The sequence below is a fragment of the Myotis myotis genome, unplaced genomic scaffold, assembly GCF_014108235.1.
Source record: "Myotis myotis isolate mMyoMyo1 unplaced genomic scaffold, mMyoMyo1.p scaffold_m19_p_3, whole genome shotgun sequence".
Taxonomy (NCBI): Eukaryota; Metazoa; Chordata; class Mammalia; order Chiroptera; family Vespertilionidae; genus Myotis; species Myotis myotis.
In genome coordinates this window covers 103,820,006-104,035,281 of record NW_023416335.1, presented here as the reverse complement: position 1 = coordinate 104,035,281, position 215,276 = coordinate 103,820,006, and the positions used below count along the sequence as shown (strand labels likewise).

At 42.3% G+C, this 215,276-nt stretch overlaps 4 protein-coding genes and 3 pseudogenes across 4 annotated transcripts; 4 read left to right on the top strand and 3 right to left on the bottom strand.

Annotated features, from left to right (window-relative positions):
* The first annotated feature begins 19,799 nt into the window (after nt 1-19,799).
* On the top strand, nt 19,800-36,399 carry LOC118650050 (regulatory factor X associated protein). The gene is made up of 3 exons (XM_036297793.1): nt 19,800-20,532; nt 28,870-28,977; nt 35,024-36,399. The coding sequence occupies exons 1-3, from the start codon at nt 20,050-20,052 to the stop codon at nt 35,132-35,134; spliced, it is 702 nt and encodes a 233-aa protein (XP_036153686.1). The 5' UTR covers nt 19,800-20,049; the 3' UTR covers nt 35,135-36,399.
* On the bottom strand, nt 27,589-27,840 carry LOC118650051 (40S ribosomal protein S27-like). Its single transcript, XM_036297794.1, has one exon. It carries the CDS (start codon nt 27,838-27,840, stop codon nt 27,589-27,591), a length of 252 nt encoding a protein of 83 aa, XP_036153687.1.
* Nucleotides 36,400-79,214: 42,815 nt separating the features above from the next.
* On the top strand, nt 79,215-83,165 carry LOC118650048 (H(+)/Cl(-) exchange transporter 3-like). Its single transcript, XM_036297791.1, is given in 3 exon segments — nt 79,215-80,424; nt 80,427-80,659; nt 80,661-83,165. Coding segments are annotated over 3 exon segments (2,424 nt in total). The 5' UTR covers nt 79,215-79,778; the 3' UTR covers nt 82,206-83,165.
* Nucleotides 83,166-97,958: 14,793 nt separating this feature from the next.
* On the bottom strand, nt 97,959-196,279 carry SMAD9 (SMAD family member 9). Its single transcript, XM_036297795.1, has 6 exons — nt 196,111-196,279; nt 166,525-167,137; nt 150,284-150,541; nt 137,152-137,373; nt 111,821-112,077; nt 97,959-100,211 (listed from the first exon to the last, which is right to left on the bottom strand). Exons 2-6 carry the CDS (start codon nt 166,934-166,936, stop codon nt 100,068-100,070), a joined length of 1,293 nt encoding a protein of 430 aa, XP_036153688.1. The 5' UTR covers nt 166,937-167,137; nt 196,111-196,279; the 3' UTR covers nt 97,959-100,067.
* LOC118650052 lies at nt 102,424-104,032 on the top strand (annotated as a pseudogene).
* LOC118650049 lies at nt 141,624-142,387 on the bottom strand (annotated as a pseudogene).
* Nucleotides 172,075-177,231, top strand: LOC118650528 (annotated as a pseudogene).
* Nucleotides 196,280-215,276: the final 18,997 nt, after the last annotated feature.

The following is a 215,276-nucleotide window of genomic DNA, read 5'->3' as shown; positions in this document are numbered from 1 at the left end:
TGCCTTAGTCCTGCCAGGCATTCAGGGGAGTGTTGAACTTCCCTGCGATACACTGTCCCTCCGTCAAGTAAACCACAGACCTGATTTTAAGCCAGGTTGTATTTGTTTACCAGACTGCCTTTATTTGTGATCACAGAAAAGACAGTTTGTGGCTCTGCCTCTGGGTGGCAGTGTGTCTGGATTGACCTCTGAGGCTATAAGTCCTCTTTATCAGTAGGGTTTTTTTTTTTTCCCTCTATGGTATTTGGAACTGATTTGGGAAAGACCACTGCCCAGAGCTGGTTCTTTGTTACTGCCCGCTGTTTCCCAGGCTCCCCAAAAAGAACTTTCCCCTACAGGCTCTGCAAATGACCCCAACTGGGGAATCCCATGCACTGGGTTTAATAATCAAATGCACGGATCTAAGGGGAACTGTAACAAGAGCCTGATACGTTGTGCGAATTTGCAAGCCTCCACCTTCCAGGTCTGCACACAGTCTCCGCGCGCAGTCTCCGCGCGCCCACTCGCCCCTGGCACCAAGCAGCCAGCAGTATGGCAAAGTCCAATGCTGCTTTTTTACATCCAGTCCAGCTATGGGCTTATTTTTAGCGTTCCCTTCTGTCAGCAGCCCTGTGGGGCCCCTTCCCCACTCGCGGGTCACGCTGGTCCCAACGGCTGCGGACTCTGTGGGGCGCAGATTTTGCCCCGTGCGCAAGCTGGGTTCTCTCTCCAACCCGAATTGCAAACCGCACCTCTAGGGGATGTCTAACCTTTCAGTGAGAAGAAGCAGTGCTCTTCTGAGTTCACGCAGTCACGCTGCTTGCGATCCCTTGTTTCCAGGTTAGTAGCTGGTCTCTGGATGCCGGCAACAACCACCCAAGATGGCGCAGTCTCCGCTGCTTAGCTGGCGCACCATGAGAGGTTTCAGCCGTAGTCTCCAACCGTCCTTTTTTTCCTGGGGGTTCTCAGTCTTTCCTAGCTGCAGACAGTCTCTCAGCTGAAAATCCTCTGCCTATTCAGGCTGTATGTTACCCGTTTCAGCTGCTCACCCTTATCTGCTCCAGGACAAGGCACAGGACACGTCCGTTTATACCGCCACCATTTTCCCTCCTCCAAGGAAGGTTATTTTTATTTCCCTATACAGTAGGTCCTCAGGTTACATCGGAGATACATTCCTACTGTGCGATGTAACATGATTTTCGCCGTAAGTCGGAACCCACCTACATAAGCACCTACGTTACTCACATGGAGCACATACCCAGCAGTAATGAAGTGAAACAGTAAAAAACAATTTAAAAGAAAGATAACAATTCCTGACCTTTACTTGTGGTAAATAAATAATAAAAAACATAAAGCACATATGTACATACGTCGAAATGACGGAACTTTTTTAAAAAAAATAAATATATGGGAGATGATGATGTAACCACGAAATGACATACGTCCAGTCCGACGTAACCTGAGGACTGCCAGTAATGATTTGGTAAATTATATCTTCTTAAGCAATATGGAAGCATTTATATTTTTCTCCCTACCTGATTCCTCCAGAATTTGATAACTCTCAATGAGTGAGTATTATTTTCAGAGCAATATATTTATTTGAATAAATCCAATAAGAATCTATTTTCTTTATAAAACTAGGTTCCAATTATTAAGCAAGACTTTTACTGGAATGCCATATCTGAGAGAGACATGCCAGGACTCTGGATGTCACCAAAAGTCTTAAGGAATAAAAGGTTGACTTTAAAGCCAGTAAGAATATCTTGGAGAAATGGCTTGGTTCCTTGCTATTCACTTGATTCACAGCAATCTTTTCAGATAAGAAATGAAGTTTGCTTTTCTGGGAGATGGCAGAGAGAATCTCAAGACATTTTGGGGACCTCAATAACGAGGAATCCACCCAAACCCTTGCAGGCAAAGCCAGGTGGCAACTCTGTGACTTGCCTTCTATGCCCTGAGAGGCTGACTGAAACTCAATCTGAATATTCCTTGTAAGTAAAATTCCAGCAAAGTAAATCTGAAAAAAAGCCTATATAATCAATTACTATTCTTATTGTGTTTATCCAAATTATCAGGTCAAGTTAAAACCTAATATAGTGTCTTTAATAAAAATGGGGGTGATTTTAGGGAGAGAAATTCTGTTTCAATAAAAATCACAATGCCCAATTATAGGTATTAAACCCCAGTGTAGTTAACTGTCTTCAAACCTCAGCACCTAACAACATCACCAGAGATATTCTACCTATAGACAGTCTGTCAAATTGTCACTGCTTGCTTTCTTTCCAGCAAAAGCCTTACATTTAGAAATCTTCTCAATTGATTTATAATTTACTATATTGATTAACCTTTGTGTTCTTTCTGTTTTCATAGGATATATGCCTATGACCCTATTAAATACCTAATTACTTATTTATCTTGAGTTAAATCTATTTTTATAAGTCCCCAGAAGAACCTCATCCTGATACTCTCATAAGCCCACTGGGGACCTCAAGCTTTTCTTCAAGAAACAAAAACCAATTACATATAAGTAATGTAATAAGTAAACATTTATATAATTGTCCTACACTCCTTACAGCATAGCCACCCTCACACCACCACACTAGCCTTCAGGACTGTCCATTACAAACCCTTCTCTCTAGGTAACTTGAATGAATTCGGATTCTCAGGTGATAACCTTGAAAGCCAGCCTGAAGCAATTACAGAAGATGTACCTTTGCCCATGTTCCGCAGTTTTGAGCCCATTATTAAGAATAACATCATTGCCCAGCCAGCGTGGCTCAGTAGTTGAGCATCAATCTATGAACCAGAAGATCATGGTCCGATTGCCGGTTGGGGCACATGCCCGGGTTGTGGGCTCTAACCCAGTGTGGGATGTGCAGGAGGTGGCTGATCGATAATTCTCTCTCATCATTGATGTTTATGTCTCTCTTCCCCTTCTGAAATCAATAAAAAATATATTTAAAAAAATAATATCATGACAAATTAGAAGGGGGAAGTTGAATATATCCAAGTGTTCTGTTTTTCTTCACCACCAGGGAGTTAAAATATCTGGACCTGTTTACCCACTAGAACCTTGAAATTGAAGCCCATACTATTTGACTGAAAGTGCCTTTGCCTATGCTACTGTCAGTCTTTCTGTTCTATGCGTCTAGATTGGGGTGGATAGGATGCACTCCTCAAGACTCATGACTTCTGGGCAAAGGCCAGCATGCAAAACTCTAGGTCCCCAGTGATGTTTTTTTACTTCAGGGAGGACTTCTTTTTAGTCTCATGGGGTGTATATGAACTTATTTTAGGCAGCAAATTGTTTATTTCCAATATATCTTTTGTTAGTGATTGCTGGACTTGATGGTATTCTTTAAACGGATGGCTAGTGCTCAATTAGCCAGTGATGGGGAGGGAGGCACTAGTGGAAATGCACAAAGGAAAGGGCATATGGAAAGGAGATCATGGGTAACTAAGATCAGTTACAATGAGTCAAAGAAAGGTCTGCAGATGGACTGTATTATGAAATTTTCTGAGTCAAGTAAGTTGACTGACTGAGCCTGTAGGTCCTCTTCACCTTCCAGGGTATGTATTTGCCTGGGCTACATGATCTCACTTCTCAGTTCTCTCCTCCCCTTAACTCTGACTGGCTTTCCTGCTGAGCACCTAGATGTGTTTACTTACATCTATCAAGATATTTTTTGCATCAATTTATTTGTTACCTGTAAACATGATTGAATAGATAACTGGTGGAATGTTGACTGGTTATTAAGTAGTTTCAGCCACACACTGAAAATACATAAATATTCTCAACTGATTAATAATCATTAAATTTTTAACCTAAATGTCCTCTGGCCTCCCCCCATGTTTGACCTTCACACTGGCTGCCTTTTCCTGCCTGCATCAACAAGAATTACCTATAGGAGTATTAGGGATTTATATTTACTGCTGACACCCCATCTTTATGTTCAGTGTATGGGCTGTCATATTCAAAGACAAACCAGTTTTTTACTCCCAGGCTTGTAAGCAAAGGGTCAAAGAGGATACCAAAAGCCACAACCCCAACAGGGTATCAGCTATTGGGCTGTGATTGCTTATATAGATACTAGTGGCCTGGTGCACAAAATTCATGCATGGAGGGGGGGGGTTCCCTCAGCCCAGCCTGCACCCTCTCCAATCGGACATCCCCTTCGCAATCTGGGACTGCTGGCTCCTGACTGCTCACCTGCCTGCCTGCCTGATCGCCCCCAACTGCTCTCCCCTGCCATCCTGATCTCACCCCCAAATGTTCTCCCCTCCCAGCCTAATCTCTCCCCCAACTGCCTCTGCCTGCCTGATCACCCCTAACTGCCCTCCCCTGCTGGTCTGATCTCACCCCCAACTTCCCTCCCCTGCCAGCCAATTTGGTTCTGATTGGTCGGTTTCTATGCCAGTCAGCATCAAAAGCTCCACCTTATAGGCAGCCATTGGGTCCTTGCACTTCACCCATATTTGGTTCTGATTGGTCGGTTTCTATGCCAGTCAGTGTCTCTAGGCCTATCTCAGGGCCTTTTCAGAGAGGCGGGGCTGATCAGCAGCCCCCACGGAGGCCCGGAGAGAAACAGAGGTGCAGCTGCTGGTGAAGCCCGGATAGAAAGGAAGAGGCAACAGCTGATCAACAGCTGCCACAGAGACTATGAATCAGACTCTGCCTCTCTCTGGGCCTCTATTGGGACCTGATTCACAGCCCCTTCAGCAGTCAGTGCTGGGTCGCTATAGCAACCCAGCACTGACTGCAGGACTGACTTCTGGTTGTTATGGACCCTGGGTTTTTATATATTAGGACTAGAGGCCCTGTGCACAAAATTTGTGCGGGGGGGGGGGGGCAGGTCCCCTCAGCCCAGCCTGCACCCTCTCCAATCCAGGACCCCTGGCTCCTAACTGCTCACCTGCCTGCCTGCCTGAATGCCCCTAACTGACCCCCCTGCCAGCCTGGTCACCCCCAACTGCCCCCCCCACCCCCGCCAACCTGTTCATCCCCAACTGCTTCCCCCCTCGCCAGCCTGATTGCCCCTACCTGCCCCCCACCAGCATGGTCACCCTTTACTGACCCTCCACCCCCGCCGGCTTGGTCGCCCCTCATGGCCCCCCCCTGCTGGCCTGTAACTTCCTTTTAACATTTTCCCTTATAAACCTTCTATAATTTTCACAAACCTTTTTAAAAAACTTTTAGGAATAACTAGTTTTCAAAATGCATCTCTATGCACCATACCTTCTATTACCAAAATCATACAATTTCCAACTATTAATTCCTAGAAGCCTCAATTTCCAATAACCAAGAAAAGCAAACAACCAGCATTCCTTAGATTGACCCCTATGAACATATTTTAAACATACTTAGTTTCAAAGCACATTTTCATCAAAGCAAAAGACATCACAGCTCCAAATTCACTTTACAGACTTTTGGCAACAAAGATAAAAGCAGGCAATCTAGCAATCAAAGCTGAAATAAGTTAATCTGATCTGCGCACATGGCTAAATTTTTCCCAGAAACTTGTACTTTTAGAGATGGCCCAGACTAGAGTTTTTGACCAGGCACTTGCATTTCAAAGGTCCTAGGTACCGCAGGGAAGCACTTGTAGAAAGTGCCGAAGGGCCTCAAGCACTGTTGTAAACCCAAACCCTGCAGTGCTCCTCCATTCTATCTGGTGATCTACTGCCCTGATGTATGGAAAATGGCCTGATCTACCACCCCATCCAGCTTCAAATGCTTGCCAGCACATAGTGTGATGTGCCCAGGCAAGGGCATTCTCTCCTTGGCTCCCCTAACTTAAAATTGAAAACCAGAATCCCCACTGGTCCCCACAAGGCCACTGCAAGGAGCTGGAAGAAATCAGGTCTGTGGGGATCAGGTCCAAGGAGGCACTGAGGGGATGAGGGAATCCTCTGCTCATGCATGGCTGGGTCTGTGAGGACCCCGAAGGGGGACCCTCACTCTGTCCCACCAACCGATGGCAACCCCAATCAACCGCAGGAGACGTCACTTGATGCAAACGGCATGAGGCTTTATTCCAGCGCGCGCTGGGGCTCAACCGGTACTCACTCACGCAGGAGTAGAAGAGTTGGGCCCCCAGCAAGCGGTCTTTCAGCTATTTATATGCAAAAATCACACATCAGGGAGGGGGGTGGCATGCAGGAGGGCGAGAGGAGAACAAAGAGATTCCAAAGGGGTCTGGTTCGTGTCTTGATAGGGCATTCCTGCCTGGTGTTTTCACAACCTGTTTATCTCAAGGTTGATTGAAGCCCGGTTTACTCAGCCTGCCCTTTGTTGGGGCTATCTCCTGAAACAGCCTTAGGGAGGGCGTCATTCTCTCTGTTCCTATCTCTAGTGGGGGAAGCCTAGGGAGTTGAGATAAAACGGGCAGCTAGGCCTGGCAGCTGGGCCTGTGCAGTTTGTAACATTCTTTTATTCTTTCATTCCCCCATTTGCTTTTTGGTAAGTTCTAATCATGGAACTTCTGTCTCTAGACATTCCTTTTCGAAACTATCTCTCTGGCGGAGAGACTGGTATTGCTACCTGAGCACTAGTACCTGCACAGCACTTATTCCTTCTCTGATAAAGGTGACCAGTCGGTTTAAGATACAGGGCCCAAGAGTAAGAATTAAAAGCAATATAATAAGAGGACCCATAAGGGTGGATATGAGGGTCCACTGAGTCCTGGACTTCTCTATTTTGCCTGGGCTGTCTTAAGCCGGGTGTGATGAAGCCACGTCGGGATCCTGTCAACCTGACTGCCGTGGGGGGTGGTCCTTTCAGTCCTTGGGTGGCAAATTTCTTTACCCAAACAGTGTCACCAGGTTGGAAGGGATGAACCGGATACAGGCAGATCATCTTGGACGTGCTTCTGGTCTGCTTTCTGGGTAGACTGTAAAGCCTGAAAGAACTTGAGTAAACGGGTGAGATGAGTAGTACAGGGTCTGGAAGAGTCACTAGAATCTGTAAAGGCCCCACTGGTTTTAGGGCAGCCTCCTGGGCTGCTTTGTCTGCAGCCTAGTTCCCTCCTGCTTCTGGGGAGTCAGTGCCAGTTGGCCCATCGTCCTTGCTCTGCTCATGTCTGTCTAACTGCTTACTATATTACCTCAAGGATCCTGGCTCTGAATTATTTCAGGGAAAATGGGCGTTGAATTCTCTTCTGTAGCTGCTTCGTGCTGAGGAGGGACAGAAGTTTCTCTCAGAGCCAAGAGATCCTTGCTATCTGTCAGAGGGATGATGAGGCCTGGGCACAGAAGGAGGTGGGCTTCTGACCTGGCAGAGACAAACTGTAACAATGGTCTGGTGGGAGGGAAAGAAAACTTTGCAGTTTTAATAACCTCTGTTGAAATAGGATTTTTCTTCTTAAAACTCCTCTATGGCTATCAAAAAGCCAAATCAAGACCAATTTATCTACTGTATTCAATTTGGCCTGATGCCTGCATAAACACAACAAGAATGGTAACTGACTACCTGTGCTGTAATTTCATGATTGAATCTTAATGTGCCCCGTAGGGCCAGGAAGCCAAGCCATCCAGCTGCCATCAGGCCTGCCTGCTGTATCTGCTGCGTTAGGTGAATCCCTCACCTGTAGCTACTCCACCTGAGCCCACGCTCTAGGCTTTAAGGCCCATCTCAGTAGCCCTCCTACTCGTTGCGGCCCAGAGTGTATGGGGTTCCGCAGGGATGCAGAGGCATCCTTATTGCTCCCCTTCTACTCTTACCAACCGCCAGTGATGGTAGGGCATGGGCCTGACGCTTCAGCGCCAGCCATCTTCAGGGCTCCCAAGCAGGATACCAGGCTTTTCCTGTGGCACTTTTATTGGCTTCAAGTCTTCAGAGCTCAGACAGAACTCTTTAAAACATGATACTCCAGTCAAAGTTTTCATTAAATAAAACCACTACTGGAAACTGGTCTTATTGAATTTATGCAAAGAAATGTATTGCCATGACTTATTAAGCATTGCCAAATTTCAGAGGAATTATATAAGGAGAAAAACATACTGATCTGCTCTAAGATCTTCTTATTTTTCTTGTTACTGCTCTTTTATCATTTTCCCTAAGTACTTTGGCATAACTATTTACCCTCTGTTTAGAGAGGCAGAATGTAAATTATTTACTCTTTCTGACTTACTGGCCTGTATCATTTGATTAATTTTCTTTTAACATTTCTCTTCTCCTTCTTATCACATATACAACCTTTTTTAAATTTCATGCTTTCAAATTAGCCTTTAAACCTTCTTTCTATGTCCTTAAAAAATGCATAACCATGCCTTAGACCTTCTATTCCAAACAGGCTTTTCCCAGTTTTCTACAGTTGAGGTTTTGTGTCACCTCTGACATGGGCATGGTCACACAGGCCCACAAGATAGTATACAGGCTGCCAACTGTCAACTGTCTCTCGATAGAGACTAAAACCTGATGGGTATTCTCCTTTGCCCAGTTGGGCACCTGCCCTCTTGGCAGCTAGACACCCTTTACTTTTGGAGTTCACCCCACATAGTCCCCTTCCAGGACAGCTAACACATAGCTATAGCAATGTTCCTCAGTGTGGGAGACTGGATATTTGCCAGTTACAGCTGCATTTAAACCTGTAAGAGAATTGAAGGTTAATACAACACATTAATACAATGAAACATAATAACATAATATTGGCATCATGGCCTCTTCAGGCAGTCAAATCCTCTGCTACTAAACATGAGATATGGCAGGGCTATACAAACGTTTTAGGGAGGTGACTAAAGTCCATACTTTGACCTTTCTATATAAAGTAAAATTGTCCTTGTCTTTCTGAAGCCATGTTTATGAAGATGCAGGCATCATCTGAGTCTATTATGCAATTTTCTGCAGGTATAGTCCTTTTCAAGTTGGGGTGAGTCCTGGGGTTGTGAACTTCTTTACCCATACCGAGTCCCCAGGCTGGAAAGGATGTACAGAGTCCGAGGTGGCACTGGCAGGGCATCTCGAACAAGCTTATGGATGGCTTGCAATTTCTGTAAGAGATCACATCCAAGTAAGGGGTACAGGCATTCTGGCATGACTAGAAACGAATGAGTTACCGTGTTCTTTCTGAGGTCCACAGTCCTCTTTGATGTCCAAGGAAAAAGGCAGTTTGTCCGGTGGCTCTTAGAACTGGTGTCTTCTTAGATGTTACTGGTCCCATTGGCTCTGTCAAGACTGAATTGGCTGCTCCAGAATCACCAGAAAATTATCCAGGGGTTTTATTTATCTACAAATAATTACACCTAAGTAGACATATAAACATCAAATAAACATCCATATTTACACCTTTTCAGTGAACAAGTACTTTTACAGTCTTGGGAATTTTGGCAGATAACAGGAACACTGCCCAAGTCCCCTGATGGGGGCCTGACAAGAACAGATGTGGGGGCCTTTGGCGGGGGGGTACAAAGTCTCCATTCTTTCTCTCTCGGCACTGCTAAGGACAGGATCATTGGAGAGGTCTCTTCACCTAGGCAAGGCTGTGCTGAGTCATCTGGGGCAAAAGTGGTTTCTGCTCAGTTTACCTATTTTACTTGTCCCAGCTTACTGGTCTATTATGCATTCTATTTTATTAAAGTGTATTTTGGCACAGGAGAAGGTTGTTTGCTGCACAGAGGCAGCTAACCTCTACACAACTGGGCTCGGACATCTGCCCAGCAAACTGCAGCCTATAAGTTCAATATGCAGCCTCCGGTTTTTCTAACCCAACAAGGTTTCGGCCAGTCTGAGTCAGACTCCTCCTCCTCTCTTGGAGAATTTCAAAGTCCTGATAGCTCCCAGGTCCAGGGAGAGTGCCTTTTTTTGTTAACCCTTAGGGCCCTGCTTTTTGCCTTTTTACCAGTTCCCTTTGTGGCAGAGCAGCAACCAGGCCTCTTTCAAGGGAGCGCACTGGAAGGAGATATTAACCCCTCCTCTTCCAGCCTAGGGTCTCCCAGGGGCCCAGCCAGAGCGTCCCCCAGCAAATCCCGGAAGCCGCTGCCCTTTTGCAGTGGTATGGACTCAAGCAGGGGTTCACTGGATGTAGCCGGCAGCGAAGTGCTCACTGGCTTCTGCCTGCAGCTGCTCGCGCCCACAAGCTCTGCCCCGCAGGTGCCCGCCAGCAGCTGCTGCAGCTCCTGTAGGCTCTCCTTGACTGTGCACACGCCTCTTCTCCACCAGGGGCTTCCGGGCCTTGCGGGCAGCTCAGGCATTCAGCCCCCCCTTTCTTTGACCTGGCTCTCAGGGGCTGAGTCTACCTGGCAAACAGTTCTAAATCACCAGGGGGGGCTGTGGATTCTAGCTTTGTTCCTCCTCCGCTTTTCTAGCGGGAGTTCAGTTGTTGTTTTATTTTATTCTTAGAAACCTTAATCCTTTAATGATTACTAAAGGTGAACATTCGGCAATTTTAGATTAATATTTATGAACATATTTTAAATGTACTTTTACTCTTAAGATATATCTAGACCTTTTGTGATAAAACTAAGAACAGGTATCGGTCTGATTCAGCATTGGAGGGGTTAAAAGAATAAACCAGGGCAGAGAAAGACTGTGCTTACAGTTACTTTTTGTAACCTTGAAGTTCATTGATAAGACCTGTTAGGTTTGCAGCCAGCAGCATAACTGCCAACCCCCCCGCTTCTCTCAGCCCAGGCTGCTTTTCCTCACAGATTTTTTTTTCTTTTACTCTTTTATAAGCAATCTCAGAACTAAGCAATCTTGGAATTACAGCGATTTACAACCCAGGTAAGAGCAAAGAGCAACTGATAGACAGAAATTTATATTAACTAAGTGGGCTGATTCCTTCTGTAGTGGCGAGCAAAAGACTCTGAGAACTGCTAGAGATTCTTGCAGCCCACCGCGGGTCCAGTCCAAACGTTCAGCCAGACGAATGAACAGAAATGCAAAATAAATAAAAGTAACTTTCACTTTATACAGACTAGTAATGAGCAGCCAAAATAGATAAACACTCGTATTCACGCTCTCAGTAGACTAGCCCAGACTGAAGCTGAGCAGATAAACAAAACAATGCCCAACTCCCCAGACGGGCGTGGGGGCACTCCTGGCACCCATGTCCCAGAACAGAATTCTTGACCAACGTTTTGGTGAGAACCTACCGGAGGAGTTAAGACTGCATCCAGTCCCCCCCTTTTGGTAGCAAATTGGCTAGTTCCACACAAACAAACAGCTGTTCACTCATGCTTCCTCAGTGTTTTAGCATTCATTTTAATTTTACAATCTCTATTGTATTCCTTTAAAAAATTTTTCAACATGTAATTAAGAACAGCAGGTTTACTTTGTCCCGACCTCATGATGATTGGTGACGAGAGACAGACAAGGGAGGGGTGACCTGTTTTCACAGATTTTCACTCAGGTACCCGCCTGACCAAAGTTGTGGAGCCACACAAAGGAGAGGAGAGGGCAGGCCCCCTCCCTCCACACTCGCACACTTTCACCAGACATTCATTCAGCAAAGGCATTTAGCCACCACAACACACAGTTTTTCTCAATCAGTAACATTTTTAAGAATAACCTTCAAAAATGCAAGACATAAGTTTTTTATCATTTGAATTCAGTAAGCTTCAAGGTCCCAAGTTCTCAGCAGTTCTGGAAAACCACACCTGAGGCTGGCAAGCAGGTTTGACCCAGCCCTTGACTTTAAAACGACCATAATGCTTAAAGGAGTAGTTTGAGTCTGTCCCATAGCGTCCGTCCAGTGAGTCCACAAAATCAAACAAAAGAACACAGACACCAAACAAATAAACAAAGACACCTAAGAACAGCCTTCCGACCCCGCGAAAGAAAAACTGAGTCTGTCCCATAGTCAGTTCGTATGCCACCAAAAACACAAATAACACAGAAGTTGCAGACACGAGGACCCACTTCCCCCTCCTCGTCTGCCACAAACACGTAGCGGAATCAGACGGGCGTGATCCTGACAATCTCTGATCCAACAGCTGAACCCGATCAGTGCCCTTACTAAAGGAGACTACCAGGCGTCCCTGGCTCTCCACCACTCTTGGGGCGTCCCCCAGGGCTGCAACCTGTGGTCCTCCAGGCACGTCTACCGACCACTGTTCGGCCACTCTCACGAGTTGCCGAACGGCTGCCAAACCGAAAACGAAAGCGCGCACTCAAATCCAGACCGCTTGACAAACACAAGACAAAGACAAACAACTCGGGGCCCTCCTTACCTCCAAGGTCGGCTCCGCGGATGAGGGGTGGCCGTCTAATCCAGGACGAGCCCCCAAATGTGAGGACCCTGAAGGGGGACCCTCACTCTGTCCCACCGACCGACGGCAACCCCAATCAACCGCAGGAGACGTCACTTGATGCAAACGGCATGAGACTTTATTCCAGCGCGCGCTGGGGCTCAACCGGTACTCACTCACGCAGGAGTAGAAGAGTTGGGCCCCCAGCAAGCGGTCTTTCAGCTATTTATATGCAAAAATCACACATCAGGGAGGGGGGTGGCATGCAGGAGGGCGAGAGGAGAACAAAGAGATTCCAAAGGGGTCTGGTTCGTGTCTTGATAGGGCATTCCTGCCTGGTGTTTTCACAACCTGTTTATCTCAAGGTTGATTGAAGCCCGGTTTACTCAGCCTGCCCTTTGTTGGGGCTATCTCCTGAAACAGCCTTAGGGAGGGCGTCATTCTCTCTGTTCCTATCTCTAGTGGGGGAAGCCTAGGGAGTTGAGATAAAACGGGCAGCTAGGCCTAGCAGCTGGGCCTGTGCAGTTTGTAACATTCTTTTATTCTTTCAGGTCCATCTGTGGTAGGGGATACCAAGAACAGCAGATCAACCAGCCTGGGCCAGGATCCAAAGAACTTAGCATTCCCTCTCCCCCAACCTTGGACAGGTGGAAGAAAAAGGCAGGAGAGTTGGAGAGGATCTCCAGCAATAGAAATCCTAACGAGGGAACAGGCCAGGGTTGGGCTGTTTATAGTGTGCTGTTTGTGGAGGGAACTCCCAGAGGTGGTGAAACCGCTGGTCATTTCCCTCCTTTTATGTGCCTCAGTTTCTCTCCCCAACTATCTAAATAGCCGTGAGGACCCAGAGAGCTGAGTTACCAGCTCTTATGTGCACTCCCTGGATGGATCAGAGTTTAATTACAGCTGTATTCCGGAGTCTCTATGATGCCCCTGCATGTCTTACCGAGTTCAACCCCAGACACCTCTTTGAGGTCCTTACTCGCATCAGAATATTTGAGATTCTTGAACCAGAGGGAGGAATTTGCCTCTTTGATCTTCGGAGCCTGGGTAGGGACCCAAGCACTCATTTAGTCGTTGGTCGGATTTTTCTTGCAACTGGCAGGTAGCCTACTGCTTTCTAACCCAGTCCAACTACCAGTTTATCCTTCCATGGGAGCCTTTTTATGGGGCAGCTGCCTAATGGCTTTTGACTAGCTAACCCATGCCTGGCTTTCAATGGCCCAAAGGCCGGAGACTTTTGGAAAGTGAGAGAAAAATGATCACTGAAGATGGCAGCCTGGTAAGTGGCTGACGGGCACCCAGCAATGCCTCCAAAATTACAAAGGAAACATGAAAAGAAACAATAGGGTCCATAGACTTACCATTTGATGTGGAGAGGTTGGATACCAGACCAAGTCTCCGAAGCTGATAACTGGAATGGTAAGCCAAGCTTTTTCCCCAGGGTCCTGTCTTGGGACATCGAAGCATGAGCTCTAAGGACCAGAAGATTTAAGCAAAAGTGTGGAAAATTTATTACAAGCAGATTCAGACTCCCTGCACGAGGAGTAGGGCCCAATAATGGGCTGCTTGTGAAGCCTTGTACTCTAGGGGTATATATTTGCTACAAGCCTGCTCTATGTCTATCCATGTCATCACCTGGATTGATTCCCCCAAGTGTTCTTGCCCAGCAACAGACCTGAACTTTCCCTGCTTCTATGTGTTCTTTCTCTGTTCCTATGATGAACTTTCTTTGTTTCTATGCCTTCGTATACCTTGTTGGTGTAGGCCCTCCCTTGGTTTCCCATGCCTCCTGCTTTGAGTCCAGAAACATTTTATTATTTCTGCATGGTTGGTTCCCATGATTAGGCTTGCTCAAACTGCTGTGTCTGCCCCTGCCTATGTTTCACCGGCCTTTGTTTTACACTGGACCCCTGCCCTATCTGCCTGCATTTCAAGCTAACTTCTCTCAGTATTAAATTTAATGGTGCCATTAATTGGCCAAACCTCTCCATTGCCCACTTTATAGTGGAGGTGTTAGGGGCAGAAATAGAATATTGGGGACCAACTATAATTATAGAAATATTAATCATGCTCTGTTAACTGTGACTGTTCTGTTCTGATTAGAGAAAATACATTCTAACCTGGCTGAGAGTTCTATGCCCTGGTACATGGGAGCTAATATTGGAATGCAGTCCATCCTCCTTTCCCAAGAACTGCCTACCATTATGGAAAGGTTTACAACCTCGTGGCTGAAACAATCTAGTCCTGGAGGTGCCCATCCTTTGCAACCTCCAGCCCCTATTGCCTATAATCTGGTTCTGGGGGTGCCCAGAGGCACCCCCCTCTACAACCCCCAGCCCTCGTTGCCTGTAAGCTGTAATAATTATACCTTACCTACTTTCCTGCTGGAAGCCAATTTCAGCATGTCATAATTGCAACAGTTTCATCGAAAGGTTGATGGAACTTGGGGACTCAACAAGGGCTGAGTCACATATATTATCACCTATTGGGAATGGCTGAAGTCATTTCCCCAAACCTGAAAAGGATGCATTGAATGATTGCTTGCTGCCGGAGAGCTCAGGGCATCTTAATCTACATGTTATTGCCTCCTACTGGCCAAACACCTGAATAGCCGTAGGCAAATTCCCCCATTCTGACAATGCTTCTGTATACAAAACCTGACCCTTTGATGTATATATCTCTGCCTCGCCTCAGGACAATTTGTGTTAATAAAAAGCATGGGGTTCTGAGATGAGGAGATCTTAATTTCTTTAGCTAGGCTCCTCTGACCCCCAAATGCCTTTCAAAATTATATTTCGTCTCTGGACTCTTTATTAAGTTATGCATAACCCCTTCTCCAGATTGCTGAACCCTTCTAGATGCTGGAACAAGAACCCCGGCACTTTCCCATGCCTGTAATTCTTACTTTCACATGTAATCTTCATTCTTCTACCCAATATAAGCAGCTGGCTTATGGGGAGGGGCAGAGAAGATTTTTGTGGATGACCTGCTGCTCTCCCATACTGCTGGCATTATTGGAATAAACACTCATATATGATACAACCCTGCCTCTGCTTAATTGACTCAAGTAGTGACAGGCAGCCCAGACCCATGTGTTATTTGGTTACAGTGCCAGGCTATGTTGAAAAAGAAGCTTGAGGGACTTAGGTAAAATTTCTCTCAGTTGGCAAATATGCATCCTAAAGTGGTGTCTCAAAGGCACTGTGGACTGGTTCCCCATTTATGGAAAGACAGATAAATTTCCAGCTGAGAGTTAAGAGGCATCCTTGCTAGTCTCTGGACTATTCTGGGCTGTTGTCCTGTCATCCAAGAACCATAGTAGGGCAGGTTCCCTTTTTTCTTGGAAATATCCAGGGTATAGAGTGCATTCCCCATGCCCTGAGGCAGACTTACCAATGATCCCAAAGATGACCAGTCACAGGGAGGATGGACTCACTCTGCTCAGACAGGTGGTGTTACAGAAAAAACCAGGCCAGAACCAAACAGCGCTCTGAGAGTTTGGAGTTACACTTTATTCACCGCGGCGGGCCTAGGGAAATGAATCCAAATCTAGGCAAAGCTACAAGCAGAACTTCCCTTTTTATAGAAGAGCCAGCCCTTTGTGTGCTTGCTGGCGGCAGCCTTGAAAACTATACAGTTCTATCCAATTAAAAAATGCACCTGGCATGGCATTGGGTGTATCTAGTCTCTGGCCTACAAGGTCAGATAGCTAAGTTTATCTCCTCCACTATTCAAGCAGGCTAGAAAGCAAAGTTACTTTTTCAGAATAAGAGGCCATCCAAAGAATAGCAGAGAATTCCAAACAGTAGTTTTACAGAATAGGGGTTTTCCTTCACAGTGGGTTCCACGCCACAGGGATATCCTGCCATCCTGGTGCCACCCAGGTATAGAGTGTTACCCAGTGCCCTGAGGGAAGACTTACAAATGGTCACAATGATGACTGGGCACTGTAACAATAGACTCACTCTGCTCAGACAGGCAGACTTTATAGGAAGACAATCTCAGCAAGGAGCCCGTTGCTTCTCTGCCTCCAGCCTTACTGGAGGTCCCCCCCCTATTGTATCTGTCCATAGAAGGGGTACTTAGAAAACTCAGCCCACAATTCTCATCTTTAATAGTTGGGTTAGTGACCTGTTGCCCTGCTTTTCATGTTCCCAAAAGCCCTGGCCTTCAAAGGGAAGGGAGAGTCTCCCTGTTAAATTATCCCTGAGGCTCTCATAGAAGTTGGTTTCAGGGACCAGAGAAGATTCCTGGTGACTTGTGTATGTTAGCTGGGCCAGACAGACAGAGATGGCACCTTGGGCCCTGGGACCAAATCCTGTTGGCCTTCTCTAAGAATATTAGAAAGTGGCAGGTATCCCTTATTTTCCAAGCCAAATGAGTTTGGGCTCTTATTTATCTAGTAAAATGTTTTGTTTAGACCCTCAGAAAGCAATTCCAATTGAAAAGCCAGTTTAAAAGCAGCCATACTTTTTTTTTCTGTCCTTTTTTTCTATCTCAATTCCTATCTATAGTCTAGGGTCTCTCAACCCCTAACCCTTATCTCCACCTCAAGGATTTCAAAAGGCTCAAAGAAAGTCAGCCAGAATTTAACTCCAGACACAAAGGAAGGAAGAGAAAGGGAAGAAAAGAACATCCCTCCAGTCAATGGGCAAGGCTTCCTCTCTCTCTATTGGAACTAGTAAACTGGCAGGGAAAAGCGTCAGGGAAGGGCCTTGTGTGATTTTACAGGGTTCCTGAGTGTGTGGGCTTTGTCTTGCAGTTGACTGGTTGCCTTGCTCAAACTTCCCCTGTCCATGACCGACTTATCCTGTCATAGGAGTCTTCTAGCAGCGAGAGCCCTAAAGGTTTTCTTTTTAAAAATCTTTATTGTTGAAAGTATTATATATGCTCCCCCTTTCCCCCCTCCACTGACCTCTTCTAGCCTGACCCCGCGCTGCCCCCCTATTTTTGTCCATCAGTTTATGTTGTTCATTCCACAAATGAGTGAGATCATGTGATATTTATCTTTTCCCTTAGCATAATGCTCTCCAGTTCCATCCACGCTGTTACAAATAGTAAGAATTCCTTCCTTTTTACAGCAGCGTAGTATTCCATTGTGTTAGATGTACCACAGTTTTCTAACCCATTCATCTGTTGATGGGTACTTAGGCTGTTTCCAAATCTTAGCTATTGGAAATTGTGCTACTATGAACATAGGGGTGCATGTATCCTTTCTGATTAGTGTTTCTGTTTTCTTGGGATATATTCCTATAAGTGGGATTATTGGGTCAAATGGATTTATGCTCAATTAATATTTGACAAAGGAGGCAAGAGCATACAATGGAGTCAAGACAATCTCTTTAATAAATGGTGTTGGGAAAATTGGACAGATACATGCAAAAAAATGAAACTAGACCACCAACTTACACCATATACAAAAATAAACTCAAAATAAAGGACTTAAACATAAGATGGGAAACCATAAAAATCTTAGAAGAATCATCGGCAGCAAAAGGGCAGACACATGTCATAGCAATATCTTTACCGATACAACTTCTAGGACAATGGAAACTACGGAGAAAATAAACAAATGGGACTACATCAAAATAAAAAGCTTCTGCACAGCAAAAGAAACCATCAACAAAACAACAAGAAAACCCACTGCATGGGAGAACATATTTGCCAATGTTATCTCGAATAAGGGTTTAATCTCCAAAACTTACAGGGAACTCATACAACTAACAAAAGGAAAATAAACAATCCAATCAAAAAATGGGCAAAGGACCTAAATAGACACTTTTCGTAAGAGGACATAGAGAAGGCAGAGAGGCATATGAAAACGTGCTCAAAGTCAGTAATCATCTGAGAGATGCAAATCAAAACGACAATGAGTTACCATCTCACACTGTCCGAACGGCTATCATCAACAAATCAATAAACAAGTGCTGGCGAGGATGTGGAGAAAAAGGAACCCTCCTGCACTGCTGGTGGGAATGCAGACTGGTGCAGCCACTGTGGAAAACAGTATAAAGTTTCCTCAAAAATTAAAAATGGAACTTCCATTTGACTAAGGTGAATAATTCAAAAACAACTGTGGCTCTATTCTTATTATGTGTCATTCCCTACTATCATAAACTTTTAGGGGGGTGGGCATTGGGTGTTAGACCCATTTGTGTCAGACTGGACCTGGGTTCAGCAACCTTGGTACTTGAGTTTTAGCTAGGAAAGAATTAAGAGCCAAGACCAAATCTCTAAGAAAATATTTATTTGGCCAATCACAGAGGCAGAAAAGTAATTCCTAGAAGAAATGGGCTTAGGAAACAAGTTATAGAGGTAAAGGAAGCTTGGGAGTGAGGAAGCTAGTAGTAAGGGGGGGGGGGCAGGGAGGTTAGGGAAGGGGAGGAGGAAATGGAGGCACAGGGGTGTTCCTGGGAGGGAGAGCTCACTGGGTCTTCCTTCCTAAGAGTTTTAAGGGTGGAGCTTTGAGAGGAAGATCCAAATAGAATATTCAGCAGTTTTCCAGGTGTGCCCTTTCTGGGTTGTGGTCTCCACTGATTGATTGGCCAGCACCAGGGCAGGGTGTCATTATTCAATACAGCTGGTCCTTAAGTCAGCTGTGGCTGGTTTTATTGCTAATGTGGACCTACAGCTGAAAAAACTGAGGCCTAGATGTTAACTTTAGGGAGGAAAGGTCACTCTGGGAGTGAGGTCCCACCCTACAATTGTCCTTTGCTAGGAATCTGGGGCTTTCTATCCTGGTTACCTTCTGTACCAGGCCCATTGTCTTTGCTCTGTTCATGTCTACCACAGTATTAACAATTAAAGAAATAAGTTCCAAGGGAGAAAAACAAATTTATCAAGAGTAAATCATTTAGCCCTAGCTGGTTTGGCTCAGTGGATAGAGTGGCATCAGACTGAAGGGTCCTGGGTTCGATTCTGGTCAGGGGCATATACCTGGATTGCAGGCTCATCCCCAGTAGGAGACATGCAGGAGGCAGCCGATCAGTGATTCTCTCTTATCATTGATGCTTTTATCTCTCCCTCTCCTTTCCTCTCTGAAATCCATCAACATATGTTGTTTTTTTAAGGGGTAAATCATTTAGTCCTGGCCAGTTGCTGTGGCAGGGGAGCACATCCCCAGTGCCCAATGGTTAGAGTGTAGGCCTGCACACCAAAGCTTCGGGACTGGATTCCTGGTCAACAGCGTTGGGTTGCAGGTTTGATCCCTAGGCCTGAGACAACCAATCATGTGTCTCTCCCACATCAATGCTTCCCTCCCCCACCCTTTCTCTTTCTTTCCTCTAAAATATCAATGGAAAAAATATCCTTTGGTGAGGATTAACAAGAGTAAACCATTTAGCTCGCAACAAGTATAACTTGGACCCAGGTCTGGCCCACTCCCTCTCCACTATACCATTTTCAGATTGTCTCTGCCTTCACCCACTGCTATCTGGTAGCGCCACTTAATGACACTACTACATGCCTGGCCGCCTCCACAGGCCGCTGGACCAGCACCTGCGCAGTCAGTTCTGCCGGCAGCGCTCAGCCCCGCCCCTAAGAGACGCCCGGTCCCCTGGTGAGCCCCAGCGAAAACACCTTTACCATTGGTCTGCGCAGCCGCGCAGGCGCAGTTCGGGCACCACCGCGGGCCCCGCCCCTTTTCCTGTCGCCTGTCTTTTGAGTCTGGTTTGCGAGGTGACGTTGGAACCCGAGGGTGCGGAAAAGCTGGGTTGTGGACCCCCGCCAGGTCTCAGCACCACGGAGGTGCCGGGTGTTGCCGAGGGCGCGGGGCCGGTTGCCGCCAGTGGTGCGTTCCGCCCCGGGGCCCCAGCCCCTGCGCTGGGCCCGGCCCTGGCTCCAGCCCAAGGCCAGGCTAGGGCCTCGCAGCTCACCTTCCTGGTGATGCGTCCCTGCGGAAGGCAGGAGGAAGCTGCGGCCGACAGCGTCCTGAGGCAGGCTCCTGCCCTGGGGGGCAGTGCCGGGGCGGGCAAGCCTATTAGGTATCCTTGTGAAGCGGCGGGGGATGGAGAGGAGGAAGCAGGGGAGGACGAAGCCGACCTGCTGGACACTTCGGACCCTCCGGCGGGAGGCGAGAGCACGGCTAGTTTGGAGGACCTGGAGGACGAAGAGACCCACTCCGGGGGCGAGGGCGGCAGCAGGGGAACCCGGAGGCGGGCCAGCGGCGGGGGCAGCATGTGCAAGACCTGCACTTACGAGGGCTGCAGCGAAACCACGAGCCAGGTGGCCAAGCAACGCAAGCCGTGGATGTGCAAGAAACACCGCAACAAGATGTACAAGGACAAGTACAAAAAGAAGAAAAGTGACCAGGCCCTGAATTGCGGTGGAGCCGCCTCAGCTGGCAGTGCGGGGAACGTCAAACTGGAGGTATTATACTTTGGCTAGGGTCTTGGGGAGTGGGAGGGGGGAAAAAGCAATCCCACTCTGTGCAAACCTTATTTCCTGCCCCTGCCCACTGGCCCTGATATGGACCATGTTGCTGTGGCTGGACTTGAGGCTTGAGAGTGAGTGAGTGCTTGCCTTAAAGTTTATGCAAACGTGTGCAAAGCCTTAATAGTTCTGTTGCATCCTTTTGATAGATGAATAAATTTCAATGAAAGTGATGTTGCACATCAGAAAAGATGTAATTTCTAAGGTCTGGGATATGTACTGGAAGGACAGATAGTAAATGACTGATCCGGTTCATCACTAAAGGAGCAGGCAAAGAGACAGGAACCCAGATGAAATTGGTACTTTGGAGAAGGCAATCTCTCACTGTTTTCACTACCCTGTCTATTGTCAGTATCCTGTTTTGAGTATCAAGGTTCTTAGCACTCTGTTCCCTGTACCCCTATACCTAATACCCTATTCACAGTAAACCCATGCTTAGTCCCCTGTTCTCACTACTTTTTTTTTTTAGTACCTCTGGAGAAAAATAATTAAATAATAATGGGGTATAAGCCTCAGAAGATTTTTTGATTGTTTGAATTGAACTGTGTTGACAGTTAAAGTCAGTATGCTGAAGTTGGAATGCTGACTGCAAATCTCTATTCTATCATTTCTTGGCCATGTGCCCTTGAACAGGTTTTTAAACACTCTTAAGCTTAAGTTTCTTCATCTGTAAAATGGCTGTTAAAATAGTGCCTAGTTCATAATGTTACTGTGAATATGTGAGGTATTCCATATTGAGTGTTCACACAGTGTCCAGCAGATAGTAAAAGTCAATAAGCCTTAGCTATTATTGGTGTCACTAGAGGCCCGATGCATGAAATTCGTGCAAAAGTAGGCCTTCCTTCCCCCGGCTGCCGGCACTGGCTTCCCTCTGGCACCCGGACCCAGGCTTCCCTGGCAGCCTCGGCTTCGTCTGGAAGGACTGATGTCCGTTTAATTAGCATATTACTCTTTTATTATTATAGATTATTAGTGGTATTCTTTGAAGTTATTACAGATAAGCAGATACTTCATCCTGTGTGTTTTCCAATACTTCTTCAGTGCAGAGAAAACTTGAATTTTGTTAAAAGTGATTCAGAAAATAACTTTCAAAACTGAAAGCTGTCCTAGAATGTATTTTAAAAGTCTTTAAATTTCTTAGTTTTTGGCTGGACTTGAACAGCTGCCTCATTGCTCACATTTTAGATTTTGCAATTGTTTACAAATGTAATGTACTAAATATTTCTAATATCTGAAGTCACCAACATGTACTTAATTCACAGATTAGAGTCTTCTGACTTCTCATTCTCTTTTATTCCATTGAGTCCTTATCTGTTTAGAGTAAAAGGACTCCTTTTAGAATTTGATGAAACCTAATGCACCCTTTTCCCAGAAAAATGCACATATGTAGGTATTTAATTTTTCATACACATTCATGGAGTTCAGGATGCCTGTGTATCTTAGGTTTAAAATCTGCCCTATCCATATCCTTGTAAAATGCAATATTTTACCATGTTTTGGATTACAAGGAATTATGGAAATAAACATCTCATTTATTACAGAGTGAAAGTCAGGTAAGGGTGGTCGTTTATCTTTTTGTATATTCCAAAAGTACCCATTCACTTCATAGTTCATTACAGAGAGAGAAGATAATATACTTCTTTTCACTTTTCAAGAAAGACGTTATTTACCTGTAACTATTGTCTTTTTTTAAATGGTCCAGCATTTCCACCTACAGTTTGAGGAAAATGTATAAAAGGTAAATTGATACTGGATTACAGTCTCTCCCCTCCCCCCCCAAAAAAAAATACAACCTTAATAATGTTCCTTTTCAAAAGTAATTTGGGTGATTTGTTGATGGTAGCCATTCAACAGGTGTGAGGTGATGTTTCATTGCCATTTTAATTTGCATCTCTCTGATAATTAGTGACTTTGAGCATTTTTTCATGTTTCTTGGCCATCTGTACTAGTATGTCCACTTTAGAGAAGTGTCTGTTTAGGTTCTTTGCCCATTTTTAATTGCATTGTTTGTATTCCTTTTGTTAAGTTGTATGAGTTTCTTATATATTTTGGAAATTAACTCCTTATCAGATGTATCATTGGTAAAATACAGTGGGCTCTCTTGTTGTTTTGTTTATGGTTTCTTTTGCTGTGCAGACGCTTTTTACTTTGATGTAGTCCCATTTGTTTATTCTCTAATTGTGTCCCTTGACCTAGGAGATGTATGGACAAACATATCTATGAGAGATGTCTGAGATTTTGGTGCCTATGGTTTCCTCTAGGATTTTTATGGTTTCACAACTTACATTTAAGTCTTTTATCCATTTTGAGTTTATTCTTGTGTATGGCGTAAGTTGGTGGTCTAGTTTTATTTTTTTGCATGTACCTGTCCAATTTTCCCAACGCCATTTATTGAAGAGAGTATTTTAATTCCATTGTATGCTCTTGCCTCCTTTGTCAAATATTAATTGAGCATAATGCCTTGGGTTGATTTCTGGGTTCTTTTTCTGTTCCATTGATCTATTTGCCTGTTCAAAAGTGCTGGCAAGGATGTGGAGAAAAGGGAACCCTAATACACACTGGTGGGAATGCAGACTGGTGAAGCCAGTGTGGAAATCAGTGATCCCACTTCTGGTAATATATCCTAAGAAACCTGAAACACCAATCAGAAAGAATATATGTATCCCTATGTTCATAGCAGTGCAATTTACAATAGCGAAGATCTGGAAACAGCCCAAGTGCCTGACAGTAGATGAATGGATAAAAAAGCTGTGGTACATTTACACCATGGAATACTATGCAGCTGTAAAAAAGAGACAGCTTGGAAAGATTTGTAGAATATGATTCTAAGTGAAATAAGCCAGTCAGAGAAAGACAAGTATCACACGGTCTTACTCATATGTGGAATCTAACAAAATAAACTGCACAAAATAGGTCCAGAGACAGAAGCATGGAATAGACTGAGGAATCTCAGAGGGAAGGCAGGGGTGAGGTGTGGTGTGGGAAAAGATTAACCAAAGAACTTATATGCATATATGCATAAGCCATGGACACAGACAATAGTGTAGTGAGGGCGGGGGAGGGTGGGGAGGTGCAGGGTTTCAATGGGAAAAGAAAAGGGGTCATATGTAATACTTTCAACAATAAAGATAAATTTTTGAAAAGAAGGTAATCATAAACAGTAATAATAAAAACAAAATGGAAAAATAAACCATAAGATTAAACTTCAAAAATATTACAATTTGGGGATAATTTAGGGATGGTAATTAATTGCTATAAGCAAGAAATAATAGCATACTATACCATTTGTGTTATATTTTCAGACCCTTTACCAGTTGAGATTTCAAGAACTGTATGTCTTTATCTTTATTGAACTGAGTGTAAAGAAAATACCAGTGACAGTCTGGATAGAATAAGGGCCAACTATATAGACTGCTTTAGTAGTAGAGAGGAGGATGGATAATTGTAGGCTGAGACACTCTGGGAAGGCTTTGCAAAAAAAATGGTAGTTTAAGCCAGAAAGGGTGGCTACTTATGCTTAATCAGCTACGTTTCGTATGTGCCATACATTGCTAAGCTGTAAATGAAACCGCACAATGGGATAGGTACTGTACTAAAAGCCTAATATGTTAAGTGTCCGGTGATTCAGCCAATCAAAGCGTAATATGCTAATATGCTAAGGCCGCTCAACCGCTCGCTATGATGTGCACTGACCACCAGGGGGCAGACAGTGGACTGGTCGACCAGTCACTATGATGTGCACTGACCACCAGGGGGCAGATGCTCCGACCAGTAGGTAAGCTTGCTGCTGGGGTCTGGCCGATCAGGACTGAGCGAGACAGGCCGGACACGCTCTGGAGCCCTCCTGTGGTCCCTCACTGGCTGGCCAACCTCCCGTGTCCTTCCTTGACCCCAATTGTGCACCGATGGGGTCCCTTGGCCTGGCCTGCGCCTTCTTGCAATCCAGGACCCCTCGGATGTCAGAGAGCCGGTTTCGACCCGATCCCGCAGGCCAGGCCGAGGGACCCCACTGGTGCACGAATCCATGCACCGGGCGTCTAGTATTTTGCATATGTGGAAACAGGCACAGAGAGGTAAAGGAACATGGCTTAGATCAGCGGTCACCAAGAGTGGTCCATGGACCACTGGTGATCCGCGATATCCAAAAGGTTGGCGACTGCTGTCCTAGATGATAGACAAGTACTCAAACCCAAGTACTTGATTCTAGAGCCTTCAGTCTTAACCCATACTGCTTCCCTAGAATTTTGGTAGGTAAAAAGAAAGGCACATTTTAGTAAAGAAATGAAAGTGGGAATATGAAGACACTTTGAAACAACAGCAAGTGGATCATTATAGCTAGAGTAGGATATTTTGTGTGGAAAAATACATGAAAGATAAATGTGGGAAGAGGGTTTGAAGCCAATTTTTGTATGGTATTGAATGCCAGGCTCTAGGGTTTGGATTTGGAGTCTTTAAAGGAAGGTTTCTGTTTAGGGAGTTACTGGGATTCCTACTTTATTGGGGTGGATTAAAGTCAAAAGCCTATAGCTGTATAGACTCTTTAGGGAGATCATTATATAGGGTGTTCCAAAATTCAAGCAAGATTTGCAATTCAATTCAATTGCAAATGTTGCGTGAATTTTGGGACACCCTATAGTAGGAACTCATAGATGATAATGTGGGTCTTCTGCTGTAGTTTGAGCAGCAAGATTAGAAATTAATGTATTTAAATCAGCATTTCTTACACAAATCAAGGTTAAATAAGGAACACATCTATCTATATATCTACATATAAAAGCCTAAGTGACTGGCTGACCATTTGACCAGTCAACTGTCCAGTAGCTATGATGTGCACTGACCACCAGGGGGCAGACACTCAATGCAGGAGAGAAAACTACAGGCATGGAAACATGGAACAGACTGATGAATCTCAGAGGGAAGGGAGGAGAGGGGGAGGTTGTGAAGAGATTAATCAAAGATCTTATATGCATACTAGAGGCCCTGTGCATGGATTCATGTACCGGTGTGGTCCCTCGGCCTGGCTTGCAGGGATTGGGCTGAAACTGGCTCTCCAACATCCCCCGAGGGGTCCTGGATTGTGAGAGGGTGCAGGCCAGGCTGAGGGACCCCACCGGTGCACAAATACATGCACCGTGCCTCTAGTATTTATATATATATATATATATAATAGTTCATGTATCTAAAAATTGTGCTATGTGAGAGACACATGAACAGGGGATAAAAGAATTAACCTGTAGGCTTGTAATCATTTAATATCTGAAAGGCTATCATATCAAAGAGGCAGTAGATTTATTTTGCATAGTTCTGAAGAAACTAGGACTTAGGAGAAACTCACAAGAGTTATGTTATTTCAGTTGAACCTAAGTAAAAGCCACCTAAATGTTAGAGCTTTTCAAAACAAAATGGGTTGCCTCAAAAGTTGGTTAAGCTTCTTAGGACAAAAAGCATTCAAAATATTTGAAAAGGGAATTCCAATATTTATAAAAGTTTAGACAATTCAAGGTTATTTCCACTACAACCTTCTATGATTTTGTGATATTAACATTCTGAATTCACATAGTACTTTGTCAGGGGTTATCCAGAATACAGGATACTCTGCCATCAAATCAATTTCAGCATTCCATTTCTCGTGCATATAAAAACATGTTTCTTACCAAGAATTGTCTGACGCCACGTGGGTTTCTAAACTGATGTTCTTTGCAGATTTTTTGTGAACATTTGAATGACTTAAATGTTAAATTAGAAGGAGCTGGCAAGACACTTGATGTTATGTTTGGTTACATAAAGGCTTTTGAAAAGAAACTGGAAGTCTTTAAGAGGGATGTGGATGGTGAGAAATTTAGATATTTCCCAAACCTCAAGAGGCACATCAAAGACCTCCCCAAAGATGACAGAACAGACTGTCAAAGCCTTCAAAAGCTGTTTTTAAACATCATCGAGTCAACTGTTGAGCAGTTCTTCTCAAGATTTGTGAAATTCAGAGAACTGGAAGAGACAGCAAAATTCATGAGGTTTCCAGACAGCATGAAACTGGAGGAACTAAACTTACAAATGTTTTCATGGATAGACATGGCTGACTTTGAAATGCAGTTGATTGAATTTCAGAGTAGCTCAATTTGGAAGCAGAAATTTATTGTCCTTAGAGTTGACTTGGAAAACATTGAAAAAAAGCGATTAGAGACAGGAGTACCAGAGAGAAGTGTCGAAAACGAACTATTGAGGATTTGGAATGCCATTCCAGAAAATTTTTTCTGTTTAAAAAACTTTGCAATAGCGTTACTCTCCATGTTTTCATTCACATACGCTTGTGAATCTTTGTTCTCAGTGATGAATTTTGTTAAGTCTCGTAATAGGAGTAGCCTGACGGATGAAAGTAGTAGCTCGTGCATATCTCTAAAGGTCACGAAATATAAACCTGATATAAAATCTCTGTCATCAGTGATGCAGCAGCAAAAGTCCCCTGATAATATCAAACGGAGTCATAAAGGTTCCTGTCGGACTATCAGTGTACATGTATACATTAAAAAATAAATGTATTTTTATCATCATATACTGTGTTTTTGTCGCTCGAATGAATTTTATTATTTCTTCAAGGTTCTTCACATACGTACACCTTAAGAGATATCAAGTAGGCGTAACATGTTCTCAAAAAATTAGGGTTGGCACGCAGAAGAATTTTGAGTCAGAGATTTTGCTGGTTTTGGCACACACTCACAAAAAGGTTGCCCACCCCTGTTATATAGGATGATTAACCAATGTTTTCCCAATAAGTTTAATGAAAAAAAAATTAGTACCATAGATAAAGTTAACCCTTTAAGGAAAGAGGAAGGGAGAAGTTACTTTTGCTTTTCCTGGGTATTAGAATACTCTTTTTATAGTTATTTTTTTGTTTTTACATTTTGAAGCCTAAATTGTTTAGGGATTTAACATTTTTTAAAAATCCAGAATGTGTTCATTGGGATGGTACCCCACTCTTCTTGATTCGAGGTGCTTTTATTGCTGCTTCCTTCTGAAGGAGCATTCTTCTGTAAGCCTTGCTTTTCCTCTTGTAGGCTGACAGAGACCAGTGGAGCAACTAACACACAAAACTACTGTTTGTGTATAGCTAAAGACAGGGGTGATTTTAAAGTATCCTGGGCATTTCACATGCATGAAGTAATTATTGGGGCTCTGCACCAGGGACTTATTGTGTTTCCTCCTCTCCTCTTCTGGAAAGGGATAAAGGAGTTCATTAGTGAGAGGCATATTGTCATGGGGAGGTTGTTACCACCAGAAAAGGGGGAATTGAACATTTTAAAAACACGTTGGTAAACTTCTCATAATGAAAAAAGTAAGGGATATTCTAATAGACAATTCAGAGGCCAGTAGAGTAAAGCCCAAGAGGAAAAAACAACAACGGTTTTGATAACCTAAATGAAGAGCAAAGAGATAGGTAAACTCACAGTAAGCATGACTATACAATAAGACATTTATAGTTTTATATTTGTTTAGTCAGAATTTTTGGATGTGGTCCATACTATATCATGTATTGAGAATGTTTGAGTCAACTAGAACAATACACCGTATTTTGTTATGCCAGGAAAATTTATGTGTTTAAGATTCTATCAGATAACTATGGGTACATATTTGGTAGGAAGTGCTACTGGTTTTGTTTGGGTAATGATGTCATAATATAATTTTAGGACTCACCTATTTTGTTTATGCTAGTGTTTTCCAGTCTTTTTCAAAACCAGTTTGTCATTTTCTCCTTAAAACTTGAAAATTTTGAAAGCTTTGTCTGTCAGTTGTTGCTTTAAGCAATATTTTACTACCTCCCCCCTTATTTTTTGTTGTTATTTGGACAGAAAAGTGCCAGTTAGAACGTCTAATATGTAAGTTGCCTTTGAGTTCATATATTCAATCCAAAGGCAGGCAGACTTTGTTTTGGCCGGGATAGCTTTCTATGAAGAGAATGTTCAGTTTGTACTAGGCATTTTTTATAAGATTGACAATAGCTCACAAGTAACTCTTTGTACCCCTTCCCACCACTTCTGCCCCACTATTAATTTTAAGACCCTTAAAGATACTGAAGATCCCAGGTTTGAAATCCTAGAGGGAGAGGGAGTGAGGAGTGTTACACTAACTTAATTGTCAACATTTTGCCTATTACTTGTCCAGGGACTGGACAAAAAGGAAGAGAATCAAAGACCTGTTTACTTCATCATTGAAGTGGCTGTAATCATGAATTACTTTGGTAAATGTTAATCCTATTTCCATTTTTATAATTTATTCCAGGAAAGTGCAGATAGCATTCTCTCAATTGTTAAACAAAGAACAGGAGCTTTGGGGGATCGTCCTGCAAGACCTACACTTTTAGAGCAAGTGTTAAATCAAAAAAGATTGGTAAGTATCTGTTTTAAAGTAGTTACAAATCTATTAACAAAAGTTGTTTGTTATAAATGGAAAGTTTAGAGTTTTAAAATTGTTAGACTGTTCATCAGAATTGTGCCTCTACCTGAATGCTCATAATGCTCTCCCAAGAGTATGAGTGGGAATTTTTTTTAAGTTCTTTCATTGTTGTTTTTATTTGTTTGTTTGTTTGTTTTAGAGAGAGACAGACAAAGGAAGGGAGGTGGGGGAGAGAGAGAAAAAACATCGATTGGCCCACTCCTGTACACCCTCTACTGGGAATGGAGACTGAAATCCAGGCTTGTGTCCTGACGGAATGGAACCCACGACCTCTCAGTGCATGGCTGAGCAGGAATACTTTTAATCCTATATCTTAATTGCCTAAGCCTGGATATCTGAGCAAGCTGGGATTTTAAAATAGATTTCTTATACTGAATTCTGGGGTTTGTGGAATAATGCTTTAACGGTGTTGAAATATAATTATACCAATATTTAATAAGGATCTCTATTATAAATTTGATAGAAGATATCAGAACTCAGGGGAGATTACTCAATAAATACTGGAATAATTGGATAATAACTTGAGAACAAAAAGAAAAGACACGGTAAATGGAAATAAATTCCTGATAAAGGTTTTTTTAATTAAAAAAAAATAGAATTAGGACTTTATCTCAAAAATCCGGAATGGAAGCTCTGGCCCTTGTGGGTGTTGTCCCATGCACAGAAAGATTGCCAGTTCGATTTCCTGTTAGGGCACATGCCTGGGTTTCGGGCTCAATCCCCAGTAGGAGGCATGCAGGAGGCAGGAGGCATGCAGGAGGCAGCCTATCTATGTTCAGTTCTCACATAGATATTTCTCTCTCCCTCTCCTTTCCTCTCTCAAAAGAGACTAGTAAGGATCTGCCTTTAAATACTTATAAAAATCAATAAAAATATTTTTTAAAAATCTGGAATGGGAATTTTTTAGTTTAAAAGAGATAGACAAGAAGATTATAAATTTGACTACATAAAAAATGCTAAAGTAAAAAATGGTGATAAAAATAACAGTGCACTAAAGTAAAAAATGGTGGTAAAAATAAAAATGCATACTTAAATAAGGAAAAATATCTGTAGCAAATATAAAAAAACTATGGTTAACATTTTTGTTACGTGAAATATAAGTTGCTGAGGAAAATATTTAGCTTCAGTACATTGCAAAAGATATAACAAGGAGGAAAAAGCAGAATTTCTACCATTAACTTATATACAAAGGTATACAGCAGCGGGTCTCAACCTGTGGGTTGTGACCCCTTTGGCGGTCGAACGACCCTTTCACAGGGGTTGTCTAAAAGCATCCTGCATATCAGATATTTACATTACAATTCATAACAGTAGCAACATTACACTTATGAAGTAGCAACGAAAATAATTTTATGGTTGGGTCACAACATAAGGAACTGTATTTAAAGGGCCAGAAGGTTGAGAATTACTGGTATACAGTAATGCAATATTGATAATACAATAAACCATAACCATAAGTGGAAACAATTTAAATGATAACACAGTGATGTTGAGGGTTCCATGAAATGGGCAGTCTAATTTTGTTCTGTTGATGGCATCATATATTGGCACAATGCTTCTAGAAAGCAGTTGAACACTATGTATCAGGAGTCTTTAAAATGGGCATCCTCTTTGACTCAGAAATCATATTTACTGTAAAGACGTTCACAGAAAATAAACCCTAAATATGGATAAAGTTAAGCATAAAGATATTGCCAGAAATGTATTTATCATAAATAGTAAAATCCTATCTAATAAAAGACAAAAGGGTAATTAACCATACCTCTGCTACGCTTCCCATTGGCTAATCAGGGCAATATGCAAATTAACTGCCAACAAAGATGGTGGCCAGCAGCCATGCAGCTGAAGTGAGCAGGAGGCTTGCTTGCTCCAGTGATGGAGGAAGACAAAGTTCCCCGCCTGCCACGGTCCAGCTCTGAGCCCGAAAGCAACAATGTTTCAATTATAGAAGCTAAACAAACCCCAGATACCTGCTTTCAGCCGGCCTTGGCCTCAGAGCTGGGAGCGCCAGTGATGGCAACAATGTTTCAATTATAGAAGGTAAATAATCCCAGAAAAAAAGAAAAAGAAAAAAAGGAGAGGCTCATAGCTTCAGTCCCGGCCAGCCTGAAAACGGCTCTCAGCCACTCACCCAGACTGGCCAGGCACCCTAGTAGGGACCCCCACCCTAAAGGGGGTATGGCCAGCCTGAAAACAGCCATCAGCCCCTCATCCAGGCTGGCCAGGCACCCCAGTGTGGACCCCCACCCTGAAGGGGGTGTGACCAGCTGCAAACAGCCATCAGCCCCTCACCCATCCTGGCCAGGCACCCAAGCGGGACCCCCACCCTGATTCGGGACACCCTTAAAGGCAAACCAGCCGGCCCCCACCCGTGTACCAGGCCTCTATCCTATATAGTAAAAGGGTAATATGCAAACTGACCCTAACAGCAGAAAGACTGGGAATGACTGGTCACTATGACACACTGACCACCAGGGGGCAGACGCTCAATGCAGGAGCTGCCCTCTGGTGGTTACTCGCTCCCACATGGGGGAACTCTGCTCAGCCACAAGCCAGGCTGATGGCTGCCAGTACAGCGGTGGTGGTGGGAGCCTCTCCTGCCTCCTCAGCAGTGCTAAGGATGTCCGACTACAGCTTAGGTCTGTTCCCCGCTGACAAGTGAACATCCCACGAGGGCTGCCGGGCTGGCAGAGGGATGTCTGACTGCCATCTTATGCCCAAATCCCCAGGGAGCAGGCCTAAGCCAGCAGGTGGTCATCCCTTGAGGGGTCCCAGAGTGTGAGAAGGCACAGGCTGGGCTGAGGGACCCCCGCCCTCGAGTGCACAAATTTTTGTGCACTGGGCCTCTAGTAGTAGTATAAACAACCTAAATGCTCAACAGTTTCATAACAATTAAGAAGACTGATGTACATTTATTTAATAAAATGTTGGGTAGTTTTTACAACTAAATTTTAAATAAAACTAATAAATAGAAAATGTACTGTGCTATAATGTTACATTTTAAAATTAGTATTTAATGATAGTATTTCTATTTTATCTTTTCAGTTTATCTTTTTCAATTTATTGGAGCCAGAGTTTTATTTTTTCATCAATTTTTTTTATTATTATTAAATTAAATCTTTATTCAGATTATTACAGTTGTTCCTCTTTTTTCCCCCCCATAGCTCCCCTCCACCTGGTTCCCCTCCCACCCTCTGCCCTCACCCCCCCCCCCACTGTCCTCCTTCATAGGTGCATGATTATTGTCTAGTCTCTTCCCGCATCCCCCACACCCCTTTCCCTGCCAAGAATAGTCAGTCCACTCCCTTTCAATGCCCCTGTTTCTATTATAATCACCAGTTTATTCTGTTCATCACATTATTTATTCACTTGATATTTAGATTTGCTTGTTGATAGATGTGTATTTGTTGTTCATAATTTGTATCTTTAGGTTTTTTCTTCCTCTTCTTAAAGGATACCTTTCAGCATTTCATATAATACTGGTTTAGTGGTGATGAACTCCTTTAGCTTTTCCTTATCTGTGAAGCTCTTTATCTGACCTTCAATTCTGAATGATAGCTTTGCTGGGAAAATTAATCTTGGTTGTAGGTTCTTGGTATTCATCACTTTGAATATTTCTTGCCACTCCCTTCTGGCCTGCATAGTTTCTGTTGAGAAATCAGCTGACATTCGTATGGGTACTCCCTTGTAGGTAATTGACTGTCTTTCTCTTGCTGCTTTTAAGATTCTCTCTTTGTCTTTTGCTCTTGGCATTTTAATTATGATGTGTCTTGGTGTGGTCCTCTTTGGATTCCTTTTTTTTTTTAAAATATATTGTATTGATTTTTTACAGAGAAGAAGGGAGTCTATTCCTTTCACCAGGTAGGGGAAGTTTGCTGTCATTATTTCTCCAAATAGGTTTTCAATATCTTGCTCTCTCTCTTCTTCAGGCACCCCCATAATTCGGATGTTGGTGCGCTTGAAGCTGTCCCAGAGGCTCCTTACACTATCTTCGTATTTTCGGATTCTTTTTTCATTTTGCTTTTCTGGTTGGGTGTTTTTTGCTTCTTCATATTTCAAATCTTTGACTTGATTCTTGCGATTCTCTGGTCTGCTGTTGGGAGTCTGTATAATATTCTTTATTTCAGTAAATGTATGCTTGATTTCTATTTGGTCCTTTATCACAACGTCGAGGGTCTCACTAGATTTCTTTAGGGTCTCATTAAGTTTATCAGCGGTTTCTAGAAAATTCTTGAAAAACCTTAAAAGTGTGGTTTTGAACTCTATATCCAGTAGTTTGCTTTCCTCCGTTTCTGTCATTTGTGTCCTGTTTCTTTGTCTCGGCATTTTTTATGCTTCGCTGTGTCGATAGAGTGGCTTTCTGTGCTAAGTGTCCTATCGGGCCCAGTGGCTCAGCCTCCCCAATTACCTGAGGTAGACACTCTTGGTACACCCCCTTGTGGTCTTTGTGCAGTCTTGTTGTAGTTAAGCCTTGATTGTTGTAGGTAACACTGGGAAGGATTGACCTCCAGGCCAATTGGCTGTGAGAATCAGCTGTTTCTGCAGTGGGAGAACTGGCTCCTGGATCTCTAAGGAGGTGCTAATCTAGCCTCTGCCTGAGGCTACTCAGCAGAAGCCAGCTGTGAAGCAATGCAAGTTGCCCTGGGGCCTTGGGTCAGCTGCAGTTTGTTAAGTAATTTTCAGATTACAAAGGGCCGGGCCTTTCATATGCAAAAGCCTCTGTGCACAGCTTGGGCGGGGTGGGGTCCCAGGGGATCAACAGGCTGAAGCAGCAGTTATGGCTGCTCTCAGTCCTGCCCTCAGAGGCCCCAGCAATCCCTGTGAGCACCTCCGAGAGAAAGCTGCCCTCGAGTTCCAACCGATGCCAGACAGTCCCGTTTCTCCAATATGAGTCTGGGTCCCCAGAGACTCAGCCGGAACTGGAGCTCAGAGGTTGAGACTCCCTCCCGATTGAAAAAGACAACCATGTCCTCAGCCTCCAGCCTTCTCCGCATGCACCTCCGCACCTTTGTATTTTACTTCCGCACCCCCCCGCCTCCCGCTGGCCTGGTCACTCCTCAGGGCCTCCCCACTGGTGTGGTCGCCCCATGCAGCCTGCTGTTCAGTCGTTTGGTCATCCCTCACTAGCCCCCCTACTGGCCTTGTTGCCCCACGCAGCCTGCTGTTTGGTCGTCCGTCTGGTTGTTTCGGTTGTGATGGCCCCTGGCTTTTTATTTATTAGGATATGATTACAACTGTATTTTAAAATGAAACATGTACAAAAAGTATTGGCTGTTTTAAAGCAGTTGTATTCTTTCTTTTCAGAAATTTTGGTAATCTACCTCTCATTACACACATACCTATATTTAAACACTCACACACCAAATAAACACACATAATTTTTTATTTCTTCAGAATGACTTAGTAGGTTCATGGGAGAAATTTGAGTTCCAATACCAGTCTTAAATGTATTTGCAGTGTCATTTAACTGCCATTTTCACATGTGGCCTCTTTTCATTTTCCTTGCTCAAAACCTGGGTCAGTGCTATTGGCTATTTACTCTTACGTTTTATAGAGAATATGTATGCTGGCATCTATAATAATAAAAGAGTAATATGCAAATCGACCCAACAGCCTTCTGGACAACCTTCCAGGCAACCTTCCAGATGAAGCTGGGGCTGCGAGGGTCTACTCTTGCATGAATTTCATGCATCGGGCCTCTATATCATATAAAACATTTCTTTTGTGTACAACGTCACCAATAAGATCAAATTTTACCCAGTTTTTAGATTTTAGTATTTTGATGTATGACATCAAATTTTATTACTTTACAGTTTAAATGCAGTGTATAAGATGCAAACACTAATTTAGGCATGTTTTGTTTTCTAAGCATATTGTATCTTGTGTAGGGACCTAGCAGTAATGTCATAGCGTGTTTACAGTCTAATCCCATAAAAATAATGCTATTAATAAGTATGTTTTTTTCTTTTTTCTTTTTAAGTCATTATTAAGAAGCCCAGAAGTGGTGCAGTTTTTACAGAAACAACAACAGCTATTAAATCAGCAAGTTTTGGAGCAAAGACAACAACAGTTTTCAGGAACATCAGTGTGAGGGAATTTATTAAGAAGCTCTACATGTTTTTTTATCTTATTGTAGTAGACAAAAATATTTTTATACTAAGATAAGTGGGATAAGATATGCCAGAACATAAGCAGTTATTTTCCTGTAAATATATGTGTGCATTTGGAGATAAATAGGGATTGCACTTTATGCAACTGATCTTTTCAGATCATCATAAATTTGAAGAAATCAGCTTATCTTTTCAAAATAACATTTAATTACAATGTGTTTTTAACAAAATGTTCTTCTGTCTTTGTTACTAAAGATTTTGAAGCAGTTACTTTCTGTGAAAGTTATGAAGTTTTAATTGACATTAATCTTGGATCTAACTCAGTGGTTTTCATCAAGGGGCAGTTGGAAATGTTATGGGTATGTTTCACAGTGACTGTGAAACCTGCTGGCTTTTAGTGAATGAGCCAGGAATGCTACATGTTCTGCAGTATTTGGAATGGCCCTCTTAAGAAACACTGATAGCTACCTGTGATGAAAAAATGTGTTGGGGCACTTTTTGCAGTTAAGACTGGAGCTGTCAAAGAGGTAAGCATACTTTATATCTGTAGGGAAAGTTAAATTGTTAGATATCTGTGATATTAGGGTATATATATCTGTTTTTAGTAATGTGCTAGTGAAACCTGAGAGGGATTAACAGTACACTGGAATGAATGCACCTCCACAAGTTCGCTTCTCTTTTTCATGTTACCTGTTAGTGTTGATCTTTTTTAAAGCAGACACTGTTGTGTGTTGAATTTGTAAACAGTATAGATGTAGTTCATCCTACCAGTGCCAGGACAAAATTATTTTTTTAATACTCATGTATTTTTCAAAAAGAGATCCTGAAAATAAGAATAACATTCCAGCATTTTGTCAATGTTTTTAAAAATTGAGCTATATTTAAGACTCTGTTATTCCTAAATAATGTTCAAAGAATGACGCTAATATATATAGTTACTTTTTTCTTATATTTTTTTCCTAGGAAAACTTTTAAAAGGCAAACCTATCAATAAGAGTAACAAATTACAGTATGTCCAGTGTTAGGACAATAAATGTAGGTGTCTCAAGTTTAACTGCAAAAATGTGTTAGTTTCTTGGTTTTTAAGCTCTGAAATAGATAAGTTAAACTGAGTCATAGCTGTGCCAAGAAGTACTTAAGGAAAGAAAGAATCTTTTTGTTCATTTTTATATGCTTTAGACTTGCATATCTGTGCAAAAACACTTTTACCAATATTATTCATTAAAGTTCACTTGTTGACCTTTGAGTTGTCTGATTCACTTTATTCTGTAGTTGCTTCAGACTGGATACAGAGGAATTAATTTGCATTTGTAATTAACTGTTACTTGTTCTCTAGCTTATGGTGTTGGGAGCTTTATTGAATCCCTATAGGGCCGTGGTCGGCAAACTGCGGCTCGCGAGCCACATGCAGCTCTTTGGCCCTTTGAGTGTGGTTCTTCCTAAGCCTTAGGAGTATCCTAATTAAGTTAATAACAGTGTACCTACCTATATAGTTTAAGTTTAAAAAATTTGGCTCTCAAAAGAAATTTCAATCGTTGTACTGTTGATATTTGGCTCTGTTGACTAATGAGTTTGCCGACCACTGCATAGGGTAAGTTAACTTTTATGTGGGAAAAAAGTCAACTGTGCTTTTATAAATGGAATAGGAAGAATAGGAAAGGATGGAACAAGGCCAGTGAGAACTGAATTAAAACAAAAGGGATTTCATGTAATACTGAGAGGAGTGAGAAGCAGAATTAGGTAAATAGGGTACAGGGTGGAAGAAGGAGGAATCGTGGAGCTAGCTGAAACCACAAAATGTTTTGCAGAATAACAAGATAGCAGAAAAATAAGATGTTTTGAGACAAGGATGTTTTTCTTACAAGTGCAAAATAAAATGTTGCAAAACGGCCAGGAACTAATCAGAGAGTGGCACAGATAGACAAAGAATGGGCCTTTAGCAGATACAAGGGGAATAGCATAATGTTTTGGCGGCAACCCATTTGGATCCCCTCCCTGAGCAGGGAGCTTGTGTTTGCTTGCAATAAACTCCTGCCTTGTTTGAACTCCTCTCCTTCATGGATTCATTCTTCAATTCCGTGAAACATGACCCTGGGAAGAATTCCTGCTCTCCGGTTCTGATATCAATATCACATGATTTCACTTACACATAAAATCTAATGAACAGAATAAACTGACAAACAAAATAGGTCCAGAGACATCGATTCATGTAGCAGACTGACAGATCTCAGAGGGAAGGGGGTGGGAAGAGATTAACTAAAGAATTTGTATGCATATATACATAGCCTATGGACACAGACAGTAATGCAATGAGAACCTGAGTTGGGGTGGGCAGGGTTGGGTGGAGGAGAGGAGTTGGGAGACATCTGTAATACTGTCCACAATAAAATGTAAATTTAAAAATTTATATAGATTACCATCTTAAAGGGATTGAACTTTTATAGGTCAATGAAACAATTAGGTTTTTATTTATTTGAGTTAGATTTATTGTACTATGTTCCCAGTTTTTTATCCCTCCATATTTTCATGACTTATGCGATGTAATTTTGCTGCTTCTCCCACCAGGAGGTTGAGTTTCTTTACCTACCTCTTAAATCTGGAGGACTGAACTTGTTTTGGTTAATAGAATGCAGAGGAAATAATATAATGCCAATCTGAGTAGACTTTCTTCCAAAGGTTTTGAAAACTTCTGCTTGTTCTTTTAGAACCCTACACAACTATCATGGTAACAAGCCTAGCCTGTTGGATAATGAGACACATGGCCCAGTCACCTGTTGTACCAGCCAATAGCTGGTAAACAGCCAGACATGTGAGTGAAGCTATGCTAGATAATCTGTCCCCAGCCAGCCTGCCAGCTGACTGCAGATACATTAGATACCAACTGAAATCAGCCAAGCCTACCCTAGATTGGCAAAACCACCCAGCTGACCTATAGACTTGTGAGCAATAATAAATGCAGATGATTCTAAGCCACAGAATTTTGGAGTGGTTTGTTACGCAGCATTCTGAGACAGTAGATAACTGATACAAAATTTAGTGGCTTAAAACAATTTATTCTCACAGTTCTGAATATGACATATTATTGGTTCTGTAAATGCTTTCAAGTTTGGTGTGCTAGACTGCACTTTTCAAAGATGGCCACTACAAAATCTTCTACCCCACATGCTCCTATGCAATGTGGTCCATTAAGAACTGGATTTTAGCTCAGCTAGCGTGGCTCAGTGGTTGAGCATCTACCTATGGACCAGGAGGTCATGGTTTGATTCCCCATCAGGGCACATGCACAGGTTGTGGGCTCGATCCCGTGCGTGGGGCGTGCAGGAGGCAGCCAATCAGTGTTTCTCATAATAGATGTTTCTCTTTCCCTCTCCCTCTCTGAAATAAAAATATATTTTAAAAAAACAACAACTGCATTTTACTTTTTTACCCCCTTGAATCTGGGCAGGCCCTGTGACTCCTTTGACAGAATATGGCAGAAGTAATGCTGTGCTAATTCATTTGAGGCTAGCAGAAAGGATATATAAGTATAAATGCAGTATATTTATAGTGATAAAGGAATTCACTTGTTCCATTTTCCAGCAAAGTAATCAGCTAATATGGAGCGAGGAAGTTGATAATAAAAGGCTTTAGGAAAAAGGGAACAATTAGGAAGATAATGGAAGTCAGTGAGAGAGAGACCTGATATATTTTATCCTTTCATAGTAATAGAATTTTTGGTTGGGAACATAGTCACACAACAATATAGCTGATTCTCACATAAGATCTTACCAAAGAATCCAGAGACAAATGATTTGTGGATGATTTCATTTATATGTAGTACAGAAGTAGGTGAAACTATTATTGTTAGAACACAGGAGTGGTCACCTTTGGAAGGATATAAAGGGAGGGTTCTGCGGTTCTTATAATACTGTACTCTTTTTCTTTTCTTTTTTTTGGTCTGGATGCTGGTTATGCATTTTTGTTGTCCATGAAAGTTTGGCAAGGTATACATTTATGATTTTTGCACTCTTCAGTATATATTTTTTATTTCAATTTTAAAAAATTTTAAGACTGTCATCAGCCCTTGCAACAGGATATGGCCGTGTAAGTTATGGCCAATGGGAGAAGAGAGCCATTTCCCCTCTTCATCCTGCTGCTTGGAATATGGACAAAGCAGCAGATCACTTGTAGGACAAAGGAGGGCAATTCATTGGGGAAGGTGGAACAAGATAGAAAGATCTTGTGTCCTTGGTTGGCCTTGAGGAGCAACCACCATACTAGCCTGGGACCCCCTGTTTTTGGGCTACTAAGTAAAAGAGCGATAGAATATCTTGTGTCTGCCATAGTTATTTTAATGTGTATTACATTCAGCCAAACCTATATCCTAAATAATACTATAGTGCCGGGGTTCATGTCCCAGCATCAAGAAGGGTTCAGGAATCTGGAAAAGGGGCTACGCATAGATGACATAGGAATTCAGAGACTAATAAAGAGTCCGGAGACGAGATATAATTTTGAAAGGCATTGGGGGTCAGAGGACCTTCAGCTAAAGGAACTGAATAGAGTGCCTCCTTGTCTAGGACCTTTGCTTTTATTAACAATTTGTCCTAAGGCAAGGTGGAGATAATACACTTCATAGGGTAAGGTTTCAAAGGGTACAGAAGCATTGTCAGTTTGGGGAATAGCCTACGGCTGTTCAGGTGTTTGGCCAGTAGAAGGCAATAACATGTAGATTAAGATGCCCTTTAACTGTCTGGCAGCCACAGTTTCCTATTCAGGTTTGGGGAAATGTCTATAACCATTCCCAATAGGTGACTACATGTGTGACTCAACCCTGTTGAGTCCCCAAGTTTCATCAACCTTTTGATGAAACTCTTAAAATTATGACATGCTGGAATTGGTCTACGGCACTATAGGTAAAAGGATTGATGAGAAGCATCAAAGATTTGGCCTAGAAACCAGTAACCTATAATGGCAATCTGCAGTTATGTGACACTATTTCATAGGGCTCAACCAGCCATAGTAGCAGGAAAGAGAGATTGCAAGCTTATCTCGAATTCATTTAATGGAAGATGAATATAGGAAGCTTTAAGACAGTACTTTCAGTAATGGATGATGATGTTCTGTCTTAGCATAAAAGATACAAGGACAACATGGAATGCAGTTTTCTATGACAGTGTAGAGAAAGTGTGGGAAGAATGAGAAAAGCATGAGATATTTAAGGTAGGAAACAAATTGTACTAATTACAATGCGTTAGTGAATGACTGCCCCGATTTTTATTATACTCTGTAACATGTATATCAACAAATTAAACACTCTGAAATCCTCAGTTATAGAAGCATTCCCAGGCTTTCACTTGAAGAGCATGATGTGGAAAGAGTGAATAAATAAGCCTGTAGGATTTAATGACAGTAGAGTCACCCTCAAAGGGCTCATGTCAGGGAGAAACCCAGAGTGATTTTGCTTCAAGCTCATCAACCAGCAGCTCTAGAGTATTGCAAAAACTTGCTAAAAAGTGATAATGAAAGGGAAAGGAAAGAAATAAAAGTATAAAAGATGTTTTGCTATACGAGTAGTTCATCTAAACTACCAATGGAGAAAAATGAGACAACCAACTAGTTGGTCCTCAAATGAAGTATCCGACAAAGGCATTATTGGCCAGAAATTATAAGTGAACTGTAGATTAAGGCTTACTTATAACTAGGCAAATACAGTCAAACCTCAGTTCTTTTTTTATATATATATACTAGAGGCCCAGTGCACAAAAATTTGTGCACTCGGGGGGGGGGGGGCCTCAGCCCGGCCTGTGCCCTCTCGAAGTCTGGGACCCCTCGGGAGATAACGACCTGCTAGCTTAGGCCTGCTCCCGGGTGGCAGAGGGCAGGCCTAATCCCTAGGAGAAGCCCCTGGTTGGGCTCAGAGTAGGGCCGATTGGGGAATTGGGGCGCCGCCCCCTGTCATGCACAGAGCAGGGCGGATCAGGAGGTTGCGATGCCACCCTCAGTCATGCTCAGGGTAAGGCCGATTGGGGGGTTGGGGCACCGCCCCCTGTCACACTCAAGGCAGAGTCGATGGGGAGGTTGTGGCGCCACCCCCTGTCATGCACAGAGCAGGGCCAATCAGGGGGTTGGGGCGCTGCCCCCTGTCACGCACAGAGCAGGGCGGATCAGGGGGTTGGGGCGCCGCCCTCTATCACCCACAGAGCAGGGCCCATCAGGGGGTTGGGGCACCGCCACTGTCACACTCAGGGCAGGGCCAATGGGGAGGTTATGGCTCTACCCTGTCACACACAGAGCAGGGCCCTTGGGGGGGGGGGGGCGCCGCCCTCTATCACCCACAGAGCACGGCCGATCAGGGGGTTGGGGCGCCACCACTCTCACACTCAGGGCAGGGCCGATGGGGAGGTTATGGCTCTACCCCGTCACAGAGCAGGGCCTGTGGGGTGAGGGGGTTGGGGCGCCACACCCTGTCACACACAGAGCTGCAGGGTGATCAGGGGTTTGGGGAGCTCCCCCCTATCAGGCACAGAGCAGGGCGGATCAGGGGGTTGGGGCGCCTTCACCTGTCATGAACAGAGCAGGGCCGATAGGGAGGTTGTGGCCCCGCCCCCTGTCACACACAGAGCCACAGAGCGATCAGGGGGTTTGGGCGCTGCCCCCTGTCATGCTGATCCCGGTGCTGGGAGACCTCACGGCTCCGCTGATCCTGGTGCTGGGAGGCATATTACCCTTTTACTATATAGGATAGAGGCCTGGTGCATGGGTGGGTGCTGGCTGTTTTGCCCTGAAGGGTGTCCTGGATCAGGGTGGGGGTCCCCACTGGGGTGCCTGGCCAGCCTGGATGAGGGGATGATGGCTGTTTGCAGCTGGTCACACACTCTTCAGGGTGGGGGTCCCCACTGGGGTGCCTGGCCAGTCTGGGTGAGGGGCTGAAGGCTGTTTTCAGGCTGGGACTGAAGCTCCCAACTGTTCCTTTTTTTCTATTTTTTTTTTTTATTCTGGGCCAGCTTTAGCTCTGAGGCTCCAGCTCTTAGGCCTCCGCTCCTGAAAGCAGGTATCTGGTTTGTTTCGGTTCTACGATTGAAACTCTGTATCAACTCCAGGTCTGAGATCCCGGCTAGCTGAAAGCTGGTTTCTGGTATATTTGTTACAATGTTTGAAACTGCAGGCTCAGAGGCCTGCAGCGGCAGGCAGGGAATGTTGCGAGTCCTCCGTCACTGAAGCAAGCAAGCCTCATGTTAGTTTCAAGCTGCCTGACTGCCAGCCGCAGTCTTGGCTGACAGTTAATTTGCATATCTCGCTGATTAGCCAATGGGAAGGGTAGCAGTCGTATGCCAATTACCATGTTTCTCTTTTATATGTATAGATTAAAGGTGAGATTTCAATTTATTGGTAACTTTTGAACCTATACAAAGCTGGCACTTTAGGACCTTGACATTTGTAGGGTTGAAGGTGCTCTGTGCATCATCACACATGCTCTGCTGTCTTTTTCACCTGAGGACAAAAGAGCACTGACTGGTATCCTATATGGCACCCCTCCTCTTCACACCCCATTAGGACCTACCACACTTGCAATGGCACGTGTGTGTGTGTGTGTGTGTGTGTGTGTGTGTGTGTGTGAGAGAGAGAGAGAGAGAGAGAGAGAGAGAGAGAGAGAGAGAGAGAGAGAGGGAGGGAGAGGCGAGGTGTGGGGGAGGGAGGCGCGGTGAAGAAAACGTGTATAGTTGTAGAAATCTGACTTCACAACCATTATTTCTACCAAAATGCTTAGCCTTCTCCATATGGCACCCCCTAATCCGTTTTTTTTTTCTTGAGTTTCAGAATCTAGTATTTTATTTTAGTTTGTAATGGTCATATAGCGATTGAGATTATGTAACAAAAAGGAAAACATGAAAAGTCCCGCCTCAACCTTGGAAGCAACCTGCAACCTCTCCTCCCGGCGGAGGCCGTTAAATTTCCGCGCCGCTGGCTGGGTCAGGAAGCAGGGACCGCACAGGCTGAGCGCACCTTCCTTCCTCTCTACCACTCCCGCTCCTGCTGGTCTCTCCTGCTCTCAAGAGGCCGGGTGGCCCCGGCTTCGGTACCCCGCCCTCCCTCCTCCGCCCCACCCGCCCAACGCACAAAGCCCAGGGAGACCCGCGCGCGCCGCGGGGCCCCACGGACAGGAAAGGCGGCCATGCCGCAATGTGCTCTCCCAGGAGCAGGCCCGCGAGCGCGTCAAACCTCAGTTCTTGAGCATCTCCCATAGAGAACAATTCGTTTCTCAACCACATTCATGGAACAATGTCTCAGTTGTCGGAAAAACTGATTCTCCAGCTGACAACCCTTTCATGCTGATACCTGTATGATCAGTCACATGTCTCTCAGGTGACAAAGGACAGAATGCGCAAGTATGAGTCAGTTTACCACTACACCTCATTGTTGTTAACATCTCAGGAAATTGTGCTGTAAATATTTTCATGTTTTTTTGTTTTTGAAACCACTTATTATTAAATATGTACAGTAAGTCACCATGTGTCCTAAGAGGGTTAGTGATAGCAGCAAAGTGAAAAGGAAAGTTGTGCGAACAATGATAGAGTTTAAGAAGGAAATAATTGCAAAGTATGATAGAGGTATTTGAGTGTCTGATCTGGTTACCCAATATGGCATGGTAAAATTGATGATTAGCACAATTTTAAAATATAAAGAGGCCATCAAGAGTGTTCATGTTACTAACAGTGTGAAAGTGCTCATGAAACAACAATCACAGGCAATTCAGAAAAGTTAAAATGCAATCATTTGGGCGTCTTGAATGGATTAATTCAATTTACATTATTTCTTACTAGAGGCCCAATGCATGAAATTTGTGCACGGGGGAGGGGGGCCCTCAGCCCAGCCTGCACCCTCTCCAATCCGGGACCCCTTGGATTCCCTGTGGGATCGGGCCTAAACCAGCAGTCGGACATCCCTCTTGTAATCTGGGACCGCTGGCTCCTAACCACTCACCTGCCTGCCTACCTGATCACCCCTAGCTACTCTGCATGCCTGCCTGATTACCTCTAATGGTCTCTGCCTCAGCCCCCACCACCATGGCTTTGTCCAGAAGGACATCCGGAAAGATGTCTAGAAGACATCTGCTCTATCTGGTCTAATTAGCATATTATCCTTTTATTAGTATAGATGGGAAAAATGAATCCTTTTTCGAACAAATTGCTTCTCAAACAGACTTCTAGAACAAATTGTTAGAGAACCAAGTTTCCACTGTACAAAGAATCATAACTAATGTTACCAAAAATTATACATGAAGTACATACATGCACACATACAAAATTGGCAGTTGCTTCCATACAGGAAAATTGGGGCACTGGTGTTCTGGGTTAGGGGTATGGGGAGCTCAGTGGTTGGGAGACCATCTTTTGCAAAAATAATCCTTTGTACTCCTTAAAGTTCTATCATGCATATATGACATTTTCAAAAATGTTTACTTACTACAAACTAAAATTTTTTTAAAAATGTATTTTATTGATTTCAGAGAGGGAGAGAGAGAGAGAGACAGAAACATCAATGATGAGAGAGAATCATTGACTGGCTGCCTCCTGCGCACCCCCCACCAGGAATCGAGCCCACAACCCAGGCATGTGCCCTTGGCCAGAATCGAACTTGGGACCCTACGGTCTGCAGGCCGACGCTCTATCCATTGAGCCAAACCAGCTAGGGCTACAAACTGAAATTTTGTTACAAATTGAGAAGTGTATAGAGTTTATGCTTTTTCCTTTGCTTTCTATTTTATTTATGGGAAGAAATATGTTTTTACTAGTGAATCTTTCCATATACTGTATGTAACACTTATTTATAGTGTGATTGCCTTCCTGCCATTTATTATCATCTATTCTAAGGCCCAAAATGTATACACTACTGGAGGTGCATGAAAAAAAGCATAAGCTAAAGACAACATGACAAAATTATACCGATTTTCTAGCCCTTTATAACTTTTAAAACAGTTCTGCATACATACTTGCTCTTCACAAAATCCCATAGCCTATGCACAACAATTATTATTATACTAGAGGCCCGGTGCATGAAATTCGTGCATGGGAGGAGGGGTCCCCTGAGCCCAGCCTGCACCCTCTCCAATCCGGGACCCCTTGGAGGATGTCTGACTGCCAGTTTAGGGGATTGGGCCTAAACTGTCAGTCGGACATCCCTCTCACAATCCAGGACCACTGGCTCCTAACTGCTCACCTGCCTGCCTGCCTGCCTGATCACACCTAACTGCCCCCCCTGCTGGCCTGGTCACCCCAAACTTCCCCCCACCACCGGCCTGGTCACCCCTTACTGCCCCTCCTGCCAGCCTGGTTGACCCTAACTGCCCCCCCCCCACTGGCCTGATCACCCCACACAGCCTACTGCTCAGTTGTTTGGTCGCCCCTCACTGACCCTCCTGCCGGCCTGGTCACCCCACGCAGCCTGCTGCTTGGTCATTGGTCACCTCTCACTGACCCCCCTGCTGACCTGGTCGCCCCATGCAACCTGTTCGGTAGTCTGGTTGTGATGGTCGCTTAGGCTTTTATGTATATAGATGTATAATATACAGGGTGTCCCAAAAATGTATATAAATTTTGAATGATTATAAAGTCAGTGTTTATTAACATTTTCAAAATTTAAAAGAATCTACAGAAATGAATAAGTTTTTTGTCAATGTCTGTTTTCAAACTGATAACTGTTCTGGTCCAGGCACTGCTGATAACACGAAGCAATAGAATCACAAACATCAAGAATCATTTCCTTTGGTATTCATGCACCTTCAATTCATCAACTGTTGTTTGTTTTGTACCATATACTTTCTTTTATGTATCTCTATAAAAAAAGTCTAGTGGCATTTTAGGATAAATTTTCTTTGTTCAAAGGTTAGTCTGGCTTCACATTTTTTCAAATTAGTTAAACCTTAGAAGGAGTGAAAATTGAGTTATCAGCTGTTAAAGTGAATATACATTTTGGGGGGACACCCTATAGCTGCAAATACAGTCTTGCAGAGGTTAAATTGCTTGCTCAAGGATCACACAGTTACTGAACTTAAATTCAGGCCTTCTGATTTCAGGTTACTTATTGCACATGGTTTTAAGCCGTGTGAGTCATGTAGATAATTATGGTGAGGCCAGTACAATTTGAACGGGTACTTTGCATTTGACAGTAAATGCAACATCCTGGGGACATAAGAATAAAACCTTTGTGTATTAATCCTTGAATTTTGGAATGTTTTTAAAGACAAATTTTATTTAAACCAACCATAATTATGTTACTTTAGAAAGTTCTTTCATATGTGCTAATTCATTTGAACCACAAAATACAGCAAATATTGTCCTTAATTTGGGATAAGGAAAGATACTCAGAGATATTAAGTGACTTATAAACAAGTGTTAACTGCTAGAGGCAAAGCCAAGATTTGAACCTAAATCTTCTGTCTCCATAAATGATGCTTTTTCCACAGAAGAATGTTGCTGCCAAAGTAGCTAACACTTTTAAGAGTATAGGTTTTGAGCACAGTAGGCACTTCCATAAATGCTAACTTTTTAAAAACTTTCTGTATGCACACACATAAATAATTTTATATAAATATACCAATACTAGAGGCCCAGTGCACAAAATTCGGCACGGGTAGAGTCCCTAGCAACTGCCAGCTACTGGCCAGGGCAACTTCCTTCCCCTGGCCACCTGCTGCCACCACTGGCCCTGCCCCCTGGTCAAACTTCTGGTCGAACTCCCTGTCGAGGAGATAATTTGCATATTAGGCTTTTATGATATAGGATGATCATATTATATATACTAAAGGTTTTTTTTTGTTTAGCTTCCCTCTTTTGTTCCTTTTTTTGTTTTTTTCCACCCTCCAGGTTGTCAGCAATCCAACATGTATTCCTCCTTATTTTTTCCACACTCATGTACTTTTACATAAACACAAATATATACACATTTTGCAACTGACATTTTTATGTAAAAATGTGGGAATGTTATAACATATGTCAATATATTGCTTTTTTATACACCAGTACTGTATAGAAGCCCCTTAATCACATAAGTAATTTATTCCTAAAGGTGGTTGAAGAGCCTCTTATGATGTGAATGCATCATCCTAGTCAGTCATTCCACCGTTGATGGACATTCATTTGGTGTCCAATTCTCAGCCACTTTGTACAATACTATACAGCAAACATCCTTATTATGTGTCCTTGTGTACCAGAGTGTACTGGTGGTTCTATAGCCTATTGATAGATTCTTAGAAATGAGAATTGCTGGGTGGAGGAGGATAATATAGACATATGTTTCCTTTAAATAGACAGTTATATTCCTTTTCTCCCAAAATGCTGCACCACTTCACATGCCCATCAGCATTAAGGAAGAATTTCTTTTCCTCACGTCTTTGCCAGCAGTAGGAGTTATTGTTCTTTATAAACTCTTGCCTTTTTTGTCAGATATGTACTGCTAATTGTTACATTTATTAACACTTCCCTAAATATTGGTAAATCCGAACACCTTTTTATGTGTTTGTTGGTTATTTAGATTTGCTCTTCTGTGAATTGCCTCATTATATCTTTTGTCTACTTTTTTTTCATTAGGCTCCCATTTCTATGCAATGTGCAAAAGTCTGGTGAATATTATAAAAATTAACCCTATGTTATTTGTGTTCATTTTTTCCAAATCTAAAATTTGTCTGTTTATTTTTTTCATGGTATTTTTTGCCATACAAGCATTTAATTTTTGTATATTTTAATACCTGATGTTTCTTTTATGATTTCTGGGTTTCCAGTGTTGGTTTAAAAGGTCTCAAAGTGGGATATTTCCAGTGATTATTAACTTACTAGAGGCCCAGCACACGAAATCGTGTGCGGGTAGTGACCCTAGGCCTACCCTGTGATCAGGGCCATCTTCTGCCCCCTCACCAGTCCCCAGTCCCACTGCACCGCCACCACACACCCCAGTTCCCCGTGGTTCCCCATTCACCATTTGGCAATAGGAGCCTGCGGGCTGGAAGCGGGGGGGGGGGGGGGGGGGTGCGAGAGAATAATTTCCCATTTTTTCCCTAAAATTTGAAAATATAATACAAATATTGTCAAATAGTCCTAATTTCTTTTGTGAAATTAATTAACATGGAAAAATTCATATTCTTTTTTTTTAATCATTTACTCCTCCTTAACTTTCCTTAGCTTTAAAAATTAATATTGTAATCATGACAACAGATGCTGTTGAATTGTATAGTCATTAGGAACTGTGTTCAGATAGCAATTTTTTAAAAATGAGCTGACAGTCATTTGTTTAGCAGGCTTGCATCACTTAGAAAAAAAGTTATTCAATCCTGCTATTTTTGAGTTTAAGGTTACCAAATTGTTTTTTTTATTAAATTTTTATTTTTGAAAGTATTACATATGTCCCCCCCCCCATTGACCTCTCCCATCCTGCCCAGGCCCCCCACCCCAGGCCTTCACCACCCTATTGTCTGTGTTCATAGGTGATGCATATCTCTATATATAAAGAGCCAGGGGCCATCACATCCGAAACAACCGAACGAACGACCAAACAGGCTGAGTGGGGCGACAAGACTGGCAGGGGGTTTAGTGAGGGATGACCAAACCACTGAGCACCAGGCTGCGTGGGGCAACCAGGCCAGCGGGGGTGGGGGGGCAGTGAGGGGTGACCAGGCCGGCAGAAGGGGGCAGTGAGGGGCTTCCAGGCCGGCGGGGGAGGCAGTTGGGGGTGACCAGGTTGGCAGGGGGGAGAGTTAGGGGTGACCAGGCCAGCAGAGGGGACCAGTGAGGGACAACCAGGCTGGCAGGGGGGCAGTAAGGGGCAATCAGGCTGACAGGGGGGGCTGTTGGGGGCGACCAGGCTGGCATGGGTGGCAGTAAGGGGAAATGATGTTAGGGGGGCCAGTTAGGGGTGACCAGGCCAGCAGGGGGGCAGTTGGGAGTGACCAGGTTAGCAGGGGGGCAGTTGGGGGCAACCAGGCCAGCAGGGGGGCAGTTAGGGGCAATCAGAGGCGGTTAGAGGTGATCAGGCTGGCAGGGGGGCCAGTTAGGGGAGATCAGGCAGGCAGGCAGGTGAGCAGTTAGGAGCCAGCGGTCCTGGATTGTGAGAGAAATGTCTGACTGCCGGTTTAGGCCCGATCCTGGGGATTGGGCCTAAACCGGCAGTCGGATATCTTCCGAGGGTTCCCAAATTGGAGAGGGTGCAGGCGGGGCTGAGGGGACAACCCCCCTCCACCCCGTGCACGAATTTCGTGCACTGGGCCTCTAGTATGTATATAAAGTTTTTGATTTATCTCTTCCCCTCCTCCCTATCGTTCCCCTGTCTTCTCTCTGAGGTTGGATAGTATGTTCGATGCTTCTAAGTCTCTGGGTGTGTTTTTGTTCATAGTTTATGTTGTTCATTAGATTCCACATATGGGTGACATCATGTGATACTTATCTTTCTCAGACTAGCTTATTTCACTTAGCATAATGCTCTCCAGGTCCATCCATGCTGTTGCAAATGGTAAGAGTTCTTTCTTTTTTTGCAACTGCATAGTATTCCATTATATAGATGTACTATTGTTTTTTAATCCACTTACCTGCTAATGGGCACTTAGGCTGTTTCCAAATCTTACCTATTGTAAATTTCACTGCTATGAACATAGGAGTGCATATGTCCTTTCTGATGAGTGTTTCTGTTTTCTTATGATATATTTCTAGAAGTGGGATCACTGGGCCAAATAGGAGTTCCATTTTTAATTTTTTGAGACAACTCCACAGTGGCTGCACCAGTCTGCATTCCCATCAGCAGTGTAAAAGGGTTCCCTTTACTCCATATCCTCGCCAGCACTTGTTGTTTGTTGATTTGTTGATGATAGCCATTCGGACATGTGTGAGGTGGTACCTCATTGTTCTTTTGATTTGCATCTCTTGGATGGTTAGTGACTTTGAACACTTTTTCATAGGCCTCTTGGCCTTTTGTATGTCCCCTTTGGAGAAATGTCTATTTAGGTCATTTGCCCATTTTAATTAGATTGTTTACCTTCCTTTTGTTAGGTTGTATGAGTTCTCTATAAATTTTGGAGTTTAAACCCTTAATAGATGTATCATTGGAAAATATGTTCTCCCATACAGTGAGCTCTCCTGTTATTTTGCTGATGTTTTCTTTTGCTGTGCAGAAGCTCTTTATTTTGATATAGTCCCATTTGTTTATTTTATTCTTAATTTCCATTGTCCTAGGAGATGTAGCTATAAACATATTGCTACGAGAGATATCTAAGACTTTGCTGCCAATTATTTCTTCTAGGAGTTTTTATGGTTTTACGCCTTACATTTAAGTCTTTTATCCATTTTGAGTTTATTTTTTGTGTATGGTGTAAGTTGGTGATTTAGTTTCATTTTTTTGCGTGTAACGTTCCAATTTTCCCAACACCATTTATTGAAGAGACTGTGTTCACTCCATTGTATGTTCTTGCCTCCTCTGTTAAATATTAATTGAGCATAATGGCTTGGATTGATTTCTGGGTACTCTGGTCTGTTTCACTGGTCTACATGCCTGTTCTTGTGCCAGAACAAGGCTGTTTTGCGTACAGTGGCTTTGTACTATAACTTGGACTGTGGTATTATAATCCCTCCAACTTTGATTGCTTTTTTCTCAAGATTGCTGTGGCTATTCAGGGTCTTTTTTGATTCCATATAAATTTTTTGAATATTTGTTCTAGCTCTGTGAAATATGCCATTGATATTTTAACAGGGATTATATTGAATCTATAGATTGTTTTGAGTATTATGGCCATTTTAATCATGTTCTCCCAATCCATGAACACAGTAAATTCTTCCACTTGTGTGTATCTTCCTCTATCTCTTTTTTCAACTGTAGTTTTCAGAGAACAGGTCTTTTATTTCCTTGGATAAATTTATTCCTAAGCATCTTAATTTTTTGTTGCAATGGTAAAAGGAATTAATTTTTTAGTTTCTCTTTCTTAGAATTCATTCTTGGTGTATAAAAAAACCATGGATTTCTTGGTATTAATTTTATTTATTTTTATTTATTTATTTTTTGGTTGGTATTGATTTTATATTCTGCTATGTCGCTGAATTCATTTATTAAATCTAGTAGTTTTTTGATGCAATCTTTAGGGTTTTCTATGTACAATATCACGATGCCTACAAATAAAGACAGTTTAGCTTTCTCCTTTCCAATTTGGATGCCTTTTCTTTCTTCTTCTTGTCTGATCATTATGGCTGGCACATCCAGTACTTTGTTGAACAGGAATGGTGGAAATGAGCATCCCTGTCTTGTTCCTGTTCTTAGGGGAAATGGTTTTAATTTTTTTCACATTTCGTATGATGTTGGCTATAGTTTTGTCACATAAGGCTTTTATTATGTTGAGGTATGATCCCTCTATTCGCATTTTGCTGAGGGTTTTTATCAAAAATGGGTGTTGGATTTTGGTGAATGCCTTTTCTGCATCAGTTGATATGATCATGCTATTTTTTTATCTTTGTTTGTTTATGTGATGTATCACATTTATTGATTTGCAGATATTGTACCAGCCTTGCATCCCTGGAATAAATTTCACTTGGTGATGCTGTATGATCTTTCTAATGTATTCCTGGATCAAATTCACTAGAATTTTGTTAAGGATTTTAGTGTCTAAGTTCATACGGGATATTTGCCTGTAATTCTCTTTCTTTGTGGTGTCTTTATCTGGTTTTGGGATTAGGGCAATGCTGGCTTCATAGAAAGTGCTTGGAAGTGTTCCTTCCTCTTTAATTTTTTGGAATAGTTTGAGGAGAAAAGGTGCTAATTCTTCTATGAGTGCTTGGTAAAACACCCCTGTGAAGCCATCCGGACCAGGGCTGTTGTTTGCTGGGAGTTGTTTTTTTAATTTTTCGATATCATCAGTAGTTATTGGTCTGTTCAGGTTTTCTGATTCTTGCTGATTGAGTTTTGGAAGATTGTATTTTTCTAGGAATATGTCCATTTGGTCAAGCTTGTCTAGTTTGTTGGAATAGAGATGTTCATAGTTGTTTTTTTTTTTTTAATGATCTTTTATATCTCTTTGGGGTCAGTTGTTAGTTCACCTCTTTCATTTCTGAATTTTTAAAATTTGGGTCCTCTCTCTTTGTTTCTTGATGAGTCTAGTAAGAGGTTCATCAATCTTTTTTATCCTTTCAAAGAACTGGCCATTGGATTTATTGATCTTTTGTTTTTGTTTGTTTGTTTGTTGTTGTTGGGTTTTTGTTTTGTTTTTGTTTTTTGGTCTCTCTGTCATTTATTTCTGCTCTGATGTTTATTATTTCCTTCCTTCTACTTACTTTAGGCCTTTCTTGTTACTATCTAATTCTTTAATATGTAGGGTTAGATAACATATTAAAAGTTTTTCTTGTTTTTTGAGGGAATCCTGTAGTGCTATGAGCTTCCCTCTCAGGATTGCTTTAACTGTGTCCCATAGATTTTGAATCATTTTGTGTTTATTGTCATCTGTTTCCAGGATATTTTTTATTTCTTCTTTGATCTCTTTGGTAACCCACTCATTGTTTAATAACATGCTACTTAGCCTCCATGTGTTTTATTGTTTTTTATTATAGTTGATTTCTAGTTTTATGCCATTGTGATCTGAAAAGATGATTGGTATGATTTCTATCTTCTTGAATCTGAAGAGACTTTGCCTGTGTCCTAATATGTGGGCTATCTTTATATATGTCCTGTGTACACTTGAGAAGAATGTATATTCTGTGGCTTTGGGGTGAAATGTTCTGAAGATGTCAATTAATTCCATCTGATCTAGTGAGTCATTTAGGATTTCTGTTTCTTTTCTTTTTTTTTTTTCTTTTTTTTTTTTTTATTATTAGTTAAGGTATTACAAATGTGTCCTCATCCCCTCCATTAACCCCCAACCTCCCCCCCACACACACTCATGCTCCCATCCCCCTGTTGTCCATGTCCATTGGTATGGCTTATATACATGTATACAAGTCCTTCGGTTGATCTCTTCCCCTTACCCCCGCCCTCCCCTACTTTCCTTCTGGGGATTGATAGCCTGATTGCTGTTTCTCAGTCTTTGAGTCTGTCCCTTTTCATCAGTCTATGTTGTTCTCTATAATCCACAAATGAGTGAGATCATGTGGTATTTATCTTTCTCTGACTGGCTTATTTCACTTAGCATAATGCTCTCCAGATCCATCCATGCTGTTGCAAAAGGCAAGAGTTCCTTTTTTTTTACCGCAGCATAGTATTCCATTGTGTATATGTACCACAGTTTTCTAATCCACTCATCTGCTGATGGGCACTTAGGCTGCTTCCAAATCTTAGCTATGGTGAATTGTGCTGCTATGAACATAGGGGTGCATATATCCTTTCTGATTGGCGTTTCTGGTTTCTTGGGATATATTCCTAGTAGTGGGATCACTGGGTCAAATGGGAGTTCCATTTTTAATCTTCTGAGGTAGCTCCATACTGTTCTCCACAGTGGCTGCACCAGTCTGCATTCCCACCAGCAGTGCAGAAGGGTTCCTTTTTCTCCACATCCTCTCCAACACTTGTTGTTTGTTGATCTGTTGATGATAGCCATTCTGACAGGTGTGAGATGATAACGCATTGTCGTTTTGATTTGCATTTCTCGTATAATTAGTGACTTCAAGCAGGTTTTCATATGTCTTTCGGCCTTCTGTATGTCCTCTTTCGAAAAGTGTCTATCTAGGTCCGTTGCCCATTTTTTTATTGGATTGTTTATCTTCCTTTTGTTAAGTTTCATGAGATCCCTGTAAATGTTGGAAATTAAACCCTTATCGGTGGTATCATTGGCAAATATGTTCTCCCATGTAGTGGGTCTTCTTGTTGTTTTGTTGATGGTTTCCTTTGCTGTGCAAAAGCTTTTTATTTTGATGTAGTCCCATTTGTTTATTTTCTCTTTAGTTTCCATTGCCCTAGGAGCATTATCAGAGAAGAAATTTCTTCGGCATATGTTTGCGATTTCGCTGCCTGTGGATTCCTCTAGTATTTTTATGGTTTCCCGTCTTACGTTTAAGTCTTTTATCCATTTTGAGTTTATTTTTGTGTATGGTGTGAGTTGGTGATCTAGTTTCATCCTTTTGCATGTATCTGTCCAATTTTCCCAACACCATTTATTGAAAAGACTGTCTTGACTCCATTGTATGTTCTTGCCTCCTTTGTCGAATATTAATTGGGCATAGTGGTTTGGGTTGATTTCTGGGGTCTCTATTCTATTCCATTGATCTATATGTCTGTTCTTGTGCCAGTACCAAGCTGTTTTAAGAACAGTGGCTTTGTAATACAGTTTGATATCTGGTATTGAGATCCCACCTACTTTGTTCTTTCTGAGGATTGTTGCAGCTATTCGGGGTCTTTTTTTATTCCAGATGAATTTTTGGAACGTTCGTTCTAGATCTGTGAAATATGCTGTTGGTAATTTAATGGGGATTGCATTGAATCTATAAATTGCTTTGGGTAGTATGGACATTTTGATGATGTTGATTCTACCAATCCATGAACACGGTATATTCTTCCATCTGTTTATGTCTTCCTCTATCTCTTTTTTCAGTGTCCTGTAGTTTTCAGCATATAAGTCTTTTACCTCCTTAGTTAAGTTTATTCCTAAGTATTTTAATTTTTTTGGTGCAATGGTAAATGGGATTGCTTCTGTAGTTTCACTTTCTGTAAGTTCACTATTGGTTAAAGAAATGCCATGGATTTCTTAGCATTAATTTTGTATCCTGCTACATTGCCGAATTCATTTATTAAGTCTAATAATTTTTTGATGGAGTCTTTAGGGTTCTGTATGTACAGTATCATGTCATCTGCAAATAAGGACAGTTTTACTTCTTCTTTTCCAATCTGGATGCCTTTTATTTCTTCTTCGTGTCTGATCGCAATGGCTAGTACTTCCAGTACTATGTTGAACAGGAGTGGTGAGAGGGGGCATCCCTGTCTTGTTCCTGTTTTTAGGGGGAATGATTTTAGTTTTTGCCCATTGATTATGATGTTGGCTGTGGGTTTGTCATATATGGCTTTTATTATGTTGAGGTATGATCCCTCAATTCCTATCTTGCTGAGAGTTTTTATCAAGAAAGGGTGTTGGATTTTGTCAAATGCTTTTTCCGCATCAATTGATATGACTATGTGGTTTTTCTCTCTCAATTTGTTTATGTGATGTATCACATTTATTGATTTGCGGATATTGTACCATCCTTGCATCCCTGGGATAAATCCTACTTGGTCATGGTGTATGATCTTTTTGATGTACTGCTGGATCCGATTTGCTAGGATTTTGTTGAGGATTTTGGCATCTATGTTCATGAGGGATATTGGCCTGTAATTCTCTTTCATTGTATTGTCTTTATCTGGTTTTGGGATTAGGGTGATGTTGGCTTCATAGAATGAGCTGGGAAGTGCTCCTTCCTCTTGGATCTTTTGACATAGTCTGAGGAGGATAGGTTTTAGGTCTTCCTTGAATGTTTGGTAAAACTCCCCTGTGAAGCCATCTGGCCCTGGGCTTTTGTTTGCTGGAAGCTTTTTGATTACTGCTTCGATTTCCTCCATAGTTATTGGCCTATTGAGATTTTTAGATTCTTCCTGGTTAAGTTTTGGAAGGTTGTATTTATCTAGGAATATGTCCATTTCCTCCAGGTTGTCTAGTGTGTTGGAGTAGAGTTGTTCATAGTATTTTCTAACAATCCTTTGTATTTCTATGGGGTCTGTTGTTATTTCTCCTCTTTCATTTCTGATTTTGTTTATTTGGGTCCTCTCTCTTTGTTTCTTGGTGAGCCTGGCTAGAGGTGTATCAATCTTGTTTATCCTTTCAAAGAACCAGCTCTTGGTTTTGTTGATCTTTTGTATTGTTTTTTTGGTCTCTATGTCGTTTATCTCCGCTCTGATCTTTGTTATTTCCTTCCTTCTGCTTACGGTGGGCTTTTTTTGTTGCTCTCTTTCTAATTCTTCGAGTTGTAGAGTTAGGTCATTTATTCTCATTGTTTCTTGTTTCTTGCAGTAGGCTTGTAGAGCTATGAACTTCCCTCTCAAGACTGCTTTTGCTGTGTCCCATAGGTTTTGGATTGTTGTGTTTTCATTGTCATTTGTTGCCATGATGTTTTTTATTTCTTCTTTGATCTCACTGGTGACCCAGTCGTTGTTTAATAGCATGCTATTTAGTCTCCATGTGTTTGATTTTTTTGGATTGTTTTTGTTGTAGTTGATTTCCAGTTTTATGCCTTTGTGATCTGAGAATATACTTGATATGATTTCAATTTTCTTGAATTTGAAGAGACTTTGTCTGTGACCCAATATATGGTCTATCTTTGAAGATGACAAATGTGCACCCGAGGAGAATGTATATTCTGTGACTTTGGGGTGAAATGTTCTGAAGATGTCAATTAATTCCATCTGATTTAGTGAGTCATTTAGGATTGATGTTTCTTTGCTGAGTTTCTGTTTAGAGGATTTGTCCAGTGGAGATAATGGGGTGTTAAGATCCCCTACTATGATTGTATTGCTGTCAATCTCTCCCTTGATCTTCTCCAGAAGATTTCTTACGTATTTGGGTGCTCCTATATTGGGTGCATATATATTTACCAGAGTTATTTCTTCTTGTTGGACTGCTCCCTTTAGTATTATGAAGTGGCCTTCTTGATCTCTTTTTATGTCCTTCACTTTGAGATCTAATTTGTCAGATATAAGTATTGCTACCCCAGCTTTTTTTTCACTTCCATTGGCCTGAAAAACCTTTTTCCATCCCTTCACCATCAGTCTGTGTGCGTCTTTTTTTGTGAGGTGGGTTTCCTGTAGACAGCAGATATATGGGTCATGTTTTCTTATCCACTCATTTACCCTATGCCTTTTGACTGGGGAATTTAATCCATTTACATTTAAAGTTATTATTGATAGAAACTTGTTAGTCGCCATTTTTGTTCTTTACCGCTGCGTTCCTTCTTTGTTTCCTGTTTTTTTTTATTTACAGCAGACCCTGTAGCATTTCTTGCATTGCTGGTTTGGTTGTAATAAACTCCCGTAGACCGTTTTTGTCTGTGAAGCTCCTGATTTGACCCTCAATTTTGATTGATAGCCTCGCTGGGTATAGTATTCTTGGATTCAGACCCTTCCTTTGCATGACTTTGTATATTTCATTCCATTCCCTTCTTGCCTGATGTGTTTCTGTTGAGAAATCGGTCGCTAGTCTGATGGGGGATCCTTTGTAGGTAACTTTCTGTCTCTCTCTGGCTGCTTTTAAGATTCTTGCTTTGTCGTTGGTGTTTTCCAATTTAATTATTATGTGCCTTGGTGTCGGTCTTTTCGGGTTCATTTTGTTTGGGACTCTGTGAGCTTCTTGGATTTGTGTGAGTTTTTTCCTCCCTATATCAGGGAAATTTTCTGTTACTATTTTTTCAAACAGGTTTTCTATTCCTTGCTCAGTTTCCTCTCCTTCTGGCACCCCTATTATTCGGATGTTGTTTCGTTTAGCATTGTCCCAGAGTTCTCTTAGGCTCTCCTCCTGCTTTTTAATTTTTTTTTCTAGAAGCTGTTCTGTTTGGGTATTTTTTTCTACCTTGTCTTCTAGCTCGCTGATGCGGTCCTCTGCTTCTTCTAGTCTACTGTTGATGCTTTCTATTGAGTTCTTTATGGCAGTGATGTCGTTTTTCATTTCTTCTTGGTTTCTCTTCATTTCCTCTTGGTTCTTCTTCATTTCCTCTTGGTTCCTACACATATTGTTGAATTGGTCTTCCATTTTTTTCATCCACCTTATGACCATTACTCTGAATTCTTTCTCTGACAGGTTGCTTGCCTCCATTGCCTCCATTTCGTTTACTTCCTTTTCTGATGATGCCTGTTTTTCTCTCATATTTGGGTTGGTTCTTTTTTTCACCATGATTTCTCTTCTCAAGGTGTTTGGTTATGTAGTTCTCTCTCTGCTGCGCTGATTCAAAGGCACAAAATACAACACAACAAGGCACAACGTACAAGGCAACAAACTAAATGCATTCACGATATTAATAACCCCAAATAAAGGTGACCCCCCGAGCGAAGAGAATTAGGGGATATAGAAGAAAAAAGAGAAAAAGATTAAAGAGAAAAATAAAAAACAAAAAGGAGTGCCGAAATGAGATTGGGAAAAGGGAGAGAAGAAAAAAACCGAAAATACAAAAAAAACAAAAAAACAAAAACAAACAAAAAAAAAACAAAACAAAAACAAACAAACAAAAAAAAGTAAGAGAATGAAATAGAGGTGGGGAAGAGGCTATTTGTATGGGGAGAGCGAGGGATTGGAAATTAGATATATAAGTAGAGTGAAATTTAGACAGTGGTTAGAAAGAAGGAATAGGTAAAATCCAAAGCAGGAATAGGGTAAGAGAAACAGGACAACAAAAGGGGAAAAGTGAGGAAGAGAGTTTTGGCTTAAGGGTAAATGTGAGCTAGAGAGAAATGATGCTAAAGGAACGATGAAAATAGTGTGTATAACACTAATCCCAAAATAAAATAAAGAAAAATTAAAAAAATAATAAAAAATAAAATGACACTTGAAAAAATGGTAAAAGGATAGCAATAATACTGGTTAAAACAATGTAGTAATTAAAAAGGTAAAATCAAGTGATGAAAAAAAAAATAAAAAAAAAATAAAATAAAATAGGTTCTTAATGAAATGGTGAAAAAAGAATTTAAAAAGAAATATATATATATATATATATATATATATAAAATATTCGGAAGTGAAGGTGCTTCAGATCTTCCACTCTTCTTTTTGGCACGCCTCAGTCCTGCCAGGCATTCAGGGGAGTGTTGAACTTCCCTGCAATACACTGTCCCTCCTCCGTGCGGTAAACCACAGACCTGATTTTAAGGCAGCTTGTATTTGTTTACCAGACTGCCTTTATTTGTGATCGTAGAAGAGACAGTTCGTGGCTCTGCCTCTGGGTGGCAGTGTGTCTGGATTGACCTCCGAGGCTATAAGTCCTCTCTATCAGTAGGGTTTTTTTTTTTTTTTTTCCTCTATGGTATTGGGAACTGATTCAGGAAAGACCACTGCCCAGAGCTGGTTCCTTGCCACTGCCTGCTGTTTCCCAGGCTCCCCAAAAAGAACTTTCCCCTACAGGCTCTGTGAATGACCCCAACTGGGGAATCCCATGCACTGGGTTTAATAATCAAATGCACGGATCTAAGGGGAACTGTAACAAGAGCCTGATAGTTGTGCGAATTCGCAAGCCTCCACCTTCCAGGTCTGCGCACAGTCTCTGCGCGCAGTCTCCGCGGCGCAGTCTCCGCGCGCTCACTTGCCCCTGGCACCAAGCAGCCAGCAGATTGGCAAAGTCCAAGGCTGCTCCCTTACATCCAGTCCAGCTATGGGCTCATTTTTCGCGTTCCCTTCTGCCAGCAGCCCTGTGGGGCCCCTTCCCCACTCGCGGGTCACGCTGGTCCCAACGGCTGCAGACTCTGTGGGGCGCAGATTCCGCCCCGCGCGCGCGAGCTCGGTCCTCCCTCCAACCCGAACTTCAAACCGCACCTTTAGGGGATGTCCAACCTTTCCGTGAGAAGAAGCAGTGCTCGTCTGAGTTCAGGCAGTGACGCTGCTTGAGATCCCTTGTTTCCAGGGTAGTAGCTGGTCTCTGGATGCCGGCAACAACAACCCAAGATGGCGCAGTCTCCGCTGCTTAGCTGGCGCACCACGAGAGGCTTCAGCCGCAGTCTCCAACCGTCCTTTTTTTCCTGGGGGTTCTCGGTCTTTCCTAGCTGCAGACAGTCTCTCAGCTGAAAATCCTCTGCCTATTCGGGCTGCATGTTACCCGTTTCAGCTGCTCACCCTTATCTGCTCCAGGACAAGGCACAGGACACGTCCGTTTATACCGCCGCCATTTTTCCTCCGGATTTCTGTTTCTTTGATGATTTTTTGTTTAGAGGATTTATCCAGTGGTGTCAGTGGGGTATTAAAGTTCCCTACTGTGATTATATTACTATAGATCTCTCCCTTGATATCTTCCAGAAGTTGTTTTATGTATTTTGGTGCTTCTGTATTTGGTGCATATATGTTTATCAGAGTTACATCCTCTTGTTGAATTGCTCCCTTTAATATTATGAAGTGGCCTTCTTATCTCTTGTTATGGCCTTTACTTTGAGGTCTATTTTGTCAGATATAAGTATTACAACCCTAGCTTTTTTCTCATTTATATATGCCTGAAAAAATTTTTTCCATCCCTTCACTATCAGTCTGTGTGAATCCTTTGTTCTGAGGTGGGTCTATTGCAGACAGCAAATATATGGGTCATGCTTTCTTATCCATTCAGCTACTGAATGTCTTTTGATTGGAGCATTGAATCCATTTACATTTAATGTTATCATTCATATTGTATGTTTGTCGTCATTTTTATTCTTAATGTTTGTGTTTCTTCTTGCCTTTCTGTTTCTTCTTTTTACAGAAGTCTCTTTAGCATTTCTTGCATTGCATACTATTCTTGGATTCAGTCCCTTGCTTTGCATCACTTTGTATATTTCATTCCATTCCTTTCCGGCCTGGTGTGTTTCTGTTGAGAAATCAGTTGATATTCTAATAGGAGATCCCTTGTAGGTAACTTTCTGTCTCTCTCTGGCAGCCTTAAATTCTTACTTTGTCGTTGATGTTTGCCAACTTAATTATGATGTGTCTTGGTGTTGGCTTGGTGTTGGTCTTTTAGGGTTCATCTTGTTTGGGACTCTATGTACTTCTTGAACTTGTGTGTTTTTTTGTTGCCAGTATCATGTAAGTTTTCTGTCATTATTTCTTTTTTTAAAAATTTCTTGATTGATTAAGGTCTTACATATGTGTCCTTAGCACCCCCCTATTTCTCCCCCCCCATTCGCCCACACTCATGCCCTCACCCCCCTGTTGTCTGTGTCCATTGGTTAAGTTTATATGCATGCATACAAGTCCTTTGGTTGATCTCTCTCCCTTACCCCCACCCTCCCCATCTTCCCTCTGAAGTTTGACGATCTGATCAATGTTTCTTTGTCTCTGGATCTATTTTTGTTCATCAGTGTATGTTGTTCATTATATTCCACAAATGAGTGAGATCATGTGATATTTATCTTTCTCTGACTGGCTTATTTCGCTTAGCAAAATGCTCTCCAGTTCCATCCATGCTGTTGCAAATGGTAAGAACTCCTTTTTTTACAGCAGCACAGTATTCCATTGTGTAGATGTACCACAGTTTTTTAATCCATTCATCTGCTGATAGGCACTTAGGCTGTTTCCAAATCTTAGTGCAGTGAATTGTGCCACTATGAACATAGGGGTGCATATATCATTTCTGATTGGTGTTGCTAGTTTCTTGGGATATATTCCTAGAATGGGAATACTGGGTAAAATGGGAGTTCCATTTTTAGTTTTTTGAGGAAACTCCATACTGTTCTCCACAGTGGCTGCACCAGGCTGCATTCCCACCAGCAGTGCATGAGGGTTCCTTTTTCTCCGTATCCTTGCCAGCACTTGTTGTTTTTTGATTTGTTGATGAAGGCATTCTGACAGCTGTGAGATGTTACTGCATTGTCATTTTGATTTGCATCTCTCTGATAATTAGTGATTTTGAACATGTTTTCATATGTCTCTTGGCCTTCCTTCTGTCTTCTTTTGAAAAGTATCTATTTGTGTCCATTGCCCATTTTTTGATTGGGTTGTTTATCTTCCTTTTGTTAAGCTGTATGAGTTCCCTGTAAATGTTGGAGATTAAACCCTTATCTGTGATAACATTGGCAAATATGTTCTCCCATGCAGTGGGCTTTCTTGTTGTTTTGTTGATAGTTTTCTTTGCTATGAAAAAGCTTTTTATTTTGATGTAGTCCCATTTGTTTATTTTCTCTCTCTTTTTTTTAAAAAAAATATTTTATTGATTTTTTACAGAGAGGAAGGGAGAGGGATAGAGAGTTAGAAACATCGATGGGAGAGAAACATCGATCAGCTGCCTCCTGCACTCCTCCCCCACTGGGGATGTGACCGCCACCAAGGTACATGCCCTTGACCGGAATCGAACCTGGGACCTTTCAGTCTGCAGGCTGACTCTCTATAAACTGAGCCAAACCGGTCAGGGCTGTTTACTTTCTCTTTAGTTTCCATTGCCCTAGGAGCAGTATTAGTGAAGAAATTGCTTCAGCATATCTCTGAGATTTTGTTGCCTGTGGATTCCTCTAGTATTTTTATGGTTTACCATCTTATGTTTAAGTCCCTTATCCTTTTTGAGTTTACTTTTGTGTATGGTGTAAGTTGGTGGTCTAGTTTCATATTTTTGCATGTACCTGTCCAATTTTCCCAACACAATTTATTGAAGAGACTGTCTGGACTCCATTGTATATTTATGCCTCCTTTGTCAAATATTAATTGAACATATTGGTTTTGGTGGATTTCTGGGTTCTCTGTTCTATTCCATTAGTCTATACGTCTGTTCTTGTGCCAGTACCAGGCTGTTTTGAGAACAGTGGCTTTGTAATACAGCTTGATATCTGGTATTGAGATCCCACCTACTTTGTTCTTCTTTCTCAGGATCACTGCAGCTAATCAGGGTCATTTTTTATTCCAGATGAATTTTTGAAAAGTTTGTTCTAGGTCTGTGAAATATGCCATTGGTAGTTTAATGGGGAGTGCATTGAATCTATAGATTGCTTTGGGTAGTATGGACATTTTAATGCTGTTGATTCTACCAATTCATAAACACAGTATGTTCTTCCATGTTTTTATGTCTTCCTCTATCTCTTTTTCAGTGTCCTGTAGTTTTCTGAGTATAGGTCTTTTACCTCCATAGTTAAGTTTATTCCTAGGTATCTTAATTTTTTTGGTGTGATGGTAAATGGGATTGCTTTTTTAGTCTCTCTTTCTGTAAATTCACTACTGGTGTATAGAAATGCCATAGATTTCTTGGCGTTAATTTTGTATCCTGCTACATTGCCAAATTCATTTATTAAGTCTAATAATTTTTTGATGGAGTCTTTAGGGTTTTCTATGTACAATATTATGTCACCTGCAAATAAGGACAGTTTTACTTCTTTTCCAATTTGGATGCCTTTTATTTCTTCTTCTTTTCTAATCTCAATGGCTAGTACTTCCAGTGCTATGTCGAACAGGAGTGTGAGAGGGGGAATCTGTGTCTTGTTCCTGTTCTTAGGAGAAATGGTTATAGTTTCTGCTCATTCAGTATGATGTTGGCTGTTGGTTTGTCATATATGGCTTTTATTATGTTGAGGTATGATCCCTCTATTCCCACCATGCTGAGAGTTTTTATAAAGAAAGGGTGTTGGACTTTGTCAAATGCTTTTTTCTGCATCAATTGATATGATTATGTGATTTTTATCTCTCAATTTGTTTATGTGATGTATCACGTTTATTGGTTTGCAGATAGTGTACCATCCTTGCATCCCCGGGATAAATCCTACTTGGTCATGGTGTCTGATCTTTCTGATGTACTACTGGATCTGATTTGCTAGAATTTCGTTGAGGATTTTGGTATCTATATTCATGAGGGATATTGGCCTGTAATTCTATTACATTTTGTAGTCTTTATCTGGTTTTGGTATTCGGGTGATGCTGGCTTCATAGAATGAGGTTGGAAGTGTTCCTTCAACTTGAATTTTTCGGAATAGTCTGAGGAAGATAAGTTTTAGTTCTTCCTTGAATGTTTGGTAAAACTCCCCTGTGAAGTCATCTGGCCCCGGGCTTTTATTTGCTGGAAGCTTTTTGATGACTGTTTTAATTTCTCCCATAGTTATCAGCCTACTGAGATTTTTAGAATCTTTCTGATTGAGTTTTGGAAGGTTGTATTTTTCTAGGAATATGTCCATTTCCTCTAGGTTGTCTTGTTTGTTGGAATAGAGCTGTTCATAGAATTTTTTATCAATCCTTTGTATTTCTGTGTGGTCTGTTGTTATTTCACCTCTTTCATTTCTGATTTATTTGGGTCCTGTCTCTTTTCGTCTTGGTGAGCCTGGCTAGCCGTTCATCAATCTTTTTTATCCTTTCAAAGAACCAGCTCTTGGTTTCATTGATATTTTGTATGGTTTTTGCTTTTGTTTTTTGTCTCTATGTCATTTATTTCTGCTCTGATCTTTATTATCTCCTTCCTTCTGCTCACTCTGTGCTTTTCTTATTGCTCTCTTTCCAATTCTTTAAGTTGTAGAGTTAGATGATTTACTACCATTTTTTTTTCTTGTTTTTTGAGATAGGCCTGTAGAACTCTAAACTTCCCTCTCAGGACTGCTTTCATTGTGTCCCATAGATTTTTTTTTGTTGTGTTTTTATTGTCATCTGTTTCCAGGATGTTTTTAATTTCTTCTTTGATCTCTTTGGTAACCCAATCATTGTCTAATAGCATGCTATTTAGCTTCTAATTGTTTGAATTTTTTGGATTGTTTTTATTGTAGTTTATTTCTAATATTATGCCATTGTGGGCTGAGAAGATGCTTGATATGATTTCAATCTAGATGTAAAGTCCTGCAGGGGCTGTTCCTTGGATGTCAGTGGCTCCTTAGGCTGCGGTTGTTCCTCAGGTGGTGGTGGCAGCGGCTGCTCCTCAGTTGGCAGAAGCTCCTCTGGTGGGTGCAGTTTGCAGCACTGGTGGCTCCCCTGGCTGGTTGGGTGAGACTGCTCACACAGTTTCTGCTCCTTGGACAGGGGTGGGCTGATCACGAGGCTGTTGCTCTGTCATTATTTCTTCAAAAAGGTTTTTATATCTTGCTCTGCTTCCACTCCTTCTGGTACCCCTATTATGTGAATGTTATCTCCTTTTGTGTTGTCCCAAAGCTCCCTTAGGCTCTTCTCTTGCTTTTTAAGTTTTATTTCTAGTTGCTGCTGTGTTTGTGTGTTTTTTCCTACCTTGTCTTCTAATTCACTGTTGTGGTCCTCAGCCTCTTGTATTCTACTGTTTAAGCCTTCCATTACGTTCTTTATTGCAGCTATGTCATTCTTAATTTTCTCTTCGTTCCTTTTTATGTTGGTGACATTTCATTCGGCTCCTAATAATTCTCATTGAGTTGTTTGTATTTGTCATCCAGCTGTTTGAGCATCCTTATAACCATTACTCTGAATTCTTTCTCTGACATGTTACTTGCCTCCATTTCATTTAATTCCCTTTCTGGTGATTCCTCTTTTCCTCTCTTTTGGGGATTATTTTTTGTCTCCATTTTTTTTTTGCTATAACATTTTAATTGTTTCTGTGTCTTAGATCCAACTGCTTTGCTACCCAGGTTCTTTTGGGGTAGTGTTATGCTGTTGGTGATTTTTGGCACCAGTGTTGCGGTCTCTCATGTCTCTTGGGCTTGGTGATCTAGCGGAGCTCCCTATTTGAACTATTTGGGTTCTCTTGATGTAGTTGGATCTTGAATGTTAGTTTCTTATTTGTGGATGAAGTCTCGTCATGGATTGGCAATGTGGCTCACCCCCAGCTTTGTTGTGCAAGCTCTTTTGGATATGATCGTGGTTCCAGCTCTTGTGGAAAAGGTTGTCTGAGGTCTCTGGTATGTTCTCACTGTGTGTTCCCAGAGTCCACGGCCTGGGAGGAAGGAGTCTTGGGGCCTGAGGCTCAGGTACTGTGACTTTGACCGGTGTGGTGTGACTCTTGCTGGATTAGTGTCACTCTGTAACTCACTACGAGTGGCCTGGAGACCGTGACAGTGGGGGGTGGGTGTCTTGTAGTCTGTGGTTGAGGCAGTGGGACTCTGGCCAAAGTGATTTCCCTCTCTGAATCACGAGGCGGTTCAGGACCCAGCAGCTGCGAATGTGGGAATCTTGGGGTCTGTGGCTGAAACAATGTGACCTTGTCCAGGGAGGCAAGTCCTCGGTAACTCACCAAGCTGTCCAGAGGTATGTAGCCAGGAGGGAGATGTTGTGGATCCTACTGAGGGAGCCGTGCACCCTTGTTTGGAGAGGCACACACCCAATGGCAGCACACAGAGTGGCCCAGGAGCTGTCTGCAAGCGGTGTGCACTTGTGGGGCCCACACGCTGGATCAGAGCAATTGTTGTGTGCCACTGGCCCCATGGAGGGGGAAGTCCCAGTTTCTGCTTTGGGGGATGTGCGCTCTTGGTTGGATATGCACACTGAATGGCTGCTTACAGAGGCACCCATTAGCTGTATCCTGGGGGCAGTGGGCTCAGGGGCCCTTGTGCTGGAGTGGCGCTACCACGGGTACTGGATTACAGCGGCCAGGGTTGTGCCTTGCAGTGGCTCAGAGAAGCACCCAGGGGCCGCCTGCTGGGGAAGCAGGCTCAGGGGCCTTGTGCACTGGATCAGTTCAACTGCAGCGACCAGAGGTTGGCAGCCGAGGAGGGGGAAGTCCGAGTTTCTGCTGCCGGGGCCTTGAGCCCTTGGTTGATATAAGTGCACCTAGTGGCAGCTTACATAGGCACCCAGCAGTCACCTGCTGGGGTGGTCGCCTCAGAGGGCCTGCATGCTGAAACCATGCAACTGTAGTGTCAGTGTGTAGGCAACCGAGAAGGAGGAAGTCTGAATTCCTACTGCTGGGGCCATGAACCCTTGTTTAGATACAAGCGCGCCCAGCCAGGGCTCAAGGAGGCACCCAGGAGCCGCATATAGGAGCAGCAGGCTCAGTAGGCCTGCGTGCTGGAAAGGCACAACTGTGGTGTCTGGAGGTCAGCAGCTGGGGGGGATGTCCCAATTTTTTCTGCCTTGCGCCCTTGGTTGAAATCGCTCGTGCCCAGTGGGGGCTCACAGAGGCACCCAGGATCCATCTGTCAGGGTGGTGGGGCTCAGGAGGCCTGTGCACCAGAAAGGCATGACTGCCTTGTGCGGAGGTCAGCAGCTGTGGAGTGGAAAGACTGTTTTTACTGCTGGGGCCTTGCACCCTTGGTTAGATTCGTGTGCACCCAGCAGAAGCTCACAGAGTCACCCTGGAGCCGTTTGCCAGGTCGACACACTCAGAGGGGCCCTCACACTGAAGCCGCGTTACTGAGGTGTCTGTGGGCAGGCAGCTGGGAGTGGGGGAAGTCCTAATTTCTACTGCTGGGGGCCTTGCATCCTTGGTTGGATTCATATGCGCCCAGTGGTGGCTTACAGAGGCTCCCGTGGTCCTTTTGCCAGGGTGGTGCACTCACACATTCAGAGGGACCCTGGTGCTGAAGCCAGGAAGGGGGTAATTCAGAATTTCTACTGCTGGAGCAGTGCATCCTTGTTTGGATAAGAGCGTGCCCAGAGGGGGCTCATAGCAGCACCCAAGAGTGGCCTGGGGAGCGGTGGGCTCAGGAGGCCTGTGCGCTGGGAAAGTGCAACTGTGGCATCCAGAGGTTTGCAGCTGGGGAGTGGGGAAGTTGCACTTACTGCTGTGGGAGCCGTGCATCCATGGAGGTGAAAGTCCTAGGGTCTGCAAGTCTGCGGGTGGGGCAGCAGGATTTTGGATGGAATGGCTGAAGAGTCATGGGCAGTGTCCAAGGCCTGCCTGGGTGGTGGTGCTGATGAGTTCCTAGAAGAGGTCCACTTGATTCTTATGCATGGTGAATTTCTCACTCACATTCTTATACTTCTCATTGAATTGTGGGTATTTGTCATTCACATGTTTGAGCATCCTTATAACCATTACTCTGAATTCCTTATCTGACAAATTACTTGCCTCCATTTTATTTAGTTCCTTTTCTGGCAATTCCTCCTTTTCTTTCAATTAGAGTTGTTTCTTTGTCTCCACATTTTGTTGTCCCGTTGTATTTGTTTCTATGTCTTAGATCAAACTGCTATGCCACCCAGATTTTTTGGAGGTGGTCCTATGTAGTAAGCATTTTGTGAGTCCCAGTGGTGCATTCTGTCAGATATCCTGAGCTGGGTGTTCTAGGAAGGGCCCTTACTTGAGATATTGGGTTCTCCTGATGTAGTTGGTTCTTGAATGTTGTCCCATTCATGGATGGAGTCTCCTCACAGGTTGTCTGACTATGTGACTCACCCCCAACCTCATCGTGAAAGTTGTTGTGGATGTGTTCGGGGTCCTGGTTCCTTTGGCAAGATGTGTCTGGGGACTCACTGGTGTGGGACTCACTGCACAATCCGGCCAGAGTGGCATGCTACTCCAGGACTCACTGCAGGGTCCTAGAGTCCATGGCCGGGTGACATGTGACTCTGCGTCTCAATGCAGGGGTCCAGGGTGGTGTCCATGTCCAGTCTGGGCGTTGGTAAGCCTGTGCTCCTAATCCCAGCTGCTCTCCCCTTCAAGATGGTGTGGTTCCCGTGTCAGAGCCTTGAAGTCGAGGGAGTGCCCCCAGCAATAGCAAGGGCTCCCCATCCAGGAGAGCCTGATATGCCAGCCCCTGAGACTCCTGTGATATCTAACTGTCCCTCAGTCTCACACACAGCACACACATCCCCACACTCTTCTCTCACTTCCTTACTCATTCACTCTCTCACTCACTCCAGTCCTGCCAGTTGCTATGTTCTTGTTGATTTTTTTTTTTACCAAATTATTTAAAATATTTTAGTGAAAATATTTGGCATGTCTAATATTTAGGTTAGTTGATTTCATCTTCCAGTCAGGACATGGGCTGCTTCCCCTATTATCTTTGACATTCTATATAATAAAAGGGTAATATGCAAATTGACCCTAATGGCAGAATGACCAGTCTCTATGATGCACGCTGACCACCAGGGGGCAGACGCTTAATGCAGGAGCTGCCCCCTGGTGGTCAGTGCACTTCCACAGGAAAAGTGTTGCTCAGCCAGAACCTGGCTCATGGCTGGCCAGCACAGAGGCGTGGCAGGAGCCTCTCCCAACTCCGTGGCAATGCTAAGGATGTCCGACTATTGGCTTAGGCCCGATCCCCTGTGGAGAGTGGGCCTAAGCCATTAGTTGGACATCCCCCAAGAGCTCCCGGGCTGCCAGAGGGATGTCTGACTCCCAGCAGGCCTAAGCTGGCAGATGGACATCTTCCCGAGGGATCCTGGGCTTCCAGAGGGATCCTGGACTGCAAGAGGGCGCAGGCTGGGCTGAGGGACCCCCCCACCCCCAGTGCATGAATTTTTGTGCACTGGGCCTCTAGTACTAGTATATTACTCTACCCTCCTAATAATCATTTTTGTTATTCCAAAGCTTAGGAAATGAACTTTGTTTATCATTTACTGCAGCAATATAAATAAATGTTTCCTCTTTATAGCTTTTCCCCAGTAATATAGACATGCATGCAGCCTGTCTTAAGGTGTATTAACTAATTACAAGATACTGATTTTCATGAGCTATTTGTAGTTTGGGCTTAAGAGGACTTAAGAGTATGTGCAGCAGGAAAACAAAAATGGAGGGCTGAGGAAAATAACCAGAAGGGAAGTTATGACTAGTGATATTTTTCTGTTTCCCTCTCTAATAATTGCACCTTGTATCATTCACTGTCCTCAGATTGGAGACCACTGTCAGCACTAATAAGATTGTATACCAGTTGCCTTTGAAAATCTAATAAGAAGAAAGATATATTAATAGTATTATATTAATTATTAAACATTTGCATGAATTTATTACTATTATAGTGATATAATCATATTATAATATACATACTTGCACTTCACGATCATGTTGATTAGAATCATCTGTGGGGTGGTTGAGGATAATTGTGATAGCATTATTTTCTTTCACAAAATGAATCTTAGATCAATATTTTCCTAAGATCACAAAGAGTTTTTGCTAGGATGGAAATTCCAGTTTGCTTTAAGCAGGGTAGAGCTCAGAAACTCTTGTTTTTAGGCTCTTACTATATTTTCAAAGCCTCATGGCATGTATACCTGACTTCTGTGCTTAGTAAGTGGACTCGTATAGCCAGGAATATGGGGTCAGAGACGAGCTAGGCATTTCTCTTACCTGGGTACCATTTTCCTTATGTTATTGTGTTTCCTCTGTCTTTCCTATTTCTTGATAACTTCTTTAATGTCAGCAACTATCAAAATTGCCCTTTTCTCACTGGTCTGCAACATTTGCTACCTTTAACTGAGGCATAAAGTACATCTAACATCTCACTTTCTTGAATACTTCCTGCTTTATTAGCAATTGGAAAGTTACTACAGCCCCTGCCCATTCTGAAAGCAATGAGAACTTAAAACTGAGACACACAGAGCAACTCTCAGGCGCTCAATTTGGAGGGGGAGGACTGGGTGCCTTCTGACCAACAGAGTACCAGGTCCTGAACTATTCTCTAGCTGAAAACTGAAGGTCAGATGCTGGGATTACTTCAGTGACGGTGCCAGGAGCAGCAGTGGCTGGTCTTGGCACACCCCTCAGAGGCCTTATTGCCTTACTGCCTCCACTCTAACCTTGCTGGGAAATGTAAAAATAATAGGAGGTGAAATTGATTGTTTTATTTCTAGTAATAAAAATGGCAAGCCTTTCCACATAGGCTGGGAGAGGCAAGTAAGTATGTTGTACAGAGATCTCTTATATAGCTGACATGCTGGCAAAGTAAATTGAGTCAGGATATTAATCAAAACCAGAGTAGCAACCATATAATAAGTTGTAGGTGCTTTTTCATCCATGTGCCTGAACTTTGTGACAAGAAGCTACATGCACCAGAGGCCTCTTAATGAAAGAAAGGCAAAGTTTCATCAACATCCCAAACATGGGAATGAGGTTATGACTACTGTTTCAGTTATCTAACATCCTACCCCAAAATATAGTGGCTTAAAATGACAAACATTTTTTCCTTTTTTTTTACTCACAATTTTGTGGTTGGCTGAGCAGTTCAGGTGTTCAGGCTTGGGGTATCTCATGAGGATGCATTCACATGGGAGCATGGCTGAGATTAGAATATTCAAGATGGCCTCTCTACATCTAGAGTTAGGACTTTGAAAGCAAGCTCTGACACCACTCCCCAGACCAGATGCCAAAGGCTAAGAATCATTTTACATTTTTAGATGGTTGGGGAGAAAAAGAAAATATATATATGGTGTATCATGAAAATTATAGGAAATTCAAATTTTGGTGTCCAAAAACTTATTAGCACACAGCCATGCTCATATGCTTACATACTGTGTGTGGCTGCTTTTGCACTATAGTGGCAGAGCTGAGTAGTCGGAACAGTCAATAGAGGCCACAGAGCTTGTAAAGATGAAAATATTTACTATCTGGCTCTTCATAGAGAAAGTCTTCTGACCCCTGCTCCTGAGCCTCTCTCCACAGATATCTCTTCATTAAATATCAGTAAGTTATTTTTAGAAATTTTAAGGTTTTATTTCTTCTAAACTGATGAGATTAGAGATAAGTTAACCTGTCATTTGCTAGCATTATATGCAAACTAGAGGCCCGATGCATGAAATTCATGTGTGGGGGGGGGGAGGCTGTGTGTCCCTCTGCCAAGCCTGCACCCTCTCTAATCTGGGACCCCTCAAGGGATGTCCAACTGCCCTAAACGAAGTCAGACTGCTGGCTCCCAACCGCTCGCCTGCCTGCCTGCCTGATTGCCACTAACTGCTCCCCTGCTGGCCTGGTCCTTCCCAACTGCCCTACCCTGCTGGCCTGATCACCCACAACTGCCCTCCCCTGCTGGCCATCTTGTGGTGGCCATCTTGTGTCCACATGGGTGTGGCCATTTTGTGTGTTGGAGTGATGGTCAATTTGCATATTACTCTTTTATTAGGATAACATTGCAGTTGTGAATCATTTTTGGCTTAAAAGTCAAACTGAATGTAATTTTTATTATATTTACTCTGTTTAATATCATTTTTCAGCCCACTGGAGTAATTCTGAGGCCATGCCCAATATTTTTTTCAGATACATGCAAATAATGGGATAATTAATGATCATGCAGATAAAGTTGCAGAATTGGAGAGTTTTTTAATACTCCTTGTTAACTTGGTGTTGCAACATCATAATTCCTTATCCTTCTTATCTTTACTAAAATACATATTTTGAAAATAACTAAGTGCTTAAAATAAAACAATTTTAACTGTTTAACTGTCAAAGCTACATTTACTACTGCTGTGCAACTGCATATGTACTGTTGACCCTTCAATAACATAGGTTTGAATTGTGTGGATCCACTTACATGTGGATGTTTTTCCAATACATATGTATGTACAGGACTTAAATATATATATATACATATATATATATATATATATTAGAGACCCAGTGCACAAAATTTGTGCACTCGTGTAGGTCTCTCAGCCTGGCCTCCGGCCTACACCCTCTCCAAGTCCAGCTGCACCCTCTCCAAGTCCAGGAGTCCGACTGCTTCGGAGGTGGAAGAGGCTAAAGCCACCACCACTGCTCTTGCCAGCCGTGAGCCAGGCTTCTGGCTGAGAGGCACTCCCCCTGTGGAAGCGCACTGACCACCAGGGAGCAGCTCCCGCATTGAATGTCTGCCCCCTGGTGGCCAGTGCATATCATAGCAACCAGTCGTTCTGTTCAGTTGATTTGCATATTAGCCTTTTATTATATAGGATATGTGTGTGTGTGTGTGTGTGTGTGTGTGTGTGTGTGTGTGTGTGTGTGTGATTTATTTCAGAGAGGAAGGGAGATGGAAAGAGAGATAGAGAAACATCAATGATGAGAGAGAATCATTCATCGACTGCCTCCTGCATGCCCCCTACTGGGGATCGAGCCCACAACCCTAGCTTGTGACCTTGACTGATATCAAACCCAGGACCCTTAAGTCCAAAGGCCGACAGTCTATTCACTGAGCCAAACCAGCTAGGGCTATACAGGACTTTAAACGTATTTTCTCTTACTTAGGGTTTTTTCTTTTTTGCTTGACATAAAAAAAAATTAAATTAAATTAAATTTATTGGGATAACATTGGTTAATAATATTATATAAATTTCAGGGGCACAATTTTTACAATACAACATCTGTATACTCTATTGTATGCTCACCACTCAAAGTCTATTCTCCTTCTGTCACCATGTATTTGACTCTTTGTTTTCTCTCTATTCCCCTTCCGTCTGGTGAGCATAATTCTGTTGTTTGTATCTATGAGTTTGTTTTTGTTGTCATTTGCTTGTTAGTTTGTTGCTTTCTATTTTATATCCCACATATAAATGAAATAAAACAGTTCCTGTCATTTTCTCTGTGACTTATCTCATTTAGCATGATTCTCTGAAGATCTATTCATGTTGGCAATATTTCATATTTTTTATGGCCAAGCAGTATTCCATTGTATGTACCACGTGTTCTTTATCCAATCACCTGTCAAAGGACACTTGGATTGTTTCCATGTCTTGAGCTGTTTAAATAATGCTCCAATGAACACAAGGTACATATATCTTTACAAATAAATGTTTTCAAATTTTTTAGGTAGATACCCAGAAGAGGGATTGATGGTTCGAGTCTTAATTTTTTGAGGCAACTCCATACTGTTTTCCAATTTGTATTCCCACCAGAACTGTACTAGGGATCACTTTTCTCCATTTGCTATTTTTGTCTTATTGATAACAGCCATTCTAGTAGTTGTGAGGTGGTATCTTATTGTAGTTTTGATATGCATTTCCCTTATAACTGGTGATATTAAGCATCTTCTCATATGTCTTTGACCATCTCTATCTTTGTTGGAAAAGTGTATATAATTCAGGTCCTCTGTACATTTTTATTTTTTTATTTTATTTTATTTTTTAAAAATTCTTTATTAGTTAAGGTATTACAAATGTGTCCTCATCCCCCCTATTAAATCCCCATCCTCCCCCTGCGCCCCCCGCCGCCAACTCATGCTCTCATCCCCCTGTTGTCCATGTCCATTGGTTTGGCTTATATGCATGCATAAAAGTTCTTTGGTTGATCTCTTCCCCTTGCCCCCTCCCTCCCCTACTTTCCCTCTGGGGATTAATAATCTGAACACTGTTTCTCTGTCTTTGGATCTGTCTCCGTTCATCAGTCTATGTTGTTCTCTATATTCCACAAATGAGTGAAATCATGAGGTATTTATCTTTCTCTGACTGGCTTATTTCACTTAGCATAATTCTCTCCAGTTCCATCCATGCTGTTTCAAAAGGCAAGAGTTCCTTCTTTTTTACCGCAGTGTAGAATTCCATTGTATAGATGTACCACAGTTTTTTAATCCACTCATCTGTTGATGGACACTTAGGCTGTTTCCAAATCTTAGCTATGGTGAATTCTGCTGCTATGAACATAGGAGTGCATATATCCTTTCTGATTGGTGTTTCTGGCTTTTTGGGATATATTCCTAGAAGTGGGATCACTGGGTCAAATGGGAGTTCGATTTTTAGTTTTTTGAGGAAGCTCTATACTGTTCTCACAGTAGCTGCAACAGTCTGCATTCCCACCATCAGTGCAGAAGGGTACCTTTTTCTCCACATCCTCTCCAGCACTTGTTGTTTGTTGATTTGTTGATGACAGCCATTCTGACAGGTGTGAGATGATACCACATTGTCATTTTGATTTGCATCTCTCATATAATTAGTGACTTTGAGCATGTTTTCATATGTCTTTCGGCCTTCAGTATGTCCTCTTTTGAAAAGTGTCTATCTAGGCCTGTTGCCATTTTTTGATTGGATTAACAATCAAAAATTGGATTATCTTTCTATTGTTAAGTTGCATAAGTTCCCTGTAAATGTTAGAGATTAAACTCTTATTGGTGATATCATTGGCAAATATGTTCTCCCATGCAGTGGGTCTTCTTGTTGTTTTGTTGATGGTTTCCTTTGCTGTGCAAAAGCTTTTTATTTTGATGTAGTCCCATTTGTTTATTTTCTCTTTAGTTTCCATTGCCCTAGGAGCAGTATCAGAGAAGAAATTCCTTTGGCATATGTCTGCGATTTCGCTGCTTGTGGATTCCTCTAGTATTTTTATGTTTTCCCATCTTACGTTTAAGTCTTTTATCCATTTTGAGTTTATTTTTGTGTATGGTGTGAGTTGGTGGTCTAATTACATTCTTTTGCATGTATCTGTCCAATTTTCCCAACACCATTTATTGAAGAGACTGTCTTGACTCCATTGTATGCTCCTGCCTCCTTTGTCGAATATTAATTGGGCATAGTGGTTTGGATCAATATCTGGGTTCTCTCTTCTATTCCATTGATCTATATGTCTGTTCTTGTGCCAGTACCAAGCTGTTTTAAGTATAGTGGCTTTGTAATACAGTTTGATATCTGGTATTGAGATCCCACCCACTTTGTTCTTCTTTCTCAGGATTGCTGCAGCTATTCGAGGTCTTTTTTTATTCCAGATGAATTTTTGGAACGTTCTTTCTAGATCTGTGAAATATGCCATTGGTAGTTTAATGGGGAGTGCATTGAATCTATAGATTGCTTTGGGTAGTATGGACATTTTGATGATATTGATTCTACCAATCCATGAACATGGTATGTTCTTCCATCTGTTTAAGTCTTCCTCTATCTCTTTTTCAGTGTCCTGTAGTTTTTCGCGTATAAGTATTTTACCTCCTTAGTTGGGTTTATTCCTAGGTATCTTAATTTTTTTGATGCGATGGTAAATGGGTTTGCTTTTTTAGTCTCACTTTCTGTAAGTTCACTATTGGTGTGAAGAAATGCCATAGATTTCTAGGTATTAATTTTGTATCCTGCTACATTGCCAAATTCATTCATTAAGTCTAAAAATTTTTTGATGTAGCCTTTAGTGTTCTCTATGTACAGTATCATGTCATCTGCAAATAAGGACAGTTTTACTTCTCCTTTTCCAATTTGGATGCCTTTTATTTCTTCTTCTTGTCTGATCGCAATGGCTAGTACTTCCAGTACTATGTTGAACAGGAGAGGTGAGAGGGGGCATCCCTGTCTTGTTCCTGTTCTTAGGGGAATGGTTTTAGTTTTTGCCCATTGATTATGATGTTGGCTGTGGGTTTGTCATATATGGCTTTTATTATGTTGAGGTATGATCCTTCTATTCCTATCTTGCTGAGAATTTTTATCAAGAAAGGTTGTTGAATTTTGTCAAATGCTTTTTCTGCATCAATTGATATGAGTATGTGGTTTTTTTCTCTCAATTTGTTTATGTGATGTATTACGTTTATTGATTTGCGGATATTGTACCATCTTTGCATCCCTGGGATAAATCCAACTTGGTGATGGTGTATGATCTTTCTGATGTACTGCTGGTTCCAGTTTGCTAAGATTTTGTTGAGGATTTTGGCATCTATGTTCTTGAGGGATATTGGCCTGTAACTCTCTTTCATTTTGTTGTCTTTGTCTGATTTTGGTATTAGGGTGATGCTGGCTTCATAGAATGAGCTTGGAAGTGTTCCTTCCTCTTGAATTTTTTGGAATAGTCTGAGGAGGATAAATTTTAGTTCTTCCTTGAATGTTTGGTAAACCTCCCCTGTGAAGCTGTCTGGCCCTGGGCTTTTGTTTGCTGGGAGCTTTTTGATGACTGCTTCAATTTCTTCCATAGTTATTGGCTTATTGAGATTTTTAGATTCTTCCAGATTAAGTTTTGGAAGGTTGTATTTTTCTAGGAATATGTCCGTTTCCTCCAGGTTGTCTAGTTTGTTGGAGTAGAGTTGTTCATATTAATTTCTAACAATCCTTTGTATTTCTGTGGGGTCTGTTGTTATTTCTCCTCTTTCATGTCTGATTTTGTTTATTTGGGTCCTCTCTCTTTCTTTCTTGGTGAGCCTGGCCAGAGGTTCATCAATCTTGTTTATCCTTTCAAAGAACCAGCTCTTGGTTTTGTTGATTTTTTGTATTGTTTTTTTTGGTCTCTATGTCGTTTATCTCCACTCTTATCTATTATTTCCTTCCTTCTGTTTACACTGGGCTTTTCTTGTTGCTCTCTTTCTAACTGTTTGAGTTGTAGGGTAAGGTGATTTATTCTCATTGTTTCTTGTTTCTTGCAGTAGGCTTGTAGAGCTATGAACTTCCCTCTCAAGACTGCTTTCACTGTGTCCCATAAGTTTTGGATTGTTGTGTTTTCATTGTCATTTGTTGCCATGAAGTTTTCTATTTCTTCTTTGATCTCTTTCATAACCCAGTCATTGTTTAATAGCGTGCTATTTAGTCTCCATGTGTTTGATTTTTTTGGATTGTTCTTATTGTAGTTGATTTACAGTTTATGCCATTGTGATCTGAGAAGATGCTTGATATGATTTCAATTTTCTTGAATTTGAAGAGACTTTTCCTGTGACCCAATATATGGTCTATCTTTGAAAATGACCCATGTGCACTTGAGAATAATGTATATTCTGTGGCTTTGGGGTGAAATGTTCTGAAGATGTCAATTAATTCCATCTGATCTAGTGAGTTATTTAGGATTGATGTTTCTTTGCTGAGTTTCTGTTTAGAGGATTTGTCTAGTGGTGATAATGGGGTGTTAAGGTCCCCTACTATGATTGTATTGCTGCCAATCTCTCCCATGATCTCCTCCAAAGATTTCTTATGTATTTGGGTGCTCCTATATTGGGTGCATATATATTTACCAGAGTTATTTCTTCTTGTTGGATTGCTCCCTTTAGTATTATGAAATGGCCTTCTTTATCTCTTTTTATGTCCTTCACTTTGAGATCTAATTTGTCAGATATAAGTATTGCTACCCCGGCTTTTTTTTTCATTTCCATTCGCCTGAAAATCCTTTTTCCATCCCTTCTCTATCAGTCTGTGTGTGTCTTTTTTTCTGAGGTGGGTTTCCTGTAGACAGCAGATATACGGGTTATGTTTTCTTATCAGCTCAGTTACCCTATGTCTTTTGATTGGGGCATTTAATCCATTTACATTTAAAGTTATTATTGATAGATACTTGTTAGTCACTATTTTTATTCTTTACCCCTGTGTTCCTTCGTCGTTTCCTATTTTTTCTTTTTATACAGACCCTTTAGCATTTCTTGCATTGCTGATTTGGTGGTAATAAACCACAAAAGGACTCCCGAAGTCTGTGAAGCACCTGATTTCACCCTCAATTTTGATTGATAGCCTTGCTGGGTACAGTATTTTTGGATTCAGACCCTTCCTTTGCATGACTTTATATATTTCATTCCATTCCCTTCTTGCCTTATATGTCTGTTGAGAAATCAGTCCCTAGTCTGATGGGGGCTCCTTTTAGGTGACTTTCTGTCTCTCTCTGGCTGCTTTTAAGATTCTTTCTTTGTCATTAGTGTTTGCCAATTTAATTATAATGTGCCTTGGTGTCGGTCTTTTGGGGTTCATTTTGTTTGGGACTCTGTGAGCTTCTTGGATTTGTGTGAGTTTTTTTCTTCCCTATATCAGGGAAGTTTTCTGTCATTATTTTTTCAAATAGGTTTTCTATTCCTTGCTCAGTTTCCTCTCCTTCTGGCACCCCTATTATGCGGATGTTGTTTTGTTTCATGTTCTCCCAAAGTTCTCTCATGCTCTCCTCCTGCTTTTTAATTTTTTTTCCTAGAAGCTGATCTGCTTGGGTATTTTTTCCTACCTTGTCTTCTAGCTCACTGATGTTGTCCTCTGCTTCTTCTAGTCTACCGTTGATGCTTCCTATTGTGTTCTTTATAGCAGTGATGTCATTTTTCCTTTCCTCTTGGTTCTTACACATATTGTTGAATTTGTCTTCCATTCTTTTCATCCACCTTATGACCATTTGTCTGAATTCTTTCTCTGACAGGTTGCTTGCCTCCGTTGCCTCCATTTCATTTTCTTCCTTTTCTGGTGATGCCTGTTTTTCTTTCATATGTGGGTTGGTCCTTTCTTTCACCATGATTGCTCTTCTCCAGGTGTTTGGTTATGTAGTTCTCTCTCTGCTGTGTTGATTTAAAGGCACAAAATACAACACAACAAGGCACAACGTACAAGGCACTGAACACAAATGTATTCATGATACTAATAACCCCAAATAAAGGTGACCACCCGAGCAAAGAGAATTAGGGGATAAGGAAGAAAGAAGAGAAAAAGATAAAAGAGAAAAAGAAAAAAAGGGAGTGCAAAAATGAAATTGGGAAAAGGGAGGAAAGAAATCTAAGAGAGAAAAGAGAGAGAATGAAATATAAGAGGGGAAGAGACTATTTATATGGAGAGAAAACTCCGATAGAACTGCCACTAATCCCAATAAATTCCAGCAAGAGATCCCTGGAGATGAATACAAACTACAAACAACTAGTAGTATCAAGCGAGGCAAGGGAAAATAGAAGCACAAAAATAACCGGAAAAGGAAAAAAGAGAAAAAATAAAGAGAGAGAGAAAAAAGGAAAAAAAAACCAACAACAGAAAGATAAAAAGAAAAAGCAAAACAACCTCACAAAGAAGCATAAAAAACCCCAATATACTCAACAATCAAGCAAACAACAACAAAACAACAGAGAGAGAGAGAAAATTGGATAGTGAAGAAAGATAAGGGAGAGATGTATATGGATTTAGGGCAGGGAATTGGAAATTGGATATATAAGTAGAGTGAAATTTTGACGGGGTAAAAAGAAGGAATAGGGAAAATCTAAAGCAGGAATGGGGTAAAAGAAACAGGGCAACAAAAGGGGGAAATTGAGGTAGAGAGTTTCGGCATAAAGGTAACGTTGAGGTAGAGAAAAATGATGCTAAAGGAAAGATGAAAATAGAATGTAGAACACTAATCCCAAAATATAATAAAGAAAAAATAAAATGAGAGAGTCCCGGCGGCTGCTGCAAGCCTCGGAGAGAGGGCTGCCTTCGAGTTCTGACCGAGGCCAGACAGTCCCGCTTCTCCCGTTTGAGTCGATTGAGAGCGGCAGCCGCGCCCTCCACCGCCAGCTGCTCCGCACGCGCTCCGCACCTGAGTGTTTCACTTCAGCACTGTGCCCCCTCTGAGTCTGGGAACTCATTACACAATGACAAATGGAGGCAGCATTAACAGTTCTACACATTTACTGGATCTTTTGGATGAACCAATTCCAGGCGTTGGTACATATGATGATTTCCATACTATTGATTGGGTCCAGGAGAAATGTAAAGACAGAGAAAGGCATAGACGGATCAACAGCAAAAAGAAAGAATCAGCATGGGAAATGACGAAAAGCTTGTACGATGCGTGGTCAGGATGGCTAGTGGTAACACTGACAGGATTGGCATCCGGGGCATTGGCTGGATTAATAGACATTGCTGCTGATTGGATGACTGACCTCAAGGAAGGCATTTGCTTTAATGCTTTGTGGTACAACCATGAACAGTGTTGTTGGGGATCTATTGAAACAACATTTGAGGAGAGGGATAAATGTCCACAGTGGAAAACATGGGCAGAGTTAATTATAGGTCAAGCAGAGGGTCCTGGTTCTTACATCATGAACTACATAATGTACATCTTCTGGGCCTTGAGTTTTGCCTTTCTTGCTGTTTCTTTGATAAAGGTATTTGCTCCATATGCCTGTGGCTCTGGAATTCCAGAGATTAAAACTATTTTGAGTGGATTCATCATCAGAGGTTACTTGGGAAAATGGACTTTAATGATTAAAACCATCACATTAGTACTGGCTGTGGCACAGGATTGAGTTTAGGAAAAGAAGGTCCCCTGGTACATGTTGCCTGTTGTTGTGGAAATATTTTTTCTTACCTCTTTCCAAAGTATAGCACAAATGAAGCTAAAAAAAGGGAGGTGCTCTCAGCTGCCTCAGCTGCAGGTGTTTCTGTGGCCTTTGGTGCACCGATTGGAGGAGTTCTTTTTAGCCTGGAAGAGGTTAGCTATTATTTTCCTCTTAAAACTTTATGGAGATCATTTTTTTGCTGCTTTAGTTGCTGCATTTGTTTTGAGATCCATTAATCCATTTGGTAATAGCCGTCTGGTCCTTTTTTATGTGGAGTATCATACACCATGGTACCTTTTTGAACTGTTTCCTTTTATTCTCCTCGGGGTATTTGGAGGGCTTTGGGGAGCCTTTTTCATTAGGGCAAATATAGCTTGGTGTTGTCGACGCAAATCCACCAAATTTGGAAAGTATCCTGTCCTTGAAGTCATTATTGTTGCAGCCATCACTGCTGTGATAGCTTTCCCTAATCCATATACTAGGCTCAACACCAGTGAACTGATTAGAGAGCTTTTTACAGACTGTGGGCCCCTGGAATCCTCTTCTCTTTGTGACTACAGAAATGACATGAATGCCAGCAAAATTGTTGATGATATTCCTGATCGTCCAGCAGGCGTCGGAGTATATTCAGCTATATGGCAGTTATGCTTAGCACTCATATTTAAAATCATAATGACAGTATTCATTTTTGGTATCAAGGTTCCGTCAGGCTTGTTCATCCCCAGCATGGCCATCGGAGCGATTGCAGGGAGGATTGTGGGCATTGCAGTGGAGCAGCTTGCATATTATCACCATGACTGGTTTATCTTTAAGAAGTAGTGTGAGGTTGGGGCTGACTGCATTACTCCTGGCCTCTATGCCATGGTTGGTGCTGCCGCATGCTTAGGTGGAGTGACAAGGATGACCGTCTCCCTGGTGGTTATTGTTTTTGAGCTTACTGGAGGCCTGGGATATATTGTCCCCCTTATGGCTGCAGTAATGACCAGTAAATGGGTTGGAGACGCCTTTGGTAGGGAAGGCATTTATGAAGCGCACATTCGGTTAAATGGATACCCTTTCTTGGATGCAAAAGAAGAATTCACTCATACCACCCTGGCTGCTGATGTCATGAGACCTCGAAGGAATGATCCTCCCTTAGCTGTCCTGACACAAGATAACATGACAGTGGATGACATAGAAAACATGATTAATGAAACAAGCTACAATGGCTTTCCTGTCATAATGTCAAAAGAACCTCAGAGATTAGTAGGATTTGCCCTCAGAAGAGACCTGACAATTGCAATAGAAAGTGCCAGAAAGAAACAAGAAGGTATCGTGGGCAGCTCTCATGTGTGCTTTGCACAGCACACCCCGTCTCTGCCAGCAGAAAGTCCGCGGCCCTTGAAGCTTCGCAGCATTCTTGACATGAGCCCTTTCACAGTGATGGACCACACCCCCATGGAGATCGTGGTGGATATTTTCCGAAAGCTGGGCCTGAGGCAGTGCCTTGTAACTCACAATGGGATTGTCTTGGGGATCATCACAAAGAAGAACATATTAGAGCATCTCGAGCAACTAAAGCAGCACGTCGAACCCTTGGCGCCTCCTTGGCATTATAACAAAAAAAGATATCCTCCGTCATATGGCCCAGACGGCAAACCAAGACCCCGCTTCGGTAATGTTCAACTGAACCCCGTAGATGAGGACAGAGAGGAGGCAGAAGAGGAAGTTCATTTGTTGAATAGCACAACTCTGTAACCTGAGGGAGTCGTCTACCTATAGTTCTCCTTTAAACAAAAAAAGAAAGAAAAAGAAAATATAAAAGCCAGGGTTTTGCAACATGCTTTGCAAATAATGCTGGTGGAACAGAGGAATTGTTTGGGGGAGGGAAAGGAGAGAGAAGGAAATGAGTGAGGTATTTCCCCGTCTAAGGAGAGCAGCCAACCACCTCCTGTCATTCTGCACTGGATGCGTTCAACTGAGGATGTGCCATGAAAGTGCAGACTTGAGCCCCAAAGGAGAGGGCCCTGGAGCCCTGGAGCACCCGGCCTGTTACTCCAACATCGCAAAGACGTGTTATCAGTCCCCGTTTCTGGAGGGGTTACTTTGAATTGAGCCATCTATAAGACTGCAGGTCTTGCCCTTTTTTAATCAAAACTGTTCTGTTTAATTCATGAATTGTATAGTTAAGCATTACCTTTTTACATTCCAGAAGAGCTTCTCTCTCTTTCTCTCTCTGTAACAAAGCCTCTTTAAATTGGTGTGCCCTTTTGAAGCAATCCTTTCTCATATTGAGATGTACTGTGATTTTACTGAGGTTTCATCACAAGAAGGGAGTGTTTCTTATGCCACTAACCATGTAGTTTTTTTTACCATCACTGAATGCTTGGAGCCGACACATGCACCATAACAAAGGCCGATCAAACAGGTACAATCTTGAATGAAGCATGAATGAGATCTCTCAGCTTTGTGCTGTGTGGTTCAGGATCTTTTTGTTTTTCCCCCTCTCAGATTTTACGGATAATGTGACCTGGTCTTATGCATATTTTCTATTTCTAAAACTGCTATGAAATACAAGTACTGTTCAGCATAAGGAAGCACCGTGCTACTGCTCTGACAGTAAAGAGAAGTAACTATTCTGTTTAGCTATATCTGGAATTAACTGCATGTTTAAACACTGGAATTTTTTTCTTCTTCTTGAAATTAGATCAGTAATTTTTTTCTTTCCTCAAGATATTTATTTTACTGCTGACACTGAAGAAATGTAATTCATAACTTGCACTAATGTATATTTCTTTTTCTTAAAAATTTACCATTCTTATTTATATTTTTATGGATTAAAATTTATAAAATACAGATCAGTTAATATCTCACTTAAGTAATTTTACCTTTTTAATGTGATTTTTATAGACTAATTCTGACTTACAAATATGGAGATATGAACAAAGTTTACAATGGGAACAAGGGTTTGCGAGAGGATGTGGTTATTTATGATCTAATGTGTACATAAACCTTCTTCTGATCTTTCACTGCCATCCCCTGAATTCTATCATCTGACCTGTCCATTCTGACTCACTAATGGAAAATTGAAACACTACAAATCACTTTGAAGATTAAAATCAAACATTAAATAGTGTTTACCTTTAAAAAAATCAAATGAAATTGCAAAAATAGTTAAAATTGTAATCAGAACATAACCTTTGAATCTTCGGGTATGTCACATCCAGAGGTATTCAATGATGTTTTGACTATTCGCAGTGCATATTTTGCAGGATGAATTGAAAATGTATTGGGGTATGTTTGGGATTGTTTTTGGAAATGTCTGTCTTAATCATGGTCTTAATTCACTATCGGCAAAGGTAGTTTTCTTGAAGGACCGGCCTAAATATTCTGTGATTATGCATTTTTGGTTGGAAAGTGATTTTTTGCAGACATTTTCTGAAACAAACTGGCAATGAGCTGCTTTTTTGGAAGTGAGTCTTCACTTCCTAGTTTTTAATAGATCTGTAAGATCACATAAAATGGGTAAAATCTTGAAGACTTATAAGATCATGAAGCCATATTAGAATGACAATTGTTAAGTTGAACAAAATTTTAGAAACTCCATGAAACATTCTAGTTTTGCTATCTGCCTAAAATTGGTACTTTGTCCAAGACACTTCACCACATTGGCAGACTTCAAGTTTTCTGGCCCCTTCAAAGTTTCTTTGACCATCCAGAGTACGATCATTTCTGAACGATGGTTGTGTGTATCTTATCTCCAGCTTGTCTGAAGCGTGCAAGGCGCTGCTGGAGTGTGAGTTCCTCAGCACTGGCTACCGAACAACTTAATTGCTTATTCTCAGTTACAAGCCTTGGAAGGAGAAGCGAGTTTCTTTGCAGGTAGCTTCATCATAGTAAACTTTACATGCATTTTGTTTTTCATGTTAGGTCCTTCTTTCATTGCCTATCCTGCTTCAGAGACTGACATTTCAGGGTGAACACTCAAGGTAGATATTAATTTTCTTCTTGGTGTATTTCTCTCTCTGATGTGTCTTACAGCTGAAATATAGGAAAAGTGCCATAAAAAAAAAAGAAAAAATAAAATGACACTTTAAAAAATGGTAAAATGGTAGTAGTAATAATACTGGTTAAAAATAAAAGTGTAGTAATTAAAAGGGTAAAATCAGGTGATGAAAAAGAAAAAAAAATTGGTTTCTTAATTAAAAGGTGAAAAAATAAAAATAAAAATAAAAATAAAAATGTGCAGTAGTGAAGGTCCTTCAGTTCTTCTACTCTTTTGTCTGGCACGCATTAGTCATGCCAGGTATTCAGGAGAGTGTTGAATTTCCCTGCGATACACTGTTCCTCCATGTTGTAAACCACAGTCCTGATTTTAAAGCAGGCCGTATTTGTTTCCCAGATTGCCTTTATTTGTGTTTACAGAAGAGTCAGTTCGTGGCTCTGCCTCTGGGTGGCAGTGTGTCTGGATTGACCTCCGAGGCTATCAGTCCTCTCTATCCAGTAGTTAGGGTTTATTTTTTCTATTGTACTTAAAACTGGTTTGGGAAAGTCCACTGCCCAGAACTGGTTCTTTAATCGTTACTCCCTGCTCTGTCTCCCAGCTTCCACAAAAACAACTTTCCCCTACAGTCTCTGCGAGTGTCCCCAAGTGGGCAATCCCATGCACTGGGTTTAATAATCAAAGGCAAATATTTAAGGGGAGGAGAGAAAAACAAGAGCCTGAGAAGTTGCCAAATTCACAATATTCCACCTTCCAGCTCTGTGAGAAGTCTCCTCCCCGTGCCCTCTCTCCCCTGGCACTAAGCAGCCAGCACACTGGCAAAATCCGAGTCTGCCTTTTTGCATCCAGTCCAGGTATGGGCTTATTTTTAGTGTTCCCTTCTGCCACCAGCCCTGTGGGAGCCCTTCTACACTCGCGGATCATGCTGGCCCCAAAGGCCGTGGACTTTGTGGGGTACAGACCTCCCCGCACACGTTCCTCTCCCGAACCTGAATTGCAAACCGTACCTTCAGGCGAAGCCTGACCTTTCCGTGAGAAGAAGCAGGGCTCCACGTAGTCGCGCTGTCCCAGATCCAGTGTTTCCGGGTTAGCAGCCGATCTCTGGATGCCGGGACTTTGGATGAATACGCTTCCAGTAACAGCCACTCAAGATGGCGCAGTCTCCGCGGCTGAGCCGGCACTCTGGGAGAGATTCCAGCCACCTTCTCCAACTGTCCCCTTTCTCTGGGAGTCCTCCGCCTTTCCCAGCTGCAAACTGTCTCCCAGCTGAATATCTTCTGCTTATTTGGGCTGTATGTTACCCGCTTCAGCTGCTCACCCTTATCTGCTCCGGGACAAGGCACGGGACACGTCCGTCTATACCTCCACCATTTTTTTCCCCCTCTGTCCATTTTTAATTGGATTGTTGTTTAGTTGTATGAGCTGTATTATAATACAAATAAATAATATAAAAAATAAAATAATAAAAAATATTGAGTTGTATAGATAATAGTTGTATTATCTAGTTTGGATAATAGTCCCTTCTCAGAGGTTTCATTTGCAAATATTTTCTCCCATTTGGTTGGTCGTCTTTTTGTTTTCTTAATGGTTTCTCTTTGCTGTGCAGATGCTTTTTAGTTTACTGTAATCCCATTCATTTATTTTTGCTTTTAATTCTCTTGCCTTTACTGTCAATTTCACACACAAAAAAACCCTCTGAGACCAAGGTTCATAAGTTTAATGCCTATGTTTTCTTCTATATATTTTATTGTTTCCAGGCTTATATTCAAGTCTTTAATACATTTTGAGTTAATTTTTATATATGCTATCAGACAGCAGCCTAGTTTCATTCTTTTGCATGAGGCTTTCCAGTTTTCCCAGTACCATAGATTAGTCTTATTTCCTTTCTCAGTTTCTATTCTTGTTTCCTTCATTGGAAGTTATTTGCCTATGTATGTGTGGGTTTATTTCTGGGCTCTCAATTCCATTCCATTGGTCTTATGTCTGTTTTTTTCTGTTTATACTGGTTTTATTACTGTAGCTTTGAAATATAGTTTGAAGTCAGGAAGTGTGACACCTCAGCTTTGTTCTTTTGTCTCAGAATTGCTTTGGCTATTCCAAGTCTTTTGTAGTTCCATACAAATTGGAGGATTTTTTGTTTGTTCTATTTCTGTAAGAAATGCTACTGATATTTTGATGTGGATTGCATTAAATCTGTATATTGCTAGGTAATATGGAAATTTTAACAATGTGAATTCTTCCAATCCATGAACACTGAATATTTTTCCATTTCTTTATCTTCTTCATATCTTTCAACAATGTCTTGTAGTTTCCAGTGTATAGGTCCTTCACTTCCTTTGTTAAGTCTATTCCTACCTATTTTATTCTTTTTAATTTTTTAAAAATACGTGTTTATTGATTTTGGAGAGCGAGGAAGGGAGAAACATCAATGAATCGATCAGCTGCCTCCTGCACACCACCTACTGGGAATTGAGCCTGCAACCTGGGCATGTGCCCTGACCCACAATCAAACTGGTGATCTCTCAGTGCATGGACTGAGCCACCAACCAGTGCTGGTATTTTATTCTTTTTATTTTATTGTAAATGAGATTGTTTCCTTCATCTCTCTTTTTGATATTTGGTTGTTAGTATATAGAAATGTATCTGCTTTTTGTATTTATCGTTTCTAATATTTTTGTGGGATCTTTTTTAGGGTTTTCTCTATATAGAATCATTTCATCTGCAAATAATAACAGTTTATTTCTTCATTCCCAATTTGGATGTGGGGCATTGGGTCCCCTACTATAATTATATTTTTGTTATTTTCTCCCTTTAGGTCTATTAGTATTTTCTTTATATATGTTGGTGCTCTCAGGTTAGGTGCATATATATTGATGTTATATCTTTTTGGTGAATTATCCCCTTCATCATTATAAAATGACCATATTTGTTTCTTGTTAGTCTTGTTATCTTGAAATCCATTTTGTCAGATGAAACTACTGCTATATTTGCTTGGAGTATCATCTTCCATCCCTTCACTTTGAGCTGATGTTGCCTTTGGAGCTGAGATGAGTCTCCTGCTGACAACACATAGTTGGGTCTTCTTTTTATAATCCATCTTGCCACTCTGTGTCTTTGGACTGGTGAGTTCAGTACATTTACATTTAGCCTGATTATTGATATATGAGAACTGAATACAGGCATTTTCTTTTGTTTTCTGATAGTCTGTGTCTCCATTGTTGTTGTTTCTCCTCCTCCTCCTTCTCCTCCTTCTTCTTCTTCATTAATCCTTACTTGAGGATATTTTTTCATTGATTTTTAGAGAGAGTGGAAGAGCAGGGGAGAGACAGAGAGACACATTGATTGGTTATCTCCCACTGGTGCCCTGACCAGGGCTGGGGATCAAGCCTGCAACCGAGGTACAGCCCTTGACTAGAATCGAACCTGGGACTCTTCAGTCTGCAGGCCAATGCTCTATCCACTGAGCCAAACTGGCTCGGCCTCCATTGTTTCTTTTCCCTTGTATTTATGTCTGCTATTTTAATTTAGTGGTTTTCTATAAAATTTATTTTCATTTTCTCTTTTTGTATGTTTCATGTCTCAGGTCTGGGTTTTTGTTTTGTGGTTACCATTAGGTTTGTCAAAGATGTCTCATACAATAATAGCCCTTTTTCTTCTGATTGCCTCTTATGTACATTGATCTGTACACATTAAGTCCTTTTCCCCCTCCTTTTATGTTTTTGTTGTCACAAATTATCTGTTTTTATGTTGTGTATTTTTTAACAAAATTGCAATAGTTATAGTTATTTTTTTAAAATATTTTTATTGATTTCAGAGAGGAAGGGAGAGAAATAGAAACATCAATGATGAGATAGAATCATTGCTTGGCTGCCTCCTGCATGCCCCACACTGGGGATTAAGCCCACAGCCAGGCATGTGTCCTGACTGGGAGTGGAACTGTGACCTTCTGGTTCATATGTCGACGCTCAACCACTGAACCAGGCCGGCCGGGCTATAGTTATTTTTAATGTCTTTTCCTCCCTTTAACTTTTGTTATAATTAAGTTTTTAATGTCCTCTTATGAAGTACAGTTGCAATAATTACTTCTATCTGTCTGTTAGTCATCTTAAATGTTTTTAAATTTTTGTCTTTTTGTTTATGTTTAAAGACCTCCTTCCACATTTCTTGTAAGGCAGATCTTGTGGTGGTAAATTATCTCAGCATTTGTTTTTTGGAGAAAGCCTTTATTTTTCCTTCATATCTAATGGATAGTTTTGCTGGATATATTATCTTTGAGTAATGGTTCCTCTCTTTATATTTTTGATATTTCCTTCCACTTTCTCTTGGCTTGTAATATTTCTACTAAAAAATCTGATTATTTAATGGGTTTTCCTTTGTAGATTATGGTCTCCCCCTCCACTCGTGGATGCCTTGAGAATTCTTTCTTTGTCATTAATTTTTGACGGTTTTTTTTCTTTTTATTTAATTTTTTGGTGACATTGGTTAATAAAATTATACAGGTTTCCGATTTACCATTATATAATACATCATCTTTATAGTGTGTTGTGTGTTCACCACCCAAGTCAAATCTCCTTCCATTCCATCTGCCCTGCTCTATTTCTAATGCTCTCTAATGCATTCCTCATCTCATTTTATTAAGTTCTTCAGCTCTAGCATTTCTGTTTGGTTCTTTTTTATAGTTTTAATATCTTTGGTAAAGTACTCCTTTTGCTCACTAATTTTATTCCTGAGTCCACTGAACTGCCTTTCTCCATTTTCTTGAATCTCATTGAGTGTCTATTTTTGACAGTGTTAATAAAATGTGTTTTGGAGAAGGTCTTTTTGCATGAAGATAATTAGGTGTTTTGTTAGTTTCTCATATTCTAAAGTCCAGTTCTTTTCATAGGTTTGAGACATTCTCATCAATTTCTTTGAATAGCCTCTCCATTCCCTTTTCTTATCTTTCTGGTATATCCCCATTAGTCTTATGTTGCTCTTTCTAATATAGTCAGATAGTTCTCATAGAATTATTTCATATTCTAAACTCAGTTCTCTTCTTCCTCCTGAGTCATTTCTAGGTTTCTCTTCAAGCTCGCTAATTCTCTTTTCCATCTGCCCTGCTTTATTTCTAATGCTCTCTAATGCATTCCTCATCTCATTTTATTAAGTTCTTCAGCTCTAGCATTTGCTTGGTTCTTTTTTATAGTTTTAGTATCTTTGGTAAAGTACTCCTTTTGCTCACTAATTTTATTCCTGAGTCCACTGAACTGCCTTTCTCCATTTTCTTGACGCTCATTGAGTTTCTTCGTAACTATAAATCTAAACTGTAGGCTTCCATGACTTTAAGTTTGGTTTCTGAAAAATTTCATTTTATATATTTCCATGTTACCTTGGTTATTCATGGTACTTGATGGATTGTTTCTCTGCCTGTACATTTGAGGTAGTAAACTATTTTCTTGCTTAGATATTATTTTGCTCTTAGCAATTCAGCAGATTGATAGGTAGGATAATTTATTTTGTTTTACTGTAGATGGTGCTATAGCACAGTTTTATTTTCTCACCCATGCTATTTCTGCCTCTGGGATCATGGTGAAGTGGCTTCACATCTGTTGAGGAAAATGCCACATACTGGTGTGTTGGGTGGACCTCTAAGACCACCTTGCCTCAGACACTGGGCATCATCTCCATGGTGGGGAATGTGGAAGGTAGTATACAACCTGTTTTGTGGGCCCCCAGCACTGCCTCTTTATTGCCAATAGCCACTGGACCCACTGTGTTGTTGGAAGTGCTTTTACTACCTGTGCCGGGCTCTGCTGGGATGGGCAGAGCAAGTAAGGCAAGTTCACAATTTCATGACTCTGTCACCCTGCCACCAATGGCTGCCAGCACCACTGTACTGTTTAAAGTGTCCCACTGCTTCTACCAGGCTGGATTGCCATAGGGAGGAGAAAAGTGAGCTGCCTTTTCCCTCTGCCCCCTTTACACTCCAGGCTATAGTGTGGGGGCTTCAGACAGACTTCTCTAGTGCTACCACCCTCACTGAAGCTGTATGTGGCACCAAACTGTGACTGCATCACTGTCCCTGTCCTCCCCCTTTCCTGCTTTCCCTACTCATTCCAATAAATCCACTTTCAGATGCACAGTTGTGTGGATTTCTCAGGCACATTTATGTGTTGAGCAGGGGATCCATTGTTGTGTTATAGTTGCCCAACTTGTAAATTTAAAGGGAAAATAAAGGAATCATCTCCTTTTGCCATGATGCTGACATCACTCCCTTATGATTTTCTTAATAACAGTTTTTCTCCAGCTTACTTTTTTTTTTTGGTAAAATACAGTATATAATATGTATATCATACAAAATATATGCCAGTTGACTGTTATCAGTAAGGCTTCTGGTCAACAGTAGGTTATTAGTTAAGTTTTGGGGGAGTCAAAGGTTATATGTGTATTTTCAACTGCCTGGGGATCAGTGCCCCAACCCTGCCTGTTCCCTTAAGGGTCAACTGAATTTCCAAATTAAACCACAAGCATGCTTCTCTCATTCCCACCAGCTGCAGCATAGTCACTGGACTTGCAATTATTTTTATTTTGAAGAGAGGAATACTTGCTGATGTTTAAAAAAGGAGAATTTAAAACAAATACAATTTCTGCCTTTACAATGTGAACTCATATGCCTTTCTAAACAAACAATACCTAGAGAATGATGAGCATGAATACACAATGTTTGCCCACAAAGAGCTCCCTGCCTGGTAGAGAGATGGACAAGTAAACAATGTGGTGAAAGACTTGATAACTGATCATTGATGAGCATAATTTATGATGGGAGTACAGAGAATAGGCACCTAACCTTGTTTGGGAATGTCTAGAATGACTAAAGGAACTGATGGGAAGGAAGGCAAGTTGGATCAGCCCAGAAACCTTCCTGGGTACCCACCCAGGGCCTGATGGAGATGTCATGCCTTGGTCCCCCAGCAGCTTATCACACTGACCTTTACTGATTTACTTGTTCATTCTTCCCCACAAACTGGTAAGCTTCTTTAAGGCAGAAACTGTGTTGTCATTGTTATCCATAGTGCCTATCTAGTAGGAGCTGATGCATAAGAACCATCTGATAAGTGAAGACGTGAAAGTTTCTAGGATGATAAGAATACTCCTTCTCTAAGATGGACTAATGTTTAGAGACAGTATTTTATGTCAGCTATTGTCAACTGGTATGCCACAACATTTTAAAAATATGCAATACCTGACTATTTAGTCAGGGACACCTACCTCTTTTCCCTTAGATTGTCAAATAAAAAAATGACACTAGCCAACACAATAGCTATCTGGTGTGAATTAATCAAAATTATATCTTTTTTTATCAGATAAGCAAAAAATATATTTTTGGTGTGCCACAGAATTTTAGTAATTAATTATGTCTGCCATGAGATAAAGAAAGTTGAAAATCACTGTTTTATATGTATGCCATAATATATTAAAAATCTCTACCTCTTAGTGTTTTAAATGCCAATACCAAACACTAGATGCAAAAACAGGGTCAGGCACTCTGAGAGATGCGAAAACAAACAAGATACAATCACTGCTCTCCATAAATTTACAGCTTAAAGTGGAACTTTCTTAATCCCCACCTATATCTTCCTGACTTAGAATATGTTTCATTTGCTTAAATTTCGGAATTCCACAAAATAGTCCTTTTGAATAAAGAGCTCCATTTCTTTTTATTTCCTTTTTTTAAGAAAAAACATTTTGTTTAAAAAAGAAGTGTTCTTTTTTAAAATTTTTTATTGATTGATTTTAGAGAAAGAGAAGGAGAGAGAAAAAGACATAGATTTGTTGTTCCACTTACTGCTGCATTCATTGGTTGATTCTTGTATGTGCCTTGACCAGGGATCAATCTGAAACATTGGCATATCTAGATGATGTCTAAGCAACTGTTACCAGGCCGGGGGGCGGGAAAGAAAAAAAGAAAAGAAAAGAAAAAAAAAGAAAAGAGAAAAGAAGAAGAGAAGAGAAGAGAAGAGAAGAGAAGAGAAGAGAAGAGAAGAGAAAAACCTTGATCAAGTTTCAAGTTAATAAAAAGGGTAAGTTTTCTCAAAATAGTTACATATTTCCCTTTGTGTTAGGACTGCAAAGAAATTTAAATGGAGGGAATTGAGAATTTATATTTTTAGAGATCTTCCTGGATTTCATTGTAGTTTTTCCCCATTAGCCTTCTTTAGCATTTTTCTTATAGGTAATGTATAGCAATATATAGATATTTATAATAATATAATTGTTCATTCTTTCCTATATATTGCAGTATCACTTGATATCTGCTACTATTCAGGAAAAATGCTTCTATGCATATCCTCTCTAAAATAACAGCAAAGTATCTTCAAGATTCTATATTTAATGCCAGTCATTCCAAGATGCTTAATTTAAAATCATTATCTATAGCATATTGGACTTTAAAAACATTCCACTTTCAAAACAAGATGGTTTAAGATAATTCAAAGAACCCACATGCAGTGAATCCTGCTATGAGGTTTGCAGGGGAAAATGAGCCAGAAGACATGTAGGTACAGTATTCTTTATTATAAACAATCAAAACAGTACAGCTGTGCATTTGAAGAATAGTTGAAACGTACATATTATAATTAAAAACATGACTTAAATAGAAGTAGTGTTTTTTGTTGTGTTTTACATTAATTTGAGCTCATCCTTAACATACGCCAGGATCACCTAATCTTGAATGCTGTTAAAATACAAAATTTGGAATGCATGTTATATTTTGCTGTAATTACTAAATATACATAACAAATATTCAGGGCCCATTAAAAATTAAGCAAGTGCTTAAAGTCTAGCAAGTGATTTTTATAAAATGTTTGTGTTTTTGTTATGGGGTATTCAGTTCCTTAGAAGACAACATAAAAGGAATTTAAATGTTACATTGTATTCCAACTTTTCCAGACTTATACGGAGTATAAACAAAATAAAACATACAGTCAGTGTGTTGAACAGTGACATTGTTATAGTTCCAAAGCACAGGCAGATATTATTATTATTTTTTTAGTTATCTTCTTTATTATTACAACTGAAAATAAAGCACACTTACTTGGTATAGGACTTAAATGTTTTTAAATATGTCAAATTCTTCACTCGGCATGCTTTTATGATTGCAATGTACCCCTCAATAAAACAAGTGAAGTAGATGTGACTTCTGGTAGTCTGACATTTTGAATCTAGCTTAATATCTATTAAAATATCACCTAACACTTTTCACATCTCAATTTTTTAACAAGAAAAAAACACACCAAAAAACAAAACAAAACAAAATAGGGTTGAACAACAGGATAAACTTCCGTCTTGTGATACAGAGAATGTTATTATTCTTTATGTATAAACTTTTTCCATGGCAACGTTGAACATGCTTAGCATCAACTGATGCATTTACTGGCTTAGCATGTCCACTTTGCTACTTATCCTATAAAAGAATGCTATTACTTTTTTTGTATTGTCTACTTCAAGGAATGACTGCAATGAACACATTTGTAATCCTATATAATAAAAGCCTAATATGCTAAGTGTCCACTCAACTGGTTAGCTGCTCAACCAATCAAAGTGTAATATGCTAATGATATGCTAAGGCTGCTCAACCACTTGCTGTGATGTGCACTGACCACCAGGGGGTAGACGCTCCAACCGGTAGGTAAGCTTGCTGCTGGGGTCCAGCTGATTGGGACTGAGCTAAATGGGCCCCGATTGTGCACCAGTGGGGTCCCTCAGCCTGGCCTATGCCCTCTTGCAATCCAGGACCCCTCAGGGGATGTTGGAGAGCCGGTTTCGGCCCGATCCCACAGGCCATGCTGAGGGACCCCACTAGTGCACAAATTTGTGCACTGCGCCTCTAATTCTAAAATAAAATACTACATTATAGCTTTTGGCAACTTCTCCAGCAAAAAAATTTTAAAGAATGATTAAAATGTGTCTATGTTACAATAACTGAAGGGTTCACTTCTCATCAATTCTAAATTCTCTGAATTTCACACATATCCTAATAAAGGCTTTTAGGGAGACATGACTGATGATGATGTTTATGTACCATTTTAATTATTTATTTTCAAATAAATAATTCAGGTTGACTGGAATATTTTGTCCTAGTTTCCAAAAGTATACAAATCCAAGTTTTTTAAATGTCATTTATAAATAATCAGTTCTAATTCTGTAAAGGTATAAGATTGTCAGAGGATAATTTTTTAAATATATTTTTATTGATTTCATAGAGGAAGGGAGAGGAAGAGATAGAAACATCAATGATGAGAAAGAATCACCTACTGGGGATTGAGTCTGCAACCAGGGCATGTGCCCTTGACTGGAATTGAACCTGGGACTATTCAGTCTGAAGGCTGACACTCTAACCACTGAGCCAAACTGGCTAGGGCTCAGAGGATAATTTTGATCAAGAAAGCTATGTTTGACAGAGAAACCAAGATGGCAGCATAGGTAAACACAGGAAATTGCTGCCTCGCACAACCACTTCAAAAATACAACTAAAAGACAAAATGGACATCATCCAGAACCACAGGAAGGCTGGCTGAGTGGAAATTCTACAACTAGAAGGAAAGAGAAAAGCACACTGAGACTCAGAGGAGGTGCGGAAGTAAAGTGCAGAGGTACAGAGGTGCACGTGGAAAGGGCTGGCAACTGAGGAGGCGGTTGTCTTTTTCAATTAGGAGGGAATCGCAAACTCCAGACGGCCCTGGACTCTAGTTCCAGGTGAGTCTCTGGGGACCCAGACTCATACAGGGAGAAACTGGACTGTCTGGCAGTGGGCGGAACTCGAGGGCGGCTTCCTTTCAGTGGTGCTTGCAGTGATTACCACGGGACACTGAGACCCGGGACCTGTTAGGGCAGGACTGAGGATAAGCCATAGCTGTTTTCTCCGCCCTGTTGATTCCCTGAGACCCCGCCACACCCAAGCTGTGGCAGAGGCTTTTGCGTATGAATGACCTGGCCCTTTGCAATCTAAAATTACCTAACAAACTGCAACTGGGTCAGAGAGACCCAGAACATCCAAAAGAAGGCCCAAGGCCCCACAGCAGCTTGCATTGTTTCACAGCTGGGCCTCATCTAAGCACCTCCAAACCCCAAACAAAGAAGAGGAATCTGAAGATCTCTTCATAGCTCCTGCTGGGTAGCCTCAGGAAGAGGCTAAATTAGCACCTCCAAGTGCCACTATGCCCAGTAGTCAGAGTGGGACCATCCAGATTACAACTCCTCAGATCCATAAGGGACACACTCAGGGGGCAGATTCAGTGAGCACCAAAGCCCCACTGAAGCAAGCCTTGCCCCATAAGGGTGTCTCCAGCACAGAAGTTCTTCCACTGTAGACGCAGCTGATTCTCACAGCCAATTGGCCTGGAGGTCAATTCATCCCAGTGATACCAACAACAATCAAGGCTTAAATACAATAAGACTGTGCACAAAGCCCACAAAGGGGTGCACCAAGAGTGTCCACCTCAGGTAATTGGGGAGGCTGAGCCACTGGGCCCTATAGGACACCTAGCACAGAAAGCCACTCTAGGGAGAACCAAGATGGCGGCATAGGTTAACGCCAGAGTTTGCTGCCTTGAACAACTACTTCAAAAGTGAAACTAAAAAACAGAAGGGACATCACCCAGAACCACAGGAACGCTGGCTGAGTGGAAGTCCTACAACTAGGAGGAAAGAGAAACGCATACGGACACTCAGAGGAGGTGCAGTGCTGAAGTCAAATTCTGAGGTGCGGAGTGCGCGGAGCAGGCTGGCGGCGGAGGGCGCGGTTGGCGTTTTCAATCGGGAGGGAGTCGCAGACTCTGAGCTCCAGATATAGGCGAGTCTTCAGGGACCCAGACTCAAACGGGAGAAGCGGGACTGTCTGGCTTCGGTCAGAGTGAGTGCAGCTTTCTCTCCGAGGTTTGCAGCGGGTGCTGGGACTCAGAGAGGCAGAGCCGCTGGGGACAGGACTGAGAGCCGCCATAACTGCTCTCTCTGGCCCACCCTGTTGATCCTGTGCACCCGCCCCGCCCAAGCCCTGCACAGAGGCATTTGCCAGATAGCCTCAGGCAAAGGCTAGATTAGCACCTCCCTAGAGGACAGAAGTTCTCTCACTGCAGACACAGCTGATTCTCATAGCCACTTGGCCTGGAGGTCAAACCCTCCCTGGTATTAGCTACAACAATCAAGGTTTAACTATAAGACTGCACACAAAGACCACTAGTGGGTGCACCAAGGAAGCATAACAAAATGCGGAGACAAAGAAACAGGACAAAATAGTCAATGGAAGATATAGAGTTCAGAACCACACTTTTAAGGTCTCTCAAGAACTGTTTAGAAGCCGCCGATAAACTTAATGAGATCTACAAGAAAATTAATGAGACCCTCGATGTTATATTGGGGAACCAACTAGAAATTAAGCATACACGGACTGAAATAACGAATATTATACAGACTCCGGACAGCAGACCAGAGGAGCGCAAGAATCAAGTCAATGATTTGAAATGCGAGGAAGCAAAAAACACCCAACCGGAAAAGCAAAATGAAAAAAGAATCCAAAAATGCGAGGATAGTGTAAGGAGCCTCTGGGACAGCTTCAAGCGTACCAACATCAGAATTATAGGGGTGCCAGAAGATGAGAGAGAGCAAGATATTGAAAACCTATTTGAAGAAATAATGACAGAAAACTTCCCCCACCTGGTGAAAGAAATGGACTTACAGGTCCAAGAAGCGCGGAGAACCCCAAACAAAAGGAATCCAAAGAGGACCACACCAAGACACATCATAATTAAAATGCCAAGAGCAAAAGATAAAGAGAGAATCTTAAAAACAGCAAGAGAAAGACAGTCAGTTACCTACAAGGGAGTACCCATACGACTGTCAGCTGATTTCTCAACAGAAACTTTGCAGGCCAGAAGGGAGTGGCAAGAAATATTCAAAGTGATGAATACCAAGAACCTACAACCAAGATTACTTTACCCAGCAAAGCAATCATTCATAATTGAAGGTCAGATAAAGAGCTTCACAGATAAGGAAAAGCTAAAGGAGTTCATCACCACCAAACCAGGATTATATGAAATGCTGAAAGGTATCCTTTAAGAAGAGGAAGAGGAAGAAAAAGGTAAAGATACAAATTATGAACAACAAATATGCATCTATCAACAAGTGAATCTAAGAATCAAGTGAATAAATAATCTGATGAACAGAATGAACTGGTGATTATAATAGAATCAGGGGCATAGAAAGGGATTGGACTGACTAGTCTCAGGGGCTGGAGAGAAAGGGGTGTGGAGGGTGTGGGAAGAGACTGGACAAAAATTATACACCTATGGATGAGGACAGTGGGTGGGGGTAAGGGCAGAGGGTGGGGTGGGAACCGGGTGGAGAGGAGCTATGAGTGGAAAAAGAGGAACAACTGTAATAATGTGAACAATAAAGGTTTTTTTTTTTAAAAAAAGAAAGAAAGCTATGTTTGATCTCTGGATCAAAACCCACATAGTGTACTTGCTGTTCTCTCATGGAATGATACGCGTATGAGAAAGATTCACCAACCATATTAATGCCCTTTCCAGGGAAAAGGGGAGATGAAAAATTATTAGAAAATAGAAGGAACAGGAGGAGAAAACCTACTTTTTTAGACAGAAGAAAAATAGCATTTACCCAAGGAAGCCTTCATCCATTACCTAAATGATCAGAAGAGAAAGGAAATGATTCAAAAGAGATAATAAGAAACCAACACATTTTTTAAGCTAAGGAAGATGGTATGTTCTGTTTTGTTTTGCAAGTTCTGGATTATGAGGATGTCTACACAAACAGATATAATATTAGACTCTCAACCCAAGAGCTGGGCTTGTTTACATTTGATTCTACAGCACCTAACATTGTACCTGGCACATACAGGTGCACAATACATAGTTGATGAACAATGAACTACACTAAATGGGTTACCTAGTCTTCATGTAAAATGTAATATTTATTTTCTACTGTATATATGAAAGTTTCTATTCTATAACACTAGTCATAAGAGGTGACAGTAGTAACTCACTCATCTTTTTCACATCATTTCTACCTTGAATATAATTTAATGAGAAATAACTACTGTGTTCACTAAGCTACAAAGAGTTGAGATAGAATGTATAAATGAAGAAACCTCTTGGATTACTGAAGTACCATCTGTTACAAGCATAATTGCCTTCTTAAATTATACATTTTTAACAGGGTGTAATATATTTTTTCAAGCAATGTAGTTTTTAGTGGGTGGGACTTATATTTACATATATAAGAGTACCTAGAAATTTGGGGGATTTTCCTCTTTATTATCCAAGGGTAAATAAGAACAGGTTTTTAATATTGTGTGTTTTTTAAATGTCCTATTATTCAATACTACTGTTCCCCAGAAATTGTAGAGATTATGAAATTATTATCACTTTACTTGGGAAGTTATTTCCAGGTGTGAGAATTTAGCTTTATAAGAGCCTACCAGATTTGACCAGTAGATAATTTATTCAATAGAGACATTAAGTTAAATAGCTCATAAATTGATCTCAGTAATGTGTCTTGATTTTCTCAAAAATCTTCACCATTGTTTTAGTAACCTATAAATAGTTAATATTTGCCAACAAGTGAGGTAAATAAGGCAAAAGGAGGGCCGTCGTCCAGAGACTTTTAATGTGGGAATGTGAGAAGGTGTAAGTAAACATATGATGCTTTTGTCCAACCCTCCTGTTATTACCTGCTTCTTCTTCCTACAGGACCTACACACATGGTCTTAGAGCTCCCTGTGCAGACTCAAAAGTCTGCAGGACTGCCTGCATGAACAGCCAGCAAAACATGAGCCTCATTTCCTATGTGGAAAGCAGGAATCTCCTTGGGTGATTCTGGGACTAAATTCTGGTCTTACAGTTTGGGAATATAGCTCATTTCATGCTATTTTCATATTTATCTTGCCATATTAGACTCATTGCTTTTTTACAGTCGTAGAGTATGAGGGAACATGACTTCAGCTTCACAGTTTCTTTTCCAATCACAGTTTAAATTTGTTTAAAATGAACCCTTAATATGAGCACAATTGTCCAGGTATAAGTATTTCAACTTCAGAAATAAAGTTTATGTGTCTTATCTTACATAATTGATTATATAAACTTGATATTTTTTCTTGCCAATAGTACTAAAAGTGAAATCATTTAAATTAAATGAGTTTGATTGCTACATTTTGTCTAAAAGCGTTATTTACTCTAGTGCTGCTAGTACCCGACTTTTGCTATATAAACAGTTTTAGTATTTTTCTGGTAGGCCACACAACCTGCCTTATATTGACATGGCTGACTAAAGCTGCCTTTTATTCTGCCAACACCCTTTAAATACTATTGACAGAGTTGCCTTTCTTTGTTTCCTCCCACAAATAAAGCCGCTGCTTCTTACATCATAGGTGCAAAAAAACCTGCTTTTCTAATGGCATCAGCTTAACTAGAAAGCAGAAAACAAATGGTGATAAAATAGATGAACAGTATATATTATATTTATTTACACATATACTTAGACACTTTAGTTGCAAATCTGAAATGATATAAGCCACTGCCTGAAACAGCATCTGTTCTATAGAAATGGGGATTAAGACCTAACTATTAAGACACTGAAGAAATCGGGTTATGTGGAGAGCCCATTTGAGTCAGAACTTTGTCCAACCACTGCAATGGCCCGTGAAGATGAATCTCAATCCAGCAAGGGGTGCTCGTGACATCCTGGCGATGGTACTCAGCTCCCCAACCCTGAAAAGCAAGAGTGGAGCCAAGAGTGATTGTGTCAGACTTTGCAGTCAACCTCCAAAGGCACAAGACAGAGCTCAGTGGACACCTAACCAACACAACAGAGTAGCTCTCGAGACCTGAGAGAACATAAACTATACCTTCCTGTAAGTACAGGATAAGTTTTGCATCAACCAGACATCCTAAGATGATTCCAAATCAATGCTTTTCTTTGGGTTCACAACTAAATGCATGAACCTAGATATGGTTGGGCTCTAGTCATGTCAGAAACCCTGGCAAATCATTTTCTCTCCCATAAGGGAAGAAACTTGAACTTATGTTCACCCCGTAAGGCTGAAGACACTGTTTTGCACAAAATGGTAACTGAAGACCAATGATGGATCTGGAACTTATAAAGAAAGAACTAGAGGATGCTCTTGATTTTTCAGGATTGATTAACAAAGCTTATTCTTCCTGTTTCTCTGGCTCACTTTTGGCAATTTCCTATTTATTACCATTCATAGGAGAGGCAGCAAATCCTATCTAATAAAAGAGAAACATGGTAATTAGCGTACGACTGCTAACCTTCCCATTGGCTAATCAGGGCGATATGCAAATTAACTGCCAGCCAAGATGGCGGCGGGCAGCCAGGCAGCTTAAAGTTAACATGAGGCTTGCTTGCTTCAGTGACGGAGGACTCCAACATTCCCCACCTGCCGCTGCCGGCCTCTGAGCTGCAACTCTAAGGAACTATGTTACAAATATAGAAGCTAAACAAAACCCCAGAAACCTGCTTTAGTCCGCCCGGCTTCAGCCAGCAGGATCGCAACATTGTTTCAAATACAGAAGGTAAACAAAGGCCAGAAACCTGCTTTCAGCAGCGGAGGCCTAAGAGCTGGAGCCAAGCCTCAGAGCTAAAGCTGGCCCAGAATAAAAAAAAAAGAAAAAACGGAGAGGTTGGAAGCTTCAGTCACCCGCCAGCCTGAAAACAGCACTCAGACCCTCACCCAGACTGGCCAGGCACCCCAGTGGGGACCCCCACCCTGAAGGGTGTGTGACCAGCTGCAAACAGCCATCATCTCCTCACCCAGACTGGCAAGGCACCCCAGTGGGGATCCCCACCCTGATCCAGGACACCCTTCAGGGCAAACCAGCCGGCCCCACCCGTGCACCAGGTCTCTATCCTATATAGTAAAAGGGTAATATGCCTCCCAGCACCGGGATCAGCAGAGCCGAGAGGCCTCTGGCACCGGGATCAGTGTGACAGGGGGCAGCGTCCAAACCCCCTGATCGCCCTGCGGCTCTGTGTGTGACAGGGGGCGGGGCCACAACCTCCCTATCCGCCCTGCTCTGTTTGTGACAGGGGAAGGCGCCCCAACCCCCTAATCAGCCCTGCTCTGTGTCTGATAGGGGGAGCTCCCCAACCCCCTGATTGCCCTGCGGCTCTGTGTGTCACAGGGTGTGGCACCCCAAACCCTTGATCGGCCCTGTTCTGTGTGTAACAGGGGGCAGCGCCCCAACCCCCTGATCGGCCCTGCTCTGTGTGTGACAGGGTAGAGCCATAACCTCCCCATCGGCCCTGCCCTGAGTGTGAGAGTGGCATTGCCCCAACCCCCTGATTGGCCCTGCTCTGTGGGTGATAGAGGGCAGCGCCCCAACCCCCCCTCCACGGGCCCTGCCCTGTGTGTGATGGGGTAGAGCCATAACCTCCCCATCAGCCCTGCCCTGAGTGTGACAGTGGCGGCGCCCCAACCCCCTGATGGGCCCTGCTCTGTGCGTGACAGGGTACGGAGCCCCAACCCCCCTGATGGGCCCTGCTCTGTGCGTGACAGGGGGCAGCGCCCCAACTCCCTGATTGGCCCTGCTCTGTGCGTGACAGCGGGTGGCACCACAACCTCCCCATCGACCCTGCCTTGAGTGTGACAGGGGGCGGTGCCCCAACCCCCCAATCGGCCCTACCCTGAGCGTGACTGAGGGTGGTATCGCAACCTCCCAATCCGCCCTGCTCTATGCATGACAGGGGGTGGCGCCCCAACTCCCCAATAGGCCCTGCTCTGAGCCCGACCAGGGGCAGCACCTAGGGATTGGGCCTACCCTCTGCCACCCGGGAGCAGGCCTAAGCCAGCTGGTTGTTATCTCCCAAGGGGTCCCAAACTGCGGGAGGGCACAGGCCAGGCTGAGGGACCCCCGTCCCCCCCCGTCCCCCGAGTGCACAAATTTTTGTGCACCGGGCCTCTAGTAAGTAAGTAAATAAATAGACAAGTAAATAAATAAGTTTGTATATTTTTCTCTGTATGAAAAGTTATTTTTAAAATGACAGATTCAGTTAAGCAAATTAGTTTTGTTATTGGGAACACTGATTCTCTGTAGAGTTTTTTAAAAGTTGGATTTCAGGAGTTGGGAATTGGGATCCAAGTCCAAGTATATAGGATTTAAACCTTCTCTCAGATATGTGTAGTAGAGCTAAAGAACCAGGGGTCATCCTTCTGAAATTGAAATTGGCTCACCAATCCAGGACAAAGTTAGAGATCACAACTCAAGCATAAGTTGCCTTTTCCTAACACTGCTACAAAGATGTTTGACATTAAGGCTTGGGCTGAGTATGTTGTGGAATGGGCTGCAAAGGATCCATATGGCTTCCTTACAACAGTTATTTTTGCCCTTACTCCATTGTTTCTAGCAAGTGCTGTACTGTTCTAGAAATTGGCCAAGATGATTGAGGCCTGGGGAAAGGAGCAAAAGAAAACACAAAAATTCCAAGAAAATATTGCAAATGCTAAACAACTGAAAAAGGACTGAAGGAATGAACAGGCTCTGCAACCAGAGGAAATTCATTTGGGAAGTTATGCAGCTTTGGAAGGACCCTGTAGGGTTTCTTTTCTGGATTTATGATAGTATTTAATAAACAAAGCATGAGCATATGGAAGACGTTAGTTCTGACCGCTACTCTAGCAACTTTTGGGCTTCTGCATAGAAGTTTATTGACAGTTATTGTAAATTGGCATTTATTATGCTAAAAATTCTTTATAACTGACTTAGTCATTTTCCATTTTGCAGCTTAAAACATCCTGTGGAGAAAAAAATAAATTTGGATTATGAACTCTATTCAAATACTGGCTCAAAAAGGGGTCCTATTCCGGACAAAGGAAACTAAGAATGTAAAAATGAGAACTGTCCTGAGGTGAAAAGTGTGCTTTGGCTTAAAAAGAGATACAGCATATTAATTACATCTTTTATCATTATTGCTTATGTCTTAGAATCATTTCTGGCTTTCTCAAAGCAAAATATTATTAATCAGTGAGTACTTCACTTTCTACATTTTTCTCATTCTAGCCTTTGAGAGACTGATAATTATCAGACATTCTGCCTTTTTAAAAATCTAATTTTATAAAAAAATTCTCTCGATTGTATAGAGTACCAGCTACTAACAGTTTTGTACTTATGAACACTGCCATTTACTTGGATATGACTTGTTGAATAGAGAAACACTGTGATTTAAAGCTTGCAGTAAAAATGCCAACCCTCATAGTACTTTGGAACCAGTTTATTCTTACTCGTGCTAAGAAGAAATATGAAGTAGTTAAAATGCCTTATCTGATAATTTGCTGATAATATAAATAACACTTTTAATTTTTATTCCATTTTTTGAACTCATGTAGTGATGTCCTATAATTTCTGATCAAATAAGCTCACAATGAAAATTAAAAATTCAATTTTTTTCCTAAGGAATTCTAAAAGAGTAAGTCACATTTCATAAATGGTAAAGAAAGGCTTAACATTTGGAAAAATTTTTGTTTGGTATAATAATTGGGTGAAAAAGATAAATTATGTCAAATGAGAATGTGTTGTAATCCTATATAATAAAAGCCTAATATGCTAAATGTCCGGTCGTCCGGTCATCTGTTCAACCAATCAAAGCATAATATGCTAATGATATGCTAAGGCTGCTCAAACCACTTGCTATGACATGCACTGACCACCAGGGGCAGATGCTTCAACCAGTAGGTTAGCTTGCTGCTGGAGTCCAGCCAATCGGAACTGAGCGAGGAGCGGTCCTAAGCCATCAGTTGGACATCCCCTGAGGGCTCCCAGACTGCGAGAGGGTGCAGGCTTGGCTGCGGGACTCCCCCCACCGCCCCCCACCCTGAGTGCACGTATTTCATGCACTGGGCCTCTAGTTAGAAATAAAAAGCTAAAGGTTATTTCCTTCAGTTAAATATAATTGGACCTTTTGTTATGAAACATGGCTTTTGTAAATTCATGGTCCAATAATTTTACTCACTGTCAGTATTTAATAGCTCATTAATATTTTCCTCGTCTCTGGTAATTAATTCTAAATTACAGAAATTATCAGCTTTAATTTAAAAATGAAGGTAGATACTGATATAAAATTGGTACGTTTTTATTTTTAAAACAAAGTTGGATTTCAAACACCATGCTGCGTGATTACACTTTACATTTGTGGCTAGAAACTTCAAGTGGACCTTTGATGCCACTTGGAAATCATAGCATTCTCTCCCAGACCATTCACTCTCTCATTTCTCCTACTTTTCCACCTACTCCTCAAGCCTGCTTACAACAGATTTTCTTTTTTCCTATTTTAGTGAGAGAAATGAAGCAATCAGAAGAGAATTTCCACAGCACTGCACCCACAGACTTGACCTTTCTACCTTTTACTATAGATTATCTGTGTTTCCAAATAAGCCATCTATTTGTGCATAAGACTCACTCACCTCTGGGAACAGCATTCCAGAAACTCTCCCCATTCTTTCCTTTTTCTTTCCATCAGATCATTCCCATCAATGTACAAACATGCTGAAATGTCTTTCATCTTCAAAATACTTCTCTTGGCAATACAACCATCACAGATTACTGTCCTATGTCTTTGACTCCCTTTGTAGCAAAACCCCTCAAAAACAGGCATCTGCACTGGCTGTCTCAATTCCTCTTCTTCCACTCTTTTAAATCCATTCTAATCAACATTTCACCCAAGCCTTCAACAATATTGTTCTTATCAAGATCAAAAAGACCTTCATATTGCTCAAATTAATGATCAGCTTTCAGTCTTTGTGTCACATGGGCAGTATTTGCTTTAGTTCATCCCCTCTCCTCCTCAAAGTATTTTCTTTTTTGGCTTAGAAAGAACCTTCCTTTCTTGGTTTTACTACTATTTTGGTGGTGGCACATTCTCAGTTTTCTTTGCTGGTTCTTTCTCTTTTCCACTATCTTTTCTTTTTTTAAAAAAATCTTTATTGTTTGTCTCCTTAGGTAATGCATATATGCATATATGATCTTTGTTTAATCTCTTCCCGCTCCCTTCCCTCTGAAAATCATCAGTTTGTTCCATTTCCATGCCTCTGATTCTAATTTATTCACCAGTTTATTCTGTTCATTAAATTTCTTATTCATTTATTTTTACTTTTAGATTAAATTGTTGATAGGTATGCATTTGTTGCCATGTTGTTGTTCATATTTTATTTATCTTTTTCTTCTTCTTCTTCTTCCTCTTCTTAAAGAATGCCCTTCAACATTTCATATAATACTGGTTTGTTGGTGATGAACTCCTTTAGCTTTTTCTTGTCTGTGAAGCTCTTTCTCTGACCTTCAATTCTAAATGATAGCTTTGCTAGATAAAGTAATATTGGTTGTAGGTCCTTGCTATTCATCACTTTCAATATTTCTTGCCACTATCTTCTGACTTGCATAGTTTCTGTTGAGAAATCAGCTGACAGTCCTATGGGCATTCCCTTGTAGGTAACTAACTGCTTTTCTCTTGCTGCTTTTAAGATTCTCTCTTTGTCTTTAGCCCTTGGCATTTTAATTATGATGTGTCTTGGTTTGGTCCTCTTTGGGTTCCTCTTGTTTGGGACTCTCTGTGCTTCCTAGGCTTGTGTGTTTATTTCTTTCACAGGTACGGGAAGTTTTCTGTCATTATTTCTTCAAATAGGTTTTTAATATCTTGCTTTCTCTCTTCATCTGGCACCCCCATAATGTGAATGTTGGTACACTTGAAGTTGTCCCAGAGGCTCCTTACACTATCTTCATACTTTTGGATTCTTTTTTCTTTTTGCTCTTCTGATTGGGTGGTTTTTGCTTCCTCATATTTCAAATCATTGATTTGATTTTGAGAATCCTCTTCTCTACTGTTGAATCCCTGTATATTATTCTTTATTTCAGTTATTGTATGATTAATTCCTGACTGGTCCTTTCCATTTTTTGGAGGTTTCTAGAAGGTTCTTGAGTAATTTTATAACTGTGGTTTTGAACTCTATATCCAGTAGTTTGCTTTCTTCCATTTCTTTCATTTGTGACATGTTTCTTTGTCTCTGCATTTTGGCTGCTTCCCTGTGTTTGTTTCTATGTATTGGGTAGAGCTACTATGTCTCCTTGAGTTGGTAGAGAGCCCTTGTGTAGTAGGTGTCCTATAGGGCCCAGTGGCTCAGCCTCCCCAATCACCTGAGTTGGGAACTTTAGGTGCACCCCTTTGTGGGCTGTGAGCACAGTCTTGTTGTAGTTGAGACTTTATTGCTATTGGTGTCACTGGGAGGAATTGACCTCCAGGCCAATTGGCTATGAGAACCAGCTGTGACTACAGTGGGAGAGCTGCTGTGCAGGAGACACCCCTATGGAGCAGGACTTGCTTCAGTGGGGCTTTGGTGCTTACTGAGTCTGCTCATTGAGTGTGTTGTTTATAGATGTGTAGGGTTGTAATCTTGTATAGGCTGACACTGACCACTGGGTACACTGGCTCTTGGGTCTCCAGGGAAGTGCAAAGTCAGCCAATGTCTGGGGCTACCCAGCAGGAGCTACAGAGAGATCTGCAGATTCCTCCTCTTTGTATCAGGTTTGGAAGTGCCCAGATAAGGCCCAGCTATGATGCAAGGCAGGCTGGTGCTGGTGCCAGGTCTTAGGCCTTTTATTGATAAGTTTGGGACTCCCTGACCCAGCTGCAGCTTGTTTGAGACACTTTAGCCTGAGCAAGGACAGGCCATTCATATGCAAAATACACACACACAGCTTGGGTGGAGTTGTAAATTGGATGAGGCGGGATCTTAGGGAATCACCAGGGTAGAGCAAACAGAAATGGTTGCCAGTCAGCCCTGTGACCTGGGAGGTCCCAGCATAGGAACAATAATCCCTGTGAGCACCTCTGTCTGGGAGAATGCCACCCTGAGTTTCTGCCCTGATGCCAGACAATCCAGTTCCTCCTTGTATGTGTGTGTCCCCCAGAACCTTGCCCTGGTGCTGGCGCTCAGAGGAATCAGGATCTTGTAAGTTCATTTTGAGGTGCTGGCCTTTTAAGAGGAACAGATGGGTCTCCAGCAGCCTCTGTGTCACTGAGCCCCAATCCACACTGGTTTTTACAACCTGTAGTTCTTAATGACCACAGGGATTTCTTTTCCCAGCTCTGGGACCCTGGGCTGGGGATCTGGTGTGGTTCTGGGACCCCTTGCTCCTCCTGGCAGCCTCCACAGAGATGATCTCCCTCCCGATTAAAAAAGCGGCACACCTGGGTGCCGGACCAGCCCATTCCACGCCTCTGCACCTCCTACCAGTCTCAGTGTGCTTTCTTATTTACTTCCCTAGTTGTAGGACTTCCATTCAGCCAGCTTTCTGGTGGTTCTGGATGATGGTTGTTCTGTATTGAGCTGTAATTTTGATGTGGTTGTGGGAGGTGACGAGTACAGGCATTTACCTATGCTGCCATCTTCCCCCTGTCTCCATTCTCCACTATCTTTTGAAGTTGAAATGTCCCAGGACTCCATCCTGGAACCCCTTATCTTCTCTGTTTAAACTCAAACTGTTGGTGATATCATCCAGGCTCATGGAGTTCAACGCTGTCCATAACCTGATAATTTCTAAATTTACATTCTCAATTCAGCTTTCTCTCTCCAAGTGCAGACTAATTTGTACATCCAACTGCCTACTCAGTACTTCACTGAACGTGTGACAAACACTTCAAAGTTATTCTCACTAAAACTGAACTCTTTGTCTTGTATCCAAACCTGAGCCACCTGCATCTTCTCCATCTTGATTAAAGAAAACTTCATCTAACGCCTCTCTTTTTCTCATACCCCACATCAAGTCAGCCTTCACATTTAGATCTGTCCACTTCTCACAACTTCTATTAGAACTCTCCTACTGGGAGCAACCATCATCTTTCATCTGAATATTGCTGTAGCCTCCTAACTGGTCCCCCTACTTCCAACCCTGCCTGCATCCACACAACAGCCAGAATGATCCTTTAAAAGCCTAAGTCAGATCATGAAAATCTTCTGCTCAAATCCCTGCAATGGCTCCCCTTCTTTTTAGAGTAAAAGCCAAAACCCTTGCACTGACTTATAAAGCACTGATCTGATTCCCTGTTGCAGTTCTGATCTCACATCACCCTCACTCATTATGCCCCAGTCTCCTTGCTACTACAAATTCCTAGCCATGCTCTTGCTTCTTGTAGTTGAGCTTGCCCTTCCCTGTGTGTCTACTGCTCTTATCCCAGATATCCTTATGGCTATCTTTCTTGTGTCATTCAAGTCTTTGCTCATGTTTCACCTCTTCAATGAGGCTTCCCCTGACCACCTCGTTAAAACCTGCAATCTACCTCTTCCCCAGCACTCCAATTTCGTTTGCTCTGCATTTTATCTTTACATTCAAATTCTTTATTATAGCTGTTGTTTATTGTGTTTCTCTTTCCTATTATATTGATTTTATGAAGGCAGAGATCTTTGCATAATCATTGATGTATTCCAGTTCCTAGAATGGTGCCTAACCTGGCACATGATAGGTGCTCAAAAATATTTGTTGACTGATGAAATGAGCCCTAGAATTAGTAAGAATTAGAGCTGAAAGAGTCCTTAAAGATGATCTAGTCTATCATCCCCCAATAATAGCCACTAGTGTTTAGCCATCTATAATTTATTTCATTTGTATTTTTTAAAATCTAGTAATGTTTTAATCAATCCAATATATCCAAAATATTATATCAATATATAATCAGTATGAAATTAGTAATGAAATATTTTATGTTCTTTTAATTTGTACTGTCTCCCCCCCTCCCCAGTTTTATTGAGATATAATTGATACATAACATTGTATCAGTTTTCAGTATACAACATAACGATTTGGTATATGCATATATTGCGAAATGATTACCACTATAAGTTTAGTTAAGATCCATCACCTCCCATTGTTACACATTTCTTTAATGTGATGAGAGCTTTTAAATTTCTTTTAAACTGATCATCTGTAGTTATATTTGCTAAGAATTTTTTTAAAGTCCCTGAAATATTAGGGACTTTGTTTTCAGTGAATTGTGCAGCTTTATGATTTAAATGTTGTATATCTATTAAATACATCTGGTTGATTTTTGGGAAATCAGATTTCTATGCAAGTATATATTATAGTGAAATAATTACCTCTGAGATATTGGTATTTCATCCTAATTTTAAAAACAAAAACCTGGAAAAATAACCATACAATTCAAATGATTGTTCATTAATGGCAATTTAATCCCCTCTGCTGAGTCTAAAGCATCAGAAATTGGAAAAAATTTCCAGATATTAGTTAATTGTTTTACAATGTAAAAATGCTTTTTACAGCTTACCAGCAAAACTGAATAAAACTGCTTTGTCATCATAAAAGAGAAATAGTTTCAAGAAGTCGTTTTTAAATTGTATTTGTATTCTTGATTTTTTAAAATTACTAAAATTAAAAATACAATAAAAACATAATTTGAGTACAGAAAAACTGGACAATTATTTTTCATGGTAATTTTAAAAGACTAATAAATTTTACTTGAAAAACATCTAGAACAAGACATACTGATTGTTTGGATGGATATATATATAGAGGCCCGGTGCACAAAAATTTGTGCACTGGGGGGGGGGGTGTCCCTCAGCCCGGCCTGCACCCTCTCACAATCTGGGACCCTCGGTGAGGGGCCCTAGGCCTGGCCTGAGGGCTTTCCTTCACCTGTCTGCAAGGCAGCTGGCCCCATCCTCACCGCTGCCACTGCTTGCCATTTGTGCAGTGCTGACCCCCTCCCCTGCCACCAGTGGCCTCCCTCTGCAGGTGACAGGCTGGGGTGCGATGGCTTGGCTGGCCTGGGCCTCCCTCTTTCTTTGCTGGGGGGCAGGGCCAGTCCTGCGAGGGGCCATTTGCCTACCAGATCTCCCCTAACCGCTGGCCTGCCTACCTGATGACCCCTAACCACTTGCCTCCTACGTGATCACCCCTAACCGCTGGTCTGCCTATATGGTCACCCCTAACCACTCTGCTTGCCTGCCTGATTGCCCCTAACTGCTTGCTTGGGGGCGGGGCTAGCCCAGCGAGGGGCTGTCTGCTACTTGATCTCCCCTAACCACTGGCCTGCCTATCTGATCACCCCTAACTGTTGGTCTGCCTACCTGATCACCCCTAACTGCTTGCATGGGGGTGGGGCCAGCCCAGCAAGGGGCCGTCTGCCTACTTGATCTCCTCTAACCGCTGGTCGGACTACCTGATCACCCCTAACCACTGCCTACCTACTTGATCACCCCTAACCGCTGGTCTGCCTACCTGATCACCACTAACTACTCTGCCTGCCTCATTGCCCCTAACCACTTGCTTGGGGGTGGGGCCAGCCCAGTGAGGGGCCATATGCTTACCTGATCACCCCTAACAGCTGGCCTGCCTACCTTATCACCCTAAACCACTCTGCATGCCTGCTTGATTGCCCCTAACCACTTGATTGGGGGCGGGGCCAGCCCATGAAGGGCCATGGTGGTCTGGTCTCTGGTCATTTCAGTTGTGACACCTCTGGCCTTTTATTATATAGGATATTACCTCTTCCATTTGCCTGTATGCTGAGTTAGAGGAGTCTCTAATTTCATTCAGGCAAATTCATCAACATTTATTAAGTTACTAGAGGCCGGTGCACAAAATTTGTGCCCGCAGCCCAGCCTGCACCCTCTCCAATCCAGGACCACTGGTCCCTAATTGCTCACCTGCCTGCCTGCCTGCCTGGTCACCCCTAACTGCTGCCCCTGCCAGTCTGATCGCCCCTCACTGCCTCTGCATGCCGGCCTGGTTACCCCTAACTGGCCCTTGCTGCCAGCCAGGTTGCCCCAACGTCCCCCTGTGACTGGCTGGTCGCCCCCAACTGCCCCCCTGTGGGCCCGGTTGCCCCTCCCCCCCCCCCCCCCCACTGGCCTGGTTGCCCCACGCAGCCTGCTGTTCAGTTGTTTGATCATCCCTCACTAACCCCCCTGCTGGCCTGGTCGTAGGCAGCCATCTTGTGAGGGCATGAGGGTTAATTTGCATATCACCTCTTTATTATATAGGATAATCATGCTTGGCAATTTGAGGGTTGGAAAAATCTCTATAGCCTTGCATCTTATAAAAATATTATTGTCACTTTATCTTCTGCATTAAAAATCAGATAACTACTTAAAGTTGTTTTTCCTCCAAAAGTGTTATGCTTAAGAATTTTCTTATAATTGCTAAACAAGAGAGATCATACTCATAGAAATAAACTTCCAAAAAAAAACCCCTGCTGTCTACTAGAACTGGCTATGTAACTGCCACATCAACCAAAGAATGCCTTTTTTTTTTTTTTTTCAGTTTCCATCTTCAATGTGGAAGCAAGCACTCCTTACCTTAACAAAACTCATCCGGATAGTGCACATCTTAGTTAACTCATAGACGACTTCAAATCCATGGTGCACTGACTGAGCAAGCAGCTGAGCAAAGAGCTGGTTGCTGAAGATCTTGAGGCTACAACCACTGGGGATCTTGCAGACAGTGGCTGGGTGGAAACCGTGCTGATAGTTGCAGTTCCGGCTCTGGACAAAGATGCTGCTGTCGCTCACACACTCAGCATAGACCTCTCCCCCGACATAATATAAATGCACACCTATGAGGCAAAAACAGTCTTCAAATACCTGCACCATCTTTAGCTTAGCTGTACCACCATTCTCTTCTCATTGACCTTTGTAACCTGAAGAAATATGACTATCTACTGTGAAGTTACTTTTCATATTACCAATCACAGCTTAGTAAAATATGTGACCTAATTGCCAACTTGTTTTAATTCTAATTTGTGCTTTTTCCATGAGTCCATTTAAAATAAAAGTGGATTGCAACCCATGTTTACCATCACTGCACAGAACAAGTAAATCAGCTCTCTCCATCATTTTCTCAATCTCACATTCATTCACTCTAAAAGTAAGATCACCCAGCTGGTATGGCTCAGAGGTTGAGTGTTGACTCATGAACCAGAAGGTCACGGTTTGATTACTGGTCAGGGCACATGCCTGAGTTGCAGGCTTGATCCCCAGTAGGGGATGTGTGGGAGGCAGCTGATCGATAATGTTTCTCTCTTATTGATGTTTCTATCTCTCTATCCCTTTCGCTTCTTCTCTCTCTAAAAATCAATAAAAATATTTTTTAAAAAAATAAATAAAAGCAAGCTCATAATATTTAATACAAAATGAATACTTAAGGCAGAAAATATCAAATAGCCCTTCTAGTACATATATAAGTAAAAAAAAATTAAAACTGGACACGGTAATATGAAAAATATTACTTAAGTGTATACACTAAACCCACTTCAGAGGAAACATAAATGAAGTTTAAATTTTATTTTTACCAACAATTATAAATCCATTTCTCTTAATAAATACCTCAAAGAGACGTAATTCAACTTCTAATATAGATCATAGAAATAATGCCTATTTGTTACTTATAAACAAAGAAATTCTTGCCACATTTTCAGATATAGACAATCAAAATGTAGTTTATGTTACTTTCTCTCACATTCTTGGAATTAAAAGGCACTGCTCACACTAGTTTTTACTCCAAATTAAGTTTGTGTTATTTCCCTTCAAATTTCGGGTTTTGAAATTCAACATAAATATATAGCAAGTGACTGGGGTTAGATAAAAATGAAGAAAGTCTAGTCTGTGGATATTAAATACCAGAACAACTTTTCTCCAACCTTTTAATGGAAATAAAATTCTCTACCACTACTACATGATTGTAAACTTAATCATCCTGCGGTTACAAGATATTCCTAGAAATGAACCAGAATATACTTACAGTGATATATTTTAGGTTGCCTCAAACAAAATTTTAAAATAGAATTTATAGTGCTTCAGCGGTTCTCAGACCCAAATTTGCGTAACTTTGCATTTAGGAAACATTACTCAGATAGCTGCTGAATTTCTTTGTCAGGGTCTAAGTAGCAATTGAGGGTCTTTATATGTGAATACCTCCCAACATATCCATTGTCTCCGTTTCCCATCTTCTTTACCTTAATACAATTTTAGAAAATAATGGTTTTCAGGATTATGTATTCTAACCATATCACTCTGAAGAAACTGATCCAGGGTCATACAGATAAAGCACAGCTGTTGATATTCAGGCTAAGGTTCCCCTCTCCCTACCCAGATCAGATGGCTCCTCTCTTCTCTCAGCCTTCCTCTCCCTTTTCTTTCTCATATTCATTATTCATTCTCCCTGAAAGGCTTGGGGCCTGACACCCATGACCCAGGCCTTGAGGTGTAGGCAGAAGTATGTTCCTAATTGGCTAGGACAGTGGTCGGCAAATTAGTCAATAGAGCCAAATATCAACAGTACAACGACTGAAATTTCTTTTGAGAGCCAAATTTTTTAAACTTAAACTATATGGGTAGGTACATTGTTATTAACTTAATTAGGGTACTCCTAAACTGGCCTTTGCTAAAAACGTCCTCAAGGAGAGAAACCAAGATGGCGGCATAGATAAACACAGGAAATTGCTGCCTCGCACAACCACTTCAAAAATACAACTAAAAGACAAAATGGACATCATCCAGAACCACAGGAAGGCTGGCTGAGTGGAAATTCTACAACTATAAAAAAAGAGAAAAGCACACTGAGACTTAGAGGAGGTGCGGAAGTAAAGTACAGAGGTACAGAGGCGCATGTGGAAAGGGCTGGCAACTGAGGAGGTGGTTGTCTTTTTCAATCAGGAGGGAGTCTCAAGCTCCCAACTGCTCTGAACTCCAGTTCCTGGAGAGTCTCTGGGGACCCAGACTCATACGGGGAGAAACTGGACTGTCTGGCATCAGTTGGAACTCAAGGGCGGCTTTCTCTCAAAGGTGCTTGCAGCAATTACCGTGAAACACTGAGACCCAGGACCTCTTAGGGCAGAACTGAGGAGCAGCCATAGCTGTTTGCTCCACCCTGTTGATTCCCTGAGACCCTGCTCCACCCAAGCTATGTGCAGAGGTTTTTGCATATGAATGACCTGGCCCTTTGCAATCTACAATTACCTAACAAACTGCAGCTGCGTCAGAGAGACCCAGAACATCCAAAACAAGGCCCAAGGACCCACAGCAGCTTGCATAGCTTCACAGCTGGGCCTCATCTGGGCACCTGAAAATCCCAAACAAAGAAGAGGAATCTACAGATCTCTCCGTAGCTCCTGCTGGGTAACCTCAGGAAGAGGCTAAATTAACACCTCCTTAGAGATCCAAGAGCCAGTGTACCCAGTGGTCAGAGTGGGACCATCCAGATTACAACTCCTCAGATCCATAAGGGACACACTCAGGGGGCAGACTCAGTGAGCACCAAAGCCCCACTGAAGCAAGTCTTGCCCCATAAAGGTGTCTCCAGCACAGAAGTTCTCCCACTGCAGACACAGCTGATTCTCACAGCCAATTGGCCTGGAGGTCAAGAGTGTCCATCACAGGTAAGTGGGGAGGCTGAGCCACTGGGCTCTATAGGACACCGAGCACAGAAAGCCACTCTATCAACACAGGGAAGCATAAAAAATGCGGAGACAAAGAAATAGGTCACAAATGACAGAAATGGAGGAAATCAAACTACTGGATATAGAGTTCAAAACCAAACTTATAAGGTTTTTCAAGAATTTTCTAGAAACCGCCGATAAATTTAGTGAGACCCTCAAGAAATCTAGTGAGACCCTCAAGGATATGAAAAAGGACCAACTAGAAATTAAGCATACACTGACTGAAATAAAGAATATTATACAGAGTTCCAACAGCAGACTAGAGGATCACAAGAATCAAGTCAAAGATTTGAAATACGAAGAAGCAAAAATCACCCAACCGGAAAAACAAACAGAAAAAGAATCAAAAAATATGAAGATAGTGTAAGGAGCCACTGGGACAACTTCAAGAGTACCAAAATCCGAATTATGGGGGTGCAAGAGAGAGAGCAAGATATTGAAAACCTATTTGAAGAAATAATGACAGAAAACTTCCCCTACCTGGTGAAAGGAATAGACTTACAAGTCCAGGAAGCTCAGAGAACCCCAAACAAAAGGAATCCAAAGAGGACCACACCAAGACACATCATAATTAAAATGCCAAGAGCAAAAGACAAAGAGAGAATCTTAAAAGCAGCAAGAGAAAAATAGTTAGTTACCTACAAGGGAGTACCCATACGACTGTTAGCTGATTTCTCAACAGAAACTTTGCAGGCCAGAAGGGAGTGGCAAGAAATATTCAAAGCGATGAATAGCAAGAACCTACAACCTAGATTACTTTACCCAGCAAAGCAATCATTCAGAATTGAAGGTCAGATAAAGAGCTTCACAGATAAGAAAAAGCTAAAGGAGTTCATCACCACCAAACCAGTATTACATGAAATGCTGAAAGGTATTCTTTAAGAAGAGGAAGAAGAAGAAAAAGGTAAAGATACAAATTATGAACAACAAATACATATCTATCAACAAATAAATCTAAAAATCACGTGAATAAATAATCTGATGAACAGAATAAACTGGTGAAAATAATAGAATCAGGGGCATAGAAAAGGAGGGGACTGACTAGTCTCAGGGGCTGGGAGGAAAGGGGTGTAGGGTGTGCGGGAAGAGACTGGACAAAAATTGTACACCTATGGATAAGGACAGTGGGCTGGGGTAAGGGCAGAGGGTGGGGTGGGAACCAGGTGGAGGGGAGCTATGAGTGGAAAAAGTGGAACAACTGTAATAATCTGAACAATAAAGATTTAATTTAAAAACAAACAAACAAACAAAAAGTCCTCAATCTGAGGGGTTGACCTCAGCGAATGTACCTCCACTTCTTCTAACACCACTTCTTCAAAATAGACTCGCCCAGGCCAAGAACTGACTTCTGCGCATGGGCCACGAAGTTTCAATCGCACTGTACAAGCATGCCCGCGTGTGGTATTTTGTGGAAGAGCCACATTCAAGGGGCCAAAGAGCCGCATGTGGCTCGTAAGCCTCGGTTTGCCAACCACTGGGTTAGGACATAGTTACTTGGTTGGACTGACATGTTGGAGATTACGAAAGGACACTGCCAAACCCTGACTTTCTTGAACAACCCTGTGAACTCCAGGTGGCAGGCCTGCCTCTGGGGTGCTTGTGGTGTTTCAAAAGAGAAAGAAAGTAAGTTACTGAGAGAGGTGTTAGGTAGGAAGTTAGACATGAGCAGCTGAGGCAGGGCCTGCCCTGGGGTCCTGAACAGGGGTCAGACCACATTGCCTTCAGCTCATTTCTCTATGGGTGGCCCAGCATCCAGTAGAACACCAGTGGGCAGGTTTGGAACCAGTGGGTTCTTAGTGCAAGCTCAGAAGAAAATGACATGACCTCAATGTGACCTTACTAGGGTCCTGGACAAATTATAATAAAACTAGAGGCCTGGTGCACAAAGATTTGTGCACTGGCGGGGGGCGGGGGGCGGTGTCCCTCAGCCTGACCTGTGCCCTCTCACAGTCTGAGACCCCTCGGGAGATAACCACCTCCTGGCTTAGGCCCACTCCCTGGGTGGCAGATGGCAGGCCTGATCCTGCGGTGCCTGCCCCACTGCCCTGGGTCACACAGGGCAGGCCCAATCCCGGGGTTAGGGCGGGCAGCGGATGGTGCTGCCCCGCCCTGCCCGCCTGCAGTATGCAAATATAACGGCCATCTTTGTTGGGTTAATTTGCATACTCTTCTGATTGGTGATTGGAGTAACGAAGGTACGGTCAATTAGCATCTTTGTCTTTTATTAGTGTAGATTGGCATTGTGGTTTTGGACCCCCACCCCCAATACATTTTTCTGTATGCATTATGGGTAAGGGAATGTGCAGAAAAAATATATTTATATAACTCTTTTTTGTCAATCATCCCTGAATGCAAATGAAAGTCTCCACCCAGAAAATCCTTTATTTAAACCATATAACCCAGGAGTTCAGGGTCATGGTCTCTCTTGAGTGGCCCATTACTCATTTTTCTTCAATACACCCCACTTTGCTTTACTCTCATTTTCATTGACCTTAAAATCTTTTCTGCATTGACAAGAAGAACTGGGGTCCCAGCCGATAACCCTAATCAGTAACATCTTTTTGGCACCACAACTCGGATTTCACAAACTGTAAGTCCTCTGGCCACGAGGCTGGAGAAAAGACTACTTTACTCTTCCTTCTTGTCCAGGATTGGAAGGGCAAGGCAGTAATTCTAGTTAAAAGGGGATAACTGCCTGCCAGTGAAAAACTAAAATAACTATGAGCACTTGGAGATGAACTGGCACCAAAGATATGAGGTACATCTTCCTTCCAGTCTGTAAGCAGACACTCTCAGGTGACTGAGGGTCCTTGTGGAGGTGTGGGAGGATTTCCTGGGTGATGTGCAAGAGCCTCATAGGGACTCCACAATACAATTCTAATTAAACTTTGACCTGTATGAGGGGTGAATATAAGGTTTGGTCAGCCAGCACTCCAAGTTCTCATGGTGGTTTTAGACAGCCGTGAGAAAAACTGAGACACGTAAAAGGAGAGAGGATGACCATCAGGCTTTACTGTCTCTTGGAGTCGCCTCCAAAAGCAGCACACTCTGACCCACCACATTGATCCCCAAGAATTCCACTCACAGTCATGACTCCAACTCATCTACATTCTTGGCATATAATTCTCATCATCCATGCATTGTTAGGATGTAATACACCTTGCCTGCCCAACCAGACTCTCTTTACCTACACTCTAGCTTGCCTCTTGGCTACTACTATATCTAGGAAATCTATCTGTCCTCTTCCAGGTAGACCTATTGGGTAAATCTTTCTGTCTATAACCTAGAAAATCTCTCAGGGTTTAACAGGGTCAAGTCTCTATAGCACTTGGCGGGAAGTACCATGGTAGAATTTCTACAGTATCATGAGTTATGGCAGGCACAGCATTCTCAAAATTTGGACAATGTAAGAACTCTCAGAGTAGGGGTCCACCCTATCGAGGTGAAATCTAGATGGGTTCAGAAGAAATGGTGTAGACATCAACAAAAGAATAGGAGAGACGCAAAATATAAGATACGATGCAGAAGTCCAAGGTACAAAACAACTGAAAGGTAAAGGGCACCATAAATTTACCTCAAACTGTTAGGTAGAAAGTTAGACATGAGCAGCTGGGGTGGGGCCTACCCTGGGGTCTGTACAGGGGTTAGACCAACATTGCCTTCAGTTCATTTCTCTATGGGCAGCCCAGCATCCAGCAGACCACCAGTGGGCAGATTCAGAACCTGCCAGTTCTTGGCACAAGCTCAGAAGGAAAGGACAAGACATCAATGCAACCTTACTAGGGTCCTGGACTAATTATAATAAAATTTGCACTGTGGTTTTGACTCGACTCTCCTCCCCACCCCCCATGTGTCTTTCTGTATGCATTATGGGTAAGAGCATGTATAGAAAAATATAATTATATAACCCTTTTCTGTCAATCATCCCTGAATGCAAATTAAAGTTTCCACCCAGAAAATCCCTCATTTAAACCATATAATCCAGCAGTTTGGGGTCTCTCTCTCTCTCTCTCTCTCTCTCTCTCTCTCTCTCTCTCTCTCTCTCAACTGGTCTGCTCCTTAATTGAAGTGTATCTTCAATAAACCCCATTTTGCTTTACTTTCATTTTCGTTGACTTAAAATCTCTTCTGCTTTGATGAGAAGAACCAAAGTTTCAGCCAGTAACTCCAATCGGTAACAGAGGAAGAGTGGGCCTGCTAAGTGTTTACTACATATTTGAATTTAATGAGCTTCAAATAATAATTCTCCCAAACCCATTAAGTAGAATAGATAAGATTTGTTATCTGACTTTGGTCTTTATTTAGGAGATGTTTACAATCCTGTTTAGGTCTTATCTGAAACCACAGCCCAGTTAGCAGAATAACAAAGCAGAGAAGAGCTTGGGCAGGTAGGCAGTAGGTTAGCATACTGAGCTAGAAGAGGGAGCAGAGCCAATGAGATGGGGTGAGCATATGAAAGGCTGAGCCAGCTCTGAGCACCACAAGGATGAAATTCAAGCCCAATGTGAAGGAGGCTGGCTTTGGCTAGAGACAGCAGCATCTAAAGAAGTGCCAAGCAGACACATGATTTTATTTGCAGCCATATAATAGGCCAAAATAGTGGCTTTAAATGTGATTTTTTTTTAAACTGATTTTTTAGAGAGAGGAAGTGAGAGGGAGAGAGAAACATCGATGTAAGAGAGAAATCGGTCAGCTGCCTCTTGAACTCACCCTGACCAGGGATCGAACCCCCAACCTGGGCATGTGCCCCGACCAGGAATCAAACTAGCAACATTTTGGTGCATGGGACAAGGCTCAACCAACTGAGCCACACCAGCCAGGGGCAAAATAGTGGCTTTAAGCCACTTACATTAGATCCTGTATAATTATAGAGACCAGCAAGCAATAGGGATAAGTGCCCAAAGAAAGCGCTGAGATGACCAAGAGAACCAAGACATTGTGCTCATCAGGCGAGTTCTACCCATACTTTGAACTACATCTCTTCTTGGGGTACATCTTTCTTCATTTGAGCTTTCTATTTGTGTGTGACTGCCACTCACCTTTCATAAGATTAGGGAGCTGGGAGTCCTGTGTTTTGCTTAATTAGGACCAGAGATATATTGGGTTTGATTTGGGTTGCTGAGTCTGACTGCAAGGGTGTTTGTTCTCTTTTAGCCCTCTTCTGTAGCCTTGAATGACAGAGAAATGACAGAGGAGAAACTGGAAAATTAGGCTGATGACAGGGTTCCAAAATTCTGGAACCTACTAATAGTCAGAGGAGGAAGTCAGTGCCCCTATGTGGGAGGAATCCTCTCCTGAACAGGAAAGTGGGAAAATACCACCACATAATGTAGACCTCATTACCACACCCCCAGAGTCTGAGGCATCTCCATTCTGCTTAGGAAAAAAAAACACCCAAACTTACTTGCACAAACTCAACACCTTCCCTTGACTTGGTAATTGATCTTCCCCTTGCCTCTGTTGCCCTCTCTTATGCACAACTATTTTAAAATCTAGATCATATGGAGCTTTGCAAAAGTGCATATTTCTGAGTGTAATAATGTTTGCAATTTTCCAACATAAAAAATATTTTGATAAAAAATAATTATATAAAAGTACAGATTTCCAGATCCAAACCAAGGGTTTGGGTTAGAGGATGCAAGTACCTCCATAGGATTGTACCTGCAGGTGTGCACTGCACAACTCCAGGGTTTGCCTCACAGTCTTCCCAGATCTGCATACAAAATTATTACAAGCCTTCCCCAACAGTTGGCATAGCTTCTCTGGAGAAAAGGGCTCCTAATTAACACAAAGCAGCCCCTACCCTGGTAGCAAGGTTGATCCCCCAAATCTGTACTTAAAGACATTTAAATCTCTCTGAACAACATGATGAACAAGCAAGTTTGGGTCCAACTGAGCTACATGGAATGCCCCACTTTGCCACTCACAACTCAGTGACTCTTGCCTGCCTGGGCTGCATGCAAAGCTTCTCTCTCACTGTGGCTGCTGGGATCCTGGCACACCCTCACACACTTCCTCCCAGCCCATTCTCACCTGAACAAGAAAGCCCACTAGAGAAAATTTAGAAAATGCAGAGATACCGAAAATAAAAATCAGCCACAAATCCACAGCCCAGAAATAATAAAAGCTAAATATGTATTATATATCTTTCAGTCTTTTATGTGCATTTTAAAAAAGCAAAATTCGAATCATACTCTATAGGATTTTTCTAGCTTTTTTCATTTATTAGTATACTAGAGGCCTGGTGCACAAAATTTATGCACTGGGGAGGGGGGTCCCTCAGCCCGGCCTATGCCCTCTTGCAGTCTGGGACCTCTCAGGGGATATCCACCTGCTGGCTTAGGCCCGCTTCCCGGGGGATCAGGCCTAAGCTGGCAATTAGACAGCCCTCTGGCAGCCCAGGAGCCCTCGGGGGATGTCCACTTGCCAGCGGGGAGCAGGCCTAAGCTGCAGTCGGACATCCTTAGCGCTGTTGAGGAGGCGGGGGAGGCTCCCACCACCACCACTGTGCTGGCAGCCATCAGCCTGGCTTGTGGCTGAGCAGAGCTTCCCCTGTGGGAGCGCACTGACCACCAGGGGGCAGCTCCTGCATTGAGCGTCTGCCCCCTGGTGGTCAGTGTGTGTCATAGTGACCAGTCATTCCCAGTCATTCTGCTGCTAGGGTCAATTTGCATATTACCCTTTTATTATATATGATTGTGAACACTTTCTTATGATATTAAGTATTTTGCAACATCAAGTTTAATAACTGCAATAGTATGACATTCTATTTTTTTTTAATTGTTTTTTTTTAGGATTTTCTTTAGAATGAGAAGTCTTACCCATGTTCAAAGGCAGAATGGAAAGGGAATTTTGAGACAGGAAAACAAAGTCTATTGGAAAAAGAAGCAACCCAAAAATCACCTTGAAGTACAAATCCTCTTTCTAAGGAATTGAGAAACCAAAATCTGGCCCCAGGATAATTCCTTTCATAAAACAGAAAGAATTACTGGAATTCTACAGAACTTGAGATAAGCCAAAAAAAATAATTTTTTTTTTTCAGCAAAAGGTGAAAAACTAGCTGTAAGAACAATTCACTGATTTGGTACACATGATGATTTTCAGGAAAGTTTTGATTTGCCCCAAAAGTTCAAGAATTGGGGTTAATGCCTCAAGAATTATCATAACTATTGACTCCCTCGCCCACCCCCCACCCCCTAACTAGGGAAAGAACAAACATCTGACAGGACAAATGCAACATGTCCACATCTGCAAAAGTGAAATGTGCTTGTCTTGCTCAAGTGTCATTTTCATGCCAAGAACCTGGTACAGGCTCATTATGAAGAGTTAACTTCAGTTACAGCACAAATCCTAAATGCTCATAGATGACTGTACTATTGATTATGATTATCTTAAGTCATGCTTTCTCAGAATATATATATAACCCTACCTCAATTATCTTAAGAGCATATCTCTGCTCATGCAGTTAATTCAAAATGTGGTTTTCCTAATTATTTGGAAATAGGGGTCATCCTAAAAGCCACTGTAAAAAAGCAGGCAAGTATTATACTCCAATGACCTCGACTGGCTATTCATTCCATCATTACCAAATTGCAGAAAATGACCTTTGCTTTATTTTGGGCAGTCACATATGGGTATTGTATGTCAGTAGTTCTTTTTTCTATAAAGATCCTTATTATTCTCCCATGAGCCTCTGTGTTACCCTCAGTGCAGTACTCCTTTCCTAGAATATTTTTGAAGGAAAACATAAAATCTTCTCTAATTAACACTTTTAAAGTAAATCACTATGAAATGTAAGTGTTTATTGTTAGTAGGGCCTTATTTCAATATCTCTGAGTTGACTATGAGGTACCACTGCTGTGGCATATACCACTAGGTATTTGCATTACATATTGAAAGGTTCAGTTCTTCAAACAATGCATTATGAGGGGTATCAAGATAAAAAGGCAGGAGGGGTCCCTCCCTTCCAGAGGGCGGAGCAACTGGGCCTGGCAAAGAGAGCCAGGGGTGCAAATCCCTGGAATCACTCGTGTGACATGTGTAAGCTACTGAACTCTGAGCTTCAGTTGTCTCATCTGTGAAATGGGACTAAGAAAACCTAACATGCAGGGTTACTATAAAAATAATACATGCAAGTATTAGTAATCAGTGGGGGTAGGTATCAGTCATTTGAAAGAGTTCAAGTGGTTTGCCTAGTTTTCAGGGAAGAATATGAATAGACTTTATATTAGAATACATTGTTCTAGATTCTTCAGGGTATTGCCTCTGATATTTAATTGGTAGTCTCTGGTATGCTAGCACTAATTTGCTAATAACAATTTAAAGCACTTTGCTAGTGAGGTCAAAGTAATAGGTTCTATTCTTTTTGCACCAGCTAACTGTTGCAAGGCCATAAATAAATACTTGGTACTTGTCCTACTGTCTCACAGACTTGTCCTACTGTCTTACAGTGTGTCCTATTAGACAGAAAGCAGGGTGAAAGAGCATGGGTGAGTTAATCAGCATAGTGGTGACAGCCACTAGAGAAAACAACTCGAAGTACATGCTCTGCTGAGGGTGGTAGCATTAACATCCTTAGGAGGGTCAGCCATCTGAGCTAACTTACGTGGCAAGGAACACAGCACGGAAGTGGTCTCAAAGCTAACTGATAACTACTGAGGGAAGAAATGGCTGAGGTAGAAACCTTCTACCTTGCCCCTCTTCTACAGTTTAATATTAATATAGCACCCAGGTGATCCTTTTAAAGTGAAAACTAAGATTAGTAAACTCAATTTAAATCTATCTTCCCATTTCTCACAGAAGAAGCATTCAGAGCAGACAGGATCTGGTTCTGCTTCTTCTATGACTTCCCCACCTGCTTACTCACTCTGTTCCACTCACCCTGGCTTCCCACCTGTTTCTTTGGTATGTCAGGGCCTTTGCACCTGCTGTTCCCTTTGCTTGGAAAGCATTCCCCCAGATATTCACACTGCTAATTCCCTCTTTAGCTCCCTGCTCCAATGTCACCTTTGTAGGAAGGACTTCCCTGGCTACCCTGTTGTAAATTATAACATGCCCTCCCCTACCCACTTCCCCTCCTTTGTTTACCTCTAAACACTTATCATTGGACATATTATATATGTTATTTCTTGTCTGTCTTTCTTTAGTAATACGTGATTCATGAAGGCAAGAATTTTTCATCCTTTTTGTTTGTTAGGTTTTGGTTTGTTTCCCACTGCTGCATCCCTAGGGCTAGAATAATCTGGCTAAGAACAGATGCTCAATAAATTTTTGAGAGATGAATGCATATCTCTGAAATCTAAGTGTCTCTATTAATTAACTCACAGAACAAATTGATTTATTTTCTAATTTAGGAGTGCATTGTATTACAAACTTATTCAGGCTGGTGCTCCAGGAAGCCCTGATACTCTGAAACAAATAATCCACAGGAGTACCAAAAAAAACAGTCCCCTGACCTCATAGAAGACTGGTAACTCTTGCTTTAAAACTATTCCAAGCCAGCCCTGGCCTGTGTGGCTCAGTTGGTTGGGTGTCATCCATGCACCATGTGAGGGTGAACTGCCCTTCCATCCAAGTAAGCACTTAGTTAAGCTTTCTTAAGCTCTCTCCTATGGTTCCCTAACCCTATGGATCAGCTTTCAGCCAACAACACAGAACACCAACTCTTCATGTCCATATCAGCAGCACTTTGAATAAGCTGCTTGCAGAAAGATTCCCAGAATGCACTCAATACTCCTTCAATATTTTAACTTTATCTTTGGATCAAGTGGCATCAAGTAGAAGTCTATTATGTAGACCAACCTGAAATGTCCCTCAGCAAACAGCTCTACAATATTACATTTTAATGTTCTGCCTTTAGATTTCACTTGCAGATTCTTATAAAAAACATTTGAAAGTAAAACCATACCTGAGAAATTTGTTTAAAAATTGAGTCAAAATAAAAGTATTATTTCCTTTGAGGTACTGTTATGTTTCCCCTTTTGTAATAAAAATTACATTACAGTCTTGTCAGTGTGGCTCAACGGTTGAGTGTCAACCTATGAACCAGGAGGTCACAGTTTGATTCCTGGTCAAGGCACATGCCCAAGTTACAGGCTTGATCTCTAGTAGGTGGCAATCAAGACGCAGCCTATCCATGTTTCTCTCTCATCATTGATGTTTCTATCTCTCTCCCTTCCTCTCTGAAATTAATAAAAACCATTTTAAAAATTATATTACAGATTGAGTGTCCCTTTTCTGACCTCCCTATCAGGAAACCTATAGTGAAATTTTAATCACAATCACACCTAAGGATGACATGCTTGTATTTCTCTCTGTCCCCCTTACCCCCCATTTCTGATTTTCTATTTTTCATTTATCATTTCACTGCAAAGGTTTCTTGGAAGCCACTTCAAAGCTACATGGGAAAATACAGAAATAAACATAAAGTAATTGTCACCATTAAGAGTCAACATATGTTGGAAGCTACCCATTGTCTTCACTATCAGAAAAGTGTAAACAAGGAGCCCAGAATGCTGGTGAACCTTGAGCTCTAGCAAGGGCCAAAGCTATGCACCAATTGTTTAGATGAGACAATGGTGGCTCAAGCAATTTCCTGACCAAATAGTCTCAAAGTAAATCTTTACTCATATTTACTGACCTTTAAGACAGTCTGTCTGTTACTAGAATTGCCTGCCTGACCAAGGGCAATATGTGTATCTAAAATTGAATAAAAGGTTGGCAGGGTCTGGGCACCAGCGAAGTCCTTCCCCTAGAGTTGGACTCTCTGCCTGGCCCCCCAAATTTCCAAATTATTATTTCTTGTCTCGTCTCGTCATTTGCCCACAGCCTTTCTCCAGATCTCGAACCCTAAGCTACACAGGACGTGGCATCTCACATCTGGCACCTTGATGAGGGACATCTGGAGAAGAAGATTCGCCTAGAACAAAAAACAAAGTTTCACCGGCAAGGTGGGGAAGAAGTTCACTGGATAGGTGGGGAAGAATTCACAGGATAGGTGGGGAAATTCGCCGAGTGCAAAGCCCACAGCCAGCTGCAGAAATTGCAATCTGTAAGTAGGGTGGGAACATCTTTTTTAGCCAGGCTAATGGGGCAGAATTCGTTAAAAGGGGAGAAACTTTATTGTAGACTTTTGGTTTGCATGCTCAAGGATAAAGGAATTAAAGTGTCAGAAGGTATTCTCTTACATTTTTTGCATGTTATTATAGAACGTAATCCTTGGTTTCCTGAAAAGGTACATTAGATAGTGAATGTTGGAAAGAGTGGGTCAGAACTTGAAAAAAAGCTCAGCAGCAGGGGAAAAATTTGCCTCCAAATTGTTTTTCCTTGTGGAACATGGTATTACACTTGCTGGAGCCTTTCAAAGAGTCAAAAGAGAATAAACCTCCTCCCCTTGCACCCTCCGCTCCTAAAGAGGAGCAAAAGGAAAAATTGGAGGAATGGCCTTCAAGGCCTCCTCCACCTCCATATCCTAATCCTGAAATATTTAATTCGCTATTAATAGAATCACCTATGCAAAGAGCTATCTGAGAAGGATTGAAGGGCATGACGGTGGAGGAGAGACTTGCTTTTCCTATTACACGGGTAGCTGACCCACAGCTCCCGAATCATATAATAAGACAGCATGAAAAATTTGACTTTAAAATGATAAAGGCCTGCATGAGAGCATAGTCCAAAATGGTCCTACTGCTCCTTTTACCAGAGAAATTATGATTAACATTCCTGAAGCATTTTTAGCTGTTTATGATTGGTATTCTCTGGCTTGCGCAACTCTAGATGGAGGAGATTATTTACTATGGAAGGGAGAATTTTTGGAGAAATGTCAGGAGCAAGCCCACACAAACTACAGGCTGAATGATCAAATAACTTATGAAATGTTAGCAGGGCTGGGACAATACAGTGACGTGCAAAATCAGCTAAATTTTGCGCAACAGGCTTATGAGCAAATTAGACTTTGTGGAAGAAGAGCTTGGTGGGCTTTACCAGAAAAAGGGGACCCTGAGGGAGCTTTTAGTAAATGTATGCAGGGGCCTGCAGAGTCATTTTTTGACTTTGTGGCTCACTTCACATGAGCAATGAGATGACAGATTCAGCATGAAACAGCAGGAGACATTTTAATTTAGCAATTAGCTTATGAGAATGCCAATGCTGATTGTAAGAAATGCCTGACACCTCTGAGAAAAAATAGTACCATTACAGAAATGATTCGAGCATGTCAGAATGTAGGATCAGGCACTTTTCAAGCAAACTTACTAGCTGCTGCTGTAACAGCAGGGAATAAAAGGTGCTTTAATTGTGGAAGAACAGGACATTTAAAAAAGAATATAGACAACCAAGGAGCACACAAGGTGGTGCTCAAGGGAAAGGAGTGAGCATTCCGCCTCCCGATTCAATCAGTGCAGATTCAACCTCCTTGTGTCTTAGATGTCAGAAAGGAAACCATTGGGCCAGTCAATGTAGATCGAAGTTTCATAAAAATGGACAGCCGTTAGATCAAGACATAGGAAATTGCCAACTGCAGGGAAACGGCCAAAGGGGCTGCCCCCAGCCCCATCATCAATAGGGGATTTTTGCCCTGCAAGGCCCACAGTGGATTCCCTCATCCGAGTCACTCCAGGGAGGGCAGGCCTAGATCTTAAGAACACTATAGCGGTCACTTTGACCCCCGATATGGCTCAGCAAGCTGTTCCTACAGGAATCTGGGGACCTGTGCAACTGGGAACGTTAGGATTAATCTTAGGGATAAATGGAAACACTCTGAAAGGACTAACTGTTCTGCCTGAAGTCATAGATTCAGACTATGAGGGAGAAATCAAGGTAATACTAGAATACAATCATATTATGCAAATTACTCCAGGACAAAGAATTGCTCAGATACTACTTCTACCTTTTATTCAGCAACACGAAGCTATAAATAGGAAAAGAGGAACAACAAGGATTTGGAAGCTCAGATATCTATTGGATACATGAAATTAGCAAAACCCATCCTATGATTAATTTAAGAATAGAGATAAAACTGTTTAAATGGTTTAGTAGACACTGGAGCGGATGTCAGCATTATCAGCAAAGAATTCTGGCCTCCAAGTTGGTCCATGGTAGAAGCTATGGGCTCTATTTGGGGGGTTGGAGTTCCTGATAATACACAACGTAGTGTTGCAGTGGCAAGGTGGCAAGATGAGGAAGGACAGACAGGATGGTTTCAGCCCTAATAGTCTCTGGAATTGCAGTCAACTTATGGGGCCAGGATGTTTTAGAAGGTTTACAAGCTTGTATTATAACCGACAAAGAAATGCAGTTAATCAGATGGGATATCAGACTGGTCAAGGCTTAGGAAAAAATAATCAGAGAATTAAAGAGCCCATCCAAGCCAAAGGAAACCCAGGAAGATTAGGATTAGGATATCAAACTTTTTAGGAGTGGTCACTGCTCAGTCTCTCCACCCTCATGCTGATCTTATACAAAGGGAGGATGATAGATTTATATGAGTTAGATCAGTGGCCATTAACCATGGAGAAATTAGGTCATATTCATGAATTAATACAGGAACAAATAGAGAAGCTGGCCACATAGAGCCTTCCAATAGTCCTTGGAATCCGCCTATATTTACAATAGCTAAGAAGGCGACAGGAAAATGGCGATTGTTACATGATCATAGAATGGTTAACGCCACAATTCATACCATGGGAGCTTTACAGCCTGGACTCCCAGCACCTTCACAATCCCTCTAGATTGGTCTCTTATAGTAGTAGATCTTAAGGACTATTTTTTCACCATTTCCTTGGCACCTCAAGATAAACAAAGATTTTCATTTTCAGTGCCAGCTATTAATAATATAGAACCCATGAAAAGATATCAATGGAAAGTTTTGCCTCAAGGAATGGCCAATAGCCCCACCTTGTGACAAAAATATGTAGCTCAACCTGTTCAGCCTTTAAGGGACAAATATTCCTGATATTACATTATTCATTACATGGATGACTTGCTCTTAGTGAGTCCACAGGAAGAGCAGACTTTGGCAATGTTTTCCCAATTAGAAAAAGGAACTCCCTAAATGGGGCTTAAAATTTGCTCCAGAAAAGGTACAGAAAGAGACGCCTTTCAAATATCTGGGAACCATAAGTGAAAACCAATGTATTAGGCCTCAAAAGGTGAAAATATGAAAAGATTGCCTTAAAACTTTAAATGACCTTCAAAAATTATTAGGGGACATTAACTGGTTAAGACATTATCTGAAAATCTCTATGGGAGAAATTGCAAATTTATTTAATATAATTAGGGTGACTCTAATCTTTCCTCGCCCTGAACATTAACAGATGAAGCTAGGAAAGAGTTGCTAAGAATTGAGCAGGCAATCTCCTCAGCCCAAGTAACACAGGTACAGCCTGAATTGCCTTTATTTGGACAGATTAACCATACTGCAAATAGTCCCACTGGAGTCATCTTCCAAAATAAAAACTCTCCCGCTATTACTGAATGGGTCCACCTAGGACAGTGATGGCGAACCTATGACACGCGAACTCACTTTTTTGGTTGATTTTTCTTTGTTAAATGGCATTTAAATATATAAAATAAATATCAAAAATATAAGTCTTTGTTTTACTATGGTTGCAAATATCAAAAAATTTCTATATGTGACATGGCACCAGAGTTAAGTTAGGGTTTTTCAAAATGCTGACATGCCGAGCTCAAAAGGTTCGCCATCACTGACCGAGGACATCATTCTTCTAAAACTGCAGTTACATATACAGAACTCATGGCAGGCAGCTTAATATCTCAACTCAGAAAGCGCTGCAAGCAGCTTAGAGGAGAAGAACCCCACTGCATCTATCTTCCCCTCACAGCGAAGCAATTAGAAATGTTACCTCAAACTGATTTAAATTGGCAAATTGGATATTCAGGGGAACTTAGTTGTCCCCTATTAAAAGACAAATTACTACAATTTTTATATTATATTCCCATTATTATACCAAAAAATACTAGGCAGGAACCTATTCCTGGAGCATTAACTGTTTCTACTGATGGATCATCTAATGGTAAAGCTGCTTATCATACAATGAATTTAGGCCGAGTCATACTGACCAGTCATACTTCTGTACAAAGAACCGAATTAGAGGCTATTAAGGCTGCATTGCAGGATTTCCAAGAGCCTCTTAATATTATCCCTGACTCTGCTTACACTGCAGGCCTAGTGAATAGAATTGAAACTGCTCGATTAAAATGGCTCAGTGACCAAAGTCTATTTATACTATTTAAACAAGTTCAGCAGATTGTGCAACAGAGACAATACCCTGTCTACATCACTCATATTAGAACCCACAGCGTATTACTTGGCCCTCTAACAAAAGGAAATGCCCATGCTGATCAATTGGTTGCTTTATTAAAACAGACCACAGAATCTCATCAGCTTTTACATCAGCCTGCCAAAATGTTGTCTAAACAATTCTCAATCACTCAACAGCAGGCAAAACAGATTACCAAGGAATGTCCCACTTGCATGTTACATCTGCCTCAAGGGCCTAATACAGAAATTAACCCTCGAGGATTGATAAGGGACCAAATCTGGCAAATGGATGTGACACATTTTACTCCTTTTGGAAGCCTTGGAGCATTGCATGTCTCTGTAGACACCTTTTTAAAGGTCCTATGGGCTACTGCATCTACAGGGGAAAATGGCAAAACAGGTTACTAATCATTGCCTAGCTGCTTTTGCCATCATGGGAATTCCAAAAATTATTAAAACTGACAATGGACCCAATTACAAAAGCTGTCATATCCAAAAATTTAAATATACAATGGAGTCAAGACAGTCTCTTCAATAAATGGTGTTGGGAAAATTGGACAGATACATGCAAAGAAATGAAACTAGACCACCAACTTACACCATACACAAAAATAAACTCAAAATGGATAAAGGACTTAAATGTAAGATGGGAAACCATAAAAATACTAGAGGAATCCAAAGGCAACAAAATCGCAGACATATGCCGAAGCAATTTCTTCACTGATACTGCTCCTAGGGCTTTGGAAACTAAAGAGAAAATAAACAAATGGGACTACATCAAAATAAAAAGCTTCTGCACAGCAAAAGAAACCAACAACAAAACAACAAGAAAGCCCACTGCATGGGAGAACATATTTTCCAATGTTATCACAGATAAGGGTTTAATCTCCAACATTTATAGGGAACTCATACAACTTAACAAAAGGAAGATAAAAAATCCAATCAAAAAATGGGAAAAGGACCTAAATAGACACTTTTCAAAAGAGGACATTCAGAAAGCCAAGAAACATATTAAAACATGCTCAAAGTCACTAATCATCCGAGAGATACAAATCAAAACAACAATGAGGTATCATCTCACACCTGTCAGAATGGCTATCATCAACAAACGACAATTGGAGAGGATGCGGAGAAAAGGGAACACTGGTGCACTGCTAGTGGGAATGCAGACTGGTGCAGCCACTATGGAAGACAGTATGGAGTTTCCTCAAAAAGTTAAAAATGGAACTCCCATTTGACCCCGTGATCCCACTTCTAGGAATATATCCCAAGAAACCAGAAACACCAATCAGAAAGGATATATGCACCCCTATGTTCATAGCAGCACAATTGACCATAGCTAAGATCTGGAAACAGCCTAAGTGCCCATCAGCAGATGAATGGATTAGAAAACTGTGGTACATCTACACAATGGAATACTGTAAAAAAAGAAGGAATTCTTATCATTTGCAACAGCATGCATGGAACTGGAGAGCATTATGCTAATTGAAATAAGCCAGTCAATGAAAGAAAAATACCACATGATCTCACTCATTTATGGATAATAAAGACCATTATAAACTGATGAACAAAAATACAGAGACAGAGGAGCATTGAACAGACTGTCAAACTACAGCGGGAAGGCTGGGGAGGGTTGGGGGGTGGGAGGGGGGTTTAGAGATCAACCTAAGGACTTGTATGCATGCTTATAAGCATAACCAATGGACACAAGACACTGAGGTGTAGGGGAGGCCGGGGGAATATCAAGGGGGGGAAAAAAGAGACATATGTAATACTCTTTGTAATACTTTAAGCAATAAAACAATATTAAAAAAATGAAAAATTCAGCACATTATAGGAATACCATATAATTCACAAGGACAGGCAATTATAGAACGCCAACATCAAAGGTTAAAATCCCAACTTGAAAAACAGTAAGGAAGGATTATGGAGAAATCATCTGTAGGTAGACTACACCAAGCCTTAATTACTTTAAATGTTTTCACTTGTGATGCCGATGGCAAGACACTCATGGAAATACACTGGTGTCAGAATAAGCCAAAGGAAAATGGACTGGTTAAATGGAAAGATCCCGAGTCTGCTTTATGGAAGGGCCCCGATCCCCTATTAACATTTGGTCAAGGGTACGCTTGTATATTTCCAGAAAATTTCTTGAAGCCCGTGTGGATTCCCGCAAGAAATATTAAACTTCAACATGGATCCAAGGGAGGAACTGGCCAGGTTAATGAGGACCTTGCACCTGGAGCCATGCCTTACAGCTGCAGACAATCAGCTACCCCAGCCGCAGATAGCAGCAGGCCCAAGCAACCCACTGAAGATAAGGAATGGGAGGAGGGTGAAGCAGATGACAAACAGCCCGGAGGTCACCTGGGGGATGGTGAAGAAGACTGTCCAGAAAGCTGAGCCAATTTGTAAGGAGACCCAAATCCCAAGAATGCCTGAGAATGTCTTTCTTACCCTGCTAGCAGTCATCAGCTGTACAATAATACTACCAGGGGCAAATGGGAAAGTATTTTGGACTTATGTTCCTGACCCACCATGGGTAAGACCCCTATGTGGGCTGACCCCCTGCCTAATGTAGTCACCAATAATACCAAGCACCTTGGTCACCCAGGAGGACCATCGGTGGGACAAGGAAGTATATGGGCAAAGTATAGTTACACGGGTGTTGCCTTTTGTATGACACAGAATCAAACCACTGCTCCTTTGTGTGTAAAATTAAAGAGAGGCTTCTGGCTAGCATGGACACCAAAGGAGAGGGAAGCAAATGCCCAAATACATCTACTATTACTACTTACTCTGGGGAGAGGTACAGAAAATGTAACTTTACTAAGACACCCCACCACCACCACCACCACTAAGCCATTATGTAAAAAGTCTTATGAATGGCACCCCACTGAGGGAGAAATTAATTGGCAAGACTGTTATAGTGACTACCCCACCAGCAGCAAACTTAATAACAGTTTTTCCTTTGTGGATTGGAGCCTCTACGGATCTGCATATAGTAACAATCGCACCCTAAAATGGAAGGGGAACACACCCTATCTATATGTTGAAGCTAATCACTACATTTCATGGCATGGAGAAGGATTTGTTGGATCTCAATTACAACATGACAATTGGCCTCTACAAAATACGCAATGGAAACTAGCTGCTGCACTTGCACCTATTAAATGGTACAGTTTTAATTATAGCTCAGCTAATTCTATTCATACCCTATGGAGAACTCCCAATAAGACAGTATTTGCCACCACTTGGGTATTTGATCCATTTGTACTCCTCTCAGGCCCCATCCAGGTGACCCTTAATGCTACAAGCCATCTGTATGAGGTGTCATGCACAGGCTGCACATTATCCCATTGTATTAATTCTACATTCCAAAAAGATTCCCTCATGATTTTAAATCAGTCTGCTTTCGCTTGGGCTCCTACTAACCTAACTGAGCCTTGGGAATCTCATCAAACCTACCAACCATTACATGATCTGGTAAAAATCTTAAAACGACAAAAAAGATTTCTTGGAATGTTAATTGCAGGACTCTTTGCCCTTATAATGTTACCTACTTCTGTGAGCATTGCTGCTTCGTCCATGGTACAAACTGTTCAAACTTGTCAGTTTGTACAAGTTAAGGAAAAATGTAACTAAGACCTTGTCTATACAAAAAGGAATTGACAGCCAGTTTGAGACAGAATTTTCAGCACTAAAGTCTACAGTCTTGTGGATGGGTGATAAAATCCACAGCTTAGAGCAAAGAATATCTTTACAGTGTCATTATAATTTTTCCCAGATTTGTGTTACCCCAGTTCCCTATAATAGTACCTTACACCCTTGGGAATCAATAAAAAAATCACCTTCTTGGTGCTTGGGGTAAAGGTAACACAACCCTTGATATTTAGAATTACAACAGCATATTGTACAATTATCCCAGGCAAATTTACAAACTAATTCCTTGGATGCCTGGTAGCAATTTAAAAAAGACATGAAAGAATTTAATCCCTTCCACTGGATCTCCTTACATTTGCTTGTCTCATTGTTTTTCTTATATGTTTATTTCTAGTCTGCAGAGGCAGAATGAAGAGTCTTAAAAGGACTCAAACCCTTCAGGTGGCATTCACTTTTCAAGATTTATTAAGGAAGTGAAAAGAGGGCAATGTTGGATGCTACCCATTGTTTTCACTATCAGAAAAGTGTAAACAAGGAGCCCAGAATGCTGGTGAACCTTGAGCTCTAGCAAGGGCCAAAGCTATGCACTGATTGTTTAGACGAGACAATGGTGGCTCAAGCAATTTCCTGACCAAATAGTCTCAAAGTAAATCTTTACTCATATTTACTGACCTTTAAGACAGTCTGTCTGTTACTGGAATTGCCTGCCTGACCAAGGGCAATATGTGTATCTAAAATTGAATAAAAGGTTGGCAGGGTCTAGGCACCAGCGAAGTCCTTCTCCTAGAGGTGGACTCTCCGCCTGGCCCCCCAAATTTCCAAATTATTATTTCTTGTCTGGTCTCGTCATTTGCCCACGGCCCTTCTCCAGATCCCGAACCCTAGGCCACGCGGGACATGGCATCTCATAAACATCAATGAATGAATTCAATGAATGTTTTTAATCTATGGCTTGTACATTTACTACAACAGGAGGCACTCAGGAGGTATGTTAGGAAGAATATTAGAATGCATCACCAAATTAAATAATGAAAGAAAATGCTTATGTGGCTCCTTTCCTAACTGGTCTGAGTGCTGGATGGGAAGAGAAAAGATCAATTGGCTCTCAAGTTTCTTTACACCTGTGATTCCAGAACAGTTTGACATGATAGTGGGCAGCCAGGTAACACTCAGACACTACCAACTATCCTATCTAATAAAAGAGAAACATGGTAATTAGCGTATGACCACTACCCTTCCCATTGGCTAATCAGGGCGATATGCAAATTAACTGCCAGCCAAGATGGCGGCGGGCAGCCAGGCAGCTTGAAACTAACATGAGGCTTGCTTGCTTCAGTGACGGAGGACTCCAACGTTCCCCGCCTGCCACTGCCGGCCTCTGAGCTGCAACTCTAAGCAACTATGTTACAAATATAGAAGCTAAACAAAACCCCAGAAACCTGCTTTAGTCCGCCCGGCTTCAGCCAGCAGGATTGCAACATTGTTTCAAATACAGAAGGTAAACAAAGGCCAGAAACCTGCTTTCAGCAGCGGAGGCCTAAGAGCTGGAGCCAAGCCTCAGAGCTAAAGCTGGCCCAGAATAAAAAAGAAAAAAGAAAAAAAGGAGTGGTTGGGAGCCTCAGTCACCCGCCAGCCTGAAAACAGCACTCAGACCCTCACCCAGACTGGCCAGGCACCCCAGTGGGGACCTCCACCCTGAAGGGTGTATGACCAGCTGCAAACAGCCATCATCCCCTCATCCAAGCTGGCCAGGCACCCCAGTGGGGACCCCCACCCTGATCCAGGACACCCTTCAGGGCAAACCAGCTGGCCCCCACCCGTGCACCAGGCCTCTATCCTATATAGTAAAAGGGTAATATGCCTCCCAGCACTGGGATCAGCGTGACAGGGGGCAGCGCCCAAACCCCCTGATCGCCCTGCGGCTCTGTGTGTGACAGGGGCCGGGGCCACAACCTCCCTATCCTCCCTGCTCTGTTCGTGACAGGGGAAGGCGCCCCAACCCCCTGATCAGCCCTGCTCTGTGCCTGATAGGGGGGAGCTCTCCAACCCCCTGATCACCCTGCGGCTCTGTGTGTGACAGGCTGCGGTGCCCCAACCCCCTGATCTGCCCTGCTCTGTGTGTGACAGGGGGCGGTGCCCCAACTCCCCTATTGGCCCTACTCTGTGAGTGACAGGGGGGAGTTCCCCAACCCCCTGATCGGCCCTGCTCTGTGCATGAAACGGGGGAGCTCCCCAACCCCCTGATCGACCCTGCTCTGTGCGTGACAGGGTACGGAGCCCCGATCCCCCTGATGGGCCCTGCTCTGTGAATGACAGGAGGCAGCGCCCCAACCCCCCATTGGCCCTGCTCTGTGCGTGACAGGGGATGGCGCCGCAACCTGCTCATCGACCCTGCCTTGAGTGTGACAGGGGGCGGTGCCCCAACCCCCAAATCAGCCCTACCCTGAGCGTGACTGAGGGTGGCATCGCAACCTCCCGATCCGCCCTGCTCTGTGCATGACAGGGGTGGCGCCCCAACTCCCCAATCAGCCCTCCTCTGAGCCTGACCAGGGGCTGCACCTAGGGATTGGGCCTGCCCTCTGCCACCCGGGAGCAGGCCTAAGCCAGCAGGTCGTTATCTCCCGAGGGGTCCCAGACTGCGAGAGGGCACAGTCCGGGCTGAGGGACCCCCCCCTTTCCCCGCTAGTGCACAAATTTTTGTGCACTGGGCCTCTAGTTCTAAAATAAAAGAAAATGATTTAAAGATCTTCAACCAGGCCTGCCACTCAACCATTGACTCTGCCAATAAAGGAAGCTTCAAAAACATCATTGTCCAGACCCCAGTGAGGCTTGTGCCATGGGCTGCTGTAACAATGCCTGGACACAGGAGAGCCCCAGTCATTTCCAAAGATAAATAAGTCAGGATGTTTAACTCCCTAGCTTCTAAGTTTCCAAAGGTAACTTTACCTTATATAAATGATCAACCAGCCAGAATTATTCTTCTTCAGAAGTTATCTAACATCTTTGAGCAACTCAAAAATAATCCACAATCCTTTTATTTAATGATTTCATCCTGTACTCACATTTATCATCTTGTTTGTCTTCATAATATGCACACTATGCTACCCCGCAAAAGATGTCATGCCCATTTTATAGGCAGAGAAACCCATCCCTGTGCCATCCCAATATGTTACATGGCCAATGAATGGCTTGTTTCTGTTTCCATATTTTAGCTCAGAAGAACAGAAAAAGAAATTACATATTTCTTTTACCCTTTCCTATGTGTCTCCTGGTATTTTCTATTGTTGAGTTTCTGTTTACATTAGAAAGAAGTCCAAGACAGAATCTGTTCCTGTTATTTGAAGGGTCTGTGAATCCATCTATAAGTACACTTCGGGAGGAAGCCTGGAACGTCTCACCAATTCGATTGTTCAGTTCATAGTAAGCAACTGAGCACCAGTGCTGGGGTTCCTCATAGCAAACTGGCCGAAAGTCTGAAAGAAAACAAACCAGATAGCACATTACTACCATTATGCTTGGGCTTCCCATCTCCTGATTCCATCAGGAAATTTAGATTAATGCTGTTAAGCAGAAAGTTGGCTGCAAGACCAAGTAAGCTGCCTTACAATCATTTCAAATCTATCACTTTAATGAAAACTGTGGTGACCTTATCTGGTTAATGCATCTATGGCAGAGGCCACAGACCTAGTGACTCTCCCATAGTTACAGTATTTGTACACATATCTATGATTATTGAGGGGCCAAGCAAAGAAGAATATGAGTGGATCCATGTAAAGTTCATCAACTCTAAAGGAAACACAGCTCAAAGGAAACTGGCAGGTCACTTCATCTCCGCATGAGAAAGATAGTGTATTACTGTTACTGTATGCCACATTGAGTCCCTGTGGCAAAGAGTACCATTTCCTAACAAACTAAAGATGAACTATAATAGTTTGGATATGATAAAACCAAATCAGAAACATTGGATAGCACTTTAAATTATTTAAGAAAGAAAATAAAATTCTATCTAAATAAACTCACATTCTATTTTATGTACAAATGGAATACTTAATTACTTATGGCATAAAAAATATCTTAGCCCTGACCGGTTTGGCTCAGTGAATAGAGCATCAGCCTGTGGACTGAAGGGTCCCAGGTTTGATTCCGGTCAAGGGCATGTACCTTGGTTGCGGGTACAAATTGATGTTTCTCTCTCATCGATGTTTCTAACTCTCTATTCCTCTCCTTCTCCCTTCCTCTCTGTAAAAAATCAACCCTATATAATAAAGAGCTAATATGCAAATGGTCATCATGCTGTAATGACTCAGACACTCAACACTAGGGAGAGAGGAATGGGGACCACATAGGCACAAATGAGCTCTCCAGAGAGGAATGGGGACCAGCCAGGCTGCGGCCTGGGAGAAGGACAAGCTCCCCGTCCCACGGTCCTGGGTGCCAGTGGCTGGGGCTACGGCCAAGTACAGAGATAAGCCACCTGCCCCACAGTCCTGGGTGCCAGCGCCTGCACCTGTGGCCTGGGAGAGGGACAAGTTACACATCCTGTGGTCCTGGGTGCAGAGGCTGCGCCTGTGCCTGTGCCTGTGCCTGTGCCTGTGACCCGACTTGGGAGAGGAACAAGCCACATGCCCTGCGGTCCTGGGTGCCAGCGGCTGGGGTGGCTGCCCAGGAGAGGGACAAACTGCCCACCTTGTGGTCCCAGGCACCAGCAACTGCACCTGCAGCCTGGGAGAGGGACAATCTGTATGTCCCATGGTCCCAGCAGTCCCAGATGCCAGCGGTTGCATCTGCACCTACGATCCAGGAGAGGGACAAGCCGCCCACCCAGCGGTCCCGGGCGCCAACAGCTGCACCAGCACCTGTAGCCCAGGAGAGGTACAAGCTGCCCACCCCGTGGACCCGGGCACCGGCGGCTGCAGACTGGACAAAGCCACCTGCCCATGGCGACTGGTGGCTGTGGACAGCCCGGGCGAAGCCGGCCCGGGTTCTGGGTGCCTGTGGCCGGCCAGAGGAGGGAATCCTGGGTCCTGGGTGCAGGTCGAGGCAGAGGCAGTTAGAGGCAATCAGGCCAACAAGGGAGCAGTTAGGGGTGATCAGGCTGGTAAGGGAGCAGTTAGGGGCATTCAAGCAGGCAGGCAGAGGTGGTTAGGAGCGATCAGGCAGGCAGGCAGGCAGGCGAGCAGTTAGGAGCCAGTGGTCCCGGATTGTGAGAGGCAGTCGGACATCCCCCGAGGGGTCCTGGATTGCAGAGAGTGCAGGCTGGGCTGAGGGACTGCCCCCACACCCCCTGTGCATGAATCTCATGCACCGGGCCTCTAGTAAAATATATTAAAAAGATATTTTAAAGAGAGTTGTGTATTTCATTAGGAAATCTGTGAATGCTATGTTTTCACCCAAAATTTTTCAGTTAAGTAACCAATAAAAGTTCAGAGTTCTTTCTTTGTCACCCACACTCTTTCTCTGCCCTTCTATTAATTGTATAACCTTCCTTTTCTTTGAATATCCTTGTAATTCTTATATCTAGAGTGTGTTCCATTATGCACTAAATATACATTTTTTAAACAGATAAATTAGGGGGTTATTTGATTTACAAAAGGTTGTTAAGTTATAAAAGAATTGGAATACTTTAAGTAGTACACTCCTTTGGACCCTCCCCACTCAGTGTGGTTCATGGAACTGTAGGCCTGCATCACCTGGGAACTTGTTAGGTATGCAGATTCTTTGCCCCAACTCATATTCAGGGTATCAAAATCATACTTATACAAAATCATTACCCGCTCTATATGAACACTAAAGTAGACCAACATTTTTCTAGTCTATTGTAAGACACAACATTTTGTAAAAACCCTATTTACATCTATTTCTAAGAGCACCTCTCTAAGCCAATGAAAGACACCATTCTAAATCTATAGTAAAAACAGAAATGGGTCAAAATTGTTAACTTCTTAAATATCTAATTCCATAGTAAACATCAAGAACAACAAATGTTAGGTTAAAATAAAAGATTAATGTATTCTAGTAAACAGGATGCTAAACAAACATCCACTCTATGGTACTGAGGAATTCCAAAGTTAAAATGCCAAGAAATCCATACTACCTGCCCCTTAAAACACTTGGGAAATAGAAGGTAAGAACATTTGGTTTTGTTTGGATTTTTTTTATTTATTTTGGGGTAATAGAAAACACTCCTGGAAAATAGATATATTTAGTTGTTCATCTGTAAATTTATCTCCATTAGGCATTGATAGCACTAAATGACTATCAGCTGTGGTATCTACAGGTCAGCCATTCTGGTTCTCTGGGGTTTCTATGACATAATAAAACAGGGTGGTGTGTTGACAATAAGAAAGAAGTAAAACAAAGGAATGTTAAACTGATAAACTACACAAAGATGACCTGACCCAACCTTTTTGGCCATTAAACTCCTTGATGGACAGTGTTTTTGCTAAAGAGAGACCAGTTACATAATAAGTGATATTGTGAGTGTCCTACAGGGGAAGTGGGTTGTCCTAAACTCCTCACTAAAGGGTTGAATAGTTTTCCCTCTGACTTATGACTTATCATTGAGATTTTCAAACCGAGGAGCTAGTCTCCTAGCTTTTCTCAGTAACAGAAGAGCCTGTTATCTGGCTTTTATAACAGAGAAAGCTAACCCTTTGAAATTAGCTTAATTTTCAGCTCCTTTGTTGTCATGGACTGTACAATGGCCACAACAATGTTCTATCTCTGAGATAGTTCAAATATGCCCCCAAATACAGGACAGCTGAAACCTGATTATAACCTTGAGCCCAAGGCACAGTGAGAAGGGTTCTTCTCCCCAAATAGCAGTCCTACTAGAGGCCCAGTGCATGAATTTGTGCACAGGTGGGGTCCAGGGGGTCCAGCCAGCCTGCCCCAATGGGACCCCATTGGGCCGGGCCGGTGGGAGGAGGGGCTGCAGGCAGTTGGCCACCCAGCCCTGCCCCTGATCAGGGTGTTGGCAGCTGATCGGGGCCCGGATCAGGCTGGTTGGTTACCGCAGTGTGCATCATAGTTCCGGTCATTCCACTGTTCTGGTCGCTGGGCTTTTATATATATACTAGAGGCCTGGTGCACAACAATTTGTGTATTCGGGTGGGTCCCTCAGCCCGGCCTGTGCCCTCTCGAAATCTGGGGCCCCCTGGGGGCACCTTCCCCTGGCTGCTGGCACCAGTTTTCCTCCAGCGCCTGGAACCCAGGCCTTCACTCTTCGCCGGGAGGGGCCTGCGCAGTGGGCGAGGGGCTTAGCTCTTTTAAAAATACTTCTGAATGTTTGGTAAATAACCCTGTAGGAATCTACTTTCTGAAACATGTTGGTTGTTAAGGGCTAATTTGGGTAATCAACAAAATGTATGTTAAAATCCTAATCCCCAGAACCTCAGAATGTACCTGTATATAGAGATAAGATCTTTAAAGAGGGGATTACATTAAATTGAGGCAGTTCCAGTGGGACCCTTAGCCCACCTCACTGAAGTCCTTATAAGAAGAGGAATGTTGGGGTCCTTCCTCAGCAGGTCCAGGGGTTCCCAAAGGTGTGGATGGAGTCGGCGAAGAAGGAATGACACAGAGGCAGCGTTCAGGTGATCATCATAGCCAGGTTCTCTTTTTATTGTCCTGTTACATCTATATTTATACTATTTGATCCTATAAGCATGCCTCTATAAGCTATTTTTTTGCCAAAGAGAGCATGGGGTCCATTTATTGGGGGTCAGTCAAAGGGGGAGCTGGCTAGGGTGGGGTAGGGCAGCTACTTGTCCGGCCCCCGAGAAACCCAACTTGAGTCCAGAGCCTCCACTGCTTTGAAGCCAAAGTCTTCCTCCACCTTTATCTGCACGGGGGCCAGCTCCAGAGTCAGCGGGACTCCCGCCCGGCCCCCTTCCGGTGGCACTCGCAGGCTCTTCCAACCGCTGGGCCCCTCGCCAGGGGCCGGGCTGCTGGCTTCTGTGGGCGCTGTTGTCCTCCTGGGCGGGGACAGCCCCTCTTTCTCTGGAGGCTCGTTCTCAGCCTTGCCTGGGGTGGGGGTGTCTGTGCCCTGGCTGCCCTCATCCTCCAGTAAGATGGTGAACTGGCTGGCCCGGTAATTGTCGCCGTAGGAGTGCAGCACCTTCATGAGGAACCTCCGCTCCTGCTGGAGTCTCCGTGTTATCCTCTATATCTAATGGGGCCTGTTCAGGACCCGCTCCTTCGCCTGCTCGATCTCCCTGCAGCGCCGATCCAGCGCCTGGTACTTCCTGCGATTGAGTTCCCGTTGGCGCTGCCATTGCCGGCCTCAGGCTGCCTCCTCCTCTTCCTCTCGCTCCTGGAGGCTGGAGCTGCCCAGACCCCCAGACACGAACTCCACTTCGGTCTCAAGCTCGCTCTCCAGGATGTGACCACCTTCAGAGGAGGCAGAGCCAGCTTCCAGCCGGGAGGTGCTGAGAACTCCTCAAAGCCCATGGCTGCCATGGACCCCCCTCTCTGCTCCAGCTCCATTTATCCCCGGCTACCAGCACAGAACTTCCAACCTTGCAAGCCTCTAGTTTAAAGTGGCTTGCAAAACTACACACCCATCAGATTTCACAGCCAGGCACCCAGGCCCGGCCGCTAAGCCTCCTGGGAGTTGTAGTTCTCTATTTCTGGCTTGCCTCCCTCGCCCCACCCCCACCCCAGTCCCAACTGAAAGGCCCTGCTGGCTGGTCTAACCCTGTGCCCAGGCATCTGAGTCACCTGGGGTCTTTATTCCTGTCCCAACACCACGCCATCTGACCATGGAGACTCTCCTCTTGGGAGGCCCCTGGGTCTCCTTCTGGGTCTCCTCAGCCCAGGCACCGGATCGCGTGCCCCAGCAGCGATGCAGCCCTGGCACCTAGGTCTCCTTCTGGGTCTCCTTCTGGGGCCTGGTTGCGTCGCCCCCGGGGACCGGATCGCGTGCCCCAACTTGCAACTCAGCGCCAGCACCTGGGTCTCCTTCTGGGGCCTGGCTGCGTCACCCTCGGGGACCGGATCGCGTGCCCCAGCGGCAACACAGCCCCGGTGCCTGGGTCTCCTTCTGGGTCTCTTCCTGGGGCCTGGCTGTGTCGCCCCCAGATCGCATGCCCCAGCTGCGACACAGCCCTGGCGCCTGGGTCGCCTTCTGGGTCTCCTGCTGGGGCCTGGCTGCGTCGCCCCTGGGGTCCAGATCGTGTCCCCAGGCAGCTATGCAGCCTGGCCTCTGGCCCCACCTCTGGGTGTTCTCCTATCACTGGTAATCAGTGATCTGAGAAGCCAGGCTGGGCAGGGAAGAGGCAGACATCCACCTCTTCCCTGCCCCACTCAGCTTCTCCGATTACTGGCCCAGGGCCAGCAAAGGCGGCCAGGTTCTCCTATCACAAAAGCTGGCAAAGGCGGCCTGGTTTCTCGGAGCAAAGGCAGCTCAGTTCTCTGGCTGTTGGCTGCCACCTGGGTTTCTGATTGCAGTCAGCGGCAGGCGGCTTCTTCCCTCCTTCCCCTTTTGCCTCCCAGCATTGTGCCTACATATGCAAATTAACCACCATCTTTGTTGGCGGTTAAGGGCCATCTTGGCTGGCAGTTAATTTGCATATCGCCCTGATTAGCCAATGGGAAGGGTAGCAGATGTACGGCTAATTACCATGTTTCTCTTTTTTTAGATAGGACTAGAGGCCCGGTGCACAAAAATTTGTGCACTCAGGGGGGAGGAGGGGGGTTCCTCAGCCTGGCCTGTGCCCTCTCGCAGTCTGGGACCCCTTGGGAGATAACGACCTGCTGGCTTAGGCCTGCTCCCGGGTGGCAGAGGGCAGGCCCAATACCTAGGTGCAGCCCCTGGTCAGGATCAGAGCAGGGATGATTGGGGAGTTGGGGAGCTGCCCCCTGTCATGCACAGAGCAGGGTGGATCAGGGGGTTGGGGTGCTGCCCCGTCACTCACAGAGCAGGGACCATCAGGGGGATTGGGGCTCTGTGCCCTGTCACACACAGAGCAGGGCCGATCAGGGGGTTGGGGCTCCGTACCCTGTCACGCACAGAGCAGGGTCGATCAGGGGGTTGGGGAGCTCCCCCCTGTCATGCACAGAGCAGGGCCCATCAGGGGGTTGAGGAGCTCCCCACTGTCACTCACAGAGTAGAGCCGATAGGGGAGTTGGGGCACCGCACCCTGTCACACTCAGGGCAGGGCCGATGGGGAGGTTATGGCTCTACCCCATCACACACAGAGCAGGGCCCGTGGGGGGGGGGGGGTGAGGTTGGGGCGCCGCACCCTGTCACAAATAGAGCAGGGCCGATCAGGGGGTTGTGGTGCCACACCCTGTCACACACACAGTCGCAGGGCGATCAGGGGATTTGGGCGCTGCCTCCTGTCACGCTGATCCCGGTGCCAGGAGGCCTTGAGACTCCACTGATCCTGGTGCTGGGAGGCATACTACCCTTTTACTATATAGGATAGAGGCCTGGTGCACAGGTGGGGGCTGGCTGGTTTGCCCTGAAGGGTGTCCTGGATCAGGGTGGGGGTCCCCACTGGGGTGCCTGGCCAGCCTGGATGAGGGAATGATGGCTGTTTGCAGCTGGTCACACACCCTTCAGGGCGAGGGTCCCCACTGAGGTGCCTGGCCAGTCTGGGTGAGGGGCTGAGGGCTGTTTTCAGGCTGGAGGGTGACTGAAGCTCCCAACCGCTCCTTTTTTTCTTTTCTTTTTTTATTCTGGGCCAGCTTTAGCTCTGAGGCTTGGCTCCAGCTCTTAGGCCTTCGCTGCTGAAAGCAGGTATCTGGTTTGTTTGGGTTCTATAATCGAAACACTGTTTCAACTCCAGCTCTGAGATCCCAGCTTGTTGAAAGCAGGTTTCTGGGGTTTTGTTTAGCTTCTATATTTGTAACAATGTTTCAAACTGCAAGCTCAGAGGCCGGCAGCGGCAGGTGGGGAACGTTGGAGTCCTGGAGCAAGCAAGTCTCATGTTCGCTTCAAGCTGCCTGGCTGCCGGCCGCCATCTTGGCTGGCAGTTAATTTGCATATTGCCTTGATTAGCCAATGGGAAGGGTAGTGGACGTATGGCTAATTACCATGTTTCTCTTTTATTAGATAGGACTAGAGGTCTGGTGCACAAAAACTTGTGCACTTGGGGGGTCCCTCAGCTTGGCCTGTGCCCTCTCACAGTCTGGGACCCCTCGGGGGATGACTACCTGCTGGCTTAGGCCCGCTCCCCAGGGAGATCGGTCCTAAGCTGGCAGACAGAAATCCTTCTGGCAGCCCGGGAGCCCTCAGGGGATGTCCACTTGCCAGCGGGGAGCAGGCCTAAGCTGCAGTCAGACATCCTTAGCGCTGCTGAGGAGGCGGGAGAGGCTCCCACCACCACCACTGTACTGGCAGCCACCAGCCTGGCTTGTGGCTGAGCACAGCTCCCCCAGTGGGAGTGCACTGACCACCAAGGGGCAGCTCCTACATTGAGCATCTGCTGCCTGGTGGTCAATGTGTGTCATTCTCAGTCATTCTGCTGTTAGGACCAATTTGCATATTACCCTTTTATTATATAGGATAGAGGCCTGGTGCATGGGTGGGGGCTGGCTGGTTTGCCCTGAAGGGTGTCCTGGATCAGGGTGGGGGTCCTGCTGGGGTACCAGGCCAGCCTGGGTGAGTGGCTGATGGCTGTTTGCAGGCTGGCCACAGCCCCTTCAGGGTAGCCTGGCCAGACTGGGTGAGTGGCTGATGGCTGTTTGCGGGCTGGCCACATGCCCAGCGGGGACCCTCACCCCATGAGGGTGTGGTCATCCTGGGTGAGGGGCTGATGGCTGTGTGCAGGCTGGCCACGGCCCCCAGACACCCAAGCTCCCAGTGGAGGCTGGCTGAATGCAGGTATCTGGGATTTATTTATCTTTTATAATTAAAACTTTGTTGCCCTGAGCAGAGGCCACAGCTGGCCAGGGCAGGCGGGAAGCTTAGCTTCCTCCATCACTGGGGCAACCAAGCCTCCTGCCTGCTCCAGCTCCATGGCTTCCAGCCGCCATCTTGTTTGGGTTAACTTGCATATAGTTGCTCTGATTGGCTGGTGGTCATGGCTTGGGATGTAGCGGATGTGCAGTCAATTTGCATGTTTCTCTTTTATTAGATTAGATAGATGATTGGAATGTGATCATGGTTAATAAAATGATGTGCAATCAAGTAGATAGTATCTTATCAGAAATTAATTCATTACAAAATAAAAACTCCTGAGACAGAAGAAAAACTCTTTAAAGAGAACCTCAGAATAACTGATTCCTTCTGTATACATTCCTAATGTCAGTTTGTTATATAAGTGATAGAGTTCAACAGCTTAAAATTTTGAATCAGTCTGCCTTTGTTGAATTGTCCATTCAAAGTAGTTCTCATGCTTAAGTGTGCATGAAAATCACCAGTAAAACTTGTTAAAAATGCAGATTCTGACCTGGCCTATGTGGCTCAGTTGATTAAGGATTGTTCCATGCACCACAAGGTCGCTGTCTTGCTTCTAGGTCAGGGCACATGACCAGGGTTCGAGTTCAATCCCCAGTCAGACCATGTACAGGAGGGAGCTAATCAATGTTTCTCTCTCTCTCTCTCGCTCGCTCTCGCTCTCTCTCCCTCCCTCCCTCCCTCCCTCCCTCACTTCTTCTCAAAAATTAAAAACATATTTAAATAAATGAATGAATGAATGGGTAAATAAATGCAGGTTCTTGGCCAACCCCCCAGAAATTCTGAGTCTATAGATCAGTGGTTGAATGCAACCATGTATGTTTTAACAGGAACTGCAGGTAGTCATCTGACCATACTGAATAAGCATGAATAAGGCATTTCCCTTTGAGAAAATGAATTGTAACACTGGTGAAAAAGTTATAAAGCAAGATGACCCTTCTGCAGGTCCTGGAGTAAATCTGTCTATAAAATTAAGGGGCTTAATATAAAGTTACTGTATGACCCAGCTGTTCTACTCCTTGGTATATTCCCACAGGAATTAAAAGCAGCAACTCAAACAGATACTTGCACATCAATGTTCATAGCAGCATTATTCACAATAGCCTAAAGATGGAAAAAAATATATCCATAGATCAATAAATGAATTTTTAAAAATGTGATATACCTATATAATGAAATATTGTTCAATCACACAAATGAAGTAACTGATAAATGCTATGACACAGATGAACTTTGAAAACAGTATGCTAAATTAAATAAGCCAGACACAAAAAACAAATATGTCATGATTCCATTTATATGGGGTACCTTAGAATAGGCAAATTCAATACACAGAGACAAAAAGTAGATTAGAAGTTACCCAGGGAGGAAAGCAGGGAATGAGGAGCTACTGTTTAATGGGCACAGAGTCTCTGTTTGAGGTGATGAAATAACTTTGAAAATAGATAGTGGTGATGATTGCACAGCATTGTGAATATACTTAATGCCACTTGAACATAAACTTAAAAATGGTTAAAATGGCAAATTTTCTGTGGTATTTTATTAAACTTAAAAAATATAATACAACATATGAAAAACCATTGAATTGCACACTTTTAGTGGTTGAATTTTGTTACATTAAGAAGCTGAGCCAGTTAATCTCAATTTGCTTTGAAATTAAAAAGACTGTTCCTTTTGTAAGAAACTAGTCAGCTTGTACATACATCTTGGGGTCTGTCCTTCATTAATGGGAAGAGAAAAAACACACACCAACCTGTTAGTTTAATAAGTGCAGGAATACAAATTTAGTACAGGAAATCTTTATAGCACAATGTGTTTTATGTAAATGTACATTTGCAACATTAATTATCCTCCTGTCTCTTAAGTAGGGCTCTGTCCTCAAATGAGGTCTCTTTCTATTGTGTTCCTTTCTCAGTAAATTCAGCCACTTGCAAGACTTCAACTGCCTCCTTTTTTCTGTGCATGACTTCCAAGCCAGAGCTCAGCCTTCATCCTCACATCAAGTCCTGGTGACTCTACAATCTCAAATTAATTGCCTTCTTTCTGTCACCACATCCCTTCTTTAGTTCAAGTCCTTATCATTACTTGACTGGACTGCTAAGGCCTCTATCACATTATCACTTATTTACATAATTGTGTTCAATAGTCACTGTCTCTGGAAGGTGAGAGGCAGTGACTATTGTCATAATCAGTCATTGCATCTCTAGCACTAACACGGTGCCTGGTACTTAAGCAGGCTCAGTCATTACTTACTGACTCAATAGAATCTGGATCTATGACCCAGAAGTTCTACTCCCAAGGTGCAAATGCCTATGTAATCAACTATTGAGCAACTTCTGCATTTTAGGCTCTATGCTAAACATCCTATCTAATAATAGACAAACATGGAAATTAAACATATCTCCGCTACACTTCCCATTGGCTAATCAGGGTGATATGCAAATTAACTGCCAACCAAGATGACGGCCGGCAGCCACGCAACTGAAGCGAACATGAGGCTTGGTTGCCCCAGCGATGGAGGAAGCCAAGTTCCCCGCCTGCCTCGACCGGGCTCTAAGATACACTCTAAGCAACATTGTTTCAATTATAGAAGCTAAACAAACCCCAGATACCTGCTTTCAGCCAGCCGGCCTCAGAGCTGGAGCCGCAACAAAGTTTCAATTACAGAAGGTAAATAAATCCCAGAATAAAATTTAAAAAAAAAGGAGAGACTGGGAGCTTCAGTTGCAGGCTTGGCCTGCCTGAAAACAGCCCTCAGCCCCTCATCCAGGCTGGCCAGGCATCCCAGTGGGGACCCCCACCCTGAAGGGGGTGTGGGCAGCCTGAAAACAGCCATCAGCTCCTCACCCAGGCTGGCCAGGCACCCAAGAAGGACCCCCACCCTGATCCGGGACACCATTCAGGGCAAACCAGCCGGCCCTCACCCATGCACCAGGCCTCTATCCTATATAGTAAAAGGGTAATATGCAAACTGACCCTAACAGCAGAAAGACTGGGAATGACTGGTCACTATGACACACACTGACCACCAGGGGGCAGACGCTCAATGCAGGAGCTGCCCTCTGGTGGTCAGTGAGCTCCCACATGGAGGAGCTCTGCTCAGCCACAAGCCAGGCTGATGGCTGTCAGTACAGCGGTGGTGGTGTGAGCCTCTCCTGCCTCCTCAGCAGCGCTAAGGATGTCCGACTGCAGCTTAGGTCTGTTCCCCGCTGGCAAGTGGACATCCCCCGAGGGCTGCCGGGCTGCCAGAGGAATGTGTGATTGCCAGCTTAGGCCCAATCCCCTGGGGAGCAGGCCTCAGCCAGCAGATGGTCATCCCCTGAGGGGTCCCAGACTGTGAGAGGGCACAGGCCAGGCTGAGGGACCCCCTGCCCGAGTGCACAAATTTTTGTGCACTGGGCCTCTAGTATAAAAGATAAAATGACTGACACACAAAAATTTATATACGTTTAATAGATGTACAAGTAGTAGATGTGATGAATTTAAATGGTAGATGTATATGTAAAATAGTAGGTGTACTGCTTGAGGGAGTAAAAGGAAGAAAGGAATAACTCTAAGAGGAAGAGGCAACTTCTTTACCTTCCCACATTTTATGAATTTTTTGAGGATGGGGATAATTTTTATTAATCTTTTCATTTTACTTTTGGCACCTGAAGGCAATGCTTAAATATAGTATGGGTTCCATAAATATCTGTTAAATAAAGGACTATATGAAGAAATGAATGAGGCAGATCACAACATCTGGCACCAAATGCATTTATGCGTGCCCATAGGAACTTGTTAGCTCAGGATATTTTCTCACACTCTTGAGGTACATAAAATCTTTTTTTCATTGTCTAACTTAAACCTACTTTATAGGTGTGACAGTACATGCAATTATCACAATGGGTTTGGTTCTCCCTCTCCCTTCTACATGTTTTTTAAATTCAGCAAATATCGATTGACTAGGTCAGTGCTTCAGATGCTGTGCTTACTTCCCATAGCAAAAAGGGAGAATGCACTGTCTGGAACTGGGGCCTCACTCTGCCCTACACATCTTTTGTAGGGGAGACTCCCTTTGATTGTTGAAAGAGGCACTCATACTGCCTGCCCTCTGGCCAGCTCTTTCTGATAAGCTTAGAGAAGTCTTTATAAGCTTATTGCTACTGGCTTTAGAAAACAAAAACAAAACGAACAAACAAACAAAACACCTCAAAATTCCGAAGAATGCTGTTCAAGTCCATTTAATTTCTGACAGCGTCCAAAGGATTAGGACCAAAAACCAGAGCAAAGGCATGTTGTAGCTCCAGGATAACTGCTTCAAAATGGATATAGTACTGATCATCTTAGAGGCTGGGCAGGATCCAAGAGCACACAAGAGATTGCCATATGAACTGTAAAACTCTACATGAACATGAGTTACAGTGATTAAAAACTATGATGCTCACACCATAAATGTGTTGAATTGTATACCACATAGACCGGCAGCTTTTACTGACCTGAGTGTTGATAGGGGCTTTCTGGCTCTGAAGGGCTTCCTGGGGAGTGAGGGTAGCTGGCTGTGCACGGGGACTGTGAGAATGCTTGCCCTGATGAGGGAGGGAAGGCAGAGCATGGAGGCTGCTGGAAAGAGTCAGGATAGGTGGCGTTGTGCGGCATGAGTGGCTCACTGTGGAGGGAGGCACTGCGGAACTTGGCCAGAAGGCTCAGCTGGGGGTTATATTCGCTGTGTCTTGGCACCAATACAGGCGGCAGCACTAGCATGAGAAAGAAACCAGTGGGTTAGAATTGATCATTGGCTCATCAGCACAAAACAGAGTGGACACTTGCTGTTTTTGTCCATTTTTTTTATGATAAAGTTCTGTTTTTCCTTTGGGAAGTACTGTTTCACCATTCTTAGTGCTCATTGTGAGTTGTTAATTGTAGACCCATCTTTTCCCAAAAAGTGAGCTTGTGAATCAAGCTAAACCAATAGTTTCTCTCCTTGAAGCCTGAATCTTAAACAGAATGTAACAATTAACAAAAAGTTTAGAGGAGAATCATTGTGAGGTCAGCATTCTAAAGAGAAACTGCCTATTTATTCCTACCACAGAAATTAGCAAACCTGTTCTACTACTTGGTCTTCTGGAGATTTGATTGTTCATGTCTTCCTTCCTTTGTTTGTCTGTTTAAGGAAGAATAGGTTTTTATTGCTTGCAATAAAATAATAAGTGATGTACAAAATATTTTTCCCTCAGAGACCATATTGAATTATTTAGATGACCAACCTAAATTTTAGCTCAGTAGTGCTGCTAAAGTAAAAACATTCTACCTGGTCTTACCAGAAAGATTTAAAGGCAACTAAAAGTTCTTTTGTAAAAGATAAACAGTGAGTAATAATATAAGTGAATAAGTAAAAGGTAAGCAGCAATAGATAACTTATAAAAGGTAAGCAGCAATAGAGAACTTATAAAGCCTGTTCATTTAGCATTTCCCTTCTGGGTTACACACTTTAAAAAGAACATGAGTTTTCTTGAACATGATTCTCTACAAAAGCTTAGGCATTGATGCAATTCTCAAGGGCAAGCACTGTCCAGGCATACATGACTCCTATTGACTTCTAAAGTGTCACAATGCCCAACAGAAAAAGAAGATATTCCATAAGTGTCATTGAGGCACAACCTATGACCAATGTAAATGCAAACAGAGAAGCAGAGAAAATAGAAAAAAGAAGTGATCAAAGAAATAGCCAAAGAAAATTTTCCAGAACTATAGAAGAATCCATGTCATCAGATTGAAGAGAACCAGAGTGCATATCCCAATGGATAAAAACAAATCTAAGCCTAGTTATACCATATTGAATTTCAAACATCTAGACAAGTGGAATATTCTAAACGTTCCCAGAAGATCACCTCAAAGTCACCTACAATGAAGCTCAAACTGACTTATGACTTCCCATCACCAATGCTAGATGCTAGAAGGCAATGGACCAGGCTTTTCTAAGGGAAAATAATTATTTTTTTTCTTTTTGCTATCCAAACTTAGATTTTAATGCAAAATGTATTAGCAACAGACACAACTTCAGAGCATCTCCATCACAAAACAACATAATAATTGGGTTCCCCCAGATTACCCCCTCAGATAGGGGAAATTGTCAGCTTAACCTTTACATTCCTATCAGCCTAGGAACTTATGAGGAGAATATTTATTTATAATAACAGTGGGCTGAAGAGAGCAAAACACATTGTCTTCTCCATTATGATGAAACTGGCCATTACTAACGGTTTTCCTCCAAGGTACAAGCCAGCTTTTCTATTTGGAATTGCTATCAACATCAGCAATAATTCTTTGGAATAGCTCATTCGTTTAGGGAGTTACAATGCCACACTGAGTATGTGGCTGGTTTGAAGGAGGATGGATAGTGAGGTGCTCTGTGAATTTCAAATATAAGTCATCAGGCTTCTGGCAGCTTCTGTTGTTTAATTCCATGTTATAAAGGTGGCATGATGGACTATGATTGGTTAAAATCCTCTGTTTACTGTCTGGCTTTAGAGTGGTATCTTTTTTCTTTTTTTGTTTTTACTAGAGTCAACTTGGTAATCTATACAGGAAACATGCCCATATACTGGGAAGACTTGCTTCATGTTGTGATTATCAGCATCAGTTTTGCAAAAGCACCCAACAAAAGGCTCCATGCATATAATATCAGAGACTAGAAATTATAACTAAAAAACAAAACCAAAAATCTGGTAATTTATCAACCTACTAGAGGCCCGGTGCATGAAATTCATACATGGCAGGGAGGGGGTCCTGCACCCTCTCCAATCCGGGACCCCTCAGGGGATGTCCGACTGCCAGTTTAGGCCCAACCAGTATGGGCTTAAACTGGCAGTCGGACATCCCTCTCACAATCTGGGAACACTGACTCCTAACTGCTCACCTGCCTGCCTGCCTGATCGCCCCTAACTGCCCCCCCTGCTGGCCAGGTCACCCCCAAATGCCCCCCTGCTGGCCTAGTAGCCCCCAACTGCCCCCCCCTCGCTGGCCTGGTTGCCCCCCACTGACCTCCCCCCCCCCCCCCGCCAGCCTGGTTGCCCCACGCAGCCTTTCGGTCGTCTGTTCGGTTGCAATGGTCGATTAGGTTTTATATATATAGATGTGCATCCGACTTTTGATTACACACACACACACACACACACACACACACACACACACTGACATAACTTTCAATAAAAATAAAAGGGATGAGATCCAGTTAGAGGTCTTCCTTGAGAGAAAACACAACAAATGCATGTTCTGGATAAAGCCTCAGCAAGATTAGGTGGAAACTCAAGCATCTTGGCTTCTCCTGAGTTCTGGAGAAGCCTATCCAGGCAAACCAAGCCACTGAGGCTGGTTGGGGGCTCACAGCTCTTATCAAGCATGAGATCAGATCTGGCCAAAGGTACAAAGAAAGTAGTTTCCTAACCCACCAGCCTTACTTCAGGCAACAAGACACCAAAAGTATCCCTATTCTACTGATGCTTGGTTTGTGGGCCTTTCCAGATAAAACCGGCAGCCACTTTTAGGTAAGGAATCACTATTTAGAAGCTTTGGGAGAAGTGTGAGGGTTCTTTGTGGTCTCACTAAGACTTAGTTTTAGGAAGACTTGTGAAAATAATTCTGATCTTCAAATCCCACAATGGAAACCAATAGAATTGCCAAAAAAATAACATAACTATAAACTAAAATATAAATATTGAGAATCGAGAAGAGGGAGAAAGAAGGCAATGTAAATTAACTAAATCCTCATCTTTTATATTAGAATCAATGAAATTATCTTAAGGTGATAAATTTTGGAAACCAATGTATAAGCACAGTATATAGAGTTACCTCCATAATTTTTAGTAATAATACAGGGAAGTAGAATAAGAACTAACCAAGAATGATTAAAAGAGGTTGCTCCTGAAGATGGATGGGGTATCTCTTGTTTTTAATCACACTATCAATTTCTTACCACCTGCAAGTATTGATACAAACTTTCATGAAAAGCAAATATTTTCAAGTAAACAGACAACAATAATATCAATTACAAAATCTACCATTTACTTACCATAATACATTTATCTCTTTCTTAACAAGTAATAATTCTCACTTCTACATGCAGAATACAAACTAAAACAGGTGAATTGAAAGTTGGAAACTAAACCACAACAGGTAAGAGTAGCAGAGAAACAAATGATTCCTTCCCCCTTTAAAAGTCACATTTGTATATACTACCTATGACCTCCTATATAATAAAAGCCTAATATGCAAATTGTTTGACCAGGGGTTCAACTGCTTGCTATGATGTGCGCTGACCACCAGGGTGCAGCGAGGAACACGGTGGGCGTTGGTGACACAGTGCTGGCAGCAGGTGGCAGTGGAGGCGCTGCCAGCCCTGATGGGCCCTGATGAGAGCAAAACTGCGGCGAGATGGTAGAGCAAGTGAGCAGGCGGCACCAGGCCAAGGTGGGTGTTAGTGGGGACCAGGCCAAAGCAGGTGTGAGTGGGGGCCTGATCGCCTCACCAATCGCCCTGCAGATGGTGACCAGCAGGTGGCAGGGCTGCCACCCAGCTTCCAGGCACTGAGGGAGCCGGGAAGGCCTGGCCCCAATCAATCATCTCGCAGGCGGGATGGTGGAGCAGGTAAGGAGGCAGCACCAGGCGATGGCAGGGTGCCAGGCAGGGCTGCAGGGCTGCAAGGCTGGGAGCACAAGCTGGGGTCCAATCCCTGCAGGTTACCCCAAGGGACCCCACCTGTGCATGAATTTGTGCACCAGGCCTTAAACACTCAACATCACCATGAAAAAGTGACCTGCACAATAAGCCTCTGAATTTTCTTTTATGTATTATATGAATATACAGGAATAAAAAGATGACTTGCCTCATGAATAGTCTGAAAATGCGGGGCTGCAAAGTAATAAATGACATATGGCTTCTTTTCAATGATGCTTCTTCATCACAATGTTAACAAAGTTCAAATAAACACTCATTTTTCTTTTTTATGAAGAGGAATTTGAATAATTTCTGTGACTTCAGTTTTCATGTGAGATATCTACAGTGTATTCTTACCATCTACATTAATAAAAGAGAAACATGGTAATTGGCGTACGACTGCTACCCTTTTCATTGGCTAATCAGTGAGATATGCAAATTAACTGTCAGCCAAGATGGCGGCCGGCAGCCAGGCAGCTTGAAACTAACATGAGGCTTGGTTGCCTCAGTGACGGAGGAAACCAACGTTCCCCGCCTGCGGCTGCAGGCCTCTGAGCCTGCAGTTTGAAACATTTTAACAAATACAGCCGGACTTCAGCCAGCAGATTCGCAACATTGTATGCAAAGGCCAGAAACCTACTTTCAGGAGTGGAGGCCTAAGAGCTGGAGCCAAGCCTCAAGCTAACGCTGGCCCAGAAAAAAAAAAAAAAAAAAGGAAAAAAGGAGCGTTTTGGAGTTCAGTCACCCCCAGCCTGAAAACAGCCCTCAGCCCCTCACCCAGACTGGCCAGGCATCCCAGTGGGGACCCCCACCCTGAAGGGTGTGTGACCAGCTGCAAACAGCCATCATCCCCTCATCCAGGCTAGCCAGGCACCCCAGTGGGGACCCCCACCCTGATCCAGGACACCCTTCAGGGCAAACGAGCTGGCACCCACCCGTGCACCAGACCTCTACCCTGTATAGTAAAAGGGTAATGTGCCTCCCAGCACCGGGATCAGTGGAGCCGCGAGGCCTCCCGGCACCGGGATCAGCATGACAGGGGGCAGTGCCCAAACACCCTGATCGGCCCTGCTTTGTGTGTGACAGGGTGCGGGGCCACAACCCCCCCCCCCCCCCGCCGCCCCGGGCCCTGCTCTGTGTGTGACGGGGTAGAGCCATAACCTCCCCATCGGCCCTGCCCTGAGTGTGAGAGTGGCGGCGCCCCAACCCCCTGATCAGCCCTGCTCTGTGGGTGATAGAGGGTGGCGCCCCAACCCCCCCACCCCTCCACGGGCCCTGCTCTGTGTGTGACGGGGTAGAGCCATAACCTCCCCATCAGCCCTGCCCTGAGTGTGACAGTGGTGGCGCCCCAATCCCCTGATTGGCCCTGCTCTGTGGGTGATAGAGGGCGGCACCCCAACCCACTGATCCGCCCTGCTGTGTGTGACAGGGGACGGTGCCCCAACTCCCCTATCGGACCTACTCTGTGAGTGACAGGGGAGAGCTCCTCAACCCCCTGATGGGACCTGCTCCATGCGTGACAGGAGGGAGCTCCCCCACCCCCTGATGGGCCCTGCTCTGTGCGTGACAGGGGGTGCCACCACAACCTCCCCATCGACCCTGCCTTGAGTGTGACAGGGGGTGGTGCCCCAACCCCCCAATCGGCCCTGCTCTGAGCCCGACCAGGGGCTGCACCTAGGGATTGGGCCTGCCCTCTGCCACCCGGGAGCAGGCCTAAGCCAGCAGGTCGTTATCTACCGAGGGGTCCCAGACTGCTAGAGGGCACAGGCTGGACTGAGGGACCCCCCCCCCCTTCTCCCCGAGTGCACAAATTTTTGTGCACCGGGCCTCTAGTTAATAAATAAAATGCCTCATAGACTCCTAATGGAGATACTTCTATTCTTCATGGCATGCAGATTGAGGCATAAAAAGAAAAGAAAGAATATGTTTTTCTTTATTGAGACAAATATCTTGATAATATACTTTTACTATCTGGGTAAAACCAGAAGCAGTGAATATTGGTATAGAAAACTGATAGTATCATCCTGGTTATTTGGCCAGAGGGGCTCAGTTACCTTAGATTTGCACTGATCATATTTTTAAATACTTTTATTAAAAACTTAGCTGTCTTAGTCCATTTTTAATAAAAGTATTTACTACTTTGCAGTCCATAACAGAAATACTGCAGACTGGGTGTTTATAAACAACAGAAATTTATTTCTCACAGTTCTGGGAGCTCGGAAGTCTGAGATCAGGGTGCAGCATGGTTGGTTCCTGGTGAGAGCCCTCTTCCTGGTTGCAGAGGGCCATCTTCTCACTGTCCACACATGGTAGAAGGGGCCAGGGACCTCTCTCAAGCCTCTTTATAAGGACACTAATCCTATTCATCAGGTTCTGCCCTCATTACCTAATCACCTCCCAGAGGTTCCTCCTGTTAAAACCATCACCTTATGCATTAGGCATTGGGCTTTCAACATAAGTATTTTGAGGGAACACAAACATTCAATCCATATCAATAGCTATTCCTAAACAGCAAATTTTATTTCCACATCTCAACTGCTACTTGCAAATATGACATAGTGAATTTTCAGACATTTGTTTCAATTTTATGCCACCCTTTAAATACCACACTATCTTAATATGTGTTACATAAAGGAAAATAGTGGAAGGAATTACTGCATATATGGGGGTGAACTACGGAGCTGAAAACAGCTTTTGTATCTTTTTCGGAAATCATGTGGTTTTGAAACAGGATGAGTATTTTATGTAAAGGAGAAATTACAGGATAGATTCCAAGATGGCTGAAGAGTAGCTGGAAGCTGTGCCCACTTGCTCCCAGCCCCAAATCAGATTTATAGCTAAATTACAGAGCAACCAACCTGAAAAACCAATTGAAATATTATAACCAAGGCTTTACAGAAGAAGCCACATAGAGACAGATAAGAAGGGCGGAGAAGTGGAAAGGGAATAAAATATAGTAAAATCAGAGGCATGGAAATGGAATAGACTGACCATTTTCAGAGGGAAGGCGGTGGGGGAGCGGGAAGGGATTAAACAAAGATTTTATATGCATACTAGAGGCTCAGTGCACGAATTCATGCATGGTTGGGGTCCAGCCAGCCACTCTGATCAAGGCGATAGGGCTGGCTGGGCGGGGGAGGGGAGGAGCGACTCGGGAAGTTGGCCAGCCGGCCCTGCCCCCTGGTCGAACTCCTGGTCAAACTCCTCGTCCAGGGGACAATTTGCATATTAGCCTTTTTTTATATAGGATATACATTACCTATAGACAGACAATAGGGTGTAGAAGGTCTGGGGTGGGGCAGGGTGGGTGTAGGGGGGCAATGGAGAGAAAAAAGAGGGACATTTGTAATACTCTCAACAATAAAGGTTTTTTAAGTATAAAAAAGAAGCAGTCGGAAATAAAGAATACATCTGATATCAAGAATACACTAGAAGGAATAAAATAAAAAATAGGTTGGCCATGGCCTGTGTTGCTCAGTGATTAGGGAATTGGACTGCAGCACCAAAGGGTTGAGGGAGTGATTCCCAGTTAAGGGCACTAACTGGGTTGTGTGTTTGCTTCCCATTTCCAGTCAGGGAGAGTGCAGGAGGCAACCAATCAATGTGTCTCTCTCACATCGATGTTTCTCTCTCGCTCTCTCTCCTTCCCTTCCTCCCTTCCACTCCTTCTAAAAAGCAATGGAAAACGTATCCTCAGGTGAGGATTAACAACAACAACAATAAAAGAGTAGGTTGGATGAAGCACAGAATTGAATCAGTGATTTGGAAGATAATGTAGAAAAAAAAACAAGCAATCAGAGCATCTAAAAGAAAATGAATTTAAAAGAATGTGCATTGAGAGAACCAAGATGGCGGCGTAAGGTACAGACCTGTGTGTGCTGTCTCCCACAACAACATCGAGACTACCAACTATAAAAGAAACAGCTATCATTCAGAACCATGGGAAAGCTGGCCCAGTGGAAGCTCTACAACTGGAAGGAAAGAAAGAAGAGCTTTGAGACTGAGTAGGTTGTGCAGAGGCTCCAAGAACGGAGGTACAGAATCTCGCACCAGGCTGGCTGCAACTGGATGTGCAGTTTTTTTCAACCAGAAGGGGAGACAGACTATCAAATCCACTGAGCTTGGTTGGGGCGGGATACTAAGCTCCCAGACCCCTATGGGGAGAAGTGGGACGGCCTTGCAACGACCTGTACAGCGAGAGTGGCTGTCTCACAGAACTGCTCGCTGGCACTCAGGGGCGCAAGTCGCTGAGTTGCGGAGAGGCGAGTAGAAGCAGAGACGCCATTGCCCTTGGCCCTACCCTGGTGATTCCCGGGGACCCCGCCCTACTCAAATTACATCCTCAACCAAGCTGTGCTAGTGACACAAAGAGAACCACCGATGCTTTTGCAGCCCAGCCCAGCAGAATGCAGATTTCAACTCCTCGCATACATAAGGGACACAATAAAGAAGCAGAATCAGGTTCGGAGGAAGCCGGAGCTGGACACGGCTGGGCTGGCGACGTGGAACCGCTGTACCAGCAAACGCACAGGCAGGCCGACCAGATCCAGTATCACATGGGACGCTGAGTGACAGCAGACAGGCAGTCTGTGCACTTGGTAGAAAACGAAATCCAAACTAGAAATGGCCCCGGTGAGGTTGAATCGGCCCGGTGAGATTGAAACGGCCCTGGTGAGGCTGGGGTGGCCCTTGTGAGGCAGGGACGGCACCTGTGAGGCTAAGATGGCCCCTGTGAGACTGAGACGGCCCCTGGGAAGCTGAGAAAAATACCACATGAACTCACTCATTTATGGATAATAAGAGACATTATAGACTGATGAACAAAAATGGATAAAGAGGCAGAGCAGCATTGAGCAGAATGTCAAACTACAGTGGGAACCCTGGGGAGGGTTGGGGAGAGTAGGAGATCAACCGAAAGACTTATATGCATGCATATGAGAATAACTAATGGACACAAGACCCTGGGGGGTAGGGGAAGCCGGGGGAATGTCAAGGGGGAAGAAAAAGGAGACATTTGTAATACTCTTTGTAATACTTTAAGAAATAATAAAAAAAGAAAGACAGAGTCCTTGCCCTCAAAATAAATAAATAAATAAATAAATAAATAAATAAATAAATAAATAAAAGAATGTGCATTTTATTTTAGCTGCTCTGATTGCTTGTTTTTTTAAGGGAACTTTGGGACAATGTGAACCATAACAACATCTGAATCATAGTAGTATCAAAAAGTGAGCAAGGAAGGAATAGAGAAACCAGTTGAAGAAATAATGTCAGAAAACTGCTGAAGGAAAAACAAGATGAACCCAAAGAGGCCCACACCAAGACACATCATAATTAAAATGGCAAAGGTTACAAAGAGAGAATCTTAAAAGCAGCAAGAGAGGCACAGTTAGTTACTTACAAGGGAGTCCAAAAGGCTGTCAGCTGATTTCTCAACAGAAATAGTTCAGCCAGAAAGAACTGGATGAAGCCATGAAAAACAAGGACGTGAAACCAAGACCACTTTATTCAGCAATCCTATCATTTAAAATTGAAGGAAAATTGGGAAGGAAAATGGCGGAGGTATAAACGGACGTGTCCTTTGCCTTGTCCTGGAGCAGATAAGGGTGAGCAGCTGAAACGGGTAACATACAGCCGAATAGGCAGAGGATATTCAGCTGCGAGACAGTCTGCAGTCAGAAAAGACAGAGAACTCCCAGAAAAAAAAAAGGACGGTTGGAGACTGCGGCTGAAACCTCACCCGGTGTGCTACACTCTATTTCCATCGTTCCTTTAGCATTATTTCTCTCTATCTCACCTTTACCCTTAAGCCAAAATTCTCTTCCTCACTTTTCCCCTTTTGTTGTCCTGTTTCTCTTACCCTATTCCTGCTTTAGATTTTCCCTATTCCTTCTTTTTACCCACTGTCTAAATTTCACCCTACTTATATATCTAATTTCCAATCCCTTGCTCTAAATCCATATACACCTCTCTCTTATCTTTCTTCACTATCCAATTTTTTTCTCTCTCTCTCACTGTCGTTTTGCTAGTGTTTACTTGATTTTGAGTATATTGGGTTTTTTTTTTATGCTTGTTTGGGAGATTGTTTTGTTTTTCATTTTCATTTTTCTGGCTTGCTTATTTTTTCTTTCTCTGGTTATTTTTGTGCTTCTGTTTACCCTTGCCTCGCTTGATATTAGTGGTTGTTTGTAGTTTGCATTAATCTCCAGGGATCTGCTGCTGGAATTCATTAGGATTAGTTGCGGTTCCATTAGAGTTTTCTCCCCATACAAATAGCCTCTTCCCCACCTCTATTTCATTCTCTCTCTTACTTTTTTTTCCCATCTCTCCCTTTTCCCAATCTCATTTCGGCACTACATTTTGTTTTTTCTTTTTCTCTTTTCTCTTCTTTATCCCCTAATTCTCTTTGCTCAGGTGGTCACGTTTATTTGGGGTTATTAATATCGTGAATACATTTATGTTCAGTGCCTTGTACGTTGTGCCCTGTTGTGTTGTATTTTGTGCCTTTAAATCAATGCAGCAGAGAGAGAACTACATAACCAAACACCTGGAGAAGAGAGAACATGATGAAACAAAGAACCAACCCACATATGAAAGAAAAACAGGCATCATCAGAAAAGGAACTAAACGAAATGGAGGCAATGGACGCAAGCAACCTGTCAGAGAAAGAATTCAGAGAAATGGCCATAAGGTGGATGAAAAAAATGGAAGACAAATTCAACAATATATGTAGGAACCAAGAGGAAATGAAGAGAAACCAAGAAGAAATGAAAAATGACATCACTGCTATAAAGAACTCAATAGAAAGCATCAACAGTAGACTAGAAGAAGCAGAGGAATGCATCAGCGAGCTAGAAGACAAGGTAGGAAAAAATACCCAAACAGAACAGCTTCTAGAAAAAAAAATTAAAAAGCAGGAGGAGAGCCTAAGAGAACTCTGGACAACACTAAATGAAACAACATCCTAATAATAGGGGTTCCAGAAGGAGAGGAAACTGAGCAAGGAATAGAAAACCTGTTTGAAAAAAATAGTAACAGAAAATTTCCCTGATATAGGGAGGAAAAAACTCACACAAATCCAAGAAGCTCACAGAGTCCCAAATAAAATGAACCCGAAAAGACTGACGCCAAGGCACATAATAATTAAAGTGGCAAACACCAATGACAAAGCAAGAATCTTAAAAGCAGCCAGAGAGAGACAGAAAGTTACCTACAAAGATTCCCCCATCAGAGTAGCGACCGATTTCTCAACAGAAACACATCAGGCAAGAAGGGAATGGAATGAAATATACAAAGTCATGCAAAGGAAGGGTCTGAATCCAAGAATACAGGACCCAGCGAGGCTATCAATCAAAACTGGGGGTCAAATCAGGAGATTCACAGACAAAAATGGTCTACGGGAGTTTATTACAACCAAACCAGCAATGCAAGAAATGCTAAAGGGTCTGCTGTAAATGGAAAAAATAGGAAACAAAGAAGGAGCGCAGCAGTAAAGAACAAAAATGGAGACTAACAAGTTTCTATCAATAATAACTTTAAATATAAATGGATTAAATGCCTCAGTCAAAAGGCATAGGGTAACTGAGTGGATAAGAAAACATGACCCATATATCTGCTGTCTACAGGAAATCCACCTCAGAAAAAAAGACGCACACAGACTGATGGTGAAGGGATGGAAAAAGGTTTTTCAGGCCAATGGAAGTGTAAAAAAAGCCAGGGTAGCAATACTTATATCTGACAAATTAGATCTCAAAGTGAAGGACATAAAAAGAGATAAAGAAGGCCACTTCGTAATACTAAAGGGAGCAGTCCAACAAGAAGAAATAACTCTGGTAAATATATATGCACCCAATATAGGAGCACCCAAATACGTAAGAAATCTTCTGGAGGAGATCAAGGGAGAGATTGACAGCAATACAATCATAGTAGGGGACCTTAACACCCCATTATCACCACGAGACAAATCCTCTAAACAAAAACTCAGCAAAGAAACATCAATCCTAAATGACTCACTAAATCAGATGGAATTAATTGACATCTTCAGAACATTTCACCCCAAAGCCACAGAATATACGTTCTCCTCAAGTGCAAATTTGTCATCTTCAAAGATAGACCATATATTGGGTCACAGACAAAGTCTCTTCAAATTCAAGAAAATTGAAATCATATCAAGCATCTTCTCAGACCACAAAGGCATAAAACTGGAAATCAACTACAACAAAAACAATCCAGAAAAATCAAACACATGGAGACTAAATAGTATGCTATTAAACATTAAACAATGACTGGGTTACCAGTGAGATCAAAGAAGAAATAAAAAACATCATTGCAACGAATGACAATGAAAACACAACAATCCAAAACCTATGGGACACAGCAAAAGCAGTCTTGAGAGGGAAGTTCATAGCTCTACTGCAAGAAACAAGAAACAATGAGAATAAATGACCTAACTCTACAACTCGAAGAGTTAGAAAGAGAGCAACAAAAAAAGCCCACAGTAAGCAGAAGGAAGGAAATAACAAAGATCAGAGCGGAGATAAACGACATAGAGACCAAAAAAACAATACATAAGATCAACAAAACCAAGAGCTGGTTCTTTGAAAGGATAAACAAGATTGATACACCTCTAGCCAGGCTCACCAGGAAACAAAGAGAGAGGACCCAAATAAACAAAATCAGAAATGAAAGAGGAGAAATAACAACAGACCCCATAGAAATACAAAAGATTGTTAGAAAATACTATGAACAACTTTACTCCAACAAACTAGACAAACTTGAGGAAATGGACGTAGTCCTAGAAAAATACAACATTCCAAAACTCAATCAGGAAGAATCCAAAAATCTCAACAGGCCAATAACTATGGAGGAAATCGAAGCAGTAATCAAAAAGCTTCCAGCAAACAAAAGCCCGGGGCCAGATGGCTTCATAGGGGAGTTTTACCAAACATTCAAGGAAGACCTAAAACCTATCCTCCTCAGACTATGTCAAAAGATCCAAGAGGAAGGAACACTTCCCAGCTCATTTTATGAAGCCAACATCACCCTAATCCCAAAACCAGATAAAGACAATACAATGAAAGAGAATTATAGGCCAATATCCCTCATGAACATAGATGCCAAAATCCTCAACAAAATCCTAGCAAATCGGATCCAGCAGTACATCAAAAAGATCATACACCATAACCAAGTAGGATTTATCCCAGGGATGCAAGGATGGTACAATATCTGCAAATCAATAAATGTGATACATCACATAAACAAATTGAGAGAAAAAAACCACACAGTCATATCAATTGATGCAGAAAAAGCATTTGGCAAAATCCAACACCCTTTCTTGATAAAAACTCTCAGCAAGATAGGAATTGAGGGATCATACCTCAACATAATAAAAGCCATATATGACAAACCCACAGCCAACATCATAATCAATGGGCAAAAACTAAAACCATTCTCCCTAAAAACAGGAACAAGACAGGGATGCCCCCTCTCACCACTCCTGTTCAACATAGTACTGGAAGTACTAGCCGTTACGATCAGACAAAAAGAAGAAATAAAAGGCATCCAGATTGGAAAAGAAGATGTAAAACTGTCCTTATTTGCAGATGACATGATACTGTACATAGAGAACCCTAAAGACTCCATCAAAATATTATTAGACTTAATAAATGAATTCGGCAATGTAGCAGGATACAAAATTAATGCTAAGAAATCCATGGCATTTCTTTACACCAATAGTGAACTTACAGAAAGTGAACCTACAGAAGCAATCCATTTACCATTGCACCAAAAAAATTAAAATACCTAGGAATAAACTTAACTAAGGAGGTAAAAGACTTATATGCCAAAAACTACAGGACACTGAAAAAAGAGATAGAGGAAGACATAAACAGATGGAAGAAAATACCGTGTTCATGGATTGGTAGAATCAACATCATCAAAATGTCCATACTACCCAAAGCAATCTATAGATTCAATGCAATCCCCATTAAATTACCAACGGCATATTTCACAAATCTAGAATGAACGCTCCAAAAATTCATCTGGAATAAAAAAAGACCCCGAATAGCTGCAGCAATCCTGAGAAAGAAGAACAAAGTAGGTGGGATCTCAATACCAGATATCAAACTGTATTACAAAGCCACTGTTCTTAAAACAGCTTGGTACTGGCACAAGAACAGGCATATAGATCAATGGAATAGAATAGAGACCCCAGAAATCGACCCAAACCACTATGCCCAATTAATATTCGACAAAGAAGGCAAGAGCATACAATGGAGTCAATACAGTCTCTTCAATAAATGGTGTTGGGAAAATTGGACAGATACATGCAAAAAGATGAAACTAGACCACCAACTCACACCATACACAAAAATAAACTCAAAATGGATAAAAGACTTAAACGTAAGACGGGAAACCATAAAAATACTAGAGGAATCCACAGGCAGCGAAATTGCAAACATATTCCGAAGGAATTTCTTCTCTGATAATGCTCCTAGGGCAATGGAAACTAAAGAGAAAAAAAACAAATGGGACTACATCAAAATAAAAAGCTTTTGCACAGCAAAGGAAACCATCAACAAAACAACAAGAAGACCTACTACATGGGAGGACATATTTGCCAATGATACGACCGATAAGGGTTTAATTTCCAACATTTACAGGGATCTCATGAAACTTAACAAAAGGAACATAAACAATCCGATAAAAAAAATGGGCAACGGACCTAGATAGACACTTTTCAAAAGAGGACATACAGAAGCCTGAAAGACATATGAAAACATGCTCAAAGTCACTAATTATATGAGAGATGCAAATCAAAATGACAATGCGTTATCATCTCACACCTGTCAGAATGGCTATCATCAACAAATCAACAAACAACAAGTGTTGGAGAGGATGTGAAGAAAAAGGAACCCTTCTGCACTGCTGGTGGGAATGCAGACTGGTGCAGCCACTGTGGAGAACAGTATGGAGCTACCTCAAAAAACTAAAAATGGAACTCCCATTTGACTCAGTGATCCCACTACTAGGAATATATCCCAAGAAACCAGAAACGCCTATCAGAAAGGATATATGCACCCCTATGTTCATAGCAGCACAATTCACCATAGCTAAGATTTGGAAACAGCCTAAGTGCCCATCAGCAGATGAGTGGATTAGAAAACTGTGGTACATCTACACAATGGAATACTATGCTGCAGTAAAAAAAACAAAACAAAAAAGAACTCTTGCCTTTTGCAACAGCGTGGATGGAAATGGAGAGCATTATGCTAAGTGAAATAGTCAGAGAAAGATAAATACCATATGATCTCACTCATTTGTGGATTATAGAGAACAACAGAGACTGATGAAAAGGGACAGATCCAAAGACTGAGAAACAGTGATCAGGCTATCAATCCCCAGAAGGAAAGTAGGGGAGGGAGGGGGTAAGGGGAAGAGATCAACCGAAGGACTTGTATACATGTTAATAAGCCAAACCAATGGACATGGACAACAGGGGGATGGGATTGTGAGTTTGCGGGGCAGGGTGGGGGGATGTTGGGGGTTAATGGGGGGAATGAGGACACATTTGTAATACCTTAACTAAAATAAAATAAAATAAAATAAAATTGAAGGAAAATTAAAGAACTTCCCAGACCAAAACAAAACAAAACAAAAAACAACAACAACAAAAAGGCTAAAGGAGCTCATTATCACCAAATCAGTATTGAACAGCATTGCAAATAATGTTAAAGGAACTGCTTTAAGAAGAAGAAGAAATATATAGAGAGGAACATGATGATGATGACTCCAAAACATATAAAACTGCATTTTCAAAATCACAGAGTTGACATATATGCTGAAATGAAAATTCTAGATTTTTGTGACTACAAAACTGTGGATTAGTTCCTCAAAATTGAACCTCCCCCATCTCCTTTTTTGGTGATTGGGGTGGTCCTTGTATTGCTTATGCCCCATAACTCTCCATCAACTGGGACACACCTCTTTAACTTTTAAAATACACCATATCATGAAGAAAACTGACCTGATGTCTCCACACGGTAGTAGTGATAGGGGTTAATGCACACCTCTTTCTGCTTGGAGCCAAATGGGAACTCACAGCATTCCAGGGGCTTCAGCTCATGGTGAGATTGCAGATCAGGCCAACGCCACACTCGGCAATAAATAACGTGAGGCAAACCCTTGCGGTGGGACACCTGCAGCCGCCCGTCCAAGGATCGAGGAATGGTAACACATTTGCTGGGCTGCCCTGGACAGCTGAGAGCCCTCTCCAGCTCATCCATGGCTCCTTTCTTCTTCTTTAGCTTCTTCACTAAAGAGTCTACTGCCTTCTCTGCCCATTTTTCCTCTTCATCTCCTTGCTTCCAGCCTAGCAGTCTCTTCACTGCTGGACTGGTGAAGGAGAAGAGAGAGCTGATGGGGGTGCTGGAGTGCATAAGAGGTTGACTGCAGGTGTCCGGTGAAAACAGGAACTGGACAGACAGCCCTTCAGTGCCTGCAGGGCTTAAGGGAAGCGAGCAGCAAGTAACTCTCTGGGGATGTCATAGATCTTCCTTTTCTTCTGGTAGTCATTGTGACAAATGCAGGTTGGGAAGCATGTTGACATTCTCCTGAGCCCTAGAATGGACTGGCAAACTCTGAAAAATAAGACAAGACTTCAGTTAACTTAATAACAATAATTTTCAGAAAAGGTTAAAGTTCAACGTAAGGGAGAAATTCTCCAAATGTTTTAGACTTGAAAACTCAGTCATCTTAACTCTCTCCTCTCCTTTATTCCCTACTAGAGGCCTGTTGCACGAAATTTGCACATGGGTAGGGTCCCTAGGCCTGGCCAGCAATCAGGGCCGATCAGGGCCTTCCAGCTGCTGGCCAGGGCCTTCCTTCCCTAGATGCTGGCTGCCGGCCGGAGCCTGTGCCAGGTGGCAGCAGCAGGTGCAAGCAGCAGCTCTGGCACCAGCAATGGGTGTGAGTGGGGCCATTGCCGACAGTGGGTGTGAACAGCGGCTTTGGCACTGGCAGTGGGTGTGAGTGGTAGCTCCAGCACCGGCAGCAGGTGTGAGCACCCATCAGGACCTCGACACATGGGAGCAAAGAATTTTCAGTAACCGCTAGAGGCTCACCCTGATGACAGCGACTGGCGCCCCATCTTGGTCTGGCGCCCCTGCTCACCTGCTCCACCATCCTGCCAAGGTTGATGCCCACCATGTTCTGTGCTCTGCCACCTGCTGCCGATGCATGCCATTTCCGCACATGTCCCCTGGTGGTCATAGCAACCAGTTGTTTGGTTGTTCCATTGTTTGGTTGTTCCACCATTCTATTTGCATATTAGGGTATTATATATATAGATATTCAAGTTTTGGTATTTCTGCATTCAAAATTTCTGTGAAAAATTGTTTTTGTGGCAATGTACATTTTATTAACTCTTTTTTTCCATTTAGTATTCTATTTATTTTTTTCTTTATTAAGGTATTACATATGTGTCCTTATCCCTCTATTGCCGCCCCCCCCCGCCTTGCTCATGCCCTCAGCCCCCTAGTGTCTGTGTCCATTGCTTATGCTTATATGCATGCATACAAGTCCTTTGGTTGATCTCCCCTCCTCCCCTGCATCCTTCCCTGCTTTCCCTCTGAGTTTGACGGTCTGATAGATGCTTCTCTGTCTCTGGATCTGTTTTTGCAAATTTTGAAAATTTCTCTTCATTTACACCAATATCTGAGGCATAGCCCACCTCACTACTCACCTATATTACTGAGACAAGCTATAAAGTAGCTTTTCTCTTCTAATTCCAGCCATTTTTTCCCAAATACAATTTTTAATCCTCACCTGAGGATATGTTTATTAATTTTTAGAGAGAGGAAGGGAGAGAGAGGGAAACACACACACACACACACACACACACACACACACACACCAATGTGAGAGAGAGAAAAACATGGAGCGGCTGCCTCCCGTATGTGCCCTGACCAGGGATTGAACCTGACCTGGAATAGAACTCGCAATCTTTTGTTGTACAGGACAATGCTCCAACAACTGAGCCACCCAGCCAGGGCTAAATACAATTTTAATAGGTCATTTGCCTGCTTAAGAAATTACAGTTGCTTTTTGGTTTCCAAAATATAAACTTTTCTGCCTCGGTCTCTAGGGCCTCCAAAATCTTTCCTCAACATACTCATGCTTCTTCCTTTCTCATTTATAAATTGAACAAGTAATCCACCTCTGTTGTGGAATATATAAGTGAAAAAGGAAACAAGTAGGATCACTAATAATCTCACCACTCATATGTTCTTCCAAACTACTTTATAGGACAGTGGTTCTCAAAGTGTGACTCAAGGACCCCTTGAGTCCCAGAGTCCCTTTCATGTGAGTTACAAGGTCCTCTCTTTCTCAACTACATATCTGAGTCATTAGATTTTCTCATGTACTTCAACTCAAACAACATATCACAACAGACTGTATGCAAAAGTGAGTATGAGAATCCAAGTGTTATCCATCAAATCAGCCATTAAAGAGATTTGCAAAGATAGAAAACAATAACATTCTTCTCACTATTTTTTTCAATAAACATCATTTTTGGATAAAAAAATATGTTGATGTTACTATATGATATGATGTGAAAATAAAACTCAAAAGATACTATTTAAAATGGGTATGTTGTTGGTTGCTCAGTGACCATGCCTAAGCACTGGACAGTTAGAACCTGTGAATGATCCCTGAGTACTGCTTCTTGGTCAATGTGGCTAAGAAAAGCCTACATCACCTACCAAGCTGTACACAGCAATTAGTCCAGGAGTCAGGTAGCACTCATCCATTCTGGAAGGTCCCATTCCAGAAACATTCACCATGACAGAATATCATTGTTTCATTATTGTTTTCTTTTTAAATTTTCAACTTTATCAGTTTTGACCCTCTAATCCATGAGCAGCATAAATATACCTTGGTGTCCCTTCTTTAAGAGTTTACTAACTAAATTTAGAACTTGAACACACTTGCCAATGGAATACTTAATTTCCTTAAAAGAATACTGCTTTCTTGATGACTTTTATAACACTTTTTGTCAGCAGTAATTAATACAACAATAAGTGCTATTTAAGTGTATAAACAGATCCATCTAGAAGATAGTTGACTTATTATCAATATTGGCATATGTATATATCATGTCTTATTACTGTACTGATTTCTTAAAGAGAAACCAGGTTTAACATACACACATATAGATGTATATATTTTATTAATTTAAATTGTCCTCACTTAAAAACTAGTCTGTTATACCTATGTGTTACAAATTAGAGGTAATCACAAGCTTATATTGTAAGGTATAAATAACTACCTCATACACGTTCAAAGTTAGTGGCATGCAATTAATTGAATAAACATGGAATGGTATCATGAGTTCATATTCCGGGAAAGAGGCCTTTCTAGCTATGTTCAGAGATAACCTACAAATCTCTGAGAAGACAGTTTCCATTCACCAGTCTCCTAGTAAGTATCTTGTTAATGGTAGATATCTTCTGCCCAGAGTGCCAAAGGATGATGGTAGAGATGCATTTTTATAATAGGGGCTGTATTCAAGAGGGCCATGTGGATTTTCAGGGCCCCTATGGACCTTTGAATTGTCTGCTTATTTAGGGTGATTGTGTATATAGATTTTTCTAGGGAGAAAGGCATATGTATTTTTCTTCAAATTCTTTTTTTTCTGTTACTTTTATTTATTTTAAAATTCTCTATTGTTTAAAGTATTACATATGTCTCCTTTTCCCTCTATTGACCTTTCCCCGGCCACTCCCACCACCGCCGCCCCCCCCCCTCGCACAAGCCCTTACCCCCCTAGTGTCTGTGTCCATTGGTTATGCTTAAATGTATGCATATAAACCCTTTAATCTCTGACCACCCCCCATCCCCTGCCTTCCCTCTGAGGTTTGACGGTCTGTTTGATGCTTCTCTGTCACTGAATCTATTTTTGTTCATCAGTTTATGTTGTTCATTGTATTCCACAAATGAGTGAGATCATGTGATATTTAAATTTCTCCCATGGGCTTATTTCACTTAGCATAATGCTCTCCAGGTCTATCCAAGCTGTTCTGAATGGTAAGAGTTCTTTCTTTTTTACAGCAGGATAGTATTCCATTATGTAGATGTACCACAGTTGTTGTTTTTTTGTTTTTGTTTTGATTCTTCTCTTTTTTTTTTTAATATATTTTATTGATTTTTTACAGAGAGGAAGGGAGAGAGATAGAGAGTTAGAAACATCGATGAGAGAGAAACATCGATCAGCCTGTACCACAGTTTTTTAAACCACTCATCTGCTGATGGGCACTTAGGCTGTTTCCAAATCTTAGCTATTGTAAATTGTGCTGCTATGAACATAGAGGTGCATATATCCTTTCTGATTGGTGTTTCTGATTTCTATTCCTAGAAGTGGGATCACTAGGTCAAATGGGAGTTCCATTTTTAATTTTTTGAGGAAACTCCATACTGTCTTCCACAGTGGCTTCACCAGTCTGCATTCCCACCAGCAGTGCACGAGGGTTCCTTTTTCTTCACATCCTCTCCAGCACTTGTTGTTTGTTGATTTGTTGATGATTGCCCTTTTGACAGGTGTGAGATCGTACCTCATTGTTGTTTTGATTTAACATCTCTCAAATGATTAGTGACTTTGAGCATGTTTTCATATGCCTCTTGGCCTTCTGAATGTCCACTTTCAAAAAGTGTCTATTTAAGTCCTTTGCCCATTTTTTGATTGAATTGTTTATCTTCCTTTTGTTAAGATGTATGACTTCCCTATGAATTTGGGAGATTAGACCTTTATCAAATATAAGATTGGAAAAATATGTTCTCCCATGTAGTGAGCTTTCTTGTTGTTTCGTTGATGGTTCCTTTTGCTGTGCAGAAACTTTTTATTTTGATGTAGTCCCACTTGTTTATTTTCTCCTTGGTTTCAACTGTTCTAGGAGCATTATCAGTAAAAATATTGCTACAACAAATGTCTGATATGTTGCTGCCTGTGGATTCTTCTAAGATTTTTATGGTTTCCCATCTTACATTTAAGTCCTTTATCGATTTTGAGTTTATTTTTGTGTATGGTGTAAGTTGGTGGTCTACGTTCATTTTTTTTTTTTTTTGCTTGTACCTGTACAATTTTCCCAATACCATTTTTTGAAGAGACTGTCTTGACTCCATTGTATGCACTTGCCTCCTTTGTCAAATATTAATTGAGCATAATGGCTTGGGTCAATTTCTTTTTTTATTCCAGATGAATTTTTGGAGAGTTTGTACTAGGTCTGTGAAATATACTCACACTCTCTCCCTCACTACCATCCTGCCAGCTGCCATCTTAACCTCTCGTCAAATTCTTAAAAGAGCCTGTTAGCTCCAAAGTGTTTTTAAAACCTCACTGAATTAGAAGAAATAGGAAAAGGGTAAAGTAAAAGAGAGAAGGGGAACAAGCTGAAGAAACTAAAAGGAGTAGCTGAATATTATAACTGACTAAATTGATTGCTAGAGAACTCTAGGAAGATTGCAGAGTATAAAGCACCAGGAATGTCTCTTCCCACCTAGAAAACACAATACAGCAGTCATGCAGAAAATGAGGAGCAAAAGGTATCAGGTATACATAAAAAAAAAGTAAAATGGCAGAAGTCCCTCTTTATCATTACTTTAAGCATAAATGGATTAAACTCTCCAACCAAAATAGAGATTGGCATAGTAGATTAAAAAACAAGTGATTCAACTACATTTTTCCTACAAGTGACTCACTTTTGATCCAAAGACAGATTGAAAATGAAAGTGTACAAAAAGTTATTCCATGCAAACAGCAACCAAAAGAGAGCAGAAGTTATTATGCTAACGTCAGATAAAATAGACTTTAAATAAGAAAGGTTACAAGAAATAAAGACGACATTATGTAGTAATAAAAGCCTCAACACAGAAAGAAGTTATAATGATTATAAACATTTACACACCTAATGGTAGACTAACAAAATATATGAAGCAAAACTGACAGAACTGAAGGTAGAAAGAGACAATGCTAAAATAAGCATTGGAGTTTCAACACCCCATTGTAAATAATGTACAGAACATTCAGACAGAAGATAAGTAAGGAAACAAATATATCAAGCAACACAATAAACCAATTATTCCTAACAAACATGCACAGAACACTCTACCAAACAACAACACATTCTTCTCCAGTGCACATAGAACATTTTCTGGGGTAAACCATAAGCTACACCACAAAAGTAAGTCTCAACAGACTTAAAATGGCATATTTCATACAAAGTATTATCTCTGACCAAAATAGGATGAAGTTAGAAATCAACAACAGAAATAAAACTGGAAAATTCACAAATTTGAGGAAATTAAACATATAATCAGATCAGAAAAGAAATCACAAGGGAAATTAAAAAATCTTAGAGATGAATGAAAAAAATACAATATACCAAAACTTAAGTGATGTGGCAAAAACAGTGTTAAGGCAGAAATTTGTAGCTATAAAGACAGGTTGCCGAAACTGGTTTGGCTCAGTGGATAGAGCATTGGCCTGCGGACTGGAAGGTCCCGGGTTCGATTCTGGTCAAGGGCATGTACCTGGGTTGTGGGCACATCCCCAGTAGGAGATGTGCAGGAGGCAGCTGGTCGATGTTTCTCTCTCATCGATGTTTCTAACTCTCTATCTCTCTCCCTTCCTCTCTGTAAAAAATCAATAAAATATATTTTTTAAAAAAGACAGGTCATGTTTATATACTAGTACTATGATATTATACAGAATATCACTTTATTCAGCCTCTGTTGCATCACTGCTCTCTTCTTCATCACTATTAGTCCCAGACAAATCAATTTCTTCAACTTTTATTTTATCACTGCTGTCTTCTGAGTCACTGTCTACATATGTGAGATCATCCTCAGGTTTTCAATGGCATTGCTGATTCCACATTTCTTGAAGGACTTCACAATCACTCTCATTTGACACCATACCATGTGTTTAGGACCCAATTGCAGACCTCGGTAATGGTTGTTTTTTTCACTCTTCCTGTCAATGTCAAGTTATCATCTGCTTTTTGCATCCACTCCATTCTTCTCTCATCAGGGCTTTAAATAGCCTGTTGGTTAAAACATCTAGTGGCTGTGGCTGACCTGTAAGTCCACCAGAATAACTGCTAGGTGTGTTTGCAAAATCTGTTTGTCTTTTCTGTTAAATGTGCTCAGAACTGATCACAGACAAGTAGAGCTGGCTTCTTTAAGAGCCCCCAGGTCTTCTGGACCAAACCTTGGCACATCAAACGGCCATAATGTCTTCATTCATTCATCCCTTCTATTGAACTTGCACAATAATGCCAGGTGGTATTATTATCTCTTTAGGATATGTTTTCCTCTTAAAAATAAGCATTGGAGGCAGTTTAGTACCATCTGTACAGCATGAAAGCACAGAAGTATAGTGTGTCTTTTCATGGCCACTTGTTTTGATTGCCTCTTTTGATTCCTTTCACATCAACAGTTCCGTTGGCAGGCACATCAAAATTGAGAGGCATCTATCTCATCCATGTTTGCAATCTGACTTGGTTCAAAATCATATTTTTTCCTAAGTTGTATGACATAGGAATAGCATTTTCTGAGCTAACTTTGTTCATGTTCGCATGGCCAATCCTTCTCTTCTCATGAAATTGAAGCACCATTTCGCCTTTCCTATAGAATCAACAATGTTCATTTCACTTGCAAACATTCTTGCCTGACATTGAATAAGCTTGGGTGACACACATAAGCCACTCTGGTGCTGCTCCACAATCCAAGTCTTAAGCCTCTGCTCCAAGTTTTCCCATTTTGCTGGTTTCCTCTAAAAGCCTTCTTCTTTTTTGGCATCTTAAGGGGTTGTTCTTCCTGTTTTCTCCACTGTCTGATCATATTTAGTGGGAGGAGGTCCAAATTGTCTCTCTGCAGCTCAATTTCCATGCTCTTTTGCATAGCTGATTACATTCAGTTTGAATTTTGAAGAGTAAGACAATCGCTTACCGGTATTTACCTTTTTATTTTTTGACATCTTTATGGGCTCAGAAAGCTCTGGTCCCTGTTGAATCTGTGCACTCTCCACCTTCACCTCCAATTACGGCATCAGCTAACATCAGTAACAATAAAGTTTGTGATTGGAGAAATCCTGTTTGACAAGGTATGGGCAGCTATGCACCCACGGCTCCCTTCTCAGCTGACTTCCATGTATAAGATGCTCCTCGATTTTCAGTCTAACGATTTTAGAAAAAAATTAGTGTCTTATACATGGAAAAATACAGTACTTCTAGTACCAGATCATTATGACCACAACAGTCTGAAAAGACTGGGTGGATTTGGCCTGGGCCATCAGCTACTATACTCATTTCTTCTTCACCTACATTCCTTTCTATGGTGTCCTGGGAGCCATCCTTTTCTTCAACTTCATCAGGTTCCTGGAGAGCCACTGGTTTGTGTGGGTCAAGCAGATGAATCACATCCTCATGAAGAATGACCAAAAGCCCTACCAGGACTGGTTCAGCAACCAACTGGCAGCCACCTATAATGTGGAGTATTCCTTCAACCACTGGTTCAGCGGGCACCTCAACTTCCAAATCAAGCACCACCTCTTTCCCATTATGCCCTGGCACAACTTCCACAAGGTTGCCCCCCTGGTGAAATCTCTGTGCCAAACACGGCATCCAGTACCAGGTGAAGCCGCTGCTGAGGGCCTTGCAGGATATCATCTGGTCCCTGAAGAAGTCTGGAGAGGTATGGCCTCCACAAATGATGCTGCGGCCCTCGGGTATCCATGGTGGAAGGGGGAGCAGGTAGGAATGTTGGCCAAAGGGAGAAGTGGGTTTTTGTTTGGAGGAGTGTCCATGAGACTGGGATATATGTTGGCTCACAAACCCCATTTTTGGTCTTGCTCCTGTTTTCCTCTCCATTTTCCCTTCACTTTGCTCTCAACACCCTCCTTCATGGGGCCCACCCTCAGTCAGTCTCCTGGGAGCAGAGAGAAAAGGGGTTCCAGACCTGCCTCCACTCTCTGCCCCTATACATCTGCTAGACCAGAGGTCCACAGATGTGCCTGAACCCCCTGCAGTTTGGCCTTCAGGCCTCACACTCCCTTCATTCTCCCTCAGCTGTAAAGTACAGGTGAGACATGGGAGACCAACAGGGGCAGAAGCTGCTGGGGAAGGTGGGTCAGTGGAGTGTTGTTCAGCTTTATTGTCTTAAGATGGCGGTGTCTAGAGAACACCTTACAGATAAAGAGGAATTAATCAGGGGAGCTTTATGTTGCAAAAGATAGAAAGAGGAAGGGGAGACCATAATAAGGAAGAGGAGAGAGTGAGGGCAGATACAGGTAGGTTTGTTCATCTGATCACAGGAAGATAAGAATCTGAAAGATTCTATCTTGATGAAATTTGAATTAGACTGGGAGGGAGAGTGGTCAGAGCTTTGAGGAACAAAGAAAATATAGGAAGTAGGGAGAGAGTGGGAAAGCAGGAGTCTTCTGAAATACTGGATAGAAAACAGGAGACAAGGTGGCGGCGGAATAGGCAGATGCGTCCCAGGGCTTGTCATGGAGCAAATGGAGTGAGCAGCTGAAACTAATAACACCCACCCTGAATTGGCAAAGTATACTCAGCTGGTGAGACAGTTTGCAGCTGGGAAGGGCAGAGTTCCCCTGGAAAGGTAAAAACCAGGGATCTGGGCAAGAAAGTTTCCCAGACCTCTGAGCCCTGAGGGTCAGAGGGAGACTGCGCTGCACACAGCCGCGTCTCTTGGGACAGGCACAGCTCCTGACTGTGGAAAAGAGATCCGCGGGACTGTTGGCGCTGGGGGATTTGAGATCTGGTTTCCATAATAACGGAGGACTGAGCCTAAAAGAGGCAGCCTGAAGTGCTGACCAGACCATGCAGTGCCGGTAAGAGAGGAGCTCAGAGACTCAGTCTCCCCCGTTTCTGCAGCCGGTGTTTGTTTGTTTTTACTGAACCCTGTTCATAGGACATTTCGGATACAGACACTCACCCGTGCTGAGGAGCGGGAGAAGGTGCAGACGAGTGGAATCTGGGGAGAGGCTGGGGAGAGAAGGGGGGCCAGGAGAAGTGGCAGCAAATTGAGTGCTGAGTCACCCCTGAGCCCAGGACCTGGGCAGCCATTTTCTCCTAAAGTTATAACCCCATCCCTCCCTCTAGCCCCCAGGCAAGGAATACAGCCACACCCAGATTCCACCCTGAATGAGATGAAGGACTAAAATAATATGATTAGTCCCTGGGAGTTAACAGGGTCTGGCCTATAGAGGGGCTTTCAATCCCAGCAATGACAATAACAACAACAACAAAAAATCACAGACATTCCAGAAAACTGGGAACTTAAGCCACCCAAAGGAATGACATCTCAATTTTTCATTTTTATTTTTTTATTATTATTTTGTTACCTTCTTTTTTTCTTTTTTGCTTTTTTCTTTGTTCTTTTTTTGTTTGTTCCTTTATTTCCTACTTCTTTTCACATTATTTTTTTCAACCACGTGAGCAGCAGGCACGTGAGCAGCGGCGCACTCTTGTGCAGGGAGCATCAGCCCTGTGAGCAGCCTGCCTCGAGCCTAAGAGCAGCAGCCTCATGTGGCCTGGCTTCCAAGGAGCAGCAGCTGTGTGAGCGGCCCACTTCCCCGTCCGAGAAGGAGCAACCATGCGAGCAGTCTGACCTGTCCGAGGAGCAGCAGCCGCACGAGCAGTCTTCCTACGCCTGAGGAGTGGCAGCCCTGCACAGCCTGCCCCCATCCAAGGAGCAGCAGCTGCGCACACCCTGCACTAGTCTGAGGAGCAGCAGCTGCACAAGCATCTTGCCCTTGTCCAAGCAGCAGCAGCCGCACGAGCAGCCTGCCCAATCCAAGGAGCAGGAGTTCTGAGAGTGGCCCGGGACAATTCGAGGAGCAGCAGCAGCCCACCCCAGTCCGAGGAGCAGCAGCCACATGAGCAGACCACCCACGTCCGAGGAGCGGCAGCCCTGAACAGCAGCCCTGCGCAGCACGCACCAGTCCAAGGAGCAGAGCCACAACAGCCTGCACCTATCTGATGAGCAGCAGCCGGGTGAGTGGCACGTCCCCATCTGAGGAGGAACAGCCATGCGCGCAGCTCATGCCCATCCAAAGAACAGCAGCCTCGCAAGCAGCCCACCCCCGTCCGAGGAGCAGCAGACTTGCAATCAACCTGTCCAAGTCCTAGGAGCATTAGCCCCACAAGCAGCCCAACACATCATAGGAACAACAGCAGTGTGCAGCCAGCCCCCATTCAAGGAACAGCAGCCATGTGAGCAGTCCACCCCAGTTCAAGGAGTAGCAGCTGCATGTGTAGACCGCCTCCATCCAAGGAACAGCAGCCTCGTGATCAGTACACCCTCTGTCTGAGGAACAGCAGCTGTGTGTGAAGCCTCCTCCCACAAGCCAGAGGAGCCACCACAGCTGTGAACAGCACCCACCAGAGGAGCTGCTGCCAACTGAGGAGCAGCTGCTACCACAACCACCCAAGGATCAACCACAGCCCGAGGAGCCACTGCCACCCAAGGAGCAGCCCCTGAATGACATAACATCCAGATATGTCAGTGAGATCAAACATGGGTAGAAAAAGACACTCCCAAAGGAAAGAAAAGGAGGACTCGCCAGAAAAGCAGCTAAGTGAAACAGAGGCATTCAGCATGACAGAAAAAGAATTCAGAATAAGTGTCCTAGAATGCATAAACCAGATGGAGGAAAAATTCAACAACTTATGCGAGAAGCAAGAAGAAACGGATGAAAAAATCAACAACTTATGTAAGAATCAAAAAGAAATGGATGAAAAAATCAACAAATTATGTAGGAACCAAGAAGAAATGAAGAGTGATATAGCTGAGAGCAACTAAGATGGCGGCATAGGTAAACACCGGGAAATTATCGCCTCACACAACAATTGAAAATTACCGCAAAGGACTGAGCAAACATCATCCAGAACAACAGGAAGGCTGGCTGAGTGTAAATTCCACAACTAGAAGGAAAGAAAAGGACGCTGAGAGCCAGAGGCGCTGTGGAGGTGAAGTGCAGAGGTACGGCAGCGCGCGCGCGCGAGGAAAGGGGGTGGCGCCTGAGGACGCGGCTGTCTTTTTGAATCACAAACTCCCGACGGCTCTGAACTCCGGTTCTGGGAAGTCTCTGGGGACCCAGGTCTTATACGGGGAGAAGCTGGTCTGTCCGGCAGCGAGCGAACTTGAGGGCGGCTTTCCCTCAGAGGTGCTTGCAGCCGTTACCGGAACACTGAGACGCGCGACTCCGGGCGGAGAATCGGCCATGGCCGCTTTCTCCGCCCTCTGACTCCCTGAGACCCCGCCCCACCCAGGCTGCGGCAGACGCTTTTGCATGTGAATGTACCTAACTGCAGCCGAACCAGGCAGACCTGGAACTTCCAAGAGAAGGCCCAAGGCCCCGCAGCGGCTTGCATTGCTTCACAGCTGAGCCTCTTCGTGGCTCCTGCTGTGTGGCCTCAGGCAGAGGCTGAATTAGCACCTCCTTAGATCCAGGAGCCACTGTACCCAGTGGTCAGAGGGGGTCCATCCAGACTGCAACTCCTCAGATCAATAAGGGACGCACTCAGGGAGCAGACTCAGTGAGCACCAAAGCCCCACTGAAGCAAGTCTTGCCCCAGAAGGGTGTCTTCAGCACAGAAGTTCTCCCACTTTAGACACAGCTGATTCTCACAGCCAATTGGCCTGGAGGTCAATTCCTCCCAGTGATTCTACAACAACCAAGGCACCAAGAGTGCACCAAGAGTGTCCACCCCAGGTAACTGGGGAGGCTGAGCTACTGGGCCCTACAGGACACCTGGCGCACAGGGCCACTCTATCAACACAGGGAAGCTGCCAAAATGCGGAGACAAAGAAACAGGTCACAAATGGCAGAAATGGAGGAAAGCAAACGATTGGATATAGAGTTTAAGGCCACGGTTATAAGGTTTTTCAAGAATTTTATGGAAACCGCCGATAAATTTAATGAATCCCTCAATAAGTATAGGGAGACCATGGAGGACATGAAAAAGGACCAACTAGAAATTAAGCATACACTGACTGAAATAAAGAATAATTTACAGAGATCCAGCAGCAGACAAGAGGATCCCAAGAATCAAGTCAAAGATTTGAAATACAAAGAAACAAAAAATACCCAACCGAAAAAGAAAAAAGAAAAGAGATTCCAAAAATATGAAGATAGTGTAAGGAACCTCTGGGACAACTTCAAGCGTACCAACATCAGAATTATAGGGGTACCAGAAGGAGAGAGAGGGCAAGATATTGAAAACCTTTTTGAAGAAATAATGACAGAAAACTTCCCCTACCTGGTGAAAGAAATGGACTTACAAGTCCAGGAAGCGCAGAGAACCCCAAACAAAAGGAATCCAAGGAGGACCACACCAAGACACATCATAATTAAAATGCCAAGAGCAAAAGATAAAGAGAGAATCTTAAAAGCAGCAAGAGAAAGACAGTCAGTTACCTACAAGGGAGTACCCATACGACTGTCAGCTGATTTCTCAACAGAAACCATGCAGGCCAGAAGAGAGTGGCAAGAAATATTCAAAGTGATGAATAGCAAGAACCTGCAACCAAGATTACTTTATCCAGCAAAGCTATCATTCAGAATAGAAGGTCAGATAAAGAGCTTCACGGATAAGAAAAAGCTAAAGGAGTTCATCACCACCAAACCAGCATTATATGAAATGCTGAAAGGTATTCTTTAAGAAGAGGAAGAAGAAAAAGGAACTCTTACCATTTGCCACAGCATGGATGGAACTTGAGAGCGGATAAATACCACAGGATCTCACTCATTTGTGGAATATAATGAACAACATAAGCTGATGAACAAGGACTGATCCAGAGACCGAGAGGCATTGATTGGACTGTCGGGACTTGGAGGGAAGGTAGGGGAGGGTGGGGGTAAGGGGGAAAGATCAACCAAAGGACTTATATGCAAGCATATAGGCCTAACCAATGGACATGGACAACGGGGGGGTGAGGGCATGAGCGGGGGTGGGGGGGGGGTGGGGGGTAGAGGGTAACGTTGGGACAAGGACACATATGTAATATCTTAATCAATAAAAAATATATATAAAAAAGAGTGATATAGCTGAAATAAAAAACACCATTGAAAGTTTCAACAGTAGACTAGGAGAAGCGGAGGACTGAATTAGCGAATTAGAAGACAGGGAAGCAAAACACACCCAAACTGAACTGCAATTGGAGAAAAAAATTAAAATACAGGAGGAGAACCTAAGGGAGCTATGGAACAACATGAAACGAAACAACATACGAATAACAGGGGTGCCAGAACAACAGAAAGAGGAACAAGGGCTAGAAAACCTATTTGAAGAAATAATGTCAGAAAAATTCCCTGAGGTGGGGAAGAAAAGAGTCACACAAGCACAGAGAGTCCCAAACAGAGTGAACCTGAAAAGACCCACACCAAGACACATCATAATTACCATGGCAAATGTTCAGGACAAACAGAGAATCTTAAAGGCTGCAAGAGAGAGAAGGAAAGTTACATTCAAGGGATCTCCCATTAGAATATCAAATGATTTCTCAACAGAAACACATCAGGCCAGAAAAGAATGGACGGAAATTTACAAAGTGATGCAAAGCAAAGGACTGAATCCAAGAATACTCTATCCAGCAAGGCTATCATTCAAAATTGAAGGGGAAATAAGGAGCTTCACAGACTAAAAAAGCGTAAGGGAGTTTATCACCACTAAGCCAGCAATGCAAGAAATGCTAAAGACACAGGTGTAAAAAGAAGAAATAAAAAGCTATGAAAGAAAACAGGCACAAAAAATAAAAATGGCTACAAACAAGTACCTTTCAATAATAACTTTAAACGTAAATGGAGTAAATGCTCCAATCAAAAGACATCGAGTGGCTGAATGGATAAAAAAACATGACCCATATATATGCTGTCTACAAAAGACCCACCTCAGAATAAGGGACTCACACACACTGAAAGTGAAGGGATGGAAAAATATCTTTCAAGCAAATGGAAATGAAAAAAAAGCTGGGGTAGCAATACTTATATCAGACAAAATAGACCTCAAAGTGAAGGCCATAACAAGAGATAAGGAAGGCCACTTCATAATACTAAAGGGATCAATACAACAAGAGGATATAACCCTGATAAACATATATGCACCCAATGCAGGAGCACCCAAATACATAAAAAAAAACTCCTGCAAGATATCACGGGAGAGATCCACAACAATATAATCATAGTAGGGGACTTTAATACACCACTGACATCACTGGATAAATCCTCTAGACAAACAATTGGCAAAGAAACAGCAATCCTAAATGACTCACTAGATCAGATGGACTGAATTGACATCTTCAGAACATTTCACCCCAAAGCCACAGAATATACGTTCTTCTCAAGTGCTCATGGGACATTTTCAAAAATAGACCATATATGGGGTCACAAGCAAAGTCTCCCCAAATTAAAAAGATTGAAATCATACCAAGCATCTTCTCAGACCACAATAGCATAATATTAGAAATAAACTACAATAAAAACAACCCCAAATACTCAAACACTTGGAAGCTGAATAGCATGTTATTAAATATTTATTGGGTTACCAATGAGATCAAAGAAGAAATTAAAAACATCCTGGAAACTAATGACAATGAAAACACAACAATCCAAAACCTATGGGACACAATGAAAGCAGTCCGGAGAGGGAAGTTTATAGCTGTACAGGCCTACCTCAAAAAACAAGAAAAAATGGTAGTAAATCATCTCAAAGAACTAGAAAGAGAGCAACAGGAAAAGCCCAGAGTGAGCAGAAGGAAGGAGATAATAAAGATTAGAGTAGAAATAAATGACATAGAGACCAAAAAGACAATACAGAAAATCAATGAAACCAAGAGCTGGTTCTTTCAAAGGATAAACAAGATTGATGAACCTCTAGCCAGGCTCACCAAGAAGCAAAGAGAGAGGACCCAAATAAACAAAATCAGAAATGATAGAGGCAAAATAACAACAGACCCCACAGAAATACAAATGATTGTTAAAAAATACTATGAACAACTCTACTCCAACAAACTAGACAAACTTGAGGAAATGGACGTAGTCCTAGAAAAATACAACATTCCAAAACTCAATCAGGAAGAATCTAAAAATCTCAATAGGCCAATAACTATGGAAGAAATTGAAGCAGTCATCAAAAAGCTTCCAGCAAACAAAAGCTCAGGACCAGACGGCTTCACAGGGGAGTTCTACAAAACATTCAAGGAAGAGCTAAAATTTATCCTCCTCAGACTACTACAAAAATTCAAGAGGAAGGAACACTTCCAAGCTCATTCTATGAGGCCAGCATCACCCTAATACCAAAACCAGGTAAAGACAACACAATGAAAGAGAATTACAGGCCAATATCCCTCATGAACACAGATGCCAAAATCCTCAACAAAATCTTAGCAAATCGGATCCAGCAGTACATCAGAAAGATCATATACCATGACCAAGTAGGATTTATCCCAGGGATGCAAGGATGGTACAATATCTGAAAATCAATAAATGTGATACATCACATAAACAAATTGAAAGAAAAAAACCACAGTCATATCAATTGATGCAGAAAAAGCATTTGACAAAATTCAACACCCATTTTTGATAAAAGCTCTCAGCAAGGTAGGAATGGAAGGATCATACCTAAACATAATAAAAGGCATATATGACAAACCCACAGACAACATCATACTCAATGGACAAAAACTAACACCATTTCCCCTAAGAACAGGAACAAGAGAGGGATGCTCACTCTCACCACTCCTGTTCAACATAGTACTGGAAGTATTAGCCATTGCAATTAGACAAGAAGAAGAAGAAATAAAAGGCATCAAGATTGGAAAAGAAGAATAAAACTGTCCTTATTTGCAGATGACATGATATTATACATAAAAAATCCTAAAGACTCCATCAAAAAACTATTAGACTTAATAAATGAATTTGGCAATGTAGCAGGATACAAAATTAACACCAAGACATCTATGTCATTTCTATACACCAATAGTGAACTTACAGAAAGAGAGACTGAAAAAACAATCCCATTTACCATTGCACCAAAAAAATTAAGCTACCTAGGAATAAACTTAACTAAAGAGGTAAAAGACCTCTCCTCAGAAAACTACAGGACGTTGAAAAAAGAGATAGTGGAAGACATAAACAGATGGAAGAACATACCATGTTCTTGGATTGGTAGAATCAACATCATTAAAATGTCCATACTACCCAAAGCAATATATAAATTCAACACACTACCCATTAAAATACCAATGGCATATTTCACAGACCTAGAACGAACTCTCCAAAAATTCATCTGGAATAAAAAAAGACCCCGAATAGCTGCAGCAATCCTGAGAAAGAAGAACAAAGTAGGTGGGATCTCAATACCAGATATCAAGCTGTATTACAAAGCCACTGTTCTCAAAACTGCCTGGTACTGGCACAAGAACAGACATATAGATCAATGGAATAGAATAGAGGGCCCAGAAATCGACCTGAACCAATATGCTCAAATAATATTTGACAAAGGAGGCAAGAACATACAATGGAGTCAAGATAGTCTCTTCAATAAATGGTGTTGGGAAAATTGGACAGATACATGCAAAAAAATGAAACTAGACCAACAACTTACACCATACACAAAAATAATTGCAAAATGGATAAAGGACTTAAATGTAAGATGGGAAACCATAAAAATACTAGAAGAGTCCAAAGGCAACAAAATCTCAGACATATGCCGAAGCAATTTCTTCACCGATACAGCTCCTAGGGCATTGGAAACTAAGGAGAAAATAAACAAATGGGACTACATCAAAATAAAAAGCTTCTGCACAGCAAAAGAAACCATAAACATAACAATGAGAAAGCCCACTGCACGGGAGAACATATTTGCCGATGTTATCACCAATAATGGCTTAATCTCCAACATTTATAGGGAACTCATGCAACTTAACAAAAGGAAGATAAACAATCCAATCAAAAAATGGGAAAAGGACCTAAATAGACACTTTTCAAAAGGGGACATTCATAAAGCCAACAGACATATGAAAACATGCTCAAAGTCACTAATCATCCGAGAAATGCAAATCAAAACAACAATGAGGTACCATCTCACACCTGTCAGAATGGCTATCATCAACAAATCAACAAACGACAAGTGTTGGAGAGGATGTGGAGAAAAAGGAACACTCATGCACTGCTGGTGGGAATGCAGACTGGTGCAGCCACTATGGAAGATGGTATGGAGTTTCTTCAAAAAAGTAAAAATGGGACTCCCATTTGATTCCATGACCCCACTTCTAGGAATATATCTCAAGAAAACAGAAACACCAATCAGAAAGGATATATGCACCCCTATGTTCATAGCAGCACAATTCACCATAGCGAAGATCTGGAAACAGCCTAAGTGCCTATCAGCAGATGAATGGATTACAAAACTGTGGTATATCTACATGATGGAATACTATGCTGCTGTAAAAAAGAAGGAATTCTTACCTTTTGCAACAGCATGGATGGAACCTGAGAGCATTATGCTAAGTGAAATAAGCCAGTCAATGAACGAAAAATACCACATGATCTCACTCATTTATGGATAATAAAGACCATTATAAACTTATGAACAATAATAGATACAGAGGCAGAGCAGCCTCGAACAGACTGTCAAACTACAGCGGGAAGGCCAGGGAGGGTAAGAGATCAACCGAAGGTCTTGTATGCATACATATAAGTATCACCAATGGACATAAGACACTGGGGGGTAGGGGAGGCCAGGGGGTTGCCAAGGGTGGGAAAAAAGGAGACATATGTAATACTCTTTGTAATACTTTAAGCAATAAAACAATTTAAAAAAAAAGAAAACAGAAGGCAAGCTCCTGCAGGGACCAGTCAGTCAACATGAATGACAACAAAGCCATTGAGTCCCACTCTGAGGAGCATCAGAAAACATAGCTCTCTACACTCCGAAAACGATTGCTCGTGGCTCAGTTTAAAACCTGGGTCCTTTACCATTGGGCTCTTGTTTCCTTGATGATACAAAGAGGTAACCAGAGCTGGGCAAAGAAGCAGGTACTTGGGAACTTACCTAATAGTTGCAAAAAATCACTACAATAAACTCTCAAACTGTAAGTTGGTCACATTCTTACTAACGTAGGCAGTGCCCTCAAATAGGTAAAAAAGTAACACTTCCACATATTTTTGGTGATGAGCATGCTATTCAGTACTTGGAAGTCAAAAGACATTATGAAATGGTAATATAGAGTATTTATGTGTTCTTTACAGAAAGAAGTGATTAAGTTGTCTTTTGAACCCTTTAGAGGAAGAGGCTGGAGATAAATACTTTCATAACTCTGAAAGGATGCAGAAGAAACTGACAACATCAGTTGCTTTTGGAAAGGGAATAGTGGCGAGAGAGAAGGGTGGGAGACTGTTGCTTCTATACTTTTACTATGAACTGAAAAATACCTCCAGAGTCAAAGATCACAATAAAAAACTGAGAGAAAAACTGCAAAAAAAAAAGGGGGAGGGAAGGGAATACATTCTCTAATTTCTTTCTACATAAACTTTTTATTAACAAAGATTTATTTTTTCCCACCCTTCCTCAACACATTGGAGGCAACACCATGTATTAGTCTCTCTAAGCTGCCCACTGCTCTTGTTAAAACTACAGGCATACTGGATTTCCAGTATCTGTTAAGAAAGTACCCTGGTTTACTCTCAAATGTTTTTTCATTCTCAAGGTAAATCTTACATTCCCACTTAGAGAGCGAATGTCTTATAGAGACAACCCATACATCAGGAGCTGTTATTTGTCCTAAAACTTTAATTACATAGTCAGAACTCAGCAGACAAACTAGATAATAAATTTTAAAAAGACCTTTAACTCATAGTGACACCCAAACAGGTTTGCAACAAAGTAAACTCTAGTGCCTATTCTTAATTTAAATCAAATTATAATGCACTTTGAGAGAAACCAAGATGGCAGAATAGGTAAACACTGGAAATTTCTGCCTCGCACAACCACTTCAAAAATACAACTAAAAGACAAAATGGACATCATCCAGAACCACAGGAAGGCTGGCTGAGTGGAAATTCTACAACTATAGAAAAAGAGAAAAGCACACTGAGACTCAGAGGAGGTGTGGAAGTAAAGTGCAGAGGTACAGATGCGCACGTGGAAAGGGCTGGCAACTGAGGAGGTGGTTGTCTTTTTCAATCAGGAGGGAGTCTCATGCTCCCAACTGCTCTGAACTCCAGTTCTGGGCGAGTCTCTGGGGACCCAGACTCATATGGGGAGAAACTGGACTGTCTGGCATCAGTTGGAACTCAAGGGCGGCTTTCTCTCAGAGGTGCTTGCAGCAATTACCAGGGGACACTGAGACCCAGGATCTCTTAGGGCAGGACTGAGGAGCAGCCAGAGCTGTTTGCTCCACCCTGTTGATTCCCTGAGACCCCGCCCCACCCAAGCTATGTGCAGAGGTTTTTGCATATGAATGACCTGGCCCTTTGCAATCTACAATTACCTAACAAACTGCAGCTGGATCAGAGAGACCCAGAACATCCAAAAGAAGGCCCAAGGCCCCAAAGCAGCTTGCATTGCTTCACATCTGGGCCTCATGTGGGCACCTGAAAATCCCAAACAAAGAAGAGGAATCTGCAGATCTCTCCATAGCTCCTGCTGGGTAGCCCCAGGCAGAGGCTAAATTAGCACCTTCTTAGAGATCCAAGTGCCACTGTGCCCAGTAGTCAGAGTGGGACCATCCAGATTACAACTCCTCAGATCCATAAGGGAAACACTCAGGGGGCAGACTCAGTGAGCACCAAAGCCCCACTGAAGCAAGTCTTGCCCCATAAGGGTGTCTCCAGCACAGAAGTTCTCTCACTGTAGACGCAGCTGATTCTCACAGCCAATTGGCCTGGAGGTCAATTCTTCCCTGTGATACCAACAACAATCAAGGCTTAACTACAACAAGACTGTGCACATAGCCCACAAAGGGGTGCACCAAGAGTGTCCACCTCAGATAATTGAGGAGGCTGAGCCACTGGGCCCTATAGGACACCTAGCACAGAAAGCCACTCTATCAACACAGGGAAGCATAAAAAATGCGGATACAAAGAAACAGGTCACAAATTACAGAAATGGAGGAAAGCAAACTACAGGATATAGAGTTCAAAACCACGGTTGTAAGGTTTTTCAAGAATTTTCTAGAAACTGCCGATAAATTTAGTGAGACCCTCAATAAGTCTAGTGAGACCCTTGAGGATATGAAAAAGGACCAACTAGAAATTAAGCATACACTGACTGAAATAAAGAATATTATACAGAGATCCAACAGCAGAATAGAGGATCGCAAGAATCAAGTCAAAGATTTGAAATATGAAGAAGCAAAAAACACCCAACTGGGAAAGCAAAATGAAAAAAGAATAAAAAAATATGAAGATAGTGTAAGGAGCCTCTGGGACAACTTCAAGCATACCAACATCCGAATTATGGGGGTGCCAGAAGAACAGAGAGAGCAAGATATTGAAAACCTATTTGAAGAAATAATGACAGAAAACTTCCCTTACCTGGTGAAAGAAATAGACTTACAGGTCCAGGAAGCGCAGAGAACCCCAAACAAATGGAATCCAAAGAGGACCACACCAAGACACATCATAATTAAAATGCCAAGAGCAAAAGACTAAGAGAGAATCTTAAAAGCAGCAAGAGAAAAACAGTCAGTTTCCTACAAGGGAGTACCCATACGACTGTCAGCTGATTTCTCAACAGAAACTTTGCAGGCCAGAAAGGAGTGGCAAGAAATATTCAAAGTGATGAATACCAAGAACCTACAACCAAGATTACTTTACCCAGCAAAGCAATCATTCAGAATTGAAGGTCAGATAAAGAGCTTTACAGATAAGAAAAAGCTAAAGGAGTTCATCACCACTAAACCAGTATTCTATGAAATGCTGAAAGGTATCCTTTAAGAAGAGGAAGAAGAGGAAAATGGTAAAGATACAAACTATGAACAACAAATACACATCTATCAACAAGTAAATCTAAAAATCAAGGGAATAAATAATCTGATGAACAGAATAAACTGGTAATTATAATAGAATCAGGGGCATAGAAAGGGAGTGGACTGACTATTCTTGGGGGGGGAAGGGACGTGGGGGGTGCACGTCTGAAGAGACTGAACAAAAATTGTGCACCTATGGATGAGGGCAGTGGGGGGGCGGGTGAGGGCGGAGGGTGGGGTGGAACCGGGTGGAATGGAGCTATGGGGGGGGAAAAAGAGGAACAACTGTAATAATCTGAACAATAAAGATTTAATTTTTTAAAAAAGAAAATAAACAAATGGGTCCACATCAAAATAAAAAGCTTCTGCACAGTAAAAGGAAACCATCAACAAAACAAGAGAACCTACTGCATGGGAGAACACATTTGCCAATGTTATCTCTGATAAGTGTTTAATCTCCAACATTTACAGGGAACTCGTACAATGTAAAAGGAAGATAAACAATCCAATAAAAAAATGGGCAATGGCCTACATAGATACTTTTAGAAAGAGGACATACAGAAAGCCAATAGACATATGAAAACATGCTCAAAGTCACTAATTATCCGAGAGATGCAAATCAAAACGCCAATGAGTTAACATCTCACACCTGTCAGAATGGCTATCATCAACAAATCAACAAATGACAAGTGCTGGCGAGGATGTGGAGAAGAAGGAACCCTCGTGTACTACTGGTGGGAATGCAGAATGTTCTCCCAGTGGTGCATATGGAGTTTCCTCAAAAAACTAATAATGAAACTTTCATTTGATCCAGTCATAGCAGCACAATTCACCATAGCTAAGATTTAGAAACAGCCTAAGTGCCCATCAGCAGATGAGTGAACTAAAAAATTCTGGTACATCTACACAATGGAATACTATGCTGCTGTAAAAAGGAAGGAACTCTTACCATTCACAACAGCATGGATGGATCTGTAGAGCATTATGCTAAGCGAAATAAGTCAGTCAGAGAAATATAAATATCACATAATCTCACTCATTTGTAGAACATAATGAACAACATAATCTGATGAACAAAAACAGATCCAGAGACTGAGAAGCATCAATCAGACCGTCAAACCTCAGAGGGAAGGCAGGGGAGGGTGGGGGGGAGGGGGAGAGATCAACCAAAAGACTTGTATGCATGCATATAAGCATAACCAATAGACACAGACACTAGGGGGATAAGGGAAGGAGCCGGGGGGATGGGGGGGGGGATAAGGACACATATGTAATACCTTTATCAATGAAGAATAAAAGAATAATTTAAAAAAATGACATAGAGACCAAAAACCGATACAAAAGATCAATAAATCCAAGAGCTGGTCCTTCGAAAAAATAAACAAGTTTGATGAATCTCTAGCCACACTCACCAGGAAACAAAAAGAGAAGACTCAGAAATAAATTGAAACTAAAGAGGTCAAGTAACAAACGACAGCACAGAAATACAAAGGATTGTAAACCATTACTATGAATGACTCTATTCCAACAACAACAACAACAAAAAAAAACAACCTAGATGAAATGGACATATTCCTAGAAAAATACAAGCTTCCAAAACTCAATCAGGAAGAATCAGAAAATCTGAATAGGCCAATAACTATGGATGAAATTGAAGCAGTAATAAAAACACTTCCAGCAACCAAAGCCCTGGTCCAGACAGCTTCACAGGGGAGTTTTATGAAACATCCAAAGAAGAACTAAAACCTCTCCTCCTCAAAACTATCCCAAAAATTAAAGAGGAAGGAACACTTCCAGTGGTCCCACTTCTGGGAATATATCCCAAGAAATCTGAAACACCAATCGGAAAGAATAGATGCACCCCTATGTTCATAGCAGCGTAATTTATAATGGGTAAGATTTGGAAACAGCGTAAGTGTCTATCAGAAGATGAGTGGATTAAAAAACCCTGGTACATCTACAGAATGGAACACTATACAGCTTTAAAAAAGAAAGAACTCTTACCCCATAAAAAGTATTTAATGAAATGGATATAACAAAAATACCATATGCAGAGTTTAAAACAATGGTTATAAGGATGCTTAAGGGCCTTAGGGGAAGAATGAATGACTTAATGAGAATTTAAAGAGATAGCAAGCATTACAAAGAACATAAAAACCATAAAAAAAGAACCAGAAATGAAGACTACATTATCTGAAATGAAGAATATACTAGAAGGAATCAACATCAGGTTAGATGAAACAGAGGATTGAATCAATGATTTAGAGGGCATGATAACTGCAAGCACCCAAGCAAAGCATCTAAAAGAAAATATTATTTTAAAAATGAAGAAGGACCAAGGGACCTTTGGGAAATGAAGCATAATACATCTATATCATAGGGGTCCAAGAAGAAAAAGAGGGTGAGTAAAGTATAAAAAACCTGTTTGAAGATTAAATAATGGCTGAAAACTCCCCTAACTTGGTAAAGTAAAAAGACACACAAGTTCAGGAAGCACAGAGTCTCAATCAAGTTGAACTCCAAAGGGCCCATACCAAGACTGCTGGAGGCTAATTCCAACAGGTCATAATTATGCAAGAAGTTCATCAAAAGGTTGATAAACCTTGTGGCTTCAGCAGGGCTGAAGATCTGCATGTTATTGCCTGCTGCCAGACAGCTGAGGGCAGTTCCCCCAACCTGATAATCCTTTACTGTTTACCAAACCTTACCTTTGATATGTATATCTGCTTTGCTATAGGGAAAAATCTTACCTAATAATAGACAAACATGGTAATTGGCCATACCTCTGCTATGCTTCCCATTGGCTAATCAGCGAGATATGCAAATTAACCCAACTAAGATGGTGGCCGGCAGCCACGGAGCTAGAACAAGCAGGAGGCTTGCTTGCTCCAGTGATGGAGGAAGCCAAAGTTCCCCACCTGCTGTGGCCAGCTCTGAGCTCCGAAAGCAACAGCTCCAAAAGCAACAATGTTTCAATTATAGAAGTTAAACAAACCTCAGATACCTGCTTTCAGCTGGCCGTGGCCATGGAGCTGGAGTGCAGGAGGCTTTCCCTCCCACCCGCCGTGACCGGCTCTAAGCTCCTCTCAGGAAACAATGTTTCAATTATAGAAGGTAAATAAACCCCAGAAAAAAAAAAAGAAAAAAAGGAGAGGCTATGAGCTTCTGTCGCTGGGGAGGCTTGGCCAGCCTGAAAACAGCCCAGCCCTTCATCCAGACTGGCCAGGCACCCCAGTGGGGACCCCCACCCCCACCCTAAAGGTGGTGTGGCCAGCCTGAAAACAGCCATCAGCCCCTCATCCAGGCTGGCCAGGCACCCCAGTGGGGACCCCCAACCTGAAGGGGGTGTGACCAGCTGCAAACAGCCATCAGCCACTCACCCAGGCTGACCAGGCACCCCAGCGGGACCCCCACCCTGATCTGGGACACCATTCAGGGCAAACCAGCCAGCCCCCACCCATGCACCAGGCCGCTATCCTATATAGTAAAGGGTAATATGCAAACTGACCCTAACAGCAGAAAGACTGGGAATGACTGGTCACTATGACACACACTGACCACCAGGGGGCAGACACTCAATGCAGGAGCTGCCCCCTGGTGGTCAGTGCGCTCCCACAGGAGGAGCTCTGCTCAGCCACAAGCCAGACTGATGGCTGCCAGTACAGCGGTGGTGGTGGGAGCCTCTCCCACCTCCTCACCAGCACTAAGGATGTCTGACTGCAGCTTAGGCCTGTTTCCCGCTGGCAAATGGACATCCCCCAAGGGCTCCCAGGCTGCCAGAGGGATGTCTGATTGCCAGCTTAGGCCCAATCCCCCAGGGAGTGGGCCCAAACCAGCAGGTGGTCATCCCCCGAGGGGTCCCAGACAGTGAGAGGGCACAGGCCAGGCTGAGGGACACGCCCCCCCCCCCCCCCCGCCGTGCACAAATTTTTGTGCACTGGGCCTCTAGTGTGTTAATAAAAAGCTAGGGGTCTGGAGATTTGGGGAGCTTAGTCACTAGAATTAAGTTTCCATCTGGCTTTCCCCAAAATGCCTTCCAAATTCATATTTCTTCTCTAGCTTCTTCATTCATTTATGCACAGCCCCTTTTCCAGATTCCTTGAACCCTAGTAGATGTGGAAAGACCCCAGCACAAGACACCTCATAATTAAAATGGCTAGAGAGAGGGAGACAGTTAGTTATATATAAGGGAGTCCCCATAATGCTGTCAGCTGATTTCTCAACAGAAACACCTTAGCAGAACAGATTAGCATGAAATATTCAAAGTGATGAAAAGCAAGGAACTGCCACAAAGTCTACTCTATCCAGCAAGATTATCATTTAAAATTGCCCCTGCCCCCCCGCAAAAAAAAAAAAAAAAGGCTAAACAGGTTCATTATGGCATAACCAGTATTACAAAAAATGTTAAAGGGCCTACTTTTAAAAGAAGAAGAAATATATAAAGAGAGGAACATAGCTATAAAGAATAAAATGGCAATAAATAAGTACTGATCAATAGTAACCTTACATATAAATGGGTTAAATGCTCCATTCAAAAGACATAAGATAGCTGAATAGATTTAAAAAAACAAACATGACACATATTTATGCTGTTTAAAAGAGACCCACATCAGTTCAAAAGTTACACACAGACTGAAATTGGGGGGATGGAAAAAATATTCCATGCAAATAGAAAAGGAAAAAAAAATTGGGGTAAGCAATACATACATGCGACAAAATAGACTTTAAAACAAAGGCCATAAAAGACACAAAGAGATCACTACACATAAATAAATGGATCAATCCAATAAGGGGATACAACTCTTGTAAACTTATATAGCAACACATAAGTATATAAAGATAATATTTATAAAATAATTTCTTGACAGACGTTTTTCTCCAACTGATTGCACAATTAGAAAGGATAAACAAGTTTACCAGTTATTACTTATAGATATTCTTGGTAATGTTCCATTAAAAAGCAAATCTCTTCTTTGCCATTCCTTGTCTTGGGCAATTAGAGATGCATAGTTGACATCTATGAATAATATCTGATTACTCATTAACTGGAGATATAAAAATAAAAGAAAAAGATTTTAAGAAGAGTCAAATAGCTCATGCCAACTTTAAAATATTGATGACAAAGGTGTGAAAATTGTAAAATACTTAGGGTTTAACCTAAAACTTGTTTTTATCCTTGATTTTTAGAAAGCACTGTGCTGATAAAAAATGAGTTTGCTCAGATCGAGAATATATTGGCACTCTCTTAAACACAACCTGAAACTGAACGTGGGGAAGGTCATGTAATAAGAATAGAGCCATAGTTGTCTAATAATTATTCATCTTACTAACTATAGATAAGAAGTTTTCTTACACACCCTGGGAAACTGGAGGATGAAACAGGCCTGTAAAAAATAAGACACCTCCATGGGTCCATTACTCAGAAAATAAATAACATTTTGAGAACAGACCAAGGACAGGACATGCTTTGATTTGGTTGCTGCACCTGGACCCTGATCCCCTCTGGGAGTTTTTCCCTGGAATGCTGACCATTCTCTAGTCCCAGAAACAGGCTGAGCTGTTTGTAACATCATAGAACATTAGCCACCTGGTTATCAGACTTTGAGCTCCTGAAGGCTGGACTGCAGACTCTACCCTCCCTTTTCCATGTTACATTTGTAACTCCCAGGTGTATGTAACTATCTTCTCCCTCTTGTGTATATAACCAGCCAACTGGCAAGGGAGGTCAGAGCAGAATTTTGTGGATAACATGCTCTCTCCCATACTGCCCGCATTATTGGAATAAATTCTCATATATGATTCAACCCTGTCTCTGCTTAATTGGCTCAAGTGGTGACAGGCAGCCCGGACCCCTTGCTTGTCGGGTTACAAAACCAGGGAGCTGAAGCACAAAACATTTCTCACAAAGATAGCCAGTTAAGCATAAAAATGGGAATTGGCTGTGTCTAGTTGAATTGGCATGGAAGAAGGCAATTATTATCACTAAAAGTTGTTTTTATTATTTGAAACTTATGTCATATTATGTGTAAAATGCTTCTTATTTATAAACTATTACATCATTTCCATATCTGCAGTGTCCTTCTTGGATAACCACAAACTTGAAAGTGGTCCAAAATCTTGTTCATGGTTTTCTACAAGCACAGGGAAGCTCACATGTTGAATTGTCTATCTGGAGTTAAGAGAATGTGTTTGGGTTTTACTTTTACTTCCTGTTTAAATATAGATCACTATTTTAAAATGTAAACATCCAATGGCATTCCCTTACAACGACAGGAATCCTGAGGCAGAAACCTGTAGTATTAACATTTCACTCACCCAGAAGGACGCCCCAAATGCTTAAGGTCAAGGAGATAGTAGTATTAAATGCCTTATGACTTTACAGTTATCCTCTATTATTCTTGCTAACCCACATTTCCAAAAGATCACTGGATAAATTAGGCAGGGCACTGAAACAGTGTTTGTAAAATTGAACTAATTAAAAGCAATCCACGTTGCTCTGAGGGTGTGAATCTGTGAATTACTAGGTAAAGAATTTACATGCAAGTTTATTCCAAACTAGATTTACATCATTTGTAGGTTATTTTTTTAGGAGTACCAGTTCTAGCCCAGAAACATGTCAACAGAGTATTTCTAAACTATCATTTCAAATTACCACTGTAGAGGGTGGGAGGAGGAAGGAATAGTAACTGGAAGACTTGTCAGCTCCATAACAATGTCTTCACCCCCCGCCCCCCCCCGCCCCCCCCCCCGCCGCCTCACCCCCCCCCCCCCCCCCAGCCTGCGCGCGCTCTTCCTTCCCATCACAATTCTGCCGTCACTTAGTCTCTGGTATCTGTTTCCGACTTGGCAGGCGAAGGAAAAGATAAACATCCCAGCTCTCAACACAATCTAAGCGCTAGCCCAGAGACACTTGAAGAACGGTCCTAACTTTCCCGCGCCACGCTTCTCGAGCCTCAAAGGTAAGCAGAGCAAAAAACCTAGGAGACAGATCAGGGAGGCCAGCTGAGTCACACCTCCATCTCTCCACTGTCCCACCAACTACACACACACCCTCCAGCCACAGCAAACGGTTACTCAGCTCCCAGTCTAGGTCCTGGGGCTCCGCCCCCGCGCGGTGCCAGCCTCAGGGGCGGAGAGCATGCCTGCATTCCGGCCCACGCCCTGGGCCACAGCCTAGAGAGAAGCATCCTCTGACAGGTCCCAGGTGCTAGCAGCTGGGCGGCTGCGGCCTCCAGAAGAGAGAAGAGCGCTCGGTCAACTCCCAGGAGCTGCCCCCTCCGGCTCCTCGACCTCATCCCCCAGCCCACCCCAAACAGGCTCCGCCAAGAACTACCGTTATGGAGAGTACAAAGAACCAAGCCATACACCAACAGCCTCAAGGCTCCCCTTATGCTAGACAAACATACCCACACTCGCACGCACTCACCCGGCGCGCGCCGCGGAGCACACTTGTTACCTGTCCCCACGTCGACACTCATTCCTCTCCCCACCCCAAGTCTGGCTGTTTCCCCACCCCCGCGGTGGGTCCCGGGCCGCCCGCTCCGAGCACCCGAGCACTCACGGCCTGGCTGCGCACGCCCCGTGGCTGCTGTCCCTGACGCTGGAGGTGGTGACCAAATCTGCGGCTGCAGCGGTGGCAGCGGCCCCAGCCCCGGCCCTAGCCGGCGTCAGTCAGGCTGGAGCCGCGAAGCCTCAGCGCCCATATTAGTGCGCCGACCTGGACAGCTGCCAGCGGTCCTGCTCGCGGTCCCACCCCCGCCGCCCGCTGCTGCCACGCGCCCGGGCAGCTTTGAGAGCCCGCGCCAAGCGGGAGCGCGGCCCACCACGCGGTCCCTTGCGCGGAAATTTGTGGCCGGCGCCTGGCAGCCAGAGCCCTATGGCCCCTGACCCGGCTGTCTTCTGTGTCTTCCTGCGAAACCGCAGGCTTGTCTCTGTCCGAGACCAAGCCCCTCTCTGGGACCGCGGTGCGGGGAGCCTACCAGCGTTGGTCACCTCATTTCTCCTGCCCGTCCCCACTCCTCCTAACACCCCTCGCCACCCTCCCTCACCCACCCCTCACCCCTTACCGCTTACCCCAGAGACTTCTCATTTTCTACCTGGAGCCTGAGACCAAAGTAAGATTGTTACCAGCAGAGATATAAGACCAACAAATCTCATATCCACTCTGATGGTTACTGTTACGTGCCCTTTGTTCCTTATTAGCTTTTCAAAGTAAAGAGGATAATTTCGCCCATGGACTGCACCAGAACAACTGGTTTGCGCTGGCATAGGCAGAAGAAAATCTATTCACTCTTGAGTGTAAATGGTGTTAAAAAGAGTTATATAATTATGTGGATTGTCATTTTCTTACACATATTTATTTGCTTAACAGCCATTAAGATTTAATATTATCTAATCTAACAGAGATACAATTTTATGGGCACTGAGCAACATTAATGTAGAACCTTGCCTCAAGGCCTGACTACACCCTAGGTAGCCTGGCTTTTGAAGTCACTATGGACTCCGACTAATACTCTTAAGAAATGCCAGCAACATACTGAGAACTTTTGATTCTCCATCAGCCAGGAGCTCTTCATAGAAAAGGCATTTACTGCAGAAGTGAAAGTAGAATAAAGCCACATAGGACGTATTCAATTTGCCCCTGTGCATAAGAAAAATCAGTCCTCCAAAAGGTCCAGGTACCCCAGAAATGTACTAGTAAATGCAAGGCCTTGTACTTAACTGCTTTGTCAGGTTCTCAAAGCACTGCATTTTCCTTCCATGGTAGATGTCATGTTTGCATTATCATACTGTTGTAGTTAAGCAATAACCTTGTTTAAAACAGGATTTGTAGAAGAACCTTAAACTCGAATTTAAATCAACTTTCTACATCTGACCCATTTACCTCTGCTCCAGGCTAGATGTTAAGCTTGAGATTGCTCTGAGTGTGAAATACCAGGAAACATTTGGACTGCTAAAAGATATAGATTGTGTTTGATGTGTTTACTGCAAGTAAACTAATTAGATCCTCAGAATTGATACCACTCAGAAGTGGCTCACTTTTTTCTTAGTATTGTTAAACCTCACTGGAGGATATTTTTTTCATTGATTTTTTAGAGATAATGGAAGGGAGGGGGAGAGACACAAAAAGAGAAACAACATCGACTGGTTGCCTTCCCCCTCGAGCCCTGATAGATCCTGCTGGAGATTGAGTCTGCAACCAAGGTCCGTGCCCTTGACCGGAATTAAACCCAAGATCCTTTAGTCCCAGGGCCAACATGCCAACAACTGAGCAGAAGTGGTCCACTCTTTAAAAAATATCCTGTATAATAAAATCCTAATATGCTAGGTGTCCAGTTGTCTGTTCAACCAATCAAAGTGTAATATGCTAATGATATGCTAAGGTCGCTCAACCGCTCACTATGATGTGCAATGACCACCAGAGGGAAGACACTCCGACTGGTAGATTAGCTTGCTGCTGGGGTCTGGCTGATCAGGACTGAGCGAGACAGGCCGGACACTCCCTGGAGCTCTCCCACAGTCCCTCCCTGGCTGGCCAACCTCCTGTGTCCCTCTCCAGCCCTGATCATGCAATGGTGGGGTCCTTCAGCCTGGCCTGCGCCCTCTCACAGTCCGGGATCCCTCGGGGGATGTCAGAGATCCGGTTTCGGCCTGATCCCGCAGGCCAGGCCGAGAGACCTCACTGGTGCACAAATTTGTGCACCAGACCTCTAGTTATTAAGAAAAGAAGCGGTGAATCCCAGCAACAACACAGAGCAGGGTAATGGTTAAAGAACCAGCTCTGGACAGTTGACCTCCCCAAACCAGTTTTAAGTGCAACAGAGAAAATAAACCCTTGCTACTGGATAGAGAAGCCGTATAGCCTCAGAGGCCCACCCAAAAACACTGCCACCCAGAGGCTGAGCCACAAACTGACTCTTAGCTAAACACAAATTACGGCAGTCTGGGACACAAATACGGCCTGCTTTAAAATCAGGACTGCGGTTTACAACACGGAGGAACAGTGTATCGCAGGGAAATTCAGCACTCTCCTGAATACCTGGCAGGACTAAGGCAAGCCAGACTGATGAGTAGAAGAACCGAAGGACCTTCACTACTGCAAATTTTTTTTTCTTTTTTCACCTTTTAACTAAGAAACCAATTTTTTTTCTTCTTCTTTTTCCATCACCTGATTTTACCCTTTTAATTACTACATTTTTATTTTTAACCAATATTATTACTGCTACCATTTTACCATTTTTTAAAGTGCCATTTTATTTTCTCTTTATTTTATTTTGGGATTAGTGTTCTCCATTCTATTTTCATCGTTCCTTTAGCATCAATTTTCCCTACCTCAATTTTACCTCTATGCTAAAACCCTTTCCCTCACTTTTCCCCTTTTGTTGTCCTGTTTCTCTTACCCTATTCCTGCTTTAGATTTTCCCTATTCCTTCTGTTTACCTCCTGTCAAAATTTCACCCTATTTATATATCCTATTTCCAATCCACTGCTCTAAATCCTTATACACATATCCCTTATCTTTCTTCACTATCCAAAATTTTTTTCTCTTCTTTTACCTTTCTGTTGTTTTGTTGCTATTTGCTTGATTGTTGAGAATATTGTTTTTTGTGTGTGTTTTGTGTGTGTGTGTGAGTGTGTCTGTCTGTGTGTGTGTGTGTGTGTGTTTTAGGATTGGTTGTGAGGTTGTTTTGCTTTTTCTTTTTCTATTTTCCTGCTGGTTATTCCCTCCAGACAACACCCCTCCCCCACACCCCCACCCCCAGGTTATTTTTGTGCTTCTGTTTTCCCTTGCCTCTCTTGATATTATTGGTTGTTTCTAGTTTGCATTCATCTCCAGGGAGCTGTTGCGGGAATTTGTTGGGATTATTGGCGGTTCTATCATAGTTTTCTCCTCATATAAATAGTCTCTTCTACTTCATTCTCTCTTTTCGCTCTTTTTTTTCCCTTCTTTTTTTTTCTTTTCCCCCTCCTTTTTCCCAATTTCATTTTTGCACTCCTTTTTCCCCTACTTTTCTTTTCTTTTCCTTTTTCTCTTTTATCTTTTTCTCTTCCTTTTCCTTATCCCCTAATTCTCTTAATTCGGGGGGTCACCTTTATTTGGAGTTATTAATTTTGTGAATATATTTGTGTTCAGTGCCTGGTACATGGTGCCCTGTTCTGTTGTATTTTGTGCCTTTAAATCAACGCAGCAGATCCAAGCAACAGCAGCCTCCTGAGCACCACACCCTCAGTCTGAGGAACAGCAGCTGTACGTGAAGCCTCCCCCCACAGGCCAGCAAAGCCATCACAGCTGTGAACAGCACCCACCAGAGGAGCTGCTGCCAACTGAGGAGCAGCTGCTACCACAACCACCCACGGAGCAACCACAGCACAAGGAGCCACTGCCACCCAGGGAGCAGCCACTGAACGACTCAACATCTAGATATGTCAGTGAGATCAAACATGGGTAGACAAAGAAACTCCCAAAGGAAAGAAAAGGAGGACTCACCAGAAAAGCAGCTAAGTGATACAGAGGCATGCAACATGACAGAAAAAGAATTCAGAATAAGGGTCCTAGAGTGCATAAACCAGATAGAGGAAAAAAATCAACAACTTATGCAGAAGCAAGAAGAAACAGATGAAAAAATCAATAAATTATGTAAGAACCAAGAAGAAATGAAGAGTGATATAACTGCAATAAAAAAACACCATTGAAAGTATCAACAGTAGACTAGGAGAAGCAGAGGACCGAATTAGTGAATTAGAAGACAAGGAAGCAAAACACACCCAAACTATACTGCAATTGGAGAAAAAAATTAAAAGACAGGAGGAGAGCCTAAGGGAGCTTTGGGACAACTTGAAACGAAACAACATACGAATAATAGGGGTGCCAGAACAACAGAAAGATGAACAAGGATTAGAAAATCTATTTGAAGAAATAATGTCAGTAAACTTCCTTGAGGTGGGGAAGAAAAAAGTCACACAAGCACAGAGAGTCCCAAACAAGGTGAACCTGAAAAGACCCACACCAAGACACATCATAATTACCATGGCAAATGTTCAGGAAAACAGAAAATCTTAAAGGCTGCAAGAGAGAGAAGGAAAGTTACATTCAAGGGATCTCCCATTAGATTATCAAATGATTTCTCAACAGAAACACATCAGGCCAGAAAAGAATGGACGGAAATTTGCAAAGTGATGCAAAGCAAAGGACCGAATCCAAGAATACTCTATCCAGCAAGGCTATCATTCAAAACTGAAGGGGAGATAAGAAGCTTCACAGACAAAAAATGCCTAAAGGAGTTTATCAGCACTAAGCCAGCAATGCAAGAAATGCTAAAGGGACTGGTGTAAAAAGAAGAAATAAAAAGCTATGAAAGAAAACATCCACACAAAAAAAGAAATGGCTACAAACAAGTACTTTCCATAATAACTTTAAACGTAAATGGACTAAATGCTCTAACCAAAAGACATTGAGTGGCTGAATGGATAAAAAAAACATGACCTATACATTTGCTGTCTACAAGAGAACCATCTCATTAAAAGGGACTCACACAGACTGAAAGTGAAGGGATGGAAAATATCTTTCAGGCAAATGGAAATGAAAAGAAAGCTGGGGTAGCAATATTTATATTGGACAAAATAGACCTCAAAGTGAAGGCCATAACAAGAGATAAGGAAGGCCACTTCATAATACTAAAGGGATCAATACAACAAGAAGATATAACCCTGGTAAATATATATGCACCCAATGCAGGAACACCCAAATACATACAAAAACTCCTGCAAGATATCAAAGGAGAGAGCGACAACAATACAATCATAGTAGGGGACTTTAATACACCACTGACAGCACTGGATAAGTCCTCTAGACAAACAATCAGCAAAGAAACAGCAATCCTAAATGACTCACTAGATCAGATGGACTTGACATCTTCAGAACACTTCACCCCAAAGCCACGGAATTTACATTCTACTCAAGGGCTCATGGAACAGATTCAAAAATAGACCACATATGGGGTCACAAATAAAGTCTCCCCAAATTCAAAAAGAATGAAATCATACCAAGCATCTTCTCAGACCGCAATGGCATAATATTAGAAATAAACTACAATAAAAACAACCCCAAATACTCAAACACTTGGAAGCTGAATAGCATGTTATTAAATATTTATTGGGTTACTAATGAGATCAAAGAAGAAATTAAAAACATCCTGGAAACTAATGACAATGAAAACACAACAATCCAAAACCTATGGGACGCAGTGAAAGCAGTCCTGAGAGGGAAGTTTATAGCTCTACAGGCCTATCTCAAAAAACAAGAAAAAATGGTAGTAAATCATCTAACTCTACAACTCAAAGAATTAGAAAGTGAGCAACAAGAAAACCCCAGGGTTAGCAGAAGAAAGGAGATAATAAAGATTAGAGTAGAAATAAATGACATAGAGACCTAAAAAACAATACATAAAATCAATGAAACCAAGAGCTGGTTCTTTGAAAGGATAAACAAGATTGATACACCTCTAGCCAGGCTCACCAAGAAGCAAAGAGAGAGGACCCAAATAAACAAAATCAGAAATGATAGAGGCGAAATAACAACAGACCCCACAGAAATACAAATGATTGTTAAAAAATACTATGGACAGCTCTACTCCAAAAAACTAGACAACCTGGAGGAAATGGGCGAATTCCTAGAAAAACACAACATTCCAAAACTCAATCAGGAAGAATCTAAAAATCTCAATAGGCCAATAACTATGGAAGAAATTGAAGCAGTCAACAAAAAGCTTCCAGCAAACAAAAGCCCAGGACCAGACAGCTTCACAGGGGAGTGCTACAAAACATTCAAGGAAGAACTAAAACTTATCCTCCTCAGACTACTACAAAAAATTCAAGAGGAAGGAACACTTCCAAGTTCATTCTATGAAGCCAGCATCACCCTAATACCAAAACCAGGTAAAGACAACACAATGAAAGAGAATCACAGGCCAATATCCCTCATGAACATAGATGCCAAAATCCTCAACAAAATCTTAGCAAATCGGATCCAGCAGTACATCAGAAAGATCATATACCATGACCAAGTAGGATTTATCCCAGGGATGCAAGGATGGTACAATATCCGCAAATCAATAAATGTGATACATCACATAAACAAATTGAAAGAAAAAAACCACATGGTCATATCAATTGATGCAGAAAAAGCATTTGACAAAATCCAACACCCATTTGTGATAAAAGGTAGGAATAGAAGTATCATACCTCAACATAATAAAAGCCATATATGACAGGCCCACAGCCAACATCATACTCAATGGACAAAAACTAACACAATTTCCCCTAAGAACAGGAACAAGACAGGGATGCCCACTCTCACCACTCCTGTTCAACATAGTACTGGAAGTATTAGCCATTGCAATTAGACAAGAAGAAGAAATAAAAGGCATCCAAATTAGAAAAGTGGAAGCAAAACTGTCCTTATTTGCAGATGACATGATATTATACATCAAAAAACTACTAGACTTAATACATGAATTTGGCAATGTAGCCAAATCCATCAAAAAACTACTAGACTTAATCAAAGAACTCCATCAAAAAACTACTAGACTTAATACATGAATTTGGCAATGTAGCAGGATACAAAATTAACCCCAAGAAATCTGAGGCATTTCTATACACCAATAGTGAACGTTCAGAAAGAGAGATTATAAAAACAATCCCATTTACCATTGCACCAAAAAAATTAAGCTACCTAGGAATAAACTTAACTAAAGAGGTAAAAGACCTCTACTCAGAAAACTACAGGATGTTGAAAAAAGAGATAGAGGAAGACATAAACAGATGGAAGAACATACCGTGTTCATGGATTGGTAGAATCAACATCATTAAAATGTCCATACTACCGAAACCAATCTATAAATTCAACGCACTTCCCATTAAAATACCAAGGGCATACTTCAGAGATCTAGAACGAACTCTCCAAAAACTCATCTGGAATAAAAAAAGACCCGAATAGCTGCAGCAATCCTGAGAAAGAACAAAGTAGATGGGATCTCAATACCATATATCAAGCTGAATTACAAAGCCACTGTTCTCAAAACTGCCTGGTACTGGCACAAGAACAGACATATGATGATCAATGGAATAGTATAGAGACCCCAGAAATCGGCCCGAACCAAGATGCTCAATTGATATTTGACAAAGGAGGCAAGAACATACAATAGAGCCAAGATAGTCTCTTCAATAAATGCTGTTGGGAAAATTGGACAGATATATGCAAGAAAATGAAACTAGACCACCAACTTACACCATACACAGGAATAAACTCAAAATGGATAAAGGACTTAAATGTAAGATGGGAGACCATAAAAATTCTAGAAGAATCCAAAGGCAACAAAATCTCAGACATATGCCAAAGCAATTTCTTCACTGATACAGCTCCTAGGGCACTTGAAACTAAAGAGAAAATGAACAAATGGCACTACATCAAAATAAAAAGCTTCTGCACAGCAAAAGAAACCAAAAACAAAACAACAAGAAGACCCACTGCGTGGGAAAACATATTTGCCAATGTCATATCTGATAAGGGCCTAATCTCCAAAATTTATAGGGAACTCATACAACTTAACAAAAGGAAGAAAAAAAATACAATCAAAAAATGGGCGAAGGGTGGGCAAATTTTTGACTCGAGGGCCACAATGGGTTCTTAAACTGGACCAGAGGGCCGGAACAAAAGCATGGATTGAGTGTTTGTGTGAACTAATATAAATTCAAAGTAAACATCATTACATAAAAGGGTACGGTCTTGCCGAAACCGGTTTGGCTCAGTGGATAGAGCGTCGGCCTGCGGACTGAAAGGTCCCAGGTTCGATTCTGGTCAAGGGCATGTACCTGGGTTGCGGGCTTATCCCCAGTGGGAGATGTGCAGGAGGCAGCTGATCGATGTTTCTCTCTCATCGATGTTTCTAACTCTCTATCTCTCTCCCTTCCTCTCTGTAAAAAATCAATAAAATATATTTTAAAAAAAAACGGGGGTACGGTCTTTTTTTTTTAGTTTTATTCATTTCAAACGGGCCGGATCCGGCCCGCGGGCCATAGTTTGCCCACGGCTGACCTAAATAGACACCTTTCAAAGGAGGACATTCAGAAAGCCAAGAGACATATGAAAACATGCTCAAAGTCACTAATCATCCGAGAAATGCAAATCAAAACAACAATGAGGTACCATCTCACACCTGTCAGACTGGCTATCATCAACAAATCAGCAAATGACAAGTGCTGGAGAGGATGTGGAGAAATAGGAACCCTCGTGCACTGCTAGTAGGAATGCAGACTGGTGTAGCCACTATGGAAGACAGTATGGAGTGTCCTCAAAAAACTAAAAATGGAACTCCTATTTGACCCTATGATCCCACTTCTAGGAATATATCCCAAGAAACCAGAAACACCAATCAGAAAGGATATATGCACCCATATGTTCATAGCAGCACAATTCACCATAGCTAAGATCTGGAAACAGTCTAAGTGCCCATCAGTAGATGATGGCTTAGAAAACTGTGGTACATCTACATGATGGAATACTATGCTGCTGTAAAAAAGAAGGAACTCTTACCATTTGCAATGGCACGGATGGAACTGGAGAGCATTATGCGAAGTGAAATAAGCCAGTCAATGAAGGAAAAATACCACATGATCTCCCTCATTCATGGATAATAGAGACCATGATAAACTTATGAACAATAATAGATACAGAGGCAGAGCTGCCTCAAACAGATTGTCAAACTGCAGCAGGAAGGCCAGGGAGGGTTGGCGGGCAGGAGGGAGGAGGGTAAGAGATCAACCAAAGGACTTGTATGCATGCATATAAGCATAACCAATGGACATAAGACTCTGGGGGGTAAGGGAGGCCAGGGGATTGTCAAGGGCGGGGGGGAAAAAGGCACATATGTAATACCCTTTGTAATACTTTAAGCAAAAAAAAAAAAAGAAAGAAAAAAAGAAAAGAAATTGCCCAGTCACAACCTCAGTGTCCTCTTATGTGCATTAGACAATGCAGCAGACACGTATGAATAGCAAGGAGTTTATAGTCTCTGCCTTGCTGTCTCCTGCTTCTGGCACTGAATCTTTTTTTTTTAATCTTTATTGTTGAAACTATTACACAGGTCCTCCTTTTCCCTGCCATTAACTTCTTCTAGCCCACTCCCATCTACCCCCCTCTCCACCCTAGATCCTCACCACCTCATTGTCTGTGTCCACAGGTTATGCATACAAGTTCATCTGCTGATGTGCACTTAGGCTGTTTCCGAGTTTTAGCTATTGTAAGTTGTGCTACTATGAACTTAGGGGTGCATATATTCTTCCTGATGAGTGTTTCAGGGTTCTTAGGATATATTCCTAGAAGTGGGATCAATGGGTCAAATGGCAGTTACATTTTTAATTTTTTGAGGAATCTCCATACTGTTTTCCATAGTGCTTACACCAGTCTGCATTTTCCTCAACAACCTCCCCAACACTTGTCATTGGTTGATTTGCTGATGATAACCATTATGACAGGTGTGAGGTGATATCTCATTGTCGTTTGGATTTGGATTTCTCAAATGATTAGTGACTTCGAGCATTTTTTTCATATGTCTCTTGGCCATCTGTATACCCACGTTGGAGAAGTTTCAATTTAGTTCCTTCGCCCATTTTTTAATTGGATTGTTTGTCTTTCTTTTTTAGGTTGTATGAGTTCCCTATATATATTGGAGATTAACCCCTATCAGATATATCATTGGCCAACATGTTCTCCAAGTAGTGGGCTGTCTTATTGTTTTGATGGTTTCATTTGCTTTGCAAAAGCTTTTTATTTTACTGTAGTCCTATTAGTTTATTTTCTCCTTAGTTTCCATTGTTCTGGGAGATGTATCCGAAAACATATTGCTACTAGAGATGTCTGAGATTTTGGAGCCTATGGTTTCTTCTAGGACTTTTAAGGTTTCACATCTTACATTTAAATCTTTTATCCATTTTGAGTTTATTCTTGTGTATGGTGTAAGTTGGTGGTCCAGTTTCTTTCTCTCTCTCTCTCTCCCTCTCTCTCTCTCTCTCCCTCTCTCTCTCTCTCTCTCTGCATATACCTGTCCAATTTTCCTGACACCATTTATTGAAGAGACTGTCTCTGCTCCAATGTATGCTCTTGGCATACATTAATTGAGTATAGTGGCTTGGGTCAATTTCTGAGTTCTGGGTTCTGTTCCATTGATCTATATGCCTGCTCTTGTGCCAGTACCAGGCTGTTTTGAGCACAGTGGCATTGTAGTATAACTTTATATCTGGTATTGTGATCCCTCCAACTTTGTTGCTCTTTCTCAAGATTGCTGCATCTATTTGGGTTCTTTTTTGGTTCCATATAAATTTTTGGAGTGCTTGTTCTAGTTCAGTGAAATCTGCTATTGGTATTTTAATGGGGATTGCATTGGATCTATAGATGGCTTTGGGTATTATGTACATTTTAATTATATTAATTCTACCAATCCATGAACATGGTATATTCTTCCACTTATTAATGTCTTCCTCTATCTTTTTTTTCAACATCCTGTAGTTTTCAGAGTACAGGTCTTTTACCTTCTTGGTTATGTTTATTCCTGAGTATCTTAATTTTTTTGTTGCAATGGTATATGGGTTTTGGGGGGGATTTTTTTTTTTTTTTAGTTTCTCTTTCTGATAGCTCACTATTGGTGTATAAAAATGCTATGGATTTTGGGGTGTTAATTTTGTATGCTACTACGTTTCTGAATTCACTTATTAAAAATAGTAGTCTTTTGATGGAGTTGTTAGTGTTTGCTATGTACAATATCATGTCATCTGCGAATAGTGAACATTTTACTTCCTCCTTTCCAATTTAGATGCCATTCATTTCTTCTTCTTGTCTGATCACTATGGCCAGGTCTTCCAGAAGTATATTGAACAAGAGTGGTGAAAGTGGGCATCCCTGTCTTGTTCCTGTTCTTAGGGAAATGGTTTTGGTTTTTGCCCATTGAGTATGATGTTGGCTGTAAGTTTCTCTCTATATTCCAACTTCGTTGAATGTTTTTGGATTTTGTGTTTTGTCAAATGCTTTTTCTGCATCTATTGATATAATCATGTGCTTTTTGCCTTGCAATATGTTTATGTGCTATACATATTTATTGATTTGTGAATATTGTACCAGCCTTACACACCTGGAATAAATCCCACTTGGTCATGATGTATAATCTTTTTAATGTGTTACTAGCTAGGGTTTGCTAAAATATTGTTGAGGATTTTAGTGTCTATGGTCATCAGGGATATTGGCTTGTAGTTCTCTTCTTTGTCATGTTTTTATCTCGTTTTTGAATTAGGGTGATGATGGCATCATAGGAGTTTGGAAGTGTTCCTTTCCTCATGAATTTTTTGTAATAGTTTGAGGAGTAGAGGTGTTGAATATTTGACAATGCTCCCCTGTGAATCCGTGTGGACCAGGGATTTTGTTTGCTGGGAGTTTTTTTTATTTTTATTACTGCTTCAATTTCATTAATAATGATTGGCCTATTCAGGTATTGTGATTCTTCCTGATTGAGTTTTGTAAGGTTGTATTTTTCTAGGAATATGTCCATTTCAACCAGGTTGTCCCATTGTTGGAATATAGTCATTCATAGTATTTTATTACAATCCTTTGTATTTCTGTGGTGTCATTGTTACTTCACTTCTTTCATTTCTGATTTTGTTTATTTGGGTCCTCTTTTTTGTTTACTGGTGATCCTGGCTAGAGGTCCATCGATCTTGTTTATCTTTTTGAAGAAACAGCTTTTGGTTCTATTGATCTTTTGTATCATTTTTTAGTCTCTATGTCATTCATTTCCACTCTGATCTTTATTATTTCCTCCCTCCTACTTACTCTGGGCTTTTCCTGTTGTTCTCTTTCTAATTCCTTAAGTTGTAGGGTTAGATAACTTATTACCAGTTTTTCTTCTTTTCTGAGGTAGGCCTGTGGTGCTATGAACTTCTCTCTCGGGACTGCTTTCACTGTGTCCCATAGATTTTGGATTGTTATGTGTTCATTTTCACTTGTTTCCAGGATGTTTTTCATGAATTGTTTGATCTCTTTGGTAACCCATTCATTGTTTAATAGCATGCTATTTAGCCTCCATATATTTGACTGTTTTTGAGCATTTTTATTATAGCTGAATTCTAATTCCATGCCATTGTGGTCTAAGAAGATGCTTGGTATGATTTTGATCTTGAATTTATAGAGACTTAGCTTGTGTCCTAACATGTGGTCTATCTTTGAAAATATCCCATGTGCACTTGAGAAGAATTATATTCGGTAGCTTTGGGGTGGAATGTTCTGAAGATGTCAATTAGTTCCATCTATTCTAGAGTGTCATTTAGGGTTGTTATTTCCTTGTTGATTTTTTGTCTAGATCAGTGGTTCTCAACCTTGGCTGCACATTAGAATCACCTGGGAATCTTTTTAAAATCCTGATTTCTGGGTCTCATCCTCTGGAAATTCTGTTCCTTTGTTACTATTGTTGTGGCCCCACCCCAAAACAAAGAAACAGAATTTCCGGAGGATGAGGCCCAGAAATCAGGATTTTAAAAAGATTCCCAGGTGATTCTAATGTGCAGCCAAGGTTGAGAACCACTGGTCTAGATGATTTACCCAGTGATGTCAGTGGGGTATTAAACTCCCCTACTATGATGGTATTACTGTGGATCTCTCCCTTGATATCCTCCAGAAGTTTTTTTTCTTTATTAATTTCTTTTTTTATTGTTTAAAGTATTACATGTCTAATTTTCCCCCCATTGACCCTCCCTGGCCACTCTCAACACCCAGGACAAGCCTCCATTGCCCCAATGTTCATGTCCATTGCTTATGCGAATATGCATGCATACAAGTCCTTTGATTGATCTCCTCCAGAAGTTTTTTTTAATATATTTAGATGCTTCTGGATTGGGGGCATATATGTTTACCAGAGTTATAGCCTCTTGTTGTATAGATCCCTATAGTATTATGAAGTGGCCTTCCTTATCTCTTGTTAGAGCCTTCACTGTGAGGTCTATTTTGTCAGATATAAGTTTTGCTACCCCAGCTATTTTTTCATTTCACTTTGCCTGAAGAATTTTTTCCATCCCTTTACTTTCTGTCTGTGTGAGTCCTTTGTTCTGAGGTAGGCCTCTTGTAGACACATATATATGGGTCATGTTTTCTTATCCATTCAGCTACCCTATGTCTTTTGTTGGGAGCATTTAATCCATTTATATGTAAGGTTATTATTGTTAGGTACTTGTTTGTTGCCATTTTTATTCGTTATGCCTGTGTTCCTTCTTCCCTTTCTATTTCTTCTTTTTTAAAAAGTTCCTTTAGCATTTCTCACTTTCCTGGCTTGGTGGTAATAAACTCCCTTAGCCTTTTCTTGTCTACTAAGCTTCTGATTTCACCTTCAATTTTGAATGTTATCCTTGCTGGATAAAGTATTCTTGGATTTAGTCCCTTGTTTTGCATCACTTTGTATACTTCATTCCATTCATTTCTTACCTGCCGGTGTGTGTTTCTCAACATTTAGAAGGGTTCAGGAATCTGGAGAAGGGCTGTGGTAAATTATTAAGGAGTCTAGAGATGGAACATAATTTTGGAAGGCATTTTGGGGAGCCAGAAGAGCTTGGCTTTGGGAACCAAGTTCTCTTGTCTCTCTGTACCCCTTGCTCTTTATCAACACAATTTGTTCTAAGTCAAGGTAGATACACACATCAAAGGCCAAGGTTTAGTATACAGAGGCATTGTTGGATTGGGAGAACTGCCTATGGCTGTTCAGGTGTTTGGCCATCAGGAGGCAATAACATGTAGATTGAAATGCCCTCAGCTGTCTGGCAGCAAGCTTTCATCAATGCAAATCTTTAGGTGTGGGGAAATGCCCTTAGCCATTTCCAGCAGGCAATCCTCAAGTTTTCATCAACCTTTTGATGAAACTTCTTGCACTTATGACATGCTGGTATTAGCTTCTGGCACTTGCCAAATGTGTTTCCATTGATAAATCAGTTAACAATCTAATGGGAGATCCCTTGCAGGTAATTTTCTGTCTCTCTCTGTCAGCCTTTACGATTCTTACTGTGTCATTGATGTTTGCCAATTTACGATGTTTCTTGATGTCAGTATTTTGGGGTTCATCTTGTTTGGCATGCTCTGTGCTTCTTGGCCTTGTGTGACTTTTCTCTTTCCTAATTCAGGGAAGTTTTCTGATATTATTTTTCAAATAATATCAGGTTTTCTATTCCTTGCTCAGCTTCCTCTCCTTCTGGCACCCCTATTATGTGGATGTTGTTTTGTTTAGTGTTGTCCCAAAGCTCCCTTAGACACTCCTCCTGATTTTTAATTTTTTTCCAGTTGCTGCTCAGCTTGGGTGTCTTTTTCTACCTTGTCTTCTAACACTGATTCAGTCCTCAGCTTCTTCTAGTTTGCTATTAAAACATGGTATTGTTTATTGCAGCAATGTCATTTTTCATTTCCTCTTCATTTTTACACATGTTGGTAAATTTCTCATCAAGACGTTTGAGCATCCGTATAACCAGGGATTTGAATTCTTTCTTTGACAAATTGCTTGCCTCAATTTCATTTAGTTCCTTTTCTGGCAATTCCTTATTTTCTTTCATTTGGGGATTATTTCTTTGTCTCCCCATTATTGCTGTTCTTTTGTAATTGTGTATATGCATTAGATCAAATTGCTATGACACCCAGATTTTTTAATTGGTCTTATGTAGTAGATGTTTCATTGGACCCAGTGATGTAGTCTCTCAGGTCTCCTAGGCTGTGTGTTCTACGGAGGCCCCCTATTTGAGATATTTGGGTTCTACTGTTATAATTGGGTCTTAAAAGTTATTGTCCTGTTCCTGGATGGAGTCTTCTCCCACGGTGTCTGATTATGTGGCTCACTCCCTACCATGTCATGCCAGCTGTTTTGGAGGTGCTGACCAAACAGCAGAAAATATAACACGACAAATGCGACACAGAAGGAACAGAACACAAAATGTACACAGACACCTATAACTCCAATAAAAGTGACCACCAGAGAAAAGAAAATTTGGAAAGAGAAAAGAGCAAGAATGATAGCCAGAAAAAAAAAATGAAAGACAAAATATTGGGAGAAAACACAACAAAACAAACAAATAAATCAAAAAGCATAAACAAAAAACACCCAGAAAAATGGGGGGCAGATCTGTAGATGCAGAGTTTAAATAAAGAAAATAAGGTTAAGGAATTGGATGAATAGGGGAAGGACCATGGTTTAGAATAGAGGAGGGACAAAAGAAATGATAAGACAAGAAGAAAAAAATTTAAAAAAATGTTTAAAGGAGAAAAGAGGAGAGAGCAGATAGGCCTTAATTTAGCAATTGAAACAAATTTAAAAATTAGGAGAATGAAACAGCAAGAGAAGAGAGAAAAAATGAGTAGTTAAGAAAAGAGAAGGGGAAATGGAGTAGGAGCAGGAAAGAGGAAATTAGATATATGAATAAACCAACAGAGATTAGAATAATAACACATTAAAAAAGCAGATAAAGAAGATCAATTTTTAAAAAATTGAAAAAATAAAGGAAAGAAAAAAGTAAAATGGTGAAAGGAGAAGAAAAACAGTAGCAAAAAAAGAGATGAGAGGAAGAAAAAGTTGCAAAAAATAAAATAAAATAAATAATAATAGACAATTTTAAAAAAAATAAAAAATTAAATGTTTGCTTCAGCCAACTTTTAATACTTCATGGAAGTTGGCTTAGGACCCCACTCTTCTGTTTGCCAATTCTGGGCTTTCTTTAGATACTTAGGTGCTGACCACTGTGAGGCATTGTCTTCTAGCTTCTTGCTTGAAGCTCCAAGGGATCCACTGGTCCTCTGCTTGTTTCTATCTTTGTAAGAGGAAATCCAGGCCATGGCTGCAAGCAGGCAGGGCCAATTTGCCCTCTTTGCCTGTCTGCCAGCTGTCAATCTTAATCACTCAAGCATCTGTTTTTAACAGGGCTTTAGGTGAGGTTGGTGGTGTTTCACTTTCAGGGAATAAGATGGGTGTTTTTTTCCTGACCCAGAGGTACTTCTTTGTGAGCAACCCAAAATATTACTCTGCCCTTTTTTCATCAGAGATCCTTGACTGGCAACCTGGAATTTTTATCAGTCTGGTTCCCAGAATAGTGGGGCAGTTGGCCCCTCTTCCAATCCAGTCACTGAGGGCTCCTTGAGACTATTCAGACCCATAAGCTTGGCCTCTGCATTTGTTTCCTCTGTAAAGCTCAAAATGCAGGGTGTGGAAGGCTGTATCACCTCCCCAGAGGCTTCTGGGGAAAAATGGCTGCTTAGGTTTGGAAGCTTAAGAACATCCCAATGCATGCCTCATGGCTATGTCTCCCTGCTCTGCTTTTCTCCCCAGCCTCTTCTCAGGCACCTCAAGTCTGTGTCTCACTCCCTGCACCAAAGCGTTGGGCGAGTGACTGCCATTGAAAAGTTCTGTGTTCTGGGTTTGGAGAATAAAAACAAATACAAAACAAAGCAAAAACAACAACGAAACCACAGCTTTCTCTCCCTGCAGCACTGTGCTGCTTTCCCCATGTGGTGCCACCTTTCGCACGCAGCACAGCCTTTCCAAGTTCCCTGGCAGCCAGCAGCTCTGTGGCTTTTCCTTTACACATTTGAATGTTACCCCTGTCTCCAAGGGACTTGGCTTTGGTGCAACGCAGTTTCCTCCTCTCCCTCTCAGTCTACTGGCCCACCGGCCCTCTCAAGCCCATGCCACCATTCCTACCAGTCTCCAGGCATCCTCTGCTCTTCCTTGTTGCAAGTTGTCTCCTCATCTATGCCTAATTTGTTAATTCCGGGTGAATGTTTTCCGATTTAGATGTTTTCTGATTCCAATCTGGCCTTGGGATAAGGTGCACAACACATCTGCCTATTTAGCCACCATTTTTTCTTCCTCTAGCACTGACTCTTTTTAAGTCACAAAATTCTCCTGGCTTTTGGCAGGACATGGATTTACAGATTCTTTGAGTGTGTGTAGTCTGTTTATTCTATATATTCTCATTTACTTTCCAAGAAATTTTGGCACCTAAAAGTTAGCCTGTAATTTATACAATTCCTATCATTTATTCCTCAAACTTATTATAGAGTGTTAATCCATTATATACCCAAGAACAATAGGATCTGGTGAGTTCCAAGAAGAAGAAAATGCCCCCTTTGGGAAAGAAGGCTTAGTGCTGATACTCCATTTTTCAGAAGCTGACTATCCTTGTAGCAGGAAATCCAGATACTGCTTTATTTCTTTTCCCCTCTTGATTGGCTAAAATTCTACTTGTTAGACCTCCTGCCAAAAATACTACATAATGGGAATCATGAGGGGTGAGAATCTGTAACAGGTTGCGATTTGGTAGAACCTCTAATCGCAAATAAAATTTTTGTTCAAGACCTGAAAACCATGATGAAACTAAGCTCCCCCTTTTTTAAACAACAAAGACTTATAGCAATATGAATTCCTGCAGCCTATAAAACAGCTTCCTTACCCATGAGAGAGTTGTTTATTTTCATTTGTCCTATTCACAACATAGGATAAGGTTGTGACAGTCTATAGTAATCCATAGATGCAAAAATTCTGCTTTGTACATCTGTTGTACCTTCTGTTCAATTTAGCATTTAATGGTTCCACTGAGAGCCATAACGAGGAATGGGTGCCTACACACCCTTCCCACTTCTAGTGTTTCATGCTTTTCTTCTGCAACTCTATCCTAACTGCACTTTTTCTGCTTTCCTCTTGAACTTTCCTTCAAGAGCCATCATTCATCCCATAATGGCTATTGAACACTTTCCTGAGTGCCAGGTGCCTGTACTAACCATGTGGACACAGAGCACTGGACCTCAGTACACTAGATCTCACTAGGAGAGACACATATAACCAACCATTGTCATACAATTTGTTGTGTCACTTAGAGTTGCAGGCACAGAGTAAGATATCAGGGAGGTCTCCACAGAGATGAAATTTCAGCTACAACTTGAGAAGTAAGACTGCCCACCACCCCAATAGCCAAAAAACCTCCCACCTCAGTCCCAGTGGATGCAGCATTGTGGGTGCTAGCTTCACAACAAAGTGTAAGCTGTATTTCAGTCCCCTTGGCCAGGCACTCTGATGCAGGCACAACTTGTCCAAATGCCTGCTATGTGCAGAGTTCCTTCAGGTTTTGAGTATGAAAACAGTTTTCCTAGGAGAACTGTCAAACTTATTAGATAAATAAAAAAAAATAATGTTACAAAGTAGAGCAACACAAAATAAATGCTGTGTGATTGCAGCAAGAAAGCAGTCAAGTATCTTGGTTTAGTGGAGAAGGGTGACAGTTGTCTTGTTCTGAGAATTCCCCTGTCAGGACCTGACTGCTTTACTCGCTTCATCTAATTTCATCCCTTATGACCTATCAGGGAATGAGAATGAATTATCCCATTTAACAACTGAGAAACCTGAAGCTTAAAATATCCCCAAGGTTCTGACTCTAATAGTCCTTACTTTATTTTTATTTTAATATCTCAAGAAAAACAATTTTAAATATAATAATGTTACATGCAATAAACACCAATTATTTAAGCAAAAAAAGATCTTAAATATAATAATATTACATGCAATAAACATTAATATTTCAAGAAAAAAGGACTTTAGGTATAATAACATTATTAAAACTGTACTAGCAAAGTATGATATCATAAAAGTTGTAGGAAATATTAAAAATCTG

Coding starts and splice junctions, on each gene's coding strand:
- LOC118650051 (XM_036297794.1), bottom strand. CDS start 27,840: ATGCCTCTCACTAATGAACTCCTTTATCCCTTTCCAGAAGAGGAGAGG.
- SMAD9 (XM_036297795.1), bottom strand. CDS start 166,936: ATGCACTCCAGCACCCCCATCAGCTCTCTCTTCTCCTTCACCAGTCCA. Junction 150,542..166,524: donor CTACCGTGTGGAGACATCAG/GTCAGTTTTCTT, acceptor TTCTCATGCTAG/TGCTGCCGCCTGTATTGGTG. Junction 137,374..150,283: donor AAGCCCCTATCAACACTCAG/GTCAGTAAAAGC, acceptor GTTTTCTTTCAG/ACTTTCGGCCAGTTTGCTAT.
- LOC118650050 (XM_036297793.1), top strand. CDS start 20,050: ATGCGTCCCTGCGGAAGGCAGGAGGAAGCTGCGGCCGACAGCGTCCTG. Junction 20,533..28,869: donor CGGGGAACGTCAAACTGGAG/GTATTATACTTT, acceptor AATTTATTCCAG/GAAAGTGCAGATAGCATTCT. Junction 28,978..35,023: donor TGTTAAATCAAAAAAGATTG/GTAAGTATCTGT, acceptor TTTCTTTTTAAG/TCATTATTAAGAAGCCCAGA.